The sequence below is a fragment of the Rhipicephalus microplus genome, chromosome 1, assembly GCF_043290135.1.
Source record: "Rhipicephalus microplus isolate Deutch F79 chromosome 1, USDA_Rmic, whole genome shotgun sequence".
Taxonomy (NCBI): domain Eukaryota; kingdom Metazoa; phylum Arthropoda; class Arachnida; order Ixodida; family Ixodidae; genus Rhipicephalus; species Rhipicephalus microplus.
Window position 1 is genome coordinate 259,111,850 of NC_134700.1, and position 286,018 is coordinate 259,397,867.

The 286,018-nt window shown below is 45.8% G+C and overlaps 1 protein-coding gene and 1 long non-coding RNA gene across 2 annotated transcripts; both read right to left on the reverse strand.

Moving 5' to 3' along the window:
- Nucleotides 1-5,843: 5,843 nt before the first annotated feature.
- On the reverse strand, nt 5,844-11,458 carry LOC142814683 (uncharacterized). The gene is made up of 2 exons (XR_012895022.1): nt 10,258-11,458; nt 5,844-7,305 (listed from the first exon to the last, which is right to left on the reverse strand). It is a non-coding gene; the product is annotated as an uncharacterized LOC142814683 (long non-coding RNA).
- Nucleotides 11,459-13,152: 1,694 nt separating this feature from the next.
- LOC142814681 (lachesin-like) lies at nt 13,153-195,924 on the reverse strand. The gene is made up of 9 exons (XM_075893848.1): nt 195,302-195,924; nt 97,887-98,020; nt 60,235-60,442; nt 58,856-59,011; nt 35,391-35,519; nt 24,046-24,336; nt 18,507-18,620; nt 16,627-16,713; nt 13,153-15,923 (listed from the first exon to the last, which is right to left on the reverse strand). The coding sequence occupies exons 1-9, from the start codon at nt 195,360-195,362 to the stop codon at nt 15,823-15,825; spliced, it is 1,281 nt and encodes a 426-aa protein (XP_075749963.1). The 5' UTR covers nt 195,363-195,924; the 3' UTR covers nt 13,153-15,822.
- Nucleotides 195,925-286,018: the final 90,094 nt, after the last annotated feature.

Sequence of the window (286,018 nt, forward strand, 5' to 3'; positions counted from 1 at the left end):
CTTTACTACTAACGTCAGTGCTAGTTTTGCATACGGACTATTGGGCTTTATTGTCGCTTGCCAGGATGCAGTGAGAAGCACATTGGATCTTGCCCACCAATCACTCTAATCGCCTCTGTGATAGATGGGCTCCTACATATAAAAGTGACTTCTCAAGTTCGTGCACATTCCAGAGTGACGCAAAGCTGCCCCAAAAATGCCGTGGAGTGTTGCTGCAGGTTTGCCTCCCTGTAACATTTATTTTAAATATGCTCCCATTGCCTCACAGATTCGTATTTTTGCACTTTGAACACGCAACCACAAGCTTGACAGTGCAGTGTAGTTGTTAAAGTGAATATCAACTGTTTCTTTACTTCACAAATTCAATGCAATCTGATTCAAAATCCAGGCCACTGCAGAAATTTCTTTATGGCGTCAAGTACTCGTCTAGTGCTAGCCACACGAGTGGTTACGGAATTTCATGTTAAAAACGTCTGTTTTTTAACAGTCATTGTATTGAAGGTGGGGTACGCCTAGCAACAGCACACGCATGCACTGTTACCATTAAATTGCACTAAACTTATGTTCGAGGTGTGCATCGCTTGCATGGAATCACTGCACATGTTGCACAGAGAATGCAGAGTATTTTTATATGCAGAGAAAAACCCTTGTGTTGGTCCACTTTAATGTCAGTTACAATGAGGTATGTCTAAAACCCTGTTAAAGCTCGTAATTTCAACACAAGCATCTTTCGTTTTCTTTTTCGATTTTAGTAAAGACTGTGCATCAGAATAGAGTAAATATGGTAGTTGTTCATTTTCATAAGTTGGGAATGGTTTAGTTGAAGGCAGCATTGTAAAATATCCCTGTCACTGCCGACATGTCTATCTACATGTTCAGTGAAATGCTCTTACGCTATAGACAATGCAAATGTGGTGGTCTGGGCTTTCTTTAGGGCTCTTTAGGTTTCTTATGTTAAATGAGAAAACAGACAGTGGCGCCCACAGATCGTTGCTGTGCTTTAAAGAAGTTGGTGCGATTGTTATCAGCAGATAATAAATTTTGAAGAGTACAATATGTATGCAGTTCAGATTTTAGTTATTAAATTGAGGACTATTCTGTGTTCTATATAACTGCCGTGCTGAGTGCTCAATTTTCTGTTGTGTAACAAATTCTGCAAAATTGGTTAAATTGACAGCTGTTTAATAAAAGCCTGCATGATGTTTATATAGTAAAACTTATGAAAGTAGTGGAAAACAACCATCAGGTCTTCTGTATAATATTGAACACCAGGAATGTATTTTTTTCTTGCAGATAAGTTACAAGTTAGTGATGCTTTTCTTTATATCCAGTACACATCTTGGTAGTTCATACGTATTAAAAACGTTTCCATGAGGGTTATCACATTATTTATGTCCTTTGAATCACAACATCTGCCATCATATTGACTGCAAACATGATCCAACCAGGTCATGTTTGCAGTCAATATGATGACTTACATCATCAGGAACACAGTTCTAGTGTCGTCCACCAAGACAAATATTATAGTTGGAGCGCAATATTGCAAATGCGAGAGACTGTATCTTCATGTTTTACTATTGTGTCTTTCGCGGGCATTAATCACGTATTCCAGCTTGTTTTCGAGCAGTAAAATAAAAATGTAGCTATTGTTCAGTACAATCTTAAAGGACCCCTCACCGCTAAAGTTTTGCTTGCGATATTTTTTCAGTGATTTGTAGCTTTGCATATAGTAATACTGAAATTAGAACGTAAATACTAAAAAGCATTGTATAATTTATGCCAGCATAGTTAATTCAGAATGATTGTGTACTAGTTTGAAACAGCCACCTAAATACTATTAAAAAACTAGTGCCCCACGACGGGACATCGCCTGAAACTATGTGGGCTCAAGCTTCGGTGACATTGAACATTCTCGTTTCTAATAGGTGGACCCGCAGGTGGTGAAGAGTGAAACGATGTAGACGCTTTGAGCATGCTCCCCTCAGGGGAAAAAAGCATTCCTGGCATAAGCAGACAAAACCTACCTTGAGAGCAGCCCGACAACAGAGCGAGAGGGGTAACGAACAATAGTCCTTACCGGGTGCCATTTGGGGTATTGTGCATGCCCCGAAAATGTACTCCCATACCATCAATAAGTGCTTGACCTCTGCAACGTCAATAAAGCGCTCCCTGTCTACGTCAAAGCACTGAAAATGTCTATTGCACCTGAATACTTAGACAAGCTTGCACCCTTACTTTAAAACCAAATTAAAATATCTCATAGGCAATGCTCATCACTAATAATAGATCAGAAGTGCATACAGGGCTCTCAAACTACACAATTATCTCGTTTCCAAATTTGGTGTCGGGGTCCTTCAATTATGAGTGATTGAATATCTTGATGGTTCTTATGAATAGCTCAGTATTATTGAACATCTCTACATTTTAGAGAGCATGTTGAAGCCTTGATTTTCTCATTTTTTGACATCTGTGCTGTTCTTAGAACAGTGCAGAATATGGTTTGGCCAACTAGTTTACCGATTGTTGCCTAGTTTATAGCTTGAATACTGTGTTAAAGGTTTATGTAAACATTTTCTCTAGTATAGGCTGCATATTGGCTGCACATTGGCTGTGCCTTTTGCTGATTGCGTTTACAATTTTCATATTTGACCACTTCTTCATTTAGAAAATTCGCCCCGACACAAATTTTTGTCTAACACATTTTACAACCACGTCTGGATTGCAGTGCAACTCCTTCACGATGAATACCCGTCACCTTAGGTAACTGTTCTGCGAACAAACAAATAAACTTCTGCAGCTTCGGCAGAGTGAAGTGTGTCTACACTGCTGTACTTTAGCAGCTTTTTTCTGTCTATGCACACATTTGAATATAGTACCTAGACAGAAGTTAATATTGATTGTGGGCTTAATTTAATGGTTGCATTGCTCACGTTCATCATGTTTCTAAGCATCAAGACTATTCTCTGGTAGTAAAGTGGACAATAAATGATCTTGCATAATTACTTTATGAAAAGGTTAGGGAAATGGACTAGTTTTCCTGGCATGTTCAATTGCACCTCTTGCTTAGGTACATTTATTTTGCAGGTCGCAAGGGGGGAAAGCTCTCTTACTTACGACAACGCATCAACATTCAAGAATGTTGATGAGCAGACAGAGCTTGTGCCTTCGGTTGAACTGCTGAATGCACCACCCAAACCCGGTTAGCGCATGTCACCTTGGCAGAATGCATAAACATATCAGCTGCTTTACATATTCTTCCTGATCTGTACATTTATTTTTCTTTGCCCTTGCAGGAACTATAGCAGAGCGGGAACATGCCAAGTGGCTGAATTCCATGCCTTTGCCGAACAACCCCTACAGCGTAGAAAACTTGTCGAGGCGGGCCAGTGAAAGTCGCCGAGACTCCCTGACCACTGCCAAAACGAGCTCTTCGTTTGACACACCACTCGAAGACGACATTGAGGAAGATGGTTTCTCCTCAGCTGTGCTTCCTTCTTCCTACGTGCGGGATTATTACATCAATAATCCTAAGCTTGTTGCACAAGTAGAGGCCTCATCTACACGGCGATCATCTTTACAAAGTGCAAAATCATTGACGTCGTCTGGGGACCCTGAGAAAACTCTGCATTCATTTGAAGAACAGGTCAGTATGAAAGAGCTTGGAGCAAACTTTACTGATGTTACAATTGTCCAGACGATTTAGCATCTCATGTGGCCTGTTTAGCAATAATGAAGCCTGGAAATAAATGTATATCTTCTGAACATTCGGTTTATCAAAACTAACATATTGTTTGTGGTATTAAATTGCTAACAATTCCAATAATTCACAATACAAATTCCATCTCGTGCAAACTTATATTGAAAAGGAAACACCTAAATAAAGTACTGCAGAGGTAATGCTTTATTGTAGCAATAACTAATTTAGAAATCAATCAAAAGATGTGAAGTTAGGCAAGTGTCGGAAGGCTAATGGTTGGAAGGCATTGTTACTTGCACTGCCGCCTGCTACTGCCATTGCAGCAACTTCAGTGGTTTTATACATTTCATGAACATTATTTATAGGGCCCCACCGTGGTGGTCTAGTGGCTAAGGTACTCGGCTGCTGACCCGCAGGTCGCGGGTTCGAATTCCGGCAGCGGCGGCTGCATTTCTGATGGAGGCGGAAATGTTGTAGGCCCGTGTGCTCAGATTTGGGTGCACGTTAAAGAACCCCAGGTGGTCTAAATTTCCGGAGCCCTCCACTACGGCGTCTCTCATAATCATATGGTGGTTTTAAGACGTTAAACCCCACAAATCAATCAATCAACAATATTTATAGGAGAAATAAGAGCCAATAACTCATCGGCTTGTTTCATACCTGTCTCCCAAATTTTATTTTGTCGGTTTGTCTTTGTAAATAAAATTTACGTGGTTAAAGATATACAGTTAGATGAAGTGCTAGTCGTGCAAAGCTTCTCACCTAGGGATGATTGTGAGCTCTGCAAAAATGTAAGCCAGTATACCACAGGGGTGTACTGGATACATCGCTCAGCTGCGAACCCGAAGGTCACAGTGGTTGCATTTCGGTGGAGGCAGAATGCTGGAGGGCCATCTGCTTTGTGTTGTCGGTGAATGTTAAACAACTCCGGGTGGTTGAAATGCCAGAGCCTCATAATTATATTATGGTTTTGGCACGTAAAAGCCCCGATAATATTAATATGCAAATAGTGAAAATGAGCTCTTTCGAAATATAGTAGGTCATTGCTACTGCTTAGTTATCATAACGGTAAGTATGCTGTGTTTTTTATACATAGGCTCAATAGCAAGGGTCTCGATGAGAGGCAAACTTGTTGCCTTGTTTTGAATTGTTTGAGCATGGTTTTATGGTACGTACTGCCTTTGTCGCAGAGTATATCATTATAGCTGGCACCTAGAGGAAGAAGTCTTTTGTATTTGCTCAACTTCATTGTTCTGTATAGTGAAGCCAGCTTTCACACTCACTTTGCAAAGATTACTTTTCAGCCTTCGTTTTTTTTTTACAGCAGCTGTAGATAACAACGTTGACTCTGGAGGTGCTATTTTCAGTGCGGCTCTTTTATCTGAGAAATAATCATCTTGTCAAACATACGGTAAACATGTCTGCAGTAAATAAAATTTTGTTTCAATTTTGTCGCTTGAGTGTGGCTGAAAAAGGTGATTTCGCGGTGCTTACAAAGTGAACACTTTTTTTTAAAGGTTTACTCTAGTCCAAGAAAGGCATTCCGCCCAACTGTACACATGCGGACTCTCACAGCAGCTGTCAGCACTCCTCACCTAAACATCGAAGACGCAACTGTGAGTTTTATACCTACTTTTTGTGATTTTAGAACACATTTTTTTCCAGCATTTGTGTTTTTACAACTGAGTTATGTTGTTGCTTACAGGGTGTTGTTCACGTGTACCACAGTTGCATATATGATAGAAAATTAGCCGTTGGGTAACTAATTTACATTGTGCGAAAAGCAGTTGTGCACATCATTCCGCTAAAGCCCCATTTGCTGGAGAATACCTCTCAACTCTCCAAGAAAAAAATTAGCCTCAGCGTGCATCAAGAACAGCACGAAAATGAAGTCTTTGTTTTGCTCGTGCTGGGTTGCTGATAAAACTGAAACCAGAACCTAAAAGTCATTACTTGCACCATCTCTGAAGGTTAATATAATGATCATAGCGATTACTATAGCTGATGCTGTTTGTCCTCAGTTTGCCGTTTTTGCATTATCCCTGCATTGCTTTCCTGTGAAGGCTATAATTTACTGCTGCTTCGTGATAATTTTTATGCCATATGTCCTGCATTTTCTTCATTGCATCAAAGGAACCCTCGGTCATTGTTCAAGTCACGCATTTATCACCATAGATTTTATTGTAGGTATACTTTAGTAAAACGCTCGTGTAGTGGATCAGGTTGCTGCTTCACTAGTGCCGGTAATGCCATTTAGCTTGTGGCAGAACCAATGGGATATTTACACATTTAGACAAAGAAATGGAAACTGACCAGTCTGTAAAGCCAGAGCACATCATAATCTCACAACTTGTCTCTGCAGAGCGCTTTCAGCGTCTATCCAGTCAAAGCCAGTAATGCAGAAAAGGTTTCAGCGAACGAGGAAATAAAGCAACATATGACAACTTGAAATAAGTAAAGTTAAGGCTGCCAACATTGTAGGCAGTGGTTTTTCATTCCACAGTATTGTTTACACCTTTTTGTTTTGTAAACTAGGATATTTTCTTCTGCTAGTTATTGGCCAATGTGCATAAGAGAGCAAGTTGGAAATTATGAAGGCAAATGTATATGTATTCGAGGTTTCTCGCGGCAATGTTAGGTCGTGAGTATTTGTCTGTGTTATGAAAACATATATCAGTAGACAGATCAAATCAAATCAAAGTTTTCATTTCATGTTGCCATAACGATGACAAACACTCGTCATAACTGTAGTCAAAGGCAATTGAAGGTCATATTGCAGTTGAAGGTCGTCATAATCACATTAAACAAACAAATTTTAATGTCGATTTCTCAAGTAAATACAAAGTAAATAAAGAAACTAAGAACTAACATATATCAGAGTGCCAAAGAATAAGGTAGGGGCTACACCCAGATACATTGAAATACTGACACATTAAAAAATATGCTGTACAATTATCTATCAAACCTTTATAAATAGACAAGACATGTCTATTGAACTGCGAATTACGTATGTAATCAGCAGAACAAGAGGAATAACTTTTTTGTTGCATAGTAATACAACATTCAGTGGCAGTAATTGCACAGGATAAGGAGTAAAAAGATATAATTTATACAGGACTAGCAAAGTATTTATAATTTACTCTATCTGTAACACATAAAGACAATATTGTTTCAAGGTGCTAGGCATGTTCGCAGAATTACTGAATACAGCTGGTAGCCCGCTCCAAGTCCTAGTTCTTGCGAAGTTAATTCCTGTGTGGTTCCATTTATTGAAGGCAACTGACGTGTAAAGCTTTTCAGAAGTGAGTTAGAGGTGTGCTTTGTCAACTCTGTTTGGAGAGGTCAACCCTTGTTTGCTGGCCTCTTGATACCAGGGTTCCGGCATGGGTGCCTTTGATTCTGTCAATGGGACGGGGCGTCGAAGGTCTGAAGGATAGGAGGAATATGGAGAGGAGCTGGGCGACCCTTCGTTGCCCTCGGTGCGGGAACTGGTGCTCAAGTTTGCCAGCCAGTCGGCTCAGTCAGCCATCGATGGCTCCGATTCAGAGAGCCTTCCCAGTCCAGGTCAAGAGTTTCAGGTTTGCCTTGGCCTTGAGCGCTGGATATGGCTGCGGGAAAATGTGCAGAGATTGTGCAAGGTGGTGGTAGCAGCTCTAAGACAATGAAATGCTTTGCGGTGTTTCACTATCTGTCCACACCTATTCCTAAACACATCTCTGCTCTAGCTTGCTGAAAATTGCTTCCAGAAATTTAAAAAATTGCACCTAATCTTCAGAGGCAATATTGAATTACGTATAACTGAGTGTGTGATGGTGATGTGAGCACGGCATTTCTTTTATTTCCCAGAAAGCTTGTTTCCTGGAAACCACTCTTTCCCTATCGCTTTTCCTGCCTAGGGCATGTCATCCCAATTCTCTCCTCTTTCTTGGGCACCGATGTCTGGCTTTTCTTAAAAATATGATTTTATTTTGTGGCAGAGCTGTGTTTTATGTTGCTTAAAATATATTGTATTTCCAGTAGTTACTGGTCGCACCTCAGCAGGCTTCAGGCCTTTTGGTTTTGGCTGCACTTCCTGCCTTATTTTTGGGAATGAAGAACATTAGTTCTTGATCTGAAGTGCAATGCGCATCACTGACTCAATACTCTTTGATTTGGCAACATCCTGAAGCCAGTTCCTGCTTTTATAACTTCAGAAATGCAGACTTCTACTTGACTTTTGGGAACAGACACGACACAATACTAGTTGATCACTAGTATAGACAATCTTCCGAAAATGGAAATTTCTGCTCATGATCTGGCCGCATTGACAAATATGCCGCCCGATCCGATCCAGGCTTTTTGCGAACCTATTGCGTTTTATTGTAAACGAGTTTAGGTGGCATTCGTCTAAACGTACTGTAGAAACTCAGTGATGCAAAATTGGCAGAGATGAATTCGTGATAATTCTTAGCTAAATATCACTGTGTCCACAGCGCAAAAATTCAGATGTTTCGAACACTTTTCCTCATCGTGGCGGGTCGTATGAACCTAAGTACCGAAAACGTCGAACGAAGGCTGAGGGCAGTGTGCTCGAAGTCTCGCAAAGACAGGTGCGGCCAGCGCACGCGCCGTCAGAACTGTGGTTATTCTTTGCAACAACCGCTGTGGAGAAAACCGTGGTTGCTTTTGACCCGAGCATGTATGGCAATGACGTTACTGTCAGAACTCTGAAAGTGCACGCGCGTCCAACGCTTGACGACTCAAAGCAACATTGCTTTCCACAAATGCTGTTAACACAACCGCGGCAGATGCGATCATGGATAGCTTTGTTTCAAAGATAGAATTTGTCATAGATAGGCTTTGTTTTGAAGGCACATGTGCAGTTAGCACATGCGGCTTGAAAACTAACGTGCCGTTTTTCGCAACGGCCGCGTGCGAAACCGTCGTCCCCGCGATGCGATCAATAGCGACTACTGTATTTACTCGCGTAATCCTCACACTCGCATAATTCTCGCACCCCTCACATCGCTGGGGAAAAATATTTCGTTTTTTCCTCGAGTATTATCGCACTTCCGAAAATAATCGCAATAATGTCATCTGCTCCTTCCAGCTACTGATGATGATAGCGTGCGCCGTCTGGCGCCATCTTCTGAGCATATAGGGTACTATTATTGCACTGAGATTCAATCCAATCCAATTCAAGCCAAAGTGGCAAGTGCGCGTTGCGGCGTGATTTGTATGTTGTCTTTATTCTTGTAACGTTATGGGGCGATATGGAAACTAGACGGCTGCTTTCAAGTTGAAAGTGATTGATCATGCACTAAACAACGGCAACAGGGCTGCTGGTATGTCCTTCGGAGTATATGAGTTTTGTGTTCACTACTGGTGACGGCAGCTGAAAGCCAATATGTTGGGCCTTCTGTGTGCCTAAGACGGGGATTGTTGGTAAACTTTATTTGTTCAGAAGGAAACTGCAGACGATTCTCTTAAATATCCATAAGCTCAATAGTGACGTTCTAAGCTAACTTTTTTAGGGCTCCTGTTGAGCGACATATGCTACCGCTACGCCCACAAGCTTTGCGTATGGTTTTCTAATTCTCAACTATTTGCTTGTACTTTTTGTGTCTCAAATAAGTCTCCTCTTGTGTTCAACCTGTGCTTTTATTGTTGAGGTAAGTCTTAATTAGTACTTCTCAAAGCTTGCTGTTAGTTGCTGGAGTGAGGATTCCGACTTGTGGCCACTTCGTTTTCTTTTTCGCTCTGTACGTTTTCATGGAAAGTTTTCCTCGCGTAATTCTCGCACTATAAAGCAGAAAACTAGTTATGCACTCAAATGCATTGCAAGAAAAACTAATTCAATCAGCTAAGCTTGAAGTGGACATACCCATTGCTACAACAATCTCAGCAAGAATGAAATTTGTGGAGATAGTTATACTAAGCATGGTGTCTGAAAGATTATGCAGCAACAAGGTGTTCTTAGAAAATTCACCAGAAAATTCACTAGCAAAGTAAAATCTGTTGGGTAAATTTTCAGCAAGATTCTTAGAACAAGTACAGTGCCTATAGACAACTTATTGCACAAAGCTATGTTTTTCATTCACTTCATTCTTAAACACAGTTAAAAATACCTGCTTAAGCAGAAAGGCTGATCTCTCTGCCTTTCTGTAAATAACATTTTCTCTCTCTCTCTCTCTCTCTCTCAAACTTTTGTCAGGGCCACAACATTGCAATCTATGCACTACTGGTCAATGGCGATATGTAGTGTAATAAGCAGGCTAGCAGTGGTATTAAGTCAGATCTAAATCAAATTTCAACTTGTGCCGGTTGTTCTACCCAAAGAAGCAAACTACACAGACCTCTTAGACTGCAATAGACAGGATATGAACAGATATTACTGCTTAATTAAGCAGACCACCACTTCTGCATGAGAACATCGCAAATAGTTTTTCTTAAAGCACACAAGTCATTTAAATCACTGTAGTAATTTAGTTATACCTCAGTGCAGACTAGATGTTCGTAAAAAAATGCAGCCCTAAATGTCCATTATGCATGCAACCGAACTTGGGACAAGAAAGTCTTACTCCTTCAGATTCTGCCTTCTCCACAGTACTCTTTAAAGGCTGGTGATCGTTTACGTGAGGACTGGATGCTTTGGCTGGTCGTTTGAAAGCTGGCTTCACCTTTAGATCAGCTGTAACAAATGCAGGAAACGAAAATGCTATTCACTTCCCCAGTTTTATTCAACTCACTGAAATCTATAGTATGGCTTCCTAAGAATGAAAAAGTATGGACCCTCTCCCCAAAGGGAAACGAAATGGGATGCTAAGCAACAGCGGTACGCATGCTGTTGACCCAGCTGAAACGAACGTGGATGCGGGTGCTGAAAGAACGGTTTAAAACGATACTCTGAGTAGCCTTTACTCAAGTTAACGTTTCTTTGTAACGCAAAGACACGGGAGGTGGGTTGGGTTTCGTGTAAGTTTCATAACAGATAAACGAGCCGAAAGAGTGTTTTCACTCGATGTGCACTCGAATGTTGCGAGCAATGGAGAGGGTGAAACGAGAGAGACGACACGCGGCAAGCGGCGACAGGATACAGAGAGAGACACGTCAATGCGCGCGCACTGCAAGGGAAGGCATCACCTACTTGGCACCACCCCAATACCTGCAGCCAGGGCAGCGTAGTTCGCATGGAGGGACAGCATTATGCGGGCTAATCAAAGAGCTGCTACGCCTCTAAAAAATTTCACGTGGCTCAGGATTGTGAGAATTGTAAGATACAGTTTCATATGAAGCATCCAGTGAGTAACTGTCAATGCTGCATTTCTTGGCATTGAGTAAAGTATTAATATTTGGATCCAAGAGTATTGCAAACGAAGTAGTTGTGTGCACATCATGCGCTCACCAAACATGCTGACTACACCGACGTTTAAAGGGTAATTCATGGCGTGTCATAACATCAAAGCTCCTGTCACAGAGCAGAAGTCAGTTTTACTGAAACGAACTGCATACTACATAGGGATTTCACATACAGTTGTGTGAATACCATGCGTTGCATTCAGTAGTGTGTTTCTCTGGGGTTTAGTAACGATAAAATATGGCTTGCCAAATCATGAGAGTACATAAGTAGTGTTTGCTGCACTGTTGTAAGAGTGCACTAAAACCAAAATTGATGTTAGCTAACATGTCTGTATCATAGAAGTACACAAGCAATGTTTATTATCCTGACATAAAATTGGATAGCCATCACTGCAACTACAATTAACATTGAAAAGACACTACTGTTGCGCAGGGTCTTTTCACAAAGTAGTTTCAAGAACAGGTGTGGCTGTGTAGTAGAAAATAATTGATTGCAATGCAGATTCCCTTGGTTCAATTTCCGCTGCATGCCGATTTTTTGTTGCGTCAGCACAGCTGATGCCACAATTTCTTGATTATCTACCAATGTCTGCTTTCGCTGTTCCTGAGTACACAAACTGAATCCCCTGCGGGGCATACCCACATAGAGCAGGCTGCATGTGATATATAGGTTTGTGCCACATGTGACTGGAGGAATGGGTTTTGTTATGTCCACACCCCGATTTTGGCACTATTTACATGATGATCAGGTAGTCATGATCAACATTCACACCCAGGCTTCTATGTTAATATTGGTCATTATGAACTGACCGACATGTATATAAATGTCAAGCCAGAGCAATGGCGCTACAAAAACATTATCACACAAACGACAACGCAGTCTATGTAGACGCCACAGAATGCTTCAGCAAGCCTATGTCTTGAGCGTTGTTTCTGACACTCCACCGAATGTTGTCTAGTTCAGCCAATGCTCTATCCTCCCTAAAGGCGGAAGAATCTGCAATCACCTTGGCAATCTCCTCAACCATTGCCATACTAATCTTTAGTGAATCAAAAACAGCAATCCATAAATTCGGATGAAGCAGGATTTACAGATGCGCACCCGAAATTCTGAATTCTATTCAACCCCAGATTAGATGAAATCAACTCCAATAAATAAGGGCTCATGCAGGCAACCCAGGAAATGAAGCAACCCACAAAACAGCTAGAGCGCACGTCAATCGAGCAGGGCCAACTACAGACCCAAGGAGCGCAATCGAAAGCATGGTTGATTACAAAGAAATCTCCACTATAAGGAGATTCAGCTTCAATATCCCTTCCTCCCTTCCCACAAATCGCTCTCTAAACTGGAGCAGGTGACCTGACATCAACTTCAATCGAAGTACCCTTCCATCCCCAGCTCCCCTTGCTCTAATAAACCCTGGCCTCTTCTCCCCTGAATGCACAATCAGATTTTCACCACATCATACATATTAGCCCTGAGCTCCAGCCACTTATACAATGGCAACTCACTAACGTAGAGCAATGGGAGAAAGCAGGGTCCAGCTCTAAGCTGCACAGAAACAGCTGGCAGGCTGGGCTCCAACACAACCTTAGAACCACAAGCTCCCAGCCACACTATGAGACATCTAGCCGGCCCATCAAAAGGCTGTCATTACAGACTAGAATAACATAATTTCACCCCCACTACCACCACCAGAAACGCTAAAAGTGCCTTTGTTTTGGTCAGAAATGCTTCCAATTTAGTGCATTTCTGGCGAAACAAATAGGACGGACAACACGGAGAAGAACATATAGGACATGGCGCTACACAAAAATAAGTGCACACTCCACCCGCAGTACTGCAGAGCGCCTGCCATTCATCTGTACAAGAGAGTGATGCTTGGTAGTTTCCACTGTAACTATAAATATTTTTTCACTGCTGATGCAACTGATTGATATGTAAGGTTTAACGTCTCAAAACCACCATTTGATTATGAGAGACGTCGTAGTGGAGGGCTCCAGAAATTTCAACCACTTGGGGTTCTTTAACGTGCACCCAAATCTGAGCACAGAGGCCTACAGCATTTCCGCCTCCATCGGAAATGCAGCGGCCGCACTAGACCTACGTGGCGGGGCTTCACTGCTGACGTAAATGCTAGGCACGTTATGAATTAAAAGTGCGCTGTCCCTGGTTAAAATGTTATGCTTTGCTGAGCAGTGAAGCCAGGAAGTCCAAGTAGCAAAAGCTACTAGCACTGATATGTACCTCTATAGAAAAGCCATCTACGAAAAATGTACGAGATGCGCTTGACGTTATGTAAATAAGCAATCGCGATTGCATCACGCATTTATACAATACTTCTGGGGGGTAGAACAGCAGCTAAGGGCGGAGTTTACAATTATGCTTATGTTGTAGCCAACTTAATAGAGAATTCTCATATCTGGGAAAAGAGAAAGAAACCACAGGCTCACAAAGGCGGAAGGTGATTGAGCAATGAGCTCTGCCAACACTGTTCCCAGCCACAACAGTATATTTGGCTTCATCTTCAGGTGTGGGGCTTTGCATTCTTAAACACCATTCCCCATAGCCTTTGTTCTCTATAGCCGAAGAAAACACAGCACATTATCACCATTTTGTTTACTGAATAATGTTTATCAATTAATCAAACACGACTCAAAATGCACCTCACACCCATCACTAAAAAGTATTTTCACCTATTTGAGCTCTTTATATTTCAATTCAAAGATCAGTAAAGTCATCAGTAACGTTAATTCATAAAATTCTATAAAGCATGAAAGTATCCAGAAAACATTCATAGGGAATTATAGTTTCAGTAAGCCGGCTAGATTTTTCAGGTGATGACTGACATGTATGTCACAATAACTTTTATATGTGTGAGAGCACATTTTAGCTCATCAGTGAAGGCAAGCAACAGTAATGTAATACAGTCTGTTCCAGATATATCAAACTCTGATCAACGTAAACAAATATTCACTTATCGATGCGTGCTTCATTAGGAGCCTGTTTTGGGCTGCAGCCTCCCAGATTTTGAGCTGAGCAACTTTTGATGCTGTACTTTACCACATTACGAGGTTTTTTGCATGGGTTAATTATTATCGGGAAATATAAAAACCGTAGATGAAAGAACAATATTTCAAATCTATCCAAGTGTGATAGTATGTTTTTATGGCAGCGATTTTCCAATAATCCTAATATTGCCGGAAAGGTACAGCCAGTGCTCTAAAAAGCACCAGCCGCTCTTGATCAACAGAGAGCAAAAAAACAACAATAAAATATAATTATTTAAAGCTCAACATACAAAGAAACTTACGAGTGATTTCGTTAAAGCTACTGAGTTTAGCCAGCTCAAAGAGCAGCGAATTTCAGTTCAAGGGTACAAAATCTGTGGTACATGGCCCAATAACAATCCAGTACAATTACATGTTTCAGTTTGGTGTTTTGATAAAAAATAATGTTGCTTTGATAATTAATCTCCCTCCTGGCAACGAAACTTTTTTTTTATTTTTGATGTGCAAAAATTTGATGATACCTACCACAGCTTATGCCGGAGATTTGTTATTCATTAGGAACTGTACACGCTGACTCGCCATGCGCGGTTCTGATGCTAATTCTGGATAAAGTGCGCTGCGAGATGAAAACACTGTTTTTGCTCGATATACTACATGTCTACGGTATTTCCAAGACGCGAACTCGCAAAAAATTTTTTCGACGTAGAGAATGAAATAGTTGCGGACAGAGCGCTACGAAGTTCTTCTACGGTGTCTGATGAAAACGACAAGAGATTATATCTCCGTCACTCCTGAGTGACTGTGGCTTCCATCAAAATATGACTATGCGGATAATGAAAGAAGAGCATGAGATTCGAAGTGACGATTTTAACGTGTGCGTCAATGAGTAATATTGATGAGTCGAAATGGAATAATTAGAAGCGAACCACATAAACACTAAATATTATATGAAAATAATAATGAAGAAACAATTATTTTATGTCTGACGTGATTTCCACATCCCTACCCACAGAAATTTTCAGCATAAAATCTCTTTTTGCGCTTCTTTAAATGATATCCACAAGAATATATTGAGTTACTGGTCTCTTTATTACAGCTCCAAGTTAAAAGTTCTCAGATAGAATTTCTAAATGCTTATTTCGGTTTCAACGCTGATTTATGGTAAGTCTAAATGAATATAGGTTATAGTTATGGTGCAAAAAAAAATAAGGCTCAGAATGTTTCTTACATTGCTTTCGGCTAGCCGCTGAATGACTACGTTTGTTAGTGGGCATTTATTACTTGATTGAAAACCACAACCGATGAGCCTGACTTTCATCTCTGAAAAAGACAGAAGAAAGTGAACCAGCGCTACGGTCATGTGGCGCTCAAGCTTATGTGAAAAACATTTCTCATGATAGCACCGATTGAATGGAACATGTAAAATTTTGAAGTTTTGTGACGCGCACTTGGCTGGAGTAGCAGCCTGCTCTTCCGATACAGTCTTCCACAGAGAGAACGCAAGCAACCGCGAAAGTGAAAAGTCCGACAAGAGAAATGACCAGCGTACGCATAGCGTAACGCGTGTGGCAATGTCCTCCATACGTTTCGCTGCTCGGGAAATCGCCTCGCGTCACGAAAGATGTGTGGCGTTCGATTCCAGTTGAGCCGTTGGCGTGCCGTGTTGCCCTCCGCGTCACTGGTGCAGTCAGCAGGGACCTGGTGCCGCACGCTTACAGTCCGGCACGGCGCGCGGCAACGTTGTCGATGCACGTTCAAGGGAATGCCGCAACACGTCACGACATGGTCAACACGAAGCTGACGGCGATGAGAGAAAGCAGTGACGTGGACAGCACTGAGCTCTCTAGAGGCGTCGCGCTGCCGTGCAGCTGCAAGTCTGCAGAAGTGAGAACAGAGAAAATATATGATGAAGAGCCGAAGGACTTAAAGCACGGTGCGAGATTATATAGCAAGAATTTACCTACAGACGATGCCACAGAAGTGTAAAGCGCCATTCCTTCGTACAATAGCCCGTTCTAATAAGACCTAACTTCAACAGCAACATTACAAGTATCGACATAAGAGCGGAGACATAAATGGGTATTAGCGCCCACAAGTTGTTCATCATCACTTCATGTTCAATAACCTATCACGACATATTCATATCGCTATATAAAAGGGCTTGCCTGCTTTCTCCTGGGCGCTAAGGGCACATCTATGAAATGCGCAGCGAGAACGTGGAAAAATTGTGCATTCGTACAAATCGAGTAAGTTGGTATAGATGCATGTTTTACTACGAGTGCGCGAAGACGCAAAGCGATGCGAGGCCGACTCACCAAGAATTCTGACTTACAACAGGTCTATTGCTGTTAACCACATACACATAGCAAAAATGCACACGCATTTGTGAAACAACATAGTTTGCCGACGCACTTAGTTTAAATATTTGGACGACTTTCCGTCATATATTTGGTCAATAATGATAAACAGTCGACCACGAGTGAGTGTTCGGTGTGCGTCTCGCTTTGCTATTACTTGGTTTTTATTTTCCCGCTGCGAGTTCACAAAAGAGTGCACGGCACCAAGCGAATGCAACTTACCTCCAATTTTCACAACAGCGGGTGTGTAAGACGGCCTTTGGTCTCTTGAAGCCTCAGACAGATCCTGGGGTTTTGTCGTCACCACAGCTGCATGAAAGATGAGAAGCGCATATAACGTTTCCTTGTGCTTGTCATCCTAGCAGAATTCTTCTAAATTATTTCTCGAATGCGTACAGGTGAAGGTGCTGCAAATAATTGCTTAGCATCTCTCTTCTAATATTCACAGTTAATTAGTCACAAACGGTTAAAAAGTTGAAGCAAAAAGCGGACGCGTCTTCAGTACAACATAAAAAGAGTGCATATAGGAAAAATTTTCTATATGCACTTGTGCAATATTTGATATAGTTCAATATTCGATAACGAAAGTCTTCAAGTCCTCTGTATCGTAAAAGCAAAAAAAAAAAAGATAGGAAAAAATACATCGGCTAAGTCGCGTTCCCGCGCACTTCCTCAGGGAGCGTTTAAAAAGCTTCAATTGAAGATACTGCTTAGTTCTTTAGTGCGTAAACTCTTTCAAACAAAAACGTCATTCTACGCCTATTTCCAGATTGTAAAAAACGTCGTTCGTGATTTAAAATATTTGCTGTATAACACGAATCATAGGGTGAGTAAAGCAAACAAAAATGCAAGTTTTTGATCATCTTGCCAATTTACCCCAGCTTTATTAATTGATATTCTGCCGAGTAACTGCAACAAGCGGCATTAGGTACAAATATATCGCAGCCATATCGTAGATTGGTAGAATAACAATATGTTCGTCGCTGTACGATCATTCTAGGAAATAATATAGAGCTATCAATAATCAAAAGTGTTGATAATACTCATAAAATGACATTCGCTATAAGGACTTGTAACAACCTGCATTTTTAAATAAAGAAGACATGCGCGGATACAAATTTTTTATCACACAGTTGACATAGAACACCTCGTCATGATACCCATTAACACTACAGTCAGAATTGTCCAAGAGTTTTGCAAAAGCAGCAACAACAAAACAACTTGTCAGAAGATTTCTTCTGAATAATGCTCAAAGGGCAGTATAGGTTAGCTTGTTGTGTGCATTTTCATCACCTTCAACGATTACCAACAGACAATCAAGCCAAGTAAAGTATGCGGGAAGTTATCTTGCATATTAGGGCTTCTCCTTCACCAGAAATATGTCGGCACTCACGAGGCTATTATTCATCCAGTTACCGAAGTGTACTAACGAGGCCATGTATATCCTTTAGACAGCTAATAGAAGTGTGAGACTTCTTTTCAGAAAATGCACTAACTCGTCCAGCAATGTATTCTAGTAAGACTTACCAGCTTATAACTTTGAAAGGATAGCAGTTTCTAAGCAATTTGTTTACTTTGATAGCTTAAAAAAACTATTGCTCCAATTTTAAACAGTGTGCCTCTTCTGTGAACTGGCGTGATCTACTTACTGGGTGAATCAAAAGACAACTTTAATTCCGAACGCGTGCTGGTTCTTTCACATTTTATGAATCATTTTGATGTCAGCATCGCTTACTAAATGTATGATAATTTGCGCTGGCTAAACGCAGTGGTAAGCTCTAAACAAAATTATTAAGACGCAAGCTTAGCAGTGTGCGCCATGAATTGATTTAAAAAGTGCCTTCACTGATTGATTGATTCATTGATTGATTGATCGATTTTAAAAGCGCTTCAAATAATGTTAAAAATAAGAAAATTTTACAAATCTAGCTGCTTTATACGAATGCATACGCCCAAGTCGATATTTGAACTGCGGCGCTCCTAATTTTAAAAGCTGTACAAAGCAAACCCAAAGCGCGTTTAGTTTGCACTTCCAACTGTGAAAGAAGTTCGCAACTGGCCTTAATGGCTCTGGACTAATGAGAGTGTTCGGAGACACTCACCCCGATCGCTGGGCCTTGTCAGGGAGTTTCGCATTTGGCCGTTGCGCAATTTTTCCGATTTCGCTCGAAATGCCTCGGGCGAGTGTGACGTGGATGACGAGCTGGCTGGAATCTCTGCACCATTCAAAGAAAAGCAAGGGCTTCCTGTCAGGAAAGGCCGCTCGGCCAATGAACCAACTCTTCCCTACCGCTGAATAGCCCAGGTCGTAAAACTCTGTACAATTACAGATAGCTGATTGACTTATTTAATATGTAATCCACGAACGGCAATACTGCTATGCACACCAGATCCTACTGAAGCAGAGAGTTAACCTTACTTACAGAAAGTGTGCTAATCCTGCTACACGGGTCAATTGAAGTGCACTTTGAGGGGCCACTTTGCCACTAGTGTTATTCGTACGCTGTTACACGGGAACGTTTAGTGGCGCTCGCTACAAAACACACTTGCCACTGATTGCATTCGCCACACTCACTTCACCACGATGGAGTGTCTAAGCCTGGGTATCAGTGACTCGAGAATAAATAGTCATTATCCGAAGTGGAGTTCACCACGTTTTCAAAGTATCCTTTTCGTTATTGGGAATGTTGTTATGCGTTGAAACATGCTATACAACAAGAAAGCCACTACGTTAGGCTCGCTCTCAGGCAGATTACAGACACGACCACCACAGGCATGCACAGCACACGCCGTGCAATAACTGAAGATACTGCATTTGTGCATAATGTCTATAATAAGGACTGCTTATAACTGTGACACAATACTAACAAAGGAAGATTTTTTCAAGCAACAAATTTCTGCTCCGCTACTAAATACTCATCGTTATTAACATCATTGTCTCAAGTACACTTCCCTGTCTCGTGTAGCAGGCCGCTTTCATAGAGCTGTGGGGTGTTACGTGCACTAGCTGATAATGACGCTAAGCTTGTCAGCGTGACTGGGGTATAAATATCTTCAAGAAACTGAAGCTTGGGCGCGTTTCTAAGGATTCATTAAGAAAGTAATATCAGTGCGCAGGTGATAACCAAAAAAAAGTGGCTTTGATTTTACTTATCCTGTACACTTCCCTTAATATATAGCCCCGCCGCGGTGGTCTAGTCGCTAAGGTACTCGGCTGCTGTCCCGCAGGTCGCGGGTTCGAAATCCCGGCTGCGGCGGCTGCATTTCCTTTAAAGGCGAAAATGTTGTAGGCCCGTGTGCTCAGTTTGGGTGCAGGTTAAAGAACCGCAGGTGGTCAAAATTTCCGGAGCCCTCCACCACGGCCTCTCTCATATTCATGTGAGGGTTTTGGAACGTTAAACCTCACATATCAATCAATCCTTAATACATTAGCGCAGTTAGTACCTTTCTAACAAATGTAACTATTGGAAGAGCTAAGCAAAAATGTGGAAGAGAGGCATATGTCAGAAGGACATCACAGCACTGACTACGAATCACCGTCTTCTGCAGTCGGAAATACTTATAGCAAAATAACAAAGTTCGCAGAACTTTTTTGTAGTCACTGCCAAGACATTGCCTAATATGTTGCATATGACATTTGTGGCTAACTGCAGTGGCCACTCAAACTGTTTAGTTCTGGTCTAGTTGCGGTAAGACATAAAAAAAAACTAGAACACTAACTATCCACTTCGACATTGCCGGAAATGTTTGCCCAGACGAGTAACAACCGCTCTTCCATGTATACAGTCCTCCTTCAGTGAAACAGATTGGTTGGCTTTTCCTGGCGACATGGTGTATTGGGGAACAGCGGAATGCGAAGGTTAATGCTGCGAAAGAATGGCGTTGCGTATGGTGGCTTGGCTTACGCAAGGACACCAGTGACGAGACAATGTGGCCTCAGAGCACGAGTCGGTTGCGAAACTGGAACCGTTAGTTGGCAAACACAGTAGCGATGACAGGGTCGGGAGCGTGTTATCCTCGTTTTCTTTCTCGATTACACTGTGGTCCCATATGCGCAGTAGTATCTATGCTGGAAACAGTTGTATACGCATAGATATACATACTGAGGCCTCTTTATGATGGGTGTACCTAGGTGCACAACCTGAGGATCGCAAAAAGAATACTAGAAACAGCGGCAACAATATTTCTGTATTTGGCACGTTTTCTCCTTGTGCTCCGCCACTGCTAGATTTCTACAACGCACATTTAGCTCAACGACGAGGCACAGAGGTTAGTGTAATTGACTACTGACCCGATTGGCGCGGTTACGATATCGTCCGCAATGGTAGAGTACTGTGCAATTTCAGGGCGCGATACAGAACCCCAGGTGGTCAGCTATTTGAAGTCACTCGCAACAGCGTCTCTCATGCCCTGAGTCACTTTGTGACGTTAAAACACATAAACCAATGAACAGCCTGTGTTCAAAGTATCGTTTAGCAAACAAAGTTTACCAAGCGATACAACTACACCAAATTGTAACTTTGTTTTCTCATTTGCTGCAATTTTCTGGTGTTAGGACTGCAGACTACAGTGTGTTGTACTTAGAAGGCATTAGAAGGCACTGTACTTAGAAGGCATTTTCACTATAAAAGCAGCTAGTTGCTTAGGATTCATCATGCGTACTTTCGTAGTGCGATTTCACACGGTTTTAATCCAGCCGACTGCATGCACAGGTAAATATGTTGTAACGTAATATAACAAAACGAACCTTTGGTAACCGGACTTTGCGAACACTTTTCGTGTCATCGCAGACACAAACAAAAACAAAGTTTATGCTCCGTGTCTTCGAAATACAAAATTTATACATTCAAAAGCTTACGCCGACTAAATGCATTTTAGTAGTACATTGTAGCATGTCTGCACGTTTATACGCCGATAATAAACTCCCTGTATCTCTTTATTTTTAAAATTACTACCTAAGGGATAAAAAGGCATTACACCTACAATGGGCCAGTAAAATGTCAATTTTAGTGAACATAGCTTTCAATGTTTTTATCTAAGGTGACATGCCTTAACTGTTACTATTATAAATTCTGCGACATCATATAAAAGCGCAACCATATAATCATTATCACATGCCTATTCGACGCAGAGAATAAAAAATAATCGAGAAAAATGTATTTATTCCCTGATCTCAATTAAAAAATATTGCGAGAACCATTAGGTAAGCTGGAGATGTATTATTCCAATTCTCTTGCCACACAAAGCTCGCCAACAAATTGAAAAAAAAAACCTTCTCCGTACAGGGAAGCCATCCCGGGGTTCCCGAAAAAAAAAATCAACGACGACCAAAACCCTCGTGAACAGCCATGCGTTAAGTCCGGGTTGAGCAAGATATAAGGTCCTGTGGTTAGAAGAGATCCAGGAACGGAGGCCATTCATTTTCTCGAATTACAAAGCAACAAAAATTATAAAAAAATGTCCCACACACACGCACTTACGACGCTAGTGGAAAGCAGCGCGTGCGTAAAAAGACATACAAATCGCAGGTTTTCGGCTTTGCGGGGAGTTGAAGCGCGGACGAAGAAGGGAATTTAACGTTTTAATTACGGGAAAAGCGCGAAATTCCTCTCCACAAATCCTTCTTTCGCGAAGGCAAGTCACTCCTCCCCTCTCCCTCCTCCCATCTGCTCCCCAAACAGTGTGCTGTAGGGAACGACCCTCTGAGGTTGCGTGTTATGAATAGGCACTGAGAGTACTAAGGAGTGGACGGTGAAGAGAATAGTCTCAAAAATGGCCGGAGAGGCAAAAAAAAAGCACGTATTGAGCGAGACGTAAAATACAAACGCCTCCTTTGATTTTTGTTTTGTTTTTTGGGAACAGGAGCAGATGAAAATAAAAAGTGAGTAATACCAAACGCTTTTTATTTGTAATTCGCACATGATTTGTTTTCTCTTCCCCTCTCATTTCGTATGAAAAACGCAAGTACAGTACAGCGTGGCTCATTTGTCCTTATTTTCCTGACAGTTCCCGTTCTTTAAGCACAGATGTCATTTTTATTGGGGTGTTTTCCTGCTACACACTAGAAGTCTACGAAAGAGCACAAAAGTTATCGAACGCACGTGCACGAGGCGGCGGTAACATGCGCAGCACAACACACAATACAGGCTCACTCGCGCATACACACACGGACATGAAAGGTACGATTGTCATAAAACATTATGTAAGCGTCTAAACAAACGCACCCCTTACACCACACACACACACCTTCGCGCGAACGAACTTAAACACACGCACACACTGACGTGCGAGTGTGTACTGGCTTAGATATATGAGTACACCCACAGTGCCCATAATCGAGTAGTCATAAAAAGCTTTGCTGGAACTTCAAATGAACGCCAACAAAAGAGAAGAGTGCAGTGGGAGCTAAAAAAATAAACACTTCGTTTCTGCTTTGAAGCACAGAAAATTGAGAGCTGACGTGAATACTGCCGTGGTTCAGGGCCTCGCCAGACCTAAGAAAAATGCGCTTTTAGGAAGGACGTGATGAACGCGTTCGATTATGCTGTCGGAGTGGGCCACCCTTCCTCTTCCTTCGCTTCTTTCGTGTTCATAGGCAGGCCTTCATTTCTGGCACCGTGCCGGCCCTCGCGCGGCATGAGCGGCTCTCTGAGCGTATCCCGTACCGGTGGCCGAGAAACAAAGGAACGTTCTTAGCACCTTATTACCACTTCAACCTGGCAATTGAGAACCGGAAAAAAAAAGAGCTCCCTCCATCACCTTGTGATGACAGTGCTGCTTGACTGCTGTTGACGTCATACAAAAGCTCCTCATTGAAATCAATTTATTCCGCCCAACATATCAGGGGTGAAAGTCTATTCACAGTGAGCTTGGTTTTGAAAAAAAAAAGGCACTGCATAAGTTTTCTAAAGCTACGGCTAGTGTCCTCAAATCCTTAAATCTCTGGCACTTGCTACTGGCTATAGGTTGTGAAAAAAAAAAACTGTACACATAAAGTAAGCGTTTCTAACTAGTCTTTTAAATATCATTTCTTCGATAACACCAAGGGGGGGTTTAGGAGCTCTCGAGAAATCATGACGTCAACAAGGCTGTGAGAGAGGTGTGTGCTAATCCGTGATGGCAGTTTATAGCTACCGTTCTTACAGCCCCTCTTTTTATCACGCCTGTGTGCCCTGTCCTGAGTTCACTTGCAACCTATACCACTGTTTTCAACTTGCCCGACAAAGCGTATAAACCCGGATAATCTGATAAACCTACCTCTATCTCTGTTTTCTCTCGGTCGCGCTGAGGACCCATTTTTTATGCGATAGCAAATATATAGACACTCTCGGCTGGGTTTCGCCGCCAACGTCGGTGTCAACGTCATCGTCATTCACCGTATATGTACACGTGTATATATGTATGAAAACGCAAGAAAGATAACACAGTTCAGAAAAAGACTCCGGCGCGTGAAATTGAACGTCCGAGCACTTGCTTGTGAGTGCGAGTCGTTAGCCACTGATCCACGAAGAAGCAAACCATCAACGTTGGAATATATTTATCTATTACCACTCGCGATAGGCCTTAGAGTATTTTTAGAGCCTAGTTAGTGCGTGGCGGCGTTTTGCTACAAGAATTACGACAGCGCGGTTTTCGTCTCACCGTAAAGCTTGATGGTTCCCTCCGTCTCGCCCAGCGAGTTCTTGGCGACGCAGTGGTACTCGCCAAAGTCTTCGGGTTTGAGCCTGCGGATCACGAGCTGCATTTGGACCTTGTACATGGCGTGTTGCACCGTTACGACCGAGTACTTGGAATTCTGGTGGATGATTGCGTCCGTGTTGCGCGTCCAGTAGGTCACCGACTTGGGGTGCGACTCCAGATTGCAGTCCAGTGTCACGTCGGTATCGATGCTCGCGCCGACCAACTGGTTAGGTATCCATATCATGGGTGCGACTGCAAAAAAAAACATGCACGTTTATTATACGTCGTATCAGTTCTGAAAAAAAAAATGATGAACATAAACAGAAAACTAGACATGTCAGTTACCCATACTTTTTGTTTATTACCGTGACAAGACCGCAAAGCATTGCTGCAATTATAGCTACCCTGCCGTGACACAGAAATAAGGGGCATGCATAAAAGAACATAGTGTGGTGGAGGCTGCTTCGATCCCCAAGTCCTCTCCAACGTCACGTTCCCCTGGAGCTTCGTTCGGGTCACCGCTTGTTTCCCCCGTCCACTGTCATGGCTCAAGAACCACTGCCCGGAACATGCAGCATCCCCGTCCAACAAACCATTCCTGCGTGGATTGTCGACGCCCGGCAGCGCGACCCACCCATCTTCTCTGGTCTTCCACGTGACGACGTTGAAGTATGGCTGAAAGAATACGACATGACCAGTGTTTATAACCAATGGGATGAGCCTCAAATACTTCGTCACGTCGCCTTCTATCTGTCCGATGTCGCGAAAACGTGGTTTTTTTAACCACGAGAGCAGCTTCCCGGATTGGCCTACTTTTGCTCAACAAGTCCGTAGGATTTTTGGGAAACCGAACATCCATTCCAAAGTGTCGAAACGAAAGCTCGATGGGCGTGCCCAACATCCCGGGGAGACTTACACTTCGTACATTGAAGACGTCCTTGGCCTTTGCCACCGCGTCAACTAGGCGATGACAGAAGCTGATCATGTTCGCCACATCATCTAAGGGATAGACCATGTCGTGTTTAACGCTCTGGCTGTTAAAAACCCCACCACCGTTTAGGACGTCATCACCACATGTTAGCATCTTGATGAACTGCAAGCCATTCGATTGCACCCAGACTACCCAGATGCTAGTGACAGCCGGCCTTCCTCGGATGCGGATTCGCGTGCGCTGATTCGCACTCTGATTCGCGAGGAACTCCAAGCGCAAAAGTTGTCATGTGCATCCGCCCCTCGGCCTCACTCTCAATCTGCTAATCTGCGCGACATCATCAAAGAAGAGCTCTCATCCATGGCTGGTGCTCTCCTATAGAACACTACGGTGCCACCAACGCCACCCATGACGTATGCGCAAGTCGCTGCCATGCCTCCTGCCTTGGTTCAGCACGCGCATCCTGTTCCTGCGAAGCCCAACGTAGCAGCATTTGCGCAACACTTGCCTGTCCCAGCGCCACTACCAGCGCCTGTGACAGCTCCAGCACACTACGCCCCCTGGCGCTCGCCTCACCCAATATGTTATTATTGTGGAATTCGGGGCCATATTTCACGATTTTGCCGCAAGCGCCAACAGGACGAACGCCGTGGCTACGACGTTTACGAAAGGGATTCGGAGCCATCCCCGAACCAGTACCAGAGACGCCCTACGACACGTTCTTTCTCTCCGACCTCTCCACTCTCCACACTTCGCCCTACCATTCCGGACGCCGCCGGTCCTGTTCACCTCTGTGACGCTCAACATCTCCTCTGAGACCGCCTGCACCTACTTATGACTACCACTCGGAAAACTAGATGGTGCAGTTTTTGGAGGGAAAGCTGCATCGCTCAAACCAAGACCTCCAGAGGGCCAGACAACTTGTTATTAGTGTATGCGGAAGGGGTACCAGTTCAGGCATTGGTGGACACGGGGGCTGCTATTTCTGTTATTCATGCGGATTTGTGTTCTAAGCTACGTAAGGTTACCACACCTTATACTGGCACTCTCTTACGTAGCGCAAATGACTTCGCAGATACGGCCATCAGCACAGTGCACTGTTAGAGTTTTCATTGATGGGATCCGGCATCATATTCAGTTTGCCGTGCTGGCTTCTTAAGCTTTTATGCTTATTTTAGGATGGGACTTTCTTTCTGATGCTGCTGCTTCTATCTCTTGTCGACAACGACTCATACATATGCGAGAGACGGATGATATCTCCCCGAAATCATCACGTGACCGGCTACGAACAGCGAATGACTTCCTTGTGCCACCTAACCACGAGCGCGTTATCACCGTTATGTCAGACTCCATTGACCATGGTAACGTCCTAGTCAGTCCATCAGCCCATTGTCTACCCAGAGGGATTGCACTTTCATCGAGTCTAGTCCGCTTCTCCAACGGCACCGCATTTATCGCAGTACTAAATATCACCAATGAGCCGAATCTGCTGACCAAAGGCACTGTTGTAGTTTCCAGCGTGGACACACAACCTATCTCTGTAGTGGCTTCGGATACCAGTCTGGTGGAATCACGTTTGATACCAACAGATGCTCCACCTACTACGGCTCTCGACAATACCATCAGCACGGATCTCACTCCACAGAAAGCAGACGAACTACTGGCGTTGTTGTCTAAACATAAATTTTCTTTCGACGTACATTCCACTGCTCTAAGCCAGACTTCTGCGGTGGCTCATCGCATACACACCGACGGAACTTCTATTGTCCGTCGTCAACCATACCGTGTTTCTTCCAGCGAACGCGAGATCATCGACAAGCACGTTGCTGATATGCTCAGGCACAACATCATCCGCTGCTTCTCAAGCCCTTGGTCGTCACCTGTCGTTCACGTACGAAAAAAAGACGGTTCGGTGCGATTCTGCGTTGACTACCGCGCATTAAACAAAGTAACCAGAGAAGACGTATATCTCTTGCCTCGCATTGATGATGCCTTAGATTCCTTACAAGGAGCGGAATATTTTTCGAGCCTTGACCTGCGCTCCGGTTATTGGCAAATTCTAACGCACGAGGATGACAAGGAAAAAACTGTCTTTGCCACACCCGACGGACTTTACGAATTTAACGTCATGCCTTTCGGCCTCTGCAGTGCACCAGCAACGTTTGAACGACTGATAGACACTGTATGGTGGGGCTTTAAGTGGAAAACATGCTTATGTTACCTTGACGACATCGTCATATTTTCTTCAACATTCGAGCAGCACTTGCAGCGCCTGGATGAAGTTCTGACGTGTCTCGCAGCTGCTGGCTTTCAGCTCAACACCAAGAAGTGCCACTTTGCTAGCAAAAGTAATAAAGTACTTAGACATCTCGTCAGCAAAGATGGAATCCGGCCTGATCCCGACAAGATTGCCACCATTCTTCACTTCCCGGTGCCTCAACGCGCCAAAGAGTTCCGAAGCTTTCTTGGCCTTGCGTCATACGTCCGGCGCTTTATACGAGACTTCGCCAGCATTGCCGCACCACTTCACCAACACCTTTCTTCGGGAGCATCAAACGTATGGTTCGACGAATGCCAAATGGCTTTTGACACCTTGAAACGTTCCCTCACGTCTAAGCCAGTGCTTTGTCATTTTGATAACTCCGCGCCCACTCTCCCCCATACTGATTCCAGCGGACACGGACTCGGCGCTGTAATTTTGCAACGAACAGAGCGTTATGGCGAACGTGTGATCGCATACGCTAGTCGCACCCTCACAGCAGCAGAGAAAAACTACACCATCACCGAGCAGGAGTGTCTCCACGTTGTCTGGGCCATCCAGAAGTTTCGACCATACCTTCACGGCCGCCACTTTACCGTCGTCACTGATCACCACGCTTTGTGCTGGTTGTCGACGTTGAAGAATATGTGTGGACGTCTGGGTCACTGGATACTTTGTCTCCAAGAATACGAGTTTGACGTTACCTACAAATCCGGCACGAAACACAACCATGCCAATGCTTTTAGCCGCTGTCCTTTACAATCCTCATCAGGAACTCCTGGCCTGTCGCCAACTGTGAGTGAACCCATCAAAGAGTCTCCGTCAGTTCATTTGCATCCCACCATTTGCATCCCACCAACGCAGCGACACTTACTGTCGCTCTAGAATGCAGCGCATTAAAGGCTCCTCTCGTCCTTCCGACGCCCGCGCCTATCGACAGCGCCGACGCCCGCGCCTATCGACGACTGAAAACTCAATCCTTTACCGCTTTGTCTTCCACCCCGAAGGACAGCGCTAGGTTCCTGTTCCTCGTTCCCTAAGGGCGCACATTTTGGAGGCGTTTCACGATGACCCCAAGGCTGGTCATCTCGTCTTTCAAAAAACCTATGAACGCATCCGCAGTCGTTTTGCCTGGCCTGGGCTTTCCAACTGCGTAGCGCGATATGTTGCGTCCTGCTCGCTCTGCCAACGCCGCAAGCGACCCACTTCCTCCCCAGCCGGTCTTCTACAACCTCTCCCGTGTCCTGACGCTCCCTTCGATGTCATTGGCATTGACCTCTACGGACCACTACCAATATCTGCTAGCGGCAAGCGCTGGATTGTCACAGCAGTTAGCCACCTAACAAGGTACGCCGAAACAGCTGCGCTTCCTTCAGGATCAGCAGAGGACCTTGCCACAATTTTTCTGGAGGCAATCTTTATAAGACATCGTTGGTTGATTGATTTGTGGGGTTTAACGTCTCAAAACCACCATATGATTATGAGAGACGCCGTAGTGGAGGGCTCCGGAAATTTCGACCACCTGGGGTTCTTTAACGTGCACCCAAATCTGAGCACACGGGCTTACAACATTTCCGCCTCCATCGGAAATGCAGCCGCCGCAGCCGGGATTTGAACCCACGACCTGCGGGTCAGCAGCCGAGTACCTTAGCCACTAGACCACCGCGGCGGGGCTTATAAGACATGGTGCACCACGCATCCTATTGAGCGATCGCGGTAAGGCGTTTCTCTCGAAACTATTCGAACAAGTCATCCACGCATGTAATACGATTCATAAGACGACATCCAGCTACCATCCCCACACTAACGGCCTCACAGAGCGCTTCCGTCGAACTTTGACCGACATGATATCTATGTATATCAACGCCGACCACACCAACTGGGATACCATCCTGCCATTCGTGACTTTTGCGTACAATACCGCTACGCAGCGGACCACGGGCTATTCCCCATTCTTTCACTGATATGGCCATCAACCGACATCTCCGCTCGACATCTCCTTTTTTGACGTCCCTGTGAACCTGTCATCGTCTTCGATGGAGCACTTAATCTCTCGCCTGGCCGATTGTCACCGACGCGCCCACCTCAATACAGAGGCAAGCCAACAAAAGCGGAAGACTCGCTACGATGGCATCCACCGCGTAGTTCTCTTCAATACTGGAGACGAAGTACTGTTGTGGACCTCAACGCGGGTTCCCAGCCTGTGTGATAAGTTTCACTCACGTTTCATCATACCCCTACGCTATAGTCGAGCAGACGTCTCCTGTTAACTATCGAGTAACCCCTGTTGTCATGCCTTCCGACGGCCGTTTTCGTGGTACGGAGGTGTTTCACGTGTCGCGCTTAAAATTATTCGTGCGATATACACCACCGTCATAAACAGCGCCCAAATTGCCGGTTCGGAGCGAGAAAAATTAGTGTAAGCACAATATTCACTACGTTTGACCTTCATCTTCTTCATCGGTATATAATCATCATCATCACGAAAAACGTCGTCTTCGTTCGAAGCGTTGATCAGGCGATTCGGCCTAATAAACGCCGTCGAGACTCCAACGCTGCTACTGTCTTACAATAGTTGAAGAAGCTGAAGACACATTGCCGTCTTGCGTCTTATAATATTTTTTGCTAACATAGTATGAAGTTAGGAAAAGTTTGCGGAAGCTGATCGCAGCGAGTAGAGCTTCTTGCTGGGCTATTGTGTGCATACTGTACAAACTGACCATAAATTGTCATCATTTAGATTAAAAACAACAACAAAGGTTGTGGAGTCATTCTAAGATGAGAAGTTGAATGTCCAGCGAAGCTGTTTGGCATAAAACACCGAAGTCGCACACAATTTCTAACTATAGCCAATCACACGCACCCTGAAACTAAATCCCAAATGCTTCTCCAGCTAGTACCTTTGAATTAACTAGCTTCTTCGAGCTTGTAAGTTTTTGCAGCGTATGTATTTATGCCATGACGTGTGTCATCTTTTATTGTGATATGTTTCATTTCGAAAGCCTGCTTGACGGCATAGTACAATGTGGTGTCACAGACACACATAGAAATTAGCTTCAAGTAGCAGGTAGTTTAACGGTCCGTGAACCCAGTGATCATGACCGGGTAGTCAACCAGGCCCGCGGCCTGTCGTTCGAAGGAGGAGAAGACTGTGTAAATGCCGGCCCGAGCAAGACCAAAGCAAGTGTGTCGCGGATTATGGACTCTCGAAATGGACACAGTATACCACAGAAGAAGTGGTCCTGTACCATCATTTTAACTTTTAGTATGTAGAGTGCCGCATCTATTTCTGTGTCACGAAAATTTCCACTCACTAAAATATGGAACGCCCTGGCGACCTGCATTTTCCCGGTTAAAAAAAATAAAGAGGTACGTGCAAGTCAAGCAAGGCAGCGACATTGCAATGGTTGTAGCTACGCTTGCCTTTTCCGCTCATATGAATTCTTTTCTTCCGTTTTCACCACCATAAAATATTGCCTGTATGAACTGACTGCGCACAGAGGCGATTGTAAGAAGTCAGGAAAACGGTCTGAATTGTGTAAATCGCCTGCTCACATCGTTAGTCAATTGGTCAAGACAAAAGCTAGAAAACAGGAAAGAAGAAAGTTAACCACGAATGTAGCTATACTCGACATTGGGCTACCTTGTATTGGGGCATTGGCAAATGGATAATAGAAAGCTTAGAAAGAAATCACGAAAGGAAATAATTTATAAGCCAACACGCTGACACATGTGGGAGTGCAGGGCTACTCATAGGCGTTCGCACAAGTCCTAATCACTCAAAAACTGAGTTGTGTTGTGCGCAGGAAAATGCAACCATGGGCACAAATCATGGTATAAGCTGTGGTACATATGTTCTAGGGTATAATTATAGCTATACTAAGCCATGGTATAACTAATGGGGCAGGGGGGTAAGAAAATATAGTATAAGTTGGTAACTTGTTAATTAAGGATATGAATCAAGCAGTCTAAATATACTAACAAGCTACTTACGTGTGAGCTTGAAAAATGATAAAAAAAGCTGCGTAATGAGAAAAATGACAGTTTCTATCACTATGAACAGAAATGGTGATATAAATATTGCGAGTAAATTTTCACCGAAGTCGAAAACCGAAATATTCTACACACGTCTTCCACAGAAGCAATGCCTTGTTCGCTTTTGAAAATTTTTAGCTGTACCTTTTTACTATGAGAGTAAATTTTTGTCTATTTCCTGTACTGTTTCATGAGTATACGTGCTTGGCATAAAACTTAAATGTTGCAGGGCAGATGTCTCGGCATCGGCCAGTCATCGCAGCGAAAGGAGCGCCACGTGTGGGGCGACATCGCGAATGTAGGATTGCAAAACACGTCGGCGGCACGAAGCCACATAGCAGCAGTGTAGCTGCACTCTTTTGCTTTTATGTTTTCACCAGCACACACTCTGTGGTGCGCCAAGCGCTTTCTATTGAAGCATCTACCTCGCGTATAAGGTTGGACGATTCGTTACCATTAAACTCAAGGCACTCTGAAGGGTGTGTAAGAAGTCAACGACACCCTCCTTATCTCCTGCTGATGTCACCGCTGCGTAAAACATCTTCGATTACGCCAAGGTTACGAAAGCGCTAGCAATGAGAAAAAGATGATTGGAAAGAGGAAGAAAATCGCCAAAAGTATGCTGGACGAGCTAGAGGCATAGCTTAACTTTGTCGTTTAAAAAACATTTCAAGATGTCTGATATTAGGGTGTCTTCTCGAATATTGCCAGATGGTGTTTTCACGGATGCGTGAGAATCGTAGAATATCTTGGAGAACAATAGCTTCGCAGGAAATAACTGCAAAATACGGTGGAGGTTCTGTGTCATGAAATAAAATATTAGAGGAGTGACATACACGATTGACTTTTTAGTGTTTTTTTTGCAAACCTAGAGCCCGAGCAAGGTGCTTTCTCGTTGCCTAGCGCACTCTAAAACAGGCTGTCCGAGCCGTTACGATAGCGCGTTTTGACACACACGAACATGAACGCCAGCTGGCAACGCGAGAGTCGCCAGTAGTTTCAGGTCAAATTGATTATTTCTCCAGTGATGCCGCACTGCACGCCACTAACTGCTGTTACAGCTGTGCATATAGGAGTCCCACAGTTACAACTGTTGGCCCCATGTGGGAGTAAGCTTCACTTTTATAAACTTAGTCGGTATTATAATCAAAATGAATTACCATTCCGACCTTCTACGAACGTTCAAGTTAGTCGAGAGAGTTGGAGGAGGAAGGGGTAGAGGAAAGAAAGGCAAGAATGTCAACCAGGCGAGCGCCCGGTTTGCTACACTATATTGGGAGAAGGAAGGAGCTCAAGGTTTTCAAAGGAAATAGCTTTTCTTGGTATACTTCAACGCAAAAATTTTGATCTGTCTGTCTGCCTGTCGACTTGTCTGTGCGTCACCCGAAACGGCTAAAGTTAAATCACATCCGCTGTGCCAACCAGTATTGCTCTAATTTCTGCGTTCATACTTGTGCGTATTGTCATTTGAAATCAATTATTGCGCATATCTGAGACACATCAACACACCATATCTGTGGTGTGTTTCTTTATACTACAAAGGCATACATAAGCGTTTGTAAGTACCGCTGTGTTTATTACGCCACGCTGACAATACAATGCTATGCACAAAAAAGGCCAATTTTATTAGCAAGAGTGAGCTAGTGGTGCCCATTATGCAACTTTTTTTAGCGCGCGCAAAACTCAGAACAAAGAAAGAGAGTTGGTGCCTCCGAATACAGCTTTGTTACATGTGAAACCAGAGTGTTGTGCATTTTAGTCCAATATATACAAAGCTATTCAGGATAAAGTTTATCCTACGCAAAATACGAGGATATGGAGCTAAACTTTCTACACCAAAGGCTGAAAGGTAAAAGGACGGATTCTTTCACTGCTAGCTTTGAATGTAATCGATCCTTAAATATGCGTACCTGATAAATGTGACATTTCTAACGTAGCTTCCAGATATCGTGCTATCAGACGCATTAGAACGCACAGATGTTATATGATTGCAAGGGAGATGTCCGAGTAGGCTACTCACTTTCACAAAAAAAAAGCATTCGTGCAAATAACGTGACTGATTGCATCTTAACACAGCTTATGTTTTCCCAGAAGTGTGTGTGCCTCACAGCATCGTACCTATCCCCACCATGCCAAATGGTCACAATTCAACACTGAGCTAAGCAGAAAGAAAGATAGGTAATATGTGCATATTTCTTTCTTATACTTTACAACTGTGTACCGATACCGGATACTGTTTTCCTGCCACGCCTGATGCTATGCATACCACAGGTAAAACAGGGCTTCTATCAGCCACCACAGGGCGCGCACACAACGAAAAAGAAAAAAAGTTTTTAGCGAGAGGAACTTGAACCAGATGTTGCTGCGGCCACCCACAATGGCGATATCGGCAAACTAATCCATTATCAACGCGTTCGTCAGGCACAGGGTGTCCACTACAGTTAAAATCAACAGCGCTTCGACTTTTATCACTATTATTAGGTGTACGACTAAATAATAGCACATCAATGAACGTTTTGCATTTATGACCTTCCCGAGTTCCTGGCGAATTTGAAACTCGGTAAGCCAGCCCTACAACGTGAGTTATACCGTGCCTCGCCGTAGAAATGCTCTCAGTCATTAGCAAGCGCATTGCTGAAGCACCAGAGCACCCAGTAGAAATTAAAAAATTAATAAAGTAGAATTTCAACTAAAGGAAAACGACAATAACCCTTTCGTCTTTTCATGTCACGTTTTCGAGCACTCTCTACAGCAGCTGGGTTTACGTGTCTACGAAAGCGTCGTTTTTCGACGCTCCAATAAGATTTTGTGAACGTTTTTTTTTTTGTTGCCCTTAAACGAAATGGGCATGCGCGAAACGTTTACGCAAAGACATAAAAAAGCAACCGAGCGCGATATCAAGACGTGCTTAAAATCTTTATTCTCGTTTGGGATGCGCGCTAAGGCTTATCTCGATTCCTACGACGTTCAGCCTGCGAACGGCAGAGCCAGGGGATTTGGGTGCCGACTCTCTCGGGAACGACTCAGCTGCCAGGCTTCGCTCGTCCGTTCGCAATTTATTTTGTCGGAGTTGGGAAGTGCGGCAAACAAAAACAAATTGCAAAATTAAACACAAACTTATCTCGCTCAAGAAGACAACCCATCAGCTTCAAACGCCGCGTCTTCTGCACACACTGCGAAATCGTTTCAGCGATTCAGATTACCCTTTTTCTCCTTGCGCTATCTGTACTCGAATTTTCGCGTAAAGAGCTCAGAAGATGGGGTAAATGCGAGAAAATACATTTTCAACGATTGAAAAACCAATACCTACTCAACAATTAGCCACTGGCTAAACTTGTATGCTTTTAATTTTCCTCCTTTCTCTGTTCAATGGCTTATCGACGTTGAGCTTGCACAAAACAAACCTTTTTCACCTTGTTTTGAACCATTTAATTGCTCTTCCCAATGCTTGCTTCTTTTTAGGAAGAGATAAAGCGAATTTACACGAAAGAGGATGAAGTGGGAATCAGTGTCGTCAATGGTCGAAAAATGCACAAAAACACTTCTGTTCTTATATTGTTTTTCTTTTTCTATTACGTGTTATACACTCAGGGGCCATGCGTACAGAAAAAAATTGCATTTACGTTATCCATGGCTGAAATTATCTCCTCGCATGCCTAAGTACATCACTGAACAGCCACGATAAGTCAGGGAGAGTAGTTGATCTCTCCTCGCCTTTTTTTCGTCTTGACCAGACAGGGGTTCATCTAATGGCGGTAACAATAGCAATTTTTGTTTATCTTAACTAGATCGACACTTCTCTTGCTGCTCTTTTGACGAATACAAGTCCACTCGTTACGATGGCTGTAGTGATATTCACAATTCAACGAACGTTTTAATTTCTTTATTGCACGTTTTTAGCCGTTCGCTGTCTTCTCTCACAAGCTGTCATCTCTAATGTGGCTTCTAATTTCCATCTTCTTTTCCGTACGCTCGCTTGGCGTTTAATATACTTGGTTCGCCTACAGTTCACGAGTAGTAGTTTAGCACCAGAACCGAAAACGCTGCAAGAATAAAGCGGGGAGCTGGTGGCGCACTCACAGCTGACTTCAAGGATGATCCGCTTGCTGACCGAGGGCAGCACACCGTTGGATGCGATGCACAGGTAGGCACTCATGTGCAGGCGGGAAACCTTGGTGATATTCAGCCAGGTGCCTTTCACCGATGAAACTGCAATCATTAACAGGCCAACGGTGAGTGAAAACCTTCATCGTTCAAATTGCGTTCAAGTTATGGCGTCATAATTGGTTGGCCCCTCGATAGCTGATGAACATGCCCATGAGATCAACTAAAGGACAACGAGGTATCAGCTTAAATGTCAATCTATTCAAAGGAAGGAAGACGAAAGAGAGGAGATGCAGGAATGTTAACCAGTCTGGCATAACTGAAATGCTACCCTGCACAGGGGGAATGAATGAGGGATGCTGAAAAAAGAGTAAATAAATAGAAAAAGAGAGAAGAAGCGTTTACGCACATACATAACGTCACCATGCAGAGCGGGAATTTCGTGCAGTATACGGCATCGTTAAGAGTCTACAGCCACTCGTGCAAGTCTGTTAGTCTTAAGAATTTTGACCAAGGAATTTCTATATCTATTACATTTAAATTTCATCTTTTAATCAATTGTACATTTTGATTTCTCGCGCGCCTAATGTCTGCCTACGTGTGTAAACAAGCTGAATAAGCGAACGTTATTAACTTTAGGGCAAAGCCAGGAGGATTTGGGCGCCGACTCTATTGAGAACGACTCAGCTGCCAGGGTTCGCTTCTCCATTCGCAATTTATTTTGTCGGCGTCGTAAGGTGCGGCAAATAAAAAAAATATTAAAATTGTAACAGGAACCTTTTTCGCTCAACAAGGCAACCGCTCAGCTCTGAACACCGTGCCTCCTGCACACACAGTGAAATTGTTTGAGCGATTCAGATTATCCTTTTTCTCTCTGTGTTGTCTATATTCGATTTTTTTGCGTGAATAGCAAAGAAGATGAGATGAATGTGGGGAAATATATTTTCAACAAATTTTCAACACGTCTTCACTGTCGATACATGCCACATCTTTTTTTTAATTAAATGTATGTAAGGAGAGGTTGGTTTCAATGCGTGGCGCCGGCTACTCCTCATGCCACATCTTTCATATCAGCGCGTCTCGACCATCGTCAGAAGGTTCCGGTGCCCAAGAGTAACACAATTTCCCATTCATTGTGATTTTTGCCGATGACTTCTAGGGAATGAAATCAGCTTCCTGGCTCTATGACAAGCATTCCCATACAATTTTAAAATTACTTCTTATATAAATAAATACCTACATTTAGCCTTTGTGAAACTTTCTGTTTTGTTCTACTGCGAAGCACTTTGTATATTTACTGTCTGTATTATTGTACTTACGTTCTTTTTAGGTTATATGCTGTGTAATATTTGTCAAGTTTAATATATTTGTACTAATATATATGCATATATGATCCCTCTCCTCTGTAATGTACCTTGTACCTTGAGGGGAAAATATAGTGAATAAATAAATAAATAAATAAATAAACCGTCAGATTCTAATGTTTTCTTTCGCTATGTTTCAAGAATGCTACGGTGACTCATTGGTACGCCTTTACTCATATACTGAACTAAAACCACTCAACCACAGTTCATGGTATGTATCGGACTGCAATCATATCATCTGAGAACTTAGACTTCGCATACTTACTGCAATAGATTTAAAGTGACAGGACAGAACCTTCACGCTCATTTCATTTTCATTTTAACAAGGATGAAAGAAAAAGCTAAAAAGACAAAACAAGGCCTCCTTCATCTCCACCGCCGCTCTCTCCCCCAACTGCTAAAGCCGCCATGCTTCTCAAAATAGATGAAGCATTATTTCCTAAAGGTTACCATTTATTCAATAAGCGAGCACCATTATTACAGTAAGCGAAAAGGAAGTTTTTCGAGCATGCTTCTGAAACGGAGCCAGGCTGGTCTGGAACCTAATTAGAAAACCTTATAACGTTTCTTAGTGAGCATGAAGGCGGACGAAATAATCCTCAATAGACCACAAACAAAAATTCAAAATGAAGCTTCAGTCAAAGTAAGAGACCTGCGGCATCTGTTCACATTATATTTGACTCGCTTCCTGCCATGCAGACAAGACACGACTTTCCTCCACGAGCAGAAATTCATTTATGGCTACTTCTTGGGGAGCGCGTTGCAGACCACGTTGGTGTTAACCGAGTTACGCTTCCATTAAACACTAAACCCGACCCAGCTTGCTTTTGCTTCGGTGCAGTGATTGAACAACCGCTCGCCACACGTCTGCGTAACAAGTCTTTATTTTTTTTATTCTTAATCATCCCTGCAAAATTCCTTGGATTAGTAACCGCAAAAGAAAACGCAAAAATAAATTACGCCATGCATTACATGCTTTCATCTGCACCGGTATTCAACGCTCATTCTTTCTTCCTTCGCGGTGTTCGTAATTGCGGCATTAAGACGTGCCCTGCTTTTCTTTCGTAGAACGGCCGGGGGATATCTTTGTGCAAGTCTCCAGAGCTGCAAGAGTGACGCCGTAGAAGTTGTCGGCAAACGAAGACTGCCAAATTGTAGCGCAAAACAAAGAAGAAAAAGAGTAAGGAACGATTCAAATAAAAATGCTCGCTGCTCCCTCATAATCGCGCAGACCTTTTGTTTCAAACCCGGTGTAGGGAAGATATCGAGAAGAGGGAGTGAAGTCGAAGGGGAACAATAGCGGGGATCACGAAAGGCCGGGTGCGTGGGTCGGTCGGGGTTACTGCGGAGCGCGAGAAATTGATAGGGCGAAACGCAAAACTTTTATTCCATTAAAGCCTACTTAATTGAATCTTCCTCTTGTTTCACTTTCGAGTACGGCGCGAGCGGCGCCCTCTTCTAGCCCTGCGCGTTAACGTTTCCCCGCTCCCATGGCTGCCACGGGAAGAAGCCCGCTGTTTAGGAGCTTGACAAAAGACAGGTCACAAGCGAGGGACTAGGGCAATGCCCCAACTCTGCGCATACTGCGCACGTTCACTTCTACTTTCTCTCTCTCTCTCTCTCTTCGTCATTTTTTTAAATGTTTTTTTTACTAACTCTGACCTCTTCTGAGTTTCTTTTCCTAGCATCATTTCTCTTGCTTGCCTTCCGATTGCTTGTTGGCTCGTTGTCGTGCGCTGCCAGGCACGTGAACCGAGGGAGCGCCTCGGCGGTAACCGAATCTGGGACTCGCGCTCGTGAGAGCCACCGTGTTCCGAGCCGCACGCCCTACGCCGGGACGACAACCCGGGGACGCCGAAGTCAAGCACCGCACCACGCCGTGATTGACTCGAGCATCTAGGGTTTCTGGGGTCTCGTTATGCAGGCTACGGAACGCTTTTTCGCTTATCTCGTCGTAAATGAGGCTTCGTGTCGTTGAACTTTGGTAAGAACCTTAAATGTGCGTCCCGCCAAATTGATTTTGATGACTGGGCGATGACAGTAGCGTTGAAGTGGAAACAATATTAAGGACACGTATCAGTGACGAACGTAAGGTGAACTTGAGACGTTATCATGAGGGGCACAAAAAAGCCACAGCTGATGGTGCCCTCCAATAGCTTCCCGAGCACTTCCCCTTAAAACGTACAATGTAGGTAAAATGTAATGTCTTGCTTGAACTATCGATTGACACTATGGCAACGCAGCATGCTTTTTCTATAGCGACCTTTTTGTTTCATATATGACAATGCTTTACCAGTCTTTCTTTAAGAGATAAAAAAATAGGGCAATAGTACACCTTCAAGGGTGGTGTCCGCTTCCTTCACATGTTTTCACAGCTATTCGACGAGAGTTTTTTAGGTCCCAAAACAGCGACGTCACTATGAGGGACGTGGCAACGGAGGGCCATGGGTACTTTTTACCATGGGGTTCACCTAACTATACTTATGAAAAATTACGAAAAGGGTAGAATATGTATGAATGTCTTCCAAATTCTAACCAAAGCTCGTAAGGACTTCCCAATTGAATACACCCAAACCATTATGTGGGCGCCAGGGCACGAGGGTGTCACCGGGAACCAGTTTGCGGATGAGGCGGCTCGAGGCTTCACAAATTACCGAGCTTCCATGCACACTGCAATAGAGCATCCAACGCCCCTAGACCCTAACTTTAGTACAATTCTTCAGTATTACAAGGACAATAGAAAAGTGTATCCAGCACCGCATAAGAAACTCACAGCAATGGAATCGGTGGCATTACGCAGAATCCAAACAAACACATACACGAACTTACACAGGCTGCATGTATTCTACCCCACAGCATACAAAGACATATGTCCGTGGTGTGGGGCCCCACCAACACTGTTTCACATCACGTGGGAGTGTACGCATCACAATGAAGAACGCCACAACATTAACAACACAGAGGAACAATGGGAGGCGCTGCTGTCCAGCTCGGCCATTGTTGATCAACGCTGGCTGGCCCAACGGGTAGAGATGATGGCTAGGGCCAGCGGAGCCCTGGAATAGGGGCCCGACCATTTGGAATGCTCCGCGTTATGCGCAAATAAAGTTTTCTCTCTCTCTCACCTAGCTATAAGTACATGCGACACAAGCATATGGAAACGCGGCCTGCGCAGTCGGGCTTTGATCCCATGACCTTCAGACCAGCAGTCCAGCGCCAAAACTACTAGGTCATCGCCGCGGGCGTTGAGATGCGATGTAAAGCCCTATTACTGGTGAACCAGAATGTCTTTTATTGGCGTTTGCATAATGCAGATACCATTCAAGATAAGTAAGCTTTTAAATAATATCGATGCCCGTAGGATGTTTTCAAATGAACGACTTCCCGACAAAAAATGCTTAAAAAAAGAATGAGATTGAAGACATCTCATTCATGTGGACTCAATGGCGAATTCGAGAGAGAGGCAGAGAGGAGACAGTGAGTTGTAAGTCTGGATTTGCTGAAAGAAGTTCGTTTTGTAAAATTTAGAAAGAGCGCATTTTTTTAAGTGTTAGTGTACATTTTTTAGACTAATCCTTTTGGGCTAACACACAAGAAAAGACCTCAATTTCAATAACGTATTCTCTAAAAATTACCATGGGCATGATTTACAAAGTTTGCGAAGCTCTTTTTCAGATGTTTTAGAACTGCAGAGTTAATGCTTGGTATTTGTTTAATGGGACAGGGTTTCGCAAGGTGCTTTACGTCATTTTATATTAGCTTTAAAACAGAAAAATTAACCAATTTTGTGAGATATTGCATTAAAAGGCACAACAAAGCTAACACCGCTAACTACGAACCATTAAATTACTCGCATGTACTTAAAATGCATAATTCAAATTCTGTTGCCGATATTGCACAGTGCTTCAAGTGCAGATACAGTTAAAATAAGTAAAAAAGAAAGTCTTTCATTTGCTTTTCTGTTTAACATAACTTCTAATGCAACATTTTTTTCTTACATCTACTTATATCAGCGTGCATTTTTTCGTATATTGAATCGGACCTTTTGAGTCAATTAAGGACTACCGAAACAAGGCGGAAAGGGCATTGAGTGTCAGTATTCGGTTGAAACGTCAGCATGAAACCCGTGTTCAGTTAAGTAACCGTTATTCCGCTCTGCCGGAATGAGGGGCGGAAGGCAGCCTGATATTTGCTGCTATAGAAGAACCTTTGCTACTGTAGATAAACCACTGAATCAAGTTTTTTAAACACTCGGCGACAATTTTTCTTGGCTGTACTGTGGAATCAACAGAACCGAAACGCTTGCCTGCATGCGTGCCAAGACTTCCCTAGTTTCCCTAGTTTAGACTTCCCTAGTTTATGACTAAACTAAATTGAAACAATAAAGTTTCGTTTATTATCAAAATAAAACAAGTGTAAGAATCCACTGGGGAAAAATTTTCAAAGCGTATAAAAATGTAGAAACAGAATATTCTACCCCTTGAATTTTTTCTACACCGCCACGTTTTCCACTCGTCTGTTCTCACAGTGCTCGGTGTCCCCGATGCCGGCTGCAACATGTACCACCCCAAACTCTTCGTTTTGTTCTCCGAGAAAGATATGCTGAAAATATGACGGAAAGTGGCGGCAAGAACCGAGCAAGCGAGTTATCGGCAACATGTGCGCTAGAATAAGCAGCCGCTTCTCAAGATTGTCAATAAAGGCCATGGGCAAGCAAAACCAGAAATTGAATCAAAATTGGCTGCAAGCTACTGGGCTGTTTGCGTAGTAACACCGATATCAGGGTACCCCGCCTTCGTAGCCACGAAGCTTTTCCATTGCCAAGATAAGTTGCCTCCGAGTATAGCTAAGATGGCTACCAAACAACACCACAAGCAAGCAGTCAAAATGGCTGCTTTATTTCGCAGGGAGCACTTCCGCAAGTTTTGAATTCTTCCGGAGACATCGATCAGCTTGTCTGGTCTTTGCTTCGTCCAATTTTTTGCGAAAAATTATGTTGACGAACGTCGGCAAACAAAGCCACTGTCGCAGCCCCCGCAAGGCCATAACAAGATGAAGTTGTTTCGCCTCTACAATCAAGCTGAAGATTTTGTCGGCACCTAAAATTCAATACGCGCCTACTGAACGAACTGCTTTACTTTCGCGAAACAAATAGGATGCGATTAGATAGATGCAATAAATGGAAAGAAATACACATTTAAACGACGAGAAGCTTTCTTATTTGTGTATAAGTCGCTTCGAATTCAAGGCGTAGCTACTGATTGTGATGTATATCGTAGGTAGAGCTGTTTCTGCGTCTTCTGTTGCCATTTATATTTTGCGTTCATTATTTATACTGTTTGCGTTCATTATTTATACTAACCAAGATAAAATATATCTCTGTGATTGTGTGCAAAACAAACATACGAATATTGATTCGAATCGCGTGGGCGGAAGGCACTGTTACATACCTGTACAACGAAATAACTTTTTCAAGCCGCGTATGCTGTGATCGCAATAGTGGAAGAAGAGAAGTGAACTGTAAGACTTCATTTCACTACTTTAATATGCTTTTATGCTGTGGCGTGAGATGGTCGAGAGGAGCTGGTATTTCGCTAAAGTAGTGGTTTTTTTTTCTTCTTTTTCTGCGTATCACCAAAAAAAAAAGATCGATGTGTAAATTTAAGCAAAAGGGTGAAATCTGGGTCCTATTCTAAATTTTCGGGTTCCACCTAAAGTTATGCCTACGTTATGTGATCAGGTCTGAAAGAAAAGGAGAAATACTGCGGCAGTAGTTAGGACACTGAAACTTGGTCCCTCATGGTCCATCTTTTTATTTCGGCAGACGTCGATATCAGTCTTGTACATGAACTATTCCAGGCGTATGCTCGTATCTTATGCATTTCAGGTACACGTTTAACGAACACGTGTGGATCAGAGTCGAAGTCGATCACGGTCGTCCTATTTCTCAAGCCGCCGTCACTACCACGTTGTCAGGTTACACTCTCACTCCGGAAAATAATGAGTACAAAAACTAGGTCACACATGAAAAGCCTCATGCTCTCTAAAGGTGTGATGTGATGAAATATTTCAATCATGGGGATTGCGACATATCGGCGGATTCGCGCACGCACGTCAATGAGGAGATTGTGCACTCTCGCATATATGGTGACGTTTTTTTTTTCTCGCTCGATTTTGGAAATTTCACACTAGGAGATACCTACACATGCATCTCGACTTGACAGTCTGATACCTCAAAAGTAGTGCGAAAAACTTCCGCGTTTGAGAATAATACTAATAATATTATGTAGGGTTTTTCATTCCGAAACCACGATATGATTATGAGGGACGCAGTAGTGGAGGGCTCCTGAAATTTTGAACATCTGGTGTTCTTTAACCTGAATGGACATTGCACGGTACATGGGCCTTTCCATTTCCTCCTCTTTAGAAGTTTGACCACCGTGGCCGGGATCTAACCCGCAACCATCGGCTTCGCAGCCGAACGCCCGGGCCACTGATGCACCTAGGCGGACAACTCTTCGAGGATCGAAGCCCGCTGGTTTAGACATTACATGGCATGCTGTCCTATTTATTAAAACTCCTGTACACATCTCATGTGTTTGTCGCATTCTTAGAAATGTCCAACAATTTATATGTGAGAACACTTTTCTAATTGATCCCCAAAAGGTCTTATTAAAATAGTCTGATAACTTACGAAGCGACTGCCGCAATTTTTTTTTTGAAGTCATCCAGTTGCAGGGATTTGTCACGTGCATTAAGCGCTTTCTCTCTCCTTTCGTACCACCGAGAGCGTCGCGCGGGCTCTGCAGGCGGGGATGACAAGAGGGCAAGAAGATGCGCGTTAGTCTGCACGAGTAATGTCCTTGACCATTTTACATGCTCCCGAGTTCCCTTTTTTCTACAATTGAGTTTGAGCCATCTGCACAAAATGTACAACAACCACGTGCACATATACACCGATGGTTCAACCACAGCGTCTGGTTCTGGTGGTGCGGTGGTGATTCCAGCTAGAGGAATCACTCTGCGAATCAAACTGTCGCATGTCACTACGTCCACAGCGGCAGAACTTGCGGCTTTGCGTGGCGCCCTAGAGTACATCAAATCCCAAAGACCGAGTAAATGGGCTGTGTTTTCCGACTCAAAACCATCCCTACAGAGCATGCAGTCAGTCCTTCGACGAGGTTGCCATGAACAATTAACTTACGAAGTTGTCAAGCTTGTTCACCACGTCACAGAAACAGGCCACGAGGTCAAGTTTCAGTGGCTTCCTGGCCATTGTGGGATCAGTGGCAATGATTCCGCAGACAACGCGGCTCGCACATTGCACCAGGAAGAGCACACCCTTCCGATTCCTTTGTCAAGGACCGACGCTTCAAAGCAACTTATTCACCTGGCACGTAGTCTGAATCTGCAGGAGTGGAACACCCCAAGCATAAGACATACGAGACTACACCAAATAAACCCTCGACTTGAACTTCGACCTCCATCCGGACTTCGTCGACGTGAAGCTTCACTTCTTTGTCGCCTTTGGTTGGGGGTTGCCTTCACAAAAGCATATAGAGCCCTCATCGGATTGACCGACAGTGCACAATGCGACATCTGCTGCACCAAAGAAGACATCAACCATCTGATATGCCATTGCCCCCGATTTGCCTCTGAAAGACAGAATCTTTCGGACGCATTGCGACAATTGGACGATCGGCCACTCTCTGTGCAAATGCTACTGGAACACCGTCATAGCCTTTCGTCGGCTCAAAAAGCAGTCAAAGCTGTCTTGTGCTTTTTGAGAACTACAGGCCTATGTGACCACCTTTAACTTTTGTGTAGGGCCACCGCTGCATACGCGCCAGCCGATTGACTGACAATCCTCCTTTTTTTTCTCTCTCTCTCTTTCTCTTCTCTTTCCCTCTCTCATCTTTATGCCCCTTCCTATTCCCCCAGCGTAGGATAGCAAACCGGGCATGTGCCTGGTTAATCTCCCTGCCTTTCCTCTTGTTGTTTATCCCCCCCCCCCCCCAATCTACCCCTTCACTTCAAATAATGTTCTACTTCCTGTTCTTCCTCCTGATCTGACTCTTCGTTTTGTTTGACTACTACTACCACTACTACAGAGGAGGGAACAACCCACACCCTAAGTAGTTTCGCCCCTAAAGGTGCTCTCAGGAGAAAATTCTTTTACGCATTACCACATTCGAGCGAGCACCGAAGTTGAGGATGAGCTCTGAAAAGTAGTATTGTCTATCAAAGCTTTTAGAGGAGACCAAGTTATCGTCACAGAATGCAGTGGATCACAATTTTTCGAATCGGTCGTTAATATACGTGGTGAACATTGCAAGACACATTAAACCTAGCGCTTTGCTATATTCGGCAGAAATCATACATGCAAAGGCCCAATTATAGATAACTGTGGGAGCTGGTGTTCTAATGAGGCATGCGGCACGATGTAGTCCAATTTCTCTTAGAATATTTCAAGCTTCCTGCTTGCTCTTATACAGTAAGCCCCCATCTAGGAACGTGGTGGGCTTCGAGTATGCTTGAAAAGACGTAAAAATATTGCCACTACTTCATGCAGCGATATATTTCTAAACGTTACAGAGGCGGAAAATTTGCGTGCGCCAGTCGTGTAATAGTGCCGCCTCCACAGAAATGGTCGATGTTTTTGAACATCATTTTATGTGGACGATTTCTGCGCGCACGTTCTTAACTATTTACGCGTAGTCTACAAAGAAATAAAAAAATACGATAACCGACACTCATTTGGAACTATTCGTAAAAAAGCCGAAAATTGAAATGTTTCTATAAGTACAGTGCAACAGCTACAAATGCAATCGTATGCCAACAATTTTATCTAAAGCCTGAACGTGCGGTAGATCAGCATTTTTTAAAATGCTGTGGTCACTGCTTTTAAATTTATTGTGCGGCCTCGCAGAATTAACGCACCTGCTGCCAGTAAGGGAAGAATAAAAAAGACGGAGAGTTCTTCACCCCACGCAAGGACGAAATTGTAATAAAATCAGGGTATCCTCTTTTCATATCTCTCTCTCTCTCTCTCTCTTTCACGTGCTTTTTTTTTCAACCGTTACAAGAAAACGTGAGCTGATACAAAGTGGCACAGATTTCTTTCATTCCGTCCCTCGTACTAGCGACAAGGGCACCTATCGTTTAGTACGTAAAATGTGAGAGTGTTATTTTACTTCTTGCGAGTGCGCAGCCGGGGTCTTAAAAGAACCAAACGCGCAGTCGGAGACAGTTTTTGTCGCCGAGTGGCAGCATCGTCTAGCTAGCGTAGAATTCGCCTCGGGTATAGCAGAGTAAAAAGGAAAGAGGGGAAAAAATGGGAGCGGGTGGCAAAGAACAACGATGTTCATTACGACCATGACGTTCTCCTTCCCTGTGTTACAGGGGATACCCATCTGGTCGGGGGGTGTTCGTGCCGCTTTGTAATCAGAAATTCAATTACAACGGCTCGACTTCCCTCCCCCTCTCCGACCCTGATCTCGCTACCCTCTCGCCTCCTTATTTCCACGCCAGTTCTCGAATCCAGCTCTTTACGGGAAAAGGCGCCGAAAACGCGACACTTGGACGGCGATGCCTCGGCGCGAGTCGGCCACCTCTTCTTGGTCGGGCTCCCGCGAACCGACTGCAGTCGCCGCCGCTCTCGAAAGGAAACAGCGGTGATACGCGTCATTGGAGGAAAGCCCCTTGGTTACTTAATGACAACGCGGCTTTCGAAGTGCGTATGCGACGCCGGCACCCTCCGAGGTGACAGCGCCGGCACGCACGAGCATTGATTAAGGCCATCTTTCCTCCCTCAGAGCAGTGGCCCTTTTCACGGAGCGTGGCAGATACGCGCGCATGGGTCCTTGTTGGAGGCTCGCGGAAGTGGGGGGGGGGGGGGGGCAGCGACTGTTCACTCCGCCTGACTAATTGCTCGACTAGCGTTTCGGGCCAGCGGTGCGGCGTTTTCTCTCGGCGCCGTACGCTGTATGCGCGCGCGGGACAAGCCCTCTTCTCTGTAGAAAGAGCGAATGCCACCGCCGGAGGAACGAGAGCGTCGAGATGCAGTGCGATTTCGAGACGACAGATGGCAATGAAACCCGCTTGCTTGAATTCAAGCAGTCGCAAAGAGCGGAAAGCGCGAGGCTGAGGGAGTGATCGGAAGAGGGACGAACGGGGGGGTGAGTGAGATTGAGGAGGTTTTCGAGTTTAATGGCAGGGATTTTGATTCGAAAAGTCGCGGGGCTCCGAAGCCATCTGTGGTTCGCTGTTATCGTTTGTAGCCCGTTGTGGCAGGGTGCGGGGGTGTAGCGGTTCGCTGCTCGCCTGCAGTTAAAGACGCGAGTGTTCAATGGGGGGGCCGCCAGCCGTTGACTGCGAGAAGCCCTTGGGGAGGAAAGCTTGTAACTCCAGGCCCATTAATTTGAAAAGATTGCAACCGTTGGTCCCGCCAGAGTACCTCGTTTTTAACGCTCCGAGCCAGGCTTTTTTTTTCCAGTGCCCAATCCCCCCCATTGTTTGTAATGTCATGTACGACTCTCTCCTGCGTGCTTTCTTCGAGCGTGTTGTGCCAGAGCTATACGAAGTGCGAGGAGAGAAATTGATTGGGCGTGAGTCTTTGGGCTGGTGCATGGATCTGAAGTATACAAATTGCGGCAACTTCGTCATCTTTTGTTGGGAGGCCGGCTAATGCTTTTCGTTTGTTTTAACCTTTGACTCTGCGTACAGGTCCCAATGTCGGTGAAAAAATATCCCACCACATCTTTCCCCGATGGCTTCGTTCAACATCTACAATTTCTTTTCATTCAGTCCCTTTTTTTTTCCTTTTTCTTTGTCATCCTTTCTCTCAGTTGTCCCCCCATTCTCCACTTGTGTCATCGGTAATGTGTTTGGCAGAACAAAGAAAACAAACCATTTTATTCCATGAAACGTCGTATCATTCACGGCCACTTTGATTGAGTACGTTGCTTGAAGCGTGTAAGCTGATCGCCACTAACCTGTCCCCTTGATACGTCTATTGCTATTTCGTGGAAAGAAAACGAACGTAACTACAAAACGCGCAGAAATTAACGGCAATGGTCCATCGCTGTACTGTGTAGCATTGTTATTTTCCTCTTTCTTGTTTTGCTGCAGCTCGTTCACATATTTACCAGAAACAATACTATTATCAATGACCTCTGCAACACCTCAACCATTTAAGAAACGCTGGCTGCTGGTGTTTATTCGGGAAGAGTGCACAACCATAACAGCAGCCATACAAAACTAAAGTTAAGACAGCCTGTTGCCTGAACGAAGATAACAGTTCTGTGTTTAGAAAGAGTTGTTCACAGTTTAGAGTACAAGGTACTCTACTATAGAAAAACATAAAGACGCCCCGTGGGCCTCACACTTGATGAGGCCGCGCCGACAAAAATTACGTCATGAAGCAGCTCACGATGACGCATAATTCAGTGCGAAGTTCGCGCCGGCCACTGGCATCGACAAAAGCTGGGGCTTCCACGTCGCAGTTCTTTCGAATGTAACATTCATCGAATGTTCACACTTAATCATAATGTAGTGGAGCATACGCACCAACGCGTATGCGCCTTCGGAAGACAACGAAAAGCCCGTGCTCTGATTGCGCGAGAAACTGTGCCGCCTTTGCCAGACTTGCTGTTCGCCCATTTTCCGTCGCGACCTCGTTGCGACTCCTCTGTTCTAATAAACATCATCGCATTTGGTGGAGGCTGCTGAGATCCCTAAGCAGACCTGGAGCTCCGCTCTCGCAAGTTGGCCTAAAGACTACCGTACAACATGACTGACGCAGTCGCCAACCAGCCCATCCCAGCACAGCCAGCACCATCGGCTGCCCCGTCGACCTGCCCCGGTGCTACCCGTCAGCGGGACCCACCAATCTTCAGCGGCAGTGGTGAGCAAGACGTCGAAGACTGGCTCTCCTTGTACGAACACGTGAGTGCCAGAAACAAATGGGACAACGACTCTAAGCTTGCCTATGTCATCTTTTACTTGGCTGACGTCGCCAAGCTATGGTTCACCAACCGCGAAACCGCCATCGCCAGCTGGTCCACCTTCAAGACCCTCGTGACCGAAGCGTTCGGCCGACCAGAGGTCCGCAAGCTCCGCGCTGACCAGCGTCTGCGCCACCGAGCCCAGCAACCTGGTGAGACCTTTACTAGCTATATTGAGGATGTGCTCGACCTCTGCAGGCGTGTTAACTCATCCATGCCTGAAGAAGAGAAAATTCGACATATTCTCAAAGGCATCGAAGATTGCGCATTCCAGATGTTGCTGGTGAAGAGCCCGATCACGGTGGCAGTCCTCGTAAGCCTGTGCCAGAGCTTCGATGAATTGCATCGTCAGCGTTCCATCGCCCGACAGAGTGTCCCATCACCAGATTCGATCTCGGCCGTCGCACTTGCCAATGGCAACGTTCACCAAGGAACTCTGTCGAACCAGATTAAAGACTTCATCAGGGAGGAAGTCGCCCGACAGCTTTCCCTGCTGCCGCATAGTGACGCGCCCACGACAAGCCTCCCTTCGAATATGCAGCAGGCCATACGCACTGAAATTTGCAATGCACTCCCTACAGTTCCGGCCTTTTACCCGTGCACTTCGGTGCCATCTGATCTCTCAACTGCTGGCTACGCACCAACTGCGCCGCCTTCACCTCTCAGCTACGCAGCTGTGGTCGCGCGGCCCCCACCGCATCCAGTCGCCTTGTCGGCTCCACCTCCTCCGGCCTTGCCTCCAGTCTACAGGCCCCCACCTCGCTTTTTCCGTCCATCTAATGAGTGGCGCACCCGAGACAATCGTCCCATCTGCTTCGCGTGTGGCATCGCTGGCCACATTGCACGCTTCTGCCGCCGCCGTCCCACGCCTGCGCACGCATACTTCGGAGCTCCTACCTACGCACCGCAGCAGACCACCACGTCTGCATATGAACAGAGGCACTCCGACTCGGATCGCCACCCATCGACTGCTCGTTTCCCATCACCTCGTCGCCGATCGCCATCGCCTATGCGTCGTCGACCACCTCTTGAGGAGGGAAACTAATCAGTGCAGTTCCGGAGGCAAGAACTGCAACTTGTGCGCAATTCCCAAGGCCTCCATTTTCGCCGCAAAATGTTGTTGATGTCGATGTTGAGGGAGTCGCCACATTAGCGTTAATTGATACCGGGGCCGCCGTTTCTGTGATGAACGCAAACTTTTGTAGGAAACTGAAGAAAGTGACCACATCTCTCAGTGGCTTGGTGCTGTCCACGGCTAGCGCGCAACGCATTCATCCCTCGGCTGTGTGTACGGCGCGCGTCGTCATCCGAGACGTTTTGTACGTCGTCCAGTTTTTTGTTCTACCATCTTGCTCTCATGACCTTATCCTGGGTTGGGATTTCTTATCACGTCATGAAGCTATCATCGATTGTTCCCGTGCCGAAGTGTCCCTTGTGCCAACATGTGAATTTCCACCACCCGACCGCTCTCCTCTGCTCTGCAAAGTCATCGCTGATGACGACATCACCTTGCCTCCTGAAGCTTCGGTCCCTATTAGCCTTTCATGTCTGGCGCAACCTGACGGCACGGTGGTGTTTACGCCATCTCCGGTTTTTACTGAACGCAAGGGCATCGTTCTCCCATTTGCTGTTCTTACAATTGCGTCTGGTTTAACCGTAATGCTGGTCACCAACCACTGCAACTACCCCATTGGCTTACTTCGTGGTGAAACGTTAGGATATGTGCAACCTGTCGACCATATCGATGATATTATTCTTCCCGACGAAACGCCATGTCACATTGCTGCAATCACTCATGCGTCTGAGCCATCAAGTTCGTCAGCCTTCGACAATGCTATTGACGCAGACCTTCCCCTCTCGCATCGCCGCCAACTTGTTGCTCTCCTTAACAAGTTTCGTTCTTTTTTCGACTTTCAAGAACCTACTTTGGGCTGCACCACGACTATCACTCATACTATTGACACCGGCTCACATTCGCCTCTGCGACAGCGTCCTTACCGCGTTTCCGCCGAAGAGCGCCGCGTCATTACGGAGCAAGTAGATGACATGCTTAAACGTGGAGTCATACAGCCTTCTCAAAGCGCTTGGTCATCACCTGTGGTTCTGGTCAAGAAAAAAGATGGCACCGTACGATTTTGCGTGGACTATCGCCGCTTAAACAATATTACGAAAAAAGATGTCTACCCGCTACCAGGAATAGACGATGCTCTTGACTGTTTACAAGGCGCCGAGTACTTTAAATCTTTGGATCTGCGTTGTGGGTATTGGCAGGTGCCAATGGTTGAATGTGATCGCCCTAAAACAGCCTTTGTAACGCCGGATGGCCTATATGAGTTCAAAGTCATGCCGTTTGGGCTCTGCAACGCGCCTGCCACATTTGAGCGCATGATCGACACCATCTTGCGTGCCCACAAGTGGAAAACCTGCTTATGTTACCTGGACGACATCGTAGTCTTTTCATCTGATTTTCCGACACATCTTGCTCGCCTCCACGAGATTCTGACGTGTCTAACTTCTGCAGGCCTACAACTTAACTCCAAGAAGTGCCACATCGCAGCACGAAAACTAACCATCTTGGGACATGTCATCACCAGAGACGGTGTTCTTCCGGATTCCGATAAGCTTCGAGCTGTCGCTGACTTTCCGTTGCCCACATCACTGAAAGCCCTAAGAAGTTTCGTCGGTCTCTGCTCCTACTTTCGTCGCTTCGTGCGCAACTTCGCGTCCATCATCGCACCTCTCACGAGTCTGCTTTCCAACAGCAAAGGCATATCTGCATGGTCACCTGCATGTGACGACGCATTTCGTCAGCTGCGCCGCCTGCTGACCTCACCACCTATTCTTCGTCACTTCGACCCTGTTACGGCCACAGAAATTCACACCGATGCAAGTGGCATCGGTCTTGGTGCAGTTTTGGCACAACGGAAAGGCACCCAAGCTGAATACGTAGTCGCCTATGCAAGTCGCGCTCTCAAGAAGGCTGAATTGAATTACTCCGTGACAGAGAAGGAGTGTTTGGCCATAATCTGGGCGTTGACGAAGTTTCGCCCGTACCTTTACGGCCGTCCTTTCGACGTGGTCACAGACCACCACGCTCTATGTTGGCTGTCCACCTTGAAAGACCCGTCCGGACGCCTGGGGCATTGGGCTCTTCGATTGCAAGAATACGACATCCGTGTCGTATATCGTTCCGGTCGCAAGCATGCGGATGCCGATGCACTTTCGCGATCGCCATTAACACCAGATGTGGCTTCTCTGTCTCCCCCTTTTACCACCTTGTCACCACTCGACACGACTGACATGCTTTCGGAGCAGCGTAAAGACCCACACCTTGCCTTGTTAGTCGACTACCTTACCGATCCGTCTGCTGTCCCTTCCATGAGAGCGCTACGCCGGCAAGCAGCCCACTTTTCCTTACGAAACAACATTCTGCACCGCCGTAACTACATGCCTGGTGGTCGGAAGTGGCTCCTTGCTGTCCCAACTCATATGCGCTCTGACATCTGCATGAATTTCCATGCAGATCCCCAAAGTGCTCACGCAGGTGTCCTGAAAACCTACGAAAGGCTGCGCCAACGCTATTACTGGCGAGGAATGTATCGCTTTGTGCAGAAATACGTTCAGTCTTGCACCACTTGCCAACAGAACAAGACACCTTCGCGGCACCTTACTGGCATGTTACAGCCGCTCCCGTGCCCGGCTTGCCCATTCGACCGCGTGGGTATAGACCTCTATGGCCCCCTCCCATATAGTATCTCTGGAAACCGGTGGATTATTGTCGGAGTCGATCATCTGACACGCTAAGCTGAGACTGCAGCTCTACCGGCAGCGACCGCCCACGAAGTTGCACTCTTCATTCTCCGCAGCTTCATTCTACGCCATGGTGCTCCGCGGGAATTACTCAGTGATAGGGGTCGAGTGTTCCTGTCGGAGGTCATCCAAGCTATCCTCGCTGAATGCAACATTATCCACCGGAAATCTACCGCATACCATCCACAGACAAATGGTCTTACTGAGCGGTTCAACCGCACACTTGGCGACATGCTGAGGATGTACACCTCCTCCGACCACACTAACTGGGACGCTGTATTGCCCTTTGTTACCTTCGCTTATAACACCGCGACGCAAGCGACTACCGGTTTTCCCCCGTTCTTTCTATTGTACGGCCGCGAACCTTCCCACCCACTCGACACTATACTACCGTATCGCCCTGATGCATCTGAGTGCTCCCCGCTTTCGGAAGTCGCCAGATACGCTGAAGACTGCCGTCAGTTGGCTCGGTCTCTGACAAGTGAGGCTCAAGGCCTACAAAAAACTTGACACGACGACGCTCACCGCATAGCTCCTACATTTCGTGCTGGCTCCCTTGTGTGGCTTTGGGTGCCCCCGCACGTTCCTGGCCTGTCTTCTAAACTTCTGGCCCGGTACCATGGTCGCTACCGTGTCATTGACACGACCTTCCCGGTGAATTACGTCATCGAGCCATTAACACAATCACCAGATTTGCGCCGTCGAGGACGCGAGACCGTACACGTCGACCGTCTCAAGCCCTACTACGACCCCCTCATTGTGCCTACTCCCTGAGTCGCCAGGATGGCTACCCTTCACCCCGGGGGTATTGTAGTGGAGCATACGCACCAACGCGTATGCGCCTTCGGAAGACAACGAAAAGCCGGTGCTCTGATTGCGCGAGAACCTGTACTGCCTTTGCCAGACTTGCTGTTCGCCCATTTTCCGTCGCGACCTCGTTGCGACTCCTCTGTTCTAATAAACATCATCGCAATAACATCATTTTTCTCTAGCAGTTCAACTGCACAGCAAGGTTCACCTAGACAGACCTTTCTGGCTGCACTGGTCTTTTGGCACACACAAATGAAGCTAAATAATAAGGTCTTTCTTACATTCACTGGACATCTCCTAATCTACCGCCCTAAATATTTACTTTTCGACTCTACTCCAGACAGTGACACATAACCGCAGGCGGGTATGTGCCTCTGGTATGTGGGTATGCGCCACGGGTAGCTGACACTTCGTGCTACCCAGAAATGTCGAGAGCACGCATGGGTAGTTTTGACGCGTGAGCGTTTAAAAAAAAAGGTCACATTGGCAGCGTTGACCCAACGAATGTAAATAAAAAAGTGTCATTTATCCACAAGCAGGAATCGAACCCTATTAATCTGCATGGATATCAAGTGTTCTGCCAAAGAACCATGCCAGGACTCGCAACTTCTTTTCAAGTAGACTGTATTGTTTGTAAAGCGTGAATTGGGGATGCAGTGATGGCTATCCAATCATATAAGCAGTACATATGTACCTCAACGAAACAGTTGGGTTAAGATCATCTACAGTTAAGCGCAATGCATGGAAGGTGATTGACACTTTATATCAACCAAGCAAACACGCGAACAGACATTGGTGATTTTCATTCGCGAGCTTTAACAAAAATCAGTGCATTTCCACGAAGTGAATGACGACAAGTGGGCAAAGCTACAGCGCTATAGGTCTTAACGTCCATAATGTCCACGTTGAAGTCGCCTACTACTGTTAACGACGCAAGCACGGACAAGTGGATGGATGGACGGACAGACAGACGGACGAATTGGGTGATAATGTATCGTGCTTTCATGTAGTTGATTACACATACAGTCGGTTGTTTACGCGTTTTTTTAGTTGTTTTTGTGCAGGTGTTCAGTTTCGGTTTGGGTTTTGTGGGGCGTGATGGACGCCAATTATATCAACCCTAAGGAGCTTCACCCCTAAAAGCCGGCATCGACAGCGTTGACTGAAAGAACGCATAGAATAAATATGATGGTCCCAGTAGGAATCTAACCAAAGCATTCTGCGTGGCCATCAAGTATTGTACCACAGAGCCATGCCAGGTCTCGGAACTGCCTTTTAAGTAGACCGTAACGATCGTGAAACGTCAATAGTAGTTGCAATGCTGGCTACCTAATATTATATACAGTACATGCGTACTACTATCATACAGCCGTCACGTCGCGTTAACGACAATTGTAGCGAAGCACCATTCACTGGTGCTCATTTAGCTGCATGTGTCCAGGGTCAACAAGCTTATACATATCAGCTTACCGATTCTGGCGTTGCTAATACCTATGTGTCTGTTATAATCGCTACGCAAAAGTAAGAACGCGACTGTTTAACAAATCTATGCGTACAACATTTTTACACGTGTTAGCGTCATTTGATACCGTTTTGCTCAATAAAAGAATTACAACACAGTCACCTTCTCTCCGCGCGCTTAGCACAACTTTGATTCCCAAGGTACGTGGGATCTGCAGAATTTTATGTTTTATTAACGCGATTCGTCCTTGGTCTGACACAAAGTGTTCATTAGCCTATGCATCTGGTCCATTAATTTCATGTTTCGTTTCTAAAGAAAACCATTGCGCTATGCCACGAAACAAAGCGAGGTAATAAACATTACAGCAGATAACTATGAAAATATCATTGGAAAAAGCAGTGCGTGGACCCTCATTGAGTTCTTTGTGTGTGCGTGTGTATTTTGATTGATACGGATGCATGAGCGGAAGTGTGGTGCGCAAAAATACTGCTCTATCTGCTGCTACAACAGTATAACAACACAGTAGGTGTAAGCCATACTTCCCTGCAGACTGGTTGGTTCATACTTTAAAACTCGATTTGCTGCGCAAGCTGACGGAAAACGAGAAGGGAGACAGGAAAGAGCGCTCCTTCCTGTCTTTGTTCTCGTTTTTTTCCTTCATCTTGCGCAGCAAGTTCAGTTTTCAAGTAGGTGTAAACTGGCCCTTTCATAGCTCCCTGAAGCCTACGATGAGACATCAGACAGGTTATACCACGCGTTCGGTCTCACAGGCAATCGAGCACACAGCATCTGAAGCACGAACCAAAAAGTTAAGACAACTTGGCACCAAGGCTCCAAAGCTTAAACTAAGTGCGGAGCTAGACAGCCTTCTTTGTTTTTCTCCGGTTTTCTCATCCTTTCATGTTTTCCTAGTTATTTGTCCTTTTAATTCTTTTTATTACTTACACCCTTATAATCTATTTTTTCAGTCTTTTCAATTTCTCTCTGACTTCCTGTTTTTTTCTCATGCTGTGGTTGCTTGGCGTGAAGCAGGAAAAAAACAACGTTTAGAAATAGCAAAAAAGAGAAAACTAGAAATAGAAAGTAGAAGAAAGAGCAAAAAAAACAATGGGTGAAAAAATAGAAAGAACACAAGCACAGGCCGGGCTGCTAAAGTGTTCCGCACTTAAAACGCGGTGTGTTTCTGCCAACCACCCCGGAGTGATGGCTGAAGCCACCCGACCACATCACTGGTAGTAATGACTTTTTCGTTCATTCTAAATTTTATATACACTGGTCTAGAACTGAGAAGATCCTAAGTTCAACAAACATTTGCCGCATGATGTAATGCTCCTTGCCCCAGCACCCTTTCATTTGCACTATCTTAGCACGGCATACGCACAGAATGCCTAACTTTGTATTCATGCTAAAGAAGTCTAGGGCTTTCAAACCATTTTAGGTAATGCAAGTTTCTTGGTAGCTCAAATCGTTCCAGATAGCATTTCGTTTATTCTTAACACACAGTAATCAGGCGTGCACGATCACTAATCTTGACTTGCCAAGCATATACAACATAAAAAAGCTTTTCTTTATTCTGGTCTGTATAAAACCGCGTACTCACCGAATTTAGGCGTGCATTTTCATTCGCGACAGTGTGAGAATTCTTAGAGAGTAAGCCACGTGAAACTACCATTCATGTGTTTGGAAAAAAGTTTTTTATGAGTTAGAGTATACTTGGTACTCTACTATGGGAGAGCGGAAAGCCGTCTAATAAAAAGAGCTGTAGCTAATAAATTGAGGATCTGTGTTTAAGAGAAATGTTCGACGACTCAGATTACGATGTACTTTACGATGAGAGAGCAATAAACGGTTCCAGATCGCCCACATACAGAAGGATTATTGAGTTATGTATATTCTCGGATTAATGCGAAGATCTACTTGTTCTTCGAAGAAGTGACTGATGCTAAAAGAAACCTCATAAACTGTGCCAGTAGGGCATTCTGTAAATATATTCGTGCAACGAATGTTTGTCCGCTTTTTTTATTTGCTAACTGCATTTCTTTTTTCACTGCTTGGCATCGTATGTCTTTTTTATAGCCTATTGGTAGCTGTAACGACACAGAATAGCCCTTTGTGCAACTTTACTGTATCTAACGTGTGCGATAAGAACGGATGTACGGGCTGCCTATTCTTTTTCTATTCTCGTTTGCAGCTCTTTTTGCTGACCTATGTTTTTTGGGTGCGCAGATTTATGATGATGTCACAGAACGAGCGCTAAAAATGGGCGCGCCACCAAATTCTTGCGGTAACGCGCGGAAGAGACGCCGGGAGGTAAAAAGAAAAAAAAGAAAGCAAAAATCCAAGGCTCCCCGGGCGCGCGCTCTCCCCTTGGAAGCGTGGCTTCGCCGACGAACCTCCTCACCCCACATCGGCGGCTGAGATAGCCCGCGATATTTCTAGAACGAAGGAGGCGTGGCCACGCCGAGTTGAGTCATCCGACGCGGAGGGCGTTCCAACCGTCTCGCCCTCTTCCCAGCCTTCGCTGCGTATCGCGCCGACGAAATGACGAGAACCGTCTGGAATGTCGCGCGCAAGGTATTTAACCGAGCAGCCGAGATGAGAGATCAGGAGAAGACGGAATTTAGCGCCAGAGTGCGTAGGGATCCCGCCGTGTAGTCGGCGAAAGTTTCGTCTTTAGGGACGAAGCAGGCGATGAAGAGGATTTCCACCTGAGGGGTGAAGGCTCGAGCTACAGGCAAGAGCGTGTGTCTACCGCTATCGAGCGAGGACGCGTGGCAACAGCTGCGTGTGTGAAGCCGACGTGTTCGGGCGAAGAAGTTTGAAGCTTGGAGAGTGGCCAATTGAAGACGCGAGGTTTCCTGGAAGAGAAACTTCGAGGGCGCGGAACGACAACAACGCTGGACTTTGAGTGAGTGATTCTCGGAAGAGTATCATTCAGACTTTTGTTCCAAGGACTTTGGACTGAATAGGTTTTATATCTCTTTAGTCTTTAAGTGTCTTGGTTGGTCAATGCATGCGACTGCATTGTAGTGCGTATTGTTGTCTGTGTCCGTTGTTTCAAGTGTGGTTGATTGTACTGTGTAGTACGTTGTTTGTTTGGTGACGTATTGTATGTAACTATTGTGGAGTGTGCATACGTGTGTATTGTTTTTGATCTGCCGTTAATGAGAATATAATTTTGTTTGTTTATCAACTCTCGGCTCTGACTTGTTCTTTGGACCACAGCCGGCGTCCGCTGGAGCGCCAAAAAGGACCACTTCTAAATTGTCCACGCTTTCGTGGTGCGGTTCGGGGGGCCGATACTTCGACCCTTGGAATTAGCCCGGCGATCGCCTCCCGAATTAACGGGACCTGTGTGACAGATGACTAATGTATGAGGAAACGCGTAGGTCGAAGCATGGCATATCAACATTACTGGCAGCCAGCCTACAACTATCTTGCATTAAGAAGAACCGAAACTCTTTCATAGTTATCTCTCAAGAAAGGGAAATAAGACAACCACCCCTTTGTAGCCGGGAGCCGCAAGTAACTCTGTGCCAATTTCTCAGAAAGAAAAGTTTTCGCCACCTAGCGGGTTTCCGCAGAACTCATTTGCAATAGTTATCTATCACGTGTATCAGCACAGGTGCCTGATTTACAGGTGACAGCGTTGTGTCATTGATGGTGAAACGTACCGATGTATGGGCATGCGCAGGTATGCTTTTTATCTTTTCTGCCATAGCGCGAACTTCCTGCCTGTACTCGGTGTTTGTGTTCTCTTGTTTCCTTTCTTTTGGGTTCGTGCCTGCACAGCCTACATTCCTCTGCAATATGCGATTACAGTTCAATCATGATCAAGTATAAGGACGGTCAGTAACTTCAGCATTAAGTTTCTACAAGGATCTAACACAGCATTCTCAAGCGATATCGAAGTGGCCCGAAATGGTTGGCCAGCCGTCGTGCAAGTAGCAGCGTGGCCGGCCCTTTCAAATCATGGCGGGGGCTACTGACCTTTCTCGCGGCCGAACGCGATTTCCTGGTCGTCTTCTCTTCTCCACGTAATTTCCGGTTCCGGCGTTCCCTTGGCAACGCACTTGAGCACGGCTTCACCCCCCTCTCGGACTTCGGTGTCTGAGCTGGTGTTCTCCTCGTCGATCTTGGGTGGCACTGCGGGAAAAGAAAATAAGAAGCGAGGACAGAGGGACATCTCGGCTGCAGCATGACCGCGTCAGCATGGCATTCTGGCGTAGGAAAATGAACGCACAAGAGCCTGCCTGCCTGCCTGCCTGCCTGCATACATACATACATGCATACATGCATACATGCATACACCTATGACCGTAATATAGGAATGACAGAGAGGTCAGCCTTTGCAACCGCGATATTAGGCCAACAATGCAGAGCCTGAAGGTCGGGCGCCATTCAGTGTTCAGCACACTAACTGTGCTGTCAATACGCGCTATCGAATAGTGCGGCACTCCTCTAGTTCTGTTTTTTAAAGACGATAGTCTTTCTTGGGGCCCTTCGACGCAAAAATTTAGGTCTGTCTGTCTGTCTGTCTGTCAGTCTGTCTGTCTGTCCTCTCTTAACGGCACCGGGTACGTGAAACGGCCGACCACATCTGCAGTGCCCACCAATGTTGCTCAAGGTTTAGCGTTCACACATGTGCAATTGTCAATTGATAAGTAATTACTGCGCAAGTCTGGGGCACCATAACAACACGTATATATTCAGCATGTGCATCTTTTACTAGAAAAGGCATACAGAAGTAATTTTAAAAGCCGTAGCGCTTATAACGCTGCACTGACCGCGCAACGATTGCACGAAAAGATGAGTGTTCCACCGCTTTGCTAAGACGCGATGGTGGTGACACCTACCCGTCGCCTTGCGTTCTACACCTTATCAGCTCTGAGACGGGCGCGCACACCCGTTTCAGAGCCACACGCTTCGTTTTCCAAGAACATTGTCAGGTGGCGCTCATGTTTCACGTGTGACGTGACTTGATGCGCTCGTTCGCCTCCGCTGCACGCTCGAGGCACTCTAACGCAGCGCCTCCAGAATGCCACTCACCGATTTTCTTGCGCAGAACATCAAATAAATTGTTCTCTCTCTCCACACGCATGACCATCGTCTTTCGACGACATTTGCACATTACATGCAGATTCGGGGCTATTTTTTTCGGTGCTTTAAGCTTGTGTTGAGCGTCATGAAGCTCAACACGAGCGTTTTGAGCTTGTGTGCAACAGTAGACGAGCGCACATCTGGCTAACCAGCATTATTTGCATTTTTCCTTGCACGTTTCTCTCTCATCATTAAAATGAAGTATCAAATTGATATAAGATGTCAGGAGTCACACTTCAGCACTGAACTTCTTCGAAAAGCGAACTTACCGACCACGTTGAGGTATCCGATCTGAGACTTCATGGGTGACGTGTTGATCTGGCACATGTAGGCTCCGCGATCACGTTCTTGCACATCATGGATGTGAAGGTGCCAGGTGCGATGACCGTTGTGCGTCACCTTGAAGCGGGAGTTGTGCGTGATCACGCTCTTGGCGAGCGTCAGCAAGGTAAACTTCTCCACGAACATCCAGGCGACCTACAGCATCCAAACAGATGTTGTAGTACCAGCTTTGCGCCTACATCGTGTATCATTACCGCAGTCACGGACTCGATTAATGAAAGCCCCTTATGGTTGCACATAAAAATTACAATAAGCACAAATTCACATCTCTCAGATAAATGACGACCTGGGATAGAGCAAGATGCTCTGAATCTCGCTTATAGCGATGACACACTTTGTTTTGCTAAAATGATGGTTTCGTATCTGGTTTTAGCAGTTGAAGATCAATTACTCCATTTGCGCGCAAAATCGGACAGTATAATATGCCAAGATAGCGACCATCTCCCGTACTCAGCAGAATGGGCAGTTGCGCCACATTTTTGACAGCGAAGCTGTTAGTCATACCGTGAGGAAGGTAGTGGTGTTGCAGAAAGCTCCTAGCGCCGTTGCCTAGCAACCACCGAGCACAGCACGCGCTCTGCGATGAAGAGTGTCACGCAAAGCGACCGATGGAGACGATATGCATAGCGTTTCGGTGTAGTTTAAACCCATGGGTTCAAAAAGAGATAAAATAAGATAGAAAACGGGAAAAAATATTTCAATCAATAGCTGGAGATGTTGACTTTTCGCCCGACATGCTACTCCAAGTGCTGGGCGATGATTGTGATATACACGCTGATAGACGTATAGCAGAAGCAGCCACACAGACGTCGAGCAAACTATTTACGAAGTTTCACTCAGGCTTAAAAGAAAGCAGAAGCAAGCATCGCGACAAGATACTGCGCCGTTTGGACAAGCTGCGCATGCGTGGTGGCTAAGCCACGTCCACCGACACAGACATCGCGCGCAACCTGCAGCTCTAGAGATTCTTCCCTCTCTGCTCCCTATATTTCGTCTACTTCATCCGCCTCCCATGCGCAGGGTAGCAAACCAGCTGCTTATAGGCTGGTTATAGGCTCCCTTCAGCTCTACAGTGCCTAGCCTGGCTGCGCTCGATCATGCCGAGACAGCCATGGGGTTCCCTACGAAAGCGCATACTCCCGAGGCGTGCGTCTCGAAGCTAGACGTGTTGGTCGATGGGGAAGCATCAGGGGCCAACTGGCCTGTGCTTGCCATTGTCAAGCTTTGCGTGATCCAGTACAAACACATGGAATTTTTAAAGACAATAGTCTTTCTTGGGGACCTTCTAGGCAAATAATATCGTCTGCCAGTCTATCTGACTGTTTGTACATTTGTCTGTTTGTCTGCCTTTAACGGTACTCTAAACGGCACCAAAGTGGCCAAACGATACTCCAAACGGCCGAACCCATCCGCAGCGCCCACCAATATTGCTCAAGATTCAGCATTCATATTTGTGCAATCGTCAATTAAAAAGCAATTATCGCGCATATATGAGGCACTATAACAACACGTCAATATTATGTATGTGATTTTTTTCTAGAAAAGGCATACATAAGTAATTCTAAGGACCACAGCGTTTATCACACTGCACTGACCATGCAACGCTTCCACAAAAAAGGCAAGTGTTTCCAACGCTTTGCTAAGACGACACGGTGGTGGCACCTACCCTTCGCCTTGCGTTATACACCGTATCATTTCAGAGACGAACGCACACGCCCCGCGCTTCATTTTTCATGATAACTACAAGATAGTGCTCATGTCTTACGTGTGACGAGACTTGACGCACTCGTTCGCCTCCGCTGCATGCTCGAGGCACTCCAGCGCAGCGCCTCAAGAATACCATTCACCGATTTTCTTGCGCAGAACATGAAATAAAACTTTTGTTCACTCTCTCCACACGCAAGACAATCGTCTTTCGATGACATTTGCAGTGTAACATGCAGATATGGGCCATTTTTTTCCTACATATAGATTGCCAAGCTTACTTCTCACATCCTGCGTATCACATCATGTTTAGGGGAAACTATAATCATATACGTTCATAAAAAAGTGAGTGCTTGAAGTGATGAAAAACGCTTGAAGAATAAATTACGCCAGCGCCCATGTTTCGAAGAGTGGAATTATCTTCGTTTCTGCATCGATGAAGAGAGGTCCGCTTGTCAATCTAGTGGCTCCGGTGACATTCTCTGTTCAATGATTTCCCATTAGGTTTATTGCAATATTTTTCTGAAGGTGGTGCTGACTGCACAAGCGTGATACTTCCAACTCCATCCTAAAGGTTCTTCACGTTGTTTTCAAGCGTTTCGATGAAGAAAACAATGATGAAAGCTTTCGTAACAGGTTCTGTGAACATCCCAGGCACGACCTCAATGCGATACGCTGCTCATGTCTATTTCTGGGGGAATCCAGTTCCCACCGCCAAAATCTCCGCTTGTCCTTGCGTCTGCTTCGATACAACCTCTGCGTCTTTTCTAAAGATAAACCCCGCATGATAATATAGTAGTCAGAATCTCGATAGCTGATTCTAAGGTCAGACGTTCGAGTCTCAGCCATGTCCGCCGCATTTAGACGGTGGCGGCATATTACAGGTCTGTGTACTTAGGTTTATGTGTGCGTTAAGTAACATCAAATGATCAAATCTTTTATATCCCTCCCCTAGGGCATCCCCCATAACCATATCGTGGTTTCGTAACATAAAGCCTCAACGACAACTATTATTATTTTATCGAGACAAACTGATATTGCGACACATCAGCGATATCAACAAGAGTCGAAAGTCAAACGCACGTCTTAACAAGTGAGCATGGCCCTGACGTCTCCCTAGTACCCGCGGTTAGAAAATGAATGAAATATCCTCCTGGACAGATTTAGAGACGTATTTGGCCATTTATTAGTTTATCATTCGTACATTCAACAACCTCATCTGGCGTAACATCGTGCGTGTCACGAGAACAATCTTTCTATCAATATTTTAACGCGCATTGTAGCTATATTCATGTGTAAAGTCATAACTGTCCAAAAGTGATGGCCCACATATGTCAAAAATTACCCTCACGTGTATCACTGCGACATTAGTTTTGATACTTGAGCTGCGTGCTCTGCATATCTTCTGAATATGAGCTGCAGCTTGCGGGTGACTGGGACAGCCACTTGTTCTAAATGCGAAGCATTTCTTAGCGAACTTCGGCGACTTCAACCGTATCCGTCCGTCCGTTCATCCGTCTGTCCGTCCATCCGTCTGTCCGTCCGTCTGTCTGTCTATGACATTCAGCTCTCCTGGCCGTTTTTATCTTGGTAGCCATACTAAAAATGGTATGACATAACATGACTGTATGACGAAAAGACGACTAATTATAACATAAAAATCATATAAAATATATGTCATGAATGTCTTGATTTACACTTCATGGTCTTTCTGCTCTTGGGGTGGTTTCATTCATATGACATTACAAAACTGGTATGGTATGACATGACTGCATGGCGAACATAAGTGACAGACCCTAACGCAGAAATCATAACATGCATGTCATGTACGCTATGACTATATGCCACACTCATGATGCATTTGCGGCCATTCCATTAGCTTCACATATACCGAATTTGGTATTACGTAACACGAACGGACGACGAAGGTAACTGACATGTCCAAGCATGATAATCATGACATGCATGTCATGTAAAACATGACTACTTGCTACGCTCAAAGCATGCTCGCGGCCCTTTCGATAGCTTCAAGTATACGAAATTGGGTATCACGTGGCGTGTATGGACGACGAACGCAAATGTCAGGCGCAAACATTATATTCATGACATGGAAGTGATGTACGGCATAATTTACGTCCACCTCGAAACGTGTTGATTTTAAAGTGACATATCAACCTTCTCATTTGTGCTTCATATATTATCAATTGCCACTGTACGTTGGATATGCACAATTTCAACTTTCATCGTTACTCAAGCGTTTTCGTATTTGCTTCGTGGGTCCAAGCTGCGGACTGACCAACTTTGTATACTCTTTGCCAGTGTTGTCAAATTATCCGAGTTACGAAAAAGTACATCCAAGGCATTTACAGAACTAAAACCTCGAGTGCCGTGTGACATGCCCGTTACTACGACGGTGGGAAACACACACTAAAAAAAGCCATCATCATATTACAACTCTGTGTGTTCTCACCGCCAAGTTATTCAATTTTACGGCAACTCCCGAGTCTAGCACTCTTTTAACACATAAAAGACGGCTATTCGCACCAATTCTAATTATATTGCGTGCGTATGGCACCTCAAAGTACTGTTCCTATATAAAACTTATTGACAAATCAGTTTTCTCATCGGGGTAATTCACTACAAATACGATTCTCGAGACACCACTGTGGTGCTTAGAAATAAAATTATGAAATAGAAAACCCCAGGTTTTTCACGGGATAAAAAACGAGAAATAAAAAAATCACTTGTCTGTGTTTTGTTCTTTTTCTGTTGAAAAGTTTGCGCTGTTTAGCATCTATTTTTTTTAATTTTGTTGAAGGGGCTGTATGCTGAACTTACGAAATAAGAGGAATACTAAGGGTTTGTTTTGTTTTGCTAGACACAGCAGAACTAACACACAAGAAAGCAAAGACAACTACAGATGATGTCATTTGCAGTTCCCATACCCTTTACAGGGCTTTCTTGTCTGTTCGTCCAAATCAATTTGGTCTGCTCTTCAATCTTTTCTGCTCTCACTATTATCACAGACACATTTCTTTCCCTTAAAAGATACTATAAGAAAAAAGAGTATATAAGTGTCATTGCTGAATTTAGGACACGCTCAGACCAACTGCTTCATAAATTCATTGACTGCAGCATCTCCTACAGTAGCATTGATGCCTTCAGCCTTCGTCTAACTAGGTCTACTGCTGATGTGAATGGGCCCTCTGACGTCCTTTCAAGCAGAAAAAGCACCATTGCCGCCAAGCAGTCAGTAGCGGTTTGACCGATGCGTGCTCGAAGTGAAAGGCTGCCATAGTAGTGAATAAACAACGTACTGCCACTATTTCTGATATACAACGTAGACGGACGTTATTCTTCGAGGTCATCCCCGTTTCATCTAAAAGCATTGCTTTTAACTTTCGACCGAAATGCACTAGCATGATAAAAAAGGGAAAAAACGCATCTGGCAGTGTCAGGAAACGTGAATCAATTGCGCCATCGAAATAACTGTTGACGCTGTCTTCCAAGAACTACTTTCGTTCCTTACATGTACGCACGCTCGAAACGCAAAAAAAAAACAAAGTCTCTGTGCACTCTATTGTACTCTGAACGGTACGTGATGGTCAGGAGTGACTGTCAGCTGTGCATGTCACTGTATTACAACGTCGTGCATGCCCGCAAGACAAGTAGCATACATCTAGTGCTACGTCACTTTTTCATTTTCTATTTTTTAACTGAGGGTCCGCGAAATTTTCACACGCTATTTTTCTTCTTTCATTGTTGGTCTCTTATCCTGCATGTCCTATACGCAGCACCGTTTCTAGGCCAAGGAAAGCGATTGCTCAACACGTCCGTGTGGCGCGCGCCGCACATTTCGCACTGCATCTGCGAACAACGCCTGTATACTCAGTTTATTACTTTTCTTGGCCCTCTAACTGCGCTCATGTGGGCGGTGGTCCACTCACGTCCGAGGTCCGATGTCAACAGCACGTGGCACGAAAGAAATCGTTATGGAAATTTAACGCGAATAAATTTCCGCAACTGACGTACTGCTGACTTTTGGTGATATCTGAGAGTTTTCTTTTTCTTTTGTATTTGCTCTACTGGGGTCGTTTTTTTTTTTAAGAATTTCGTAAAGTTTCGGCTAGCGCCAACTCTACGAAACGATGATTACCAAAGAGTAGCAAGAACAGATGCGGGCAGATATTGAAGAACGAATTGGTTTGCGCCAATACCGATCACATCGGTTGCAAAGCAAAAATGAATAAGTATAGGTGATCATGCGAACACAAGTATTCTTTGCCACGAAAACTGTTATGGCACAAACACAGCTTATTTTCGTGGAGCATTTGAACACCCCCGTCGGTGGACGTAACCGCGACCTGCGCTAAATGCAAAACAGAACAGAGAACACGAGCCATAGCTTCGCGCGTAACTGACAAAGAGCAGTCTTTATTTGCTATCGTTGAGGTAACACGCTCTCCGAATTTGTTCACCGCAAAAAGAGGGTTCTACTACATTGCGCGGCGTTACGCCACATGACATCGCACCGGAATTTGTGTCGTCAAAGTGACGTTTCAAATATTTGCTATCTGTCACGTCATCCCGTGATGATGATGCTTCGTATCACTCATATCCCCGACACAGCCTACAAGCCATTTCCTATATACGCAGCTGTCTTCTACACGCGTGTGCTTTTTTCACAAGTTGGAATCTTCAGAGTTTTCGCTCACCATCTGCGCTTTCAGAAACACCATTCTATTATATTACCTATACGTATAACCTTGCCAGTGTAGCGAGATAGTTTTCATACTTGCTTTCATTAATTCGTGACGCTCTGGTGAGAGGCAATTTTCCGCGCTATGTACCACGTCAGATCTATCTGCAGCTGCAATCACCCTTATCGGCATTTTCTTCTATTGTGATCGACTTTATATACAGGCTAGACTATTCGACCTAATCATAAGTATTACAGACTTTTTCTTTACTTTTCTATTTACTCTGCTGCTACCTTGTCATTTCTTATAGCGTAATGGTGCATGTCCTCTGGTTATTGTACTAGTCGAGATTGCTTCGATCCCCGAATGACTGAATAAAACATGCGTTACCACATAGTTCTGCTTTGGTTCCGGCATATTGGTAGTTTTCATTGGTCTGATCTCCACATTCCGAATATTATTCTACGCATGGCGATGATTAATTTACACATCACTACAGCACTCACCGAAAGGTAGTCCGTATCGTAGTGCTATCAGCGTATGAATTTAACTAACACGTAACCGCGTTGTCGCAATTTAAGCGAACAGGAGGTCACGCTACACGCAAACGAGCTCCTCGACAAAAAGTGTGACTCGATATTATTTTCCTTTTTCAACGTCTAGCATTGTTTTTGATTTATTTCCGTGGAGCGCTCAAACTATACGCCGTTTTCTAAAAATACTGGTTCCATAATAACTGAGCTCATTAAACGCAGACGTCCACTTTCGCAGCGATGGTTTTCAGAAAACGTGGACAAGACATTAGAACAATGGTACTTCTACTTACAGATCACAAAGGAGATGATTGACAAAGCCAGCAACAGATTTCTTAGTGTAAGCTACTGCTTGTGCTTATGCCTTCAGTGTATCATGAGATATTAAGAAACATCAGCAAAGACACGCCCTTCCGGCTTTAGTGCCGACTACTTTAATTGTCTGGGGCCTTTTGGATCCACAAAAAGAGCATTAAGCTATAAATATAAAAATCGGTGAAACCTTTTTTTGCTGTTAGTTGCGGGGGAGGCACGTAATATTTTCGAGCAGAGCAATCTTTCCTATAGCCATTCCGTTTGTTTTGATGATGTATTTTACATGACCATAACTCTCCTTCCTCACTTTTTTCTTTACTCTACACGTCCTTGAGCCGCAAAGCTCTCACTCATACTATTTTCACTTTCCAACCCCTTACTGTGACAGGCTATATTCGGCCATTCCTGATATAAGCACACCTCGAAATGTCTGCGAATAGCTTCTACCTGGTTACCTCCCCTTTTCTACTTATTTTTATGTGGGCTTTGGCTGTTTCCACCCAGAACGCACAACAGTTATTCGATTCAAGTGCGGTTCTGCATGCAGGCGTAATGTGAACTCATAAATGTCCTTTATTCCTTAGTTTTTCTAAAGAATGTAAAGAAACGCTATAAGCGTAGATTGTGAGCTAGGTCTTCGGAGCTTCGCTTATTCTTTACCTTAACATACATTTATACAAGCAAAGCCAAAGCGCAGGTCAAAAGCAAGACTCCACTTGCGGTGGTTGTCTCTGCGCCTACCTTATTCTCTATTACTGGGACCAGCGATAATACCGCGAGCCTAGCCACGCTAACTCGTGAATTCTTAAGAAGCCTGAAAATTAATTTTGATAAAACTGTTGGCATGACAATTTCAAATAAAAAATCCCCCCTTAACTATAAATACACAATAAACAATAGAGAAATTAAGGGTTCTAATGAGTTTAAATACTTCGGTGTTACTATATTCAGCAGTTTAAAGTGGGACAATCATATTGACAACATTACAGGACTGGCGAAGCGAAAGCTGGGTTTTCTGAGAAGGAAAGTCCGTAATGCAGCGCCCTCTGTTAAATTTTTGGCGTATAAGACTATTGTTAGACCAACGCTGGAGTACGCAGCTATCATCTGGGATCCGCATACTAAAACTGAAATTAACAAACTTGAACAAGTACAAAGATTGGCTGCGAGGTTTATTTATTCAAATTACATGAGAACACAGTCTGTATCACTTTTGCTTGCTAGGGCTGACCTTCAATCGTTAGCTACACGTAGAAAAATAGCTCGCTTAAAATTTATTTATGACCTGTATCATAAGAACTACAAGCTGGATCCCAGTGTATACCTGCGCCCCCCAGGACGAGTGTAGGCTCGTACCAATCACTCATTTTCTGTCCAAGCTTATGTACCGCGGGTGGATGTATTTAAGTTTTCGTTTCTGGTGTGATCAATTGTTGACTGGAATGCGCTTCCTCCCGAGGTACTTACAAGATGTAGATCCTCACAGGATTTTCAGCGACGGCTGGACTTGTTTTTTGCCTAACATTGTTTGTGTATTGTTCACCTGTTCACCTCCCACACCTGCTACAGCCCGCAAGGGCTAGCAGTATTGTAAATAAATAAATAAATAAATAAATAAATAAATAAATAAATAAATAAATAAGCGTAAAATCACATATGGACCCGCGCGAGGCCACGTAAAGAAGCGAGTATGCTTGCCGTCATTCTGAATACCGAGTGTTCTTGCGCAAAAAACAAAACAAAAACAAGAACACTCATTCTAGGTGTAAAAGGAAACTCATGAAGATTCGGGACGACGAAATTGTCCCGTCGCACCGGTGGGAGCGTAACCCTGACAGATGAGCAGCGTTGTAGCTGTGGCAGTTTGTTTGCCAGGATATCAAGTGCGAAAGATGAAAGGAAAGAAACAAGAAGGGACGAGTTGCAAACGGCTTTGGATAAGAGCATTTTTGAAGAACGTACTACTGATTCGGTGCCCCGGAGCCCGGGCTCCGGTTCCTTTCGCTGTCACTACGCCTGCATACTCAAACACTTTTTCGGTCGTCTATGAACGTCTTCTCGTCGTCATAACCACTAATATGGTTTATAACCTAAGTTACCCGCTTCGCCGGATAAGGTGCATAAAAATTACAAACCGGATTATATAAGAAATGAGAGGCTATTTCGTAAAGATGTAAATGCCAGAGAGCACAGCAGACTAGACCGGTTAGAGACTGACCAATCCGGCGGTAGCTTTTGATAACGCGTGAACCGCTTGCATAATCACGAGTTAAATCATATAAATCAGTTTGTGGTGTGCGAGCTATACAAGTGCTGCTTGTTACAACGCTAAACCACAGACTCTACCGGCCAAGGGACGATACGCCCAGGGCAGGAGGCTTTGTGGAAGCGCTAAATGGATTCTGCAGATCTGATGGCAACTCTCACATAGTGTGAACGAAGGTATATGTAATATTCTTTTGGCGGATGGAGGCTCAAATAAAGATGTTTGCAGTCTTTGGGTGAAATTCAGCTAAAGTGAAACAAATCTTTCTTTTAGAATGATATCTCTTCCCATATCATTAAGTCTTGTGCTTTGGAACTGGGCTAGTTAATCACGTTTAATAAAACTGTCATTTACCATAACACATCAGACATAGAGTAGTACGATAAGATGGATGCTGCAAGTGCTATTTACAATAGTACAGCCACTGATCCAATGAGGTAGTATTCGTATCTATACATGCGCGCACATACCAAAGCAGACCGAAGGAACTCCTAAATGTGCCAAAATCTCCACTAATCTATAAGCACGATGAAGGAAGGGAAGTCATGTGAAACATGTACAACTATCGTTTCGATATTTTAAGCCTATGACATTTTTTTACTTCTGCAGTTTTCAAGACATTTATCTATTTGTTTTCATTAAAAGTGAACGTGGAACAATATAAAAACGTGAATTGTGGTAATCATTAAATATACTACCCGTAACACGTTCGATAAAAACTCAATTAAGTCATGAACGAGAGGGCCACGCTACGGGTTACTGTAGGCTTCTCGGTCTTCCGCACCGAATTAACCAGGCGAAAACGCAGTCGGCGACACACGACGCAGCGCGCTGCAGCTAGAACGAAGCGTAAAATTGTGTCACTGCGTGCTTGTTTTCTATTCAGTTGTGTATACTGAACCACACCGGATCTTCCTAGATACGCCGCTGAAGGCGCAGCCATCGCTTGTTTCTGTTCTCCCGGTTCATGAGGGTTTTAGGCTCGGAATTTGTGTGTATCTCGGGCTCGAGGTAACAAGAAGTGAACTTCGGGTTGAACTTTGCCGTGTTTTGTTTTTCTTGCCTTTATGTTTTCTTCTTCGCATTTCGAAACACGCGTTTCTGCACATTTGCGAGATGCGGCAAGTTTTTCCACTTTCAAACGCAAGTGGATTTGGCTGGGGGGCTTTCGTGCGCCACACAGTGGGAGACATCTACTTTTCAGACAAAAAGAGATTTCTTAAGTTGAGAACAAAAAAAAAACTGCAGAAGAAGGAATTGTTTAAGGTTGTCCTTTGTTTACGTATGCTCTCAACTCCACGCATGTACTTCCAATATTATTGTTACCTCAATATGTATACTATATGTTGCTATGTAAACTCCCCAAAAGAAGCCTTCGTTGAGATGTCATACGTCTGAAGGAATTATGGGACCCAATAATACAGCGAACAGTGTTGTTTTTAAGCAAAATTTCTAAAACAAAGACACGTTTTTTTTTTACGAAAGCCTCCCCATAACCTTTATTTATGAGCTGTAGCTTTTGTAAACACAACTGTAAGTCATAGTAAAATGACTTTTTTTTTTACATCCCGACATTCGCCCAGAAGAACATTGTTCCTGTACGTTTACCCAAAAAGGGATGCTTAAATGACTGTTTGTTTAGGAGAGAAAAAAAATGTTGCTATACCGAATGGCTTATGTTTCACTTTAGTCTACAATAAATATTTTAGTTGCATTTGATTTGTCTAAGCAAAGTACGTTGCTTAGGACAATACTTCCAAGTTCAGCGGCATGAGCCAGAATGAGTGAGAGTGATCCGTAGTCGATTGTGACATATTCGTATAGCAACAAATTAATTATGAAAGCGCATCAAAATTTATTACACGTTAAGAATAATGCTATCATTCATATAGCCACCAGTAATAAGAAATTTAACCCAAGATAAAAACATTGCACTTCATTCACTATTATTCTGCGCGAATGCGTATAATTGTAGCAGTTTTGAGAAATTTACTAGGAGCCAAACTTTTTAATTCAGAATTAACTAATATGCTTCATGGAGTATAAATGATAAAACTTTGCGACACTGCCATCCGAGTGGGAGCAGAGAATGCAGACAATGAAGAAAAAGCTGTAGTGTAGCAGTTCAATTGCAGTTGAAGATTCTGAATCCAGGCTCACGGTCTGAAGCATATAGGCTGCTAGTTCTCTCCTCATCTCATGCAATGCCTCATTCACGTTCATTAATCAGCGGAGGTCGGGTTCTAGTAAGCCTTGCAGGAGATCAGCTTTGTTATAGTAACAGGGTCCTACTCCAGATTTTGCTATATCACGCGTGAAACAGTGCGGGTTTCGGATTGCGTGGCCTCCTTGGCACGTACTACATGGTGCCGGCGCCTTTCAGTCTGAAGTCGCACTAAACTCTGCCACATTCATCGAATCGCGTCGTGTCGTCTAAACTGCGAAACTCGTCAAATGACTGCACTCTCCTCTCTTCCGCGTGGTGGACCCTCGAGTTACATCTGTACGCTCGTCCACCGCACCCCTTTTTCGGCTTCGGGAACGTCGGGTGCCTTCCTGTCCCTCTCGGAACCCAAACCGTGGCATTCGCGGAAAGGAGGCGCGCTGCTTTGTGTGTTTACTTTAACATGTTTACGGCATTCGCGATCTCTCTCCGGAGCGCTGCCGCCGGCGTCATGCCGGTGCAATGTCTTCCACCCACTGTGTGTTTGCTCCGGCAGTTTACAGGACTCGCACCAGCGCGGTTTTACTTTCTTTCGAGCAGGCGCCCAACCGCACATACGCGTGCGCTAACACACACACGCTGTTCGTTTCTATTTGCAGAGCGCATCTTGGGGTTCCCTTTTACCTTCCCTATCCGTGCTTCTCGTCTCATCTCAAGACAAACTCCGTTTTCCCAGCTCGCTTTCTTTCTTTTTCTCCCCTATTTGTTCGGCGGTGCACAGTCTCTACTTCTAGAGTTTTTTCTTTTTTTGATGATTTCATTGCTGTTCACCTTTCTTTTTCTTCTTCATCCAGAGAAAGGTCTACTTCATGCTCCCCTTCCGCTCTCTTTCACTCTTTCGCGTCCCGTGTTTGCTTGGTGAGCAGCTGAGGTTTAGCGGAAACCCGCGACCAAAGTGTTTCACACGCGAACACTTTCTCCTTCTCAGCCTTTCCACTCCTCCTCAAGGAGGCCTTCTTCCTTTTCCTACAAATAGCCACCCCACAAATAGCCGTACTTCTCTCTCCTCTATCTCGACGCGGTTTTATTCATTCTTCTTTCTTTCATCTGGCGCGTGTGGTGTACGGCACGGAGAAGCCGGATTCGCCATCGCGTAAACCGGTGCAAACAAGAATTCACGACTGTCGCAAACAAATTTGCTAAAGCCATGAGCCACGTGGGCAGTCGCGGCACCGTTCGCAAGAATTATCTCGTGTGCTTTGAGGCCCGTTCCATCTCTTTTCTCTCTCTCTTTTTCATTTTGTCTGTCAGACAAGATTCTTCGCAGTTCTTTCTATTTTTGCTGTTATCGTCAAGCCACGCTTCTTGCTGTCAACATTTGTCCGTGCCTTACGTCATCTCATGCGATTCCTTTTTCCTTTCTTGTAGCTACTTCAGCAAAACGCACCGCATATTTTTGCTTGGCCTGAATTCCTGAAGGCGGCAAACAGAAGGGCAGTTTCTGCATCGTGCTGTAAGGTTACTGCAATAACATTTCCCCCTTTTTTATTTCTCAATAACACAGTCACGAAATCTCACAATACAGCCCACTGCGAAGTGAATGAGCAAAGATATCCAGCCTGCATTTATAAAAAAAAATTGAACTCCTAGATAAGCGCCCAGAAAAGTAGATGCGTGAGCCTTCGTTACAGTATTAAAGTATAGGAAGAAAAAAATCAATAATAGTCGACACCATTGTAGGTTCATATACTTGCAAGTACAAACTGGAAAGAAATTCTCAGGCACTCCTCGTCGATTCAGCCGCCACGCTGTATTGGTTAGACTACACACAGTGCTCCTTCGCCTCCTACGCGTTCACGTCCTTTTTTATTCTCTTTTTCCCCGAAGCGGCGTCTGTAGCGCAAATGACGCGTCTAGCGGGCTCGTTCCACAAAGCACGCCAGAGTGCTCGCGTACAAACATCGAAATGCGGCGGTGCCTCGCTATGGCCTCGCCAGCATCCACCCTCTTCCGATTCCCTGAGACCAACTCACTCGCCATCACAGCCGCCTCCGGATGCTTCCCAGCCTGATACTTTCGCGTGGCAACTGCTGCTCGTTTCTTTTCGCTCTCACTGCTTGTCGAGTTAAGGCGCCTGCAGGCCTGTGCTGTGGCTTTGACGAGGAAGACAATTCTTCGGGGAAGAAAGAAAAAGTGCAACACTGTAGAATCTGGTGCAAGCAAACGGGATACCAGACCGAGCGTATCTATGTACACTAGTACGCATTGTACTAGTGAACAAAGTAATACTGAGAGCATCCAAATTCACGCGACTCAAGCAAACCACTTTGGTACGTTTTAAAACTCGCAAAGAAATTCGGCGGCTCCGCAGTGTTGACGTGAGAGCGCTAAAGAGCTCATTTCGCCGAAATTACGGCATCATCGTAATTGGTTGTAAGCGAAAAATTATATTGTTTGTGTGACCTAAAATTCAAGAAAGATGCAAATAAAATGAAGTTCTGAGCTTGAGTGGCGATCGAATCCAACTCTTTTGAGTGGCAAGTGGGCGTTCTACCACAGAGCCACGCCTTTGGTGGTGAATGAAGTGAAAACAGCTTCCTCTGCTTGAAAATGCAGTGAATAACTTTTGCGTGTCGCAAACATACGCGCTCTGTATACATGCTTCACAATACAACATGAAATATTCCCGAAATAATTTGTAGTGCAAGCGCACATTGCCATAAGGTGTCATAACATAAGATTATAATAATGAGTTCATAGTTTAAAGCCAGTCCCCCCTACAAAAAGCCCCCACGCTCTTGCGCCCATAAGGTCACGCAGTGGGTGCATATAGCAAGTTCGAAAATATTTCGTACAAAAAGTGTTTAATGTACACACAAGGAACAACAGAACATCGCTATCGCGTTCAACTGTCTGAAACGAAGCTTAGAGTCCCACAATTTTCGTGATAACGTGTACCCGTTGGAGGGCAGCTAACCAGATGCTAAAAGCTGGTTAACCTCTCGGTCTTCTTCATGTCTCTCTTTTTCAGAAAGCTTTATGTCTTTGCCCCTTGAGCAGTGAGGATGAAATTTCTAGCCTCCATTCAGATATTTTTCTAGGGACGAATACCCACAAAGTTTGCACAGGCTTGTTTTAAACGAAAAAAAAAAACGTGGTTAAGGGTACATGTGCTATAAATTTCAATAGTGTACTCGGTTTAATTGAAGTCCTGATCGCAGCAGTTTTGTGTTACTCAGCGTATAGATGAACGCACAAGTAGCGATAAAATGACGGCAGTTTACTGGCGAAAGCGAAATGGTAGGCTTAGTGTTCATGTGGTTTCCAATATGACTCCCGTTTATTTGAATGCTTTTGGCTGGTGCATTCTAACCTTTGGTTGAAAATATAAACGAAACGGCAATTTTGCTGTCACCCATTCAGGCGAAATCTTTTGTTTCTTTTTTTCATTAGCTAAAAGAAATGATGCAGCCTTTTAAGTAATTCGCAGGCATCTACGCCTTTATGTGTAGTAGGTTAAGTGTGAAAATCACTGGAAAGAAAACAAGAAGCTATAAATTCTGACGCAAATGTTTGCAAGGAAGGTGAAAAGATGACGTACTTATGCATCATTATGCTGCCTTACTGCGGCGAAAACGCTTCTTAAGCTGCACGGATTTCAAAGGTGCACCAGTTGGAACGAGCACTAGCACATGAGCGGCGCATTTATTCGTGTGGGTGCCATGTTATCATTTTCTCTCATTTTAGGGGCAGAGCTCCTTAAAGCGGCACCCGTTCATCCCTCGTCGTAGTGCGTATCCGGTCTTACGTTTTGACCTGCAAGGTGGTGTCGGTGGGAGATTTCTCCTGTGCGTTGTTGAACAATAAGCAAATTCGCAACAAGCGCGTTAACTAAAAGCCGAATTCTCCTGTCTCTCATTCTTTATTAGCAGCCACTGAGATGTGCATTGAGCACTATCTGACAAGAAAGGGTTGCTACGTTATACTCGCTGGGCGTAACCTCCTTGGTTTTCGAAAGGTTTAGCGAGCGTTGGGCCGCAGTGCCATGAATACAGTTAACTAGTATATTCCGTGAACTCAAGGTGGTTAAAGGTGGGAAGCAGACACGATGCGCAAGCCGTAAGAAAGTGGGCGTGTGCCACCTCTCGTTTAGTCTTTGGAATGTCCACTGAATGGCGGTCCTTCTATATGCGGAATATATGATGAAAAGATGCGAGATGGTGGTACTTGGAGTGTTGAATAGATGGGCGAACGGACACACAGACAGATGCATGGACGGACGCCCTGATGGCTGCACGGACGGATGGACGCATGGATGGACGCAGGGGCGGATGCCTGGACGAACGCAGGGACGGAAGCGCGGATGGACGTGCGGACGCACGAACGGACGCACGAAAAGACGCACGCACGGACGGGCGGGCGGGTGGATGCTCGGACGGTCACACAGACGGACGCATTGATGAACGGAAGCAAGAACGAATGGACGGACAGATGCTTCGCCCCACTCTTCATCGTTCACCCCGTCGACATGCTTTCATTTTTTATCACGTATTCCTATTATTCTTAAAATATCGATTACAAGGATACTCACGACAGAGTTTTGCCGTTGCTGTCGTGTTCTGTATAAATTAGTAATCAATAACATTCCTTCACCCATCGCATGTTCTACCCGCAGATTAGTGCACGTGAGCGTGCGCGACGAATGCTGCTGAAGCAGAGCCCAAACGAGTCGGCCCACCTTTGTCGCATGGAAGGTGTATGCGATAACTCACCCAGCGTGCCAGGTTTGTCGACCGATACTGCCTCGACAGAGAGGAAACGCCTGGCGTGTCTTGAAGGAGCATGAAGGAACGCTGGTGGAGGGGTGTGTGTGCTTTATGACTCGGGCAGAAAATTTGAACTTTGATTATAAGGGCATGGTGCAATCGCTGGCACGTGTACGATCTTGGCAGGCATCAGTAGACGGCTCGTATGCCCATCTACGTGCTCTGGCCTAGAATTGTCGTAATCTCTTACAGAGGGTTTCGTAGAGTTACCCAAGATGAGATATAAAAAGAGTTAGCAACATAAGAATTTGTTGTTGTCGCATTATTTTCTTGGCCCTTGTGGTGAAACGGAATTTAGTAGGTTATTAAATAAGGAGAAAAAAATGTCACTGAAAGCCAATGCCGTTTTTCGGCTCAGTTTTGGGGACACCGTTGAGTTTGCCATTCACGACTGCAAGAAATAAAAGAGACAAGACACAGAGTTTGTGATGCTGTATACGATGTTATCGGTGCTGCATCTGTCAGCGTTTACGTATAGGTAGGGGAAAAGAAACCTAAAAAAAGGACTAAAGTTATAAAATGAAGAATAGAAACGTCGGCACAAGGTACATACAAAAACATGCAATGGCGACGCGGCGCCTATTTATATCAGTCATGGAAGATTATCAGATTTAACTAATCTAACCTATAATGAACTATTTCCCCATTTCGAAAAAGCCAGTATTCAAATGCAAGATAACTTATACCCGCGTATCAGAGCCTCATCTATGCAAATACTGCACAGTACTGTCGCTCTCGCTCTATCTTGCTCTTATTTCTCCGTTCCTTCTCTAGCATTTTGTTCACTGTATTCCCAAATAACGCGGAAAGCAAATGAAGTAATGCACGTTGCTTGAGAGCAATGGCGAAGAAGGTAAATTCAAAACTAAAAAGGGAACTGCGAACAAATACAGCGAACCAGCATCCTATATATAAAAGAAGCTGTAGCTAGCTTTTCAAGCAAGGAAGAAGTATAGAGGAAAGGAACCTGCAGGGGGATTTGCTTTATAGTTATTCAATTCGCACGTCAAAAAAAATTGATGACATCCAGGGGTGCCAGCCAGAGGACGGCTATTTTTCGTTGTGTACACGGTTATATTACATTTAGACGTTATCGGTTATACATTTTTTTCATGATAAAGCATGCCAATTAACAGCCTTTACTCTTCGTGTCACAGGTCAGGTGCGCCAGATTTTTGCATTGGCCATTTAGTGACAGCTGCGTGCCACACAGTCAGCCTTGAAGCAAACTAAGAGTGAAATTCGCATTAAATATTGCTTACATGGGGTGCCACAAATTGTGGGAAAATGTGTCCACACTTTTAACTACATCCGATCTGTATCGATAGTTGCTACACAAGGTCTATAGGGGCATCAAAGGAAGTTACGAATATCTCCCGTTACTATACACATGCGCCTTTGCTCCCGATAGTTCTCTCGGGCGAAACAGCGTACTCGAGGTATAGCTGTGTGTGTGTTCCAGCGTGCATATACCCAGAGGGGCTAAAGCATTTCGGCGTAGTTTGGGAAGGGTGCCGTGCATAAGCATACACATTGCGTGATATTATTTTTCGAATCAGTGCGGCCTGTTAATGCAATATGTGTAAACTTTGCTTAGGTGTAAAAAAAAAACTCTGCTGATCATTTTGCCATAGCATCCAGTAAAACGCGAAAATGAAACTTGTGTTCACAGAAATTAATGGTCGTTTATTGTGCATCATTTGCCAAAAGGGCAAAGGAATCACTAATTGATTGATATGTGGTGTTTAACGTCCCAAAACCACCGTATAATTATGAGAGACGCCGTAGTGGAGGGCTCCGGAAATTTCGACCATCTGGGGTTCTTTAACGTGCACCCAAATCTGAGCACACGGGCCTACAACATTTACGCCTCCATTGGAAATGCAGCCGCCGCAGCCGGGACTCAATCCCATGATCTACGGGTGAGCAACCGAGTACCTTAGCCACTAGACCACCGCGGTGGGGCGCAAGGGAATTACTGCTATACAACGAATTGTAATGCCAAGAACGCAAGAAGCAGCTCGAAACTTGCCGCTCATTCGTCAGGCAGAAAGGTCGCGCAAAACAAATATGCAGGAAAAGCGTAAATTTATCTATTTATTTATTTATCATTTATTTATAAATACTGCAATCCCTGATAGGGATTTTAGCAGGTGGGTTACAGTGCATAGAAAGGATCATGGTTTACAACAGCTGTACAATTCAACACAAATGAAATGGCTCTTCTTCTCGGGTACAAAAAGTTGTTACAAAAACAGAGGATTGGTATACAATGCTAATTAGGGTGGAACTCAAACAAACTTAGAGAAGGCTGTAAAACTTGTGAATTCTGAAGTTTATTCCAATCGGAAATAGTTCTAGGAAAGATGGAATACTTATAACAGTTAGTACGTGTGCGATGGGGGGTGACTGTTAGTTGGTTTCTTTGTCTGGTCGCGTACCCAGCTGAAAATGAAATCACATCTGAAAAATCTATTTTATAATGCCCCTTGATTATTTGATAGAAACACTTCAGTCGCGATAAAAGATTCATGTGTGCTAACGACGGTAAGTCGGCTCGTCGTAGAAGTTCGGTACCTGAAGTGCGCCCAAATTTGTTAAATATGTAGCGCGCAGCCTTCTTTTGTACGTTTTCCAGCCTGCTGATGTTTGTCTGTGTATGGATCCCAGATAACGACGCAATATTCTAATGCTGGTCGAACTACTGATTTGTACGCAAGTAAACGAACATTAGGAGTGAAAAGTTTCAGCACTCGTCTAAGAAAGAAAAGCTTTCTATTCGCGGCAGCAATCACAAAATCAATGTGCTTATTCCAATTAGGATCATTAGTTATCCATAAACCGAGGTACTTATATTCAGTTACTTCTCTCAGAGTGATTGCGTTCACAGAGTAATTAAAGACAAAAGGATTCTTTTCCTGGTTAATTCTCATGACTACAGTTTTATCGAAGTTTACAGCCATCTGCCATTGGTCACACCACGTGATAACTTCTTGAAGGGCATCATTTAGAAGAAATTGATCTGACATGCTGTTTATTTCAGAGTAAATTACGCAATCATCTGCAAAAAGTTTCATTTTCACAGGAATATTGTCAACTATATCATTAATATATACCAGAAAGAGGATTGGACCAAGCAACTGATACAGCTGAATAACAGCTTATTAAATTAACATCTGATACAGCTCGACTCCTCCAGCGTCATGCTCAAACACAAAGAAGAACGCGCGAAACGAGTGCACATGGGTACAAAGGATGATTGCGAGGTGACAATAGGAACTGGGGTTTAAAGTCCCCAAACCATGATCTGATTGTGAGAGACGCCGTAGTGAAGAGCTCCAGAAATTTCGACGATCTGTGGTTGTTTCCCCTGCATTTAAATCTAAGCACACGGGTCAGTGATAACTAACAACTGCGACAGTTACATCGTGTCTGAGCAGCGCGCTTTTTTCGCAAACGCTGCCGCTACAGAGAGTGAAGTGACCTTCGTGCGCGTTGGAACTGCAACTCCAGAACAAGACGTACAAAACGCCCCTATCACGAAATCGCGTCGCAACGCGTGGAGCGACGGCCTTTAAAGCGTACCTTCGTGCCCGTCGCCATATCTCACAAGTCATGACGCGGACAGGCTGACGTCACGGAGCTCGGAGAACCGCCGACAGTAGATGCTGTATATAAATAGCTGATAGTTAGAACAACGAAGATCGTACGTTTGGTGGCCGAGTTGTTACGCGCCACGCACAGCGGAGCTAGAAGTCGTAGGTTTGACTTTCGGTGATGAAGCTTTCTTTATAGTTATTTTCTTCGTCATTTGACAGTATATTTTGCAGCGAGATATCCATGACATAATTTAGTAAGTAGAGTCTTGGTGAACCCCGGCTTAAAACACTTTCTTGTTAAAATGGGAGGCTTATCGCAAATAGATACATAACATTTCGTAACCCGCTTAACAAACTATATACGATCCTTACATGTTTGCTGAATGGAATTTTTTTTATATTTGAGTCATGACGGAATCAGCGTCGTCCTCTTATCGAGAAATGAGCTCAACTCGTTTTCCTCTGCAAGTTCACAGCTTACTCGTCCCATCTGCATGAAGTTGGGAATCTAATTCAGTGAGTAGCTTGCGCGTTCGCGATTGCGGAAAACCGACTTAGCCCTTATCAAGGTTTCCACTCGCTTGTTCCGCTCGTTCGTAAAGGCAGCCCAACAACCACGCACCCTCAGCTGCTCTCTTCGCAGCAATCACGGTTCTCTACCCTATAAGTCATCGCATCTGGTTGTGTTGCAACGAGCACAGCAGGCAGCCGAGCAAAGGCTCTGAATACGTGTCTTAGCGGCGAACGCGAACGCCACTCGTTTCCGCAAGGTGGCGGATTCCCGTACGTCGCCTGAGCGTAGTACGGTGCTTAGCAAGCACGGCAATCGATCTGAAAAACGTGAAGCTCACGAACAGTATCTGCCAGTACCGGCGCATTCTCTAACAGACCAGGACCGACACCAAATTTTCGCCGACGCACCATGCGAAAGAATGGTGCGTAGCGGCGGGGATGTTGGTAAAGCGTGAGAAAGGGGATTCACACCTTTACGGGTGTAAACGTGTGAAAGAGCTGGCGTTGCATCTGTGCTCGCGTGTTCCTCTATGTTGCCGAGGAATTTCCGCGACAATGAGAGGAATGCTGCCGACGGCATGCGATGAGGTAGCTAAACAACCGGATCATGTCTCCTCTTTGTCTGCTTTCCCACTCTCTCTGTGTGCAAAGAAGGCACCGCCATCACCGGCGTGCGTGTGTTGGCATCTGTCTGAGCAAGCAGTTGTTCCCCAAGCAGGAAACGAAAATCTTTCCCGTAATGCCTTTTTTTAGACCACCTTTACCTCTTACGGCCAGTTTTCCTTAGCGTAGAGCATGTTCCACTGTTCTTTTTATAAATTTATTGAGCAGGCATTTTACTTTTTATTCCAAAGCTACTGGTATTTATCGTGTCAATTACAGGCGAAACTATGGCTCATGATTTCCTATTAGTACAGTTGGGCCAATCGTGAAATATTATCTGTTACCATGGGCCAGCAGCAGTCGTGACGATTTCGAGGTTGTTCCCGAGCGCGTGACTCTTAACGATACCTTATCTGACAAATGTAGTTTTTAATTAAAGTGGTCTCCCGAGTGTACAACGCCATATGATTAATTAGCCCATACAGTTCGCAACGATGGATGCCATGGCTCCGGCTCATTGTGGTGAGAGACCTTTGCAGACCCGGCTGCCACAATTGAATATACATGCAGTGAGGCACCTTTGCGTCTTTGTACTTCACGCAGATTCGCATGACACGACGTATTCACATTATCATGACGCTACGTGACTTTCTAGGCTTCTCCCACTCACGTTTTGCTACGATGTTCAATCGGCACACCGTTGGAGATCATTTCTGATCAAATTCGACCCAGGGGCCTTTCTCAGGCAGGATATATCCGGAAGTGAAGGGGAAATTGACAGTTAAATGAAAGACAGGTAACGCCTATCCAGAATTAACTTGTGTTGTACAGCATTGTACAGCAGCCAAAAGCAGTAAAACGAGAAGAGCTTCCCAAACAAAACAAAGCAGACATCACAGCCTCATAAAAAGTGAGCTATCCACATTTTGCAATGACAATTCAGTCCATTGCACATTATTTTCTGTTACACAGCTCCTTTTCTCGAAAAAGTGAAGTGCTCAGTACCAATAAAAATGATTTACAAGTAAAACGTAACGCTTTCGCCACTAAGGCCAAGAATGAATGTGATAGCAAGAAATCGAAATATCACAGGACACGTGTGAACTTACGGCCGTCATAGCTGTTACGTGTTTGTATTTGAGGAACGCGCTGAAAATGTCCAGAATGCAGAAGCCTACGCTGTTTGATCTTTTCCTTTCAAACTATGGCACGTGAAATGACCCCTTTGCGTCTCCTACCACGCATAGAATCTGACGCCTACTTTGCCCCGTGTTTTTTTTTCCCTGTTCTGCGTCATGAGTAGTACAGAAGGGGAATACCTTTTCTTGCGTGTTTAAAGGGCAGCTTTCAATTCGAAAGAAAATGTAAAAGCATTTGTGATACAAATACCCTCCAACTGTTCCGAGACGTGTGTACCGCGAGCGGTAAATGGTGCGTATGAATAGGTGGTCGTTACACCCCTAGCTCAAGCGTGGAGAGTAGCTCCGTTGGCTAGCGTAGTGGACTTCGGAGCGTGGGATCGCTGGTTCAACCCTCCGGTATGTTTTGGATTTTTTTAGGGGCGAAGCTCCTTATAGCGGCACCCGTTCGTCCTTCGTAGTCGTAGTAGTAGTCATAGTGTGTAACCTGTCTTACATTTTGACCTCCAAGGTCGTGCCGGTGAGAGATTTCTTCTGTGCGTTATTGAACAATAAAAAATTCGCAGCGTGCGCGTTAACTAAAAGCCGAATTCTCCTCTCTCTCATTCCCCCTTAGCAGCCATTGACATGTACATTGAGCACTATCTGACAAGAAAGGGTTGCTACGTTATACTCGCTGGGCATAACCTCCTTGTTTTTAAAAAGGTTTAGCGAGTGTTGGGCCTCAGTGCCATGAATACAATGAACTAGTGTATACCATGAACTCGAGGGGGTTAAAGGTGGGAAGTAGACACGAAGCGCAAGCCATATGACAGTGTGCGTGGGCCACCTCTCGTTAAGTCCTTGGAATGTCCGCTAGATGGCGGTGCATATGCGGAATATATGATGAAAAGAAGCGAGATGGTGGTACTTGGAGTGTTGAATTGATGGACGTACGGACACACAGACAGATGCATGGATGGACTCACGGATGGCTGCACCGACGGATGGACGCATGGACGGACGCAGAGCGGATGCATGGACGAACGCAGGGACGGACGCACAGATGGACGTGCGGAAACACGAACAGACGCACGCACGGATGGGCGAAGGGACGCCGGACGGTCACACAGACAGACGCATGAACGGACGGAAGCAAGAACGAATGCACGGACGGATGCTTCACCCCACTCTCCATCATTCACTCCGTGGATATGCTGCCATTTTTTACTGCATCCTTTTTCTTTATGCCTTTTTACATATATACGTACATATACGTATCCGGGACATGACGGCAACGGCAAAAATCAGTCAGGAGTGTCCATATAACTGTTGTCGCAATTATAATTATAGCGCCCCGCCACGGTGGTCTATATAGTGGCTAAGGTACTCGGTTGCTCACCAGCCGGTAGCGGGATCGAATCCCGGCTGCGGTGCCTGCATTTCCGATGGAGGCGGAAATGTTGTAGGCCCGTGTGCTCATATTTGGGTGCACGTTAAAGAACCCCAGATAATGGAAATTTCCGGAGCCCTCCACTATGGCGTCTTTCATAATCATATGGTGGTTTTGGGACGTTAAACCCCACAAATCAATTTATCTAATAATAGTTATTGCAATCGTACTAAATGATCCGTTGGCACAACTTAGCTTCCCGTCATTTACATGGAGGTGCTCGTGGACACATACATAGTAGGGATGACATAATAGGGATGACGTCGTCAATGTCAGCGAAAGCTACAATGACTACAATTACGGGAGTGGTTTTTTTTGTATATCACGTTGTTGATAATATCAGGGGTGGTTTTAGATGACGTATTTGCGTGTTATACATATGTAAGTGTTCGTTTCAAAATAAAAACTTCAGTTGCTAGTAAGCGCTCGTTCTGTATTCTTTCTGAGTGTCTGTACTTTTTGGCGCTCCTTTCATCATGAATTTAAACCAACATACCCAACTGGCAGTCATCCCAAGCGAAAGCTAAATGTGAAAGTACGCATACAGTGCAAAAAAAAAAAAAGACAGTACAGGAAAGCATTGATGTGGGCGCGTGTTGTCTGAGGCAGAAATAAGAATACAGAAAACAGGTTCGCTTCTGCCAGCCATCTCTGTTAGGCAATAAAAAAAAGCTCCAGAACAAAGCGATCCTCTCACTCACCGATTGAAATAAGCATGAGACACATCTGGTTTGCGCCAATCTCTCCTCCGACATTTCGCCACGGAAGAAATCTTCCAGTGTTCACTGTCAAGCGACAATCCACTTGCTTCAAGCGGATGAGACTTCAACGCGGTCGGCAGTCGAAGTGCTTCATTTTTCTTTGTGTTTTCGGATCGTTTCTCGTGCTTTCTCCTGAGTGTACCGGAAGAGAAACGCTGTAGTAAAGAAAGACGAACGGTGACATGACCGAGAAAGAAAATAAGGAAGCCGACGTAGAGCGCCGAGAACTCTAGGCCACTTTGTAGCGGAAGCTTTGGCTAAGCAGCCGTAATCCTCTCGGAGGTAATCCTCTGATAGGATTAGGACGAACGCCCTCCTAATGACCTGATTAAGGTTAATCATACGCTTTTCCGAGTTAATGTTCCATCGAGAAAGACGTTATTTATATAACCTGCGACAGGGAACGCATGCTTGTTTCTATTTCAGAGCCTGGGTCTTTTTTTTTTTTTTGCCTTGCGTGACCCTTAAACACGAACGTTGCTTCAGCTTATACGTTTTTATTGAACAGGCTGTTCTCAACTGGGTAAATGCCGACACGCAGGACAGAACGAAGCTGCGCATGTCTTCGAAGGTGTGTTTTGATGTCCATGCGACGGAGATATTTCGTGTGGCGATAATGATCTACATCTGCGTGCTTTCTCTTTGAAGCACTGACAATACTGTGAACTTGATGTGTAATGGCATGAGCCCCAAATAACAGTCACATCTCCCTTCCCAGCACTTTCGGTCATGCCCTTGATACCGCTTTAGAATAGTCAGGAAAGGCTTAGGAACTACAAAAGTGGCACATCGATTGTTTTGTTCTACTACAATTATATGCACACAATATTGGACATTAGAGCATAAGTCTGCAAAACAATAAAAACCAATTACTGTCATGTTAATTAATGACAAGTACTTGAATGAGTTCCTTGAAAGAGCCGAAGGTTTTCTTGTAGGCAGCTGCGATCTTTGCAGCACCTGGAAGAGCAGATATAAAGCATGCGCTCTTTCTTCTCTACGTCACTTTTGAGATCCGCTTCTACAACGCGACGAAGTACGAAGTGAGTTCAAGGGAAAACGCGTGGATGCCATCGTCTCAGTGCCCTTAACAGACACCCAATCAAAGATTAAGATTCAAAGATTAGTATGCAGGAGCAATCAGCCGAGGTTGATTAAGTGTCATTGTGTCCTACCGATAGGCGTGTTCAAGGTTCCCTTTCAGGAGGTGGGAAGAGGAGGATGTTCTTCGCAGCACCCACCTCTCTATCATGTCAATGTATGGGGCTGACAACACGCCAGCCTCTTGCTTCCCTTCCCCCCTCCCCTGCGCACGCCTCTGTCCTACTCTCTTTTCTGTTGCGAAAAATTTCAAACCATGCTCACTCATGTGATCATTTTCTATAATAGAGGGCTCTAGCAAATTCTGTGCGTATAGCTGTAGAGTCCGTGATGCGTAACCCTACTTTTTTTTTTTTGAAAACGTCCAGTCAGCCTAATGCAGCCCGTAGAGTGGCTGCCTTTCATCGAAATAGCCTGTGCAGAAAGCCGATGCAGTGTTTGCAAACTCTGAGGGATGGAATAATGAAATAGAAATCGATCAATCAGTTAATCAATGAATCACCCTTATGCAAACTAGATTATTAGCGCGTAACCCCACATAACCACGCTGTGCCATTTTAACGATCATTCGCCTCTCTAAAGTGAAAACTTGAAGTTCTGATTTGATTTATATGTGGAGTTTAACGTCCCGAAACCACCAAAAGATTATGAGAGACGCCGTAGTGGAGGGCTCCGGAAATTTCGACCACCTGTGGTTCTTTAACGTGCACCCAAATCTGAAAGCTTGAAGTTCTCTGGAGAAAAATGAATGATGCACATTTTCGTACTGACACATTCATTACTCTCTTCAAAATAATATTGCTGACTGGATGATAATTAGACAAAAGGTGAGCAAGCTACAAGCAAACATAAAATCAACGGTAAACATCTCATAGCGATCGTACATTCGTACGAACATTCACCGTAGCTGTTGACCGACCAAAAGTTCCTGCACGGAGAAATTAAGTTGCTCATAGCGCGAGCTGAAAGAATCGCACACTCTTTTCACGCCTTCAAGGACGTCGCATGCAGGGGTGGCGGACGTAACAGAACGCGGACGTGGAAGGTCCGTTGCAAAGGCGAGATTTCTCACGCACCAACTGAGTGGTGTGGCCGGCGCTCGTGGCCATTAACCGCGGCTCGACGGCACGCCCGACCAGAGTCTGAACCGATCCGGTGCCGCCGCTAACACGTCGCCAAGGAGAAACAACGCAGAAGCGGCCGCCACGAACACTTACTCTCATTGCTGCACCAGCAGTTAATCAGCGAAAACTTTCTCGCGAACGCTGCACGAGTGAGTCTCCTACTGAATGCTCCACGGTGCGCGAGCAACTCCCTTCGCCCGCAAGCTGCTGCAGTACCGCCGTGCTGCCTCAAACCATTTAGAGAGCTGCTTCCCCGCGAACACAACACACACAAAAAAAGGCCTCATGAGCGCGTTCCGGCATGGTCTCGTGTACGGGAGCGCGAATCCAACAAATTTGTGCAGGGTTCACACTCAAGTTTCTTCTTTGTCTCTTCGCTTACCCAGCGCGCAGAAGTGCGGCCGACCACCACTGCGATCCAGGCACGGCAGCAGCATAGGCGCCTCTGAGAAAATGTAGCCGGAGATACACGTTGCGAATTCTCCTCTGCGTTACATCTCCGAGGGTTTCGCTGAATCCGCTTGTCCGTTGCGCGTAGCGTGAGTGCAACGCCGCACAAACAATGTGCTTGGCTTCGCTTCTGCAACCCGCTTTCCTCTCCTCCTAACCCTCGCCGTTATGGGAGCGCGCTCCGTGTACAGTTGCGACGGTGCTCGTGTGTCACGGGTTAAGCGATGCCTCGCGAATGCTCGCCCGCCTCGTTTAGTGACCGCCACGAATGGTCTCCATCATCCGCGATGCGCTGCGAGGGTAGCCAGCTTGGCACGTCTAGAGTCAGAAAGAATTAGCGCGTGTAAGCGAGCCTCGCCTTGTTTGAGGCGCAGATTAATTTGCAACGAAGTTGAGGCGTGAGTTACTAGCAAAACTGCGAATGTTGCGGCAGCGTCTCGGCGGCAGAGACGCGCTTCGCATTTGTGTAGAGGCACAACGCACGGACACGAGAATCATGGGTATTACATGATGAGTGCGAGGAAGGAAGATAGTAATTAGTAGAGTAATCACGCTGGAGAACTGAGTTTCCAAGTTCTTGTTCGTTATCCTCCCACACGGAAAACAAAGGAACTTCTTGGAACAAAGTTTCACTTTCCTCACCTGTGACTGAGGTTCCGGCAAGTAGTAACGGGCCCCTTGATACGCCAGAGGCATATTTATCTACTAAGAGAACAAGCTTGCACGCTGGTAGCAAATGTGCATGGCCCAACATTTCAACTACGTTTTTACTCGAGTCATCCCTTGAACTCTCTCCTTCTTGGTGTGAGGGTGGGGGGGGGGTGTATTTTCTTGGCGAGTTACCAGCCAACTTTGGATTTCGCTGCTAAAGTTGAATGACTATGTCGACAAAAAGATTGCAGACCTAGTTCAGATAAAAAAAAATGTAGGTTCGTTAGTTACGCGCTAACGTAGGGCATATAAATAAAAGAAATAGAAGGCGTATAACATTTACATTTCATGCATCAAAATCGATTAACGCTGGTCTAGCAGACGAAACCACGTGACGTCATTAAAGCAAATTGTCAAACTAAGAACAGAGAGAAAAAGAGTAAAATGCTTACATAAATGATAATGTTCACGTGTTGCGTAGAACCACTGTCGCGCACAAAATTTGATAACGCAGTACAAGTATAGGTAAAGCTAATCGAGCAAGAACGCTATCATATTGCACAGAAAGGAGTGATAGCGCGCGGTCATACACTAATAGCATTCATTAACTCCTTTCCCTTTCCACTGTCTCTACATACTGTGAAAAAGTATTAACCGAAATTTCGCATATTGTTTATGATCCACAAGTGCAACAAAAATTCATCAAAACTGTTCCACTGAAATACAGAAATACCATGCGAGCCTAAGACGACATCACTTTCGACGCTTTAGTCAGGTATACTCAGACAGCGATTCGAAACCTAAACATGCTGGTTTTTAAAAATATTTTGTTTAAGAGGCAGCATTTATGAAAAGAAGCAGTTTGGCTGTCCGCCTTATCATTAACACTCTACCAAAGCTGGTCACTGCACCTCTTTCTTCGAGTTCTCTTTATTCTACAAACAGACAAAAGTAATGATGAAGAAAGGATAATATATTACAAGCAACGTTCTCCGAGCACGTTGTCAGGTGTCCAAGTATAAAAGGGTTTACAGGCCTATGTCCTCTCTGTCTTCCCGCGAGCAATGAATATGACGCGATTTTTTTTTTTTTGCTTGCCTCACGCTCAACACTGACTCAACTGAGTGTTGTGTCGAACGCGTACTACATCTTCGTTTCTTGGTCCATCCTAGCATAGTAGAAGCACGTACTTCGCTTTTATCTTTATATCTCTTCATTTCGCTGAGGCTGCTTTCGCAAGAACGTCTGTGCGAAAGCCAATGTTTGTTTTCCTGTTTCACGCCTCCTTTTTTTTCTTCCGACTAGGAGTTCAGCAACGTCGTAAGTTTAACCGAAAAGCCAAAACAGAAAAATGAAGTGGAGGCACGGCGCGTCGACATCGCTTCGCTTTTAGCACATCGCCTACGATGCGAGAGTCACCTGAAAGTTTTGAAGCGCCGTCACCTGCCTTGAAAGAAATACTCCCGAACAAACTCTGAAGGATATATGTGAGTATGACACGTCCTTCTGCGTCTCAGAGAAAAGAGGAAAAGAGAGAGAGAGAGAAAAGGCAGACAGGAAAAAAACGTCACTAAGGAGACTCAATAAGGAAACATTATTACTTTGGGGAATACTCAGTGAAGAGTCTTGGTAAATATCGATGGCAGCGTGGTATCGTGGAAAATACTCTATTTTGTATATAGTTTGCCATGCTTTCACCTACTGCATACTACGATTAAACCACACTGGTGTTTTCTAATGACTTCCGTTTCATTACCTATCATCATTATTTACCTTAAAGGAGCCTTGAAACACTTTTTGAGCATTATCAGAAAACATTGCTGATGGGTACAGTCGAGGCTTCTGAGAACGCATGAGACAAACATTTTAGCGAAGCATGAGGCCTCAAATGTACCATCAGTTCTAGGTGAGTTAGAAATCAACCCCTTTTCTCTCTACAAACGGTGCCATATACCCAAACGACAGAAACTGCAAAGCTGCGTCCGAATTAATGCACATTGTTGGGCTAGTTGGTTAATCGACTTTGAAGAAATATTTAATCGGTGCGAAGAAGACATGTTAGACACAGACACCTGCGCTTCGTGTATGGTTGTTTTATGTGTCTAATGTGTTGACTTCTGGTGCAGTTTAAATGTGTCTTCAAAACCTGCTTTGGAACACATAGCGTCGGGAAGACGCTCCAAGACGTGCTGTGCTCGGAGGCAACTTTGAAGTTGCTGCGCCAATTACGTGATCATAGAGCGGGATGCCGAGCATCGGGCTTGGCGGGGACGACGCACCGCGACGTTGATACGAGCGTCTCAGTATGTAGACGGTGCCTATTGCGCTGTTTACAAACACAGAATAGATGTATACCTTGCGTTTACCGTATTTCGTCGCAATGCGAATGCAGATCTCGGAGGCCGCGTAGAAATAAGTGCGTGTTGAAGATCTGCTTCACTGGCGCAGCAACAATCCCCGCTGCTCACAAGAAAGCCGCCAGTTATCTCTTCATGTGAGCTCACTCAAATAATTCATTTGCAATCATAATTCTGACAACTATTCGACTCTTAAGTGAACTTGAGTTGCGGTATCATATGCATCCGCTATAACTGTTGCCTTGAATGAGGACACAAATTTGGCGACACTTTTGATTTTTTTAGATGAATTTTATTTATTAATCGTTAGATAGAAAGAAAATGTTGATCCAGATGCGCGTGAAAAAAAATTGATTATCACACGTTCCTCATGCCATTCCACAAGAAAAACATTGCTTGTTTGGAAACTCTAGACAAGCGAACTCCACGTATTACCCTTCACACAGTGCAACAAATAGACAAATTGCATGGCAAGCTTCTCAGTCCTGACATAGTCACGTTTATGTAAATATGAAATGTTACTATAAGTATCAAGGTCCGCATCGTTTCAGCGTGTTCTGGCGATAAAAGGAAAACTGGCATTGGCATTGCTCAGAATAATACACTCACGAACAAAGAACGTTTGGGTGGGAGATCGATTTTAAAAAAATTGCTGGCACTGGCCGGTATAGAAATTGAAAAAAAAAATTATGTTACAAGTGAAACACGGTAACTGTACACCGTAACGATCAGATTAGACACCAACACTTCTAGTAAGCTCACGTGAAAAGCGTGAAAGAAAAATGAAATTTATGGTAACTGAGTTCTATAAAATCTGCGCCGCGTATCCGAAAACAGAGAGCAATTCATGTTTAACTATACTTACGTAAATTATCTAGCTGTGTCATATGGCTAAATGTAAAACCTACGCAAGGTCGGTGGTCATAGAATGAGCGCAGCAACAATAAAGCTTCAGCTATGAAGAGCACGCAGGCTTTTCGGGTCATTGTAAGTCAATAACAAGAGACTGCTTCGTGCCAAGCACACTATTACCTGGATTATTCTACAAGTTCCCTAAAACAGAACACAAAACTACGCGCCCGTGATATATGGCGTTAATAATCAACTATCCAGTCGTGTTAAGTCTCTCCTTATGTCACCAAGCCTAAGAAAAATTGTAGGGCCAAGTCATGATTTGTGTTCAACCAATATTCCACGTTGAAGGAAAAGCTTTGTTGAGCTTAAAATCAGAATACAACCTTTAACTGAGCGCCAGCTGTTTTAACGGGGACGCTTATGTGAGATAAAAAGCTGTACCGGTTTTTCTTTTTTTTCCTTGTGAGTTCAGTGGCCACTGCGACCGAACAAAAGCATTAAACATGTGTCGTACCATGTTTTCAGTTGAAATATTTGGCCATAACCTTGTGCGCTAAAACAACGAATCAACACTTTTATAAGCAAAGTATTTGCAGCTCATGAGCAGGTGAGCAGCGGATTGAGAGAACAAATATTTTCTCATACGGCGAGATAAGAAACGCTATAGCTGCAGTTACACAATTGCAGTTCCCGCAGCAATACAATGGGCGAAAATTTCACAGAAGGCGTCTAGATTAGGATGATATATCGTCAACCAATGTCACAGCATTTTATACAGGCACTGAAGTCATTTATTCGGATGAATTCAATTCAATGACATTTATATTTTTTTTTCATTTATACACTATTTTTCTATAAAGAACTGTTGGATCACTATCCAAAGGCTTGTATAGGCCCATAGTCGATTCAGATATCACAGCTACATCATGAGCATATCTAATTCTCAGGAACAAAACCTTATTGGTGAGGCAAAATAAATGAAATGAACGTCAAGTAAAAACAACTAACGCATTATACAGGAGCTCCGAAAAGAAAAAAAATCAATTTAGCACAGTACGAAATGCATCAGAAGTAAATTGAGGTAAATGACATAATTTTTTAAATGCACAATTTTTTCACACCAGACGTTAAATTGGCCATTTTTACTTCAATGGGTACTGCCTTCCATGTTTTCGCGTCATGAAATGCGAGCAGTCTTTGGCCGTATGTGTTCCGAGTAACTGGTAGGTTGAAATTTGTATTTCTTGTGATCCGTGTGTGAAGATTGGGTGTAGTGAACAAACTTGGTGAAAACTAGCGATTTTCGAGTAAAACAATATTTCTCAGAATGACCCCTTTCATTTCAGTTGTAATGGAGAATGGTAGTATACTGAGTTAATTGTAAAGCAAGCTATTATCACCGAGCGGTCATGCGTATGTCGTAACGCGCTAGGCCCTTTCTTGTAAATGAATTATAGGGTATAAAAATGTTTCATATGTACCAGACCATGATTCAGAACAATATATAGTGTGCCCATGAAGTATCGAAAGTGAAACAATTGTTAGTACGCTGAGATTAAGACGTTCTCAGTATTTTATTATCGAAAAGCAAGCGAACGCGAATTTGGTGCATATATTAGATTTCTGTGGCTCCACTTTAAATGGCAGTCCAGTAATACTCCTAAATACTTAATGTTCTCTAGTTGTATTATTTTTCCACAAACGAGATGAATTTGCGATCCTATTGTGTCACACTTGGCATAACGGGAGCGGAATGCTACTTATTATGTCTCGTCTCTGTTCAGTGTTAATGTATTACACTCAGACCAAGCTAGCGTGCTATATATATATAGCTGGCTATTTATTGTATTCTGAAATCTGTTAAGACGGCATCAGCGTCGCGACCCTCTGGCATCTGGTGAAGATGCTGTACGGTCGGTCGAAGCTGCAGCAACAAATAACACTTCCTCATGCAGTTACATATATTAATATTGAATCAGCGTTATGAATAAGCGCTATTCTTGCGGTCAGCACTCCGTTTCTATCTTGACATATTCTTTTTGCTATGGAATTGCAGTGTCTTGAGTGATTTTGTAAGCTCTTACATAGTTAACAATGGCACGGCCCTATTCTCCTTGCAAGTCACGTCACAGCCGTGAAGCTTGTAGGTCAGCGCTGTAATATTGAGAAGCAGTTGTATGGAATTATCTACATGGCTTCCGAGTATCTTGACATGTGAGGCGCTAGAAGCTAAGCTGTCACCGACATTAGAAACGTTGATTTATATATATATATATATATATATATATATATATATATATATATATATATATATATATATATGATTCAAATGCACGACAACTAACAGAAAAGGGGATTTTGCAACATGGTAAAAACATGGAGGCAGTTTCGAGCACCAAACAGCTGTACATATACTCGTGCGTCGTATGTCAATAGGCGAGCGCAAACTGCGCGCTTGGCTGGGCTCCCGTGTTGCCATAAAGTCAATCCATTCCTCTCTCTCCACCCTGCTCCTTTCCTTCTAAAGCACGCGATGGGGGCGCGAGAAGGAGAAAGCTACGGAGGCACGCAAACTCCGCGACGATGATGTGGGAGCCACGCTTGAACAGGCATGGGAGGCGATGAAAATGACGAGAAAGAAAGAAAGAAGGAAGGAAGCGCGACTACGACAACGACGACGCCTTGGCGAGGGGTGAAGACTGCTTTCCGAGGCCGAGTGAAGAAGAGGTAGCAGCTCTTTCGTGTTTGAGTAGCGGATGGTGTTCGGCTATGGCGCTCATTTGGTAGTCAAATTAACGCGATGAACTGCATCTATGGGGGGGGCCACCGAGTGTGGGCCGCCCAGGCGATCTCGTGCCATAACGCTGCACTGAGCAGCTTACGGCATGCAGGGATAGCGTTCTATTGCCGTCTTGGGTCACGACTACCGAACCCGACTTGCGCCTGCGAAGTACACTGGAGCGCCGACCACTGGAAGTAGAAGGCTCCCGGCCAAACGCGTAGGTGACTAACTACTGTTTTCAAGTGGCGCACAAAAACAAACAGCAATAGGCGCGAGCGAAAATAAGACAAATACGAATAAGGATAGGTTTACAGCACTTGGTTGTATGCGTAGGAATTTACAGTAAAAGCGATGAAAACGTGTCCAAAAAAGCTGTCGGCTGCGAGGGTTCAGGAGTGGACGCTTCTTTTAGCGCAGAAAATGCCAATACGCCGAGTTCAAAGTGATGCTCTCAGACCATTACAGATTGGACGTTTCTTAAGTACTCTGCTTAAATTCTAGCATGCTGCATTCAACTCTTCAATTACGGCATAACCTAGGTCTACTTATACTAAATACAACGAATTCGTCGTACAAAGCACATGTGTCCTCTTACACTATTCTATAAACATTTAAAATTATCAGACTACTGCAATGCTAGGTGTTAAAGCTTTCTTCCGGCCTTGTTGCATTGAAAATTACTGCTGCTCTTCGCGCAATTCTAAACACTTCACGTCAATATGGTCGCAACACTACAAAATTAATATGGAAATGACCTCAGCATCTTCATGATCTTAATCAACCTCATTTTGGAAAGTATTGCGTTCTGGAGTAGCAAATTGGAGGACATACATGGCAAAAAATATTTAACTAGCTTCCTTTAATGGCAGGAACTTGCTACACAATTCATTCTTTCCACAAAACTCAAATTAACTTTCACTTTCGTTTGTGTCTGAGATAAAGACACGAAAAAACAAAACAAAAAACCCCAGGTAGTCAATAGCACCGCAAGTTATAAGCGAGAAATGGCTTCGACACCGAAGATGTCTACTTACTCGTCAAGTCTTTTCTTCTCCGTCACCCCTCTCTCTCATCTTACTCCTTCTCCCCTCTTCGAACGCTTCTTACTTCCCATTCCAGCTATCTTCTCAACCGAGTCTGGAATGGACTCGCACTCTACGACACGGAGCAATTCTAAGACAGAACGGAAGCGGAGCAACCGTGCCACGCACACACACTGCCAAGTTTGCTTTCTTTGGTTTATTTCCTCGGATGTATACGTGCGGAACCCTGTATCGCAACTCATTGTGGAGATCGCAGGGGCAACGCATGTGTACACTCAAGCCCGATCGTCAAAGCCCGGCTAGCAGAAATTGGCCGTCACCACTACAGCAGTCGGATCATGCGCTTCGGGCCTGCTTAAGAACATGGGCGTCGTTTGCTGCGAAACAGAAGGTGCCGCTCCTCTCATCGGCGCTTGCTGGCTGTTCACTTCCCGCCATATCGATGCTCATAAATGAGCTTCCCGTTCATTCACCAAATCCTTTACTACTATCGTTTTCTTACGTTGTTTTTTTTTCAATGAGCTGCACGCCCGAAATTGCTTATCTTCGCTTGTACTTTTCGCTTAGCCTTTTCTGTTTCCATAGCGCCTTCGCGTTACACTTCAGTTTATTTGGTTATTGGTGCTAAACATATTCCCAATCTCGCTTCACTTTTTTATCTCGACTTCTTCCGTAGCTGTCCCGACACTTTATTTTATCCCTTCGCCGACGGCTGCACCGTTTGTCCATTCCAGGCGACGGTCACCACCCAAAAATTCTGCTTCCTTATTTCTCTTTTCAATTATATTAAGATACACGCAGGAAGAAAAAAATCAGTGAGAAAGATAGGGAAGGAGGTCAACGCTGTACGGGAATGTGCGGGAGGAGAGTGGGAGTCTTCAATTTGGGCTATACAGGTCTTCCAAGTCAAAGATGCCATACGAAGTAGTCCCTTTCTCAATTGCGTTTTTGCGCAGCCTAAAAGAATCCGGTCGCTCCGTGTGCGATGATTGCGTCCTTCTTTTACCTTCTCTCGTTCCGGCGTGCTTTATCCGGACCCTGAGCATGCTTGTGCGTATCCCCAACAAAAAAAAAATAAAATAAATTGGGGTTGCGAAATCAGAAAACTTCAAAAATTGAGAGAAAGAAATGAACAGTACACCAAAAATCAAAGCAACGACAGAAATTGGCGCCTACGAAATGGCTTCTTTGTCAGTGTCTGGGCGCTTTGTTACTGCCGCCACCACGACCGCCGTTCTGCGCGCGTTTTTCTAAAACGGTTCTCTCGCCCTTTCTCTCTCTTCTGCACTGTGTGTGTTCCAACGAGGTCCAACTTATGACACGCACGCGCAAACACACAACGCAAGTGCATCGTCGCGCCATTGTCGGGGAGGTCTCTGGTTTTCCCCAGGCGACCTCGGACCGAGCCTATTTTTCCGGTCAAAATATTGATTGCCTCGTATGGGTTTGGGGAGGAGGATGATATTGTCAAACGGGGCTCATTCGCTGCAATAGCTTGTTCTTCCTTTCAGCCAGAACTGCTTTAAGTGTTGGGTTCTTGGGAAATCTTCGCCGGGCATCTTGAACGTGCCGCACTATTCTATGTGTTCCGTTTCGACAATTTCATTCACCCAGTCTTCACGGTCATCATCGACGTTTTTCATATTTACTACTATTTCCTCCCACATAATGTCGATTCTGTCGTTACCCCCTCTTAACGACTTCCGCTCTTTTCTTCTGGTCTTTTCCGCTTCCGCCCATTAATTTTTCTTGTTGTTTTATTCCTGTTCTTGAACGACTTATTTTCTATGTAACTGTCTCGATGGGCAAGACCATTTCAAAGTGCAATCATGGTATCATTTCAATGCGACAGCTTCTCACGGAAATAGCGCTAAGTGAAAATATGAATGATGAAATTTACAAAGAGAAATCTCGTGTGCCCGAATCAATAATAACGCAATAAAGGGGCTTTCAGGTCTTTGTCAGCGAACGAGCGTTGTTCACGTCGTTTACCACGCAGCTCACAGTCTCGCTTCAAACGAGGGCATAATAACGCGTGTCGCACTGCATACGAATGAATTTGCACCAGTAACAACCAACAAGGGTTAGCATGCGAGCACTCATTCGCTCATGCCGTGTGTAACGCAGAGGTGACATCGCTTCTTGCGCTTCTATGGAAAGCAGTGGCGTAGCCAGGTGGTGGCACATCGGCCCCAGGCACCCTCCCCACCAAAATTGTTTTCACCATGGAAGATCCCGAAACGACCGTTCGGCTGCGCCTATGTTATTAGCCTTAAATTAAACCTTATATTGTTAGCCTTATATTAAACTGTGCTCAGCGTTTTTAACACACGTACAGCAAATTGGGCACGGAAATTGGAAGTAATTGTGAAATATGTTTCTGTCAGCCAATACGCGCCGAAATTACCAAGCGTCATGGCTTAAAGATGCACTCGGGTTGCAATTTGTTTTAACAACAAACCATCTGGTTATTATTGATTCTTCTGGTTCTGGTTCTTCTGGTCACCTGGTTCTTTCCAAACTCATTTACAGGCAAGGTTCATCCTTCCAATAAAAATAAATGTTTCTTATATATTCAATATTGCACTGAAATACCAACGGAGCCGAGTTAATATGGTCGAGAGTGGCTGGCTGCCTCTTAACAGGTAGGCGTGCACTGACCCTGTAGTTGTTGAGGTTCTCCACGACGCAGGCGAGAGTGACTTTGCGTCCTGCCGGCACGGTGATGTTCTGGATCGGCTCTGCAAACTCGGGCTCTGTCTGCGACGTCCCAGCGGCCTTGTTGCCATGAATCCCTGAAGGAGACAAGAAGAACAAGTTGTGAAGCTTCTTGGGCACCCGACAATTTGTTGTTGCACAAAACACCCATCCCAACAAATTATTTGTTTGTATGATTGTTAGTGTAAAATCTTGAATTGACTGATTGATTAATCAATATGTGTGGTATAACGTCTCAAAAGCACCATAAAATTATAAGACACCGTGGTGGAGGGCTGGGGAAACATCAACCACCTGTGCTCTTTTAACGTGGACCCAAATCTGAGCACAAGGGTCTAGAGCATTTTCACCTCCATCGAAAACTGCAGCCGCCGCAGCCGGCATGTGTCCTGTCACGTGTGATGCTGTCGCTGTCACGTTTGTGTGCGCAACACTCATTGTGTAGAGCGTGACTAGCATAACCCTGCATTTATTTCGCTCCAGTGTTTCGGCAGCTAAACTTCCTGCGTGGTCGTCGAGTCACGAAAATATTCTTGCCACAATGGCGCCACGGTGCCAGCGAGAGCGCAACTTGAATGTATAACCACTATATTTCAAGCGGTTCGTTTGAGTTAAAAAATCTCTCTGTAAACAAACAGGCCAAGTCAATTGAATCCAGTGGGCAGATGCATTTAATGTAATCTGTGGGAAAAGAAAGTGGAAAGGAATAATAAAATGCGATACGAAATTGGAGCAGGAACAACTGCATTAAAGTTTGACATACAATAACAACCGTGTAAAGGCAGACACTCGATCCATCTTACCAGATTCAATGTTGGTATAAATGGTATCTTTGTTCATGAACGATGATATAAAACATCATGGTCCAAGTAAACAGATACTCCCGTTTGTTTACGTTGAGGTCGCTTGTATGTAGCCGAATAGTAGCTTGTATGACCACTAGTAGTAGTTAACAGTAGCTCATTCTTAACAAACAGCGGCATTGATTCATTCATTCATTCATTCATTCATTCATTCATTCATTCATTCATTGATTCATTGATTGATTGATTCATTGATTGATTGATTCATTGATTGATTGATTGATTGACTCATTGATTGATTGATTGATTGATTTGTGGGGTTAACGTCCTAAAATCATCTTAAGAGACGCCATAGTGGAGGGCTCCGGAAATTTCGACCACTTGGGGTTCTTTAACGTGCGCTCAAATCTAAGCACACCGGCCTACAACACTTCCGCCTCCATGGGAAATGCACCGCCGCAGCCGGGATACAATCTCGCGACCTGCAGGTCAGCAGCCGAGTACCTTAGCCACTAGACCACCGCGGCGGGGCAGTTTCCTGCGAGATTCTAGAGTTGGAAGTTTGCTTAAATATCTCAGGTTGGTAATGAATGCATCCCTGCCGTAGGCGTTGACGATGAATCTTAGTGCTTTTCTTTAACGCGTTCAATATAACTACTTCGTCACATTATTATTTAAGCTTTTCGTGATATCTGTCTTTTTCTTGGATAAATGCCGCTGCGGTGTCAGTGGCTTTACGTAGTCACGGGATGTAAAGCTGTGCATTGCTCTTGATGTACTAAAAACAATAGAAGTTCGTGTTTATTTTTCCAATCGATAGACTTATGTTACATTGAATTATGTTACAGCACACGGGCCTACAACATTTCCGTCTCCATCGAAAATGCAGCAGCCGCAAACGGCATGCGATCTCTTGACCTGCTGTTCAGCAGCCAAGTACCTTAGCCACTAGATCGTAATGTGAAAGCTTTCGATGCCTCATCGAACGCGAAAACTGACTTTCGACGTCGGTGTGGAAACGATAGACGAAACAAATCAGCATCAAGTGATCACGTCCCCATATTGACACCAACTAGACGTCACATACCGCGATAACTTATGTCTTACGCAACAAAAAGTGACGTCATGCAGTAACTTCGTCACATGCTATAAGTAGGTCGACCACAGAGGTAGTGCATAACCAGGTCACGTACAGAAAGCTCTCCGATTGCAGAGGCCGTGCTAAATCATGTTGGCTGCAGAAAGCTTTCAAAGGGGGGCAAGGGAGGATCAATAAAATACATCGATTGAGAAGAAAATATTGTATTCAGCAAAGGCATAAGTCACAACGGTTTCTTTTCGTCTTTTTATTTATCAAGTTGAATAAAAAGTTGTCATAATATATAATGACTGTTTCATTTATTGGCGTTATGTGAAAGCAAACGTCTGCGCCTTTACGAGTCAGCGGCTGATCTTTGTCGTTTAGCGAAGGATAACCGTTGTTCAAAAATATGGTGATAAAAGCCAATAGATAGATAATGAAAGACATCAGAACGTAATCAGCACGTTGAAAGATGCCATCAGATAAGCAGAAAATGAAGACCGCCAGGTGCTGTGCAGATAGTTACAGGCAGAGCAGACAAGCGATGTATAAAACGTAATAAAGGCAAAGGCAACAAATTGGGGGATTTCTGAAAGTTGCTGCTTTGTTGCCGAGAAAGTAAAGATACGTTTACATGTTATAAAATAACCGCGTGTGGGCTACGATGAGAACGTCTCCGCAAACGGCGCCAAACGCAAATACTGGCTATATACAAAATAAAAACAGAAAAACAAGACCGAGATGAACAACTGAGTCGAGGGGTGCATAACGCGTCGAAAAACAAAACAAAAAACAAAAAAGGGTGCAGTAGAAGGGGCTGGTTCGGAGGAGCCAGGAACCGTCCGAGTCGGAGACCTAAAGTACCCAAGGGTCCTATCCGTCACGTGATGGTCCGCATCGGGAATTGCCCGGATGCTTCCGACGTCTCTGGCAAAAAACAGCGCTTCCTCAAACGAGAACACGCTGCGGCAAGGCGGAACCATTTTAGAACACGTCTCGACCATCGCCCAACCATCCCTTCCGGCCACCTGGCCTATGTGTTTTTTAGTGCGATCCAATTTTTCCTTTCTTTTTTTCAACTTTTCTTCCCTCAGAATGTCATATATTGCGTTATTTTTCTCCACTAGCGCTTCAGCATGCAGCAACCCCGAACTAAAGGATAAAATACGCGTTGTAGCGTGGCCGATAAGAATAAAAAGGGACAAAAATAAACTGTCAAGAAGCTCCGATGAAGACAGTCCACTTTGTGTTCGCGAGGTACGGAGCGTGAGCAATGAACTTTTCGCCGTTTTTTTTTCCTCGCTTGCTTTGTTATTTTTGTTCTTTTTTAGATCTTATTAAGGCGATGGCGTTAAGAACTCGTTTCGCAGAAATTTTGACGTGAGTGTCGGCCTCGGTGTCGTTGTTGTGAGCGAAAAACCATCTTATGCGTGACCAAACAAACGAGAACATTGCAAATAAAATAAAATATAAAAAATCCTAGGCCGGAGTTCGAATCGAACTAATGTTTTCGAGTCTAAGTGAGGGTCAAACGGTGTCGTTTACGTGACAAGTGGTTCTTCTATCACACGGCCACGCGCCCCCTTGCGAATACAGTGAAATTGGCTTCCTCTGCTTGAAAAAGCAGGGAAAGTAGCTCATAACTTACAAACGCACGTGTCCTGTATACATCCTTTACAATACAACATCACATTTTGCAGCAACATTGCGTGGTATACAAGCGTCTATTGCCAGCGGGCGTCATAACACGTGATTATCATAATGACATCGGGGTTTAAAACCGGTCACCCACTACAGAAAACACACGCTAGTGTGCCTGTTTCCTTAAGGAACACGTAGTGAATGCATAGCAAGATCGGAAAGGTTTAATGCACTAAGCGTTTGAAGTACACACTGAGAACTGGAAATCGCTATCGCGTTCGACTCCTAAAGGGGAAACTTCACGGTACCCCAATTCTTTTCCTCTCCCTTAGCGTAAGACAGCAAACCAAATTTGGCAATTCGGTCTACGTCCCCGCCTTGCCCTCATTATTATCTTTCTTCCTGTTTCTCTCGTTTATTTCCAATGTATCATAAGGCGTAGGTTTGCGCCTTCATTTACTTTCTAAGAGACTTACCACTCTATATTTATACATATACATTCCAGAATTCTTGCGCAGAAAACCATAATATGATTGATTGATTTGTGGTGTTTACCATCCCAAAACCACGATTTGATTATGAGAGACGCCGTAGTGGAGGGCTCCGGAAATTTTGACCACCTTGGGTTCTTTAACGTGCACCCAACTCTGAGTACACGGGCCTAGAACATTTCCGCCTCCATTTGAAATGCAGCCGCCACAGCCGGGATTTGATCCCGCGACTTGCGGGTCAGCAGCCGAGTACCTTAGCCACTAGACCACCGTGGCGGGGCGAAAACCATGATCTGTTCATGAGATATGCAGTAGTTGAACCCTGCGAAATAAATTCAACTACATTGTGATCTTTAACGCCCATTCAAAATTTAGTAGGTAAATGTCTGAGCATTTCGTGCTATTTAAATACGGCCACTATAGCCGGGATTCAATTTCGTGACACTATGTACAGCACCGCTTCAGTGTAGCCGTTAAGCTTATTGATTCAATGATTGATTGAATAATTGATTGATTTATTGATTGAATGATTGATTGAATGATTGACTGATTGAGTGGGTGATTGGTTTGTTATATGATCGAATTATTGATTTATTGATTGATTACTGATTGATTAAAATGTGTAGTTTAACGTTCCAAAACTACCATATGATTATGAGAGACATCGTGGTGGAGCACTCCGGAAATTTCTACTACCTGGGGTTCTTTAACGTGCACCCAAATCTGACCACACGGGTCTTCAGCATTTTCACCTCCATCGAAAATGCAGCCGCTGCAGCTGGGATTTAATCCCGTGACCTGTGGGTCAGCAGCCGAGTACCTTACCCACTAGACCACCGCGTCGGGGCACCGTTAAGCCCCTACAACGGCAGTTGTTTCAGTATGTCCTTGTCTTAATTTACTTTGAAAGCTTGTATGTGATCATGGTGCTCTTACTGACGCCCTAAAAATTTCAATGAAAAGGACAGACGATAGCCAGTGCATTCGCTGCGTACTTTTCCTTTCAAAAAATAAAGACATTCAAAAGGCTTGTACGTTTCTGAAACCAATAATAAATGTGAAAGGAAGTCTAGAAACGCACCTAAAATGTCTGTGCATACCTGCACAACAGAATGCATTAAAGTCACTCAACAATATCAACGATGACTCATACGCAATCTATATGGTGTGGAAATATGTTTAGCAAGACAAAAGGACAATATACAGCGACAACGTGGGCCAGGTATTTTTTGTACGTTAGGTAAATATTTTAAATGGCATGTGTCTTCTTCATACTGCTAAGTGGATGGGCGTGAATTACCACAGTGAGAGCTTATTGTTGTGACCATTGCACTTTTCTGCCATCGTGATGGCTTAGTGGTTGCGGCACTAAGACGCTATCCCGAAAGACCCGATTCAATCCCTGACACAGCGGATGTGTTTGCCAGCGCATCTTACAGAACCATGGGTAGTGAGAGTTATTTGAAGCTTTCCACTACAGCACCTCTCAAGGCTTGAGTTGCTTTGATGATGTTAAAATTCACAAAACAATTAAACTAGAACTTTTTATCAGTACTTTTTTATTGATTAAACTAGCACAAATTATCTGGTCCCCATATTTCTGAATATCAACTGTCGCGCACGCGCGAAAGAAAATAAGAACTGAACGAAGACGTAGAGCAGATAGACAGACGAAGCGCCGTCTGGCCCGCAACAGACAAATCAGTGTGTTTTTTTGTCTTTTTTAGGGGTGAGGAGGTCACCAGCACATTAACAATGGTGTGTGCTACCTCTTTGCTAATATTTATGCTGTTCGATACAAACACAAAATAGTAAATAATAAGGATCAGTGAGGCCAGAAAAAAATTACTACATTGTTCTGTCATTTAATTGTCTCAGTAAACCCTAATTTTCTTTGAAGCTTTCACAAGAGTACATTGAACTTCAGTGCACGAGAGACAGTGTTGCTCTATCCCGTGATTGTGAACACACACAAAACAGTAGAATCAGTGTCTAGAAGGTAGCTCAAAGATCGGCAAAAGATTAAAGCAATAGAAAGTACAAAACCTTGTCAGTCTCATTTTTCTTTTTTCTCTTTGAATAAAAATTTGAGTTTAATCATAAGAGCATCCTGATCGATATCCTTATTGTTAAGGCCTAGAAAACAAGACCATAAAGTTAGAATAGACCGTTGAATATATGATATAGAATTAAGCAACGCGTGGTGCATACTTTTCATTGTGCTCCATCAGGTCGTTTCAAAGCATTTTCTTCTTAAGAGAAATTTATAAGTTGAGCTTAGTCTACATCTCCGAGTTATTCATTTACTCTTGCGAGGACTTTTCTATTAAATACGCGCTTACGAGCACTTCTAATTATTGGCGATATATTTCGCATAATGGGAGGACTTAAAAACAAGGAGCTCATCATTTTCGCTTCAGGATGTGCTTGAGAGATCATGCGCCAAGCAGTATAAGATGTTTCTGTGTGACTATATGTGAAAAAGGCATACTTTTTTTTCTAGTTCATCCGCGCGTTTCTCTGGTGAATGCCGAAAATCCCTCAAGTTTTTTTGTTTTTTTTTTGCTGCTCGTTAATGTGAATATTCATGTGGACTTCATATTTTCACCAAGTCATTGAGCGTAGGAAAACAGCAACCTTATTGCAGTTCTAGTCCACAACGTACTAGTAAGTTTTCCCTTATTATAAACACTTGCCTAGAATAAGCACAGAGAAGCTGTCCTCTTTTCATGTTCTAGAAATGGCATTACGAAAACTCAGTGTCCACGTCGCTTTGATTTTCTTTGGTCTCTCTGTATGCCTTTCTAAAAAAAATCTTCTATTCATGCCGTGAGGAAGGCAAACAGAATCTGGTTAAGCACATATAAATATTATAAATGAAAAATAAATTAGTACAAGTAGTAAGAGCGAGAGCGGGCTTGCTTATCGTAACCGCAGTAAACCTAACCAACCGACCTTACGTCCGTTTAGGGCAGTAATAGGCCGACTAGGTTTACAGCTCGCTACGGAGAAGTAGCGAACCGAAAATGCTGCCAGTCTCAGTTCCATCGTTTGTTTTCCCAGCGATTGCCGGAAAAAAATCAAACAACACCGTGCTGTGTGTAGGTGTGCAATGCAGGGGGAACCAGAAACACGCCGTGGGCGGCCAGCTTATCTTAATGAAATGGCGAGATGAATCACGGCGACCAGCCGACTACTTGTCCGCGTGAATCTTTGATGAGCCCTGAGGGGGCCCAAGGCTTCTGTTCCCGCCATGACGTTCGGTTGGGATCGCACACACGGTAAATTATTGAGTGCGCGTCGGGGCCACGCTTATCTCTGTAAGCGCGGCTGTTGTGAACGCTGCCGGGCTTTCCAGTAGTTCAGCTGAAACGGGAGTGACCTTTGTTTCTGTAATTTTGCCATCTCGCACATTTGTTCGCAGTTCGGTAACAGGAAGCATATCAGCGCGTCACCCGTGATCCACCTCCTACGTTATTCGATAAGCCTAATTGTCTACATACGGTTGGAGATCCATGGTAATGTGTGTTGTTTCCAAACGTCACCTTGCAATCTATACGTGCGCGTACATATTGCGTCCCTGGGAATAGAGACTCATTATGTCTCCTCGTGTTTGTTTTATCTCGGGAATCACTTTTGTACTTAACGGAAATAATTACTGCCGACGTGTGCCGCGTTTCACGCTCAATAGCGTGCGAACATAAATTTTAGAATTTTGTTCTGAAAAGTGGTAGAGCATTATCTTTGCTACTTCCCTTTCCATTCACTAAGGTTCAAGGACCGAGGTTTGATTGAGTTTTTGTTGTCAACGTTTTCGTCCATTGCCGTGATAACAACGCGTTTTTGGCGACATTATTTTTGTGGCAACTACCTACGCGAATCCACAGAGGAAAAAACACGTTAGAATTTTTGACAATTTTAAGAAAAAAAATGAACAATCACAAGTTTTCATATTTGTATGGTTGCTGTAGTTTGGCGACCAAACCAGTTTCCCTTTCAGGAGTACCGATTTTTGGGCTGGTTGCTTCGAAGCATGCAATGAAGCAATGACGCTCAAGACACAGAGACGAAGGACAAGGACAGAAAGCGCATGTCCTGTCCTCTTCCTTGGCACCTGTGTTTTTAGCGCTATGGCTACATTTAACCCCTAAACAGTCTCCCGTGTGCAGTAGCTTAACGTCGGTAAATGCATAGTTAGCAAATCCTTAAGAACCTAAACCACCTCCGGTATTCTTTTTGGCATGTCGAGTATAAACGCGTGCATAGAGTTTGGAATGTGGTTACGACCGATGTCAGTACAATGGCACACGCCGCTATGTCACGGAAATGCCAAAACTGGCAGCACTACGACATGCGGGTGCGCCACAAAATATAAAAGTCATCCCATGCTTCCTGCCACACCTTTCGGTTTCTCTAGCGTTGCACGTGACGTCCGCACCCGCATCTCGTTCTGTGAGCACGAATCGGAACCAGTTTGCAGCAGCTAGCACGTGCTTCCTGCGGAGTGTTTCTCTACGCACTGCGAGGAGAAACGCTGTGAGGAGGAGAGATGAATTCAAAAAAGGAGCGAAGATGCACGCGTCAAACGCGTGCATCTCCACAATTACAGCACTATTTTGAATATTGAACATAACTACAGGTTCATTGTAGGCTAGCGCACAACTGCAACACCACAACTGAATTTCGACCTCTAGGTGGTTTGAGGTCCTTTATGCGATGAAAATGCTATTAGAGAGCTCGTGCACTGTGACCCTACAAATGGCAAACAAAGAAGGTTGCAAAGCGAGTACGCCTCCGCAGCTTGAAAGAAATTCAATTTTTAGCTAAAGGAAATCGGCTGTTTATCACGTTCTGACACAAATATTTGAAAAATGTAAAGAAATACAAACGAAAGTAATCTCATGGAAACAATAAAGTTGGCCCATAAAACGCAGAAAAATCGAGTAGCCTTCGCGGACCAGACAATTCAACTGGAAGAAACGGGGCGCCTGTTTCTTTTCCATTCCTCGGCGTCCTCCTAAGAACGCTTTTTTTTTCGTCCGCCAAGTTTTCTCTGGACATAAGTCATTTTCGTCGTCTCGGAGAAAATGACCCGGCGTAATCTTGTACTCTACGAAGGAGGAAAGCCCACCTTCTGTTTAAAACATGGCCCTGGGCGCTATATAGGCATGCACACATACACACACACAAATGCCTCCACCTTTCCAGTGAGTGCGCGATAACCCTATCCCGCGGGGGAGGAGGCAAGCGGGGGGCACCATAGGCCGTAGTAGCAGGGCGGGCACGCGAAGGGTAGCAGCGAGGTAGTTCGAGAAAATGTGGGTCACTGCTTCCCGAACGCTACTTTACACGGGCCGCGAGATCAGGGCTGTGCCGTAACGAGCCGCTTGGCCGTACAAACACCGCCGAATGCACGGTCCTGCACCCCAAGTGCGTCTACCGTTTTGTTAGTCTTGGTGCAACGGCACCCACGCCACAGCGCCTACATTTTGCCAGCTGAGTACTCATATATAAATAGTATTACAGAAGTGAGAAACAACAAAAAAACCGAACTTCGTTGCGTGATAAATGGCGTAAAATTGTGAAATACCGTAAAAGAGGTGTCGAGTGTGCTTTCTTGGAAGCACGACTGTATACGAGAGAGAGAGAGAAACAGGCAGAAAGCAACAAAACTAAGATTACTGTTTTAGTTTTAGACGTGAATTAAAGAGAGTTCATGTCCACTCTATCTTCTTCCTCTTCAGTGGTTCGTCTTTCCCTCTCCCCTGTTACTACCGGGTATAAGCAAGCGCCCACTAAACTGGCAAAGGTAATTTTCATACGGAGAGCGGGAGACAAGAAGGGGTCTTACGATGCACATTAATCGCCTCTCCGGGAGGCAGTCCCCTGTCCGGTCTTGGTCAAGGGAGCCCTTACCGCACTAACGTTGTGTCGTCGTAACTCTCCTGTCGTGTGCTCACAGATGCGGGGGGGGGGGGGGGGGGGGGTCTTGCATGTGAACGGTGAGAGGAGGGGATGACCTACCCCAGAACAGCGTAATAAAACTTGCAAGGTCAACGTTCTGTGACCTCCGGCGAGAAATGGCCTCGAGTGCGCTCGTGCGAATGGACCCACTTGTACGGCACTCCCCCATAAGCACACGCAGGATGTTTTAAGCGCGTAAGAAACAATGATATATAAAGAAAGAATATCTACTAGTGGGTTTCGGGAAACAGCACAAACTGAGGCTGATATAAAAAGAAATCCTTGAAAATATGGGCAAACGTTCGAGAGGTGACACAGCTACAGGAATAAGAACGTGCGCAAGAGAGGGAGGTGAAAGCACAATGTGCGCGCGAGCAGATTAAGTATCACGGGAAATGGCTCCTGCTTAAATAAATGCTCCCATAAAAGCGTCGGGGAAAATTGCTTTGTTGGGTGTGGAACATCGCCCACTCGCATAGGTAGCTAAGTATGTTATTTTTTTCGTCTCTGGACTCGCCGTAAATATTGAATTATTCGGTAACATTTATTGCAGCTATACAATCTTTTTTTGTGCTCGTCGTTACTGGTTTCCCGTTTACTACGCTTCTAGTTCAGCTACTCATCATCTTGTACCAGCGCGGCGACTCGCAAATTTCATCTGGCTGCCAACACGAATCGTCGACGAATGCTGTACATTTGCTTTTCATTTCGGGAATGAGTATTTCAAATCATAAACATATGTTTCAGATAACTACCTGTTCGTTAGACTGCGAATCACATTATCCTTAAAAGTACTGAACCCTGGGTGATTTGGTAACTCATACCTGCAAAACTGCTCGACAGTGAGACAAGACCACAGAAGGGACACGCACAAGCGCAAGTGTCACCATTTACTTCGAGAAAAATGTGTTGTCCCAGCAAAAAGAAAAAAAAACAGCGAGAGAAGTTGCCGAGGTTTTTTTATATTCACAAATATGGGGACACACGTTTAGCGAGGCCTTCGATCACATTGCATCAACTAGAGAGTACGTACCTAACTGGCAACATCCAAAGTTTTACGTCATTTCTTGCTATTTATATGTGTGTTTCCTTCAATAAAATTTCAGTCGCTGGTATGCACTTGGGCATGTGTCTTCTGTGTTCTTGTCTCGTTTTCGCGCAATTTTTGGCAGTCACATCATGCGTTAGCAACTGGTAGAGGCTTGGGTACTGTGCGATGTCAGTGCTCTATAAAGAACACCAGATGGTCGAAATTTCCGAAGCACCTCTCCTATGGCTTCTCTCATATAATATCGCAGTTTCGGAAGTAAAATCTAGAGATATTATCACTCCGTTATCTTGTAGTCCTTCATACACGGCACTTTGTTCAAGGGTTTTCTCCTTAACGGCGTTTTATTCTTAGCGAGTCATAGTCGAGGCTTCTCCGTCTGGTAGTGTAGCGCTGATCACATTGCTTCGCGGCGTGGAGAAAGTGAGGCCACAGTGAAGGGAGGGCTGCGCCATGCCGAGAAAGGCGAGGGTGAAGCTTGACGACAGAGTGGACGAGTGGGCGCTAACCTCGCCTACTCCCCCCCCCCCCCCCTAGCGTTCTGCAAGCCACATTCTTCTGGCCTGTAGAGCGTGCTTTGCCGCAAGTAATGTCATATTGTGGAGAAGCATAACGTACCGTCAAAATGGAATGGACAATGTTTTCATGAAATGGGTTGTGATATGGCGACTCAATTTTTTGCGGTCTTTCATTGACCTTTTCTGCGTGCTAGGAACTTAACATATGATTAAGCCTTAAAAATGGGGTGTTGCTCGAGGAGTACAAGTCCTCTTGTCGAAGCGTTGACCCCAACAACAACCCCTTCTCAAGGTTTTCTCTCTTCAAACACCCATATTTCACCTGAATTATGTTTCATTTCAACACTAGAGTAGTCGTGTCGTAATATTAAAACCTTTTTTAACGTCCCCAAACTACGATATGATTATGAAGAATGCCGCAGCGAAAGGCTCGAGGAATTTAGAGCACAGGGATTCTTTCACGTGCACCCAAATACGAGTATACGGGCCTTAAGCATAGCTTCCCCAGCCACGATGGTCTAGTGGCTAAGGTACTTGGCTGCTGACCCGCAGTGCGTGGGATTGAATCCCGGCTGCGGCGGCTGCATTTACAATTGAGGTGATAATTCTGTAGGCCTGTGTGCTGAGATTTTGGTGCACGCTAAAAGAAGCCCATGTGGTCGAAATATCCGTAGCCCTCCACTACGGCGTCTCTCAATCATATGGTGGTTTTAGGACGTTAAATCTCACTTAACAATCAATCAAGCATAGCTTTGAACATGAGTTCTTTTATGACCACAGTGCGTGTTGGTGTAAACAGGCGGATGTGCTGATACTCCTAATACTCAAACACAATAAATATAGCATAACTTGGAACTGCACACTTTTGAAGCAATCAATACCGATACTGTAATAGAGGTGGTTCTATTTGTATTTGACATTTTGGATATTTGTGCGCCACTCCTCTCATAAGTCTCGAATTAGAGGGGCAGTAATAATTAAAGCAGATGCAACATCTCCATGAATGCCGCCTACGTTGGGTATGTCGGATGCAGTAGATCCCGAATGGCTCGTTTTAGGGTGAAATCAGCTAAGTCAGACTTATTTTCAACTTTTAAAATAGCCAATACTATAGCGCGAACTTCACACATAGCACTTGTGCGTGTCGCATTCACTTGTTTGCCATCTCTGAAGTTTGTGATATAGCAGTTTCAAGTGAGCACCAACTAGCCTGAACCTGCGTCCTTAAATTGACATGCACACTTGCGGTTGCTGGAGGCATTAGAGCAACGAAGATCTCACCACTGGCGTGAAATCGGATTAAAGGAAGAAACGCTGGAAACCTACGACATTGAAAAGTATTGCATAGGGTATACATTGTAGACTGACGCAGATAGCTGAGCCTGGAGTTGGAAAAGGCACTAACGAAAATATTCAAGCATGTGAGAGACAGTATACCCAGAGATAGGTTCATATTTTGTGACGCAATACTGCTGCAATCGTTCTGGTGAATCGCAGAAGACGAAAACATGTTCTAGTGATTCGCCTTTCATGCATTAGGGCACTTAACTGATGCTATTGAAAAAATAGTGTAGAAAGCTTACAGCCACTCTGTAGAGTTTAGGAGCACATTACCTATCGGCGTTCAATATCTTCGTCAACCCACCTCTCGACACCAAACTTCTCAACCGCAACAACTAAAAAAGAATCACTGAAAACAGTTTGTAGCCTTTTCAAGTATGTTAGCGTACTTAAAATAGCGATATTCTTCCAGTGATGCAATGCCGCCGTCATACGTAGCTTATTACAGTAAGCACTCAGTGAGCTTTGCCATGACAGCCCTTTCGAAGAATCTCCGAAGATGTTAAAGCATTTCCGGCACACGCCTCCCTGACACCGCCTGCGTTCCTCAAAGAAGCAAACTTCTGCCACTAAAGCTACTTATTTTATCCAATACCTACGCTTTCTATCTCTTTTTAATTTGGAATGCTATTTCCTGTCAGGGGGGGGGGGGGGGGGGGTTGGTGAAGAAGCGAAAGCATGGAAACGCCTTTCAAACTAAATGTACACCAACACCGCTGTGGAATAGAATTTCCGCAGCCATTGATATGAAAACTTATCGAATGAATGCGCAGGTGGAGTTTCTGCAAGGCTTATCCGCCCCACTAGCAAATACACTCTACTCTGGGGATGCTGCGCATTCGTCCTCGGTTCTTCTTAAACTTATTTCACAAACGGCTGCACACTACGTGCTCTTTCGCAGCTGGTGGATTTGAAGGTCCTAACACTTTTTTTCTTTTTTGTGCTTTCACCTCCTAAAAAGTATTTAGGAAGCAGTAGTAACATGCTCTGTGTTCTATTTCTTTAACATTTTTTCTTTGTTTTTTTTCTACTTGCTAGACAAAAATATATAAAAAAAGGTTGAATGGCTCAGGTCATTTTCAAATTTTTAAGAATCTAATCCATTTGACGAAACCAGGAGCTCTTATTCCCCAATGGTGCATTATCAGGCTACACGTAGAAATACCCCTTCCCGAGATACGCAGCGTTTACGATTAAGTGTTCTTGGCGCTTCCTAGAGTACTCCACAGTGGTGGTCTAGTGGCTAAAGTACTCGGCTGCTGACACGCACGTCACCGGATCAAATTATATTTGCGACGACTGCATTTTCTATGGAGGCGTAAATGCCACAGGCCCGTATGCTCACATTTGGTTGCACGTTAAAAAAAGCCCAGGAGGTCTAAATTTGCGTGACTTTTTGTTACGGCGTCTCTCATAGTCATATGGTGGTTTATCCCCAGATATCAATCAATTATTAAATGCTTCCCAGAGCGCCCGTTGGCACGTATCTGTCATTTTCTTTATCTCCGTGTGGTACGCTAAATTTTACAGAAGGATTTTTTTTTACCTGAAAGAAGTGTTGCCCTACTTTACCACTGAACTAAAAATAAATAGAGGACATAGTTCATATAATATTTCTATAGTTTTTTTTATTGACGTGGTTTATATGAGTGGTTGGTATTTCAAATGGTAAAATCAATCTTTGCACGACAAAAAATTTAAAATACTCCGAGATTATTCAAATATTTAGAAGCACGGGAGATAATTTAGAGGAAAAGGATGAGGAGGACATAAATAGGCGGAAGCACAGGGAAGTTAGCTAGTTCTTAGATTGGCTGGCTACCCTGTGCTAGAGAAAGCGGTGAGGGGAATAAACGATGATAGAAAAGAGATGTTACAAAGAGAGAAAGAGAAGACAAAAAATAAAAAAAGAAAAGGAAAATGAAAAAGAATACGACACTAAAGTCTGTTTCTAAGGCTAGTTGTCCGCAAAAAAAAAAAAAAAAACGTTATAAAGCTTTCAAAGCCTTCTGGGCTGAGGATGTATTCGGTTAATGATCCAGAATTCTTCATCCCGACAAAGGACGATCATCTAGTCTATCTAGAGCAGCGGTAAGTTCTTGTCTTGGCGCTTCGAAATGAGGACACTCGCACAGATGATGAGTGATTGTTTCTTCACTGCTGCAATTATGACACGTAGACGTGCTTGCCATACTAATAAGAAAGAAGGCCATGTGAAGCCACAGGTGGCACAGAAGTGTCTCCTCAGCACGAAATATTCCCGAGGGAAAACGAAGCTTGAGATCGCAATTTCAAGGAAACAAACAAACAAACAAACAAACAAACACACGAATCTAAGTTATGTAGGTGAGCGTTACTGAATGCTATAGAGTTCCATGGCACTGTCCCATGGTGAGATCACGTGCCAGCAAACAAATCTTTTTAGCTGCGTCAGTTCTTGAGAACAGTAAGCCTGTGTCTTGCGTACCATCATGTACAGATCGAGCCGCCTTGTAAGCGTGGTCGTTTCCATATATACCGCTCTGACCTGGTATTCACAGATACGCCATGCTTTGTTGCTTTTTGATTGCTTGTTGATAAACAATTCTGATATCAGCAACCAACTGCTCACTAGGTTCATGAAAAAGGGGTGACATGGGATATTGAAAAGCTGCTTTCGAGTCCGAGATGTGCCAAGCTTGCGAAGGTTCTTTAGTAATAAGTTACAGTGTTGCACAAATAGTGGTGAGTTCTGCAGTCATCAATGATGTCAAAGGCGACGTCTTGAATTTAAGTGTGACGGACTTCACGGGAATAACCACCACCCCTGCTGAGCTTACTGAAGAAACAGAACCATCTGTGTAGCCCTAAAGGCGCCCGTTGTCCTTCTCGTGCAGGAACAGTAACGTGGCCTGTTTCATGGCTAGATGTGACCACTGTTTCTTCCTTTGGATGGCAGGAATGGTAAGGAGAGCTTTGAGTGGGTGCAGGCTTCCATATGGGAGTGGCAGCCGTGCTGCATACGTGAAGTGCGATGGAAGCACTGCGCAATGCTGAGCTAGAGTTGTGCTTAACGCTGAGTGGGGTCTATAAGTTCGAAATGGGGCGAGGTGATGCGATGGAATCTAAGCGAAATGTTTTAAGTGCCTTCTGAAAGCATCAAAGTGTATGTAAGTATTGATTGGATAATCACGCGCATTGACAATTCTCGCTGCTGTAGAGACGCATCTGGGAAGGCCAAAGCATATTTATCAGTGCTTGGACTTGAAGTCACTAGAGGACACGCATGTTTCTTTCTCGAGTTTGGAAGCCCCGCCGCGGTGGTCTAGTGGCTAAGATACTCGGCTGCTGACCCGCATGTCGCAGGATTGAATCCCGGCTGCGGCGGCTGCGTTTCCGATGGAGGCGGAAATGTTGTAGGCCCGTGTGCTCAGATTTGGGTGCACGTTAAAGAACACCAGGTAGTCGAAATTTCCCGAGCCCTCCACTACGGCGTCTCTCATAATCATATGGTGGTTTTGGGACGTCAAACCCCACATATCAATCGATCGAGTTTCGCAAAGCACAGATAAGCTGTTGCACATAAAAGCGAGCAACGGAACAATATCAAGTTTAAGCATCACTCGTTCAGATGTACCGCACATTTTTCCGGAAAAAAACCTTAGTACGTTGGTAATCATGGCGAGTTTTGTTTTCATTAGGGCGATGTGGGGGCTCCAGGAGAGGTCGCTATCAACTATGACTCCGAGGAATCGGTGAATCTTCACGCAGCTGATCGTTTGTCCTTTGATTTTAAAGACATACGGGCCCGTCGCCTTATGCGTGAATCCTATAAGCGAGCACTTCTCCGATGACAGCTCTAGTCCGCATACTTCAAAGTACTTTGTCGCCACTGTAACCGCTCTCTAAAGTCTGGCACGCACATTAAAGCACGTCACGCCTGACGTGCAGATGCAGATGTAATCTGCATACTTTGATAGATTGATTGATCGTAGAAGTACGTAAATCAGGCCGAGGAGCGCTAGTTTAGAAACTGTGGGGAGAAGAACTCCATCTTGAGGCACGCCGCGAAAGATGAAACGATGCGTTGTTGTGCCATCCTCAGTCTCAACAAAGATGGCGCTGTCCTTCAAACTTATCGCATGAAGCAATACTAGATATCATGGAAAGTCTTGGTTGGAAGTGTCCTATTTGCCATTGAAATGGCAGCTATTTTGAGTTAATTTGAAAACTTGGAGGCATGAGCCTCGCATATATTAGTGCAGCGTGATAGTGTTGTCGGGCTATGGGGCTAGGTTTCGAACGCTTTTTTTTTTGTTACCAAAAAACTTCACCGAGCAATACGCACAGAGTATTTTTCGTGACGTGTTTTTTAACGCTATTGCGTAACTTTTAAACAACCGATATTTGCTAAGTTCCAAGCACGAGTTGTTGGTGTGTATGTGTCGTACCGAAAGGTTACGACATGCCATCTGCACAACTGGGAGATGAACTTTACTGAAATTCTGCACGAACTGCTCTTAATTTCACCATTAACGTCACCGTAACAAGAGTCTCTTTGCAACTCATACGATGGCACTTGTGTGTTTTTAAGCTCTTGTGGCTGGTTAGCGCTATCGGGAATCTTATAAATGAGGTTAGATGTATTTCGCATATATGGCTTCAATGGCCATTTGATGCTCACTGAACTCGAATGTTGCGAAACATTCGAGCGTGTTCGCCGAAGGTTGTGCAAGCCTTATAGCACAATGACTACATGAGCGGAGTAAATCTGACTGAAAACATCTACTCGAATAGCGAACAAATACCGTTCCAATTACGGCAGTCACGTCAAAAGCTTGAAAGCGTCACTTGTTTCTTATTTATGAATGTGCAAATATTGCTTACTGTTTAACTTGCCATTGAAATATCTAACGGGGCGTAAAGCCTGATGTACGTATTTCGAAACACTGAGCATCGTATGATGAGCCTTGGTTTTACTAACTCGTCCAGTCGTGCTGGACGAGTTTCATATCACAGATGCCTAGCCGTGTTATCACAAATGCCTAGCCGTGTTACGCGATTCTGTTCAGACGCAATTCACCAGCCAACGCTTCAAAATATTTCAGAAGTTGTCTGACCGTGTTCACTGCCCGTATTATAAAGTAGATTTGTAATAAACATCTCACAACAGTATTAGAAACTTGAAACACTTTCAGCGCACTACGCAGTAGGCTTCATAGATTTGATATTCATCTATAGTACAGCTAGCATGGACCAGGTACAGTCTGGTCATTGTGCGTAACTGTCTCTAATCTCTGCCTCTCTTTGATCACGTCGTTACAGCAGTATACACTGCGCTTAAAAATACGAGAGGCAATAGTAATAATTGTTGGGGTTCATCGTCCCAAATCAACCACATGTTTATTAGAGGCGCCGTAGTGCATGGCTCCGGAAATCTCGACCACCTGGGGTTCCTTAACGTGCACCTAAATCTAAGCACATGGGCCTCAATTATTCTCGCCTCCATTGAAAATGTGGCCGCCGCAGCTGGGATTCAATCCCGTGACCTACGAGTCAGCAGCCAATACGAGGCAAGGAGGGCAAATTGAGGCGATCAAAGGGTACTCTTGTTCTACTGTCTCGTTCTCTCGAGCACTGTTTTCTGTTATCAGAAGCCTTCCGTGCCAACGAAACCACGACAGAAACTCGCATTGTGGTCACGTGTCTCTTCATCATATGGGCATTTGGTGAAACCCTTACAAGGTCTCCTCGAACGCGGAAATTGAACGTTGGCGTCGAAACGAGTTAGTCTAAACATCACAATCACGGAAGTAGCGTCACCATATGACGTCATCACGACGCCACAGATCACCAAAATTTCTGACATCATCAACTGCGGCATCATCAAGTTATAATGAAGTCGTGTGATAGGATGTCATGACAAGACATAGCCACGTTGTCAAAAGTACGCACAACCGTGAAGGCATTGATGGACCAGGGTAGGTGCAAAACGCTTGCGTTACCTCCAATCTTGGAGGCCGTGCAAAACGATGTAAACCACAAAAAGCTTTCGGAGGGGTGGAGGGGAAGATCAATACATCTGGTCGAAAAGAAAAAAAAGAAGATGGGTTTCTCTTTTAAGTCATCTTAGGCGAATACATAAATGATCGCGCGAGTTTGTTGTGAATGTATGCGCAACGTGTGTTCACATGGCCCCAGCGTATATCTTAATCGTGATACAAAAGTGTAACATATCGTGATAGGATATCCGGCATGTCATTGAGCTTTCTACATCCCAGTCTCCCACGTTAAGAACTAACTCGCCAGTTGCCATTTTCTCAAACTCTCGTTCCTAATAAATTGCACAAACTGTGAGTGACCGCTTCTGTTTTGCGCGTCTGTCTTCCGCAGCATAAGGACGCGAAAACCAACACGTGGGTCTCGATAACGGGAAAGATCGAAGTACAGCACCGTAAAATACGTACAGTCGGGGGGTCCACTTCCCCTCGTTGTTTTTATTATCATTGCGTTCGTGAAAGAGATCGCGGTGGCCCATTGACCACAGGAAAAAAGGCTCAATTTGAATATCTTTTTCTTACACAGGGCTGGCATGATGTGAAGCAAGCTTCCAGATTGCGGTAACGAGACTGGGAATTCAACTGAGCGCCGTACTGAGTATGCGGCTTTCTCGGTCCGTGAAACGGGGCGGTATACTGTGGAGCTACGTCGGCGCGTGAAGCCAATACAGTAGTAATAAGAAAACAGAAAAGAAAAATTCAAGAAGCACAGCACATTCAACGTTACCAAAACGGCAGGCGTATACTCTCCACCCCGCGTACGAGGCAGCAGGCATCATTTCGGTGATGGTCCTGCGCGGTCGAATACGGGGAAATGCGAGCCGCCTTCTATTCGATAGGGACTTCTTAACGAAATTTCGGCTACATTTTTCTCGCCTTACTTCTGCTTTTTTACTTGTTAACCATTTTGTTTTGACCTGTTTAGCCTTACCTTTACATATAGGAGATCCTTTCTTGTCTTATTTCAGTAAGTGGTAGAACGTAAATATTAAAGTCTCTCTTTTTTTTTTTGGCACCTTTCATGTTACTATTTTGTGTAGTTATTCTCTCAATTTTGATTCTATCGACTGCTCAGTTCGTGTGGCAGAGACGTTAGGCGCCTTATCGTCCAAAACCAGGCTTCTGAATATACTGATTCATTTGTGGGGTTCAACGCTTCTGAATATACTCTCTTGTCTTGGAGCCCAGCTTATGTTTAGAACGCTTCTGTGGGCATATGCATGTAGAGAGATCGTTCGTTCTCGTGTTTTTAAAGAGGTGGTGCATAACTGTTCGTTCTTGTCTGGTGAACCAATAACTACGCCAGTAATCTTCCATGGCAATACTGTTCTCCATGCATGTACGTTGCTGCGCGTTCCTATCTTCAATGTATTGTTGTAAAGTAAGTTCAACTTTTTTTTATTTGCAAGCATAACTTACTAGCACTCGCATTTAGGTATAAGATAGTACATGTGTATTTCTTCTTTTTTCTACTCTGCACATTAAATTTCACAGGGCAGTGGATACTCCGTCTTGCATCGAAGTGCATAGAATAACCCAAGGCACATGCATATGGCGAAATAAATGTTTCATAGTCAATTTAACGAGTAAAGTGCCGGGACAAAAAAGACATAAGTCGATGAGATTCAAAGTTCAACCACAAATCAGGTGTTAGAAGTTAATTGCCGGCATCTGGTTTTATTACCTTAAGCTCTTTGAGATTCGGTCTTTACCTGTTTATTATTTTAAGCATGCAGAAATATACCACTTTTCCGCGAGTAATAACCTGCCGTAACATATTATCTGGGTATAAAAAGCACCACGTCGTTAGCAGAGAATTGAGATCCCAACATGTACATAGAATTTCCTTGTAAACAATTTTTCTTGCTGGAATACAATTAGGCAAGACACCTGCGAACGAATAATTTTATGCACCACAATCGCCTTTATTATAGTCTTCACACTTATCATATACGTAGAGAATATTTAGTTCCTTCTCGCCATTTGCAATACATATTTCTCAGAATTCTCAAACGTATGGCTACGCCGGACTTCTTCGTTTTTTAACATACTCGTTCAAAAACAGTTCTGTAGGTGCACTATAATTAACGCCATCCCTCACCAGTACACGACGCTATTGCGAGGAGTACCATCGCTACCGATTCGGTGCGTTTTAGTATTCCTAGTACCTGATCGCTAGGTCATATTTCACGTTTGCTTCCGCCCGTGCGTGTTATAGCTCAACGAAACGCGCACCGTTCAAGCTCATTCCTCACGGGCGAACATGAACGGCCGCTCTCGCTGCAGCACGAGATGCTGCGAGGACGGGCGACAGCGAGCGTCGAAGTCCCGGTACGCGAGCGAGAAGAGAGCGCCTATCTAAAGGCCGGAACAAACTTCCGTGCTCTCTGAGGCAAGCGAGAAACACTGAAGGGAAATCGGAAGTACATAGAAAAGGTGGAAGTGGAAACAGGTTCGACGTACATACAAGCTTCTCCTTCGCTCTCTTACAAAGGCATGATTCTTCCGCTTTTTTTTTAAGTATGTCGGCCCACTAGTGGCAGCCTCCACCACCGCTGACGTGGCGCAGGGCACGAATACGCCGTCACGTTGTCTGTGTATATTCAGCAGCGCCCGGAATCATTTTGCACTGAGAGAGAACAAACGCGAATGCTGGGGAAAGGAATGAAAGGACAAAGCTCTCGGGATGTCCTAAGCCAAACTGCCGCCGCTCCCGCGGAAAACGGATCCCGCGTGTACATCGCATCTGAAGCCTCCGAGGCTTGTCCGAGAGGATAGACAGAGCAACAAAAACGAGAAATAGAAGTGGAAGCAAAAGAGAGAGAGAGAGAAAGGCGAAGCTTGTTCGTGCCATAGACGAGAGACGGGCCGCCGGTGGAATGCGAAGGGGAGAGCCAAATGGTGTTCTTGCCTTGCCCCGGAGCGAGAACAAAGCCCCTCCGGATTTCGACACAGACACGACGAGGCAGCCTGATAAACGGTTTCTGAGCGTTGAATATCGCCGCTCGCATAAGCGATGGCGGAAGGCGGCCCTTTCTGGGCCGTCTTAAAGCAGTTTTATTATGCGTCCGGCGTACGGCCCTGTACTGCCTCGCTGTCGCTTCCTCGTAAGCGGCGCATGTCTTCTTCTTTCTCGAAGGACTCGCGAGGCACCGATAGCGGAGAGAACGAAAACAAGTATTGTCTGTTAACTGAGACGGGGCGCCAGTAATTCCGCGTCTTCTCGAATCCCGATTTATTGGTTTGTTTGTTTTTTTCCTCCTGCGTGGCTTGAGGTGAAGTTAGAGTTGATTTGATTGCCCATTTTACAATAGTAATCCATGTCGAGCATTTATGCCGCACTTAGCACATGCGTCAGACAAGGCCCGCTATTTCTACGAAGGCACGGAGCATTTTTTGATTAGGTTGAAAATGAACGGCATTTTCAGGTGAGGCGAAGGATAAAGCTCGGACGGAACAGAATATTTAATGGCAAGGGTGTAAGATAGAAGTAAAAAAAAAAGACTTGACCTGATCAATCAAGCAAAGATGCTAAATTAGTCCTTTACTGACACCGGCTAATATACCAAAAATATTACTGTGCGAGTTAATATACATTGTAAAACAAAATGAGAGTGAGTCAGTAAGAGCGTTACAAAGAAGTTCTCTTTTCTAATAATTAATTCGCTGAATTCCCAGTGTTTTCCTCATTTCCTCATCCCTGCGATGTGTAAAAAAAATGTCCATTTGCCCAATCTACGCATTCGTCCAGCCCGCTGTGTGCTTCAAGCGAAAACAGCCATTCAAATATTGATTGATTGATTGATTGATTGATTGATTAAATTCGTTCGCACAATACTGTAAGAAGTAGAGGGTACTATGCAACGTCCTTCTGAGAACTTCCACTGCTGCGTTCCTATATCACAAAAAACCCTGATAACCTTTCAAAACCATTCATAAAATATTATTTTATTACCTCCTACAGCACAAAACCTCAGAAGCTCTGTAGACATAAGAAATTTTCAGTAATTCTGAGTTTTCTTTTTTTAGTTTTCATATAAATGTTAGACTCATTCTTGTATGAGCGCGAAACATCTACGTAATCAGATTGTTTCATTGACGTATATTATTAGCACAAAGCTTAGGTAATCTCAAAATATATTCATATTGTGAATGCTACTGGAGGCACCCTAAAGACATGTTCCATACCAAGCGATTCGCCTGGAAAATTCAGCACAAGTCTAATGCCTATTGGACATTGATTCGGAAGGAGGAGCATTCTGTATTGAAAAAAAAATGAAGAAGAAAAGATCACACGATGATTCAAACAAATACCTATCATCGCACAAAGGCAAGCGCTCGTCTGACGCCGCTGGGCGGCCGGCATCCGAAAACGTGACTGCGACTCGTAATCTCGACTCTCGCAACGAACCGCAAGACCCAAGCTGCACCCGGAGTCGACTGCCGCGCGTCGAGGCTTTGTCGCGGTGAAATGGCTACTTATCCTAAAGCGGTGGTCGCCTCCTCACGCGCTTTTAACCCTCCGCTCGCTTCCCTACGCTTCTCCCCACGCTCCCCACCAGATGTCACCACCTGGCTCAACTGGCGTTGGCGTCGTCTCTGGAAGTCGCCTCGCACAAAAACGAGGCGGCCTCGTAGAAAAAGCATCGCTGCCGGCAGTGGGTGGCGAAGTGCGCGAACAAACGGAAGAAGTCGCATCGCAACCTGCTTCCAACAACTGGGACTTTGTTTCTGCTTTTGCAGCTTCCTCTCGCTGCCTACATGACTACTTGCGGAGCTACGCAGGGGGTTTCGTATGCCGGGCCCCCCCGACTGACTGTTACCGATTCGGCGTGCCGACGCCTTGTGCTTTGGAAGCACGTACACGCCACACCATCTGGCTGCCCTTCCGGCGCATGCCGTCACCCGAGGCCTCTGGCGAGAAAAACGAATAAGCAGGATCGTACGCTCGACACGGGCCTCACGTTCAATCATGGACGGTGTAGGGAGGATAGAGGGCGTGCGAGCCATTGGTAGCCACGATGAAAGGTGGTGCCGACTAATCAAACTCGCATTTTTATTTTTCTCGGACGAAGCTACGGAGTCTCACGTTGGAAGCACGTGCAGCCTTTCCCGCTCTTTCGTGGCGTTACCATTTCTATAGCTGTGCTTGGCTCCCAGCTGGCGACACACTTCACTCAACGCGTCGTAGACGATTCAGGGGCGGCACGTGCCTCGAATTGCGATTCAAACTAGCGAATCAGGCGTGATTGATGATTTCACAACACGGATAACGGTTTCCAGAAAAAGAAACATACATAAGGAGACAATGCCCATCGTGTGACATAGATCTTCTAGCACAAACAGAATCACTTTCGTACCATAAACTCAGATATTTGTCCGAGAAATTCATGAAGCTTATTTGACAAAATTGTAAGCATATTGGCAGAAATTCGCATTACAGTGGAGGTTTATTGTTGTTTCCCCACGAGATAACTCTATATAACCGGCTGCAGTCCACAAAGTCATATAGTAACTTATAAAATTTTACCCTGTCTGCCCAAGAAAAGACATACATTTCCTTTAAATATTTTGAGCAGTTCTTTGTCAAACTTTAAGAAAGCTGTGACTTAAGCGCGTAGATGCAGATTAAACTTGTATGACGAGCCCCAAAAGGCACGTTACATATTTTTAGGACAGAGTGCAGGACAACATCAGTATCAGCCTTGAAGTCTAGACATGGGCCTCGAAAACTATGCCGCATCGAGTTCCATGTCCGCAATGATGGATCAGGAGCTACAGAGCTCGGCTGCCGACCGGAAGCCCCGCCGCGGTGGTCTAGTGGCTAAGGTACTCGGCTGCTGACCCGCAGGTCGCGGGTTCGAATCCCGGCTGCGGCGGCTGCATTTCCGATGGAGGCGGAAATGGTGTAGGCCCGTGTGCTCAGATTTGGGTGCACGTTAAAGAACCCCAGGTGGTCTAAATTTCCGGAGCCCTCTGCTACGGCGTCTCTCATAATCATTTGGTGGTTTTGGGACGTTAAACCCCACATATCAATCAATCATGCCGACTGGAAGATCACGGGGTCTATCCCTGCCGCGGTGGGGGCGTTTTTGGTGAAGGCGAAGCAGCAGAGGCCGGAGTAGGGTGCGATAACAGTGCATGTTAAAGAGCACCAGATGGCCGAAATTTCCGTAGCCCTCCACTGTGCTGCGTCTCATACACATATAGTGGTTTCAGGACGTAAACTCCTGACACTATTAAGCGAGTACCGTATTAAGATTTTATTTCAATTATTTACGTACCTAATTACTCATGTATGTTCATTGTTTGTGCAATCACTAGAAGACTTAAATCCGCATAAACATTAAGCTCTTTGCGTGCCGTTGCACAGTTGACAATCAAAAACCTATAGTGCTACTGGTGCACTACTATGTCAGCAAATTCGTTTCAGCCACAAGAGTAAACTGCGGTCCTCGTATAACAGTTTCTGGCGCGACGAGGGGTTTTCTTTTATTATCTACCTGGATATCTGCACAATGTACATGATAGACACTGGTAGCTTATGCTACGACACCAATACTATAAATAACAGTTCTGTCTCACAGTGGACATCCCCAAGGCCAATGCACAACTCTACGCCATCGGCCATATTTGCTGTTTGTCGGAGCACTGACCGTACGGGGGATACCCTCGAAAGCTATTACAAGAATGTGCGTATATTTGGCCTGCTTATGTCTTGCACGCTCGCTACCATATGGATAACAGGGTCCTGCTCTAATTCTCTAATGGAGGGCTGCACCTGGCTTTTTTTGATATTGCATTTTTTCGCCTCCTGTTGCTTTCCACCAAATATGCTCGGTTTTTCTTCTTTATTGCTATTGTCACAGTTCACAATTCGGGATGTACGCGTAACGCTGGGGGAACAGCTGCACCCGTTAATGGCATTTGTACAACGCTAGCATTGATCAATAAAGGTAGAACATCACTTTTTGATTCGATAAAACCGAAAGGATGGCAGAGGAGCGGAAATTGAAGGCACGTAGGAAGACACGTCGGAAATTGAAGCAAACTTTTCATGCATCGAAAACGCTAGCAGCTTTCTCTTTATTTACCTATAGTTGTAACTTACATTGTGCCACAAAAAACATTACGTTAATTGCGTTAAAACTTAAGCGAAGATTCTGTCATGCGGGCTCTTAGTAATTGCATAATGGTAACATTGTGTCAATTATTTCACTGCATGTCTGACAAGACTACTAAGCTTGCTCGCTTCTCATATTTCTTCCAAACAGAAAGCCCGGAGATTCGAGGAAGTAAAGTGAGAAAGGAGCATTGACATTTCTATTAAGATTTCGTTCCAGGGCCTAAGAAAGTGAGTTGCGAATACAGCGCGAGGTATCTCGTTCTACCTTAATCCGACGCTGCTCCCAGCCTGGCTCCAAACTACCAAACGAACGCGGCAAAGTTGAGAGCAGAAGGAACCGTGCGGGGGCTTGAACGTGAGCCCGGAGTTACCTAACCGCGAAAGCCGACCCACACGCGCGCACAACCACAAAATGAGGGAAGAGGGCTTTCGAAGCGCGGTCTTTCCTGCAGACGCGTTTTGCGACACAGTGAGAGGAGGCAGTGAGACGGAGACAGTGACAGGTTTGTGTTGTACAAGCACACTGACAAAAACAGTAGCGATTGAGCGGAGGCGCCTGCCGCAGCCGAGGGAAGAGTTACGCTGCCGACGTCTCTACTAGGTGCCCAGATAACCGGCAGCCGAAGTGAAGGAGAAGGACGATTCTCATTATTGGCGAACTCATCGCGGATCTCCCCCCCCCCCCTCCCGTCATCGCCGTGGCGCCGAGAGAAGCCGATACGAGGTTCCACTTTGTCCCAGAGTCATTTGGTGTGGCACCCGGTTCGTCAACAAGCCCTTGTTGACTCTGCAGGAGCAGTGAGAAAGCGCCGACGTACAGGTCGACGCTCCTTTTTTCGACACAGCCGTGGCTAGGAGCACGACGTTACTTCACCTTGCGGTGCCGATGAAATATCAACAGTGAACGGGCCGGCTGCCATGCGGGCGGAACAAAGGGAAAAAAATGCGGGCGCATTGCATGTCGCTGCTCCTTTTGCAGCCTTCCACTCGCGGTACGTGAAAACGAAGAACGTGTTTCTTGATGCGTGCGCGGAGAAAGCGGGCTTCAAGGTACCGTATACCTAGAACAAAGCGACAGTGTCCTCTTCCATATATGACTGAGGAACTCCAACATTTAGACGATTCCTTTGTTCTCCGGATATTCAGTGTCGAGCTAACATTTCAGTCTCGGGTGAAACAATACAACTGAAGACAGCCCACTGCAGTCCTTGAATTGCATCCGCCAATCATTCTTCAAGCCCAGTTCACAACTCTTCAAAACTTAGTGTTCTTGTAACCACGTCTTCGGTCAGTAGACTGACAGCTTCCAGATATCTACGCTGTAGCGACCGTACTTGGTTCAGTCGGCGCTCGTTGAAGACTTCAAGCTCTGAGAACGCGCGTTTCGCCGTTTTCACTCGAGACGGTGCCTCAATGGAACGCCCCAAGTACCACGCACTGTGCGAGCTCAGTCAATTCTCGACTAGATCTAGAGTTCTTCTCGAGAAAAGGAGAGCATCTTCGTTGCCGAGTGGCTGACATTAAGGAACGTTCGCAAGACAAGCTATTCTTGCGGTTCCCCAAGCCGCATGTCAACTGAATATGTCAACTGGTCTTTACAAGAGGCAAGCGTGCGTTGAATGCCCCTCCTCGTGCGACTAGGTTGGAAAGGATTCACTCAGCAGAACTTTAACAGCGAAAGCTGTTATGAGATCACAACTCGGGTAACGCGCAGTTGCCCGCCGCCGCTGCCACGGCCGCCGCCATGTCCGTAACCACATCGCATGAAATTAGAAAAAAAAAATCACAGCATATCCACGGTGTGCATGATGATGAGTGGGGCGAAGCATCCGCCAGTCCATCTGCGCTGCCATCCATCCATTCGTTCTTGCTTCCGTCCGTCCGTGCGTCCATTTGTGTGAACATATCCGTCCTTCCGTTCGTGCATTCGTCTGTTCGATCATCCATCCGTCCGTCCGCCTGTCCGTGCATCCATTCATCCGTCCGTGCATCTGTCTGTCTCTCCGTTTGTGCGTCTGTCCATCCATTCGTTCATCTAGTGAACCCTCCATGTACCGCCATCTCGCATTCATCATATAAAAGCACCGCCATCCAGCAAATATTTCAAGGAATAAACGAGACTTGGCACGGCCGGACTAGAAGAGCAGCACGCGCGCCCTTTCTTACAGTCTGCACGTTATGTCTAGTTCCCACCTTTACCCGCCTCTAGTTCATGAAACTGCGGCCCGCAGTACTCGCTAAACCTTGCTAAAAACACCGGGCTGTGCCCAGCGAGTTCAACGAGGCAACCAGATGGTGCTCAGAGTGCATCCTTCAAATACTAGTTTTTTTTTTAGTAAGCACTACATTCAAGGCAAATTTTATTGCACATTACGTCACTGATACGCACCTCTGTAGGTTATTTATTCAGAAACAACTATCTTTTTATGTATGATTAACTTGTGCGGGTTTCCTCCTCAATTCAAATGCGTGCGTGCGTGCCGCTTTTCTGGTCCGGCTGTGGAGGTGGCTACGTACTATTACGACGCACTACTGCAACGACTACTATTACTACTACTACTACTACTACTACTACTACTACTACTACTACTACTACCATACATCGCGGACGCACGACCCACTACTTAAAAGAGCTTCGCCTTTAAAAAAAAATAAACCTGGCACCAGTGACACAGTGGGGCTTGAACCCGAGTCTGCTGGGTGCCAGCCCAGCATGGTACCACTAAGCCACGCCGGTTTTTTTTCTTTATTGCCTGTTTTTTCTTTACAGGTGTTCACACAGAAACATGAATGATAAGTTACACTTAGACCAATATTTGATCCGAAGTGCTCACATTAACCTCTCAGCTGGCTAACAATGTTAGAGGAATCGTGCAACCTGAAAAAAAAAAAAAACTAAGCCACGCCGGTGCTTGAGACCTGTTGGCAAACTTGTCTTAGGCAGGCTTAATGTCAGGAAAGCAATATGTCGGGAAAGCAATCACGTTAATATGACTTACAACGTGTTTTAAAACAACTAAAGAACAACCAGTCGTCCCATAATGCGAATAGCGTAATGAGTGAGTGAGTCGTCCAATACACAAACCCATTACAAAAGCGTGTTCTTCTACACCTATTCACTGTGGCGCATACCCAGTTCAGCCTTCATTCCTCATCGTCGTCAGCCAATGCATAAACAATTGACACAACATTATTTGCAAGTGTTTAGCGGATAAGACGCTTCTCAGAAGAATGACAAAAATAGCATTGTGAAAAATTTATTATAGTCGTAGTGGGTATCAAGGAAGTGTGCTTGCAGAAGTTACCCAATCAGTGTTTAGAAAAAGACTCTGAAAGGCCGCTCTTCTAGCTTTCGCTGTCACTGTGCTTCGCCTTCCGCGCAAGCCTGGCGTTTTTTTTGTAGGGCTATTTGATACAAAACATCAAAAAAAAAAAAAACTGAGCCTTCGCAGAACAACAAGAAGAAAGAAGAATCACAAAAGCACCGTTCCCAACATAGTATATTCACACTAAATGTGTTGTGCTGCTCACGCATGTGGGCTGCTGCTTTGGCAGTCTCATGGTGTTTTCCAACGAATAAAATCAATTACGAGTGACGCTCTTTCCTTGCTGTTTGCGCTGGTGGCGCTTTGGTATTTACGTTTTTCTGTATACTGGAAGAAGCCACCAGGGTTAGAGCTTGCTGGATTCGTTATAGTGCAGGGTTCGTTTCTCTGTATGAGGCGAGCCGTACATAGCATTAGACTCTTTGCAGGCACTTTCTACACTGGTCGCATCCTAACCACATTCTGTACCGCGGTAAGATGTCCGATTTCTGACCCCGAATATGGGTTGATCCGGAAGGTGTAAAAATACAGCACAGTGCTTCAGGTAATTACGTGACTTGGGCGGTTGTATTCGCTTAAATACTACCGACACTGGTTGGCAATTGATTGATTGATATGCGGGGGTTAACGTCCCAAAACCACCATATGATTATGAGAGACGACGTAGTGGAGGACTCCAGAAATTTCGACCACCTGGCATTCTTTAACGTGCACCCAAATCTGAGAACACGGGCCTACAACATTTCCGCCTCCATCGGAAATGCAGCCGTCGCAGCCGGGATTCGATCCCGCGACGTGCGGGTCAGCAGACGAGTACCTTATCCACTAGACCACCACGGCGGGGCACTCGTTGGCAAGGGCCGATGTTGGGTAATCCTGGCGAAGATATTCTAACGATGCCTGCCTACTATTAGAACACAAACGTTATCTATATTTAACCTCTGCTGAAAAATATCTCCCTGCTCACCACGGGTAACAACAACCAAATAACGACATTATTATTATTACTATTACTACTATTACTACTATTACTACTATTACTATTATTACTATTATTATTATTACTATTATTACTATTATTACTATTATTACTATTATTACTATTATTATTATTATTATTATTATTATTATTATTATTATTATTATTATTATTATTATTATTATTATTATTATTATTATTATTATTATTATTATTATTATTATTATTATTATTATTATTACGATAGTGCCTAATGTGAATTTTGAGCGCCACTTAGTGTTCGAGCAAGGCTAACCGTGCGAAGTTTAAGTTGTCCGCAGATGCAGCAATTTTAGCATTCGTTAGCCAGCACTCGAGTGCTGCACACACCGCTCTGTGTAATACAGGCGCCTCGAACCAAGCGAAACGCTCAAAGCCCCGTGACAACCCCAAAAGCCAGCCGCAGTGCACGTGCCAGCCTTGTGTGCGCCCGACCTCTGACCGAGGAGCTCTGACAGAGAAAACAAAAGCGAGGTTAGAAGCCAGTGGCTCTCGATTATCGTTTGTGCCTAACAAAGTATACGTTCATTTCATGGCGCGTACAATTTCAGTATTTTTGTTATCGTTGGCATGGCTCTCTTCTGCTCCGTACTTTGTTGATATAAAACCTTGTGTAGTTTTAAGTCCTGCGCTTAACGCTGCTTTACTGTGGTGTAAACTGAGGTAGTGCGTAGCACAAGCATCCATTGATTTCTGTTCATAGAGTTACCACTGGTGCGCTTACCAAACCGTCGATGGCTGACGTCAATGTATGAGCTAAGCGTACAGGGTTTTTTCGGCAGCGTTGGGATCTCGCTATAGATTCGCGCACTAAATGAGAAACATGCACACTACTTTTTGCTGCACTTTATCGGCTTCCCTGTTCTCCGCAACAACGCTCCTCTTCGCTCCTCTCTGCAACAATGGCACCATTTTAAAGCTTTGGCACTCCATCATGAAAAAACAGAACTCGAGGTGGCTGAAGAATTTCGCACAAGAGTTGCCGGGAATATTATGAACGAGAGCATCGACGCCATGATCGTTCCTGAGACGCGATCACTAGAAATGGACAGTACATTCACCATAAAAAAACTGGAAGATGCGTTAGGCGCTTCTAAGCGATCGTCATCGTCAGGTCCTGATGGTATTACTTATAGTCAGTTGGGACACCTTGGACAAACAGCCAGAAGAGAACTTTTAACATGCTTCAATAACTCCTGGCTCAGCAGCAGTGTTCCACGAGAATGGAAAATAAGTCGAATAATACCACTTCTAAAATCGGGAAAATCCCCATTGGCGTTGACAGCGTATCGCCCTATTGCCCTCGCAAGCTACCTCGGAAAATTGATGGAAAGAATGGTTCTATTTCGTCTCGAGTGGTACATGGAACGATACACCAACTACCCTTCCTGAATGACAGGCTTCCGTCGGGGCCGCTCCTCCATCGACTGTGTCCTTGACTTATCGACATTTGTTCAGCAAGAAAAAAGTCGCAAGCGCATATCAGTGGCACTCTTTCTTGACGTGAAGGGTGCATATGATAATGTAGCTCACGATGCCATTCTCACTTCTCTCGCAGCAATGGGCATTGGTGGACGAATGTTTCAATGGATGAAAGATTATATAACTGGCAGGGTTTTTTTTTTGTGTGTGTGCAAACAGATGAGGGTAAAACTACTGAACATTACACCTACTGCGGAGTACCTCAGGGAGGTGTTTTAAACTTCACCTTGTTCAATGTTGCCCTCATTGGTCTGCCGGAGGTTCTGCCCAAGTCGGTGTGCCTATCCATATACGCCGATGATATTTGCCTCTGGAGTGCTGCAGTTACTCGCCCTCAGGTATGTGCACGAATACAGCAGGCAGCAACCCTCACAACAGCCTACCTTCAGAAACGAGGGCTGACTATATAACCTGTGAAGTGCGTGTTGACGGCGTTTACACGCGAACCAATGACGCCGTACCCTGTTTACATCAATGGGCAGAGTGTCCAATATGCACGGACGCATCGTTTCCTGGGCATAATCGACAGAAGTCTTTCGTGGAGCCCGCAATGTGCGTACTTGAAGAAGAGATTGCTATTTGTTGTGAATATGATGAAATTCATGTGCGGCAAAGCATTGGGAACTTCTGTGGCCTTCATGCTGCAGCTGTATGGGGCCCTATTTCTGGGTCTATTGCGCTACAGCTTGCCTGTACTGACTATCACTTTCAAATCCAATACTCATTCATTGGAGAGTTTGCAGGGTCAGGCGCTGCGTATCTGCCTAGGACTGCCCCGATGCGCTTCTACTTATGCCACAATCGTGCTTGCCAAAGACCATCCGGTCAGGACATATATAGTTGTGGATAGCCTCAGAGCGCACATTCAGCATGCTAGCCTTGCCCCCGACCACCACTTGGCCCTTCTACCCTCCGAAAGACCACGTGCTACGTTTTCAGACGTCACAGCCAAGCACCTAAACAGCATTCCATCAGGATATACGCCAGCTACGAGAATTTCATGTCCTTTGTGGTGCCTCGACCAGCCGCAAGTACGTCTAGAAATTTCGGGTATCAAAAAAAAAGCAATCACTCCAGAGTAGCATTGAAGCAAGCAACGCTGCTATTATTACATGAGTTGTACTTGGAACGAACGCAGATATACACTGATGGGTCTGTCTCGTCCAGCAGCTCATCAGGTGCTGCTGTGATTCCGGCTGCAGCAATGACAATCAAATTTAAGTTGTCGCATATGACGACATCTATGGCATCCGAGCTTGCTGCTGTAAGGGATGCTTTACAATATTTCGTTCAAGAGCGTCCAGGAAAATCGGTCATGTTCCGTGATTCGAAGGCAGCACTTCAGAGTTTGCAGTCTGCCATGCGTAGGAGGAATCATGAACAATTGGTACATGAAATAAGACATTGCCATCATGAAGCTCTAGCACGAGGGCATGATATTATATATCAATGGCTGCATGGAATAATCGGTATTACCGGAAATCAATTAGCCGATGATGCAGCCCGCTCAGCCCATGAAGGAACCCATGTGGTCCCGATTCCTCTATCAAGTACTGATGCAGCAAGACAACTTTACCTGCTGGCTCGAGATCTTACACGCACGTTCTGGTCGTGTACTAGCTTCGAAAGGTGTCACTTATATGAACTGGATCCTTCGCTCAAGATACAGTTACCATCACAACTTTCCCGCTCCGATGTGACACTGTTATGCCGCCTTTGGTTGCGTGTTGCGTTCACAAAGGTGCACTCCTTTCGCATTGGTATGTCAGACACCTGTACATGCGACTACTGCGGAGCTGAAGAGACCATTGAACAAGTACTGTGCAGCTGCGCTTGCTACAACACAAGGCGATGCTAGCTCCGGATGGTTTTGAATCAACTTGACTCTAGACCATCCTGTGTGCAGAAGATTCTAGAACCTTGGGCATTTGCTTCAGTTGCGCAGAAAGCGACTAAAGCACTCCTACTTTACTTAAAGACAACAAACCTGAGCGACCGCCTGTAGACTGTGGGTGCTCCCCCGAGTATGCTCGTGATTGTGTGTACTTTCTTATCTCTCTGCAACCTCTTTTCTCTCCTTCGTCCCTTCCCCAGTGCAGCGTAGCAAACCGGATGTGCGTCTGGTTAACCTCCCTGCCTTGCATCTTTATCTCTCTCGTCTCTCTTATCGCCTTCCCAGCTGCTTGCCACGGCAGTCTATATACGCGTCGAGTGCAGCAAGTTTTATCAGGTTGTTTGCCCCAACAGGTGCAGCAGTTACACTATAGTGCAGCGACGAAGACACCGGAGAAACGCCGGCGGGACAAGAAATCCCGCGCTTTTCGAGACGATGGCGCCGCCTGTTGCGCGGCACGGGAGTCCACCGCATGTTTCCGAAGGGTGTTAGGTAACTTTAAGTTAATTACTGCTACTACTTCTCGGTTATCTCCATTCACTAGAATACTTGGGATCTTGTCCGTTTATTTTAAGCTAGTTTTGAGCATATCTTAAGCCTTTATTTATTTTTTTATTTGATCGCGATCATGCCATATGAACCGGATGAACGAGAACGTGCGTCCTTAAGAGTGCGACGCACTGAAAATCACTTCAGTGACATCTTATCTGTGTACTAGTAAAATGTGAAGTAGACGTCAACTGATGACACCACACTGGCGCGCAAACGTACATTTAGGCGTACTGTAGTGTCTTTGCGAAGTTATACGATTGATTTGTGGGGTTTAACGTCCCAGAACCACCATACGTTTATGAGAGACGGCGTAGTGAAGGGCTCCAGAAACTTCGACCACTTGGGGTTCTTTAACGTGCACATAAATCTGAGCACACGGGTCTACAGCATTTTCGCCTCCATCAAAAATGCAGCCGCTGTAGCCGGAGTTTGATCCCGCGACCTACGGGTCAGCAGCCGAGAGCAGCCACTAGACAACCGTGGTGAGGCCATGAAGTTAATCTTATACATGGAGTGTGATCGCTCCGAGAGCTCATCGATTTCTCCGCTTAGAGTGCGTTCTCCATACTCAGATTGTGATGATACGCAAGAACACTGTGCATAATCCGGCCATCTACAGTCCTGACACGCTTTTTACGCAACCCGTTATCCCAACAAGCATATGCCGTAGGGTGGAAATACTGCTACACCGCCTGTGGCTTTGTATGTCATTTACAAACGCGTATTGTTTCTCATATGGCGCAACTAAAATACAAATGTGCTACACATGCTGGTCTGAAGGGCCAATCGAATGTTTCCTGTGCATTTCACTTCGATGCATTCTATATTCAGGTTGCGCTAAGCCGACCGCACTCCAGCAGAACATATTCCGAAGTAGGAGTTTTTGAACTCTGCCAACATTTGCCGATGGCGCTTAGAAGCAAGATGACTAAAAAAAAAAACATGGCAGTTTTTTTTTTCCAAAAAACTGGCCTGTAGTACTCCTTCCTTTTCTTTACTAGTTTCTGAACCCCCAAGCCCCTTTCCTAACAACGTGGGTACATAACAAACCAGATTCTCATACACAAAACGTAGATAGCAAGGAAGATTCTCATGTCCCAGACCAGCCTTTCTATTCCTTGCTATTTTCTCTTGCTCTACTTCTACTCATTTACTACGAGAGGTTGTACGTAAGGCCAAAACTCGTTCACCCTCAAAACTGTCACTTGTGAGAACAACTCTATGTATACAAGCAATGACGGTTAACGTAGGTAGTGAATTTCACTCGTTGCCCGAGCTTCGGGAAAGATGTTAAGTGGAAATGGGTGCGACAGTAATAAGGAATTTGATTATTATTATACCCCTCGCTTTTTCATTTGCTAGGGTTGGCAAGCAAGATATTTTATTCCAGCCTACATTTTTCCTAATCATATTTCTTGAATTTTGGAGCCCTAGGTAAAGGACCCCACCCACTCGCCAGAAAACCGTATAGTAAATAAATGTTTTCATGCATTCACTAATTAAATCAATATGCGTTTTTCTATATTTTTCGCCTATTTAGATAAATGAACGCTTTCTTATTTCTCTTTCACGCGCAAAGACGCTGACACATTTTTCCTTTTTTTTTCCTTTTTTTCTAACATGTGACATGAACACCTGCCCCTAGGTGGTGTATTTACGAAGCCAGACACACTAAACAACCAAAAAATTAGTTATCCGCTATTTCATATTTCAATTTTCAAATTTACATTGCACCCATTAATGAATTTCAGTACCAGGTTCACTTGCACAATTCATTATTACATATGATATTTTTTGTCATGTTGTCTCTCTCTTCTGGTATTTCTCCGGAATGATATTCACTATACCTATACGCAGAGTAGCTAGAAAGCAGTTATATACAAGCTGGGAAAATTCTGTTTATCTAATGAACAATATCTCTTTTTTTCTCCTTCTCTATGTTACTCGTCTCCTAATTTTAGTGTTTTTCTATCACAACATTTGTATTCTTTTGCTGTATGCTGAATTCTATCTTCTTTTTTTCTTTTGCTTATGACGGTAGTGATGCGGCAACCCCAAAAACTAGGCCGATTAGTGTAGCGTCCGCGCAAGCCTTATTAGCGCGCAACAGCATCGCGGAGAGCCACTCATCCCCGAAAAAAATAAAGACCGACACACACTGTCCGGACACGGAAAAGTGCTTAGTCACTGAGCCGTGTTCAAGGGATGCTAATTGGCTGCGACCCGGCCAGCAGGCAGGGCCGCGTCGCACCTCGGCCGGCGGCGACGAGGCTAAAGCGTGGCTCTCGCTATAGACGCGATGTACCGCATCGAGCGTCCGAATTCTTCACGCGAGGATGTAGCGCCCGGTCGCGTGGGAGCAAAATGCGGGCCGCTGTTTCGCGCCGGTCTTAGCCCCGCGACCCTCGGGAAAGAGCGCGCGAACGCGACAGCCGCAAAATGGCGCTCCTAATTGAGTCTTTCCCACCTGAGCGCGGTGAGCGTTGCTCGCAGGTTGTCTTCATTTTTTTCGATTAGAATATACTTCCGCAATGGTTTTATATCCCGGCTGAATATCACGAGATACTTTGAAAAACTTAAAGGACGGTACGTCAAAGCATGCGGTCCTAGAAAGTCCGGTACGCTAAAGGGCTTTCCAAGGAAAGACACCGATCAATCCAAGCGCTAGCTTATACGCAAATCTCTCAGACATACGTGAAGAATTTTTCACCATCCACTGGGTTTGCGATTTCTGTCTTTCCTAGAATATAAACCTCTCAACAACATTTATATAGGAGAGCTTACGACGTAAAAGAACGACCTGTGTACTTTTTTTTAATGTAAAGTGGGGAAAGGAGAGACAACAAGGAAAAGGAGGAAGAGGTATGAGGAAGATAAAAAAGGGGGAAGCTCAAAGGAATGTGTTACACACCACATAAAATGGTTCAATCCTCCTTTCCTACGGTGTCACCACGCATGCGCCCTTCCTTGCCGTATCTATACAGCTTTTGGTCTCGGAGGCATTCGTTCTAGCAATGCCAGTTTTCCGGCCCCTAACAAAGCCGTATACCAAAATGCCAGGGGGCAGCACAGAAAAAACGCCAGGCCTGCGAAGAAGGCGCAGCACAGTCACAGTGAAAGCTAAAAGAGCGGCCTTTCAGAGCCTTTTCCAAACACTCTTCGAGATGCTACAAGCACACTGCTGGGTAGCCACTGCGCCATAAATAACCATAAATTTTGTGTAGTAGGCCAGCGTTCACTATGCTATCCTTCGTCATTCTTTGGAGAAGCGTGGTATCCGCTACACACTTCTTGGAAATTTTGTGCAATTTTTTTCTGAAGTGGCTGACAACGATGAAGAAATATGCCAGAAATGAGTACGCGCCACAGTACATAGGTGGTCAAGAACAAGGTTTTTAATGGGTTGGAGCATTGGACGACCCAGTCGTTACAAAATTCGCATTGTGTGATGCCTGGCTGTTCCACTGATGTTCTAAGACGCTTTATTACTCATATTAACGCGATTCCTTTCCCAACATTAAGCCTGCCTAAGGTCAGTTTAGAAACGAGTTCTAAGCGGTGGCGTGAATCAGCGGTAGAATACTGGGCTTGCACGAAGCGCAGCCGGGTTCGAATCCCACTTTGCTCCTGTTACTGAGTTCCAAGCACTGGCGTAGCTCAATGGTAGAATACTTGGCAGGCACGTATACCATTGTGTCAATGCTGTTTTTTATTTACAGATTTTGTTTTAAATTTTTTTCGATACTGGTTACGGACACCGGTGGTGGCGGTGGCGGCGACGTATAAAACTACAGCGCCTGACCCGTGCTCTAATCTCATAACAGCTTTCGCTGTAAAATGGAAAAGGCGCATTGTGCCTATCTCACATTATCGCACTGCTTACGTGAATGCTGATATGCGTACTTATTTCTTCCTATGTTATTCACTGAAATAAATCTATCCCGCCGTGGTGGTCCAGTGGCTAAGGTACTCGGCTAGTAATTCGTAGGTCGCGGGATCGAATCCTGGCTGCATGCGGCGGCTGCATTTCTGATAGAGGCGGAAATGTTGTAGGCCCGTGTGCTCAGATATGCGTGCACGTTAACGAACCCCAGGTGGTCGAAACCTCCGGAGCAGTTCACTACGGCGTCTCTCATAACCATATGGCGATTTTGGGACTCTAAACCCCAGATATCAATCAATCACTGAAATAAATTCACTGGACAACCAACGCTTTTTTATGTGATCGACAATCAACTTGTCAGCAAATTTTTAAGAAATATGTACGCAGCTTTGGCGCCATTACGTCATGTGAATATGTAAACAAGCGCTGTTGAAATACTGACTGCGAGAAGTCATGCAGACACGCATTTATGAAATTGTTGAGCCAACGCAACAGTGTACATCAGCATTGTGTGACATTGCCTGCAACGCGATCATTCATTGATACCAAGGGGTACTTCTAGAAGATAATTATGATGAAACACTCTTTCTAATACAGCCAACGTACTTGTGTCATTTAGAACTAACTAAAAGGAGAAGTTTTATTCACTACAGATTCCTTCTGTCATTCGCCTTAGATCTATTATAGATTGCACACGAACAAAAATGTGTTCTATGCACGCAAAAAAAAAACGCTTGAAAACATGGGCCAATGTGATTCTTCCGTAAGTTTTACTGTAGTTATGAATCCTGCGTCTAATGAAGCTGCACTTCCGTTAAACTCGAGGAAGTTCGTAGCACAGGCAACTCAGCCGTTCTCCTCGCAATCGCGAGCTTTGTGAGATGGTGGAGCCCTCTTTTGAAAAACGTGGGTATCAGCCCTGTGTTTTAAAAGCGTTTTACACATTTATGCTAAACCAGCGGTTATAACGTTTGGTTATTTATGTGGTTTATAATATTTCAGACCTTGTACGATAATTCTGCGCTAGTTTTGAGCTCTGTTAGGCTGGTTTTAGACCTGTACTGGCCGCTGAGTGACTACGTGACTTGAGATGACGCCTGGACGATAAACAGGGCCCCTAAAATGCTACGCAGTTATAACCTGCGTAGTGTTCCCATTTCCTCGGGTGTTCTAGGCTATGCGTTTCATTCTAGTACTTCTTGCGTATCGAACTTCCATGAGTCGCATTCTGATTCTAGCAAAGTCACAGTGAAGTCCTGCATGAAAATTCAAAGCCTAGAGAAAAGCTGGATCACTGTGTGCTAATCTAGTGCCTCTAAGAGGAGTCTCCAACTTGACCGGTGCTAGTATGCCTACCAGACGAAGGGGTATGGTACGCGTGCTCACAGAGCTCTATGTTATCCGATACTTTTGTACACACCAATTCACTAAGCACACCTGTTAAATAAACTACTTCACGCTGAGGAACAAACCTGTTTAAAGAGAACAGTCAACCATAATTTTCACATTTGATAGCCTGTGCAAATGCCTTCGGCTTAGTTATTTTCTTATTGTCATTGAAATGTATGCGATTGCAATTTTATTGTCGCTCTAATTGTTGTCGAACTCTTAATTGCCTAGTCCCATTCGGTCTGAGTATGAATGAAGACGACGATAAAGAACTCGTATAGTTTGCCCATCACTCTCAGCCTCCGCTTTTCTATTTACACGCACGCATATCTCTCGGCGGTCAAATCGAGTCTGCTAAAGGTTTTGTTTATTTAGTTTATTCATGCTTTTTTTTACAAAAATTGAATCGCATACACATGTCAGCTGGTGTACCCTATACGCACGGAGAACGCTGGTTTTGGCGTACCCCGCGTTGCAAACGTACCGATGGGTTTGAGTGAGCGCCCTCCTGCGGCCAGCAGGCCATGTAGCTTATATACGACATGTATATATCTATACGGCGGGCTGACTTATGTGCGCGAAAGGAACGGGCTCGGTCCGAATCGAACAGCAACTCATCGGCGGCAAAACCAAACGGGGCTGCCGACTGCATTGTAACGATGGAGAGAGGGAGCGAAGAGGAAGGGCTTTGCGTCGAGTGACCAAGCAGGAAATGGCGTGCGGTGTACGGCGCGTTCAGCGCGCTTGCCCCCTCGAGTGCGTGCGTTTCCTTCCCGGGCCCGAACCGACGTTGCCGGCGGCGGCTTTTCCGGGGCCCATGACGAATGCGAGGCATAAATCGCATGATCGTCTGATCTGGCCGAGTGGCCGAAATACGCGGAAAGAAAGAAGAAACGAATAGGTGCGAGTGACAGCAGCAGGGGGCCCACGGAAAAGCAGAAAAAGTGGACGGCCTACACGACGTTACATGTGCGCAGCAGGGCTCCGATGCAGCTTAGAATAAGCGTCGTAGCGTCCAAAACACAGCGTGTGCCGGATCTCAGAGGTCGCACATTCTGACGTGCGAGATGACATACAAACTTTGTCGGGAGGCGCCCGGCTTGTTCAGCGAAATGGGACTCGTAGAATGGGTGCAGTGAACAAGTGAGAAGTTAAACATTCAAACAAAATAAAAAACAGCTACATCAGAATTCAGTTTTTATTATTCTAATTATTTTTCTCAAGCCGTTCTGCGGTTCATTGACCGTAGAGTAGGAGCAGAATTTCATGTCTCACACTTATCTCGTGTGCTCATATCACAAAAACACTTAATATTTATATAAACGTTATTGTATAAACTAAAGACAAGAAAAAACCTTGCATAGTATTGTTGCCTTTTTCTTTGCATGATACTAATTACCATAGTAACCTTAACGACACTCAGTCAATGCACGAATCACTGCAGCTTCAATGATTGCGGCCGTGTAATGAATGGTGCACGGAGAAGGGCGATGAAAGAGCAATTGCACTTCATCGTACGTTTCCTCACCGTTTGAAGTAATGCAAATTGGTCGCCTCAAGCTTTCCGGCCGCCGAGCCTCCAATCTCCGCAGCAGCCGACCCCTCAATCGCTGCAGAGCCGTACATGTAAGTAGTAAGACCATTTCTCCGGCATTTGATTTTTCGAAACGCGTTATCTTTGGCATGGCGGCGCCACCGGTGATTAGTTCAGTCACCAGATTTCACTTCAACACCCCCCCCCCCCCCTTCCCAGCCTCCAATCTTGCTCGGCGGCATCGCCACCAGCGACGATGACACTTGACAAATGGCTGCCAGCGCGGACAAAGTGACGCTCGGAGCCCAGGTGTCAAAGGGTTAATGGCGCGTGGAAATCGAATGACCCCGGAATGGAACTTCCTCTCCAGCAAAAAAAAAATATTTTGCTTAACGTTAGCCAAACTACTGCACGTGCCGGGCAAACTAACGCTTCCGCGTGCGTTAGTGCATGCTCACCCGCCATTCAGAGGAAAAATATGGCCGCCTTTTAACTGCGAAAGGCAATGACAAGATGTGTTACGCGCAATGTCTGAACTACTACTGGAAAGCTTTACAAACTGCTTCACCCGTTAAGGCAGGTCCGCTAGCTAGGCGGTAAAAGCGCAGATCAAAATAAACGTAATCCACTGAGTTTACTGGCTGCTCTTCATCAAAAGAGATGATCGACGTCACTGAAATCGACGTTTTATACAACGCTAAATGAACACATCAATTTATTTAAACTGCGCGCGAAAACCCTACTGCTAGTAACAGAATGTCACAACCACTTGCCCTTGTATAATGCTTTACTTCGTGTGATAATTCACTAGAATGTCACTAGCCTTCACACAACATAACTATTTTACGTTGCTCACGATAAAATGAATAGGCGAGTTGTCAAGACAAGCGCCATAAAACGATTCACTCCTAGCAATGCTGCTCTTCTAGACTGTATATTACATGCTACGCAAAATTAGTTTGACCACGCTTGTTCTTTCAGTTATTAATTGATGATTAACCACATAATTTATGGTTATTGATCCTGCCCATCCACTCTTTGAAAGCTTTCTGCACCTGACGTGGTTTAACAATGCCTTTGAGATGAAAGGTTTCTCATCTATTTTTTTTATTGCCTCTGTGATTGAGCTACCTATGAACAAGCTGCAATACCACGTGATCACGTCATATAACGACGTCAACCAGCATTAATGATTGCTTGCATCACTCGTCCTGGACAGCAGCAGACGTTCCAATTTTACTTTTGATAAGGCATTAAGGTCTTATCCTATAAATACAGTGAAGATAAAAAAGGATCTCGCTACTTTCTGGATTCTCTTCCCTTCTTTCCCCTTGGCGACTGGCAAATTAAATGCAAAATGGTTAACCTGTTTTTTTTTTTACCTCCCTCTCTCTCTCCACCATTTCATCACTCTACCCTCCACTTAGTACTGCCGATTACTATCATTCCATTAGGATGCAATGTATGCAGTAGGTTTATATATGACAAAAGAAGATATTTTCTTCTGCAAAATAAAGTATGCTCCCGCAATCAAGTATCAATCCCAAAAACAAAAGGAATGGATACACAGCTTTGCTCATTGATGCATCATGAATCACACGAAGTCTTATTCATACGGCGCCCTTCAACGAAGTCACTGAACACGTTGCATCGCGAGGCGAAAGTGGGGGCGTAACACGACTATCTCGTCATTAGGAACAGCCCTCAAAAAAAAAAAAAACATTCATCGGAGAGTCACCGAAAGTACGGCGCATTGCAATCCCCAACAAATTGATTCCCGGCAGAATAACACGTGCCTGTGCTATACGGTAAACCGCCATTCTCTCTTCTCGTGCTTTTAGAATTTTTTTTTTCACAAGCTTCAGTGGTCTCGAAAGCATATCATAACTAATGATATGCCGCGTATTTGCAGGAATACACGCAATGTCAAGCATCGAGTTCGCGAGGAGGCAATAAAATAACGCGAGGGAGCAGCACACAAACATACAAAAAAATGAAATGAGCTGCAAAAGGCGTCTGCGAGGCCCGGTGAATGACTGTGTTCGGAGGGGGGCACCGCGTCAGAGTTCGGTGGCTCCCAAAGTGCCCGACTAGTTTGTCTGTGCGGCCGTGGCGCGCTATTGCTAGTGGGTGGCTGGGAGAGAAGCTTGAAAACGGATGCCGGAGAAAAAGGCCGTTATGTTCGTGGCATTCGGTCGCTCATATTAGCCTCGAGTATATTGGTTCGATTGCGTTCACCGACCAGCCGGACTAGAAGGAAAATAATCAGAGAGCAGCGCGATCAGCAGAGACGTCCGAGCGCTCTCGGCAAGCAAATCAATGCCACCATTAATTTCGGGTCGACCGACCGAACCGAGCTGGTCGCCGAGACAATGGAACGCATTCAAGGCTGTGATAAATGAGCGCGTATACGGTTAAGGGAAGGAGAAGAAAAACAAAAATGAGAGAGAGTGAAGGAAAGGGCACAGCACCCTCTGTCTCGCTTGAGTGTTCCTGCCTCTCATTCTCTCGTTCTGTTCTCGGTTTCAGCATCGCGAACTTGTCAGGACGCGAGGGCCCGCATACAGAGAAGAAAGAAAGTATAATGTGTACTATGCGGCCAATGGTATCCCACAGCTCTCGTGAGTGCACAAAAGGACAATAAAACGGTGCATGGGAAAAGACGCCGTCACTGAGAAAGGAAACGGCACCCCTCTCCTCCCTTTCTCTGAGAGGCCGAGGAGAGAAAGAGAAGCAAGGTGCCGTGGCGAGAGACAGAATGCGCGTCATCACGTGACTTGGGTGCTCGTTTCAAGCGAGTCACGCGCGTCCACCGCTGACAAGCGCCGAGAGAAGGAGCGAAAGCGAGAAGAGAATAGAGTGGGCGCGCTATCGCAGATTCGATGGGAAAGGGGATCAGCGCCGCGCGAAGGCTGCCCCTATTTATTCCCTTCGTTGGGCCGCAAGGGGAAGCGCCGACGCACTGAATCTAACGGCGAGGAGGCAAGAATAGGTCAGAGTGAAGCGGTGCGGGAAGTTTCGCCACGCGCTGGACGCGGGAGGCGTGCGTTGCAGGGAAGGGGATAAAAGAGCGATCCATCAATGCGTGCAGCCAGCAGTCAGTCCTTAGTCGAGATTGATGTCCCGGCGGTATACGAGGCGGCACCGTCTCGGCGAGAACCTGTTTCGGCTCGGCCCGTCTTGTTTACGCGGCCTTGCTTGTTTTAGGTCATTGTCAAGCGCACTGCGCCACGTTCTGCGCGGCAATACTCGATTAACGACGCCATCGGAGACGCTGTGCTTCGTGGATGCGAGAAGGACTCTTTATCTTCGCTTCAGCGCTGTAGCTGCAATAAGTGTCTCCTCAGGCTTCAGGAGGAATTTGAACTTTAATTTTTGTGTGTGTGCGTGCTCTTTATAAAGCTTTCCTCTGCCAAGGTACCACAAGTATTTTTGTTCCCTTTACTCCATTTCAACAATCAGATATTTATTACTAAGTACGCACAGATACTAATTACGCTGGGTTATTGAGCTCACAATCATGTCACCTTTATAGTTACCTTTGAGATAAGGTGTCTATAAGATTCAAAGGCGCGCTCAGCAACACTTTATAAATAAGGATCGTATAGTTTCCCTGAAGAAGTTTATTGCCTCACGGGCTCGCTGCTGCGAAACTCTTTTTGAATCTGTCAGGTACGAGCGTAGTTACGAATATTTTTTTACGAGTTGTAATTGTTTTCTGTATCTTATCGTACCGACGAGCGTTCTCGAAAGTAAGCGGGGTAGCTTGGCTCAGGAGAAAGAAGTTAAGTCCCGCGCCCGCGTTCGGGCGCGGGAACGTAGCGGCCTGGGTAACTTTGAAGCTCACGGTGTTGAAATCGGCCAATTGCAGAGGAATTCGGTATAGGGTGCGGTCATTTCGAAGTACGGCGTTTTATGTAGGAATAACGATAAATTATTTCCGGATGAACCGAAGTAAATGTAAATTGTGAGCTGCACCATAATTTTTGGCTGGCTTGTACTCAGGAGCCTCGACTACCGAAAGGCCACGTTTTCTGACGATGATGAAATAGCGTTTCAGAGCTGCTTGAACGCTAATTGCACTAAAAAATCAACCCACAAGAAAACAAAAATACTTGCACCAGTTCACTTCTATTCTGCAGAAGTGTGTAGTCGTGCTCATTATTTGTTGCAACACGCTTGGCATTGGTAAAGCGAACCCAAGCGTGAACAATGACAACGACAAACGTTAAGTTTGTTCAGAAAGTACAGCTGAAAAAGTTTAATTCACCTTTTTTTTGTCTAGTTGCCGCTTTGCAGTGTTAACGCTGTTTTGAGCATAGACAGCGTGGGGCAACTTGCAAGTCATATTAGGCGCTGCTGTACATCGCTGTTTCTTTTTATTATTTGCAATCAATATTTATATATTTCTGCCTTCCATTAAACGGCGGGACTATAGCAGAATTGGGCTACGTGGTACTATTCGCACCTTCTGTTTTTACACTTCAAGTCCACCTCTTTTTTTTTTCGTCGCAGTGTGGCAGCAATGAGCGGAGCGGGAACTCCTGTGCCACGCCTGGATAAACTTCCGGCTGGTGATCATACGTCACATTATATTTCCAGTGACCTAAAACATAGCTGAAAACATTGTATTCTGTTGCTTCCTATCGCTATATATATGGTCAATTTCAATGGTTAAAACGAATCAGCTTCCATGTTAAAACAGTTTCGCTGCAAGGAACGAAGCACTGCATGGTTACAAGACTAGTTTAAGGGCATGCCTTTGTCACAGTTTCAGTGGTCTTTTCAGCTATCGTTTCCTCCAAGAAAAGACGCCCGTTGTGGAGCTTTTACCTCCTAAAACCGAGGCACTACTTGTGGAGAGCTCCGAAAATTTTGAATACCTGCATTTATGTACCGTGTACCTAAGCCTAAGGCCACGGGTCGTTAGAATTTTGTCTCCATCTACTGCGGAGCCATGGAAATCAAAGGAGAAAAAAATTCGGTGAATCCCACGTTCCAAGAGAATCGATGTTACGCGAAGCATGCGGAGAGAAAGTGACTGTGGTGTATTGAGCGAAACATTACTAAATTACACTACAATTATGTACAAATGTGCGCACAGATACACGTTCAACAGTCGCATCTGTTTTATATGACCAGGTTGTACAGTTGTGCAATGGCACCAATAGCAATATGAGTATTACACCCCAAAGGCAGTAAGCTGTACAGTATAGTACATTTGCTTGCGAGGATGGTAGCTCAGGACATGGCTACATAGTACAACTATATGGCGCTTAGATATACGATGTAACCAGACATGACGCCTGTATCATGTGGGTACATATGTAACGTTTATAAAATTAGACAGCCAGCACAGCAACCACAACTGACGTTTCACCAAGATCACGCCCATATTGGGTCTTTTACAAATGCAGTTCCGACACTTGGTGTGACTCTGTTGTAGAATACTAGATTGCCATGCAGGATGTCTTGGTTCGATTCTTGCTGGGACTATAATATTTATTCTTTGCGTTCGTCTGACAAACACTGTCGATGTTTTTTTTTTCTTAATACTCTCACGTATAAATTGTCATTGTTTGTTCTTACCGTTCCAGGATAGATTTATAAACTACCAAACACCTGTGGCGCATACCTCTGCAGCTAGTGGTGTACGGTCATGTTCGGCATGTTTGTGAAAACTGGGATGACGTGTATGGAGATGACCTGTATGGAGTTTCACGTTATTAAATGCGAAACATTTCTTAGTGAACTTGGGCGACTTTGATCGTATCCATCCATCCATCCATCCATCCATCCATCCATCCATCCATCCATCCATCCATCCATCCATCCATCCATCCATCCATCCATCCATCCATCCATCCATCCATCCATCCATCCATCCATCCATCCATCCATCCATCCATCCATCCATCCATCCATCCATCCATCCATCCATCCATCCATCCATCCATCCATCCATCCATCCATCCATCCATCCATCCATCCATCCATCCATCCATCCATCCATCCATCCATCCATCCATCCATCCATCCATCCATCCATCCATCCATCCATCCATCCATCCATCCATCCATCCATCCATCCATCCATCCATCCATCCATCCATCCATCCATCCATCCATCCATCCATCCATCCATCCATCCATCCATCCATCCATCCATCCATCCATCCATCCATCCATCCATCCATCCATCCATCCATCCATCCATCCATCCATCCATCCATCCATCCATCCATCCATCCATCCATCCATCCATCCATCCATCCATCCATCCATCCATCCATCCATCCATCCATCCATCCATCCATCCATCCATCCATCCATCCATCCATCCATCCATCCATCCATCCATCCATCCATCCATCCATCCATCCATCCATCCATCCATCCATCCATCCATCCATCCATCCATCCATCCATCCATCCATCCATCCATCCATCCATCCATCCATCCATCCATCCATCCATCCATCCATCCATCCATCCATCCATCCATCCATCCATCCATCCATCCATCCATCCATCCATCCATCCATCCATCCATCCATCCATCCATCCATCCATCCATCCATCCATCCATCCATCCATCCATCCATCCATCCACTAACGTTTGGGTGCTCTCATGGCCACCCCCTTTACTTGGCGTCAACCAAAATTAGCATGGGAGGGTAAGATGGCTTGACGAATATGAAGCGCTGGTCAAGATATGAATAATGTCACAATCCCGTCGCGTACGTCGTCAAACACTTCCCGTCGGACAGTGGCACATACCCAAGCGCGGGTATGTGCCGCTGGAAAGTGGGTATGTGCCACAGATTATTGACACTTAGTATCAGCTCAGGTACGACGAGAACACAGAGGGGAAATTTCAACGCGTCAGCGTTAAGCAATACCCGACAGCGGTAGCGTCGGCTCAACGAAGGCACAGATTAAATGTCAGTGATGTCAGTAAATTAAATGTCAGTAAATGTCAGTGATTAAATGTCAGAAAAACCTGACATACGCAGCTTTGACGTCCCGACGAATGCAAATAATAAATTTTGGGGTCCTAGCAGGAATCGTACCCAAGAATACTGCGTGGCAGTTAAGCATTCTGCAACAGCTACACCAGATCTAGGAACTACTTTTCAAATAGAAGTTAATTTCGCAAAACGTCAATAGCAGTTTCAGTACTGCCTACTCAATTTTATAAACATTACATATATACTCCTTTAATAGAGCCGTGACGTCAGGTTAACGTAAATTGTGGTTAGTTTCCATGCGCTGAAGTTGATTTTTGTAACAGTGTCCAGGACCAGTATCCTCTCGAGCATCAGCGCTTCATATCAGCTTGTAGTGTTGCTTATACGCATGTTCCTGTTGACGTCATTGCGCAAGTGCAAACTGGTTATATAAACATGTGCAACTCTTCAACATATGTATGTAAGTGAAAAAGTTTATATTTAGTCTCATTTCATGACGTGCCGCTCAAAAAAAAATTGCAACACGGTCACCTTTCCTCGGCATGCTTCGCATAACATCGATTTCCAGGTGCGTGGGATATGCCGATATTTTTCATGTCAAACACTAACCATTCCATACTATAGTCATTAGGGTTTATTTCCAACACAAAAAAGTTGGGGGTTCCCCAGGCAAAAAAGCTGTTGAAAAACAGCTTGAAGGGACCTGGGGGACCGTACAGGCAGCAGCGAATAGAAAGTATAACTAACACGACACAATACAACTTATACAACTTGACAAGATATAATAGCATCAGTACATAGCAAAGTAAATATAAGGAGGTACAATAAAAATGCACAGATACAGCGAAATGAATGTAACAGGGAAATGCATCAGAAACTAAAATGCACCCATATAACTAGGATAACTGCACATACCGAAAATGCAAACGTTTGAACGTATAAAAAAATGCAATACAAGAACAGTGGTGCAGTGACAGTTGATGAGGTATACCTCAATTTACAGAGGCGATCACGAGAGCACCGAGGCGTAGGTTAGATAAATTAATAGATACGTATAGATAGAAACGCTCAAAGTGCCTACAGCTTACTAAAAATTGTTTCGCGTTTAATACATCACTTGCGTACATAAATATCTACCCCTTCTTGGATACGGTCTGAGTGTTCACTCATATCCCAACCGGTGCGTACTCGTCGTTGTCACGACAAGGACGAGACAAGTCACAGGTCAGAGTAATTTGCCATGCCCACGCTCGCGCGCCGGCCATACTGCGCCGTCACCGCTATACCGCTTTCAGTGCGCAATTTCTGCGACGCATTCGCGACGGATTCCTGAGAGCAACGAGTTTCCGAGTCATCGCCGCCGCCACTCACTGCCGCCGACGCGCTGCTTCGCGCCGCCGTAATTGGCAAGCCCGGCTGACAGCCGTACTTCGCGAAAGCCTCTCGACTCAACATCACCGACGCCGCCGTCGACACCTAATTAGCCTCTTGGCGCCATGTATCACATTCCCAAGGCTCGCGGGAGCGTGCTTTGAAGTCCTCCTGCCCGCCTCGTTTTCTTCGCTTTCAGTTCACGTGTTCGACGTCTCACTGTGCCCCCCCCTCTTTTTTTTTATTGCTGCTGTTTTATGCAGCCACGTGTTTTTCACCTAGATTCATCTATCTATCTATCTATCTATCTATCTATCTATCTATCTATCTATCTATCTATCTATCTATCTATCTATCTATCTATCTATTTATCTATCTATCTATCTATCTATCTATTATTGTTCTATATTTTTCTAAATTATGTAGTGATATCCCTGTCACGTTCGTATTCAAATTATGCTCAAGGCTCACTTGTTTATAAATATATATATTATGAAGTCTTGGTAGTCTTGGTTACGACAGCGTTTAATTGAGGAAAGACCTCGCAAAACAAACGGGCAGAGCCAGTACACAGACGATGATGGTGACCCAGAGTGGCAATGAGGACAAAGAGACAAGCGGATGATGGTGATTGTGATCATGCAGGGATGAGGACGATGTAAGTAATAAATGCCCACACTAATTCCCTCCACTTGGAAGCGGACACCCTGGCCGCCGTAAGTCAAAGTGACGGGGAACGTCACGTGAAAGGTTTCATGCGACAAACGTGGACAATCTATGTGCTGCGGTAGCGGCGGTCTGTTGGGGCGACGAGTGGTGTCACACAATAATTAACCGGCGAAGTCTGTTCTAAAACAATGTATGGCCCGATGAAGCGTGGTTGGAATTTGTCACAGAGACCAGGAGTGCGAATAGGTGTCAAAAGCAACACCTCGTCACCAGGTTGCAAAGACACAACGCGGTGGGATTCGTCATAGATGATCTTCCGCTCGTGCTGTCTCGCTTCAGTATTGATGCGAGCCTGATGGCGAGACTGGGCCAGGCGGGAAATGTATTCTTCGCTAGAAGAGTGACATGAATTCTCATAGCTGCTAAAGAAGGAGACGTCGAGAAAGGTAGTAGGGGTGCGTCCGTACACGAGGTAAAACGGTGAGTAGCAAGTTGTTCGCTGAACGGCGGTGTTGTAAGCGAATGTCAGGAATGGTAAAAGAGTATCCCAATTTTTGTGGTCGGGTTGGACGTAAACGGCTATTATGTCTGCAAGGGTTCGGTGAAATATTTCTGTGAGACCATTTGTCTGAGGGTGGTAGCTTGAAGCTGTCTTGTGAGTAGTTCCAGAAGCGCGCAGTACTTCATTTACCATTTGTGACAGGAACACTTTACCGCGATCACTAAGCAGTACACGAGGAGCCCCATGACGCCGGATTATGGCGTGAAGAATAAAGTCTGCAACTTCTACAGCTGAGCCTGTAATAACAGAGGAAGTCTCAGCGTAGCGTGTCAGATGGGCAACGGCGGTAACTATCCATCGTTTGCCAGCAGATGTGACGGGGAGAGGTCCGTAAAGGTCAACAACTACAACCTCGAAAAGCAATGAAGGGCACGGAAGTGGCTGTAGAGGTCCAGCAGGTGCAGACGTGGGGAGTTTACGACGCTGGCATGGGTAGCAGGAACCGACGTACCGAGCTACACTAGAAGAAAGGCCAGGCCAGTAATAACGACATCGAATGCGGTCAAGAGTTTTTTTTAAACCAAGATAACCAGCAGTCAAGTCGTCGAGGAAGGCTTCGAGCACCTGCAGTCGAAGAGAGCGTGGCAGTACAGGAACCCAGCGCTGACCCTCAGGGTGGTAGACGTGGCGGTACAGAACCCCATCGTCTAGCTTAAAGTGCAGGAGTTGACGGTGAAGTCGCGCGTTTGGTGGATGAGAAACTCACGAAAGGTGGTCCATCATGCGTCTGCAGTATTAATCGGACCGCTGGCGGGAGATAAATGTTGGCTCGTCGTCCAAAAAGGGTTGCGTTATTGATGCGATCGTATGAACTTTGGTAGATGTGGTGGTTGAGTTCTCACCAACGCTCATATGGGTAGTTGGAAGCGGGCAACGAGATAAAGCATCGGCGTCTTCATGTTTTTTGCCTGACTTGTAAGTTATGTCAAAGTCGTACTCCTGCAAGCGTAGTGTCCACCGACCCAAACGTCCGGACAAGTTCTTCAGTGTATAAAGCCAGCATAAGGCATGGTGGTCCGTAACGATTGTGAAGTGACGGCCGTGGAGATAGGGACGGAACTTCTGGACCGACCAAACCACAGCCAAACACTCTTGCTCAGTTATAGTGTAGTTCTTTTCAGCAGGGGTGAGTACGCGACTGGTATATGCAACAACTTTCTCTAGGGAAGACTTGTCGCGTTGTAGAAGAATGGCTACTCTACCAAGGCCGCTAGCGTCGGTATGAAGGACAGTCGGTGCGGCTTCGTCAAAGTGGCAGAGCAGAGGTTCAGACGTGAGTGCCCGCTTCAACAGCTCGAATGCCGTTTGACATTCCGGAGGAGATCGAGACCAGTGCGGGGGAGACGAATAACGCCGACCTTGATAAGACGCCCCGGTGTACAAATCCTGTTCATGCACGTCGTTCCGACGCTCATCGTGCTGGCGCTTTCGGCAGAAACGAGATATGTGGCCGTGATAGCCACAGTAGTAGCATACAGGGCGAGACGAGCACCACGGTGGGCAATAGAAAGCATTCGGGGCACCTGGAGATAGAGCGTTCAGGTGGGCCGGAGGGTCAGGGAGCCCGGAATTGTAGTTTACCGGGGAAGCGGCAGCAACTGATGCGTAGGATGGACGCGGCAATGTCTCGTGGGCGTCGCTGGGAGGCACGGCAACAACTTCAGGGTACGTGGGTATGGGGCGTGAAGCAGGTGGCTGTACGGGCGCAACGCCGGTCAGCGATGTAAGTTCCTCCCTAACGACGTCACGAAAGGGCACTCCCGAAGATTGCGTAGGACGTTATGTAGGAGATGTGATGCGCATAGACCGCAATTTTTCACGTATAACGTTCCGAACGAGGTCACGCAGGTGGCCATGAGACGTAGAGTGGTGGTCGTCAATGTCCGGTTGGAGGCAAACAGAGTCCAGCGTATCAAGGCGCTGGCATGTCGTCACGACATCAGCGATGGTAGCTGGGTTTTGCACAGAAAGTGCTTTAAAGGCAACAGGCCCAATGCCTTTCAATATGTGGCGCACTTTGTCCGATTCCGGCATGGATTGATTGACACGCCGGCACAGTGCGAGGACATCCTCGATGTATTAAGTGTACGATTCACTGGGATGTTGTCGGCGAGTATCAAGTGTCCTCTTCGTGACGGCGGATCGAATGTCCGGGGTCCCAAAAACGTGTCGCAGCTGCTGCTGGAAGGTAGCCCAGTCGGGTAGATCAATGACGTGGTTAAAATACCATGGCTTTGCGATTGCGGTCAGATAAAAAGGGACGTAACGCAATTTGGCGGCCTCGTCCCCCCCGATTAGCGACACTTACGCGGTCGTAGTTGTCGAGCCAGTCTTCTACGTCTTCTCCACGAAGACCAGCGAAAAGCGGGGGTGCCCGCTGATGTCCGTGTATGTAAACAGGAGAGGCAGCTTGCGCCGGTGCGTGGTTGATGACATCAGCGCCGGTAGGCTCGGTCTGGGACATGCTGCCTGATAGTGGGCGCAATCGGCAGCCTGAACGAAGCTCCAGCGGGTATAGCGGGCTGCGGGAGGTAAGAGGAGCGAAAATCCACCTCCACCACGTATGAAGTCTTGGTAGTCTTGGTTGCGACAGCGTTTAATTGAGGAAAGACCTCGCAAAATGAAAGGGCAGAGCCAGTACACAGACGATGGCGATGATGATGACCCAGAGTGGCAATGAGGACAAAGAGACAAGCGGATGATGGTGATTGTGTTCATGCAGGAATGAGGACGATGTCAGTAACAAATGTCCACAATATATATATATATATATATATATATATATATATATATATATATATATATATATACTATCCAGGAAATTAAGAAGAAAAAAACTCCGGAAACAAATTGCATATAATATACTCGGGGCCGGCTGTGAGCGGCGAATAAAAGGTGAGTGGCTACGTTCTCGGACGTTATTAATCACCTCTTGTAATGAATTCTTTGCGACGGATTCCATTGCGTGCTTTGTTCCTTGAACCCACTTTCTCCGCCACGCATTGCTGATGATTGCAGAGCGCTCCTCCCGAAATGCACTTCAGCGCCCCTTCCATGCAAGAGCGAATGTTTTCGCAGTTGTTTTTCTATCCGCGACTGACATCCATAACAAACTGTTCTCTGAAACAGTTATTTATTTATTTACAAATACCTCACAGGCTCCAAGTAGGAGCATTATGTGAGGGGGAATTATGAGCGAATCATTTCTTTCCTTCATTTCTTTCTTTTTACAGTTCAGTGAAGATGACAGCCATGAAATCGTGAAAAAAATAATGGCATGAAGAGCCTGCTGCAATACCCAAAGACATTTTTTATAGTAACACCATGAGTTCAAGAAAGCTAATCATGGGACTGCGTAAGGTGTCGCTGCTTTCTGTGGCATCATAGCAAGAAAGCGAATGAAAAAAAAAACATTTCGCAAAATAACTGCGCATGTGCCTGCATTTGCATTTGTTGTGCTTGTTGTATAGTCGGAATTTCATAATGCAGTTTATTAATTCAGCCTGGGTCCACCACGGAGGAGCAGTAGCGGCGGTGCTCGGCTGCTGATCTGAATGTCGCGAGTTTGACCCCATCTCTAGTGGTTGAATTTGAATTCAGGCGAAATGCTGAGACCCTTATACAGTGTGGTGCGAGTGTCCGTTAGCAAACCCCGATGATCGCAATTTCCGGAGCCCTCCACCACGGCGTGCCACATAATTGTATCATGGTTTACGGACGTGAGACTGTAGACACTATTATTGCTTCAACACAATACACAGTGATTTATTAAAGATTCCACAGCACCGGGTTTCGCATTAATCTTGAATATCAAGTGTGTTCAAACCGAATCTGAGGCACACATTTTTTTTGCATAAGACCCAATAAATAATTTTGGTCGTCTCGATTGAAATTGAATTATTGACCTCGCACTAAGCTATCTGGACACTGGGGCTACGAAGTAGTTGCGGCGAGTGCCTTTTGTAACCAGAGCTCGAACTTCCTAATGGAGGACGTCACCCCAACTTCTTCGTCAAAATCAGCCCGCATTCAATATGCGCGAATTCGTAGACACATCCTGGCTCCAACGATCCTCCTCAGCACCTTTATGGCGTTTTTGTTTGTTTCTTTGTTTTTAAGAAAGTAAAAAGCTGTCTTTAGCCAAGGCTTTGATCTCCGGTATCCATGACAACACTGTGCATCATGAACGGGTACGTTCAACAGGAATTGTTCAAATCCCACAACTCAGAACTGGTCCACTAAAAATGAAATCGACAGTTATTCCAGTAAACGGGTACGTACCACAGAAATCTGTGTGACGTATCAGAAAACTGTCACAAACTCGTATATGTGCCACAGAAACTAGGTAAATCCCACTACGCATAACTGGCAAGGCTTGTCGAGTCGAGCGGCAGCATCTCTGTTAGCTAAGTGATTGCTTGATTTTTGGCTTCTCGTGTGTCTTGTTGCTTTCTTTTAACTGGTACGTTGTTGCGGTCCTAGGAAGGTCAGGCAAGTCAGGCTGTTCTGATGTCTTTCTCATCACCTGGTCAAGGGCACTCCCCTTGGCTGGCCTCACTACCGGTCAAGAATTGGCCGCTTGATTGTTTGTTACGCAGTGGAGACAACAACGTCCCTGTGGCTCTGGTTCCTACCAGTGGGGTTTCCATTCCAATCAAAAATCCAAAGGTGAATCAAGTGGACCTTGGCAAAGCCTCATCAAATTTCCAGATCACTCAGGTCTGCCAGTTCGGCCGAGGGGGTATCCTGTGCTGCTCTGCAGACTAGGATTGCGTCCGAGTACTTCTAAAGTGTTCCGAATTTGCTGCACAGCCAGTGAGCCCGTTTATTTCAGCTCATTCAGCATGTACGAAGGGCATAATCCACGGGGTGAATACGAGTCTGGCACCTCATGAAATTCTGGACTTATTTGCTGTGGCTGGGGCTGTTTCAGTCTATCAATGCCCCCGAATTACTGAGAACATGAAATTGCCTACCGAATCAGCTATAGTAACGTTTGTAAGAAGAACTAGAGCGACAGAAATTAAGGCGTGGCCACTAATCTTTGCAGAAACCATCGCAGTGCTTGAAATGTTGGTGATTTGGCCACAGCATATAAGGATGTCGATCAAGTGCTAGATGTCGTCTGTGCGGAAACAGTCATGATAGCAGTGAGTGCAACTCTTCTGAACGGCAGTGCTGTTTGTGTAATAAAGCGCACCCTGCAGACTTAGTTGAATGTGCAGCAAAAGAGAGAAAACTGGGTGTTGTAGAAATCACAGACATCAGGAGTTGCTCTAGAAGGGAGGCGATCGCAGAAATGCATGAGAGATCGAAAGGTTACGCAGGTGTAACGTCGCGGCATACAGCTACTATGGATTCATCACTCACAAATTGGATAACGGAGGCCATTAAAAGGTCAACTGAAAAGGCGATAGAGCGTTTGGCGTCTACTCTTTTTGAAGACTTGGCTAACATGTTAACTCAACGACTGAGTCAAATTATTGGTACAGTTTCTGTTCAAAATCAGAATTCGAAAGTTTTGTTGATTTCAAGAAGTACTGAGAAAAAAAATCTGACAGTTAATAATAGATCTGTCTCTCCAAAAGCAAGTCCTTCTAAAAATATAGTTCAGGATGAGTCAGAACCCGTCACAGCTGATTCAGAAGACTTCACAGATATAGACACACAATCTCAAAGGGGTCAAAAGCGTAACAGATCTCCCCCTTCAAAAAAGTCTCCTCAGAACTCTAAATCAAAAAATACCTGTCAGAGAAAGAATTCTTTGAAAACCTATCAAAAAAAATATTTTTAAGCAAGATATTCTGAATCAGGCAGTTTCAACTGCTGGTCTAGCATCAAACTAGGTTCACTAAAATTCTTGCAGTGGAATTGCCCATCTATTTGGTCGGCAATTGCAGATTTGCAATATATTTTTTCGAAAAGTTATGCAGAAATATTTGCTTTTCACGAAACCTGGCTTGATAGCGGTAAAACGTTTTACCTAAAAAATTGTTGGTGAATCCGGCTGGATCAGTCGAGTAGAGGTGGTGGTCTGGCTTTCCTAATATCAACAAAGTCTAGTCACAGAGCCAAGATATCATATCAGTGCACAGATACGGATTGCGAAATTTTGGTGTTAGACATAACAATACCAGACTGCTCACCCTTTTCGTTTGCAAATGTACACTTTCCGGCAGGAGTTCAGGACAAGAGATGTCTTGATATCATGTTAGCTTCATGCAGAAAAGATATATTACTGTGTGGTGATTTTGATTCCCACCATGTGTCTTGGGGCTTCAGATCTGATGTATGCGGAAGACGGCTGTGGGAATGGACGTTTCATACAAACTGTTCCTGCTTGAACTAACATGCTGCTACATTTTTTTTTTAGTTTAACGTCCCAAGACCACCATTTGATTATGAGAGACGCCGTAGTGGAGGGTGCCGGAAATTTCGACCACCTGGGGCTCTTTAACTTGCATTCCATACTGCTACATTTATTTATTAGAAGTAACTCTAAATCGACTTAGATTTAATATTTTCCAGCTCCACTTTAAGCTTATCCTCGTGGAATATATTAGCTTGTGCAACAAACAGTGACCACCTTCCCATAAGTTTTGAAATGAAGTTCCCGAGGTTAAGTTTAACAAGTAAAGTTGGTACATTTGTAAATTAGGTTAAATTACAAAAAGACTTTAAACCTACGTTGATTTCTCGTGAAGAAATGCAGAAAGACCTTAGGGCTGTGTGCGGTACTGAAACGATCATTAAAAAAGTCAACATTTACTATAATCTCGGACACAGCATTATATTTTAGTACGTGGTGGAATGTAGAATGTGTCAGGGGGTATAGAAAGCGAAAATCGGCTTGGAAAAAGCAATTAGTTAACAAATGCCCAAAAATTGGTGTGATTATAAATTCATGGCCGCCAATTTTAAGCGTACAGGGCGCAAATCGAAAGAAGACTATGATAAGAATAATATTGATTATCCAAGTCTGAAAATAAGAAAGTACTTCACAGGTTTTCGCGTCCGAGAAAAATGATTCGACAGTCGGAAAGCATTGATTCCGCCATTATGTCTCCTCGTGAACTTTGATTTTTTTGGAAACTATTGCTAAAGACTTGCAAAACAGGTTTACGACAATTATTTCAAAGCCCATGGTGAAATTAAGGGCGGTTGACGATTTCAAGGAGGTATCGTTAGCTGAACGGGCGGATGGTATAAAATACTTACCGCCCGCTGCTCCTGGACCTGATGGGGTGACCTCTACAATGATAAATGTTCTATACAAAATATCCCCTTATGGAACCCGTAGTATAATTAATTATTAAATATTAGTTGAAAAATTCTTGGATTCCGGCAGATTGGAAGCTTTCCAAAATAATTCCGGTACTAAAGAAACAAGTAATGGAATTTACTATACATAACATAAGGCCTATTTCATTAACGACTAACCTGGTCAAACTTGTAGAGAGAGTCTTGAAAGCCCGTATAATGAACTATATCAATGAGCACACAACATTAAGCCCCAGTCAAGTTGGCTTTAGATCGGGATACTACATTTGGTGTGCACATGTGTATTTGGAAAGTCGACAACAGCTGGCTCGGCATTGGCACGAATACTGTGCACTAGTCGCTCTAGACTTAGCTAAAGCGAACGATAAAGTGGAGTATTCTATCCTAATTCAGCAGATGCAAGACTATTGCTTTCCAAAATATGTAACATTATGGATTACAGAGTTTGTAAAAGACAGAGAATTTTATTGCTTCTTGGGTAGATGCTCTTCTAAAACATATAAGCAGACGCGAGGTGTACCTCAGAGATCAGTGTTGTCACCTGTTTTATTCAACATATTGCTAAGTTGCATTCCAACTCATCGGGATATTCAAATTTACGTGTATTCAGATGATGTTGCTTTCTTTGCAACAAACAGTGATCTGCACTCATTGTATCCAGAATTACATAGTTACATGAACATGGAAGCACGGCTTGACAATATCCATGTGTCATTGAACGTCAAAAAAATTGTGCTTCTGCCGTTCTCTTTTAAGGATCCTTTCAACATTTCTCTGATGTATCTTAACGAGCTCATTCCCCAGGTAGATTCCAAGAAATACCTAGGCATCGTATATAATTGAACGTTAAATTGGAAAGCCACGTAGACGAAGTTGGCTGTAAAGCGACACGTGCCTTGTGGGGGTTACCAAAATTGGCAAACAGAAAAACAGGATTGCGAAGGAGTTGATTGATAATGATTTACAAGATGTATGTGAGGCCTATTGTGGAATTCGGGTGCGTATTATTTTCCGGCAGCGTGGCATACAAGATGAGACAGTTTATATTATTGGAAAGGGAAGCTTTGCGCTTTTGTCTTGGACTCTCCAAATTTCTTGCAAATAATGTTTTGTATGTAAAAGCACGTCTTCCACCTTTGTTAACTCGGTTTAAAATACTTACGGTTCAAACTTTCTTAAAAATATACAATTTGCCTCTGAGACAAGTGTCTTATGCTTTTATTCAAGAACCAAGTGCATTCTTCGGGACACAATGATCAATACTACACTCCCCTAAGATTAGGTTCGTCCAAGCGCTGCTAGAGCCTCTTAATGTAAATATGTATTAGATTACCTCAACGAAGATGCCTAGTTCAAAACTTGAAATAGAATTTGATGATATTTTCCCCTCTAATGTGAAACAAATGCCCCTTCGATATTTAGATAATCAGTTAGAATATTACTTTACTCATTAGTCCATAAACAACATTACTGCGACAGATGCATCTGTATTAAACGAAAAGGCTGGAGTACGCATCTTCTGTACTTCTCTCGACTGGTATTTTTCGGTTCGATTACCAGATTATACGCCTATATTCATCGCTGACTTATTTGCTATAAATTTAGCACTTCGTAAACTTCCTGCTAGCGAATTAGAAGCCGTCATACTGATTCTATCTCAGTATGTACTGCACTATCTGCAGCAAAATATTTACCATTAATGAGTATGATTAGTAGTTTATTACCAGCAAACCTGAGAAAATTCCACTTGCTGTGGATACCTGGCCAATACGGGATTTATTATGGCCATTACGGAACGAGATGGCAGACTCGTTAGCCAAAGCATCTTTAAGCGGACCACTCTTACCTATTTTACCTGATTTCGCTTCTGTAACAGCACTCAGATACAGAAATGCTTGTTTGCACAAGGAAATTGACAAATTATTATTGGGTAAAGTCAGAGACTTCTTACAACTAAGATTTTCCTGTAACAAACAGTGGTGTGTATCTCGGCAGTTAGAAATTACAATCACCAGATTACGATGCAGAATCCGCACCTGAATTATTACTTACATAAAGCTGCATTCACAGCATCACTGTTATGTCTTTTTGCAAGGAATTAGCAACAATAGACACTTCTTTTTATTCTGTAACCGATATTCTTATCAAAGAAAAAAATACCTTGTTGGACCAATTGAGAAATTAGGTTTAAAAATAAACGTGGCAGTAATATTATCCTTTGGAGGAATTACATTAGGTTATTGCCACATGGAGGTTTGCTCTGCTGCGTGGGAGTACATAATGGTAACAAAAAGATTACCTTGTTAGTCTATTGTTGTAATATTTCGGGCTACCAGACTGTCTGAGTGCCTGACCGCTGGCTCGTGTAGCATTTCCATATATTTTACCATTTGTTTTTGCTTTATACTGAAATTCCATTTAATCATTTTAAATGCACAACTAACTTGGGGATCCTGCCGCCCGGTTCTTGGCCGATCCCCCTTTGTGGGCGAGTGCCAGCAAAGCAAAAGGCTCATCATCATCATCAACAACATTTATCCCACCGAATGGCAGGCGCCTCACCGTAGTCACACCACTGGCACGAGATACTTTGGAGTTATAAAGTGCGGTGGATACGCTACCACCTCAAAGCCTAATGAAAAGTGTTCAATACAGTGCAGTGATACAACATATCTGAAAGACTTGCAGGTCAAAGAAGTGTAATAGTATGACGAAAGAAAGGGCTCTAGCTTCGCTGCTTCAGTGGTGTCCGCTAAGCGGATCGAGTCCATTTTTTTTCTTTATTATTTATTTTTTAATAAAGGCGACAGCTTGCACGATTAATGCACGATTGAATGGTCGATATTTATGCGCAGAAAATGCCATCACAACTGACTTTCAAGAAATATTTCTCACGTATACCTAACCTGCATTCGCGTATCCCGAAACAGCATCCCACTTCAACATTCGCCCTTCACTTTGCCACCGTTCCCGGAGTCTAAACAGTACCTGCCGTTCAATCTCGCTGTCGGTTCCATTCCAACGAGCCCCATCAAACCGTGAGTGAAACGGCAAGTTGAGCAAGTTGGTATCCGTTCATCATACTTGGTTTGAACGGGCGGGACAAATACCTCAAGAAAGCTTATCTTGTCTTATGTATCGTTTCTCAACAATCTAACGCTTCAAAGCGATATTTGGAAACACAAATACTGTTGCCCTGCTTCAATTCGTTGAAGGTAACGTGCGTCCCATATTACCTCTATTACGTATTATGTATTATGACATCTATTATTTATTTCTGAATATATCATTTTAAGCGAACTCGGTAAATACCGAGCAATTGCGCTACCTATTGGCAGTGCCTAACTGGTGTCATTTCTGCACACTGCTATCACTGAATACAGATCATTCCTGCTCTCGTTCTGGTTCCTGCCACATTAATGGTTCCACTATAGCTAGCCTCTAACTGAAAAAGCAACTCTTGGTTCAAAAGGCATACGTACGTGCAGCAGTGAACTACAATAATGAACAACCATGAGAGATTCAGTTTGGGTCAGTGCATTAGTGCAATGCAAATACTAATATAGTGAGATTAACCAGGCATATAGCCTAGTTAGCTACTACACAAGAATGTTAAGTGCACTTCATAGTGACTCAGTTTGGGGTTCTGTCGTTGTCTTCAAGCAAACAGCTGAGAACTCCATGCTTACGTTGGTTCGTTTGCTATAGAATGCGTTAGGTGAAACAGTTGAAGGGTCTACAAAGACCTCGTTAGTAACGTCCCTTTTCACTAATAATATTACTTGTCACAGTTTAACGTTCTAAAACCATGACATGGCTACGAGAGACGCCATAGTGGAGGGTTCTGGGAATTTCGACCGCCTGGTGTTCCTTAACGTGACATCCATGGCACGTTACACGCGTCTCTACGATTTCGCCTTCATCAAAATACGACTGCCGTGGAGGATCGAACCCTACATCAGCAGCCAAGCACCGTAACTAACCACCGCACCACCGTGGTCGACCTCCTTTTACTAATACGAAGTCTGCTAGTACATTACCGGAAAGGGCTCATTATTCATTAAAACCGCACGTCCCACAAACGTATGCATGGGCAGCCTTTCCAGCCTATAAACTTTTAGACACACAGCATGACTGTTTCAGGGGTGAAGCTCCTTATGGTCGAGGCTTGTCCGTTAGCGTTGGCGTTGTGCGCCGTAGCCGCCACCGACGATGATGCTGACTACGATGACGATTGATTGATTAATATGTGGAGTTTAACGTCCCAGAACCACCATATGTGATTATGAGACACGCCGTAGTGGAGGGCTCCGGAAATTTCGACCACCTGGGGTTCTTCAACGTGCACCCAAATCTGAGAACACGGGCCTACAGCATTTCCGCCTCCATCGGAAATGCAGCCACCACAGCCGGGATTCGATCCCACGACCTGCGGGTCAGCAGCCGAGTACCTTAGCCACTAAATCCACCACGGCGGGGTGATGATGAAGAACAAGCGCGTTCGAGACCACACGATCTCTTTCTGCTATCACAGCACAACACATGCAAGGTACCCACTATACGCCATGACGATGATGATGACGATGATCACGGACAACAACTGGCTTGTACAATATATGACGTCTTGATGTGCTCTACGATGCATTTCGTCTGACTGGAAACAACCAACAATCGCTAGGGAAACTTGCCCTGACCTCATTTTTGCCATTTTCAAGCTATGTCCGATACTACAAAGCAGTAAAGGAACGTAAACCGAAACTCACGACTCAACACAACATTACAGGTATGACCGATGAACATTGCATATAACTGTACATCACATGGCACTCAGCTAACTACGTAAGTGGTAAATGTCACGGCTGATTCACGGTAACACTGCTTCGCCCACTGCTTCTCTCGCTCATTCCACTGCTTCACCTACTAATCATTATTCACTGTGGATATGCCGTCTTTTTTTTTTACTCCTCGAAGGGCAACTGACTAATAGTCCGCGTCAAGATGCAATAGTTCCGGGAACAACAGGGTATGGGCAAACGGACAGCTCTCGTACTCACTGTACTTGCCTCGTTTGTATGCTTATCAGCAGACGCGTGTGGGCAGCTTCGCGAATTCGACGCCTCATTAGCCAGTGAAAAAGGAAACAAAAAAGAACCTGTTGCTACGCTTATCACGCACTCGCAACCTCGGCCATTCCGACGTGCTTTAAACCCCACTGTGTGCTAGAACTTCTATAAACAGACCATCGTTGGCAGCGTAGATTAGCGTGTCAGTCCCGAAAGCTTTTCACGTTAACTTGACGGACGCGAGCTTATCGCAGTTGCTTTTACCACCTCGCTTTACGGTTGTTTACTAAACCAGACCGGATAGCTCTGCTGCACTGATGAAAGGCGCTCGTATACGAGGACCTATTGGTTCATTTGGTCATCCCTGTTCACTGTAACTGTCCTGGTTGCGTTTCAGAAAAAAAACGCATGCAGGGTGCAGTTGTGTAGTTAGCTAGTGAATCATTGGCCACTTTATGAGATAAGTAGTTAATGCTAGGCCCATTATTTGAAACATAAATGCGGTTTCTGGTATCGTACGTTAGACAGGGAGATGGTCGAAATAGAGAAGAGGAAATGGACATGGCCGGGCGTGTAGCGCGTAGACAGGATAACCGCTGGTCATTAAGGGTAACTAACTAAATTCCCAGAGAAGCCAAGCGGGTTATGGGGAAACAAAAGGTCAGGTGGGCCGATGAGATAAAGAAGTTTGCAGCTATAAATAGGCAGCAGCAAGCACAGCACCGGGATAACTGGCGGAAAATGGGAGAGGCCTTTGTCCTGCAGTGGACATAGTCACGCTGATGATGATAAAGTTAGACAGATTAAGGAAAGCTAGTTGTATTTGTAAAGTAAGACAACGTGCTACGTTATGCTGCACCCGCCACAGTGGTTTGGCAGTTATGATGCTCGATCGTTGACTCAAAGATTGCGGGATTCGATCCCGGCCGTGTTTCAGATAGAGGCGAAAATGCTTGAAACTCGTGAACTTAGATGTAGCTGCATGTTAAGTGCAAATTAGGTGCGCGTCCCGCATATTCTTATTGTGGCTTCGGGACGTTAAACACCAACAATGAATAATAGTACGATCGGCCATTTTTTCTGTAGAATTCCTGCTACTGCGTGGTCCGCGTCACTGGTCGGCCCACAAGAGACTAAATTGACATTTGTGCCATCATTGTTACAAGCTTGTGTGAGCGCATTTGACTAAGTGGCGCAGTCCCACACGCGTAAGTAGATTCACCACCCATAATTTTCCTCCGATTTATTCCTTTTTTTGTTCATTCCACTAACGTAGGGTCACCAACCTGGCACCCTTACGATCAACCTTCATACCTTGTGCTTTCCTGTGTCCGTTATTTACTTGGCTCTAGCACTAAGTTTGTTTCCACAGAGGTTGCTCTATTTATCGAGCCTAAGCATTCGCTCTCATTGGCTAGTGCCGAAAAAGAATCAGGACTTTTTATTTGTGTAGCATACATTTCCCGCATTTCAGGTGACCAGCAAGTCTGCTATACGAATGTGCTTATCAGAAGTGTTGCACATTAGGCGCTAGGCTGCCGTGTGTGCAGTTGTCATCACTTGGCGTTATGCAGGCAAAGGTACATATACCTGCAGCGTACTGAGCGCGCGCTTCTAGCAACGATAAATCTTCTTGTTTTTTTTTGTGACTTGATGTGGAAATTAGCTGGTCTTTTTCGTCATGTTCTTCGAGCGCCCTAATGATATCAATGCGGGCAAAACCTCATACTCCATAGCCAGCTGTAGCATATTGAAAGCAAACTCGTGCCTTAGAAATACCTTCCTCTTATTCATCGAGAACCTTGGTAATAATATTAGGTGCGGGTAATACTGCTATGACCAAAGAAACACGATAACACAAACCGCTTATAAAAATTGAAAGATGAATCGACCGATAAAGAGAGGAATAAGGAAGAAAAAAACAGAAGTAAACAAAACTAAAAAAATTGGAAATGACGTCAGCAAAGAAAGATGAGAAGAAAGAAAGAGGAAACCAACAAACTAGGAAAGCTGCCCATCTCTGCACTGTCTGCAAGCTTGGCATCATTATGACGAAGCTGCCTTTTTTTACGTTTTGTTTTGGGGGGACCACTTGTATTGTTCATAGAATTCATTGTTCATAGAATTCTCGGACAGCGCAGATACCCGGTAAACTTTCGCTACGATATATAAATGTTTGTTTATGCCGGCGCAGTGTAATCGTGCCTATGTGTTTGCGACGCACGTTATATACGAACATTAAATGCGTGTGTTTGTCGCTTTAATGTCTCATCATCCAACGCAGTGTATGCACAGTGTCATCTTTTTTATGAAAGGGAACACGGGAACGCGTAGCCTGCGCGCTCCGGCGGCTGCTGTCAGCGCGTTCAAGCGGGAGTGAAAGCAACCACAGCTTCTTTTCGCGTCATCTCTTGGCGAGCAAAACATAGATAAGGAACCAGCAACAAGATTGCTACCCATCCCACTTCACGGCGATTATCGGCCTCCTGCGTTATTGCCTTCAACAGGGAAAGGATTCCGGTCTTTCCGCTGCTTACATATAAGCAATGAATGGTTGTTTCGCTCACCGAGAGATGACGCGTAAAGAGGCTGTGGTTGCTCTCGCTCCTGCTTGGGCGCGCTGCCAGCAGCCTACGGAGTGCGCAGGCCATACGCTACCGTGTTCCCTATCTTAAAAATAGACACTGTATATTATTTCAAGAAAATAAATACATAGAGTTCACTGACGAGCACATGGCGCCTAAAGACTAGGCTGTCTCAGTAAGAGTGTACATTACTATATGTGCAGTCATGTTCATGGAAGCGCCGCACGAAGCCTTCTAGCCACATTTATAAGGCAGCCTACGTGACCCCTTAGGGGGACCAGTTTTGTTGTATCAACATCTTGAAACGTGTCTTATAAGACTGTCCTAACCGGAGGGCGACGCACTTGCACTAAATATAGTGTGGTATGATGCACCGCCATCAGGTTCACCACAAAATAAGGGGGTGGCACAGCCCCAACGAAGAAGCCTCAGATTTGGTTTAAAGACAACCGCGTGCTTCAGCAACCCACGCTGTGTGCTGTAATTATGTCGACTACTCATCTAGCGTCTAACTCTAGACGCACTTGTCTCCGCACAGCTATAACGTTCACTACTGCTGAACCCTTCGCTTAGCAATGAGACCTTCCACAAACTCGAGCAAAGACGTTCAGATCAATACTATAGCGAGTGTGTTTCCATTAGTATACGCGCCCCGTACGTGGGCTTCGTACTCGAAATGCGTAATAACAGCACCGACACCTTCGGTTACATGAATCCACCAACGCAGTCAAACAGATAAAACTTGTCACAGGACAAGAAAATTTTGTAAAGTACGCAGTACTTACAGAGCAAACACGAGAGCAGTAGTAGCTTCCCAGAAGGTTTCGTGGGCTCGGACAAGTTGGAACGCGAGACATTTCACGTTCTTCCTGGAGTCGCTACTGCACAGCAGTGTGCAACATCCAGACATTTGTTGCAGCTCCTGAGGCACCACTGGCTGCGCTTAAGGCACTACCACTACTTTCGTCGCCGTCTTGTCGACGAGTGACTGCGGTTACTTGGCGATCGCGACAATGGCGCTCACACTGCGAGTAACAAAATGGCGCAATGACGCAGCATCTCTCTTTGGTAACGTTGCTGCATCAAAGACTGACGTCAGCCTAAATCAGTAAGTCACGTAGGCTCTCTCGCCGAACGCTACCATGAGCGATGCTACATACACTAAAGTGAGGAGCAGCACACGCGCAGTGCGCCAACGGCGACATTACTTCATTATCGCACGCACGGCGTAATCTGAGCGTTCCTTCGTCGAAAGTTCTTACCGATGACGCGACACACGTAATGACAAAAACAGCGATGCCGAAGATAGACTGCGCCCATTGGTAAGCGTCTTTGATATCCGACAATCATTGCACAATTGCTGTCAGCACCGCTGATAGCAGCGACGTGTTGAACGCTCTCTCGTGCTCGCAATAAGCGTGCTCACTTATACAGTGCAGTATCGAGTATGCTTATCGTGGACGTTGAAGCACCTGCTGCCAAGAAGTTGGTGCTAGCTGCACGGTGTTGTTGACGAAGCCTACCTACACCAACACACACGCATGTACTGTTCTGTACACATGCACATTTACGGCGTGCATCGCATAATTGGTGGACGCCTTCGACGAAGCTGCACTCATGTGACGTGGTCCAAGTGGACTGGATAACATATTTCTAATATTTTCTCTAGTGTCTATTTTTTTTCTAGCGTAGTTTGCGCACCCTTTTAAAAAATTACGCGTGTTTACAGCTGTGTTTTTCAAAAGAGTGCACTAACTGCACTAGAAGAAATATTAGATGCTAGCCATAATTCCCATCAGTACTATACATCAACCAAATATAAAGTTTTGTTCTATGAGAAGAAAGCGTGCATTTAACTTTTTTGTTTAGTTCATTCGCAGTTATATAGTGTGTAAAGAGGTTTATTGGGCGAACTAAACGGGCAGGTCGGAGGTTGGAGATAGCGACAGGACGAGGAAGATGGAGGAGCTCGAGCGCCGATCTCGTGGTGCCTTATTCTGCGATGATGCTTGCTGTTTCCTTTTGTTATCATCATTCCTTCATTATATTTGCCCCCGTCGAGAAAGATCAAGCCATCCTGGCGATCTAACAAGTAGGAACGAGCGGGTCGAAGTACGGCTTCAAGCGGTCCACGTGAACAATGTCGTGTCCACGCCGACGATGGTCACCGGGTGGCGTAAGCGGTTCGATGGCGTAATTGACGGGCGATGTGCGCTCTAGCACACGGTATGGGCCATGGTAATTTGAAAGTAGCTTGGTAGACAAACCAGGTGCACAGGGTGGTACATACAGCCATACAAGGGTTCCAGGGGCGAACTTGGCGGCAGGAGGGTGGTCGTCATCGCGGGCCTTTTTCTGGCGTTGCTGGTCAGCCGTAGTAAACTGTTTCGCTAGTTGGCGGCATTCTTCGGCGTGACGGGCGGCTTCAGACACGGTCGTGCACTCAGATACATCTGGTGCGTATGGCAGCAAAGTGTCAATTGTGTGCGATGGTTGACGTCCGTATAGAAGGTAGAATGGAGAAAAGCCGGTGGTGACTTGGGTAGCGGTGTTGTACGCGTAGGTCGCAAATGGAAGAACCAGGTCCCAGTTCGTTTGGTCAGATGCCACATGCGTCGCGAGCATGTCACCCAGGGTCCGATTAAACCGCTCAGTCAGGCCATTCGTCTGAGGGTGGTAAGCAGTACTCATCCGGTGTACAATATGACACTGACGGAGAAGTGCTTGGATTACGTCGGATAGAAATACACGGCCCCGGTCACTGAGGAGCTCGCGAGGAGGGCCGTGACGCAACACAAACCGATGGAGGATGAAAGATGCGACGTCCTGAGCGGTCGCCGTAGGAAGAGCAGCGGTTTCGGCGTACCGTGTCAGGTGATCTACAGCAACGATAGCCCACCGGTTACCTGCTGTGGTCAATGGCAGTGATCCATAAAGGTCGATTCCGACGCGATCGAATGGGCGGTCAGGGCACGCAAGCGGCTGTAGTGGAGCTGCTCCTGCATTCGGTGGCTGTTTTCGTCGCTGACACTCGTGGCAGCCGCGAATAAACTGTCGAACAAAAGTAAACATCCCACGCCAGTAGTACCGCTTCCTTAGACGCTCGTAGGTCTTGAAGAGACCGGCGTGAGCGCATTGCGGGTCGGAGTGAAATGATGCACAGATTGTAGAGCGCAGCTTTCGGGGAATAACGAGCAGCCACTTCCTGCCGTCTGGTGAGTAATTGCGCCGGTACAAGAGGCCACCTCGAATGGTGAAGTGCGAAGCGTGGCGTCGTATTGCTCGAGTGATGGGAAGTGTCGGTACCCCAGATAAGACGTCCAGAAGCGAAGTTATCCATGGATCGTCGCGCTGTGCAGAGGTCATTGTGTCGATGTCAAGAGCGGACAGCGCGTGTTCCATAGAAGATATAGAGGCAGCCTCAGTCGACAGTGGTGATCGTGAGAGCGCATCAGCATCAGCATGTTGGCGGCCGGAACGGTACACGACGCGGATTTCATACTCTTGAAGTCGCAGAGCCCAACGAGCAAGGCGACCTGATGGATCCTTAAGCGACGACAACCAACATAAGGCATGATGGTCTGTAACTACAGCAAAGGTGCGGCCATATAAGTATGGGCGAAATTTCACAATTGCCCAAAGTATGGCTAAGCACTCTTTTTCGGTAACACTGTAGTTTACCTCAGCCTTGTTGAGCGTTCTGCTGGCGTAGGCGACGACATACTCAGGGGATCCAGGCTTTCGTTGAGCGAGAACTGCACCGACACCGACACCGCTGGCGTCTGTATGGATTTCAGTTGCAGCCGTGGGATCATAGTGGCGCAATATAGGCGGTGATGTCAGGAGACGGCGAAGAGTGGTAAATGCGTGATCACATTCGGAAGACCATGATGAGATGTCGTTGGCACTGCTTAAAAGTTGGGTCAAAGGGGCAATTATGGAGGCAAAGTTGCGCACAAACCGACGAAAGTAGGAGCACAATCCTACGAAGCTGCGTAACTGTTTTACAGTCGTTGGTTTGGGGAATTCAGCAACAGCGCGTAGTTTAGCCGGGTCGGAAAGAACACCATCCTTTGATACGACGTGACCGAGAATGGTGAGCGTCCGTGCAGCGAAGTGGCATTTCTTTAGATTCAGTTGGAGCTGCGCATTCTTCAGACACGTGAGGACATGTTTCAGGCGTACAAGGTGTGTTGCGAAATCGGGTGCAAAGACGACGATATCGTCGAGGTAGCAGAGGCATATGTTCCATTTCAAACCCCGCAAAACCGAGTCCATCATGCGCTCGAATGTGGCCGGCGCATTGCAGAGGCCGAAGGGCATGACATTGAACTCATATAGCCCGTCCGGTGTCACGAATGCTGTTTTTGGACGATCACCATCTGCTAAGGGCACCTGCCAATACCCCGAACGCAAATCTAACGACGAAAAAAACTCGGCACCTTGTAAGCAATCAAGGGCGTCATCAATCTTGGGCAAAGGGTATACGTCTTTGCGAGTGATCTTATTTAAGCGCCTGTAATCAACGCAGAAGCGGATTGCACCATCCTTCTTCTTAACAAGAACGACAGGTGATGCCCATGGACTTTGGGAAGGTCGGATAACGTCGCGCTTGAGCATATCGTCAACGTGTTCGGTGATAACCTGACGTTCTGTGGCGGAAACACGGTATGGTCACTGTCGTACTGGCGCGTTGGAACCTGTGTCGATGCGGTGGAAAAAACTGGGAGTTCGGCCAAGGGTAGGTTGAGCAACGTCAAAGGATTCACGAAACTGGTAGAGCAGCTGAAGGAGCTCAGAGCGTTCAGATGGCGATAGTCCGTCGGCAATCGATGAATCGAAAAGCTCGCAAGGTGGTATATTGGAAGGGTTGAGGGCACTTATGGCGTCGTAGTCACCGGAACAATCTGGCGGCATGGTAAAAATTTTTTCTTTATCAATGGCGTGCACGTGTCCAAGAGATTCACCTTGAAACAGTTCAACGGGATACGGAAGGGGATTGATGAGGCAAAGAGCACTGTTTCCTTCAGAAATAGAGAGGGTTGAATAAGGCAGAAGAAGTGATCTTCGACTAAGGAAGAGGCTTGATGGCTCAAAGAATGCAGCTTCGTTCCTAATGCCGTCACAGAATACGGGGAGCAACACAGCCGCTGTCGGAGGAATTTCAGTGCCTTCTTTGACGACGAGTTTGTGTACGGCGGGCTGAATGCGGCTGGTTGGTTGGTCGTAAAACGGGAAAAGTTCAAGCTCCGATCTTGCACAACCAATAACGGCATGGTTACGCCATAAAAAATCCCATCCAAGTATGATGTCGTGTGAGCATGACGACAGGACAATAAACTCAACAGTGTAGTGGTCATTCGCGATCATCAGTCGGACAGTACAGGCGGCTACAGGCTGAACCGGGTCCCCATTCGCTGTTTGCAAGGACATCATGTTAAGAGGCGTCGTCACTTTACGGAGCTTGCGGCAAAGTTTAGCGTCTATCACGGAAACGGCAGCACCAGTATCCACTAGAGCATATGCTCGAGTACCTTCTACAAAAACTTCGACAATATTCGACGGCAATGTCCGAGGACTTGAGCATTTCGACAGCGCAGTTCTTGCCTCCTGAACTGCGGCGGTTAGTTTCCCTCGTGTTCAGGAGCTGGCCGACGACGCATGGGTGACAGGGAGCGACGACGGGGTGAAGGTGAGCGACCAGACATAGTACGCGGACATTCCCGTGAGGACGAGCTTGACTGAGGGTCAGAATATTCCAGACGGGATGGAGAAAGGTCCATGAAGCTGTTCTGTGTCCGGGCGTCTGTGTATCCCGGCACGCGACGACGGCAGTAATGGGTGATATGGCCAGGGCCGCCGCACGCAAAACAGATGGGCCGGTTATCGCGCGTTCTCCAAGTATTGGCGACGAGGGGACCAGTCCATGCGGCAGACGGGTGTGTCGAGGCTGTGGTGGCAATGGGAGGAACCCAGGCGGTGGACGGCTGAGTCGGGGCTGAGGTATACGGCAGTCCCTGGAACGACGGGGGGTGGTGTCGCTGCTGCCGCTTTAGTGCCTCAGCGTAAGTAAGAGGCGTGGTGACGGTGGGCTGCTGCAAGGGCACCGGCATAGCCTCGGAAATCTGCTCCTGGACCACATGTCGGAGCATGGGAGCCAATGGTGGTGGGTGTCGCAGTGGCTGTTGGTGCGAGAGCTCCTGGCGTTGAGCAAAAGGCAGCAGAGAAAGCTGCCGAGCCACTTCCTCTCGCACGAAGTCTTTCATTTGTGCGAGAAGGTTTGCCTGGTCAGCCATAGCGTCCAGTGCGGCCACTGGTTAGATTGTCTGGAATGAGCGTCGCGTCTGAGCTCGTTGCCTCCGCAATTCATCATAGCTTTGGCACAAAGTCACTACTTCTGCCACAGTGCTTGGAGACTTCGCGAGAAGCATCTGGAAAACGTTATCGTCGACGCCCTTCATAATGTGCTGTATCTTCGCACTCTCGCTCATGGAAGCATCGACGCGCCGGCAGAGATCAATCACATCTTTCACATCATATATGATGTGAAAGTTTCACCTCGCTCCTGTGCCCGTGTGCGCAGACGTTGTTCGGCGCGTAGCTTCCGTAAGGCAGGACGACCAAAAACGGCACGTATTGCCTCCTTGAAGGCGGACCAATTCGCGAACTCGGTTTCGTGGTTCGTATACCACAGCTTGGCCACGTCGGTGAGATAAAAATTGACAGTGCCTAGCTTAGCAGCGTCATCCCACCTGTTGGGTCCACTGACTTTCTCGTATGACGACAGCCAGTCCTCGACGTCCTGGTCTTCGGTGCCGGCAAAGATCGGGGGGTCTCGCTGATGAACCGGGCCGGGGCAAGTAGTGGCCGCGAGAGGTATTGTTTGTTGGGCAGCGTCAACTTGCATGGTCGACGGCAGGGTGCGAGATCGGAGTTCCAGGTTGTAGGCGATGTGGTTACCCAGCACCTCCACCAAATGTAAAGAGGTTTATTGGGCGAACCAAACGGGCAGGTCGGAGATTGGAGATAGCGACAGGACGAGGAAGATGGAGGAGCTCGAGCGCCGATCTCGTGGTGCCTTATTCTGCGATGATGCTTGCTGTTTCCTTTTGTTATCATCATTCCTTCATTATAAGTGTAACACTTTCAATCTTACGACACTTCGTGTTACTAGTACTTATTTTAGCTACGTCAGTGCGTGATATTCAAATGTTCAATAGCAACAAGTAATCCACGATGCCATGGTATTAAACTGTCCGGCCACCTCGCTTGGGTCAACAAACGTGTTATCTTTTCTGTCGCTGTTAGCGTGCCAGTGTGCACCGGAGGCACATCGTGATGTCCGTTTTACGTGTACACTGGAGATGACGCTTGAGCAGCTGCACTTTGACATTAGATATTCGGGGCTTAACGTCCCAAAACCACCTCATGATTATGAGAGATGTCGTAGTGAAGGGCTCCTGGAATTTCGACCACCTGGGGTTCTTTACCGTGCACCCGAACTTGAGCACACGGGCCTACAACGTTTCTGCCTCCATCGGCACTTTGGCATTACGACAGCTATACAACTATTTAAAGTTGGCTCTTTTGACAAAATTTATGACCAAAGCTTTTAAAAAGAAGTGAGTAGGTGGGAAACTGGAGAAAAAATTGATGATATGTGGGGTGTAACGTCCCAAAATTACCATATGATTATGAGAGACGCCGTAGTGGAGGGCTCCGGAAATTTCGACCACGTGGGGTTCTTTAACGTGCACCCAAATCTAGGCACACGGACCTAGAACATTTCCGCCTCCATCGGAAATGCAGCCGCCGCAGCCGGGATTCGAACCCGTGACCTGCGGGTCAGTAGCCGAGTACCTTAGCCACTATACCACCGCGGCGGGGCAAACAACTGGAGAACAAGTTTATGCCTTGTTGCCACGTGCAGTTCTATTCCGAGAGCGTTCACGTAAATTGCAGCCCATTTGGCACGGTGAGACTGAACACACAGCGAAGGAGGCAGACGTCTAAACAAACACGGTGCAGGAGAAATTGCTTAAAACACATCCAACGACAGCAAATAACGGCTTGCCTCGCGCGCATACACGCGTTGCGTGTTTTCGCGGAACACTCCCGGACGAAGTATCAAATATGAGAAGAGAGTCGAGGCTGGAGATCACTCCTCTCGTGGGGAAGGCAAACAGTGAGAGCAGCACTACGCTAACGACCTTTCAACTCCTCTTTGAGTTTCGCGCCGCTAAAGAGGGCCGCTGTTGACGAGAAAAGTGCACGCTGTACCGCGTTATTCCGTGTGTACGCGATCGCGCCGGTGGTGCTGTAGCGTTGAACTCAGTAAAACGTAAAACGTGCAACGTGGCCGTGTGCGCGGAAACTGCTACACCATCTCCAAATCATTCTGCGCTTAGGATACGCCGGCTCGTTTCTGTTTTTTTTTTGTATTTACTGCTGCTTTTTTAAACGTTTATCGCAGTTGTGTTACGCATTGGAAAACTTGCAGCAAAACTCATGGCAGGTGATTCAGAAATGTTGACGCGTTAGTCGATCGCGCAAACATGCTACTTTTGCGCCCGTGTTTTCGGAAATTCTTGTTCGTGTACGTACATTTTCTCCGGAATTTGTTTGTTTGTTTGTTTCTTTCCCCGATCCTCAGTGCGACATTTCTGTACATACGGTGCCCAGGTGAGATAAAAGAGTCGGGAGAGCAATGAACGAATCGAGTCACTCGTGATGTCAGGGCGTGGATGCATTAAAAACGGGCGATGGGTGAACGCGTTCAGAATGTACGGGAGTGGAACCCATTAGTCCGCCTTTGCGCATAGCCGTTCGTAATCTGTGCTTGCGTGATCTCGACGAACACGAATCTCTTTTCATATAAGTACACACATTTTTTAGGAGCGAAGCTCCTGTTTAGAAAAAGTTTATTCTTTCATAGGACGAAACAAACCTAAGAGACAAGCGTCTGTATAACAGGTACAATAACAAACAAAAGACAAAGCACAACATACACTACACATTTAAACTTAAGTGTCCAAGTCCGTAGCATGTCCATAGTCCGTTGTACTAATAACTGTACATATACTACGTAAATGTACTAATCACAATATGGACAATGTACATGATGATATATGTACAGAATTTACAAGACTTGGTGAAGATGTTAGAAAATATGTACAACAGGTATCAATATTCATAAAGGTTACATAACTTACAGCATTCGAATGAAATGCATATATAGGAGAGCTAACACCCATATTGAACACACACAAACACATAAAAATAGTAAGCACATAGTGATTACATGCACGAATCAGACGTTGACAGGTGACCTGGCTATAGGAACCAGGCCAGGTGGAAAACAAATTGAACGCGTCTGTCAACTACGGACAGAAAGCGGCACGACCATTGTCGCAGAAATTCTTCCTCCCCAAGGAAGAACAATTCCTCCGACAGAAACGATATGAGTTCAGAGTAGAGGCGTTCCAGTATTAGAAAAAGAGCACGACGACGATGATCTGCCGCAACAGCTTCGCACCTATTACGCCATAAACAAAAAGCTCCCGCAGCTATTAGAAGGCGTGCAAAGCGACTACGCGGGCAGCGACCAGATGTTACAAAGCGATTAACACCTAGGCCGCGAAAACTAGTGTTAACTGACTTCCAAAACACCTTTGCAATGACACATTGCTGCAGCATATGCTGGTTAGACTCCTGTAACGGGCAGTTAGGACAAGTGGAAGATGGGACCATGCCCCACCTCTCCAGTCTGTCCCGTGTTGGGAGTACTCTCCATCCAAGACGCCACATAAAGTCACGGAGGTGACCAGGCAAAAACAATGCCGTTATCGCGCTTCACGAGACATGTCTCGATCGTGCTAGACGGGCTGGAGGAACCAGAGGAAGCAGAAGAGCCGCCGTTGTATCTACAATGCGGCTTTCAAGAATGTCCACATCGGGACAAACCTGCTGCGTGTGTCGATAAAAAGATACTGCCGTTGAGTAAAATGCAGGTACGTGAAGTGTTTGCGGTGCAGAATTAAGCCGTGCATCTGGTAGTAAATAGCGTAACTTGGTGCCTAAGAAATAGCAGGCGAGATCACGCGCGGGGCACTGATCACCATGCAACAACCGAAGTAAGAATCGTAGGGCAAGTAGCCGGCAGCGAACAGAGACGGATGGGAATGCGAATCCACCGCAGTTTCTCGGTTGCCCAAGAGCTGCTCGGCAAACCAGCTTTGTTCCACCCGACCAGAAAAAGGAGCCAATGAGGGATTGCAACGACCTGGTGATTTGTAATGGGGGCTGTAAGACATGAGATATATACCATGCACGGCCGCAAAACACCGTCTGTGCTAGATACCTTCTTTCGAGCATCGGTAAATCATACTCTTGTGCTTCCCGGACGTGTCGTTTTACATCTTCGACTACTGAATTCCACAAGGAGGCTGATATGCCGTAGCAAGTATAATCAAGCCCCAGAATGCGAATAGAGTCACTTTTTTGAAGACCGAAAAAGGAACTTAGACTTGCGTCTGGTGAACCAATGAATAAATACCGACATTTGGAAAAATTTAACGCAGCACTTGAAATCGTGCCATACGTAGTAAAAAGTCGTAGGCTATGGGATAAACTGTCCTCATTCTTCAAATACAACGTGATGTCATCAGCAAATGCTGTCACTGTCACGGTACCACTACCTGGAAGAGGAAGGCCTCTAACGTAAGGATCAGCGATTAGCGATTGAAGGAATGGTTCAAGGCTGAATACAAAAAGCGCAGGGGATAGAGGACACCCCTGGCGAACACCACGGGTAACCGGAAATGGCGCACTCTCTAAACCATCAAGAAATAACGCGCTGCGTATATTTCGGTATGCGTTTCTGAGAAGCTCGACGAAGTTTTGTGAGAAGCCAAATGCTGCCATTACGCTAAATATAAAGCTATGTTCGAGGCGATCGAATGCCTTTTCCTGGTCAAGTGAAACCAAGAGTCCCCGAGCTGATCTTGCTAACGTGTACGCAACTATATCGCGCGTAACAAAGGAGAGACTGTGGATTTCTCTTCCAGTAATAGAGCACGCCTGACGATGACCTATTAAGGAGGGCATCAGGCTTCTCAAACGCCGAGTGATAACTGCCGCGAAAGTTTTATAATCAACGTTGAGGAGCGTTATTGGTCGCCACTCCTCTGGGCGAACTGACGATGGGTCATGTTTAGGTATTAAAACAATTCGACCATCGCGAAAGCTATCAGGAAATTCAAAATTCTCGAAGCAGCGGCAAATAACAGAGGTAAAAAGAGCACCAATGTCGTCCCAAAACGTTAAATAAAACTCAACAGGCAACCCATCCGGCCCGGGGGCCGAGCCACGCTTCATGGAAGACAGTGCCTCCTTCACTTCGTCAGCTGACGGACTTGTGCATAGTTGTTCAGCTACTTCAGATGAAATTTGAGGGAGCCTACTTAACATTGTGGCTGTCTCGGTGGTACCGCGTTGTGATGACATTGTCGTACGAGCCATTTTGGCAAAGTGAGCTAGGAAAACTGATTGATCACGTGTCGGCGGTAAGGCAGTGTGTAAGAATCTGGCCGCCGGAGTTCCTAGTCGACTCGACGGGTTGAGAAGCGAGCTTTTCGCAAATCGTTGAACCTCAGGATGAGCACAAGGATTACGTCTGCAACGCCAAGCAGCCGCCGTCAATGACGAAGCTGCAATGAGGCGTTGAAAACGACCCCTTAACTCTCGCTGCCATGCGCGCATCAAGGGAGTTAGTCGATCAACCCGAAGAGCAATACGCAGCTTTGTTGCAGTGTCCGCTAGTTCTTCGGACGTATGGCGTCTAAGGGCCCGCCCTGCTACTGAGCAGTGTAAACGCCACTGCGTCTTGAGCGCGTCCCACACCTCCGGACCGCATCCCGAAAGAGAGGCGCGCAAGATTCTAGATAAACTGGAGCGTGTACGCGCGTCGTGCAGAATGCGGATGTCAAGACGCCAAGGTTTCACTGATGATGAAAAGGGAAAGTGAGCCTCGAGCGTCACTGGTCGGTGGTCTGATATATAAACAGGCGATGATGGTAATGTTACTACATCAGAGTGCGATACGAAAGAAGCTAGCGCGCTCGGCACATAGAAACGATCCAAACGACTAGACGACGTGCTACGCCGCCAAGTCCAGGCATACTGTGGTCCATGCACTAGTCTGTACGTATCTGTCAAAGAGAAATGGTGCACTAGGCGACGCAGCTCTCGCGCGTTCCAATCAGAGCGACCCCATCCTGGACCTTGCACGTCAGCTCGCGTGTCTAATACACAATTAAAGTCTCCAGTGAGTATGACATGACGACCGTCTAGAAAATACACGTCCAGGTCACGGAAAAAATCGTTAGACATCGCTGCTTGAGCTGGCCCATAAATACACAAAACACGCAGCTTGAAGGATGATAGGACGCAGTCAAAAGCCAATACCCGCCCATTCCCGTCATAGAAAACATGATGATTGCGCAGAAGAGCGCGGTTAAAAATAATAATTCTAACTCCAGAGGAGCGAGATGTAGCGAAGGAAAAATAACAGTCTAAATTAAAAGCGCGTTTGAATGCATGAACGTGGCCAATGGTGAAAAAATTTGTTTCTTGTAAACACAGAATATCACAATGTTCTGCGTGGGCTATGCTGATAACCTCGGCTTGCTTTACTGGGTTACGGAACCCTTGAACATTTAAAGAAAGAATTTTCAGGGTGTCCGCCATATTGAAAAAAGGTGGGTGACTGACCTGGTCGTGTTTTTCGATTCGGTGTACCCCGGGGATCTGTCCGGGGGAACTGGAGTACGTACACTTCACAGCACAATTCGACCCTCTAGAAGAGGGTCGAGGTTTCTTTGGTTGCTGGAACTCGGAGCGGCTATCTTGGGTGCCGTCCGAGCTGGTGCCAGACTTGTGAGCACGCTTGACCTCTCGCGGGGCTTGCATTTCCACGTCACATACGTCTGGGCTAGAAGGGAGTCCGATGCTACTGTCGACTTCGAGGCTGAAGCTGCTGTCGGACGAATCAGATGGTGGTAGGGCTGCAGCATTAATGTTGTCGCCGCCTCCAACGAACTTGATCACGGATTGCTTGTCGAGACGCGTCAGTAAAGAACTCCCATGGCGTCTTGCTACTTGTTCAAGAGAGTCACGAACCAGGCTTTCGGAATGATCCAATGGGCTTTGTTCATTCGGTTTCAATTCTGCTCCTGGCGAGACACCAGCGTCCGTAGATCTCGCAACGTCGGCGTCTTCTGGGCAATCAACTGCTAGGTTTAACGATGAGTCTGGTGCCTCAGTGCCTACCGGCGTTTCTTTCTCGGCTTGCGCCGGCGTCGAACATGGCATGACATGTTTGCCTGGGACAGACGCGGGGTCAATCGCGGTGGCTGTTTCTGTCGCTGAGATTGGCAGACGTGGCACGCTCGAGTTGCCAAGCTGCACACTTCTTCATCGTTTAATGGAGCTCTCAGAATCGGATTCTGGCGTTCTTCTAGTACAGCTCCTGGTTCTCGTTCTTCTGTTGCCGTTGGTGACACGGACGGTAGGGCAGGAACGGTCCCTGCAGTAGCATCAGAATATGAACGACGCACAGGACAGACGGTGGTAGGGTGGTTATCTCCACAACGTCGGCAGGGGCGGTCGCAATCTTCGCTTTCGTGTCCGTGCACACCACAGCGACCACAGAATGGTGCTGTGCACTGTGCTCGATAATGACCACTAGAGCCACACCGACGACAAACACGTTGCAGACCGCGGTAGTCGAAGGTGACTCGATGACCAGAAACGCGAAGATAGTTGGGGACGCGATTTGTGGGACTCATTTCCATCCGGATATAGCGTGTGCCTGTGAGAACTCCGCGTCTTGCGCTCATGACGCCAGCGGTCACAGTCAATACCTTGCCGTATGGGGACAAAGCCTGGACTAGTACCTCGTTGGAGACGAAGGCTGGTAAAAACAGGCAGGCGACGTTAGTTACCTGCGGGCCGACGGGAACGACAGGGATACGCTCGCCACCGATGGTCAGGTAGCCAGCGTCGACGATGAGAGTCATGGAAGCCACGCTCTTGACAGTTACTTGGAAGTTCATGCCTCCCATGTGCTGAACGCAGTGTACCTCTGAGAGGCCAACTATTGAGGCCGTCGCGTCGACGACGGTCTCCGGACTAGTCCCCGCAGGGACGACAACGTCGAAGGCTTGCGCCTTCGAAGGCGTCCACGACGTCGATGGCGCCATGGCTAGATGAGGAGGACGTCCCTGACGTGGAACACGCAGGGACGTCAACACGGAACCCTTGGTAACACGAAGCTCCTTATGGCGTGGCTTGGGCGTCCCTCGTATGTAACCACCAGTGGCACATACCCGAAATAGGTATAACACTTGACCTCCAAGGTGGTGCCAGTGAGAGATTTCTTCTGTGCGTTGTTTAACAATAAAAAATAGTTCTCAATGTACATGCCAATGGCTGCTAACGGGGAATGAGAGACATGAGCATTCGGCTTTTAGTCAACGCGCACGCTGCGATCCCCATTAGCAGCCATTGGCATGTACATTGAGCACTATCGGACAAGAAAGGGATGCTACATTATACTCGCTGGGTGTAACCTCCTTAGCTTTAGAAAGGTTTAGCGAGTGTTGAGCCGCAGTGCCATGAATACAATGAACTTGTATATACCATGAATGAACTCAAGGTGGTTAAAAATGAGAAGTAGATACGAAGCGCAAGCCGTAAGAAAGTAAAAGCCGAATTCTCATGTCTCTCATTTCTCATTAGCAGCCATTGGCATGTAAATTGAGCCCTACTTGACAGGGAAAGGTTGCTACGTTATACTCGCTGGGCGTAACCTCCTTGGTTTTCGAAAGGTTTAGCGAGCGTTTGGGTCGCAGTGCCATGAATACAGTGAACTAGAATATACCATGAACTCGAGGTGGTTAAAGGTGGGAAGTGGACCCAAAGCGCAGGCCGTAAGAAAGTGTGAGTGTGCCACCTCTCGTTTAGTCCTTGGAATGTCCGCTGGATGGCGGTGCTTCTATATGGGGAATATATGATAAAAAGATGCGAGATGGTGGGACTTGGAGTGTTGAATAGATGAACGAACGGACACAGAAACAGATGCATGGATGGACGCATGAACGGACGCAGGGGCGGATGCACGAAAGAACGCAGGGACGGGCGCACAAACAGACGCATGGACGGTCACACAGACGGACGCATGGACGGACGAATGCTTCGCCCCACTCTCCATCATTCACTCCGTGGATATGCTGCCATTTTTTTTCTCTCTCCTAATGAATGAGCCTTTCTGTCTGTCTGTACCCTGTCTCTTGATCCGATAGAAATAACGCGATGACAGCTACAAAGCCGACAGAAATAACCGTGGGGCAGATTTTCGCAGCTCTGCTTGCTCAGGCTCCTTTACCTCGCGAAACGGGACATAATCGAAGTTAGAGGTGTCTTTTCATACCTATATATATACATTTACGTCCTAACCAAGAACATTTCAAAATCACACTTTGGACGGTATGTCCTACTTCAGTGCGTCTTTGATTCTGTGAACGAAATAAAAATAGACTTAACTGCATTCACTCCACTTCATTTATACACTGATCTTGTTATAACCCATTCGCCCTCCCCCCCCCCCCCCCTCCCTCCATCAATGTGTAGAAAACCTAACCGAAAACAAAGTTTAGAAAAAGAAAACAAGTCTGATGGTCCTTCTAAATGACGCGTGGCACACTATTTTTGCGTACTATTACATCATATCCATCCTACGCCAGGCAATTTACATCGAGTAAGTTGATTGCGGTAAGTCGTGTTACGTAAAACGGCCTTCGTTCACGTCCTAAAACTTCCCTTCTGACCTGATAGCCACACGCCATTTCGCAACCAGGTTTTTTATCCCTTCTACAGCGAAAGCTGTTATGAGATCACAAAAATGGTCGCGCGTGCCGTAGTTGTCCACTGCCGCCGACACCGGTCTCCGTAACCACTATCGCACGAAATAAGAAAAAAAAAACATGGTTGATCCCTCAGTCATAGATATCGGTAAGACACTAAAGTAAAACGTTTCCGTAATGAACAGTTTTGTGCTTACAAGACGTTGATATAATGGAGCATATACCATGAAAAATGGTAGGTGTAACCTTAAGAGACAAGAAGAGAGCAGAGTGGATTAGGGAACAAACGGGGGTTAAGGATATCATAGCTGAAATCAAGAAGAAGAAATGGACATGGGCAGGGCATGTAGCGCGTAGACAGGATAACCGCTGGTCGTTAAGGGTAACTGACTGGAATCCCAGAGAAGGGAAGCGGGTTAGGGGGAGACAGAAGGTTAGGTAGGCAGATGAGATTAAGAAGTTTGCGGGTATAAATTGGCAGCAGCAAGCACAGGACCGGGTTAACTGGCGGAACATGGGAGAGGCCTTTGTCCTGCAGTGGACGTAGTCAGGCTGATGATGATGATGATGATGATACCATGTCTGTTGATGTTAGACAGCTAAAGCCCCGTTTTTCGTAAATGCAATCATATTGACGCTTAGTAATACATCTATCCGCATTCCGATGACTAACGTCCATGAAAAATGATTAATTATTCGTTAGGCACGCCTTCGTGGCCATGCATGTTTGTGGTAGCTCTAATAGTTAAGGATGATAGTGGAAACAAAGAAGGCGGTGTGAAAGCCAGAACAAAGCGAGTTAATGTCCGCCAAACATTGGCTAAGGTCGCCTACTCGCGGCATGTTTGAGTTATTGAACGCCACTGCCCGATAAGAGGAAAGCGCCACGTGTGTTGTGCCTTTTCTGTTGGCCGGCCACGATTTTTTTTGCGTGGCGAGCGTCAGCGGGGAAAGCGGGGTTACATCCAGGTGAAGTAGGTGCTTTGCTCTATAGAGTATGTTGCTCTATGCTTTATTGAACTATTTTTAGGGGCGAAGCTCCTTATGCCGTCAGTCGAGCGTCCGCAATGTATGTATGTAGTAGTAGTTGTATAGTTGTCTTCGTCGTCGTCATCGGAGTAGTAGTAGTAGGTGTAGTAGTAGTAGTAGTAGTAGTAGTAGTAGTAGTAGTAGTAGTAGTAGTAGTAGTAGTAGTAGTAGGTAGCCACCTTAAGGCTGGACCAGAGGAGTGGCCCGCGCGCATTCTTTTGAATTGAGGACGAAACCCGTGCACGTTAATCATAAATAGAAAGATAATTGTTTCTAATGAAATAACCTACAGAGACGTGTATCAGTGACCTATTCTTCAATGAAATTTGCCTTGATTTTGATGCTTACCAAAAAAAACAGCAGCATATCCACGGAGTGAATGATGGAGAGTGGGGTGAAGAATTCGTCCGTCAATTCGTTCTTGCTTCCGTCCGTCCATGCGTCCGTCAGTGTGACCGTCCATGCGTCCATCAGCCCGTCCGTGCGTGCGTCTGTTCGTGCGTCCGTCCCTGCGTTCGTCCATGCAGCCGCCCCTGCGTCCGTTCATGCGTCCATCCATGCATCTATCTATGTGTCCGTTCGTCCATCTATTCAACACTCCAAGTACCACCATCTCGCATCTTTTCATCATATATTCCCCATATAGAAGCACCGCCATCCAGCGGACATTCCAAGGACTAAGCGAGAGGTGGCCCACGCACACTTTCTTACGGCTTGCGCTTCGTATCTACTTCCCATTTTTAACAACCTCGAGTTCATTCATGGTATATACAAGTTTATTGTACTCATGGCACTGCGGCTCAACGCTCGCTAAACTTTTCTAAAGCTAAGGAGGTTACACCCAGCGAGTATAACGTAGCAACCCTTTTTTGTCATATAGTGCTCAATGTACATGCCAATGGCTGCTGATGGTGATCGCAGCCTGCGCGTTAACTAAAAGCCGATTGCTCCTGTCTCTCATTCCCCATTATCAGCCATTGACATGTACATTGAGCACTATTTTTTATTGTTCAACAACGCCCAGAAGAAGTCTCTCACCGGCATTACCTTGGCGGTCAAAATGTTATACTTGTTACATACTATGGGGGACGAACGGGTGCCGCTATAAAGAGTTTCGCCCCTAAAAAAATATAGTAACAGAAGGACGCACTTTGAGCACTATCTGACCAGAAAAGGTTGACACTTTAAACTCGCTGGGCGTCACCTTCATGGTTTTAGCAAGGTTTAGCGATGGTTGGGCCACCGTGCCATGAACTAGCGGTGGTGTAAGGTGGCAACTATACACGAAGCGCAGGCCATAAGAGAGTGCGCGCGTGCTGCTCCTCTAGTCCGGCCGTGTCACGTGCCTCTCATTTAGTCCTTGGTATGTCCGCTGGATGGTGGTACTTTTAGATGGTGAATATATGATGAAAATATGCGAGGTGTTGGTACTTGGAGTGTTCACTAGGTGTACAAGTGGGTGTAAGGACGGACGGATGCACGTACGAATGCAGGGACGGATGGACAGACGCACGGACGGACGAACGGAAGGGCACGCGGAAAGATGAACGCAGGGACAGACGGATGGATGCACGCATGGACGGTCCCACAGACGGACGCGTGAACGGACGGAAGAAGAACGAACGGACGGACTGGCAGACGCTTTGCCCCACTCATGATCATGCACTCCATAGTTAAGCTGTGATTTTTTACACGCATGGGTACTATGAGCCACGCCTACGCTTTAGGTAAGGTCACCACCTAGCGATATTGTACTCCTATTGAAACGTTCCAAATAGGACGTACGCGTAGCAACGACGCGTTGAAGGAACCAATCGTGGATTACACGGTCAAGATGCGACATTGCACTTTCCCAGGAGCACTGTAAGAGAGCAGTGATAGATATAAAACGCGTGCTTTATAAAGTTTATAAAGTAAGTGACCGTGGTGCAGTGGATAGCATGCCAAGCAGCTGTTGTCGCCGACCGAGAGGTAGTGAGTTCGACTACCGTTACGGAACATTTGTCTTCTGATAGTGTTATTTTTGACGTTACTTTTGTGACGGAAGTACGTCACTGAAATCTTGCTGGTCCCCTGCATAAAACGCTTTCGTGTTAGAAACTAAGCAAATAAAAAGAATTAAGGGCACAATGGGATTCGAAGCCGGCTCCCCTTCGTACCAGCCTAGCATTACACCACACAGCCCACACCGGTGCTTTAAAAACCCTCCGTTACATATTGGACTTGGGAGGCTTAATTTCGTGAAAGGAATCTCGCCATTTTGAGAAATAAAGTGTTTTAAAACAGCAAAGGAACATCCATGTGTCACACAATGCTAATTGAGTTACGTTTGCGTTGCCGAATGCTCTGACCCATTACAAATCTTTAGGCATAATTCTTCATCGTCGTCAGCCACATGGTCGAAAAATTGCACAATATTCCTTGCAAGTCTGTAGCATGTAGCACGCTTCTCCTTAGAATGACGAAGAATGGCACAGTGAATGCCTGCCTACTACAAGAAAATTGATTATTTATGGCACAGTGGTTACCCTGCGAGTGCGTTAGTAGCAGTTACCCAAAGAGCATTTAAAAGAGGCTCTGAAAGGCCACTCTTTCTGCTTGCGTTGTGACTGTTCTGTGCGTTTTGTACAGGCCTGGTGGTTTTTTTTTTTTTCAACTCGTCTGACTAGTAAACTATTTGAGCAGCTTCCATCTTGCATAAGAAACTCTTGTACTTTCTAAAGTGGTTGCGTTGCAGGAGATTAGCGCTTGCATATGGCGGACAGCCACTGGCTAGCTCCTTCTGACGCGTTAGCTTAATTCTTATACTTTAATGCAATTGGGCTTAACCCGCAGAAACAAAAAAAAAACGAATTATTGTGGCTAAACTCAATTATGCATGGGTCTGCGTAGCGAAAAGTATGGTTAAACTTACAGCTTGGTTGCACGGTTATGCTTATCTAGGTTTGCGGCTCCTTTTTCCTCCGTCTTCTCGGCTTGCTGCCTATACTCTTGCATTCGTTTCGACGATGAAGCCTGGCTTCTTTCAATCTCTCCGACTCACTTTCCATATCTGCGGATGAATCCCATTGAGCTGCCCCTTCTATATAAACGATGCAACGCTGGCTCCTCTTCGGAGATTTCAACGTGGTTGCACTGGCTGCATCGTCGCAGGCCACCCCGCAATGCTTGAAGATTTTGCGATTATTTCAGACTGTTTTTCAAGGGCCCCTTTATTTTAGAGTACAAAAGCGAGAGTGCTTTCTTTTTCGACATTACTACCTTGCCTACAGGCACTATCTTCTCTTCGCCACTTATTCGTTCATAAAGCACGTGTACAATGTCAGCACTAAACAATGCGCCTATCAGGATTTTGCGCTTGTTGGCTGCTCACAGCTACCTCCGTCTGCGCACTCAGAACTGGATCAGATGAAGTGAAATCAGTTGGTTGCGCATCAAAGTCGTGCGAGATAAAGCAGAATGGCTGCGTAACAGAGCAAAAAAGGTGGACGAGAGACAATTAACAACTGATATCTCTCGTATATGAACCAATTGAGAGCTTTGTTCTGCACGGCATCACGGAAACAAATCACCATCGTCCCCAAGGGCGCCAAAAAGACGAGAAACGGCAAGATAGTACAACAAGATGAGGTTTTTTGTTGTTGTTGTTGTTCTCTGTGTTTGCGAATGCTGTTTAGGGGTCCATTAAGAAAGATTACGCGCAGGACACGAGTGATAGAGTTTATTTCAGAGTTTATCCGTGTATTAGCGATAACGCTGGAAGATTCGATAAGGCTTGTATAATAGCCGACGCATGCCACAGGCGAGCTGATAATCGACGGCCGATGATTGTGCTTGTTGATATCAGTGCATATGACCAGTGTTTCTAACACTTCTCATGCTTTTCACTCTCTGCGCACAAATTTGATGAAAAAGAAGTCCCATACTGATTACTATTACTGCCCCCTTCTTCATTATTATGTCACAACCACCATGACGTCATAACAGTAAGCTCTTCAGTGAAAGTTTACTTAAAGTTTTCGCTCTGATGTGGAAACTTCGTGAGCTACTAATATACCGAGGCTGGTTATGTTCACAAGTCAGCACATAAAGACCAAAACGTAGACTTTCTCGGAGCTTAATTTTGGAGATAAAAGCCTACACAGAAACGTGTCCTGCTGCACCGACACTGTAATCAACGCAACGCACAGGCTGCGGGCCTTTAGCCATACGCCATCCTAAAGCGTTACTCAGCCCACGCAAAGATGTCAACGTTTAAGCTCTTTAAACTCGCGCAATATGCTTTAGCCATTGGCGTAAAGTGATATTTTGCAGTTCCTTATTTTATTGATCTTGTGCTTCTAAAATTTCGCAAATACGGTGAACCCAGCCCGATTCAACTCGCCGTTCTCGTGCATATTTCGAAATTAGAGAATCACAGGCTTTAATGGGCACGTTAATCCAACGGCAGGGGTGACAAGGGGAACAGCTTAATCTCTGGAATGGCTCTCTGTGGCCGAACCACCTATAATCCGAGTCGGCGCAACACTTTGGAAAGTTGAGCTACAATCGCCTTGCGAGGAAATTTTACGCCTACGACACTGGATCCTCTGTCAAAGCTAGAGTAAACAGATTCTTCATTTACAAGATGGGTCCCCATTAGCGGAGGCCTTGGCCTACACAATGCCTTTGTTGCAATTTGGCGGCCTCTCTTCACTGGGGCTCCCGTTGTCTATACCAGACCTCGTCTTTTGTTCGGCTGCTCGTTGGTTACGCATTCAATAGTCTTGGGTAGCTGAATTTTGAAAATAAAAATGTACAGCGTTGCACGTTCGCAACATCGTATCAGTTGTCTGCTCGTTAATCACCATCATCATCATCATCATCATCACCAGCCTGACTACGCTCACTGCAGGGTAAAGGCCTCGCCGATTTTCCACCAATCAACCCGGTCCTGTGCTTGCCGTTGCCACGTTATACCCTCAAACTTCTTAATCTCATCTACCCACCTAACTTTCTGTCTTCCCCTCGCTCATTCGCGTTCTCTTGGTATAGTCAGTTACCCTTAAAAACAAACCATTATCCTGCCTATGCGCTACATGCTCGTTATTCTACTCGTTAATGGCTGTCAAAGTTTTCACAGCAGTTAACACGAAATCAAAAATTCTGATTCACACGTACAAGACCAGTGTTAATTGAAAAAATAGCTACTTTGCACATTGTAACATCCCACTATGGGTAACTCAAAACTGCTCACGTGCTAAAAGGTCCCTAAAAGAATCACGACATAACTTTCATAGAGCAACACCGCGACTTTTTTTTTTTTTGGTCGAGCATTTCTCTGCGTGCACTGTTTTCTTCGCGTATTGTTCTACCATCAAGCTAAGGATAACAATCTCGCAAAGTCGAATAGAAGAACACTAAATTTTGAGCTATGAACCCCTGGCTTCTATCGGACATGTATGCCGACGTCAATATGATATTTAATTTATTCTGTCATACATGTCAACATGGTTGGGGAAGCACAACATTTCCACACCAGATTATTTAGAAAAATTTATGACTTCCTTTTTTAATTATGTAAACCTTATTTTCTTGGTTGCCGTTCAAGCAGTCACTTATACCGTGCCATCTTCGACGGGTTTGAATGTTATCATAATGTCGGGGTATTTTTTTCTCTGCGAAAACAAGTGAACTATCAAAACTATTAGAAAAGAGAGAGAATGTAATGAAAAAGTAACGATACACCTGTCACGCTGGTGCGTGTGAAGCAGTGGCGTATGAAAGAAGGAATTAAAGGCTGAAGAAAAAGAATGCACAGACGCCACATGCAGTTTACGTACACAGAGGCTCGATTCATCAGTGCGACCACATGAAAGGGTAATGAGGGGAAAAAAATACGTGACGTGAACGGAAGCTGGCCCTATTCCACCTTCTTCCGATACAAGAGTCGACGAATTGACAAAAATAATGCTAATGCACAGCAAGCACCCCACGCCGTGCACCGTCATCAGTGGCAGAATGTTCGCATTTAACGTTTCCTTGGAATCAAAAAAATGAAACTTTATTTCGACGATAACTACACTCGAAAAGACGATGCAGTCGAACAATTTCACGCTAGAACATTCCCGCTCAAGGGGGAACAGCAACAAAAGTAAAAACTGCAGTTTAAGGAACGACGACACGCCGCTGCATTGCGCCGCCTCACTTCAAAATTCATACGAATCAGAAGCAGCAGAAGCAACAAACCTCACAAGTGCGTGGACCAACATGCATGCCAGCAATTTCGCAGTGCCAACGGCAACGACAGACTGCGTGACAGACAGCGCGCGTCATGGGACAGCCGACGCCGTGCCCTGAAGAGGCGAATATTTTTTTACGAGCGCCATTCAGTGCGCCACTGTCTGTTGCCGCCGTCGACGTCTTGCCGCTTCCACAGTCGCGCGCATCCGAGCGAGAGAGCCTGGTAACACAAAACGCTTTTCCATGCGGCGCCTGACGGCAGGGGAGCTCTATCAAAATATATTAGGGTTCCCTTCTGGCTCCAGGCGGCGTGAAAAGGAATGTTGGGACAGCTATCGCGAAGGATGATATTTTCAGGCGCATACATAACGCCACATGCAAATTAGACGGCAGCCTCGCACATATCTCTCTCCCCTACCCTCGACTTCCCAATCCCTTCAATTCATGGTGCTTTCTTCGGTCAGCTCCACCTCCACCTTCATTTTCCGAATGCGTCTTCCGCCTATGCGATCGTACCGCCCAACTTCGCATATAGTGTGTGCTCGCTACCGTGTTTGTTTTATACCAGCTTCGCTTTCGTCTCGCGCATTACCTATTGCTACTATTTCTCCAACTCTTCAACCCCTTCTACGAGCGGTATTTCTCACTGTGGCGCTTCGCGCTCGCTATTCGTTGCTGCAGGTTTTTTCCGCGACGCGCGCAACCGTCTGGGAGAGGTCAAGGCGAGGCAAAGAACACCAAAGAAAACATAACCGCCGTCAAGTCATGTTCACTCTGTCGTACTTCTTCGTTACATACACAACGTCTGACCTCTCTCCCGTTTCTACCACTCCTCATCGCATAGCTCGTTCACCTCCCTTTTCTCCCTCGGTATAGCACGTTTAAACCCTTTTCCTTCTCTCCGCCAGATACCTTGTCCCCACGTCATGTATAGACTCTCCCTCTCTCTCTCTCTCCTTTCGCCTCCATTTTTCGCGCGTGACGAGACGTGTAGAGATACAGAACTCGCGGCGACCAACTGTTATTACAGTGCAAAAGAAAAAAAAACACGCATAGGGGCAAGTCTGTAGCTCTGGGATAAAATTGCCTAAGCGAGAGAACGCAGCAAAGAGAAGGAAAACTAAAGTTGATGATGTATTCACTAACACAAGAAAAAAGGGCAGATTCTGACATTAACATAAGATTTGCAATTTAAAAGCTTTCTTTTCTTTCTTTCGCCCCCTTTCAACACCCTTATACGGAGCTGAGCTTTATAACCAACCGCCTCTAGCGCACATCTTCTCGTCCCGAGTGCGGCGCTGCCAGCGAAGGAAAAGTCAATTTCTTCTTTCTTGCGGAAGTGGGAACCACGCGTCTTACACTCTCCCCGCGCAGTCTTTAAGGCTTCTGAGACAAGTCAGAACGGAATATAAGGGGGGCTAAAAGAAGCATACAAACGGGGGCATAATGGAAGTACCGGGATTGTCGGAGGCCAAGATTTCGTCAAGACCGCGACATTTGAAGAGAATGGGATAGTCTACTACCGGAACAAACAATAAAGATTCGCGTAATTTATTCGGAAATGGATTCGTCGCTTCCGCTTCGCTCATTCCCGTGACGCCACATTCCAATGCGCGCTTGCACTTGGATTCGTACGTGTGCTTGTGTACGTACGTATGTATGTATGTATGTATGTATGTATGTATGTATGTATGTATGTATGTATGTATGTATGTATGTATGTATGTATGTATGTATGTATGTATGTATGTATGTATGTATGTGTGTATGTATGTATGTATGTATGTATGTATGTATGTAGGTATGTATGTATGTATGTATGTAGGTATGTATGTATGTATGTAGGTATGTATGTATGTATGTATGTATGTGTGTATGTATGTATGTATGTATGTCTGCATGCCTGAATGTATGTATGTATGTATGTATGTATGTATGTATGTATGTATGTATGTATGTATGTATGTATGTATGTATGTATGTATGTATGTATGTATGTATGTATGTATGTATGTATGTATGTATGTATGATACATGACACATCGTTTTTAACGGAAAAAACAAAAAGAGAAATTTATTGAAATTTATGAAAAATTAAAAGAGCCTACGTGTGTTCCTGGCAACCTGCCTGTGCGTTACTGTATGTATGGAAAGAGAATAATGTAAGTGCACAGTGATGAAAATTTAAGCAGATATGTTGAATTTGTTATTATAATTCTTAATACAGGATTTTGCAAACGTACTGACTAATAGCAGACTCTATTTATGGGGTGTCAAACTTCAGCCCGATGTGGTCGTATGCCTTGTGCGTAATTTGCAATGCTTTGAAATAGCGCACGACAAGTCTCTGGAAGAAGAAAGATAATAAAATGTTATACTGTCGAAGTGGCGAGGTTGAGAAAATTCTAATGGTGCCGTAAACAGCATTATAAGAAATAAAAAAAAACTTTCTTTAATTGTTACACCATTTCTGCAAAGTATCCAAGTAATTTAACCGGCAACAAATGTATTGCCTTGTGATAAGATACCTCAATATTGTACCCGAAAGGACGTGCCTGCTTCCCAAATGTATCTTTAGCGCTTGAGACAGACTTAATTTCTTCTAGACTTGATTTGATAAAGTTTGACCTATGTTATTTTCTTAAATATTTTATTTTTTTCTCGGCCAGCCATAATATACCAGTGGCGCCCATACTTCGCAACTTGAAAAGGTCAGAAGCTATCTCGCCAGCCACTACAATAGGGAAATATGATCTTGACGTAATGTGGGGTCAAGAGAATGTCAATATGTTTCAGCACAAAGCTAAATGACATCACAGCGTCCGGCGCCTACAATACGTTATTACGCTCAAGGACACAGTACACTGCATGCTTCTCAAACACAAATTCGTTCAAGCATTTTAAATTCGAGTATGTGTGCTTGACCACCTAATTTGAGCTATGCGTCACACAATAGTCATTAGATCATGCCGTTTACTTTTGATCTATAATGCGCCCATCAACAAATGGATGTCAACGTCATCTGCAAACATTACATGAAACACAACAGCAATAAATGTTTGAAGAAAATTGTACTTTAACATGTGTACATTGCTGCATCAGGTTCGCGATACTTCTTCATCTCTCCCTAACTGTGTCTGTTATAATTTCCAGCGAACTATTACCGTGAAGTTCTAACCAGTCAAAGACTCTGTCCCTAAATGAACTCACTTGACCAGCTGTTGTCATCGTTAAAAACTAGCAAGACTAAGGCACACAGTGATAGTTTGCTTCAATATCGCTCGTCTCGCAAGACAGTATTTTGTTGCTGGTGTGACGACGAACCAGGAAGGACAGTGGAGCACTGCCGATTTCTCGTCGACAACTTGAAGCCGTAATAATAACTCAAAGGAAGCGGGTCAGGCCTGAGTGGCTAGCTCTCTGCGGTGACAGCGAGTAGAAAGCCGTTAATTATGCACGACGCCCAAGACTCCCTTGCACCCGAAGTGACAACGGGTCGGGGCTGCCGTCTTGTCAAAGTGCGTCCATCCTCGAGCATTTCTGAGCCTCCTAGAGAGATGTGGGAAGTAGATTACTGGAAGTTCCCGGCTTTCACGAGTTTTTATTAAGGAGCCCATCAAGTGTCGCGATATACTCACTCTACGATGTGGCATATGGAAGTATGCATATGAATTCAAAGAAGTATTGAACTTCTACGCACTCAAGGCGTAACTTTCATATGTAGACAATACTCTATGAGGTCGTAACAGCCTGATTTATGCAGTAAACGAGAAAATTACTGTTCACGTGCCTTTATATGGAAGTTGGTTAACAGGATCAACCACTGAAAGCCTTTCTTCACAACTATACTCTACTCTCACCTATTCTACAATCTTTGCTCTTTCCATCACGCACGCGTAAGCTGTGCAACTACGATGAAGAACCGAATAGTCCTAAACCATAGATATAACATCGCAGTTTTATTCGCAGTGTCGAGCCCGACAAAACTTTCTTTCAAATTCATCACTGCGCCTTTCTGGGCACCTTTGTTGAATTCTTTATTTTCAAATTAGACACGAGCATGAAACATAGAATCAGCGAGAAATTAAAAAAAAATAAACGCGTTGAGTGCCCTTTTCTTGCTAAACAGATATGAATAGATACCGTGTATTGTTCTTAGTAGACAGTTTGAAACAGTCGCATTGATTACAGCCAAAACCGAAGTCAACATTGATCGTTACCTGCTGATTGTGGCCTGAAGGATTAATGACTCTTGCGAAGCCATTTTTTCGTCTCCTTTGCTGACCCACATTTTGCGACCCCCCTCTCTCTCTTTCCTTTTTTTTTTGTGTGTCGATGCATGGGTATAATTTTGGAGTTTCCAAAAAGGGGATGTTTTACAATGTGAAGCATTTTAATGTCAGTGGTGCAATGCACGTTTCGTTTCCTTCTTTCGCAAATTTAAAACTGGGTACAGAGGGGCGAACCCGGTCAGTTTTTGTTTCTATATGCTTAAAGGGACACAATGACAATATGCAGTCACATACGTAGAAACACTTTTTGTTGTTCTGATTATGCCCCGTTCTGAAAGTATCTAGAGTTAGGCGTAAAAACTTGCTCCACCAATGTGTAGTTAGCGGCTAAACTTGGTGCTCATTTTATGCTCTTTCAAAATTGTTGGTGCCGATTAGGCTATTTCAAGATTGTAACTGAGGTTCAAGATTGTAACACGTCATCCAAAACCTTCCTCTGCAGAAAAAATGGGGAACTATCATACCGGAGTGCCCTTTTGCCGTAATGAATAAATATCAGTGTCTCGAAAATAATCATGGATATAACATGCACACGAATGCCCCTCTGAGGATTCAGGGATCAAAAGTTGGTATACGCCGAAGGTTTGCCTTCGGCGTATACCAACTTTGCCTCTTCTAGGAACTTCTATAAAACATTCCACATTCTATCGTTCGTCTCAATTTCATACCCACGCAAGATGTTTCTGCAATTATAGCACAGGCGAGATGTTTCTACTTAATATATACAAATATTCTAGCTGGTGATCCATAGTACTTGCGAAGCTGGGCTTAACCTAAGTGTTCTTTAGGGACATGGAATAGAGAAATATTGTAGTGTCTTGTACTATGGCGTTACTTATAACCATATCATGCTTCATGGACGTAAAACTGCTGATATTATTATTATATCCAAGATGCAGCGCACGAAAGACACGCTTACAGCCACATAAAAAGATGCACAAACAAGCAACAAAATGCTGGTTCATGCCTTTCTTAACGTGTGCTTTACGATCCTTTTGTGCGATGCTTCATCAAAATATTTGTTTTAAATTGTTAGTGATATTTTCAATCATTTTTGTTATATATTTTACACTATAACGCAACGCAGTCCCGTTCGGGTCAGTTCCGCGTTTGTCTAATGCCTACGTTCTTATTAAGAAAACTGTATGTTTAAAGCGAGTGCTTTCTTTTTATAAATGATAGTATAGGCCTACCAGTCTTCACCTGGAGCCAGTAAGCTACAACGTCACTAGTGAGTAATCAAGAATAAATCATTAAACATGAATTCAAAAATAGGAAAACTGATGCCTGCCACAATTATTACGCTTTCGTTTGCTCCAGCGGGAGTTACTGTCCTCGCGTATTAAATGCGAAGCCTTTCTTAGCGAACTTCGGCGACTTTGAGCGTATCTATCTATCTATCTATCTATCTATCTATCTATCTATCTATCTATCTATCTATCTATCTATCTATCTATCTATCTATCTATCTATCTATCTATCTATCTATCTATCTATCTATTTATCTATCTATCTATCTAACCGCCTACGGCTTTTAGCTCTCCTAGCCGTTTCGATAATGGTATTGTTACCAAACTTGATATGGCATAACAAGACGGTATGAAGAACATATATGACTAGTTATAGCACGAAAATTATTATATGTGTGTCATGAATGTCATGATTTACATTTCATGGTCTTGCAGCTGTTGCGGTGGTTTCGTTCACATGACATGTTTCAAGACTGGTATGGTATGACATGATTGCATGGTGAACACAAGCGACAGACCCTAACATGGAAACCATGAGATGCGTGTCATTTAACAACATGGCTACGTTCCATGCTCATGATGCGCTCGCGGCCGTTTCGCTAGCGCCACATATATCAAATTTGGTATTACGGTACGTGAATGGATGACGAAGGTATGTGACTGGTGCAAACATGATAATCATAAGATGTGTGTCATGTAATAACATGACTACATGCCACGCTCATGATGCGCTGGCAGCCGTTTTGCTTGCTTCACCTATACCAAATTTGGTATTACGGGACGTGAATGAATGACGAAGGTATGATATTGGTGCAAACATGAAGAAAATGAGATGCGTGTCGTGTAACAACATGACTACACGCTATGCTCATGATGCGATCGCGGCCGTTTCGCTAGCTTCACATCTACCAAACTCGGCATTGCGCGCCGCCGATGGAATTCGAAGGTATGTAACTGGTGCAAACGTGATAGTCATGAGATGCGTGTTATGTGAGAACATGACTACATGCCACAGTCAAGACGCCATTACATTTCGACGCGACCTATATCAATAAAAAAAATTCGACGTGACGCGGAGCGGGTGCTCCCCGGCGTTGATTTTGTCGCGTCACGCCGGCGTTGCCACGCCAGGCGCCGGTCCTGCCATATACTAGCAGGCGCGCGCCGCACTGCGTTGCTTTGACCCATGTGCGTTTCAGCGCCTCCGGCGTTCCTCAGTCACGAAAAGAGGGAGATGCAGTGTTGTCTGGGCCGCACCTGGCGTTAGAATATAAGTGCTCGCGTTTTGCTAACATAGCATCGCTCTGCCCAGCGTGCGCGCGCGTCAACGCTACATTGGAGTATATTTGGCCATTCATGCTGCGTTCGCGGCCGTTTTGCTAACGTCACATATACCCAATTTGGTGTTACGTGACGTCAATGCATGACAAAATCTATGACTGGTGCAAACATGATAATCCTGACACGCGTGTCATGTAGGACCATGACAACATACCACGCTCATAGCGTGCTCGCGGCCGTTTTGCTAGCTCCACACATACGTAATTTGGTATCATGAGACGTGAGTAGATGACGAATGTAAACGAAGCATCTAAACATGATAATTATGACACGAAAGTTATGTACGGCATCATATACCTCCACCTCGCAACGTTGTGCTGATTTTAAAGGGAGATATCAACATTTCTCATTCGTGCTTCGCATATCATCGATTCCCACAGTACGTGGGATCTGCCAATTTTTTTTTTATCTTGTTCGTTTAAACTTGTTTATGCTGTCTACATCATTCCATCTAAGTACAATCGTGAATTGTTCAACGACAATAACCACAGCCCCTACTGATCCCTCCATTGTGATCGCTATACAGTAGAGAAACAGTTATAATTCATGACGAGATCAAAGAACTCGCGCTTCCTGACGCTCAAAGGGAAACTAAATGAACTAACGTATTTCTAATCTTGAGCCTCAGGTATACGTCATACGACAATCATTGAATTCGCTGTTAAGGTTGATGAGCAAAGTTAGACGGTGTGCTTTCATTGACCACAAAGTGAAACGTGTCTCTTCAGGGCAGAAACATATTGCATGATAAAGCCAAATGCTTCCGGAATAAAAAAATATGAAAACACACAGGAAGGGCGTCCTAGCTGCAACCGTTCAGTAAGGCCGGTCGATCGCAAAAAGTTTAGTAGCGCTTTCAGGGCCCTCTTCTGTGAAGTCGCATCCTGACAATACTGCAGAATTCCCTGCTCCGATAAAGATTGATAATCTAATTTGTTGAGTTCCTTGCGAAGGCATAGTTTTTTTTTCTCTATCTAACCCCTCTTTCTTGCCCCTACTTCCCCGCCCCCAGCGCTGGGTAGCAAACCAGATGCCAATATTTGGTTAACCTCCCGGCCTTTCCTTTCTCACTCTCTCTCTCTCTTCCGGAATGCGGAATATGTGAATGTAATATAAAAAAAGGTCTATTGACAGTTGAAGTGGGCGTCAATATTATAGCGTAAACTAAGCTCGTGTTTAGTCAAGTGTTTGGCCACAATATGTTCTGGGCCAGTGCAATGAAGCCTGAACCACATAAGAGGCTGAATTTACAGAATTTCTTTCTCACATGCATCCTCCTATGAATCAGCCGGCTTCACTAACTAAAAATCCTGCATCACGAATAAATAAAATATTCTTCTATAAAAATTTTATCGTAAGATATATTTTGTGAATACGGACTTAGTTGAATCTACGTCACGACACCGTGACGCCTAATTATCGGTACACTGCAGACAAAGTTATGACTGAGCATGCTAACGTCCAAACTTGATGCCTCATTCACTAGGTCTCTGTCATTTCTTATAGAATCTGGCTGTTTTTCTACCACAATGCCACTCTGTAATCCCAAGATATAACAAGTGACTGAACCGGTCAGACAAACCTCCCACTACTATCCCGCAATGTTTCTTTATGTTTTAACGAACTTATCAACTACCTAATAGGAGTGAGAGAAAATGGATCAAACGTACCGGAAGGAACCAGCAGCACAAGCAGGACCGCGACCATCGCTTGAAGTCTCATTCCTGGCATGTTGGAGCGAGACCTTCCGTCTTTCTCGTCTCTCGACGACACACCGGAGGAACCTCAGTATGGAGTGCACAGTTATCTTTCAAGTCTCACACCGGCTTCACAGAGACAACGTCCGTCACCAAAGCAGTCCAGTTAGACTGAGAAAAAAAAGAAGGAAGACGATAAGACGGCGCAGTAGGTTTTCTCTCCCTCCTCGTCTGAGAACAGTTTTGTTGCGGTTCCCTTCAGTTGGCAGGAAACGAAAGAAAAATAGGCGGAAACGAAAAGTCTATATCGAAGCACTGCTTGTCCACGGGAAAGAGCTAACGGTAAGAGACGAAAAGTACAGACAAATTCGACACGGCTTCTTCTCGCCGGTCTTGGACAAGTCGCGATAGACACGTCCTCCGCCGGGCAGACCTGTCTCTTCTTGCAGAGACGGCAGCGTCGCACGCACTCACAGCACACGCGGAGACACCGGGCGTCAGGTGGGGGGTGGAACACCCGCCGCTGCTCTCACATGTTGACGGCTCTGTCTGGCGGGCGCGCGCGGGTGCGACGTCTCCGCGCTCCGCTTGGGGGCAGCCGGTGCACTTCGCTACTGGAATCGGGACCGTCGGGTCCCTTTTTATCCCGAATCGGGAGAGGGGGGCGGTGCCCCAAACGAAGGACTTGGCGGCGCGCGCGCGCTCGCGCGCGGGATTTGCGTTCGCAGCGCCGCCGCTACGCCAAACTGCGCGCGCCTTTCTTCCATCCCCCGCAACCTTGCCTTTTTTTTCGTCCTCTTCCCAGCTCGTTTTCCCGTGCTTTCTTATTTCCTGTATTTTAATCCCGCCCTTTTGTCTCCGCACTGAGGCACTTCAGCGTGAGAGACACTGCCCCTCGCGCTTGAATGTGCGAACGGCTCTTTTAGTTATGTAGGTAATGTCCTCCGGACAACAGCTTTGTATAGAATGTGTCTGTTGAGGTGGTTCATTTTCTAAATCATTTTTTTTATTCTTCCTGCCGGTAATACTATGGATTGAAATAGGAGATTGCTCACTCTTATTCGAGAATAATGTTGAACTCAGGTACAATCAACAGTTACAATCTACAATCAACAGTAAGTACGAGCTCTACCCGCAGAACCACAATATGCTTGTGAATCGAATACCTACGGAAATCATGCAAGCTAGTTTCTTTTTCGAGTAGTATTTTTTCTGTGCAAACGTGCATACAGCGCATACCTAAAGCGATAGGTTTGCCTATCTTACCTCAATTATGATGATAATTGCTGAATGAGTCTTGTCAGGATAGCGTATGAAATAGGCCAGGAAGTTCAAGTTCCCTTCACTGTGGCAGAAGGAATATTACCGTGCGTGCACACAGTGATTATGGACAGTGATTATAAAATTAGCAAAGTTAACTTTTCAACCAGTGGAAATGAGCGGTCGAGTCAAATGGACAAATTCAAGTTGTTAGCCACTTTAAACATTTTGAAAGGCAGCCATTGGTAATCACCAAGGAGTGATGCAATCTGGCTAATTTATTCGGAGAAAACGACGCACCGAAAAGCACAACCACCATTCACTTCGGAAACGCCCTCAGTGACAACACTGTTTCCCTCACCGTTATAAATCGTCAGTCTAGATCGTTTCGTGGCAGCGCTTCCCTGTCGAATAGCTGCTTATCGGCACTCGCTTATCCTCCTCCCCCGATTCGAGGGGAAAACAGAGTCATCACTGAAGCCGTTTTTGAAGCGAAAGATAGATACTCATGATTTGGGGGGTTTAACGTCCCAAAACCACGATATGATTATGAGAGACGCAGTAGTGTAGGGCTCCGGAAATTTCGACCACCTGGGGTTCTTTAACGTGCACCCAAATCTGAGCACACGGGCCTACACTTCCGCCTCCATCGGAAATGCAGCATCCGCCGCCGGAATTCGATCCCACGATCCGCGGGTCAGCAGCCGAGTACCTTAGCCACTAGACCACCACGGTAGGGTGAAAGATTTATACTCTGTGTTTGGTGCATCAGTTTTGGTTTCGCCCGCTAAATTAGCCAGATTTTCATCACCACGCAGGGACTAACAGCGGTCACTTTTAAAAAATTTCCAAGTGGCTGTTGACTATTCACAGAAACGACTTGAATTTGCTTATTTGACTTGACCAAATATTTGCCTTGATTCAAAACATAATTGTGTTAATTTTTGTAATTACTGCCATACTTAGTGCTTTCTGCCACAGTAAACGAAACGTCACCGGCGGCATGTAGGTACCTCCCTTCTGTAGTTTTGTTAAGTATTAATGGACACAGTTCATGAAACACCCTGTATATACGGGCCCGTCGTCGTTCGCGTAGGGCTTCTATCACTTCAGAGTCTTCTCGTAGCCACCGTGGCCTTTCCCGTTATCTAGCGTTGTTTCGATGTACGTGCAGTTGGGGCCCTCCGTATAAATGGTTGAGTGAATTTGAAACTGTGGCGATGACGCCTGTGCCGATGGTTCATTAAACGTTATTTTTTTTCAATCACTGGTTACGTCTGTCCAGAAATGTTAATTGGTGTTTGTCCTCCATCTGTTACTTCCTTCCTTCTTAATGGACCTGAGGTGAGTCGTTCTGAAGTTCTGTAGCACATACCCGTTCATGATGATGGTAGTTTTTTCACACACACCAAAATTCTTAAAGCCGGCCTAAACAGATGAGCTGTTAAAAAATACTTTGTACGAAGGCTTCTTTGAACTTCGTGATGACGAAACAAATTCCCTCCGCCAGACAGCCAGTAAAGCTCTAAGGCAGAATGGTACACAATAGCGAAATTCTCAATTTCATTAAAACGTAAGGATAAACCCACGTTGATGTGATCGTGGCGTCCGTCTTTCATGACACTTCTGAAGACATTGGTGAATGCTAAAACAAGAACTGACGTTGATACCACCCTAAGAAAGCTAAACGCTTCCACATGCAACACAGCTCTTTGCTGATCTATCACTCACATAACTCCACGCGTTACAGGCCAGCAAAGCGACGTGAACGTTGCTACGTTTTTTTTTTTTAGGGGCGAAGCTTTTTATAGCGGCACTTGTTCGTCCCTCGTAGCCGTTGTAGTAGTTGTAGTAGTGTGTAACAAGTATAACATATTGACCTCCAAGGTGGTGCCAGTGAGAGATTTCTGCTGTGCGTTGTTGAACAATAAAAGATAGTGTTCAATGTACATGCCAATGGCTGCTAAGGGGGAATGAGAGACAGGAGAATTCGGCTTTTAGTTAAGGCGCTTGCTGCGAATTTTTTATTGTTCAACAACGCACAGAAGACAAAAAATGGTTGCTACGTTACACTCGCTGGGCGTAACCTCCTAGGTTTTAGAAAAGTTTAGCCATAGAGACAGAAGAAGACTGCTATATACATTGATCACTTGTTCCAAAAGAACAAGTGATCAACAAGTGAACAAAAGAACAAGAACAAGCGCGATGAATAAAATTGTAGTGAATTATTACTACCTGCATCTCTCTTTATTATAACTTAATCGAAATAAAAAAAATAAAAATAAAAATTCAAAAATTGCGCCAGTGAAACCGAAACAGGAAGCGTACGCCACTTGCTCTCACCAACCACCAGGTGTGCTAGGGTCGATTGGGCCGCTGGGGTCTACGGGAGTGTCCACTCTTCACCTTTCTTTATTTCTCTATGGTTTAGCTAGCCTTGGGCCGCAGTGCGATGAATACAGTTAACTAGTATATTCCATGAACTCGAGGTGGTTAAAGGTGGGAAGAAGACACGAAGTGCAAGCCGTAAGAAAAAGTGCGTGTGCCACCTCTCGTTTAGTCCTTGGAATGTCCGCTGAATGGCGGTGCTTCTATATGAGGAATATATGATGAAAAGTTGCGAGATGGTGGTACTTGGAGTGTTGAATAGGTGAACGAACGGACACACAGAGAGATGCATGGATGGACTCATGAACGGACGCAGGCGCGGATGCATGGACGAACGCAGGGACAGACGCACGAACAGACGCACGCACGGACGGGTGAATGGACGCATGGATGGTTACACAGACGCACGCAGGAACGGACGGAAGCAAGAACGAATGGACGGACGAATGCTTCGCCCCACTCCCCATAATTCACTCCGTGGATATGCTGCCATTTTTTTTTCTTTTAATCGACCAGGTGAAGCGACTGCTCGTAGACGTCCAATGGACAGGCGCCACGGTTTAGTGATGACATCTCTGTCCTTCTGTCTGTCTTTCCTTTAATCCCTTCCCCCCTTATCTCTAGTGCAGAGTGCAAAACGGACCCGGGTCTGGTTGGCCCCCCTGCCTTTCATTCTTTCCCTTCCTCCTCCTGCATAACCCTCAAAGCAGACTAATCGTGTATTTTAATTCCTAGCAGTCACTCCATTAGAAAAATCACAGCGTATCCAAGGAGTGAATGATGATGAGTCGGGCGAAGCGTCCGTCAGCCCGTCCGCGCTTCGGTCCGTCCGCGCGACCATCCGTGCGTCAATCCACGCGTTCGTCCGTCTGTCCGAGTGTGCGTCCGTGATTCGGTTCATTCGTCTGTCCGTCCATTCGTGCATCCATCCGTTCGTACGTCCGCGCATCCATCCATTCGTCCATGCGTCCATCCGTGCGTGTATCTAGTGAACACTCTAAGTACCGCCATCTCCCATCTCGCAACCTCTGTGGCACATACCCGCTCTAGGGCGGTATGTGCCACCGGCGACTACGTACGTACGTACGTCCGTCCGTCCGTACATACATACATACATACATACATACATACATACATACATACATACATACATACATACATACATACATACATACATACGGAAGAACGACAGACCCACGTCATAAGGAGCTTCGCCCCTAAAAGAAGGCGCTGTAAATCTGGAGGACTGTCGAAAGAAAGCCACAACCTCTTCTGCTTTAGTATTTATTTATTTATTTATTTATTTGTTTGTTTGTTTGTTTGTTTTGTGAAGAAGAAAACGCATCGTTGGCAAACAACATCGCCACCGCTTGGGTACTGGGTGCTTGGCTTCGCTCGCACGGCTCGTGCTTATCATCGCCGGCATTTGCTCGACCGTTGCTCTTGCCCGATCGTGTTTCATCATAGGACCACCGTCGCAACAGTCGCCAATAAACCCTTTTTCAATTGGTGGAGGGTGCTGACATTCCCCGTTGCCTGAACCTGGGTGCTGCCATTCGCCGTCGCCTCAACCTGGAGCTGCGCAACCGAACGCTACCTACCATCATGGCTACCAACAACGCGCAACCTGGCTCTTCCACTCCATCCCCCAGAAACCCCGGCGTTCTTCGTTTGCGAGAGCCCAAAGTCTTCGGCGGAGCTGATGAGACTGACGTGGAAGACTGGTTCGCTAACTACGAACTGGTGAGCGCAAACAACAAGTGGCATGACGCGGACAAATTGACTAACGTCATCTTTTACCTCACTGACGTGGCCGAAATGTGGTATAACAACCACAAAAACGACATTACGACGTGGTCCATCTTCAAAACGTTGTTTGCTGACGTTTTTGGCCGACCCGCTGTCCGCAAGTCCAGAGCCGAACAACGCTTGCGGACTCGCGCACAAAAACCAACGGAATCTTTCACAAGCTACATTGAAGACATCATTGGACTTTGCAACCGACTGAACACCACCATGCCCGAGTCGGAGAAGATTCAACACATCCTCAAAGGGATAAATGACGGTGCATATCAGCTGCTCCTCGCCCGTAATCCTGCCACCGTTGCGGAACTTGTTACTTTGTGTCAAAGTTTCGACGAGTTGAGCAAGCAGCGCACCCTGACTCGGCCATTTTCCTCACACGCCGACTCGCTCTCCAGTCTCACTTCCATTCCCGACCACGCACCAACCCTGCAAGAGATTAAAGACTTCGTGCGTGAAGAAGTAGCTCGGCAACTGTCGTTGATTCCCTTCACGCAGCAGCCGCCGTCCTCTCGTCTGCCCTCACCACTCCGCGACGTTATTGCCGAAGAGGTAGCTCAGGCTGTTCCCGTCGCTGCCCACCAGCAGCCTGTGGCCGTGACTGTTCCCCATGCGCCGGCTATGCAGCCCGTGGCCGCGCCTCTTACATATGCCCAGGTGGTACGCAGCAGACCCCGCCAGCAGCTTTTGCCACCCATGCCTGCAGTTGCTCCCCACTCTACCCCTCTTTCGACACCTTGGGCTGCACCGCGAGTCAGCAATTCCTGGCGCACTGCTGACAATCGACCGATCTGCTACGCTTGCGGTACTCCAGGACACGTGGCACGATATTGTCGTCGTCGTTTCCAATCGCAACACAACGCTACTTGGCCGTTACCGTATGACCCGCCACCCACGCACCTACCTGCTCTCTATCCTTCACCGCAGTATGGCTACACTAATCTTCCCGGGTCTCAGTCACCCCAGCGCCCAGCTCCGACTCACTCTTCCCGCTCGCCGTCTCCTCGCAGGCGATCTCTGTCCCCAATGCATCCCCGATCCGCTTCCTCCAACCGGGAAAACTGAACGCCGCAGTTCCAGAGGCAAGAACTGCGCCGTCATCGAAATGCCCAAGTCCTCGCACTTCACCTGCTAACGTCGTCACCATATCTGTCGATGGTGTTTCTACCTTTGCCCTCATCGACACAGGTGCTGCCGTTTCTGTTATAGCCGCCCAGCTCTGCCGCTCCCTACGCAAAGTGACCACGCCGCTCTCTGGACTATCGCTTCGTACGGCTAGCGCACAGCCAGTCAGACCTCTCGGCACCTGTACAGCCCGCATTTTCATCCAAGGCTCTATGTACGTTGTCGAGTTCATCGTCCTTTCGGTGTGCTCGCATGACGTTATCCTCGGGTGGGACTTCCTGTCACAACATCATGTCGTCATCGACTGCGCACGCGCTGAAGTTCAATTTTCGCACCTGTCTGACGAACCTTTGCACGAAACTCTTGAGCGGTCTCCAAAACTCGTCGTACGTGAAGACACTGAAATTCCGCCAGCCTCTCTTGCCGTTGTCCCTGTTTGCTGCGATGACCATAACGACGCTACAGTAATGTTTACACCTTCCGACATTTTCATGAGCCGCAGAGCCGTTTCCTTGCCTTTCGCTACTCTCGACGTCACTGCGGGCCGAAGCAATATTTTCGTCCACAACCCCATTTCTGCACCGCTTACGCTACTTGCCGGCGAATGTCTCGGTCAAGTGGAGTACCTCGATTCCTCTTTATTCCTTAACATGCCAGACGAATCGTGCAGTAGCGCCTCGACCGAACTTCATGCCCTTTCCCCACTGGAATGCTCATCGAGTGACACCTTCTCGAGTTCCATCGCCGACACCTTAAGTGCCCATGAACGCGCCGAGCTTCTTAATCTTCTCCAGCACTTCGCGAATTCATTCGACGTTTCTCAGCCGCAATTGGGTCGGACTTCCGCAGAGCACCACTACATTGACACCGGTTCGCACCAGCCATTGCGCCAAAGACCGTACCGTGTCTCTACTGCAGAACGTCACGTCATCAACGACCAGGTCGAAGAGATGCTACGCCGTCGCGTTATACAACCATCGCACAGTCCTTGGGCATCTCCTGTCGTTCTAGTTCGAAAGAAGCATGGATCGATTCGATTTTGCGTCGACTACCGGCGATTAAACAAGGTGACGCGGAAAGACGTCTATCCATTACCGCGCATCGACGATGCCCTTGACAGCCTCCAAGGAGCCGAATTCTTCTCCTCCTTAGACTTACGATCTGGATACTGGCAGGTTCCTATGGCAGAAGCTGATCGCCAGAAAACTGCGTTCATTACACCAGATGGCCTGTACGAATTTAACGTAATGCCATTTGGGCTTTGTAATGCTCCTGCCACGTTTGAACGACTCATGGACAACACACTGCGTGGACTGAAGTGGTCTGTGTGTCTATGCTACCTCGACGACATTGTCGTTTTCTCTCCCGATTTTCCTACACATCTGCGTCGGCTCCAACTGGTGCTGACGTGTTTAACCAACGCTGGGCTCGAACTGAACCTTAAAAAGTGCCGCTTCGCCGCGCGAGAGCTGTCCATCTTAGAGAACATCGTGTTCAAGGATGGTGTTCGACCCGACCTTGCGAAACTGTGAGCAGTCGCTGAGTTCCCGAAACCTACTACACTGAAAGAATTACGCAGTTTTGTCGGACTATGCTCGTACTTCCGGCGCTTCGTGCGAAATTTTGCGTCGATCATGTCACCACTGACCAACCTCCTACGCGGTGATGCAGACCTTTCATCCTGGTCTTCTGACTGCGACGTCGCGTTTGCCACGCTCCGTAGTCTGCTAACATCTCCTCCAATTCTTGGGCATTTCGACCCAACAGCTGCAACGGAAGTTCACACAGACGCTAGTGGGGTTGGTCTAGGCGCCGTCCTCGCCCAACGCAAGCCGGGCTACTCCGAATACGTCGTTGCTTATGCGAGTCGCACACTTACTAAAGCTGAGGCCAATTACAGCGTCACTGAAAAAGAGTGCTTGGCGCTAGTGTGGGCGCTTCGCAAGTTCCGCCCTTAGTTGTACGGTCGCCCATTCGACCTGGTAGCGGACCACCATGCACTTTGTTGGGTCGCCACGTTGAAAGATCCTTCTGGCCGCCTAGCTCAGTGGGCACTGCAAATCCAGGAGTACGACATTGATTGATTGATATGTGGGGTTTAACGTCCCAAAACCACTATATGATTATGAGAGACGCCGTAGTGGAGGGCTCCGGAAATTTAGACCACCTGGGGTTCTTTAACGTGCACCCAAATCTGAGCACACGGGCCTACAACATTTCCGCCTCCATCGGAAATGCAGCCGCCACAGCCGGGATTCAAACCCGCGCCCTGCGGGTCAGCAGCCGAGTGCCTTAGCCACTAGACCACAGCGGCGGGGCAGGAGTACGACATTCGTGTCATCTATCGCAGCGGACGCAAGCATTCTGACGCCCACGCCCTGTCGCGTTCGCCTTTACCTCCCGACTCAGCCTGCGAAACCACTGGTACCAACTCCGTCGCATCTCTCGACCTCGACTCCTTTACCAGTGAACAACACAAGGACCCGTGGATCGCTTCCCTTTTTAACTGTCTCTCTGGATCGTCAAACACTGCGGTACCACGATCTCTCCGACGTCAAGCTGCTCATTTCGCCATTCGTGATCGGCTGCTACACCGACGCAACTACGCCCCCGAAGGTCGTAAGTGGCTCTTGGTTGTCCCGCGCAGCTTGCGATCACAAATCTGCGCCTCCTTTCACGACGATCCCCAATGTGGTCATGCGGGAGTTTTCAAAACTTACGAACGCATTCGCCATCGCTTCTACTGGCGCGGAATGTATAGTTTCGTTGGAAAATTCGTCATGGGCTGCCCTGACTGTCAACGCCGCAAATCCCCGCCTTTCCACTCGTCCAGTGCGCTTCAACCGCTTCCTTTACCTGCCAAACCTTTCGATCGAATCGGAATTTATCTCTATGGCCCTCTACCGACAACATCAGATGAAAATCGGTGGATCATAGTCGCTGTGGACCATTTAACACGCTACGCTGAGACCGCCGCCCTTCCAAGTGCCACTGCGCGGGACGTAGCATCCTTCATCCTTCATCGCTTCATACTACGACATGGTGCACCTCGAGAGCTACTAAGCGACCGAGGTCGAGCCTTCCTATCAGAAGTCGTCACGTCTCTGCTTTCTGAATGCCATGTTGTTCATCGCAAGACCACTGCATACCACCCGCAAACTAACGGGCTCACGGAAAGATTTAACCGCACCCTTGGTGATATGCTCGCCATGTATGTGACATCCGATCATACTAACTGGGATCGCATTCTTCCATTCATCACGTTCGCATATAACACCGCGGCACAGTCTACCACTGGATTTTCACCTTTCTTTCTTCTTTATGGACGCGAACCATCCCACACCATCGACACTCTCCTTCCATACCATCCTGACGCATCCGAATGCCCATCTGTGTCCGAAGCTGCCCGTAATGCCGAAAAGTGCCGTGAACTCGCACGCATCTTTACGTCACAAGAACAACAGCGCCAGAAAGAAAACAACACCGACTCTTCACAAAGCCCCAGCTATTCCCCGGGATCACTTGTATGGCTGGCTGTTCCTTACCAAACCCCCGGCATATCCTCAAAACTCGTCCCAAAGTACGAGGGCCCATACCGCGTTTTGGAGCAAACCTCGCCGGTGAATTTTCTCATCGAGCCACTTTCCCCATCTGACGACATGCGCCGGCGTGGACGTGACATCGTCCACATCGCCCGCCTTAAGCCATATCATAGCCCTCTGCCTCCAGACTCTTAGGTCGCCAGGATGGCTCTTTTTCGGCGGGGCCAAATTGTGAAGAAGAAAACGCATCGTTGGCAAACAACATCGCCACCGCTTGGGTACTGGGTGCTTGGCTTCGCTCGCTCGGCTCGTGCTTATCATCGCCGGCATCTGCTCGACCGTTGCTCTTGCCCGATCGTGTTTCATCGTAGGACCACCTTAGCAACAGTCGCCAATAAACCCTTTTTCAGTTTGTTTGTTTGTTTGTTTGGTTGTTTAAGGATCCAACTGACGTTCAAGCTGCCCATACATATTTCACTGGTTATCAAGACCGCGCCACTGTATCAGTCACTGAATGGAGAACTCCGAAGTGGCCCATTTTTAATCGTTCACCACGCGGCAATGGTTATTATTTCCCGAATATTTTCATCCGTACAGTGTGAACGAATTCTTCGTAAAGCCACAACGCAAGCTCTGAAGGGGCGCGACTAAAAAAAAATCCCGAGAAGAAAACCGGGGGAGTCGTGTCGCGTAAAATTGCTATGCTAAGGGCACCTCGGCGCTGGAGATACTCCAAAGTGTTTTTCGAGAGTCTTCAGTCCACAGGGTCCATCCGTTTCCGTTCTTCCTCGCCTCACGTGTCTCCCGTTTTCCGAAACATCTTTCCGGTTCTTTCTTATTCTGTTTCGCTGTATCTTTTTTTTCTTTCATTTTTTAACCCAGTGCCGATGCTCGGCCGCACCTGGCTCGCACACCTGTTGACTCCCGTCAGGTAAAAGAAGAAAAAAAGTCACGAAGGGCAATCGAGCAAAAGATGGAACGGTGGCTTGATGGTTTTTCCACCCCATCTCCACACCTCTCGTTTTCTTTACATGCTTTTTTTTCTTATTCCACGCTTCTCGGGTCACGCCACAGCGCCGAAACAAGGTGAAAGTAGCTCCAAGGTGAGACATCTGAAGCGGGGGGGGGGGGGGGGGGGGTCTTTGCCTTGTTCTGTTTCATTCTTTATCACTGGCATTATTCTTTAACGACGCGCCGCAGTTACGCAATCTGCCCTCGGTTATTCTATTATTCCCGCCCTTCGCACTGCTTCAACGCAAGTCACAAAAGTGGAGATTTGTTGAAATCTCAGCAGCCCTATTATTGTGACGTGTCACGATAGATATTAAGTCAGTCAATCAATGTAAAAAGAAAGAAAACTCATCACTAGGTTTACCTTATATGGGATTCTCAACAGCTCGCTCTGGTGCGTTGCATGGGCAAACATATTAGTGTCATATTTTATAGACAAGTGCGATATCAAGCCACTTTCTTTATATCCACTTTGTAAGTGACTTGTGAAATCTACATTCAACAAATAGGGACAGGTATATGGCCACGCGCTAGTCCTGTGGTGGCGCAAAAATTTACCATTGTTTGAGGAATTACACAGGTGCCCTAAAGCCTATTGCAATCTTTTCGACGAAGAAAGCGCATCGTAGGCAATTCAGCACCATAGTAACTCAGGCGACATGCAAAACGTAATTGAAACCGTATTACAACCTCTCACTCTAAAAGGGACAACAGTCACACGTTTCGCCGACGCCAGCTCCTCAGATAAGGGGAACAACAAAATTCCTCTGGCGTTTTCCCAATGCCATACAGCCTCGCACTTCTAATGCCGTGGGCTCGATCTACACCAGCCGTGTGATCGAAGCGGGCGCCGACGTCGAAGTTAGCGAAATGAAAGCAGAGGGCAGTGAGGAAGAGAGTGCTCTCGGGCGCTGAAGCAGGTTCGCTCCACGCCTGTGTCCGGGGTCGGCCGTTATTCAGGGGCTTTAATTAGCGTGCGACAGAGCGCTCATTAAAAGGGAAAAAGAACGGGCCGAAAGGGGAGAGAGACCGGCACGGCGGCAAGCGATCAAGCTTGAAAAGCGGCACAGACGGGGGCAGCGGCGAAACTCGAGAAAGAAACAAGGAATTCCCTCTGTAAAACAATAAAAACACCCCCTCTCCTCCCCACTCACCTCTTTTCCCATCCTCCTCTTTTTTTTCTTTACGTGGTGTATGACGCGGCCTGCGCTCACCAGTCTATTCACCGGAGGCTAGCGAAAATAAACCTGTCTTGCCTAAGGGGGTCTTTCCTGTAGTTTTTTATACTTTATGTATCTAGCGCAGGCACGCGACGTGGCTTTAACCAGGACATCATGTGCGCCAGAAGGTCCTCCGTTACATGAAGGGGCGTGTACCGAGCTAGACAAAAGTGGCTAAAAAAGTACCCGGCGTTTAAGCTAAATGCCCCAGCTAAGCCTCCGGAATGACGGGCTTGACAACGTAGTTAGCGTCCGGGGCTTGGCTGAGCCGCGCGCTACTGCAAGCAGTGACGAGGTTATTGACTCTGTAGCGATGTGCGATGGAACTACGAGCTAGCTGCTTAAATTTCTAGAACCGTTATCAAAGAGTCTATTACAACAAAACTAAGACACATTAAAAGGTTAGCTCTACTTTTACTAGATAATGACGCACTTCCTGCTTTCTCGCCCAGAGGTCAACAAGCGCCAATCACTTTGAGAGTTCTAATTAAAGTGCTCGCGTCCATCGCATAAAAGTAACTCTACATTACCGCGTCCAATTGTTATCATTAGTGTTTTGATCGTTTAGCCACTCTGTGCGAGACTAAGAGGGACGAAGAAAAGAGATGAACAAACAAGCGCAGCCTAACAACTGGTTTATTTTCTACCTACTTCTGCTCAAGTAGTCAAATATTCTGCGCGATCTTTTCGAAAAAAAACGCCATTCGCACATAAGACAATCATGTGTGATTACAATGCCTCAGATCATCGTGTGCACACCAAAAAACTACGCCGAATGTACATCTAGCAAACAGCTTGAAAAAAAAACAGCTTCAATAAACCATTTTGTGCCTCTTTGAATTCAAATGTGTTCTTGACGTGCTCTACGAGACACAAACCTGAAATTTACAGATATTCTAGGCCCTTGTAAGAACAACTGAAGTGCGTTACACGCCACAAAAGCACTACTGGCATTATTGTGGCCCACAAGACCGAACGAGGCGTTGTATTTAGGGTATGGCGTGTGAGTGACTGTATGTGCTGTTGTCACAAAACGAGTGCTCAAAAAAGGGCGTGCCGCCAAATTCTCGCGACGAAGCACCGAGAGGTCAACGATAAAAAAAAAACAAGCATCCAAAGACTCCCCGGGCGCGCATCCCTCTCCCCTCGGAAGCGTAGGTTCGCCAACGAACCTCCTCGCGTCGGCGGCCGAGCAAGCCCTAGAAATTTCTCGATGGAAAGGGGCGTGGTGATGCCGGGTTACGTCATCCGTCGCGGACGGCCCCCGTATCGTCTCGCCCTTTCCCCCAGCCTTCGCTGCGTATCGCGCCGACGAAATGATGAGAACTTTCTGGAATCTCGCGCGGAAGGTATTTAACCGAGCAGCAGAGATGGGAGATCAGGAGAAGACGGAACTTAGCACCAGAGCGCGTAGGGTATTCCGCCGTGTAGTCGGCGAAGGTTTTGTCCATAGTGACAAAGCAGGAGAAGAAGAAAGTATGCGCCAGAGTGCGTAGGGTGTTCCGCCTTGTGGGCGAAGCCTTTTGTCTTCCGTGACAAAGAAGGTGAAGAAGAGGATTTCCACCTGAGGGGTGAAGACTCGAGCTACAGGCAAGAGTGTATGTCTACCGCTAGCGAGCGAAGACGCGTGGCAACAGCTGCGTGTGAGAAGCCGACGTGTTTCCGGCGAAGAAGGTTGAAGCTTGGAGAGTGGCCAATTGAAGACGCGAGGTTTCCTGGAAGAGAAACTTCGGGGGCAGCGGAACGACAACAACGCTGGACTTTGAGTGAGTGATTCTCGGAAGAGTATCATTCAGACTTTTGTTCCAAGAGCTTTGGACTGAATAAGTTTTTTAACTCTTTAGTCTTTAAGTGTCTTGGTTGTTCAATGCATGCGACTGCATTGTAGTGCGTATTGTTGTCTGTGGCCGTTGTTTCGAGTGTGGCTGATTGTACTGTGTAGTACGTTGTTTGATTGGTGACATATTGTATTCAACTATTGTGGAGTGTGCATACTTGTGTATTGTTTTTGATCTGCCATTATCGAGAATATAATTTTGTTTTGTTTATCAACTCTCGGCTCTGACTTGTTCTTTGGGCCACAGCCGGCGTCCGCTGGCACGCCAAAAAGGACGACTTCTAAATTGTCCACGCTTTCGTGGTGTGGTTCGGGGGGCCGATACTTCGGCCCTTGGAATTAACCCGGCAATTGCCTCCCTAATTAAAGGGACTCGTGACAGCTGTACGTGCTTATGACATTATATATCATAGTAATCACCCATTACCTGGAGTAGCACGTCAACTGAAAAGCCAGACGAACTTATCTGGCTCTCTATTAAAATATTTCTCTCTCTCTCTTTCTCTCTGATTGATTGATTGATTTGTAGGGTTTAACGTCCCAAAACCACCATTTCGTTATTAGAGACGCCGTAGGGGAGGGCTCCGGAAATTTTGACCACCTGGGGTTCTTTAACGTGCACCCAAATCTGAGTACACGGGCCTACAACATTTCCGCCTCCATCGGAAATGCAGCCGCCACAGCCGGGATTTGATCCCGCGACCTGCGGGTCAGCAGCCGAATACGTTAGCCACTATACCACCGTGGAGGGGCTCTCTCTCTCTCACACACTCACACTATTTTCTACCTGAATTACTGTGAAGGGCGTTCATTCTGCACACAAAACGAATCCCTTGAGACTTTTTCTTTCTGACTTTAAATTATGCTTCACCGCATAAAGACTATGTTGAAGGGAAAGCTGCGCTGTACCACCATGAGTTGAGTACTGAAGCGTTGCGATTGCGCTCCTGTAACTTTTCAACCCGCACAATTAAATGAAACGACTGAAAATAAAAGCAAAGCAAGCGGCGACTTTCTGAGAACATTCAGGGTGTCTCAAGTATATATATATATATATATATATATATATATATATATATATATATATATATATATATATATATATATATATATATATATATATATATATATATATATATATATATATATATATATATATGTGTGTGTGTGTGTGTGTGTGTGTGTGTGTGTGTGTGTGTGTGTGTGTGTGTGTGTGACGCTATGATGACTGGAAGACGTGGCGTGGCTCATACGCCATGATTATTCTATTCTGACTTCTTCCTCATCTACTTCTCCTAACCATCTCTGCCTTCTTACGTCACAGGATTCCCCCTCCCCCCGAAAGAAGTCGCGTCAGACGAACAAAAATTAAAAACCGAACATGCACGGCTTAAAAGTGAACACTGTCAAAAAAGGGAAGATCGTTCTATGTCCCAGGAAGTTTCCGTAAACACACTAGCTTCACAGGAGAGTGCAGCACTCCGGTAAGTCCTGGAGTTCTGGTGGGTGAGGCTGACTGTTGCGTACTGCAGAACACAAGTACACCTTTAATGTGGAAACTGCAGATGATGAAAGTGTTTGTACTTTGGCAAGGAATGAACGTAGTGTGAAGGCTTTGGAGCACCACCAGCTTGATTTGCGTAGGCGTCGTGCTCTTTGCCTTGATTGGTACACATGCAGCGCCACCCGTCTACGTGTTTGTTGACCAAGGTTGTTGCGGTGATTTCCACGTCCTTCCGGAATACAGGGTGTTGATTTGCGCCATTTCCGTCGTCGTATGTCATGTTGCCTGAGTATTGATCTCTGCTTGAGAAAACTTACTCGACGTCTCTTGGGAAAATGTCTGAGATTCGATGCTTTCTTTGTCTCGAGTGAGGCATCTTGAATATGTTGTCGTTTCGGTTGAGTCGTTTGTAAACGCCTTTCTTGACGCCATGTGTGTTCTTCCGACGTCTCTAGTTGTCCGTGTCGAATAACAATACGCTTAACCTGGGCGATTTCATTGTTCTGACCTTGCTGATGTTGCGATAAGTGTTGATGAGGTGGCAGCCTTTTTGCAATAAGACAATGTTTTTCTTGGCGATTTGACGTAGTGTTCAGTTGGTAGCTGTTGCAAAGCTTTTCAGGCAACGACGTTGGGAAGACAGATTTGACTGGAGGAACATCAGAGGCGCCTTCGACAGCATTGATTACGTAGGCTTCTGGCACCTGGCCACCTGTCGGAGTCGCTTCCGAGCCTCCTGTGTTTGGGCTTTCAGATGGCTGTGCTCTCAATGGCGATGCGGCATCAGGCGTGGTTTGGTCAAATTCCAGTTGGGAATGGCCGCCTTTCTGTGCAACGAACGGTGCATGCTCTTCTGGTGCATGTATCTGCACAGATGGGCCAAAGCCTGGCTGAGCCATAGAAATAAAGTATTGTGATGAAAAACACCTTTTCGAGTCGTCATGGCGTGGTTGGGTATTTTCCCAATGCGTCGATGGTTCACCTATTGTGAACACGGTGTCCTTACGAGGCAGACGGTTAGCGTTACGAGCACCTGAGGAGCCACGTGATGTAAAACCGGGTGGCGGGCCATGTATGTGAGACGAAGAATAGGGAGCATCAAGTGGTTGAGCAACGTCTCGTGTCATATGCTGAAGCGATGATTTTGGAAGTGCCGTCTTGCGTGTAAAACGGAGGCCCGCGCGATGGTTGTGGTTTTCCCGAAATACGCTTGGTCGCCTGTCAGTGTACTCATGTTTCACTTTGAGTTGTGGCAGTGGTCAATTCATGCTGGGCGCTCGTAAGCTTGAAGACTGCTTGTGAAATTGACAACCGAGTGCGATTGCCTGTGGATGGTTGGTTATAAGCGAGTCTTCGTCATAGTAGTCATTGTATTCTTGAAATCGGATGGTCGTTTCTTCTTTATTCTTTTTCCATGACTCGTCATTTTGAAATATGTGAGTGAGGTAGAATTTGAAAGCATCACCGGAGATGTAGTCGGTAAAGTTGATGATCTTCTCCCGTTCCTACCATGATGCAGCGGTAGCGTGGAGCTCGTATAGGTAGAACCAGTCTTGCACGGGTCCATCGTCCGCTGCTCCGGTGTACTTGGAGATGTCAAGGTCGGCCGATGAATCTGTCATGGTCGTTGTGTCCAGGTTGAAGATGAATCGGTAGTGGATGTATGGTCAGGGCGTCTTGTGGGGAACTGCGTCGATGATGAGCGACTGATGAAGGGGCAGGCAGGTCTTCATCCTGTCGGCTCGTGTGAGGCTATGATGACTGCAGACGTGGCGTGGCTCATACGCCATGTTTATTCTATTCTGAATTCTTCCTCATCTACTTCTCCTATCCATCTCTGCCTTCTTACGTCACACACACACACACACACACACACACACACACACACACACACACACACACACACACACACATACATACATATATATATATATATATATATATATATATATATATATATATATATATATATATATATATATATATATATATATATATATATATAAGGAAAGAAGTGTATGACTAAGGGCTCGTTTTTCCGTGTTTTACACAATAATAATAAGATCTAACAGACAATAATGCCAAGGAAAGTATTGGGGAAGATGTTAGACCAAATTGTAATGTAAATATGAAGAAAAGTGGGTGAAAAGATAACTTGCCGTGGGCAGGACTCGGCTGCTGACTCTGATCCTGCCCACGGCAAGTTATCTTTTCACCCACTTTTCTTCATATTTACATTGCAATTTGGTCTAATATCTTCCCCTATACTTTCCTTGGAAATATTGTTCTGTGAGATCTCAATACTATAAACTATATATATATATATATATATATATATATATATATATATATATATATATATATATATATATATATATATATATATATATATATATATATAGATATATATATATGCAAACTACGCATACGCTCAGGCGTTTGGCTTGCATGGTTGATTTATAGTCGAACGCGAGCCACTGGAGATCATTGAGACGCAATGGTTGTCTAGCTTTGCAAACTTGCTTGTTAACGGTTTAAAAAGACTGTTAGGTGACTTGTTACGACATTGTAGAAGCCGTAATAACAACGAGGACTCATGAGGCATGGGTCAAGATTTATTTTTTATTTATTATTTACTTCTTTATTTTGAGGCCTACTTCAGTTAACTGAACAATACTTAATTACCTAGAGCACTGCTAATCACAGAATCATGATGTCAATCATGTGGTTGCACATCTCATTTGCGTGTTTGAGTGGTCCGTGTATTACAAGCTTGTAAGTTGTGCAAAACGCTTCCCTCCTTAACCGATCTCCACTTCGAAACTCTCCTCTCTCTTGCTACGTTCCCCGACGCAATCTTTCTTTCGAGAAAACACCATGCGTCCAGGCTGATTTTAACGTTACGTTGGCGTCTAGACTACTTTTTTTTTTCTCGTCAGTTCAAACATCGAGCTAGGGACACTGACGCTGCTGAATGTGCGTGCTCTTCGACACAAGCGCAGCCATGACACCTGTGCTTCACGGTGTTTCGTCTAACGGTTGCCGCGAGCAGCAACCAGTCCGGAAAACGGCGCTCATATTCCGCTACATCAGGCTTAAGCGGGGCACGATACGCTTTTATGGACCTCTCCGGAGCACCAGACACAGCCACACGTCAACACCTTCGGGCGCGCTTCACTTGCGACGCCGCCAGGAAAGAGCCAAATGAGGTGTCTTCTGGAAACACTGATACCAGAGAGGGAAGCAGAAACAAGCAACCGTATCTCAGAGCAAAAGGCAAACCGATACGAAATGATATCGCCGCACTGGCAACGGGGGGTGGCAATAGGGATTCGGTGCTTTTGCACAGAGCAGTTTTTTTTTTCGCTTGGGGGATGCCAGTACTCTTTTGTATCGTCTTCTTTAGATCTCGCTTCTGTACTGTGTTCTTGTTTTGGGCTTCCACCGTGTGGCCGGTTCCCGGGTCCATCAATATGGATTTAAGCATTAATTCCCAATACGACGAGTGCCCCGCGATCCTTGCTGCTAAGAGAGACGTGCTTGGAATGACAAGAGTGGATTTATGCCTTAATCTTTATTTCTTGTTTGCTCGACGTGCTCCTCCCTATTTCATCCTGGATGCCGTTTCTTATTCCTGTCCTCGTCGTTCTTTTTTTTGTGTGACAAGGATAAACGAAAAGTAAAAGATCCTGCAACTGTCGGTGAGAAGTGTCAGACAGCGTTTCGACAGCCATTGCTGTTGATTTCAGATGACCCTCTTCAGAAGAGAGAAGGAAAATATAGAGAAGAATGTAAGTCGAAGATAGTAAGGCGCGCTATGTTTTCACTGCTGCATGACAGGGAGAGAGAGACGTAATAAATTTCAAAAGGCGTATATCAGGCATGCAGAACACTACTACTATATGATCCCTAATAATAATATCATGTTTTTCGCACGTAAAAACTGGAAAAATAGTCGATTATTACGTAAAACGATAAGCTTGAAAAATCTTTCAGAGTCACTATTGTTACAAATCTTCTGAAGATAACGCGAAAGAACACTTACACCCAATATTGCTACATTTGTATGCCGCGTTGGTTTTATTGCATCAGGAGTCGTTAGAAACTTAGATACCTAAATATCATAGAAACCAAATATTAAGAAAAATATTTGGGTTGGGTGATCGGGTGCACTAGATGAATCGACGCTCAAATGTAAAAACCACTAAAACACCAGTAAAATCATCATCAGCAGCAGCATCAATTTTCAACTTCAAACACAGAGCAACAAGATGTAAGGTACTGCAATCATAAAATACTATTTTGTTATTTATTACTTGCACGACGTGGAAACGTAAGCTAGAAAGACTATCGCTGAAGTTTCTGTCGTGTAGGATTTACCGCGTGACTTCTTAACAACCAGAAGTAAGCAAACACGTGCACCGTCATTGATCTTTTGGGCATACGCGATTGCGTAATAAAACCGGAAACATCGTGCAAGGAGCTAAGAGCATAAACTGCCGGGTACCAAGGTTCCGCGAGATGACTAGCTGGCTTGTCTTACTTCCACACAGCTTGTCGTGGAAGCATCGCTCGTGCCACGGGAGATCTCGCAACTGGCGACTATGTCGCCGTAAACCTCCCCCGAGCCTGCACCCACATCCTTGACATCAGTGACGAGCAGCCAGAGGAAATGAGCGACGGGGCCAAATAGAGCGAGGCAAGGCAAGACTGAAGCCCGCTAAGCAAAGGCTCACGGGGTCTCACTTTGGGCTACGAAACAAAGCGGGGGTGAAACACAAGGAACGAGTGCTGTCCTTGCTACAGGGCACACATGAGGAAGACACTGTCAACAAGCGAGCGGGATGGAGGGGCAGTGTCGATCACGAAGGGCGTCCCGCTGACTGGAAGCATTCGCGGGCAAGGTGGTGGCGCGCCGCCATCATTTCAGGATTCCAGCATCGTTTTTCTTCTCTCGGCACAAGCAAACACGCCAGAGCTCTCGCTTCATCCCCTCTAGCGGAACATTGCCCTCCTTTCCGCACGTTGCGCCGCAGTACATCCTCGCAAGGAGTCCTCCTTACCCAGAGACGGCGGATTCGACGCCCATCCTTGTGAGCGTTTCTGTCCGCTAGTGTTCGCTTCGTCCCTTGTCTAATGGACTCGTAGCCTGAGACAGAAGGGAGCACGCCGCTTGTGGATACGTATTGCCGGCGTTTGAGTGAGAGTGCGTGTATGTGCGCTGGACGAGCTGCGATTTCTCCTGCGTTCACAGTCTAGACCCGTGGAGGCGACAGCCTGGAAATGATCGCAGGCGACGACCATGTTCACGCACACCTCTCAATCTCTCTCTCTCTCTCTTTTCGTTTCTAGTAGAGGTCAACGTCTTCTGCCCCCTCAAGCCGTACCTTTCGCAGTGACACGAGGACGACCCGACCCGTACGAACGAGTCCGTCGTGCCGGTCACGCCTTCTTCGGCTTCTTCGCTGGCGACAGAACGCCGCCCCATTGAAAAATTGGATGCTTCCGTTCCACAATCACTGCGTTCACCACTGTTCTCCGTAGAAGGGTGTCATTACAGAAGTTAGCTCTTGTTACTGAAGGCGATCCGCGATAAGTGTTGCCCCACGCACAATCTGTCTCATGGAAGTTTATCTTCGGTCACGTAGATCATCATAATATTCCTAGCTAGTGGCGTTGATAATGGTGATGGCGAAAATGATGATGACCCCATCACAAATCTAACATAATCTAACAAATGATGTGAAAATTATCTATTACTTAACTTTTTTTAAATATGAGCAAATCATTTTATATAACAAGGTTGCGCTCATTTTATGGCCGGTCCCTCTTGGTAAGTTGCACCAGAATAAAAGAGACAATCAATCAATCATTCATACCTACCTAGGGTGATTGGCCAGTAAGCGAGTAAATTTATGTGACAACGTGGATACATATACTGTTTGGCAATTGAGAAAACTATAAATAATGAATACTACTTGATAATTACTGCTTATGAATTTCCAGTCAAAACTGTCCTGATTCAATTAGGCACTTTTGCTAAAAAATGCAGCTTATTGCTTATTCAACACTGGCGCATACATCCTAGTGCTAATGGACTAGGGGAAGAAACCGCAAAGAACTGTACATTTGTAGGTAAATTCAATTCAATTGAATTAGCGTATTATTTTATTCGTAAAAAAGTGCGCTTTTTGTACCAATTGCGCAAGGTGAGAACCACGAACTGAGCTAGTGCTAAAGCTAGCTCAATTTTGCTACTAATAAGCTTTTGCTAGAGATGCTAAGTTTTTGTTAGTAGTACTAAGTATGGCCAGGTTTGGCTGGACTTGGCTGTCACTATCTGTTAGACGTGACTAGATGTTACATGTTGTTCTTATTTTAGTCGCCTGAGCAGCTGTTACTTGTTTATGACGGGAATATGTAACGTGGCTAGCCGTTACGTAATTTATGGCAGGAACATATAACGTGACTACCTGTTACGTGGTTTAGGGCTGGAACATGTAACCTGACTAGATGTTACGTGGCTTAGGGCGGGAACAAATAATGCGCGTAGCTATCGCGTAGTTTATGGCAGGAACATGTCACGTGACTACAGCTGTTACGTGGTTTATGGTGGGAACATGTGACGTGACAAGCTATAACGCGATGTTATGTGATTTCAGTTATATGGCTAATGCTTACATGATTTCTAGGGCCGTGACTAGTTGTTGCATGTTAACTTTTTTTAGTCGCGCGATTAGTTAAGTTATCTTCTATCATTCTAATCACGTGACCAGTTACGTGCTTTTTAGTCTGTGATTTCAGTAACTGTCAATTGTTACGTGACGTTACGCGATTTTTATTCGGTGACTAGTTACTACATGATGTTACGTGACTTAAGTCCCGTGGCAAGGTGTTATGTGATGTTATGTGGTTTTTGTAACGTAACAGACTTGCCCGTTAGTTTTTTTTTTTCATTCCGCTCCGAACAAATTGAAGCGCGAGTTGTGGGAGCAGAGCAGAAGTTGAAGAGGAGGACGAAATCGAGTGCACACTGCTTCATGGTGATGGTGATTCTTCTTCGCGATAACTTCTGTTTGCGGTACCCATTGCAAGAAAACGCTCAAAGAACTGCGCTTTTAAAAATTGTAGATATTGTATAGGCATCATCACCGTCTCATGAATTTGCCTACAATACTCGCCACCGACAAGAAATCATTTCCTGACGCTATACAATTGCCCAAATTACTATGCAGGCAGTTTAATTTTCTTTATCTGAAGTACTAAGTGGCTTAAACGACTTTATTTACCAGTAATTCTGTGCCTCATTCCATTTCATTCTTCCTTCTCAATACGGTACAACGCATCAGAATTCCGAAAACAGCGAGAATCGACGAAGTTGCGCGTCAGCGTTTAGGACTCCGTCCCGGGGACACTAATAGAGATGAGACCGGTCCGTCGTTGCAGGTAGGAGGAAGGGAAGGTATGACGAGACGTGCTGAGAAAGGGAAAAGAAGAAGGCGTAAAAATGACCGCGTTCTAGCACGCCTCGCAGCGCAACTGTCCGTGCGCGCCGAGTCACCGTCTCGGGAGTCGCGCCACGAAGGGGAAGAGCATGGACTGATGATATTTAGGCGGGCAGCGGCCGCGAGGCTTCCGAATGCCCGCGTTGGGCCGGACGCGCGGAGAAAGACCGAAGGGGAGAGAGAAGTCGCGACGTCCGTCGGCGCAACGCAGAGCGGTTTTCGAGACAGCGGAGGAGGGTGAGCGTTGCTCTCTAATTACGCGTCGCGACCCGGACCCTGGAGTGGCGGTGCGCAGTCCGGACGTATGCAAATGGCAGTCGCCACCGACTCTCTCTTAAATGAAGCGCGCATAGTGGGGTGTCGCACGGCGCCACAATGTGCACGCACCATCGAGTCGTCTTCCTCGTCTCGGACACATCGTTAACGCTCAAACCAGCTCGTCGCCTTGAGCGCTAATCTCGAACACCTGGAGATACTGTCCGCTCGGGGAGTGCCGCTGCGAAAAGTTGTTGTGTAGGTGCTTTCACGCGCTGGCCTCCACTAAGCGTAGGCCCTTCCCACCGCTGTTACATCTTTCCCATCGCATGTCCCTGCATCTCCCTTGATCTCTTTCATTCTGTCCTGTCCGTTTCCTCGCCACCACGCGAACCAATTTGTGCGAGCGACCAAGTTGCTCTGTTTATTAAGCAATGCGCCTCATTTCGACGTCTTCTTCAGTTCCGGTCATCTCGGTTACTTTTAATTAGGTCTCGCGACTCTAATGTTGCTCTTCACGTCATGGTGGCCCCTTTCACGTCGATTGACGTCAACATAGCTCTTGTTTCCATGTGCCAATGCACGTTGATTCTTCAGCAATGCTCATTCAACGCTGTATTCAACAGAGTATAATGCGACACTGAATATTCGTCTGTATATTGTCAGTGAGTTGGGCAATTATTATGATGCCTTTGTGATTGACGAAGTGGACGAAAAATATGCTAACTAGATGTGAAGAAATTCGTTCGAAGAATGAAGCGAAATGCGAAAGCAGAAAAACTGAAAATCAAATCTTTACACCTGCTTTTTGCGTCACGCCGTAAGTTCGAGAGAGAGAAAGAAGGTGACGCAATACAGAAGAAAAAATGACGGTGGCACCATATTGACAAGAGTGTAAAGAGCTCGATAAGCCCTTACTACTGATGAAGTATAGCGTAATAATAATGATAAAGGCAGACCATTAATAGATCCCAAGAGCTCTGCGGTTCGCTCGAATTACGCGGTGACGCAATCCTGTGCGGGGCCCGGTGCAAACAGTCGCATTCTCTCTCGACGGCTCTGGCGGAGCTGCTCTTAACAAGAGCAAGATGAAATTAATGGTAACGACGGCGGCGCGCAGCAGTAATGATAATGCGCGCCAACCCATTACTCGGCTCTCATCTCCCGAGACCCCCGCGGAAAGCAGGACGTGTTTCTCCGAGTGCCATCTGCGGCACGCCGACGAGGGAGACGTCCGTCGGGCCTCCCGTATTTGTTTCCCGTGAGCCGCCAACCCGGCGCACCCCGCCTACTGCGCGAAGGACAGACGTTCACTGCGCTGCATGAATGTTGCATCAAAAAGACACTAAAAGTGACGCGACGAACCACTTTAGGACGACGAGTTATACTCTGAAAACTGTGTCGTCCTTAATTCTCCCATCGTAGACTCCCAATCAAACACGAAATCAAGGTCAAAGCTTCATTTTTTAAGCTTCACACCAAGTCTTCGCACGTGACGCCACAGATTTAATAAATGTCAAAAATGGCTTATGCGTATTTCGGCCACACTAGATCTACGAACGTTTTCGAAACTTGGCGTCGTTAGTCTCTGGCCCCTTCGTGGAAAAAGTGCTTCATATTTACACATTAGGCACTACGTAGGGGCCAGAAAACGTCGTCAAAGTCTATGACGTCACGGCGATTGGAACGGAAGCTTTACGGTGGCGTCGCAGCCCACTTTTTTTTTTTTTTTTGCCTTTCCTCGCTTACGAAGCGTCGTCTCACGGTAAGCATGGTGGTTTTCGTATTGTGAAAAAGTATTTTATTATTGTGAGGAAAATTGTTTTTTGAAGTGTCTCTTGGCCGTTTCATGAGGCGCAAAACACAGGGATTTTAAGGCATAGAATTCTCTCGCAGAGAAACGAATCGACCAATCACTGTCGCCGAAATGATCAGTGGTGACTGACCAACATGTTGAAAGTTTTTCGCCCATCGCGAACAGGGAAAAAACGGGATCGGAGCACGACGAGGTGGCACGTAGCTAGACGAGCCGTCAAAATCGATCCAACGTATTTCTTTTGTTTATGGCCACCGTTGTGCACATTGAGGTGAATTAGGAAGGAAAAGTGACAAAACACGCATTCTTTTCGTTATAGTTTATGACAGCGTAATAATATGTTACAATGGAGTATTTTAACGTTGCATTCGGAAAGTTATTCAGTCTGCGCACCAAAGAATGGCAGCAAGCAACCTTGCGTGCCACAGTAGTCGCAGAGGGAAAAAAAACAATATCGGCCCATTTTCAGCCCATTTGAAACGAAACCACAATTATTGGTCGTTGTGAACGTAGTGTTCACAATGAATGGAGCGTTTTTTTTTTTTTTTGCTGCGGTCTCGTTTTTTAGTACCGACTGCTCGAAGGACAGTTCCTCCAGTGCACGACACAAACATTGCATAACAAATCGTTTTCTAGCAGATGACGGTGCGTTTTGTACAGCAGCCCAAAGTTCCGCGAGATGGTCGAATCCGACGCGGTGGCGCGGCCCGCCGATATTTGACGTCGAGACGGGACCCCTCTCTCTGTCTCTCTCTTTCTCTCTCTTGGCAAACAACCAGCGGGGCACATCCATCTGGTTTGTGGTGTATGAACATAAAAGCGGCGGGGCTCCTGAGTGGCCAGGCCAAGGGGTAACGTTCGGGGCACGAGGAACGCTGATTGAATGCGTTGGCTCTCGACAATGAGAACGCAATGCCGTGGGACACAAAGTTGTCCGTGAGTGAAGCGTGCGGAGAGGAATGGGGGAGTAGGATAGCGGGGTGCTCTTTCCGCGACAGCGAACCCGCTGCAGGTCTGTCACGAGTCGGTGTTTGCGAACCGACGATCGAGATGGGAGCTCGAATCACGGAATTATGAGCTTTCGACGGGCCCTGCCATCGCGAGTATGGGGATTGTATACGCCCGTGAACGAAAGCGGGCAAATTTGTTTCCCATCGCGGTAGTGTGTTCTCCCTCCTTGTTTGTAACTGCGCGTTTGTACACGGAGCTCATGTCAAACGATATTGAAACCTGTCAGACAAGCATCAATATGAAACGTGCACGACTGCCCGCAAGGGCATGCTAGCTTCTGAAATACTACCGATGTTTGAAATAATGAGACGCTCTTCCGATAATACTTTCTGATAAAACTAAGGTTACCAGGACGAAAGTAGTGCTTTATTAATTGAAATCAATTTCCTATTGCTAATGACTGAGTTTTTTTATTGATTGCCTCGCCACATTTCTACATATATGATATGAAAACGCTTGTTCCTTTCTGCAAAGTCTGGGCGTGAATTCAAAAGAAATTAATCGTGCATAGAAAAGTAAGAACGGAAACAAGGAACAAAAAGCACTAAGGTGAGGCACAAGAGTGTCTGATTTGCTACTCTACTCTAGAGAAAAAGAATCAGAGGATGCAGAAAAAAGTACATAAAAGCTTTGAGGATGCCTACAAGTCTGTGCAAAAAAATTTATAATAATCTTTCTGCTATTATATATTCACATATTGTATCCCCATATTGTGATTTGTGAATCAACCACACGAACGCCCAGCTCTTGCATATCTTCGTAAAAGCGTATGGACCCTTTGCAGAAGCGCTTTGCTATGTACCTGCGCAAAGTGTCCCAGCCTGTACGTGTTAAGATCGGGTATACCTAATGTATGGTATAATGGCACATCTTCTGATAGATAACAGCCTCTCTTCCTGTCTCTCAAGTGTAAAGATATCGCCCTTCTTTGAGTACCATTGAAAAGTGAAATATATTTGGTGCAGCCAAGTTTAATGTTCACTAGTAATTCTGTCATAAAGATTCTTTATATAGAAAGAGAGAGAGAGAGAAAGGAAGTCCGGGAGGTTAACCAGATATTGTCATCCGGTTTGCTACCCAGCACTGGGAGTGGGGAAACAGGGGCAAAAAATAGGGGGTAGATAAAGAGGAAAAAAAACGCACGTGCACTCATGAGAAAACAAAAACACACACTTGAAGGGCGTTCTGGCTACAACCGTTCAGAAAGGCCGGTTTATCGCAAAAAGTGCAGTAGCCCTTTCAAGCTCTTCTTCTGCAGTGAAGTTGTATCTTGTCGTTATTGTAATATTTTTTACTCCAACAGAGGTTGATTATCTAATTTGCTGAGCTCCTTGCGAAGGCATAGTCGTTGTTCACTATACTCTAGGCAGTCACGAACAAAGAATATGTCGGATGGTTTCTTCGTTGTCACAGTGGTCACAGGCTGTGGTGTCAGCCATCCCGATGCGGAAAGCGTAGGCGTTGGTAAACGCAACACCCAACCACAGCCTACATAAAGGGGTCTGGTCTGCTCGGTAAAGCCTCGACGGGACTTGAAAACTTAACCTAGGGTCAAGCAAGTACAGTCTAAAAAAAACGTTGTGGTTGAGAGCCTCATTGGTTTAGTACAAATAAAATTATAAATTAAAACGAATCACGCCATGCTTCTGACAAGAAATAAGGATATGTCAAACTCCAGTTTTTCAACCATAATTTAAAACGCACTTTAAAAAATGATTCTGATCAACACTAGAATAAACTGATCTTTCTCAACTTACACCGTTACACAACAGTCTTCTGAACTGAGCAACTCGCCACTATCTAGCGAATAACTTTCTCGCTATTTATTACAATAAACTTCGAGTCTTCCGACTCGACCAGCATTTCTTTCTGAAACTATTACAGGCTCTTCGCAGTGAATAAGTTGCTCAAGAACCACTTCCTCCCGGCACTGCACTTCATAACTGAATTAAAAAAATATTTGTAAGCATGCTCTTCAGAATGATTCCTTTCTTTTTGTTCTTTCATCAGCAACCAAAACTTATGCTAGTGTAAATACGTTACAGATCCAACATCAGTCTATTGCCTTTCTAAATGCAGGTCTCCTTACATGCGGAGTGGCCCGTAAATGTATGAACCGGCATGATACAAAAGTTCAGGGAAGGTACAAGCTTGACTTCGTGAGGAATTGTTAAACGCGATATGTCACTGGAGCCTATGTTTTCCGTTCAATCGATACTCATACATTCAGAGAAACCGTTACACCGCACGTTTGATTTTCCGGGTGAGCCAGGCAACTTTCAGTAATGAATGGGGGCACTGAAAAGTGCCGCGTATTTTTTAAAAAAATATATTCCATCTCTTCTAGGGCCCGCCAACCCTTTTTATCTGCCGGTATAAACAACTTTTACATTCTGGGAGGGGAAAGCAGGTATAACTGCACAAAGTCGAATAACACACCCGGAATCTTATCGATGCAACTCAAACACCGAGTGTCAAGTGAGAGCTTAGTGTTGCTACTGTAGCGCCAGGAACAGAGCTATCGCCGGGAGACATGCGCCGTATTGTGAGAATGATCAAAAAGTTTAGCTGAAGTCGGTTCCACGCATTCATTTTTTTTTCGGGCTGAAACCTCATGAGAAGTGCGCGCCATCTGTACAACACAAACTGCAGAAACCACTTGCATTGTGTTCGCCGACTCGGTGTGGGCCGTTTTCTTTTCTCACATCCAAAACGCTGCTTAATTATGCAAAGGACTGCAAAAAAAAAGAGGGAAAAGGAAATTCGTGAAAAGCACACCGCATTCTTTTATTCCCACGAGCGCCTCTCCTGTTCTTCGGCTGAGGTGGTACGAACGCGTCCGCCTGCATACGTGCGTTGCTTAAGCAGTTTTTGTCTTATTCTTGCTTTTTATTTTTATGACGCTCACAATTTCGTCTTTGCAGCCGTCTCCCATATTCAGCGCTGCTGTGGAGAAGTCGCAATGCTTGTGGGGAGCCCTCGCTTTCTGGCCTGCGGGCGCAGCATTCCACAAAGAAAGATGCGAGAAGAATACGCGCGGGTATTCTGATAAAAATAACGAAGAAAAAGAAGAAAGTAAATAAAGAAAACTAAGCACATCATTTACGCTTCAATGTTAGTTTTTAGGTGGCAAAAAAAAAATGCGCGTCTCGCATTGCGATGGTCGGTGGTAGGAGAAAAGTGCAAATAAGAGTGACGCTATACGCTCGTAACTCGCATTCTCCCTCTCTCACTTCGAGACCAAGTTCATAACAGTAGGAGGCTGGAGTTCTTTTAATATGGACGCATCGCAGACTCGGTCGCCGACCTCCGCCACCGTTGCTTCAAGACTGGCGGCGGCGGCGGCGGCGTCTTTTGTGCGCAGGCATCCTGGACGAGTGCACCAGATCTCTTCTTTGCTACCAGTTTGCCCTGTCACCAAAACGGGCGTGTGTTTGAAGAATTGTGCGATAAAGCTCGGAACAAGAAGAAGAAAAAAAAACGTGGAATTCAAGTGGTGTAGCGAGAATCGCCGAGTTTCTATTTCACTATGCTCCTCGGTTACAGTTGAATCATGCCACTCAGATCTAGATGCATGCCTTCACTATAGCACACAAAAGAAGGAAGAGAGAGAGATTTGAAAAAGGCAAGAGTCACGTGGCACAAGAAAGCAAACACGTAATGGTAAATGATAGGGTTCTTTGTAGCACGACCATCGAGATTTATTTTGCTACAGTAAAATACTGCTTTTTTTAATTTTTGCAGTCGCGCCTTATTTCTAGCCCGCTCTCACCTGAACTCTCTGGGTCTTTTTTTTTATCTGCGGTAGATGTCCACCAAGATGATTTCTTTTATTCGCAGATCTCCTCAAAGAAACCCGAAACCCACTCCCGTTTCTAGTTTTCATTGAATTTTTTCTCTGCACAAAGAGCGTTGGCGGCGTCTGTGTTGTTCATACGACCTTCGAGTGGCTCCTGCTTCCTACAATGATATTCAAGTGAATTTTTCGAGTGCGCGTTCAGCTTTGTTTGTGTCGCATCAGTGAAAGTGCCAGGACTATTTTGATGCCAAAACCTGCTGCGTGAGTGGACTATTTTCACGTTTTGGAACGTTTTTTCTCCGGAGCCGGCCACCGCCTGGGCTAAGCCTAACGAGGTAAGCCCACGCCGGCGCGACGCCAGCCGCGTCGCCGTTCCCGGGTGCCGTTTTCGCTCTTCTCAGGGCTTATTTTCAGAAAATATTGGAATATCAGGTGGTGGGGGAGGACATAACCCCCGAAGAGGTGACAGAAGACCGAGGTTGGCAGTCTGCAGGCGCCAGAAGAGCTGGCGCGCGCTCGGCAGGCGCTAATCCTAATGGTGCTACTCTCAACGAGACGAAGTCGACAACGGCCGAGGCCCCGCGAGGCCGCAACAGTGGCAATAACATCAAGGCTAGAATCATCCGCGCTGGCCGGATGCCCCACCTCCCCAAGGAGGATACGAAGATCGTGATTCGGCCCCGCGGAGGCCTCAATATTGTCAAGACCGGCTGCACCGTGGTGGCTGATGCAATCCTGGCAGCCGCAAGCCTCTGCGCCGAAGATTTGCGGGGCGACACGCTATGCCCCAACGTGCAGCAGAATATTATGGTTGTCAGCACACCTAGAAGGGAAAATGCCAACCACTACGTCAAAGTTCGGCAGATCGTCGTCATGGGCCGAACATACGAGGTCAGTGCCTACGAGGCCGCCCCTCATTCCACGTGCAAGGGCGTGATCCGAGGTATTCCACTCGTAGACGGCCCGAATGATATTGACAACAAGATCGTAAATGAAAGAAATCCGCTCGCCCTGGCAGCCAAGCGCATAGGCAGCACCGGTACGGTAATCGTCGCCTTCGACGGTCATAGAGTCCCAAACTTTGTACGCTACGGCCCCACCCTTGTGCAATGTTCGCTTTATCGCAAGAAAATAGACATTTGCTACGCTTGTGGTCGGCTCGGTCACCGTGCTGATGTGTGTCCCAGCCCAGGCGACGTCGTATGTCGGGGCTGTGGGGCTTCAAATCCTGACGCACAACACAAGTGTACCCCCAAGTGCAGACTGTGTGGTGGGCAACACCTCACGGCTGACAAGGACTGTAGGCAAAGATTCCAGATCCCGTATGTCGTGCGACGAAGGCGCTGGGAAAAGTCTCGCGCCACCGATCAAGACCAAGCCACGACACCACCATCACCCCCCACGGATGGGCAGGACTTCCAGCAGTCACGTGGTTCCGGGGGCCGTTCCAGGCGACGTTCTCGGTCCCATTCCAGGGGCCGTTCCCGGTCCAGGAGCCGCTCCCGGTCCCGAGGAAGAGCCCGGCGCTACAAGTCTGGGAGCCACTCCAGGTCTCGATCCAGGTCTACCGGGCGTCAACAGCAGCCTAGCGGGGTGTCAGCGAGAAGCAAGAAGTTGGGCTCTGTAACCTGGGCCGACACGGTCCGAGGAGGGCCAGCTGAGGTACTGTCGGGGTCACTCCCAGAGCATGCGGAGAGCGCGCGCGAGATTTCCCAGCTGAAACGCGAGAACGCAGAGATGAAGGAAACCATAAACAGGCTTTTGTCCGAAATTGCTGAGATTAAGAACGCGAGAAACCCACCACCGCAACCCGCCGTCGCATGCGTCGCCGATACAATGCCCTTACCCATGGAGGTGCACAGCACTAAAGCCGGCGACAGCAGCAGTGAGGGTCAAAGTGCTCCCAAGAAGAGGGCCGTCGCCCACGAACAGGAAGGTGTAGCGATTCGAGTCAGGTCTGAGCTTCGAGACACGCTATCCGCGCTCAGTGAAAGCATCAATAAGCTCGGGGAGAATTTCGCCCAACTGCAGATCACCCTGGCCGCGCAAAACGACCGAGTATCCAAAGTAGAGTTGTTTCTCGAAAGCGTAGTGAAACCAGCTCTGACCTCAACCGCCGTCGTACAACCCCAGCCCGGCGCTACGGGCCCCATCGTCCACGTTATTCTTAGCCAATCTGAGGGCAGCACCAGCCCACAAAAGCACCAAGATGGCCAAGCCAAGTGAGACGTTTCTTATTTGGCAATGGAACTGCAGGGGCTTCCCTAGTAAAAAGGCGTCCTTGCAGCAGTACATTCGATGCTCTAGCGAAAAACCCCTCGTCATTCTGCTTCAGGAAACATTAACTCCAAACGTCACACTGACTGGTTACAAGCCCGCCTCGCGTTATTCCGATGGCCGGGGCGTCTGCACCTTGGTCAGTAACAAGCTCACACACATCTCTCACGACCTCAAAATGGCCACCAGCAGCGCCGAATATGTCATGACCGAGATTCTGCCGCGCAGCTCGGACCGAAGCAGCATCTTTTTTCTCAACGTGTACAGTAGTCCTAAGGACCGACGGCAGCGCTTCAGGGCCCTCATAAAGAAGGCCGTCAACTTGGCAGGTCCCAACCCCCTGGTTGTGGCGGGCGATTTTAATGCTCCGCACCACACTTGGGGCTACCCGTACAATACCAGCAAGGGCGCGGAACTGTGGCAGAACGCGACGGACATGGACCTGACTCTAATCACCGACAAGGCCTTTCCAACTCGGTTGGGCACCTCATCCTGCAGAGACTCCACTCCCGACCTGACCTTCGTCAAGAATCTCCCCGATGTACAGTGGGCCAACTCAAACATTGACTTAGGTAGCGACCATTACGTCCTGGTGACGCAGTTTTTAATGGTCCGAAAGAGGGCACGGGAGTTTTCTTGGACAAACTGGGACCAGTTTCGCAAAGTCCGCAACGACCGACCCCTACCTGCAACCAGGCCAAGCCTACAGGAGTGGATTAGCCAGCTCAGAGAGGACGTCATAAGTACCACCAAGATTATTAGTTCTGACCTTCCGGTTGAAAAAATGAATAGCCGCCTTGCCCACCTGCTAGAGGCCAAGCAGTCACTTCTCGCCCGCTGGAAAGGCCAGCGCCTCAATCGCAGGTTGCGCAAGAAAATCTCCGACCTAAACAAGACCATCGAGGAGCACTGTCGCGTGCTCTCCAAGCAGCAGTGGGACGAAGTGTGCAACTCGGTAGATGGCCAGATGCGTAATGGCAAGACATGGAACCTGCTCAAGCACCTGCTCAGCGAGACTAACACCAAAACTAACCAGCGGAACGTACTAGCGCGAGCCATGCACGAAGCCAAGCAGTCCTCTTCAGAAGAGGAGGTTTTGAAGCAGCTGGTGCAAAAGTACCTCCCTGTCGACTCGAACCCCGCAACAACGTACCCCGAGTACTCAGGACCGGCCAACACTGAACTGGACGCCGAGATATGCCACGAAGAGGTTCGGCAGGCGCTTTACGCGCTCAATGGGAGGTCTGCCGCGGGCCCCGATGGCATAACTAATAAGACCCTGCGCAACCTGGACGACCGATCAATCGACTACCTCACCGAGATCATCAACGAGGCATGGAAGAGCGGCGAGGTCCCCGACCCGTGGAAGGTCGCGCGCACCGTGCTCATTCCTAAGCCGGGGAGGTCACCCAACTTGGACAACATGCGCCCCATTTCGCTCACATCCTGCGTGGGAAAGGTAGCCGAGCATGTGGTCCTCAATAGGTTGACTCGATACCTGGAAGACAATGGGCTCTACCCGTACACTATGATTGGCTTTCGGGCCAAGCTTTCGACGCAAGACGCTATGAAGCTGCTCAAGCACCAAGTCATCGACTGCAACACTCGAGGCATGCGGGCCATTCTCAGCCTCGATTTAGAGAAAGCCTTCGACAATGTTGCTCACTCTTTCGTGTTGCGGTCGATTGCTGAGCTCGGCCTTGGAGTCAGATTCTACACATATGTCAACTCGTTATTGACCCGTAGGAGAGCCACCCTCAGTGTGGGAGACCTTGTCTCCGAGGAGATCGAGCTGGGATCGCGCGGCACACCACAAGGGTCAGTGCTATCGCCCACCCTGTTCAATCTTGTCATGGTCGGGTTGTCCAAGAGGCTCTCATGTATCGAAGGCATTAACCACACAATTTACGCGGACGATATTACCATTTGGTGCACAGGTGGCAGCGACGGGCAAGTCGAGCGCTCCCTGCAGGAGGCCATAGACACCACGGAAGATTACCTCCGTCCCACAGGCCTGAGGTGTTCCCCAAGCAAGTCCGAGCTTCTCATTTACCAACCCACTAGGCGAGGGCCCAAGCCCAAAAACTGGCAGCCGATCTCGAAGAGTGATATCAAGCTCTACACCGGAGATGGCAGTGCGATACCCAGAGTTGACTCCATTCGGGTGCTCGGCATGACCATCGAGTCCAATGGTTCCAACGGCAAGACTATACTCAAGCTCGCCGCCAAGACGGATAACGCGGTTCGGCTGGTTCGGCGGGTGGCCAACCGCTACCAAGGCCTCAAGGAAGACAACCTAATCCGCCTGGTCAATGCCTTTGTGCTCTGCCACTTTTCATATGTCGCGGCCATGCACAATTGGCAGCGTGCCGAGCGTGACAAGATCAACGTCTTGCTCAGAAAGATTACCAAGCGGGCCCTCGGTATCCCGATCAGGACGCGCACCGAGCGCCTGCTCCAGCTCGGAGTACACAATACGTTGGAGGAGATTGCCGAAGCGCAGGAGCGGGCCCAGCTCGCGCGCCTTTCGAGCTCCCAGACCGGCAGACATATACTCCGAGACCTCGGTCACTCTCTGGCTGAAGTGGACGAGAAGATGAGACAGGTACCCCGTGAGATTCGTGACCTCATCACCGTGGCACCGATACCGAGGAATGTCCATCCCGAGCACAATCGTGGTAGGCGACGGGCTAGAGCTGCCACTCTTCTCAAGCAGATTCACAGTGAGGAGCACGGCGTCAGCTTTGTCGATGCGGCCGCGTACCGTGGGAGCCGCGCCTTCTCCGCAGTCGTCGTCGACTCCAAACAACAAATCACCAACTGCGCATCGGTTCACACTGACGATCCGGCGGTTGCCGAGCAAGTGGCCATCGCCCTGGCCATCCTGGAAGGTGAGAGGGAGGTCATCTATAGTGACTCTAGGTCAGCTATTCGCGCTTTCGAGCGCGGTGTAATCTCCAAGAAAGCCCTGCGCGTGCTCCAAAGTGGTGGCCGCGACGGCATCAAGCACCACGTACTGATTTGGTTTCCTGCACATGTTGGACAGGTCCAAGGCGCTCCCCCTAACCTCAACGAGTCTGCCCACGAGGCCGCGCGTGCACTTACCGACCGCGCGGGTTCCGGGCAACGATACGGGGCCAACGGGGTTGCGGAAAACAGAGACGCGCCTGCCACGTACAACGAAATAACAAAATATTTTTACCTCGCGCGGAAACTATATCCACTCCCTCATCCAAATCTTAATAGACCACAAGCCCTTACGCTCACACTACTGCAGACCGACACGTACCCTAACCTGAGATCCCTTCACGCTATTTATCCTGACGTGTTCCCCAATGACGCTTGCCCCGAATGTGGGGATGTATCCACGCTGGCGCACATGCTCTGGGAGTGCAAGGCAATGTACACTAACCCCAACACTACATCGGTCAGGTGGGAGGCGGCCCTTCGCAGCTCCCTCCTGGCCGACCAACTTTGGGCCGTCCAGCAGGCCCGCGGAGCGGCCGATAGGCTTGGCCTAACGGTCCCGACGTGGGAGACGCCCGCTGCGCGCTGACGCGCGCCTTGCAGGACCTCAATAAAGTTTCGCAACCAACAAAGAGCGTTGCATGGGCCTGAATTCGCTTAGAATTTGCCCGCGGGATAAATATGCGTATATAGAGGCATATAGATCACGGAATATAACGCACATGCATAAGAACAACTTGATTGAAATATTTCAGCTTAAGCCTGGCCAGCGTAATTTTACGATACGTCTAGCTAGTATTGGAACCGAGAACGTGCAAGTGTTTAGTGAGATGGTCTATCAATAATGATGCATCCCTAGTGTTCCCCTCGTTCGCAGTATGAAATCGAACATACGGCCTTGTTCGTGTTGGGTAACAGCAAAATATTTGACCAACAGGATATTTTCTTCGATGACTTGACCATGTTAAATGGCCTACCACAAAACTCTACTGCAGTATGCTACTCAGACACCAGCTAACAGCGACTGCTGAAAAACATGCCGACGATATATCTGACAACGAGACCAAATGCATGTTGCTTGCTAATTCGTGGCGTAAGCCACACTACTTTTGTGTTCTTACTTGCCTAATAGGCAAGCTTTCTTAACAAACTTTTGAAGCAACAAATTCATAGTATAAAGTTGTAGATTCATTCCAGTCGTTGTATTGCATATTGTTGGAGAGTGATTGAGTACATTACTGGAGTCATCACACGAATCATACAAGTAAATTACGTTCGGACTCCTATGATTTGGCGAGCTATATTCGAACATTGCTGAACTCGGGAAGAAACACGGTAATAAAAATCGTGTATTATATTCACGTTATAGTTCAGCGAACTGGGAGTGTAGCAGTGAACACAGACACAAAGCAAAGAGGAGGCACACAGCACGAGCACTCAACTAACAGCTGGTTTATTCTCACGTTCGAAGGACATATAAGCACACAAGGGTGCGCATGTCAACAGTAATAAGATGATAGTGTGAGCAGCAAGCGTGGCGTTCATTTGAAGCACTTGTCTACGAATTATCTACATGGTTAAACTCACAGTCAAGCAGTGATAATAACGGACGGCTGATACGTTGATTCTTGTTTCTAGAAATGTGATATGCTTCAGACATTTCACGCATGGTTTGAAGCGCATGCCAGAAAAGCACACTTGTTTTTTCAAACAACGGTTTACGCTAGCAGGAACTGCAATGTGAAGCTAAAATGAAAAAAGGACTACCTTTCAATGAACTCAAATGCTCCCTGAGGCGTATATTCAAACATCGCCCGGTTTGGCCGATGTACATGTGACCGCACGTTAGCGGTACGCTATACACCACTCCTAAAAACACTTAACAAACTGTTTTGTGTGTTTCTGCAAACATCCTCTGCTTTTTAACGCGCCCTGCGCCCTCTTAGGCACCATGGTGCATATACGGCCCAATTTATTGGGTGCAGAGAAAACAACGCGCAAACCAAACCGGTTCCCCACACTTTTCAGTCGATGCACCATTTTATGAGTGTAAGGGATGACGGCCACGCGTTTGTTTCCTTTATTGCATTCTGCAAAAACACACGCACGTTTATCAACGTTTCCCACCATCCGCAGAAGTCTCTCACACGCCGATGCGATTAGATACGGCGGGTACCCCGCCCCGAATAACCATCCTAGCTGCGCTAAGAAACCGTAGTGCACCGTGTCACTGAACCGCGAAGTGCAGTTCGTTTCAATAATACTGACGTATGGGCTCTAACGTTGGTGCTGGCGTTACGACAGGCCATAAGTTGTTACCCTTTACACGCCAGTGTAGTCAATTTTTATGGTGGGCCACGATGTGCACACGACTACTCTACGTACAAATCGATCCCCCTCTTCATGCTTGGCTCAAAGCAAAAAACAAAAAAAAGAATCACAGCATATCCACGGAGTGATTGATGATGAGTGAGGCGAAGCGTCCACCTATGGACAGATGGACAGAGGCACGGACGCATGGATGGATGAACAGAAGCATGGACGCAGCGACGAACGAACTGACGGACAGAAGCACGGAGGGATGCACTCAAGGACGGATGGACACACGAACAGATGCACAGAGTACCAAAGCATGGTCAGACAGACGGACGGATGGGTGTAAGCCCGGACGAATTGACGGATGGGAAAGCGGACGGATGCACGAACGCTTCACCCCACTCATCATTATTAACTCCATGGATATGCTGGGACAACCACTAACGCCATCTTATTATATTATTCCGAAGGACGTATACACACAATGCCATCTATTGAAGAGCTCATAAACTAGAGATTACTACTACTACTACTACTACTACTACTACTACTACTACTACTACTACTACCACTACTACTACTACTACTACTACTACTACTACTACTACTACTACTACTACTACTACTACTACTACTACTACTACTACTACTACAGAGGGGGGAACGACCCACGGTTTGAGGAGCTTCACCCCTAAAAAAATATGCAGCATAAACACTCACTCGTAGACAGCATCGCATGAAACTGATTCTCACAACCTGTGAGATATGTCAATTTTTTTTTATCTGGACTGGCTTTCACAATCTTTAACTGGCATAATCAGTACAATACGGTGCTGAAAAGTTCAAAAAGAAAATTAGAAAAAAAAAGTTGCAGTGAGAACAAACTTACTCGATCCGATGCAATTAAGCGTGTACTGCCAACTAAATAGAAGTGCTGTGATCCTCATGCTTTTTAAATCATACGTGCTTAATACCTAAGTACGTGCGTTAAAACATAAAATACAACTAATTTCAACTACTGAGTGCGGCTCTTCAGTACGGACATATAATATGTGATTCTTTGATCCCCTTACTCTAGAGAAGGCCGCTTCTGTTTGTGTCGTTTTGTTTGTCTCCAGACTCAACAGAAAAGTCATGCTTATCTCCTTCCTAGTGCAGTGAATTGTGTACAACATGCGATTATTAATCCCTCTTTGCTCATTCTATCATTTAGTGCTTGATGCATTAACTCTGCCGCTACAAATATGAGCGGGAAAAAGGTATGCGGAGTACCTAAAAATAACAAATAGTCCGCATATTATTCACGGCGTTTCGCCAACACAGTTAGGGAACTATGGTCCCTGCTTTAAGTCGCATGATTTCTACGTCGCAAGTGAGGACGTACATTGCACTACGGAAGAGCCAAGCTTCCATTAAAGCTTCGGAAAAAAAAGCATGCCGGAAAGTCAAAAGGTAAGACGTGCCGGCGGCGTGGAGTTGGGTGGTCATTCTGCTCCTGTCTTCCCGGATGTCCCCTGGTCGCAAAACAAGCGCGGCTCGTCGCACAAGGTGCCGGTGCTAAGGCCCTCCTTGTTCTATTATTAAACACCGTCGGGCGACATGCTCTTGGATCCGCGCGATAAATTATTCGGTGGTTTCACCTAAGGCAACGCGAAGAAGCCTGCGAGCTTAACTGCGAGGAAGGAGTGAAGGAAGTAAAAAAGAAAAAATTAAAGTACGTGGCACGAGACGAAAACGCATATAACTTCGTCAGAAGCGTAGGCACGCAGAAATGAAGAAACTTTGCGAGCGAGTGGTAATGCTGTCACCTTATGATCAGTAAAGAAACCTCGAGTGGGTATAAACACAGACAAGTTTTTTTTTCTAGATCATTTTGCGACCGAAGCCAAGGCAAACCAGGTAGACCGCATATGAATATTTGAAATGGGTAGAGGCCTGGTACACTGAGTAAAACTTCGGTGAAATTAGGAGCACGTGGGTAGGTTAACTTTCTAATGCATAATATTTTATATGTGCGGTAGTTTTGTAATGACGATTATGATGTAGACATTATCAGTGCACTAAAAATTTACAGTCATGTCTACTGAAGCAAGATGTATCCGACTGTGGGTCGCTGTTCGGAGACGTGTTCTCTTTTCCGTGAGCTGCAGTTTCCTCTGGTTTCGATAAACCGACGCGCCACCAATATGCTGGTTTTATTCAACTTGTCTCCATTTCTCTCTCTCGCTCGCTCAGTCTGAATTACGTTTATATTATACTGATAGCACAGTTGTAACAGGCCACAAGCTTCTCTGGAAATATGTATCAGTCATTGAATAATCTGCTGTTAAACACACAATTTATGCTTCTATTTTTAGTAATAACTGAAGAGCCGAACAAACAAAATTTCGCGCTTCAATACATCAGAATATCATTTGCCCGAACCAATGCTTACTTTACTGACGACGTTAACTCAGTAGTACGTCGTTAAGCAAAGAGATTTGCAGAGCCTATGCAACATCATTGTTACAAATGCTCTCAGGAAAAAGGGCATAAATCGAATTACACTCCCCCCGGATTCAGTTCGATATAAAAGAAGCCGCTTGTATTTAAGTAAAAACACGCGAACGAATGGTAAAAATGCATGCACACGAACTCTCTCTAGACGCAATGGTATTCTATTGTTGTTTTGACATCGTTTTTATTTCGAGCAAATGCTACACGTCGTGAGAAGGCAAGTCGAAAAGGCATGGCTACATGACTGGCACGGAACTCTGGCCAAGCCTCCCCCCCGTTTTCTCACGCTCTGCAGCTTCGATTAACTCCTCTCGCGTCGCAGGCACGTGACCCGACACGTGTCGGCCTTCGTCGAGCTCGCATTTCGCATTCTCTCACTGTGAGCCTGACTGCCAATGCGTGACGGTCGTGCGACGCAGTTCACTCTCAGTGGCTTCTCGAATCACGGCGCAGCTGTCGCTTAGACGAGTGCGTGCGGTTCCACAGGATTCACATTATATTTGGATTGTAGATTGACGTCTTGCACACAATGCACGTCAAATCGGCGTGTGACAGCGGAGCGCCGTTATTGAGTTACAAAAACGTTCCACATAGTTTTCAGTTTACGCCCCAGTTACCACCGAATCACAACAACGCGAACTTAAGAGGCGACCTGAGCCATAGGCCTACTGAAACTGAATTTTTGACTCAACGCACCGCCATAGTGCTCCCTTTCAGTTGATAGTTGGCGTTTGTGGGTTATCGTTCTCGTCTTCTGCTTCCTTGTCTGCGCGCCACTTTATTTTAATGATGCACCCTTTTTAATGGTGAGCTAGGGCTCTCGTTTTAAGCGCCTCTTGAACCTGTTAGCGCGTTTCTTTCACAATGTAGCAAATTGGGCTAGATGGAAGACACTCATGACTCTTGTGCTTCGTCTCTTGTTTGCGGTGGCTGTCTTGAGTACTTCCTTCACATTTATTAATTCTCCAAGGCATCTCGTTCGTCGGCTGATTCTCGAGACTTGTGTGACTTTGCAATGCTTTAAAAAGGGTTGTACACTCGGCAGCGAAAATTTATAGAACGTGGTTTACACTGCAAATACGAATGCTTGTTCAGTGAGTGCGTAACGCTTGCAACCTAGTGGGTAACTGTATAGGTAGCCAGAACTACTACGCACTGAGACATTTCATAGGAGGCTATGTCCACAGACAACGCGAAAATATGTCTTTCCAAAAAATTTTGTGTCCCGCAATTTTTTGCAGTAGAGAGAAGGAGAAAGAGGCAAGAAAAAAAAGACAGGTAGGTTGACCGGATTGTAACTGGCTCGCTCCATTACACGGAAAGAGGTAAAGAGAAGGAAAAGAATAGAAAATGAAAAAAAAGAAAAAGAGAAGAAGTGATACGCGCGCACACATATCAGCGTTCACCACGCACACTGACAGTCACAACAGGAACAATCTTTCGCTGGAGTGTGTACATTAAAGAAGTAACAGAAAGGCCAAACAAACGAACATTCCTTCAACTCCGTATCATCCGTAGGGTGAGCAACTATGGGAGTGCAATTTCATCAGGATGGGTCTCGTACAAAACGAACCTCGTACAGACTACAAGCTCACCAGTTGCCACACACTCATTACATGCTTATTGTGCACCTATGTAAAGAAGCTGTACTGATGTATCTATATCTCGTTCTTATTTTACGATTCAGTGAAAAATTTGGAGCGCGGATGACCACTGACTTTGTTGTTCGTCAGATATTTGGTAAAATTTATCCCGGGAGATCGGCTATAATTGGACTGTTCCTTGATTGAAACTAATTAGCTTGCTGAAATAGCAACTTCAGAAGTCAATACTTTTACTGTTCATGTTACATTTTGTTTTCTATGTGCCTCATTGTACACTGAATTTCATTAAATTCGTACAAAATTCAGTGTTCAGCTCTAAATAGCAAAAAAAAGAACACCATTCTTGCAGTTGAAGAACTTTTGCTCTATCTTTCAGCCCTCCCCCCTTCCCTTTTTTCTAACCTCGTAGACACCCTAAAAGAGCCGGGTCCGTATTCCCGAAAGTTATAATGTGACAAAAGTGTGTAACAGCAAGTTTCAAACAGTCTTCATGCTGGACCTATTATTAGCGAAGGCTGTCAAGCATTGGCAAAAATAAAGAGAGATAGCACTGGAGCAATAGCAATAGCAAGCAAATAAGAACCTAGAGCTTCGTGAATTCAGGCCTGGAATCCGGAGCTCATAAATGAAAATAAAAAAGGGAAAAAAAGCAAAGTTCCATCAGGCTGTACCCGACGATGAGCGTTGACAAATCCCTGTGTACTCGGGTTACAGGAAACACGATACAAACTGCAGGGGATTTCACGGAGGGCGCCCTAAGGGAAATGGGGAGACACAAAGAGCAGAGCGCGGTGGGGGAGACAGCGGCATGGGGCGTCGCGCTTGGCCGTTCCCGAAAAAAATTTATAGCCACTTGAGAGAGTGAAAACCGACGAGCGGGCAGACGAAAAAGAGCCGCCACTCCTTGTGTATTTGTTTGCTCTTCCTGAAGCTCCTTTTAAAGTTGCATCAGCTCGAAGAACTTTGCACTTCCGTACGGAACAATGTGAGCACGTTTTATTTCCGTCATTAAGAAACCACGGCAAATATTGGGCTCGCTCAATAGACCCCTCTGCGAGTCAGGCGAAATAGAATCCAGGGCTCGTGACGCGGCTTCTGTTTATTGCTCCGAGAGCCGAATCCATTTCTCCATTTAAGTTTCTCTTTATCCTCAGGCTGTAGGTAGGAGTCGAGAATTCGGCGGTAATCTCAATTCGGCGTAAATCACAATTAAAACGCGCCATTTTTCAGTATGAAACTAAATACATTTTATTACTGCTTGCAACAAAGGCGTTTCAGCAGGAGTGTGTCAGGAAAGTTTTCCAAGTTAAAATTCGTGCTTTAGAAAAACTCGCTCTGTCACTTTTGACGGTTTATTGAATATTTGGAAGAACAATGCAACCGTCATACAACTACTGCTCAAGAAGTCGAGCTACTTAGTAATGTCGCGCATGATTCCATCTCTGCTGTCACAAAGGTATGAACATTCTTATTAGCACGAGTAGTAGCCTTAATGCCATCTTGACGCATTGCACTCACTCGCTGAAACGCCTGCATTCTGCAATCGGCAATACCACCATCTCATGTGGTTATCTGTTTCCTGATCACAATAGTAGTAACATGTTAAATCAAAAATAATAGGATGTAATAGTTGATAGAAGCTTTGAGTTTTGGCCTGCGGTACGAAGACATTTATTTATCGTTACGTGAAAAAAAAAACAAATAAGTGAATAAATACTAAATTGGCCGTACACTAACAGCAACAGCAAAGACTTTTGATTTCAACAACAAATCACGTGCTTCGAAAGTGATCTTCTGCAATAAATAATATAGTTTCATTTTCGTCCGCTCCATTTCTTGCCATCTCGTGATGCCGTACACAAAAGCCTGTTTGGATCTCGTGCTGCATTCACAACGTTCAGCGGCACAAAGAGAAAGTACCAGGAACGTTACTTTTTTCTTTTGTCGTCGTTGTCATTTCTGACCGCGCTTCCCGCTCGTCATTTAATTTTCTCTTTCGCTCATACAGCCAATTCTTGAGATATGAGTCGAGGGCTCCACCCCCACGATCTTTCTGTTCCCGCCTCTCTTCTTGCTCGGCAGGCGACCCCCGAAAGTCCCACCCCGCGATCCAGCCATCGCGTCGGATTAATCAACGTTCGTTCGCCATCGCCACCACACGCGCTCTGAGTCACTGCTCCTCCCCGGAGATTCGTTGGCGACCGGCGGGGAGATTTCTTTCGAGCTTGCCGCCTGCATCGTCGCTCACTTTTAGAAGCCGAGTCGAGGAGGGGGGGTTGCGCGAACACGCGGCGACATCAATGGTTTACGCCGCACGTCCGTCCGCGCAAAAGTTGCATCCGACATTACGAACACGTGCACGAATGAAGGCTTCTTTGTGGTCCTCTGTGCTTCCGTGTTTGCGGATCGCCTCTCCTCTCCATTCACCCCTACGCTTTCTTTTTCTCTCCTCTCGTTTTCTTTTCGTTTGCTTACGCCATCCTTTACAGTCCAACGGTAGGTCATCTTTTTGTCGCTTTCGGAACGCTATTGGATGTCACTTGGAATCTATGCTATCTGTTATGATGGTTTCGAGAATGTGAAAATAACTGCAACCACTCTACTCCAAAAAAACTTCCGCTCACGTCATCCATCAGTGTATAAACACCCAAGTCCAAAATGCGTCTTCATTCTAAAAAACGCAAAAAAAAGCCTTTTTTATGTTTTACAATAACGGAAAGCGCTCGAAATTCAACGGCACCTTTTATTGCAGAGCTTAGAAATATACTTATTTGAAGTATTAGTGGAGACACAGGATGAAAGTTGTTAAAAATTTGCTGGCTGCTCGCCAAGGCTCTTCATCCCCGCTAATGCAAGGAGGATGCGTTTGTGGGCAAAATCGGATGCTACCCGAGGCATGTCTTTCTAATGAGTGAAACCGTATAGTGGCTACACTAACTTTACGATACGAAACATGCATACAACTGGAACCACAGCTACGTATACCCTCCGCTCGAAGTATTCAATGTCGAGATCGTCTTTCAACACGGCACTGAACTTCTTCGGAACTGGTACAGCGTACACATTTGAGATAGAGACTGTACGTGCGCCGCTGAAAGTCTTACAACCTCTAGGCCTGCAAACATACTTCGAGATCGGATTCTGCACTTCAGTATTAGCGTCATTTATGCTTTTCTCCTTCCATTTCACTTCGTCCTTACTATTAAACAACGCAGGATAGCAAATCAGAACTCAATTTGTTGCGTTACCTTCATGTGAAACCTTAATACGCTCAAGACCGCACTAAATTGAGATCACTGTCCAGTAATACAGAAATTACTACACCGGAACTATAGAATAGACAAGAATACGCATAGAAGTTTTGCAAGAAGATCGTTCAGTTAGCACCAGCAGTGACAATGCCTCCGCCACCAACTGCTACTTAGTGGACTGTTGACAGACTAATAGTCATATGCTGGGTGTAATTTTGTGTAATTAAGTTTGACAACTTAGACATCATCAAAAAAAAACTCGTAAGACTTAATAATTAAACCCAGAATAGTTCTCGTACTTCGCTATAATCAGAACGCAGCAGCGGCTTTTGGGAGTCGAACAAGTGACCTTAGCAGTGAATCACTGTATCCACTGAGCTACCACGGGGCTAAATCGGGATTTCGTTACCTTGAACGTTACAGTTGTCTATTGGTGAACGAACGAGCTGCTTTGTGCAAATTACTGGCATTAGCAGTCAAAAGCTGTAGGCTCATGACATCAGACCTTTTAATAACAGTGGTCTTAATAGACAAGCGTCTATATGCACTTCCTTCAGGCTACATAGATGAAGCAGACAAGGCGTCCTTAAATATGTAACTAGCCATACTCGCGAGACTAGTAGCAATCATCCTACGTAAATGTGACAGCTTTATCTTTCTAAGCAATGACGGCACCAAAGATCGATGATGGCAGGAAGCAATCGTTGTTTCACATAGTTAGCAGAGGACGTTAAGCACAGTCTCCAAAACAGAACTCCTTCAAATTACGACAGTTCATGCGCTATTTTCAAACGAAGTACAATTACCTCTGATACTACCAATAAGTTGTGCACATAAAGCACGCAGTAAAGACTCTATTCCAACATCATAAGTCAGAACAAAGGTAATAACAAATAAATAGGTACAACGGCTCTCTGGCAGTGGTTACCAACCTGCACTAACATTGTGTCCAAAGAGTGGGACAACAACAAAGCTACTCTACACGAATGATCCATTAGGGGAGGCACGTGCAGCGTCTGATGCCCGACTCCTTCTCCCGGCATCGCACACTCACTGTTATCCCCGCTTAGCCTTGTACTGTCAGTGACTAGTACCGTATTGGTGGGGGTGGCGAGAAAGGGGTGATATCATGCTCTGATGTTGCGCAACAAAATTACAGGTTGCCTTGGCTGATGTCATCCCCGAGCCCTACCGGTGCTCAATTTCTTCCGCCTAACATTTCCGCGGCGTCGGGAAGGGTTGCTTCATCACCTCTAGCCCGCTGTACGATTCCAGGCGTTTAGACCGTAACGACCCTCTCCGTAAGTTGCGAAAGTCTTGCGGGATGCACGTGTAGATGTACGTTCTCGGATGTAAATCTTTTGTTTTTGTCTTTTAAAAAAAGGGATTTCTAGCCAAAAACTTGCCTAACCTTTAACTTATCATGTATGAATCATGCGAGCACGCTTGGCCCGTTTCCTAAGCTTTCACGAAGCTTAATTTTCTTTCTTTCACGCTACAACACATCGTCAAATGATCTAATGCGAACCAAATCGTTGATCCGACGTATGCCTTTCTTCAGCATACCACACGTTACCTAGAAGTCAATGGAAATATATAACTGAGTATAAACACTGATTCATCATGCTTTCATAAAATATTTGACCAGTTATGCATACAATTTTTTTCTTCACAACACACCACAGTTTGTTCCTTAATTTCGTCAGTCACGGAGATCCTTGGGACTCTGCCCGGATGTGACGGACGATCATTGTCTCTGCAGGGCAGCTACTCGGAACTAAGCTACACCAAGAACTCACAGCTGCGCGCTGGCTTGTACGTTTGGTGAATTTATTCGTAAAATTATCCCTACTGAAATCTTATCGAGCATAACCCTGTCATCACTGCACAAAGACAAATATTATGGTAACTATAGATGTACGGGCTGTGTTCTGCAATGTTTGTTTTTTTAACCACACTGCCGCGATGCATAAAACGTTGGCCGTGTTCTTCATCTATAAGCGCCGCAAACTAAGTGCGCACTAAAGCCTCGCGGCACAATCCACCGTGCGATAAAAATAAAGAGGAACGTCACAAGCGAGAATACATTAAGGCAGATCAGGGGTTGGTTCGTGGGTTCGTACGTGTAGTGATGTACTTATTTCAATCTAAAAGGTATGCCTCTCTTGCAGTCATTCAAACTTTATAACATTGAAAGCTCGCACTATACACCCAGCACTAGGCTTAGCCACAGACATGTACGTGCGTAACTCAAACACTTGCCTGAAAGAACACACACACACACACACACACTCACACACACACACACACACACACACAAATAAAGAAGTTAGGCACCCCCAGAAAAAAGATTGCAGGGCTCCAGAGGCCTTAAGAGAATAAAAATGCACAGAGCTACAAGAGAAGATGCACGAATGGGCGCCGCACCAATGGGGAATGATGGATCGAAAATTTCTCGCCTGCTTTATGAAAGTCGCGCGCACATGCCGTAGCGAAAGCTGGATGAATAGAAAGAACAACACGCACACAAAAAAAACGTGGAGGGATGTTGTGGGGAGGCAGGAGAGGGGTGCGATGCGGGGAAAACAGTGGAGCCATCTGGTGATCTCGGGGTGGACGTTATCACACAACCCCCTCAAAGTGAAACCGACTGCGGAAGGAGATCACACAGGCTCCTGACACGTAGGATTCAGAGCCGAAATGGAGCAGGACAACCAGTGTTGCCAGTTCTGAAGCTTATTATGTTACTGTCCTCCCGCTTGGCTTATTTACTTGAGTACAATAATTTCGTAAATGAACTCATCACTTTATTTTTCTGAAGCAGCTCTTTCTTTTACACGTTCCCCACAATGATCCTATCACCACCACATTCATGTTTCACTTTTTTCTAGCCCATTGTGAAGAAGGCACTGCACTACACTTAACGTGTTACACTACACTGCATATACACTGTCCTAAATTGAGGCAGACGTAAGTATCACGGCAAAGAAGAATCAGAGCTTCCTTGTGGCCATTTAGCGCTACAGATGCGTTCCAGCCCGCACTAAGAAAATTGAAGTGCCTGTGATAGCATAGCGTTGTCGTATTTTTTGCAAGGCGCCGAACAAATAATGTCTTCACAAGATGCAATGCAGTTTGTTTGTTTACTTTTTTTCGAGCAAGCATGTCTCTGAGCTGTCCTACATTACTGATGCAGGAAAAAACTCAAAAACTTCACGACGCCCGTCGAACATAACCGTAGATTTAAGGTAACCACTATTTTCTAGGAATATTGCGAACTAACGTTAAATTTTTAGCAATGTAGATTGACGTGTGTTGGTCTAACAGACAGGAGCTTGGACGCCGCATAAAAAAAATGTAGGCTCTGTACAACGTAAATTATCGCACCACGTAGCTTCAAATCGGACAGATTTCAGCAGGTCGGCTGGAGGTGACTTCAAACCGGAACGTTTCGCAGCCCGGTAGAGCCAAATGGCATCTACCCTCAGCACACCCAGATAACTCGCGTAAACTATCTAAAATGAAACACGTCACCCTAGAACACATTTTATAGAATTGCGCACAAATACAGGACGAGAATTCAGCCTGCTCAGAAAAGCTTGGAGTGTGGTGGAAAGCCGCGCTGATCGACTGGGATCGGCAAAATCAAATATGGGCCGTCCAGGGAGCACGGAAGACAGCTGCAAAACCACGTCTCTCCACCACCCATGGCGTGGCCTACATATGCCCAAGCCAGGGGCGTAAACAGGGGGTGGCACACCAGACCCGTGCTCCCCCCTTTCCAGAAATTTGATTTCTCCATGGTATACAAAGCAAAAAAAAAATGACCCTTGAAGCATTATTGAAATGCTTCAAGGGTAGTTTCCTATTACAGAAACTGTATTTGTGCCATTCTTCTCTTCATTTCATTATACTCAAGTCTACCTTTTTATCTAAGCTTTTTTTTCCATGTTCCCTTCTGCTTTTTTAATGAAGTGGGGTAGAAAACCAACAGCTTCTATTCCAATCAACCTCGCTTTGAAACCCATAATAGGTAATTATCACTAATTCGCATTCACTATTCTTACGATGTGGAAGTGAATTCTGTGTGCTTTTTAGCACTCCTTAATAGAAACTGGCGTTTTCTATTCAGAAACTACGTAACGAACCAGTATTAAACACCAGTGTAGTTCAGAATGATCAAATACCTTTCTACTCATAAAGGGGCATATACATTTGTTAAGCACCTCGAGAAAGCTTCCGCTCTGACACGAACGGGCAAGATGCGTGGGTGCATGCACTCAGCAGCCATGCAGATGAAGTTCACTTTTGCATAACGCCTCGTGCTACGTCATGAGCGATCAGCGTGTGCTGCAAGCCCAGACCAGCGTTGCGCCGCGTAGTGACCGCTAAAATAGCACAAACCACACGTCGGCGGGGGCTCGGCAAGTCCCCTTCGCCGATGGGTGACAGCTGCGCCACAATCACGGTCACGATCACGACGCAGCCTGCCTGCACTTGCAAATGGATCGCTCGCGTCAGCTTGCCCACGCATTTCCCGTGCACTCCAGGGATGCAGTTTGCCCTCTGCTGTCGGGTTATTACTGTGTAGTAACAGAAAGACGGCGAAAGAAGAATGGCGCGAGAGTTTAAAATTGCACGTCAGAAACGCTCTAGTTGTTATGTGCTCTGAACTATAGCAGTGCGATCCGGCTGACGCTTACTTTTTTCATGCTCTAGTAAATAAAAAAGTGAGGAGGTTAAGCTTGAAGAATAATGAACAAACAGTGTACATACATTTTAAGCCACGCTGCAGGAAAAACCTCTCTTATGGCATTTACTGCTACACCTGTTCCAAGTAGGTTCCGTTGTATTTGAATGCCTGCATTTCAGTCCTGCAAATCTCCTGTTACTGTATACTGTCAACTGCTCACACATTCACATCCCTGTCACTGTGTACACTCCATAATCGTATTGCGCCACAACACATTCTCCTTCATGTTATGTCTTATCCGCATTTGCTTAAAGCATACCTGTAACGCAGCGTGTGAAATATCTGCAAGCTTTTTATTGTCTGAGGATGTTTCTTTGTCCTCGTATCTTCCGTCAATAATAAATTCTCCACTGATCCGAAAAACAGAACTCTAAAATACCAGATGTAGAGTGCAAATCATGGAATATTGCAAAATGAGAGGTTTTTGCAAGTTTTACTATGCTACTCCAAAAGCCCCTGAATGGGGAAGACATGGGAGCAAAAAAAAAATCAGAATATTTGGAGAAATTAGGACAACCAAATGATGTGCACACACACAAATCATAGTTAACCGCTCAACAAAAGGTGGTCCCATTGCCACGATACCATTACCCGGTACTTAATTTTTTTTTTCGGTGAGCTCTCCGTCAACCGTCCAGCTTAAAGTCGGACGACATCTTCATATTGCGTTACTAGAAACAGGAAGTCACTAACCAGAAGGCATGATGGAGCTCTCATCTGCCGCCTCAGCGTTGACGATATCGGCCGCCAGGGATACGAAGAAAACGAAATGCTCACTGAACACATAGATGTGCTGAAGTGTCTTTCTCTTGAACGCCTTTTTTTTGGCAAACGCTTCAAAGGTGCGTCCATAATCACTTCATAAGTGTTGTATGTACGCCTGAACCCAGAACTGACACTCGCTCAGTGGAATTCACCGTCCTTCGTAAATTGGACCCACACCTGCAGCTCTGCCTTCCATCAGGAATAACCAGAGCTGAGGAGATACTTTTGTGCGATCTGTAGATTGGGGTTGCCTTTACGAATGCTCATTCGTTTCCAATCGGAATGGCCAGCAGCCCAACATGCGACAACTGTGGCTGCGTGGAGACATTCTCCCATTTTTTCTGTGAGTGCCCTCGCTTCAGTGCGCCAAGAAAAGAACTGCCGAAAGTTTTAGATAGACTATACAATCGCCAATCGTCGGAAGAAAGGGTATTGGGACACTGGCTGAGACAGTCCTTGGCACGCAAGGCATTGAAAGAGTTGTTGCGCTTCTTGCGGGCAAGTGGTCTTAGAGACAGGCTGTAAGCAGCGTCGTGAATCGTACTGTCGTCCTTCTCCTTTTTTTTCTTCTTCAGCGTCTATTTTCTCTCATCTTTTATTCCCCTTACCTCTTCCCCCAGCACAGGGTATACCCAGCCAGTCTGAGAACAAGCTAACCTCCCGGTCCTTACTCCTTCAATCCTCCTCCTGAACCCACCTACCCCACCAAACAAAGAGATACGCACTGGCGGGCCCAATTGTGCTGCGTCTACTCACTAGGCTGTGTGTTTTGGCGCTACTATGGGATCTCGAAGACTGCACTGCCTTGCACCCGTTAGGATACGTTAAGTGCGATGGTAAAAAGCGCTGCACAAGTCACAAATGGTGGTGGTACGAGTACGAATCTTCACAAAACGACAGCTGGCCCCAGTGAAATGTTGTCGTTCGACATAAACCATGCAGTTATCGAAGAAGTAGCAAAAGGCTAAGCGAATTCAACGGGGAGTAGGCACATACCAGTGAGTTCTAAAACACTGGTGACAAACAAATAAGGGAGGTTCCCGAACTTGAACAGGGCCTTGCCAATAGCATATAGTTTAGGTAGTCTCTGCACATGTTCTTAGATTGCAGCGTCTGTTCCGTTTTCATTTTTGTTGCTGACGTATAACCACAGCTTTGCCAGTAATGTTGGCTTAATTACATAATTTTAAGAGTTCCCGAAGCGTTGTGAAGCATCGAGCCACCACGGCGTGAAACCCAGCATCTTAATTCACCTGTGAAGCATCCTGTTAACTGAACCAGTATGAAAAGTTAGTCTTGTAAACAAGAGTGCATCTTTATTGTTGTTGTTACTGTCATTGCATGTACGACCCAGAGGACTCGCTGTAATGAACATAGGAGCAGTAGGAGTAGCCTGTGCGTTATAACTTCTTCTATCCATAACGCAAAATGCACCAAATAATGGCGACAGCGTATTTAGGTTCCTGGTTGAGCACCAAATAAAGCCTCACATAAATTACTCATTTTATATGTTTCGGTCTGCCCAATAGAGTGCACATCCTTTCTTTAAGTTGCATCGGCCATTTTAGCTCATTCGACCAAACCTTTATTCTCGCAGACCACTCGATCGCGATCGCATTGGCAACGCTTCGCAAACCAGGAAGCAGTTCTTGCGGCGGCCCGTCACGCCAGCGTCACCAAATAGAAGCCATCGCCGAACAATGCCGGTCAACAGCGGCACCGAAGGGACCACCGAGGCTCAGACGGAAGCAGCCTTCCTTTCGAGCGCGTCGGCTTCCTTTGTTTTCAGACCTGCTGTGACCCCTCCCGGAACAACTGCAGGAGCGCACAACAGATTTAAGACCTCGCGACAAGCGGGTGAGCGAATCGAACAAAAGGGAGAACACTGCAAGCAAAGAAGGTTCAAGGGAGTAGTGAGCGGGACGTTGTAGACTCGGCAAAGCGATTGAGAGAAAAGAGAGGGATATCGAAGAAGCAGTCATTTCCTCCTCCTTCTCTCAATCTCGCTCTCCTACGCGGTCCCAAACCGCAGCAGGCAACTGCGCCGCGCCGAGCCTGTTTCTCATTAACGGGTGGCGCCCGTTCAACAAAGGTTCTCGAGCAATACTCGCTTCCAATCTGAGAACGAAAGCTGGGGTCCGCTCAGAATAGGGAGAAGCATACGGGGGATCATAGGGAGGCCCACACACTGGACTCTCGTGGGCAACGCAGGGATCGATGGACGAGCGGGAGGGCAAGGCAAAGCCCGGACGGCGACGCACGGCCATCCAAGAAGGCGGATCGACGCCAATAGGACGTTGGATGAACACTGAGACAACTAATGGCCGATGGTAATGGCCTCCTCATACCAGAACGATAGGGCCCTCGTGTTACCCTTGGAGTGAAACTGGATTGGGCAGAGCCGCGGGCTTGCAGGGGTCATTTTCCAAATCGCTGTCTTGAGGACCTCCCTCTCACTCCATCCGTATCGCTAGCAGCTTAGATTATTATTCCTGGTTTTCTTTTTTCGTTCGCCCCTCTATACGTTAACATCACGAAGGCCAACCTTACGCTTTCCCAGCGTTGCTTCGAAGCCTGTCCTGAGAAGTAGGATGTAGAAGGCGGCGTAAAGCTCAGATATGTCATTTCCCACACCAACAAGCCTAACGAAACGATGCCTTAAGTAATTTTTTTTTGTCCTCATGATGTGTGCTGGGCAGTGCAATGAAATATCCAACTTGTTCAAAGCTGACAACCCTTCTCGACAAGTGATATGTATCGAATAATCTAGAAGCTGCAGGTTAGTTAATTTAAGCAGACTATAAAGCCTCAGTACGGCCCACCATTTCGTATAAAAGCCTGCCCAAACTAGCAAACATTCAGCGCACTCACAGAAGCCGTGGTTACGTTAGATGCATCTAACGAAACAGCCTGCCATTATTGAAATTCAGTAAAGCAAACAAACAGTATATTACTGGGATTTCGTCTAGAACACTAGTTGGTTTGGTTAAGCAGAACTGACGATACCTCCTAGTGCAGTTATGCGGAGACCAAAACAGGGGACTAAACGTGGTTAAAGCTCTCTATTTATACAGTGCTGTGGAGTGCCAAGGCCTTCCAAAGAAAGCTTTTCACATCAATAACACGAAAGCCGTTTGCTATCCTAGTTCTCTTTCTTTGTCTCATTAATTGCCTCTGACCTCTGATTCTGTTTATTGTGCTTATGACCGAGTTATTGTATTTTTCTCTCTCATATTATGTACTTCTGAGTGTCCTTGGACACCACCCAAAAATGCATTGAAAACAGGCGCAAAAGTCACCGAAAATAACAAATGTGAAATGAGAAGCCCAGTTTTACTGCAAAAACAATTTTTTTAGGGTTTGCGGGAAATTACCCACGCTGCGCCAAAGCCAACAAAGGAACTGCTTCTGAAAGGATGATACATTACCGTCACTCAAACTTGAAAACGTAAAAATTACTTTCTAATGAAGACTACCACACAACGATGCAGTACGTTTAGTTACACAGCACTATGCCTTTCATAATGACTGATAAAAGTTGAAATGGGTGTACGCTATGCCAGATATTTATATACAACTGCGCAATTGGAATAGGCGGGCTGCGTATCTCAGCTGTAGCTATGCAGTTGAAAATAAAACAAGGAAAGCGCAAGTTAAAAAGCTGCACAGACTACTTTGTTATTATCTGTTGTGTTATACAATTAGCATTTGTTGAAGCACTTTGTAGCACAGTGCACATGGCTGTAGCATCTGAAGTATTGTCCGGCTCACCAGATCCAGCCATTTGCCACTATTTTTTTATTTTTTTATTTTTTATTTATTCATTTTTCGGACAGTACAAAAAGCATTGCCCGCGGTCAGGACAAAAGGAGGTGGTTAGCCCCCTGGCATGGTCCTGCTCGCGCAGGCATACAATTAAAAAGCTTTGGATATTATTTATCAACGCGTATTTTAGAACAGCCCTAGAATGTATGTTGTCGGAACTTTATTCCTAAAGCCACCCAAGAATCAGCTGTTATTACATTATTGCGCAATAACGCTGACAATAAAGCTGTCTTTACACCTCTTTTTTTTTTCTCACTTATGTTATAGTTTACCATCGCGAACTGTGAAAAACAGCCACAGTGCAACGCAAGTATCGCTAATTGATGAAAGAACGTATCTTCGGTTGGCTGCAGCCTACAACACAATGAACAAGCCACAGTAAAAACAGTAAAGAAACAGGAAATCGCTTATGACTCTTGTCACTTTACATGCTATATAGTCACCAATATTTCCATATAACTTCAACAATCCGAATGACAAGTGGAGGTGCTAGTAATTCTGAGGTTATTTGCCACGCAGTTTACAGTCGTGGCCTCCTACGTCATTTAAGAGAGTCGGAAGACGCAATCCCCACGCCGTAAGAGTGCACCTAAATGTACTTGGGCCATTTCTCTGCATAACCAAAGCGACGGTAGAGAACCTGGCTCTCCGAAGAAAAGCTCTTTCACGTTGTTTTGATGCCTGATGCTTTTTTAATCTAAAACAAGGTTTGTTTCCACGATGCTGTCGAGATCTCATTTTAGGCTCGCGCTTCTGCATAAGTAGATTACTTCGACTTGAACAGGCCTCGCAAACAACAGCTTAACTTCGAAAATAAGCGAATATTTTCCTCACCCGATCCTTCACATCACTCTAATCCGGACCATTACTGAGCCTTTTATGCAATATTGCTCAGCTGGTCTAAACAAGTTTGAAACTTGAAACACTGCCCCTTTTCAAACACCAACACACCGCTACTGCAATCGCGTTATCCAAGCGCGGTCGCGGCACGAGCAATTTCGCCTGCGCGCCGTAAAGCTGTACGCCGTCAAACTCAAATTATATCGCGCAGCACCGCAGCACGGTCCAAAACAAAAACAAACCGGACCACCATGTCTTGAATGAGCGATGAACTCTGTGAAGGCAGCTTCCAATTCATCTTTCTAGATCGATAACTTCGTACCTCACACCCGCCTTCTTCCTCCTTTCTTTCCATTTTCTTCCGTCTTTCCTTCTTCTTATTTCTTTTTTTTTCTCCTGCAAGTCACGTAAAAAGAAAGTAATGAAGAATTGACAAGCACTTCACAAACTGCTAAGACTTCGAAGTTACAATAGCAGGATACATTTCTCCGTGTCTAGATTCCCTCGGAAAGGGAAACATTTTTAAATACCGAGTCACGATCAGTCGTCTGCGTAGCGCTGGGCGTTAGTTGCCACCGCAGACAAGAGCTGTTACCCCCTCGCTTCCCGACCCAAACATGAAAAGAACCAAAATAAAACATGGCTTCGCACAAAAAATTGAAAGTAGAGTTGGTGAAGAGAGGATACGTAGGGGGCGAACTGTCCTTTTTTTTCTGTATACTTTGTTAAAAATCCTAAATCTCCAAAGACACTGCGCGCAGAGGTTGAGACAGTGGTTCCGCAGATACGTGGGAAGTGTGGGGAGAGAGGGATAAGAAAGAGACGCAAAGAGTTTGTAGAGATCTTTTTGTCTCTTTCTTTTCTTTCTTTTTTTCTGAGAAGCGCTGACACTTTGCGGTCAGGCTGCGGCTTCTTAGCCGTCAGCAACGAAAGGAAAGAGCAGATATGTGGGTTCCTCTCTTCTTTCTCCTCCCTATCCTTCCGCCCACACATAGACAGAGCTCGAGGGGCAAAAGTTTCTGTTTCGGATTCCGGCGGCGTTTTCTCCAAGTCATATTCGATGCTGAAGCGCTGCAACCTGCCCCCTACGCACCGAAGGGCGTCAACAAGACCTCCTGGGCCGCGACGAAGAGCAAGGTCGAAGTGGAAAGTTCGGTTTTCTCAACTTCCCCTGCTCCGTTGCTCCTCCGAAGCCCGCATTTTTGATGGGCGCCGCGGTTATACAGCCAGCAGAACAGTGAACCTTAGCCACTCGCCCCTCTTTATCTTTCGGGATTTTTTTCTTCATTTTCTTTCTCTTTTGTTCGTTAGACATCGACGCGCAAGAGTCGGCCGTGTGCGCCCTCCCACGCCTCCTAAGGAATATTGAAGAGGAGCGTCGCTCAAGATACACGCCGTTGCGAACGGCTTTGATCTACGCCGCTGCGCTCGACACCTCAACTTTACCATTGGGAGTCGCCCTCGTCTGTGTACGAGCCGAGAGCTTGGATCCCGGCCTCTTTGCTTTGACCATGTAGTGCCCCTTTCGAAACCGAATGCCGGTCCCTTTGCGGCTCGCCGGAAGCTTGTGCTTTCACGCTAAGAGTTTTCGATGAGCCACGCAGAACAACTTTCGCAGTCCTTTGCATATCTGATTTTTTTTGTGTGGCGAACAAGCTGTGCAGAGGTTGGGACACGCCTTCGTTAGCTTTGCTTGTCAACTTCATTCTTCGGAGAGTGTAGTTCAAGACTGTAGCGAGCCAGCGGCGAATAGACCTTTTTACCCAAGGTGTTCTGGGCGCCGCCACAGTCCTCTCTGGGCTGTTGTTAGCGCGCGTGACTTCCAAGAAATGCGCTGCCGAGGCTGTGACGTAGGCTTTCGTACTCTCGTGCAACAGCCCAGAAAGGAGGAAATCCCCCTTTCCCTAAAAAAGGTCCATACAACAGCTGCAGAATGCTTGTAATGTATGCACATCGGCTCTCGCTTATACGAGTAGATGCCTCTGTGAGTACGATGAGCCTCAGTGACAATGTTAGTAATGAAATCAGTAATTTATTCATTAGCAATACTAGTAATAATTAGCAATATTATTAATTAGCATATGAAAACAGTCATTTGAATTGAAAATAATTGAATTGATTTGCAATTTCATAAAAAGAATGAATAGGCAATTAGGCCTCCAAAAACCTGCCTGATGTGAACCTGGCAACCTCATACACGGGAAAGCTTCGAAACAGGGAAACATAACTAACTCAAGCACTATAGTGCGCGCTGGAAGTCATGCTTCAAACAATTAGAAAAATCCAGTTTCAGCGCAGGGCAAATCAGTACGATAGTGATAAATCGGAATGTCACGCGAAGAATGACATGCACCACGAAACTTGCAGCGTGCCGCTAAAGCACACAGAAGCGTTATTGAAACCAACGCAAACGTATACACAGCACACGCGCAAACTAATAACGGCCGGGCTAGAGTGCACAGAGTGCGCGCTAGCAGCTACTCTAGCCCGGCCGTGGTAGAACCAGACACTTTTGTTTGATTATTTTTTTTAAAACTGCGGCGCGTAAAGAGAACCCCCTGCGTCGTCTGCCACGCAGTGGCGTTTGACGCAAAGTGGGCCCAGCGTTCCTTCTTTTTAGAGGCGAAGCCACTCACGCCGTGGGTCGTATGTCCCTTGTCGTCGTATTCGTCGTAGTCATCGTTGTAGCCAGTTGCATTGCGTTGCATGTATATAAAAACAGTGTCACAGCATATCCATGGAATGAATGATGATTATGGAGGCGAAGCATTCGTCAGTCCGTCCGTGCGTCCACGCGTTCATCCGTCTGTCCATCCGTTCGTGCGTTCGTTCGTCCATCCGTCCATCCAACTACTCCGCCTCACTCGTCGCTATTCACCTCGTAGATATGCTGTGATTTTTTTTACCCAGATTGCGAGTGAGTGCAGAACGAAGCCACTTTCTCGAGCACGTCTCAAGGGCAGTTTTTACATTGTAAGAAAATGTTGCAACATTGCGTAACAATTAAAGAACACGCTCAAGCTACTCCGAGATCTGCATGCCACCAGTGGTGTGAATAGGTCGTTGCTTTTATGCCGGCCAAGAAGTGCAGCGAACCTTACACATGTGATCTGAGGCACATCTGTATATTTACATAATGCATCAACACTGCAATAAAGAAAACAAAAGCATGACCAGTGGTAGTGTTGTCTAGGGGGGGGGGTGCTGCAGAGCGAGAGGTCGCTGGTTTGAATACCCGGCTGGCTGGTTCAATTTTTTATTTTGATGAGATACTACGTATCTCTCTATATACCCATCTATCTGGCCGAATACATATGGGTGCTTTTGTGATATTGGTGATTGATTTGTGGTGTTTAACGTCCCAAAACCACCCTATGATTATGAGAGACGCCGTAGTGGAGGGCTTCGAAAATTTCGACCACCTGGGGTTCTTTATGTGCTGCTTTTGTGATAGCCTCCTTAACTTGGGGAAGACGAAAATTAGTATGGAGAGTAAGCGATATTGACGGATATGTATGGCGAGTGATGACATGACTATTGCGAAATACCGTCACGTGCGTCATCGAACTTTTCCCTCCAGACCCGTTTCGTGCATGCCATACAGCACGGCCTACGGTGTACGCGTATGCAACAAAGATTATTGACACTTTATATTTACCCAGTACCGGTGAGAACCAATGCTGGTAATTTAAATGTGCCAGTGTACTCGCAAAACTCGCAATGCTGGCGTTGACCCGACGAACGCCAAGCACAGATATTACTGACCCAGTAGGAATCAATCTCAAGCATTCTGCACCGCAATCAAGTATTCTACCACAGAGTAAGGTAAGCTATCAAAAATGCCTTGGCAAGAGACGCTATATGCAGGCGTAATGTTGGTGAAACGCCATTTGTGGTTGCAGCACTGGCTATCTAGTTTCATGAGCATTACGTATGAAGTAGGTTACAGCGCAACACTTGACAAGGACACAAAGCAAAACGAGCTTCGCCTTTCGCATCGTGTTAGCGTGACGACTTGTTGATAAAGTAGTGCCGCGTTCACATGCATCAACGGAGTTTCTCCGCCACCTACCACTTCGAGTGTGATATTGCCGGCTAATAAAACTGCTCCCATACGGAAAGAAAGGAAAACAAAAGAAAGGGGGAGGTCAGAGATTTTAACCAGTTTGGCATAGGCGGCACGGAAATGCAATGACGTCAATGTGCTAATGTCAAGTGATCAGTGATTTAATGCAGAGAGAGAGAGAGAGAGAGACGCCAGTGGTTGGTGGAGCATCTTCCCGCGTTCATGGTTCAAGCTTTGAGCTCTGCCACTCACGCTCCTGAAGCGCTGTGTGGTACAAGCATAAGTACAGGTGTAGGTTATTCTGTTACTGGGTGGGTACGTCTTGGCATTTGTCTCATAAGACAACGGTGTTTTGCATCAGTGAACATCAAGTACTAGTGTTCCTCATGTGCTGGTTGATGTCATCTTTGCGCGAGATTCAACCTATCCCTTCGTCTTGCATTAATAAATGTTTTTCTCTCCCTCTCTGAACGTATGAATTGTACTGGTGTGTTAATCACTTCAGCTGCCACATGGATTAAGCCAAGATTGGTCGTCGGGATGGAGATGCCCCACTAGGCGTTAACGTTGGGAATTCACATCCAGCGTTGCTTTAGTTGACTAACACCAATAGCCGTTGCATAAGCTCTCATCAATCAATGTACAACAAACAATGAACTATATGGTGAGAAGGCACAGTTCACCTTCGTGCTGTATCAATTCCTATGACCACGGCATTCACCATGTTCTTTTAGTTTTAGGGGCGAAGCTCCTTAAGTTGTGGGCCTCTACATCCTCTGATGTATATAGTAGTAGTAGGTAACCACCGGTGGCACATACCCGCTCTAGAGCGGTTATGTGCCACAGAAGGTATGAGATGGGAGATGATGGTACTAGGAGTGTTCACTAGATGGTCGCAATGACGGACGCATGAACGGATAGATGGACAGACGGACAGACTAGCAGACGGACGGACGAATGGATGGGACGCGCGGACGTACGGACGGATGGACGCACGAACTGACGGACAGACGGTTGTACGGACTCAGGGACGAACACAAGGACAGACGTATGGACGCATGGTTGGACTCGCGGAAGGTTGGGCGGACGGACGGAAGCAAGAAGGAATGGACGGACGGACGCACGGAATGCATGACGGACGCCTCGCCCCACTCATCATCATTCACTCCGTGGATATGCTGTGATTTTTTTTACGCTTAGTAAAAAATGAAGGTACTTTGCGCCTCACAAATGAACAAACCCCAGTACTTATATGGCTTTCAATGGGTCCCTCTGAATTGGTTATTACGTGATTGTTTTCGTATCATCACCTCTGCGATTTGTTCTAGTAGCACGCAGCCGGACCCTTTCACGGAGGCCACATTTACAACAACGAAACCCAAACGCGAGAGGCATAGTTTTGCGCATTTTGTTTACCGGACTTCTCGTACAGATTCCACAGAGTTTCACCAGATATATGAGATAGAGCGTAGGTACACTTTCGAAAAGACAACATGGTCGAAATTAAGACCACATAATCAAATGTGACTGAGTGATCAAAATAATAACGTTGGTGCTTTCGCGCGTCTTGGTTGATGTCTTCAGGCCTTACTCTTTCTGGTGCCACGTTTTATGCGAGATTGCCTTCACGGTCAAGGACGTTATTGTGTGAGCAGGCACACTACAAGAACTAAAATTGGCACAGACGTCATGCTGGATAGCGACATCTCCTCGTATATATAGGATAACCTGCATCCACTTCACGAAAGCGCCCTGTATTAAGAAAGGGTGGTAAAGGAAATGTTAATCTTAAGGTTTGCCTAGATGTGGGCTCACCTGACCTGTTATCGAACAATGAATTATACACGCTACCGATATGGTTGTTTAAGCAAGACAAAAATATCGCTTCAGAAGCATCAGACGGCCTGCAACCCCACTTTTGAATTGGGGCAATTTTTAAGCTTTTCATGTATTTATGACGGTGACGACACCACACGTCTTCATGTTTCTCAGCTTATTGTTGTCATGAAGATAATGTGAAAAATCAAAAATCTGCTCATACATTTTGCACAATTCTTTGATTTTTTTCACATTGCACTTTCAGTTTAAATCTAATGAAGCATGAAATGAGGAAGGGGTGCCAAAGAAAGCTAAGAAAACCAAAGTCAGTAACTATAAAATGCTCCTTAATATACAAAAGGCTTGAACCTTTATGATTTACGAAAATGAATTCTTTTATCTCGCTATCCAAAGTCACAGGAAAAGTAAGTGGAAACATTATAAGCACATTTAAAGTTCACCATGTGCATATAGCCATGAAGAATAAAAAAATTGGCAGCATCTCCACGGAGTGAATGATGGAGAATGGGGCGAAGCACTCGTCCGTCCTTTCGTTCTTGCTTCCGTCCGTCCATGCGTCCATCTGTGGGACCGTCCATGCGTTCGTCCATGCATCTGCCCCTGCGTCCATTCATGCGTCCATCCATGCATCTGTCTGTGTGTCCGTTCGTCCATCTATTCAACACTCCAAGTACCACCATCTCGCATCTTTTCATCATATATTCCCAATATAGAAGCACCGCCATCCAGTGGACATTCCAAAGACTAAACGATAGGTGGCACACGCACGCTTTCTTACGGCTTGCACTTCGAGTCTACTTCTCACCTTTAACCACCTCGAGTTCATGGCACATACTAGTTCACTGTATTCATGGCACTGCGGCCCAACGCTCGCTAAACCTTTCTAAAACCAAGGAGGTTACGCCCAGCGAATATAACGTAGCAACCTTTTCCTGTCAGATAGTGCTCAATGCACATGTCAATGGCTGCTAATGGAAAATGAGAGCTAGGAGAATTCGGCTTTTACTTTCTTAAGGCTTGCGCTGCGTATCTATTTCCCACCTTTAACCACCTCAAGTTCGTGGCATATACTAGTTCATTGTATTCATGGCATTGCGGCTCAACGCTCGCTAAACCTTTCTGAAGCTAAACAGGTTACACCCAGCGAGTATAGCGGAGCAACCCTTTTTTTGTCAGATAGTGCTCAATGTACATGCCAATGGCTGCTAATGGGGATCGCAGCGTGTGCGTTAACTAAAATCCGAATGCTCCTGTCTCTCATTCCTCATTGGCAGCCAATGGCATGTACATTGAGCACTATGTTTTATTGTTCAACAACGCACAGAAAAAATCTCCCACCGGCAACACTTTGGAGGTCAAAATGTAACGATTGTTACACACTACGACTACGAGGGATGAACGGGTGCCGCTATAACAAGCTTCGCACCTAAAAAAATGTGCGGACAAGGCATCAAGCGGAAGAACACGTGCAGATCGAGCACCCTCTGACCCTTTTAAGGACTATAAAGAGTAATGTTCATAGTAAAGAACAATGTTGTCACGTGGGCCATGCTACGTCAACCCACCCGGTTTTCACAGAGCTCTTTCTCTCGCACGCCTACACTCTCGAAAGCGTAAGCTCTTACAAACCTGATCGCATCTTGCTTTATTTTTCTCTCATTGCATTTTCATTCTTAGTTTGTCTTCCTCCTCGCTCTTTATGCACGCACTGTCTCATAACTGCGAGTACAGCATCGGCGAGGCATCGACTTTGCCTCATCCCTCTGCGCGGGATCGGATCTCGCTTCCATCTTAGCGCGGCACACCGCTAACTCCCCCTGAGTGGTCCGCACGACACCGCCAGAACCCAGCGTCGGACTATGATGATGATGATGGTTATGAGTGCTTCCGAAAGAGGCTGCACGTCGGCCGCAGCAGCGGTGGCGCCATTTACAGAGTGCGCTTGATTCCATTAGGGGACTCGCCGCCAGGTCCCGCTCCCTCGAGACAAGCGCCCTCCCTCTCCGCGCCCTCCTCCTCTCCCCAGTTTTCCAGCACAACCGCGCTCTTTCTGCCTCGTCCAAGGCCCACACCGTCGCATCCTGGCAAACCCGAGCCGTGGCCCCGCACTTTCACCCTCTCCTACTTCTTTCTGCTTTGGTACGGAGAAACAGTAGAAGAAAAGAAAAGAATACCTGAACCACGCAACCGCGCCATCGGCGGCGGCTGGGCCGCCGCATGTGCCTGCCACTGAAGAGATTACATGCACGCCTACACTGGCCACCGTGAATAAGGACACTATCAAAATGAAAGTGAACGAAGAATTACGGGCAAGAAAGTAAAAGCGTTTCCCCGCTTTCGCACGCTTTCAAAGAGAGGGTTCTGCCGCGGAATACATGCAAGGGACGTGAATCGACGGCTGCCAAGCATAACGCTTCTTCGGAGAACGGGAAGAGTAGAAATAGAGGGATGTGTATGGGGTCGTAAAAAATAATGATATGAAACAGGGATGGAAAGGGCGTGACGCAGTCACTGAATTTAGAAAGCCTGTACCTAAATAGGAGACAGAGAGGCAGGCAGGGTAAGTCCCCCGTTCCACCTTAAGGCCATTGTTTGGCAGGGATGGCAGACAAGGAAGAGGGAAAGATAACGTAACAGTAAATAAAAGAGGAAGAGAATTGAAGCGGCTTTTCGCGTGTGCACGAAGGCGGATTAACCGAGACCGCTCAAAGCACCTGGGGGAGGATTATGCCAGTTAACGCTAGAAAGAGAAAGAAAAGGAACAGCTAAGCCACTGCAGTTCGGTGCTAAATTGGCATAAAAGAAAGTTTTTTTTAAACGATTGAAATCACGAACGACGAAGTGTGGAGAGCACAAGCACTGCTTTTTGGAGTAGAGCTCACCTTACCACACACACACACACACACACACACACACACACACACACACACACACACACACACACACACACACACACACACACACACACACACACACACACACACACACACGCACACGCACACGCACACGCACGCGCACGCGCACGCGCACACGCACACGCACACGCACACGCACGCACACGCACACGCACACGCACACGCGCACGCGCACACGCGCACACACACACACACACACACACACACACAAATACGCAGAGAGGATGCACAGAATGTACAGAACGTATCTGTGCATGCCCGTGTTTTATTTTATTTTCAATGCGCACAATGTAAAGTGCACATGACTGTGTTCGCTGTGTCTATTTTTCAATGTACTTCTTCGTCATTTTATTTTTCTGCACGAATTTCAGCATAACAATGTATATTATATTGCAAGACTGTATGCGTTTTCACCCCTGTAGAAACGCCCGCTTGAGGTTGACAGTGTCAATAAACAAACTAACAAGCTAATAGGTACGAGGTATCTCAGCGCAAAGGGTCCTGATTCAGTCCACTCGGAATTGGAGGCATACTATTAAAGCGTCTGTTCTGAAGAAAAAACAAAGGGACGTTCCCGCCACATGCGATGTTTTTTCTTTAGTTTGCAGAATTATTTCACTGTCACTTTGCAGCCCGCTCAGCCCATGAAGGAACCCGTGTAGTCTCGATTCCTCTATCAAGGACTGATGCAGGAAAACAACTTTACCTGCTGGCTCGAGATCTTACACGCACGTTCTGGTCGTCTACCAGCTTCCAAAGGTGTCACTTATATGAACTGGATCTTTCGCTCAAGATACAGCTACCATCACAACTTTCCCGCTATGATGCGACACTGCTATGCCGCCTTTGGTTGGGTGTTGCATTCACAAAGTTGTACTCCTTTCACATTGGTATGGCAGACACTTCTGCATGCGACTCCTGCGGAGCTGAAGAGACATTGAACACGTCTTGTGCAGCTGCGCTTGCTACGACAAACAGCGATGCCAGCTCCGGATGGTTTTGAACCAACTTGACTACAGACCATTCTGTGTGCAGAAAATTCTGGGACCTTGGGCATCTGCCTCAGTTGCGCAGAAAGCGACTAAAGCACTCCTACTTTACTTAAAGACTACGAACCTGAGCGACCGCCTGTAGACTGTGTGTGCTCCCCCGAGTGTTCTCGTGATTGTGTGTACCTTCTTATCCCTCTGCAACCTCTTTTCTTCCCTTCATTCCTTCCCCAGTGCAGGGTATTGAAGCGGATGCGCGTCTTGTTAACCTCCCTGCCTTTCCTTGCATCTTTATCTCTCTCTCTTCACTGTCACTTCATATAAACACACTTCCCAAACCGAACAATTTGGACCGATTGCGCTTCGATGTAATTAGAGAAGGAATAGAGGTGAGAATTTTGATCAGGCAGGTATTTGTTTTGCTTCCCTACGCAGGAATTATACCACACAAGAATAACAAGAAGGAATTAGTATCATACTAACTTAATTTTGGTGTTCATTTTATACCCCTACACAGCTTGTGCCGCCTAATTTCAGAACCAAATTAACGCGGCGAATTGTTTTGTCTGTTCATTGTCCAGTTTAAATTTGTGGCATGTATACGACAGTATACACATGAACCAACTATACCTCAGATAGAGAAGTTGTTCACAAACCTTGTCTTCTGTCACACAACAATCTGCTGTATTATACTCGATGCTAATCACGGTTCGCGTTGCAACTCACAAGCCGACGTGGTCGTAAACGCGCTTTTTCCTTCGAGTTTTACTGGAAAGCGCAAGCAGCGAACAGCTCTACAAATCAGTCTCGTTTTCACAGCACAGCCGGTAGTAAACGGCCAGATATAAAGAAATAAAACACTTCAAAAGCAAAATAAAGAGGGTTAGAAACCCCCCAGAACAATTAAGCCCTTCTCGCTCCCAATTAGCTGCCAAACCTTAACAACCGCAGGGGGTTCTTCTTATACGACCCCAGAGGAACGGTGGGTATACGCTGTGGCGTCTTTCAGAGAGTCGAAAACGCGCCCTGTGGTTGTATGTGCTCCGTATACGACCAGATCCACTACGTCTGAGTGAGTGTGCCATTCCGAGGGCGCGTATTGAGAAAGGAAAGTAAAACAAGAAAAAGTACGCCAATGCAAAAACACAAAATGGCAGTGGCTTGGATGCGCAATGCAACATCGGGAATGTAGAAAGAGAGAGAGGAGGAAAAGCTGCCGAGTGTGCGGACAATCTCGGCGCTGCTGCGCAGTTGCAACTTTCTAAATGAGGCCCCGCGGTGAAGCTCCTTCGTTTCCGAACCACGAGCGAAGCTCCTCGGTCTCCGGTCTGTCTGGTCGGCCCGAGGCGGTGATGGCTGGGTAGGCGAAAAGCCGCCGACTCGTTCGTGCCTCGCTTTGTTGCCTCTCTGATGCTGGCCTCTATATATTGTTCTCTCTCCATCGGCCTGTACTAGCGTACTCCACTGCGGATAGCCCATACCTCTCACTCTCAGCTGGCGCATCCTTTCTACCCTCCGGTGGAATTCCCAGCTCCCGCGAGCCGTCCGGAGCCCCACTTTGTTCTCGGACTGTAAAAGGTCTGACCCCTGTCCGGAGGCGGCCGATACCCCCCCTCTAATTAAGGTCGGAGAACGACGGTACTTCTCGTGCTCTCAATCCGGTTAATTACCGAACTGATTTTGAAACGACTTTCTCGGGGCGCTGCGTCTTTCTCTTGCTCACGGGGGTGATGCCGGTGGTGTGGCATTGTGTTGGCCGCCACCGCGGCTTTGGCGATTCGCTATCCCATTTTCTCCGTTGCTTTTCTTATCTTTACGCCCGCTCGTTCAGCCGACAAGGAAGCAACCCCGTCTGTACTGTTTGTGCGCCGTTATTTAGCGCTGCCGGCTCCCTATCTGAAAAAGCCCATACGTGCACGCGAGGCAGTTTTTATCGCTTGTTCGGCTTGATTCCGCGCTACTCGATTCGCGTTGATGAGGAGCAAAGGTACCAAACCGATTTTCTACATGAACAGAGGAAGTGCAGCGCCATGTTGTGGGCCAATTTATGCACGTCGTATGCCTCCATTTTATCCTGAACATGCCCATTATAATAAAGGTTTAGACGTTAAACATCGCTTATTCTGCAAGCGCACGGAATCGCAAACTAGCAACGCAGTTATGGATCACAAAAAAGGCCGTGACAAATATCTTATAACTATAGCTTTTTTTAAATACGGGCTTATGTATCTCAAATATAGCTCACGCGACCACGCCATTTGTCCCGAAATATTACGTCCCGATGTCTTGTTTATACAATACGCCCATTAAGTACATATACCAGGAAGACAAGGAGTACCATGAATATCACCAAAAAAAAAAAGCATCTAACGGTATCCGCATCCAATGCATGAAGACGTCCCACCTAGCGAGGCGCAGCGTGCTCAACTCTCGCAGCATTGTAGGGTGAATCTGCTGAACCTGGGCAAGGCTGCAGCATGCGATGTGTGTGTCATTGATTGCATGCGAAAGGAAGAGAGCTCGTGTCCGCACCGCGGCCCGCGTAGGTGGGGACGAGCCAATAAGAAACTGCAGCGAGCTGCGAGTCTGCTCTCTTCGTTCATTGTGCACCATTGGATCAAAAGACACACGTGACACGCCCTCTCCAAACGGGCCCAACTGGGTACGCGAAGTAAGCGCTGTTTCACGTGACGCAAACAATGGTAGGCAGCCCTGCCACTCGACAAAAGAGCGGCCCGCTTTTCTCGAGTCTGAGAACCGCGCCAGAGCGACTATAACTGCCACCTTGGTGCTAAACGCGTACCGCTATGTTTCCTTCCGGAAACTTGTGGCGTGTGCTATTGTGCATAGAGCCGTGCATAAGAATATTGGAGTTCGAAACGCCGTAGGAACGATATCTCAGATATGTTGGCCTATAGATACACGCCGAACAACTCTATCAAGAGCACGTTCAATCCGAGTCAGTCGCCAGACTTAAAAAATGTGAAACTAGAGAGAAAAGGTTGAGACACTATCTGATGTGTGAATTTTAAAATGCATTGTTCGAGCTAGGTCTAGCATGGCAGCTGTCTTTGCAACCAAGTGGTACAGAGAAGGCGAATGCCAAGATAAGCATAACTGATGGCCCGAAGGTAACGTTAGGTAACTGCATGGGATTGGCTGCAGCGTTTTGAAATCGCTAACACTTTATTGCTCAAGTTAGATCTTGCTTACAAGGCGCACATTTGAGACAGGGTGTGTTGTTCATCACTATTCAAGCAAGCAGATGTCTCGGGCTGATTCCGACAATGTCATTTATTTACTTGTTCGTTTAGAATCCTAAACATGACACTTAATTGCAAAGAATGTTTGTATGATCCGTCCTTTCTTTATTTTTTTCTTTCTTTCTTTCGTCCTTTCTTTCCTTCTTTTTTATAATATCTTTTTCACTGTAGTAGGGACATTGTTAAATAGCTCCCTGTCTATGTTTTCCTTTTTTATAAGTATAAAGGAGCTCTTCAGGCAATGTTCACTACGCATCACTGTGCATCACTGAAGTTCAACAGCACCAAAAACTTTTTCTACAATATTGCGAGAGAAAATAATGATGATAATCTTAATGTTATTGGGAACTTTTACAAAGGCAGCATCTGCGCGGCACAGAAGAATGAAAATGTCCAGCGAGACCAGCAAAATTTTATAGGTTGATAAGTTGGCTCGCATAGACGTTGCGTCTTCACCTTAATGTGAAGCCCGACCGATTAAGCATGGAGTAAAGAGTGAACGGTTAAGGCAACACAGCAACTCACGAAAACGAACATCCAAGTCAATTACGTCAAGGTATGGTCGGCCGTGTGGCTGCTTGCCAAGTACGAGATATTACGATTACTTTCTCAGATACTGACCACGTTACGGCTAAGGCTTTTAACGCAGGACATAACAAAAGGACACTTGCACAAGTCAAGTGTCCACGACTTCACATCGTTGCGAACTAGATTTCCCGAGATCATTTTGGCCAAAAGATAACTTTGCTCGGTCTCCTGCTCTTTGTAATATTTCTGAGCTAAATTGACAGAACATGCGAAATCTGTGAAACACTACGTATGAATCGATTTTTCTTACAAGGCTTTTAGATGCCACTGAGAGCTCATGGTGATTTGTTGCTTTGTCCATGTTCGTTAGCACTCTAGGGTAATTAAAATATTTACCTCTTCACACATGTTGGCGCCACTTTTACAACAAATTTCTGTGACATATTCATTTAGTAATAATTATACTAATGAACACTTTAACCATCCAGCAAGTAATAAGAGGTCAGCCAGTGGGCTAGCTTCTAGCCTTGACCTTGGCTAATTGTATTGAAAAGATGCATGGTTTCATATTGAAGATATAGACACTGTTATAGAGAAGTATGGTGCCTTTTATTTCAACAGTGATGTAATAAATGATTCCAGAAATGATATAATACGATAGGGAACAAGCATATCTTTATCAAAAGAAAAGATATTCAACTCGCAAAAACACCTTGAATCAGGTGGGTATTTGAGTGCCTGTTCTAAAATTATTCGATGGTGGCTTTTATAAGCAGATAAAAATTAAACTTATGGTTAAATTTTTATGGCATTCCATCGCATGTCTGTTTTCATTGTCACTGTGTGGGCCTAACCTTTACAGGTATATCAACTCAATAGTTTGGCAACTATTCCTGTACTCCGTCAAGTCCAATGTTACAGCTTCGGATTTGGTTAGCAGCCTTGCACCTAGCCTTTTTCTACACTTCCACTAACGCTAATCTTTAGGTATACATGCCGTTCGTTTATGACTGAGGACGCTTAGCCTCCCAGACACATTAGTTTGTTTGTTTTTTATGTCATTAGGGTTCCTGCTAATTACACACTGACTTAATTTTTGTGCTGGACAGTCATCAGCTGAATGCAATAAAAATAATTCATACTTCTTTTATTGGCCCGCTTCCTAACCTGAAATTCCATCCTGACCCCTCAGTTTAGAACTGCCTTTCCGAATCAGAAGAAATACGTCAGCAAGAAAATCGTGAGGACAGCAAGAATTAAAGAAGGAAGTGGACGCGAAAAGCCGTCTTATTATCTGCGAGTGCATCGCAGCGCGCCTGTATGCCGCGAAGCCCATGTGCTTCGCCAAGCAAAGAAAAGCCTTTGAGCCAACGACAGCGCGGAGAAACGTTTTACAGTTCATTTCATCTGCACCACTATCAGGCTAATGAATTCACGAACGTGCAGCGCTCTCTTCGAAGCCGTGTAATTAAGAGGCCCGCGCGAGCGTTCAAGTGCTGGGCGCTGCTAGCGCGGGTCTCCGGCTCCCCAGGATGTTGGTCTCTCTCTCTCTCTCTCTCTCTCTCTCTCTCTGGCTTCGCCGGCATTTTTCATGAAAGCGCTTCCTTGCAGCTTCAACAACGCTGCTACGATCACTCTCGCCCTTTCGTTTTGTTCTTTTTTTTACTTTTTGATCACGCACTTTTAATTTACGCGAATAAAAAAAATGTTGGCACCCCCATCTCTGTCTCTCTCGCTGTGCGTAAAACTGCATATACTGTTCATTGTTAAACTACGAGGGCCATCAGCACCATCTGTTGACAGCTTCCGTGACAAAAGACCATTCACGCAAAAGACTTCCTTACTGTCGCCCACGTATCACCCTGTTCCGTCCCTGACGATTTTATTCTTTTCTCGGCTTCCTGGGTGCGTGGTCACTTGTGAAAGCAATTTCTTTTTTTTCCTCTCGGCGTCGTCTTCGGTGTCTTTTTAGATTAAATATTGTTTTCAATGCTTTGTCTTGTCAAACGCTTTGTTCGGCATTTTCAGACGCCTTACGCAATAGCTAACATTGCGCTAACCGTTTTGCACAAAGTTGTTAATTAAGAAGCGTTAAATAGCAGCCATGACATAGGCCGCGCATGAAGTGACAATGTGGGAAAATTTGTGTTGAAATCTTCTGTAGAGCATCTGAAAAGAACTCTACAACTATAAGCGTACTTACACACAATGTAACAGTCCAACAGCTCAGTTTAACGCAGTTAGCGAATGGGAATGGCTTTTTTATTGCACTGAGGCCGTAGAATTTGCAGCATTTGTTTCGCAATATTTATTATTACTTCGTTTGTATATACAGACTATATAAAGACACGAAGGAAATGGGGAAGGAACAGCTGACAAGTGCCACCTGGAGAACGTAACACCTACCTGCTCATTATGGAAAGGAAACATAGGAAAAAAGAACATAAAGGATGAAATAAAAATCGGCAGATCCCACGTACCTTGGAAATTGACGTTATGCGAAGCATGCGTATAGAAGGTGACCATGTCATAATTCTTTTATGGAGTGACTTGTTATGAAATGACGCTATGTACAAATGTTGCACGCACAGAGATAAGTTGAACAGTAGCAGATGCTTATGTAGCCAGTTGTTGGTACGTGCGCGACGATGCCGACAGGAACATGAACATCAGCAACACGAAAAGCGATAAGCTGATGTGAAGCACTGGTGATCGCGTGAATGGTAGCCTTGGACACTGCTACACAAATCAACTTCAGGGGATGACACTTAACTACAACCGACTTTACCCCAACGTGACGGCTGTATTACATGAATAAATGTGCGATGTTCACAAAATTAGGTAGCCCCAAAGCTTCGGCTTCAAAAATTGAACGCAATTGCGATATCTTGTCTCTAGTGCGCACATCAAACACTTAATGCATGGAACCTTTTCGAACTTGCTATGCACCTACTGCGTGGCCTTAAGGGAATAAGCGCAGTAGCGGCTGCGCCCTCTGGAGTGGGTGGCTCGCTTTAAACGATGATGTAATGATAATCACATGTTCTGAAGTAATGATAATCACAGATCACATTGTACGCTTGTACTACGCATCATTGCTGCGATATTTTATGTTTCATTGTGAAGCATGTACACAGGACGCCTATGTTTGTAAACATGAAAGTTACTTTCACTGCATTTTCGAGCAGGAGGGAGTTATTGTCGCTATATCCACAAGCAGGCGCGTAGACGTGCTGTAGAACATCCGCTTGCCACGCAAACGACCCCGGTTAAATCCCCAATCAGATCCAAACAGTCTGGGTTTGATCCCCACTTGGACCCAGGATTTCTTTATCGTTTAATTTATTTGCATCTTTCTCGATTTTTCGGTCATGCATAAAATTGATTTTCGCTCACAACCAATGACGCCGACGCCAGAATTTCTGCGAAACGAGCTCTTTAACGCTCTTGCGTTAAAATATAGATAGCCAGCACTACAATCACAAATGACGTTTCACGAACATTAGGTCTATTTGAAACGTAGCTTGAGACCTGGTATGACACAGTGGTTGAATACTTGATTGCCACGTACAACGCTCGGGTATGATTCCTGCTGCAACCTCGATATTTATTGTTTGCATTCGTCGGGTCAACACTGCCAATGTCAGCTTTTTCTTAACGCTCACGTGTCGAAATTACCCGTGTGTGTTATCACAGTTCCTGGGTAGATACTAATTAAGTGTCTATGCCCGCCCGCAGGTAATGCCACTGTTTGGCGGAATGTGTTTCACGACGTACGTGACGGGATATCAAAATTATTCATGTCTTTACTAGCGCGTCGAATTTTTCAAACCATCTTACCCTCCCATAATAATTTTAGGGGCGAAGCTCCTTAAGGCATGGGTTGGTCGTCACCTGTATGTATGCATGTATGTAGTAACCACCCCACAGCATATCCGCGGAGTGAACGATGAGTGGGGCGAAGCTTTGGAGGATTTTATCGGCAAACCGGGAATCCTCTGGTGGCCATGTCCGTCCGTCGTCTGTCTTTCTGCCTGTTTGACACACGGACGGACGAATGGACGCACAGATGGACGCATGAGTCAAAACACGTGTGGATGTATGGAAGCAAGAACGAACGGACGGAAGCGTGGATGGACTGATGGACGCTACGCCCCACTCAACATCATTCACTTGTGGAGACAGACAGGTAGATAAACAGATAGATAGATAGATAGACAGATAGATAGATAGATAGATAGATAGATAGATAGATAGATAGATAGATAGATAGATAGATAGATAGATAGATAGATAGATAGATAGATAGATAGATAGATAGATAGATAGATAGATAGATAGATAGATAGATAGATAGATAGATAGATTACCAAAAGTGCTTGCAGTACGCAAAGAAGTGCTACGCATTTAAAATGAAACGGAGGATAAAGAATTAACTCAGCAATAAAAGCAACGTTTCTTTTTGTCATTTCCGATAGCATTTTAACCCTCTCGTAAAGTTCGACACAGCTCAATTTTGTTGTTGGCGCAACTCCATGGCCGAGTGAGTAATTTTTGCTACACTTCTAACTAACCCGCTCTACGTCGCTCAAGCTTCGACGACGCGTTCAATACTAAAACGACCATTGGATGGCCACTTTCGTCTATATCTGCCTTCTGGACTGCTCTCCAACAATGTAGCGAGCCCCCTTTTCGCGCTGCAACTTACCACGCTAAAGGGGCCTCTACACCGCGCTGGTCGCGCCTGTATCAGCCCATTTTGGTCTTAACTCGGCTGATGGCTATTGACTCGGGGCAAACTGGACCGACTGCCACTTCTACCGCGAAGTACTTCATCGGCAAATAGGAGCGGAAAGGGAACGGAAGAGGAGCGAGGTTCCCTTTGAAGCTCATAACCCGAGGCTGGCGTATATTTGACCGAGCTCGCACGTTGTGGTACCGCGGAGACGGAGGAGTCAGCGACTGAGTGATCTGGGGCCGCGGGGTGGGGCGGAGCGGGAGGGCAAGTGATGTTGAAGCTCCAATACAGTCGACGACGCGTTCCGCGAGTGGGCGCAGGAACGGAATCGTCTGTTCAGCGGCGCGTTCTCTGCTGCGGCCAACGAGGTTAAAAGTTTTCTCCGTTGCGCCAGACCTATTGCCCCCCTTCCCCCTCTACCCCCATCGTCCGGGCGAAGCACTTATTCGATTTCACGAGGAGCCATCGTGTAGCAGTGGTGGCGGCCGTCGCTGCGTTCGGAGAGTTCGGCATGCTTTCGATTGAGTTTGACCGCTCATCGAGCTATCCTCCACCTGATCCTGGGGGGTGCTTCTCGCGACCTCCCGTTCCGTGAAGCCCCTCTTCTGGTTCGCGCAGATCGGTTCTTGCGTCGGCGGCCCGAAAACCTTCATTTGTATCAATTGACGATGGTCACGCGCCCTCCTACTTTACCGAGTCTCCGTTCTGTCTCGCCCTGTGCTTTTTGCTCGGGGCGTTCTGCGCGGCTCTCACCACCTGCTGTTTCGCCTCGTGGCGACGCCTGGATACGACTACATTCAAGGCAGCGAAACATGTGCGCGGGTCAAGTTATACCCCTTGAAGAAATTTCTTTCCCAACGTTACTTTTAGGACCTTTTTTTTTTAATCACTGAAAAAGTGCGGCTTTCGACCAGTGTTGTCCGGGGATAATTTTGCGAGGTTGGACAGGTTACACGCGGTAATAATGAATGCACTATTCATCCACTTATACGCCTTCATTCGCCATTTCCTTTCCGCGAGACTACTCGTATCAGGCTTAGGTCGCGTTTTTTACCCTCGTGTGCCCACTTAATTTGGTCGCAAATTCATTGTCGACTGAAACAGCTTATGCAGCACGTTTGGAGGAGGCTGACTCAGTTTCACAACGAATATTTTAGCTCTGCCCCTACTTCAACCCTACATTGATAGCCTCGGAAAGCGCCCACACACACAAACACGCACGCACAGACACACGCGCGCGCGCGCTCGCACATTCAACGTCTGCAAAGCAGCGCCGACATGCGAGTAAACAATAAAGTTTTAAAGATAGCTATTTGCATTGTGAATAACACTTTGTCAAAGCACACGCACAAATTTTCTCGTATATACTACTGCGAGAATATTTCTCCACAAAAAATAGTCCTGCTGCCAGAGTTGATCAATTTAGCCAGCAGAAAATGTTCATCCGAGCAAAAACGCACAGCTCTCTGCAAAAGAACACATGTCCCGTCTGTAACCATCGAGGCCAGGGTTTGTGAATTAGTCGCCTCCCTCTGCAATCGACTCTCAACGAGACTGGTTCTCGACGTGGTTGCCACTTATGACTGGTGCTGGTATCGCTGCAACCTAGAGAAGCTAGCGTACTCCTATACGGCAAGACCCCTTTACACATTTTCGCGACTGAATGAGCATAGATGCGCAAGAGGGTTCTCGTCTACCTTTATTTCGCCGTTTGCAGCTTGCGTGCTTGCGTGTGCCTTGCCTTTGGCTCCTACCCACTACGGGGGATCGGCCATGAAACCGGTGGTTCATATAAAGGCATTCTTTTTTTTTAATTTTAAGAAGGCATGAGGTGGACAAAGATCACCAGAGTAATAAAAAAATGTAAAATGAACTTCTGTATATAAAATATCAGAATATTATGAAAAACAGCGAACAAATGAAACGAGTTATGAACCACCAAACTTTGATAGAAAATATTGCTAACAGGAAATTATTTTCGTGTGACCGAGAAACATGCATATGGCTGAGCATACGTTTTTGTTGCTCAGTGTCAGAGAGGACGCCTCGACGGAAAGAATATTTTCGGAATTCAGAGCAATTTTTCAGTTTCTTAAAACATTTGGAAATACTTTCTTATGGCTAGTAAAAATATGGCACGTAAGCAAAAAAATTATGAATGTTTTTAGGCTCTTGACAGTAATAGTAAATTGAAGATTGTACGAGACCAGAGCTGTATAAATAAAAAGTAAAACGAGGGTGTTATACGGCATCGAAATTATGTAATAGCTACTTCTAGTTTCCGAGTGGGGCACCATTTGTTATTCCAGGCAAAAGAACAATGGTCATATTCTGGAACGGATAGTTTTGTATTTTAGGCATCTTGAATTAAAGAATACTCTCAGAATCGGAACTCTGTAATAAAAGCTGTGTCAGGCACAATGAACTTTACAGGACTACCTAGAAACCCCCTTACTAGAGTACCAGCCATCTTGCTTATAATTATGGCCCTGTGGCCTGGCATGCATAGTACCCGCATGGGAACGCAAGTCTTTAGGGAATAATGATGTCAATTCATTGAGCACAGAAGACTCAGAAGAAGTTAACGAGAGAGAAAGGAATACTGTCAGTGAATCAGTTATTACAACAACTGCCAAATAGTTTGCTGACACTTTTTTAAGGGATAATGTAATTGCTAAGAGCTCAGCTTCGAATATTGGAGTATAATCTGGAAGACGAAAGGAGCATGTCCATGATAAAGCCCCTAAGAAACTGCCTCATTCCCGCTTTCTCTTTGTCCATAAGTACACCAGTTACAGCTACATTATCTATTTCCAATTGACGATAATTGTCTTCTAATAAGCCTCTCAAATGTCTAGGCGGTAAAATTTTGGTATTGGACGGTAATATATCATCAAGCTCAATTTTCATTTTGGTTGATGATTCCCCCCTCTGGAATTATGTCGCGTATGTTAATGATTGAAGTTGGTTTTGCATGAGCAAAACTTGTGGTTTAAATACGCGAGAACAAAGCTGATTAAAAATGTTGTCGATTCAAGGATAAATACCAATTCCAAGCGTCTTCGTGAGGATTCGTAAATGTTTAAGTGTGTTTTGATGGTAAGAATCGAGAATCTGCAAAATAAAGTGGCTATTCGGGCTTCTTGGCAAAAAGCATTATTTGCAGTAAACGTGGTACCCCTAGACAGCTTCGAAGGGCCTCTCGCTCAAAAAGAACCAGGAATCAGTCTTGTAAGCTGGCCCCCTGGGTATAAATTGTGACCAAGTTATAAAATTGAATGAACATGAGCTCAGTCGGGATGGCCTTGGGGCTCTTCATGTGCACGAAGTCACCATTCCACGCCCCAATACCAACATAAGTGCTGCTGAATCCACTGCATAGAAAGATCTACAAAGGTACATCATGAGAGGCAATAGAAGCAGACCAGGAGGAAGTCCTCTTGTTTGAAGAAGAGATCGACATCAAGAAAAAGTAGGAGCTGTACTTAACTGCGTAATAAAACTCAAAACAGCAAATAGATCAACCAAAAATAAATGTAACCGCTAGTTACAAAACCAATGAAGTCCCTGTAAGCAATTTCACTAACGTTAGAGGACAGACAGTATGTAGCAGGAAGGCAGCGTAGAACGTTTGTTGCACTTCCAAAAATGTATAAATCGCGTTCCTTATTTCTTCTTCGTCTGTAAGCGCATTAATCTCGGATGCGCATGCCTTATAGCAACTGTTACAACTTAAAAATAGACGCAAATTGCTATATCACTATGTTCTGCCCGTATACTCTCCAATTTTCTATTACGAACACAAAAAAGTATTATCTATCGCCAACAGCCGTGTTTTCCGGAGACATTTAACGGCAGTCTTTTCTATAAGGTTGCGAGATTGCTTCAGAAAATGGTTAAGCTTTCCCTAAAGCCCATAACAGAAAATTCAACGCGAGACCCGGACCACACGGGCGTGCGAAATGCACGCCACCACAGTTATTTGCGTTCACGCCACAAGGCATTCCGCAATCGCGCAATACGTTTCTCTCCAAGCCATGCTACAAGACCGCACATTTTGTTGCGACCACTGACAACATTACCATCTCCTCAAGCTGTAGGCTTTGAATTTGACAAGTGGATCCTTCACGGCAATGTGGTCCTCACAAGTGGGGTAAATGGCCTTTCCCTTCCGGATGAACTCATCCGAGCTCTTGTGCGTTTAATGGTCAAAATAATGAATAAATAAATACAAAGCAAACTTTGTGGAGTCTGTTATCGCATGAGTGTACAACGGAGGACAAACTAAGTGCATGGTAAGCCAAGCGTGTGCACAGCATATTTATAACTCTCCCTCTGTTGTGTGTCCTGCGATGATACAGCAATGTGAATCTAAGGCTACCTAAACACGTTTATTTGTTCTTTTTTTGAGAAGCGGGGGTTTGGTGAGACGGGGCGGAAGGTCACAAATTTTTTTCCATTATTGCACAGCCATCCATTCGATATACACTTTCATTTAATAATGGTCAGTCTAAGCAACAGTACAACTAAACTTGAGCTATAATTTTGGGTTCTTATGCCAGCTGATATATTGCAGCCTAACGGTTTCATATGCTTTAGCTCCTTAGCGTTATATTTGTGCAGATCATGCTCAAGACTGATTGATTGATTTTAATCACATCGCCTTATTTAAAGCCCGCCACATCACTTACCTGAACGCAATACAGGGACTAAGCATGACATTGCTGCAACTGCTTGCCCTCCTAACTCTTCCTCGCCAGCGCTGTGGCAGGTTTTTTCATCATCCGTACGCGCGCACATGATCACAAGCATGCATGTGCGATCTCAAGAGCAGTGGGTACAAGTATCTGAGCACTTGAAAATAAACAAGCTTTGTTCGTCGTTCACGCATGTTGTATGACACAGGCATCGAATACACTATACACTCAAACATTCTGCAAATTATTACAGGCCTTAAGTTTGCAAACCTGTTATCCTTATTCGTATCGCAGCAATCTATTAATAACGCGACAAAAACTTTGACGTAATTGGATAATTGGAGAACTGCTTCCAAGGCCAATACATTAAAAGCCTGCCTGTCCGCGTTCATTTCAAAAGGCAGTGCATTCTTTTCTCGTCCTCCTTCAGTGCCTCTATAAGTAATGAGCACGTGGGCTCATCGCTAATTATTCATAGAACCAAGAGGAAACTGCCTTTCATAAAGGCTTGAAGCTTGGGAGAGAGTGCATAGCCATCATTCCCGAAAAAATGATCACGCAGAGTTACAAATTGAACTCCTTTCGGCGCACCACAGTAAACACAAGCCCTAGCGCAGGCAGGAAAGCAATGATCAACAATCGCTAGCAGAAGCGGCAATAATCACTGACCGTCTAATTCAGAATGGGATACAGGGATAGTGCGAGAGAAGAACGGGCTCCTAGAGAGAAAGACAGAAACACGCACGTGAAGCATCCCTCGCTGTACGCCGCACAGGCCGAGCGGTCGGCCAGCTTGCTCGTGTGTACGGGAGCCATACGCGGTCTCGAAAGGCGCCGGTGTTCCCCTGAGGGGCGTGCAGAACGCGCGGACCGTAATGGCCAATGCGTGTTCGCAATGCCGCAAAACAAAAGCAAGCAGGCGAGCTCGAGAGAGATACGGCATGCCCGACACGCGGGGCGCCAAATGCGCGCGCGCTTATGTCGGGTTGGTGCCGTATCAAGCGCCGCGACGTGTTGTCGCCGTCGTCGAGTCGTTGTGCTTGCGGTACACGCGAGGCATCGCCGATGCCGTTTTCCACGAGCAAAAGATGACGGAGAAAAGGCCAGAATGGTCCCCACGTGCGCGTCCGTCGTCGGGTCAGGTGGAAGTGGTGATCGCTACGCTAAGGCGCGCCGCTTCTTCTTGCGCTCTTTGCCTTTCTGGGGCATGTCTGACATTTTAACCAGCTAAGCGTGCCTGGCGATTACCTTTCCGCTCTCCGCAAGCTACAGGCTTCCAAAGCAACGTCTAGCGGCACCATTGCTCTTATTGTAAGTGGGAATATCCACGGCGCTCCTTTCGCCGTCATTGTCACCCCCGCTTCCGCGCACGCGCCGGACTCTCGGATTGCGTCAATGATGCGACGCCGGCAGCGTCTTCACCGGCAGCGTCTATCCCCAGTAACGCGTTGCCCGGCTGCGCGAGCGTTGCGCCCAAACTCGTGTTTCGGTTGTCTTTTTCTTTAGATAAGCAGATTTCAGGCCTCATATTGCCACGTAATACAAGAGGGGGAACACACACAATGACTTATTGAAGGCGAACTTTTGCCCAGAAAAGTACCTATGTCACAAAGAAGAGTCTGCTAAAAGCGTTCCGCCTACGTGTCCCGTTCTGAACAACTACTCCGTCAGTCTTCCCGGCTCGTGCTCGTACACCCGAGGCATGCGCTGCTCTGCCCAAGATGCGTGAGCAGGCGCGAGGCACAGTAGACGCCCACATAGCGTCTCGTTGGTTGCTAGGCACTGCAGACGCCCACATAGCGTCTCGTTGGTTGCGAGGCACTGTAGACGCTCACATAGCGTCCCGTTGGTCCTCTTTGTAAAATAATTAGTAGGAGCAATCTCTGTGGCATTATGCAATATTAAGTACAGGGCTAGATTTAAAAGCCACGGGAAGAAGTTATGGCATATACTAGCGAATATTTGCGTTCCCCTCTCATTTCAGAAACTCTTTCTTTTAATTCGGTCATTCGAATGTGCATGGATGCGTATACTTGCGCGTGTGTGTAACGCGTGTGGCGCGCGTTTAGAAAAAAAAATTAATAAGTAAAAGTACCAGGTACTCGACTATGGAAAAGAATAAAGCAGTCTCGGGGGCCTCACACTAGATTGGGCCGTAGCGACAAAAATAACACTGTGAACGAGCTCACGACAACTCACTGACCTGCCAAGAGATGGGGCGTGTAAGCGTGCGCGGTGCACCCATAAATCGTCAAAGGTTCGTGAAATGAAAATATTTCGTGGTTTTGCCTCGAAAACGGGGGCAATCACCAGTTCAACCAATGGGTTAGAATGAATGCGCGTCAACTTGCTTATTGGGAGCTTTTTATTATATTAATATTATTGTCACTGCCAGATATACGAAGCTCTGCCATGGATTTTTAAAAGATAGCTTTATTATTTTCCCTGCCGAAACTTCCAATAAGAACGTGCCTACACAAAACTCGTTTCGATTATAGGCCTCTCTATAATCCCAGGCCTGAATTTCGGTGCATGAACCGTTCCCGGCTGACTTCTCTGGCGAGTTCATTTGTCTCGGATTATCCTGCCAGATTTCGAACGTCTTTCTTGACTCTAAGCTGCCGTCTTCATCGTCTTGTCACCCACTTGTTCGCTACTGAGACATGCTTTTCTTATTTTATGTGCTGTGTTCTTTTCCAACAAAAGAATTCTAGCATGAGACGGAAAGCCAACTTAAACAGGTCAGGAGTTGCCCAAACTCTTATTACCCGTTGGGAGAGCAAACATCTTTAAAAAAGGACAAACAAAACTTCGCAGGCCCCTTTGAGCATAAAATGGTCAGCAACCCTCACTACACATCGCCTGAGTGTATTTTGCGTAAATCTGCGGGAAGTGCAGATGTGTGCACACAGTCTTTGCTGAGGCAACATCGAAAATACTAACAAACAGCTTGAAGCTTTCCCATCGCCTCGTTAAGGAATCTAAGAAAAAAAACAAGCTTTGAAACACGACGAGAAGCAGTGCATACATAAGATTTTACTGCGCAGTGGTTTTTATATAATTTTAGTGAAGTACAGCTCTCCATCGGGAACGGCTGAACCACCATCGCCACACGGCTTGGATAAGGAACACATTTTGTCAGTAATATTTTAAACAGCTATTAGCACATTCATGCTTTCCTGTATGTTGCGAAATTTTTCTGCATATAATTTTCGCTTTCTTTCTTTGCTGTTTTTTGCACTCGTTTCAAAAATTTCACAGACCTGTGCGTTTTTTAGGACCTATGCGATGAACTGGCATATATATATTAGATCCGAAGCAGCTCTTTGACCAACGTGTGTAACGTCGTATATACGTACGTGCGTCTGTTCGAACGCGCCGCTACGCGTTCTCCTCTCCGCAGGTGTTGTAACGGTGCAAAGTAGGTCCCGCCACGGCTGCGCGTTGACGTCATGCTCCCCTCGGAAGGTTCCCTCGCCGGTGCGCTCTGACATCACTCTCTCCCTCAACAGCAGCACGCTTGCCGCAGCCCTCGCAGCTGCTGGCTCCTCCACCCACTCGTAACACACTTCTCACTCGCTTCACCCTCTCCACAGCCCGCCACGCTATACCACACGCAAAGACACGTAGCAGCATCTTGAACGCGGCCTGTAATTGAAAATGGCTTGCAGGCTGCGTCCGTAAGGCTGCTGCGAAAGCGACTACATCTGTCGACTCTTACACCTCCTTTATCTACGATGAAGCTTACACAAAACCCAACCAGCCTCGCATGTCCTAGCGTTTCAAATAAAAATTTACTCGATTAAACGCTACCAAGATTTTCACTTCAAACCATTCTTCCAGCACCCGCATCGACGCCCGTTTCAAGCTGGTCAACGCCCTGCGAACCGCTGCTGCTTTGCATCTCATCAAGGTTCCCTTCGGAGAGAGGGTGTTCATTCGTGTTCACTGTTAGTTTCAATCGTTCCAAGAGCTTCCTTGAAAAACACATTTTTAGTTAATTGTTCTACATAAGCTCCGATGTACGTACCTCATTATCGAATTCAGGTTTGGCTCGGTGCTTTATTTTACGCGGGCACCTCCAAGAATGCTCAGATATACGTTAACATAAATGCCTTCAGCGTAATTAATTTTTTTACGTGTGTTCTAAGATTAAAACGTAGCGTTCGTCGTGGCCGGTGTTCTAGAACTCATGAAATCGAGACTCAACAAACGCACGACCAATAAACCGCACAAGAAGAAAAACTTGGTAGAGTGGGGTGATCATTCATTTCTGACAAAACAAATCATATTATTATTATTATTATTATTATTATTATTATTATTATTATTATTATTATTATTATTATTAAAATAATAATAAAATATTATAATAAACTATTATCACATTTTGGTAAAAAAGAAACGACGTGTAAACACAAGAAATTGGACGCCAAAAAGCATTACACACATATGTAAGCGAATGAATATCTTTGTGGTCAGAGTCCTCCTACGTACATGATGCACGGACGCAAACCTAAATGAAGAAGTTTAAAGAACGAAATAACGTTACCCCTTAATGACGGTAAAGCTTAAATGAGTAAGCGTTCTTATTCTCCAAGTGAAGAGATAACTGTACTGGTATCATTGGTACAAAAGGAAAGTATCAATATACACTAGAACAGGAGCCCTTTTACACTGTGGTTTCCGAGAAGCTAATCTTTCGATGCATGATAAAAACAAAAAAAAAAACCGCCAGACCTGGCCCCAAAGCGCAGCATAGCCACAGCAAAAGCCGGAAGTGCGGCATTTCTAGAATCCGTTGCAAGCACTCTCGAGGCTACTAATACACGTACGCTTGCAAAGTACCTACTATATGCCATAAATCATAATTTTATCAAGCTGAGAAACACCCACTACGCCATTATTTGTCAATCTGCGAAGAAACGAGGTACCCGCTACGCATCTGCAAGGGATTGTGTGCACTTTGTTGATGCAGTGGCTAACAACGATGAATTTCGTCTGAGCCCTTTGTAATGAGTTGGAAGCACTGAACAACACCCTCGCAACGCAAATCGTATTGTGTGACGCCTGGTTACAGTATTCACATTGTGTGATGCCTGGTTGCAATTGTACTCTTCGGCCTCCTTACATTTATGAACCTAACGGACCTGGCCACCCGTTTATAGACAATCTTTTTTTTATTTATGCTTTTTATTCGTACTCGTCGAAGTCTTCGTCATTTATTTTCCCTTCGTCATCTTCTTTCCTTTTTCTCCATTCTAATCTTTGTTTCCTCTTTTTCTTCCCTCCTCCTGAAAGAGTGAGCAGGCGTTATGCCCCTCCAGGTGGCAGTTGCCAGTTTGCTCTCTCCCTCTTTCCTCTGTGTCCTTGTGTATCTGTGTATGCAAATCGAATCAAATAAAATAAAACAATAAATAATAATTCTGCCACGTTATACCACATATGCTAAAATGGTTCTTGGCTGACGTGACACCTGTATAGCGTCTTTTTACGAAGGAGTTTCGAGCACCGGCACGATTTCGTGGTACGATTCCGGGCTGCAATGGAGAGGGCCCTGGTTCCAATCTCATGTTTTGTGGGATGTTTTGTTGTTTTCTTTGTTTCTCGCAAACACCGGCTACGGCGGTTATGAACACCGGCTATGGTGGACAACTACGCCGTCGAAAACAGCAGTTCTCATCTCATAACAGCTTTCGCTGTAAAAGAAGTAATGCTCCAAAGGCAACTGTAGCAGGGGATGTTTAGAACTCTTAGCTGGGTAAGAGTCAAAACGCCGTCATTTTCCTCCTAATGCTTGCGTGTCACACGAGAAGCCTCCGCGTGAACGAGCAATCAGCGAACCTCGGTGAGCCGCGATTAAAACACGAGGCGCGCACTTCTTCGTGATGGCTGTGGCATGCCGCCTACGTGAGATGATGCGTTTGCGGCACAGCGAGGCTTGGGAGAGCCGCTGAAAAACTGCAACTCTGTCACGTTGAATTTTTCTATTTTAAAAGAAATACGAGTCACTCATGCGAGTCGTCGCATTTATCGCAATGGGCGGAACGAGGTCATTTATTTTTGAAAACGCGAAAACGAGCGAACCCTCGATGCCATCGCTTCTCGTTTTTGCGAGCTGTTGTACACTATAAGATTAGCGAGCTCCCTTCAGTGTCATTGAGAGAGAAACTTTAAATACACTGTAAACAAAAAGCCGCAAAGACGCGGCACTAAGTTGATCGAGATAGACTGAAAGGCGTGTAGTGATACTGTTTTGTTGATGTTGTTGTTGTTATTCTTGTTTTCTTTTTGTTTTGTTTTTTTAGGGGGAAGAGGGGGGATTTCGTCGTAGGTTGTATATTTCGTCGAAATCAGAATTCTGGCGCACGCTTCAAGGCGTTGAGAGTGGTCGTGCTTTACGGAGCGAAGTTCCTTAGCCTTGAAAAATGTTCGTTGACGCCGTCGCTCTTGTAGCTTCCCGTCATACCGAGACACAGGGGCTACCTATACCGTATTCATAGCGTGCACATGGTTTGAAAATAGACCCTACTCTGTCCGCCCATCTGTCCGTCCAACCATCCATGCATTTGTTCCACAATGCTTCTGTCCGTCCGTCCGTCCATCCATGCATCCGTCCGTCCATCCATCCATTTGTCCATCCAGCTTGTTCAGGTTACTTCCTCCACGTTTCTTGGAAACATCATGCATGATAAAACCAAAATGCCAGATTTGAATTTGTTAATGTTTAAGACACTTGCGAACGTACCCACCGTTTACACTATTTATCGAAGAAGTCGAAGCTGCAAAGAATGAAAAGCAATTCAAACCGGTACAGCAATTTGTACTGCTCCTATATATATATATATATATATATATATATATATATATATATATATATATATATATATATATATATATATATATATATATAGGCAGGCATGGTGGTTGAGTGGCTGTAGCGTTGCATATAGTCCAGTAGATCCTCCGTGAGCGGTCACAACGTGGTTTATTTCGACGTTTCGGCCTAGAGTCTGGCCTTCATCAGGATTAAAGATACAGTTTGTTGGTGCTCAGCTTTATACAATCTCAAATCGGAGGGCAAGGAAAGAGGAAAAAAAGACATTAAAAAAGGAAAGAAAAAGAAGAAAAAACAGAAGAAGAAGAGAAAAATAATATACGGTGGACGCCCCTCGGGTGCCCCCCTTGCACTCTTCGCTCCACTTCCCCCCTCCACTCTTTCCTCCACTTCCCCCTTCATCTCTCTCCCCCTTCTCCCCTTCACCTTTCTGATGTCAGCGTAGAACATTCTGGCGTAGAACACTGCTGTCACTATCTGTAATTTTTCAAAGTTTTTCTGCGACTCTGTGGAAGACACCGTTCCAGTGACTGCGGCGATGGACGTTGATTCGCCTGGGCTTCCACCGCAACCATCGACGTCGTCCGCAGCTACCACGAGAAAGCGTACGGGCCACCCGAGTGATGCCGACAGCGAAGACACGCTGATTTACTCTACGGCCAGCGACGAGAGCTCCGATGAAGGCGACTTCGTGCCTGTGACAAGGCGGCAGCAAAAAAGAAGACTAGTGATGCCGTCTCTAACAACAAGTAAGAATGTGACGACGACGCGAGAGCCCACGATATACACAATTCTGTTTGTGCCGGTCGATGCGGCTCATAGTCTCAACCGGCTCAATCGTCAAGTCACGTCTAGGTTTCTTGAGGAACTCGCCCAGGGAGAGATCGCGGACGTGCGTATCAATGGCCGTAAGAATATCCTTGCCGTAGACGTCACTCAACGAAGCACATTGGAAGTGCTGAGCAACGTCAAGATGTTGGATAACATCAATGTTCGCTCATATATACCTGATGGCCGCGACTCTACGGCAGGCATCATTTACGACGTCGACATTTCCATCAGCGAAAGTGACTTTGCTGCTCTCATCAAACCGGTGTCTGCAGAACTTACTATACTGCAAGCTCGTCGCCTTGGCAAATCACGCTCGTGAAGCTCGTGTTCAAGGGTGACAGCCTTCCATCGCAAGTCAAGGTCGGCCATTTTCGACACACAATGCGACCCTTTGTACCGAAACCCCTTCAATGCCGGAAATGTTATAGATTGGGACATGTCAGTGCTGTTTGTACAAACCCGGCTGTGTGCTCGCTATGCTCAGAATCACATAGCGCAGACGCTTGCCAGGCAGAACTTCGAAAATGTCGAAACTGTCATGGCCCTCACGAAGCATCGTCGAAAGATTGCCCAATCATGAAAAAGGAAATGCAAGTGTTGAAGCAAATGGTCCGGGATGGCTCAACTCACAGGGAGGCCGCTGCCCAAGTACGACGCCGGCGGTCTCGTCGCCGGAGGCCCCAGAGGAGACCCAGTGCTGAAGCAAGGATTGAACCTCACCAAACGACCGCCGGCATACCACCTCAAGCGTCCAGACACGCCGACAACAAATCCTCCAAGCAAGACAAGAGCATCACCGGCTCACCTGAAGCATGGCCAGCGCTGCCAACGATAGACCCACCGTTTGAGCCACCGCATCGCTCGTCTACAATCACTTCGGAACGAGAATGCGGTGATAGTCGCGACAAAGAAATCGTAGCCATGGTAAAGGCCCTTATGAATACCATTCGTATGCTCCTCACTAGCATTGACAGTCCGGCTGCAAAGAGTGCACTTCAGTTAGTGGATGTGCTGAAGCCGGTGCTATCAAGTCTGGAAAGGCACCATGGCTCCACCTCTGCAAGCCTTTCGTAAAGAGGTCAAAGGAGCTTCGATATTCCCGTGGACTGCCCGAGGCCTCAAGCCTCGCATTTCTGATATACGACAATTTGTGTTCAAAAACCAGTTTCCAATTATTGTTATCTGTGAGCCAAGGCTACACAATGCAATACGACTGTCCAGGTACGAAGCCTTCAAGTCCGCTACCTGCAACGAACAGAGTAAAGTCATTGTATATATCAGATGTGACCTTACCTATATCGAGCACTGTGTAGCACCTCACGATGACAACCAGTATGTCTGCTTGACAGTTAAACGTAGAGACCTCAATTTCACGCTTGTAGGCGCATATATATCACCTTCAAACCGTTTTGAACTTGAAAGACTACGTGCACTGTTAACAGCCACACCTGGACCATGGATCATCACCGGAGATTTCAACGCTCACCACCCACTATAGGGAAGTAAGAAGACAGACAGTCGCGGAAGGCAAGTATTCTCCTTTGCTCTGGAGCAGCAGCTGCTTTGTGTAAGCGACGGAAGCCCAACGTTTTTACGGGGAACGACATACAGCAGCTGCCTTGACTTGACATTTGTGTCACGAAGCCTAAATGAAAAGGTCAAGTGGTTCGCAGACTATGAAACTCATGGAAGCGACCACATACCAACTTATTTGAAGATCAAGGGCCTGGAAAAATTGCCAAACTACGACACTTCGACTCGCATCGACCGGACAAAGTTCAGGTCACTGACGGAAAAAAGGTGTCAAGAAAATAAAGCGCCTCCTCTTGACACCCTCGATGATATAACTAAAGGTGCTACTCAAGAAGCGACCTCATATTCAACATACTTCAGATTATTGTCAATATCAAGCGGAATTGGAACGGCTTAGAGCGATCCGTCGTCGCGCAGAAAGAAGATATAGGGGCACCAAGTCCATTCACGACTTGAGGGAGGCAAGGCGCCTACAGAAAAAAATTCAGCGGCGAATCGTTTCACTTCAATCCTTTCGCTGGAAATAACTCTGCGAATCTTTGGATCCACACAAGCCTTTGACGCAGACATGGAGGATTGTCCGTGGCCTACGAACATCGCCACATCAACATCGCCCCTTCAAGTGTCTTTCTGTCCACCAAGGACGCTCCGAAATTGAAGTAGCAGAAGATTTCTGCATGAAAGTTGCCGGTCATGCGTCCGCGTGCACCACGCGCCACTTAGAAAACGCTCCAGTTTCCAGAGATTCAAGAATGGACACCTTTTTCTCTCTAGAGAAACTACAAGCGGCCTTGACGGCATGCAAACGATCTTCATCGCCTGGTCCGGATGGGATCACGTACATGGCTCTTTGCAACCTCGGAGAAGCAGCTCGACGGGCCCTTCTATCCGTGTACAACGACTCGTGGAGCAGCGGATTTATCCCTCATTCATGGAAATCCAGCCGCCTCGTCCCTGTGCTTAAACCAGGTAAATCTCCTCTGCACTTGACCTCTTATCGCCCCATCGCGCTTACCAGCTGTTTCGGGAAAGTGATTAAGAGGATGATTTTGACTCGCCTGTAGTGGTACCTGGAGCACCATGAGGTATACCATCATGCTATGACGGGCTTTCGGCGTGGGAGGTCTGCAATTGATAACGTTATAGACCTGGTCTCATCTGTTCAGCATCAAAAAAGACTGAAACCTTTATCTGCGGCGTTGTTCTTGGACGTGAAAGGTGCATACGATAACGTATCACATGAAGCTATTCTGAATGTCATGGAAAATGTTGGATTAGGGGGTCGGGTTTACCAATGGATCCACAGCTATCTGAAAGGCAGAACTTTCTTTGTACAGACGGAGAATGGCACGACAACGCACCACTGCAACCACCGAGGTGTGCCTCAAGGCGGCGTTCTTAGCCCCACACTTTTCAATCTAGCGCTACTCGGCTTGGTTGATGCACTTCCAGAATCTGTCCATCTATCAATATATGCAGATGACATCTGCATCTGGGCGTCAGGCGTAACACGCCTTCATTTGCGTGCCCGGCTTCAGAGAGCGGCAAAAATAGCGACAAAGTACCTGGAAGAACGGGGACTAGAGCTGTCATCAGAGAAATACTCGCTTATAGCATTCACGCATAAGGTTATGAGCTCATATGTTATTAAAATCAACGGACACACGATCAACTACGTGAAGACCCACCGATTCTTCGGAGTCATAGTTGATCGCGACCTCTCCTGGAGCCCTCACATCGCCCATATGAAAACTAAACTCACCATGATCACCCACGTACTGAGGTTTCTTGCTGGAAAAACGTGGGGTGCATCGGTAAAAGCAATGCTCCAACTCTACACTGTTTTGTTCCTCGGTTATATGCGATACAGCTTACCCGTGCTTTGCGGGATCCGAAGAACAAACTTGCGCGTCCTCCAGTCGATCCAAGCCCAAGCCCTGAGAATATGCCTTGGTCTCCCGAGATGCGCGTCTACAGCAGCGACAGTCACCATTGCGCGTGATTATCCAGTCAACGCATACATCCGCGTAGACGCTTTGAGAATGCACATAAGACATTTCGCTCGGCTTCCATCTCATCACCTAGCCTCACTTCGAACTTCCAGGCTCCACTCAGCGTTCAGCGCAACTGTAGCTCAGCATTGCGCAGTGCTTCCATTGCACTTCACGCATGCAGCACAGCCGCCAATACCATTATGGTGCCTACACCCACTCAAAGCCCTTCTTACAATTCCTGGCATCCAAAATAAGAAAAAGTCGTCGCATCTAGCCCTGAAACAGGCCACATTACTTTTCCTGCAAGAGAAGCACAACGGACGCCTTCACATTTACACGGATGGCTCGGTGTCTTCAGTAAGCTCTGCAGGGGCGGTGGTTATTCCCGCGAGGCACATCACAATTAAATTCATGACATCGCATCTGACGTCGTTGACAGCTGCAGAACTTGCAGCCAATCGTGCAGCTCTGTAGTTTATAGTGAAAGAACCTTCGGGAATTTGGTCGATCTTCTCGGACTCGAAGGCATCTCTTCAATGTCTTATATCACCCTTTCGCCATGGACCTAATGAACAGTTAGTAGCTGAAATAAGGCTTCTTCATCACCAAGCAACCAAAAAACAGCACATCATAGTGTATCAGTGGATACCAGGTCATTGCGGTATATATGGCAATGACCGCGCAGATGAGGCCGCTAGATCTGCACACGATGGTACCCAATACACAGCCATCCCGTTCTCAAGAACCGACGCAGCTACAAGACTTCGTTCGCTTGCACGTGACCTAACACTGGTACAGTGGAACTCGACAGACTTCACAAACGCGCGCCTCCATAACTTGGATCCCGATCTGCAGCTTCGTCTTCCCCCAAGGATATCTCGAGCTGAGGAGACTCTCCTATGCCGCCTGTGGCTTGGAGTCACCTTCACGAACGCATACTCTTATCTCATCGGGATGGCCAGCTCTCCTACATGCACTTACTGCACTTGTGAAGAAACCATCGCGCACCTTCTATGTGAGTGCACCTATTTCAACGTGCAAAGACAAGAACTCACTGCAGCTCTGGATAGACTAGACAATCGGCCTTTGTCGGAACAAAGGATTCTGGGTCATTGGCCGAGCCCATCCTCAGCCCAGAAGGCTTTGAAAGCTTTGCTGCGCTTTTTGCGGACAACTGGCCTCAGAGACAGACTTTAGTGTCTTATACTCATTGATGTTGCCTTTCCTCTGTCGCAATTTTTTCTTGTAATTTCTGCCTCTCTTCGCAACATTTCTTTTTAACATGTTTC

Bases quoted from the DNA above. Each gene is read 5' to 3' on its own strand.
- LOC142814681 (XM_075893848.1), bottom strand. From the start codon at position 195,362: ATGCCAGGAATGAGACTTCAAGCGATGGTCGCGGTCCTGCTTGTGCTG. The intron at 24,337-35,390 runs GTGAGTGCGCCA...TTTTTTTTGCAG, and splicing joins GATCATCCTTGAAGTCAGCT to TCGCACCCATGATATGGATA. The intron at 15,924-16,626 runs GTAAGTTGCATT...TCACTTCTGCAG, and splicing joins CGCTGTTGTGAAAATTGGAG to ACTTGCAGCTGCACGGCAGC.